This window comes from Mesoplodon densirostris, chromosome 7 (assembly GCF_025265405.1).
Source record: "Mesoplodon densirostris isolate mMesDen1 chromosome 7, mMesDen1 primary haplotype, whole genome shotgun sequence".
Classification (NCBI taxonomy): Eukaryota; Metazoa; Chordata; class Mammalia; order Artiodactyla; family Ziphiidae; genus Mesoplodon; species Mesoplodon densirostris.
In genome coordinates, this window is record NC_082667.1 from 12,468,709 (window position 1) to 12,693,032 (window position 224,324).

Below are 224,324 nucleotides of genomic sequence, written 5' to 3' on the forward strand. Positions count from 1 at the left end.
AAGGACACATGCACCCCAATGTTTATTGCAGCACTATTTACAATAGCCAGGTCATGGAAGTGACCTAAATGCCCATCGACAGACAAATGGATAAAGAAGACGTGGTACATATATACAATGGAATATTACTCAGCCATAAAAAGGAATGAAATTGAGTCATTTGTTGAGACGTGGATGGATCTAGAGACTGTCATACAGAGTGAAGTAAGTCAGAAAGAGAAAAACAAATATCGTATATTAACGCATATGTGTGGGACCTAGAAAAGTGGTGCAGATGAACCGGTTTTCTGGGCAGAAGTTGAGACACAGATGTAGAGAACAAAGGTATGGACACCAAGGGGGTTAAGCGGTGGGGGGTTGGGGGTGGTGGTGTGATGAATTGGGCGATTGAGATTGACATGTATACAATGATGTGTATAAAATTGATGACTAACAAGAACGTGTTGTATAAAAAAATAAATAAAATTTAAAAATTAAAAACAAAAAAAATAAAATAAAATCTTATTCAGTAATATTTTTAAAAGAGCTCTCAAGCCATTAAAAGACATGAAGGAACCTTAAATGCATATTGTTAAGCGAAATAAGACAATCTGAAAAAGTTACATTAATGTGTGATTCCAACTATAAACATTCTGAAAGAGGCAAAACTATGGAGACAGTAAAAAAAAAACAAAAAATCCATCCTTGCCTGGGGTTAGGGAGGAGGAAGGGATTAATTAGAGGAAGACAGAAGATTTTTAAAGTAGTGAAACCATTCTGTATGATACTGTAATGGGGGAAACATTACACATTTGTCAAAACCCACAGAAAAAGAAACTCACACAAAGAGTGATCCCTAATGTAAACTATGGATGTCAATTAATAACAATGTATCAACCAATGTTGGCTCACGAATACACCATATCAATAACAGGGGAACTGGGTTGGAGGTGGGTAGGGAAACACTAAATAAGGGGATATATGGAAACTCTCTGTACTTTCCATTCAATTTTTTTGTAACTGCACCAAAAAAAACATATTATAACTTTTTTCAAAGAGTTTGCAAGCTCTTCTCCCTAAAACCTAACATTTACTTGTTTTCCTCCCCCTTTTAAATATAACTTTTAAAATCTAAATAAACGTAGGATGTGGTATGGGAGGGAAAAAATCTTAGATTTTTTTCTTCCTACTTATTAACTCCATCATCCCAACACCATCTACTGACTTTTCTTCCCTCTTTCATTTGTGATGCTTTATCATAATCTTATGTAGAAGGACCTATTTCTGTGCTAACCCATATAACATTTTGAATTACAAATGATCTACTCATCACCCAATAAGTTTATCTTTATTCGTAGCTTTCTGTGTCTCTTATTTCTGCAGTGAACTTTAAAAACAACTCGATTTCCTTTCAGATCATAGACTATCAGAGTTGACAGGAACCTAAATATGACAATAACCAAATGACTCATTTTATAGATGAGGAAATTGGGGCCCAGAGAGTACATAGACTACCCTGCGGTCATGCAACTGGTTAAAGGAAGAAATAGGACTAGTACCCAAGTGTTTTGCACCTATGTCAGAAGATAATCTACATCTAATCTTCCAATTTTTCAAATGGTTTAACGTTAGAAAATTTCAGAGATGTGTTCATTTATTAATTGGGGAAGGGGGACCCAGTGTGCAAGTGAACCTCAGGAAATCTAGGATAAGACAGAACACTGGAGCTCTATTTGCATGAGACGCTTACCCAGCCCAGTCTCTGGGGAACATGTTTCAAGTTCTTGAATGAAGGGAACTACAAGAAATTGAAAGAGTGGGTAAAGCCACTCTTGAGCAGGGGTGGGAGGGTGGCGGGTGGTCACTAGAGCTGAGGATCCAGAGCTGGCCAACAAGGACTTCTACTTATCAAAGGAAGAAAATTTTATTCCAATTTCAAGGCAGGAACAGCACAGGAAAAAGACAGCAGTAGTCTTAGCAGAGGCGCCAAAGGGGAAATAACAGTAGCCACAGCAGAAAGAACAAGAACAAAGGAGGCAAGTCTCCTGAGAGATTAGAAGACCAATGGCAAACTGGGTTGGGGTTCATGGTCCAAAACTCTGTCATAATATTTACTCAAGCCGGAAGTCTCTGAGAGGATGTGGTACAGGATTTTGCTCTAGTATTAACAAAACAGACCTCCTCCTCCTCAGGGGAGAAAAGGAGCTGCTTCCATTGACCCTCTCCTCTCAATCCTATTCACCCACACTTCATTGTAATATCTTGCTTGTGTGCAAACCCTCTGAAGTACTTTTGTTATGTAGTGCAACTTCTACGTGTGGTAAGACATTCCCATTGAGCTAACCTTTCTTGAAAATAGTTCGGTACAGTATATCAAGAGCCTCAAAAATGTTCTTTAAAAAAAAATGTTCTTAACTTTTGACCCAGAAATTCCTCTTCTAAGGAAATAATCCAGATGACAAAGATTTATGCACAAAGATGTTTATTACAGCATATTTATAATACCATACATAAGTAGTATACCTAAGTATCCAACAACTGAGCAAAAGTTAAATAAATAATGGTATATCCATTTGATTAAATATCGTACAGCCATGAAAAAAAGTATGGTCTTGAAGAATTAACTGGGAAATGTTATAAACCAATGTTAGACAAGAGAAGCAGGTAACCGTGTCGTTTGTACTATATAAGCTCTATTATGTTTATTTTTTTAATAGGAAAATACTAGATGGAAGGATGCCAAAATGTTACTAGTAGTTGCCTCTGGATGACAGGATGCAGGATTATAATTGACTTATCTTCTGCTTTAAAACAAACAAACAAAAAACTGTACTTGCTAAATTGTTTTCAGTTATTACATCTAAAAAAAATGCTTATAGCCAGTAAAAAGAATCAATTAAAAGGAAGTTACTCAGTGACCTTCTCTACTCTGTCATCAGTTTGGAACCTCAAGGATGTACCTGGACCTGCTAGCATTTACATTTAACCCCACAAATCTGTTTACTGTATCCTTCTACCGCAATTACAAGGCCCTCTAACTCTGAACCACTGGCTATCCACAGGACTAATACACATGAGATGAGGCAAACATGCAGAAGCACAAGACATCTTGCTTTGGGTGGGAATCTGTGTCTCCAGTAGAAGGGAGTTTCCACTCTGGACTGGGGAAAGTGAATACATAAAGAATGGACGCAAGATGGATCAAAGGGAGGGGGGAAATGTGGCTCTCTTAGACATGACTTGGCTCTCTAAATTTAGAACTATGCCTGGAAATGAAAGAGACCTAACCCCATTGTCAGACTCTAGAGTTTCTCCTACAGGGGGCTTCACTATAGCCCTAGAGAACCAGGACTCCGGAGTTTGAACCATAGTTAAGTGGCCGGGAGGGGAAGATGAGACAGACTGCGAAGATAAACTGAGTCTTTATAGCACACTTTCTTAAATTTTAGTGTACTTAAGAATCAACCAGGGAGATTGTTTACATTGCTGATTCCTAGGCTCTACCGCCAGAAATTCTGATCTAATAGGTCTGGGGTAGAGCCAAAGAACATTGCGCTTTTATTAAGCAATCCCACCGCCACCACCAAAAGGCTTCCTGATGCATTGAGCACAGCTTTAAAAATCTAGAGACTTTGAAATTATAGGCAAACTACTGTGTGTGTGCACTTTTCTGGAGAAGGTCCATTACTATCATAAGATTCTCAAGGAGTTCCATAATTCAAGACGGCTAAGAACTGTCTTGGTGAGCACAAAGAGAACTAGAGAAGCTTCACTCAAGCATCAAGTCAGGGGGGCAGGGGCAAGGTTTCCAAAAAAGAACAAAAACCTACAAACTCTGAGAAACCAAGCAGAACCAAGGCAGAGTGAAGTGAAAGCCAGTGAGGTGGAGAGCCCTGAGGATGTACCTAAATCATGTTCACCTATAAGTCTGGAATGTTAATAGCTTATTTTTATTAGTCACAGGAACTTGGTGGATGGATGCGTGGCTTAAAGGCACAGGGGTCAGGAAGACATCAGCTCCAGGGGACAGTAATAGGAGGCAAGGTCAGTGGATTCTCCTAGGCAGATAGACTCCAAGGTTGTGGAGATAAGGGAAGAAAATGGTGGTTAACTCTTGGGTTTTACAATCTGGAGTTCAGCTCCTACAAGAATCTAGAGTACTGTCAGGTAGATGTGGTGGGGCATACCTGAGGCAGCTGTAGATGATAGAAGTGGTCACCATTCCCTACCTCCCTATACGATCAGTCATGGTGCGCAGGAGGTCAAGAATAGACAGTGATCAAAGATGCTGAGACTGCAGCAAGGAGGACGCGTTCTCCTGGTATTCTGCTAAGAATGGGGTAGGAGAGGGAGCTGGCTTCCAGCCCGTACTCTAGGAGGTGCTCAGAGATTGACTTTGTTAGAAGAGTGAGCGTATTTCCACACCCTCTTTGTTGTCCTTGGTGGACTGGGAAACAACTATTACAAATATTATCATAGGGACTTCCCTCGTGGCACAGTGGTTAAGAATCCGCCTGCCAATGCAGGGGACACAGGTTGGAGCCCTGGTCCAGGAAGATCCCACATGCTGCGGAGCAACTAAGCCCGTGTGCCACAACTACTGAGCCTGTGCTCTACAGGCCGCAAGCCACAACTACTGAGCCCACGTGCCACAACTAGTGAAGCCCGTGCACCCTACAGCCCGTGCTCTGCAACAAGAGAAGCCACGGCATTGAGAAGACCGCGCACCACAACGAAGAGTAGCCCCCGCTCGCTGCAACTAGAGAAAGCCCGTGCGCAGCAACAAAGACACAACGCAGCCAAAAAAAAAAAAAAAAAAAAAAAACCAAACATTTTCATAAAAGGTTTACCTCCTAGACCAAACGTTCATTAGCTACATTCCCCTCAAAACACACTTCTCATTCCTTTGTGATATCACAACAGTCTCTTAGCTGATTTCCCTGCCTCCAATCTTCTGGACAACAGCTCAAGGGATAGTCTTTAAAATACTCAGTTGTTCCCCTAATAGTTAGTGAAATTTTTTAAAGCTTCAGAATCCTGTTTTTAAATGAAATATCACTAAGAAGTCCAATTTAATAAAAGTTAGAAGCAAAGCTGTTCTTATTAAGCTGTTCTTATTAAAATGTGTAGGTGAGCTACACAGTAGCTGTCCCCTCTGTTCAGCACCCCTCTCCCATCCTTGTGGCTGCTCTGGAGGCAACGCCACGGAGCTCTAGTGGTTTGAATCCCACTGGCCTGCTTATGGCAGTAAAAGTACTTATAACCCCAGCTTTATAGTTGCTGCCACCATCCCCCCTTCCTAGTCCCATACCTGGAACAATAAGCTCCCAAATTGTTTTTCACCATTTTTCAAAACTTTTGACTATGGGGAATTCCAAATATACATAAAAATCAAATCAAATATAATAAACCTCCATATACCCATAACCCAGCTTTAATGATTATTAGCTCACAGCCAATCTTCTTTCATTTATACCTCTCTAACCTCTCTTACCCCACACTACTTAGAAGCAAATTTCCTCATAACATTCCATCCACTAGGATTTCATCACATTGCTCAGTCTGACAAGGAATTAATTATAACCAACAATACCAGTGTCACATCTAAAAAATAATAATCCCTTAGTAAAATCAAGTATCCAGTGTTCCAATTTCCAATTTTCTCATAAAATGTTATGTTTATATCAGGAACCAAATAAGACTCATGCACTGTGATCGGTTGATGTCTTTTAATCTGTAGAGATTGACTGATATCTTTCCGTCTATAAGTATCCTCCCATCTTTTTTCTTCTTGCAATTAATTTATTTTAAAAATTAGGTCATTTGTTTTGTAATTCTTGCCCCATTTTTCTAATTGCATCCCCATAGTGTACTTTAACATTTCCCACATCCTCTGTTTTTCCTATAAAATAGTAATTGGATATAGAGGTTTGATCAGACTCAGGTTTGACTTTTTTTTTTTTTGAAAAACCACTTTGTAGGTGGTATCTGATTGTCTCTTTTCGTGATGTTAGCAGCTGTTGATGCTCAGCACCTAAGATCTATTTATTAAGGATGGCAAAATGGTGATATTTCAATCACTCCATTTATTAGATGAAATGTTTTTATAAAATAAACTTCCCCTCACCTAGGAGGATACCCACACCTCAATATTTTTCACATTATGCCATCTGTCCTGCATGACACATCTTCTCCAATTGATGAAATGCTAGCTATACTTTCAAACCAACCAAAATATTACCTCTCAGTGAAGTCTTGCCCTCACTCCAAGCAGACTTCACCCTTCTTCTAATGTTAGAAACGTATCATTATAATAACGCTTATCTCATTGACTCATAAATTTAATGCCTCTATCCCTGGGGCTCAAAAACAGAAATGGCCTTTGGTCCTAGCACCTGTATAAGGTATTTATTGAACAAATATGTGTAGGATTTCACTTTACAGAAGTCAGTACCACTTAAGTGGCATTATGTAAAATACAAAGCAACTCGCAATGAGATAACCATCACTAGAAGAAGAGTTACCAGAATTCAAGACACTTTACAAGACGGAGTACAGCTGAGTTACCAAGCGTCCACCATCAGACTTTGACCAGACTGAGAAGAGAGCCTGGGGCCTGACTTTTCAAAAATACAGAGAAGACATGGTGAGAAACAGGTTGAACCCAGGTCCTTCCTAGGAATTCCATCAGTAAGAAGTCAGAAGCAGGCTAGATGTGAACCCTGGTGGTACATCAGTATTTAAGAAGGGAAAGGAGGTCCTGAAAAAGAGGACTACAAGGAGGAGAGAATTTTTTTCCTAGAATGTTGGTGATGTCACTAGGGGGGCACGAAACTAGAGAACTCTCTGGCTTGGGAGCAGTTTTTGTTTGTTTTGTTTTTAAGAAGCTGCATGGTTTCCTAGTGCAAAGAGAAGTAACTAGCAGCAAAGAGAGTAGGGTTTGCTTTGATGTTTCATGTTTGGATTTTTTTCTCATCTTCCTATAGTGTTTGTTTGGATCTTGGTCTGGGGTCTGGGGTCTGGAAACATAGAGGGCATGGATTCAATTTTCCTTTAACTCTTCTTCCTCTGATGTAAAACTAAGGCTCCATATCCTGAAGGACTGCAGGAGTCAGCAATTCAGTGGGCAAGATGTGAAAATATTCTGTCCTAACCTCCTATCTTTAAGTCAGGCTGACCAGTTCACACACAACCCAGCAAATAATTTGTATTTAAATTTTAACTTTGCTTTAATGGAAACTATCTTGGACCTGTTATCTCTGCCCCCTCCTACACTTCACTCACTGTTCTTTTTCTGCACACACTATGTCCCAGTTCTGTGATATACAGGTAGGCTCCTCACCACTTCCTATAACTGGTACCCTGGGAGCTTAGATTGTTCTGTCAGAGGTAGTACCAGATCTGATCCCCCCATCCTCCTCTTGCCTTCTTCCCTCTCTACTTGTTTGAAGGTGATATGCTCTGTTCTCTAGTGGTTATTCTAGCTAATATGTACAGTTTCACAAAAGTCTTAAGTTAATCAGTACATTCACTTTCCTCCTGAATATAAGAACATGAAAATTAGTGTTCTAGTCACCCCAAGTTACATGTTATTGTTGTCCAGTATTTTAAGTCTAGCTCATATTTCCCTCCCACAAATTACAGTTTTTATACTTAATGCTTACCTACTCTTACCAACATTATTTACCAGTATCTTTGTTCAGTGTTCCTTCTTGAATCAGATTTTCCATTTAAGACCATTTTCCTTCTGCCTCAGGAATCCTGACTTACCTGCGGCAAACTCTGCTTGTCTGAAAATGTTTCTAATTAGCCCTCTTTCTTAAAAAAGTTTTACCAAGTGTCAATTTCCATGATAACTTCTTTTGTTAACGGGATGCAGCGAAAGAATTCCACTGTTTTCTGGCTTTCATTGTTGGTGCTGACAAGTCACCCATCTAGGCTGTTTTCTAATGTTTGTCTGCATTTTATCTCTAGCTGCTCAAGATAGAGAGCATTTTACCTCAATGTCTCTAGATATGAGTTGCTTTTTATCTTGCCTGGCGAACTCATTGGGATTCCTAAATCTGAGGTTTAGTGCCTTTCATCAAATCTGAAAATCTATCGGTGGTTACCTCCTTGGATATTGTCTCTTCCTATTGTCTCCTCCTGGAGCTCCAGATAACTTAGTACATTAGATCTTCTCATTCTCTTGTCCTCTACTGTCTGCTTCTCAACTTCTTTGCCATTTTCCATTCTTCCTTTCATTCTCTTTGGACTGCATTCTGTATAATTTCTTGAGATCTTCCAATTCACTAGAACCCCTTCAATTTCTCCAATCAATTTAATCTGAGTTTTTATTTCAAATTTGTATTTTTCATTTCTAATTCAGAAAGGCTTTTTTTTCCCAAAAAAATCTGCTGGGTTGTTTTTTGTCACCTCTTAGCTTCAAACTTGTATTAGCTCATTAATCAAAAAGTTATTTCATGAGTCTGTGTGACAATGCTATCATCTGAAGTATTTAAGGATCAGCTTCTGTGACTTTTTGGCCCCTTCTCCATTTGTGGCATCTTATTTCTTTGTGCATCTTAAAATTTTTAAGCAGGATTTGCTTTGGGAGTTTATATATAGGAATTGAGGCCTTCAAGGAATTGCATTTGCTTCTGGAAATCACCTGAAGGCATGACCAACTGTAAGCAGATAGAGTAGGGGGCCCAGAAAAGAACCAGATATAGCTTTCTGACATAAGAGAAACCATTTTAGGCCTAAGCTATTTTATCATCTAAGCCTGGCCACAATGCCTGCCCTTGAACAGGTCTCAGTAATAATGATCTTAAGGGAACAAAAGAACAAACTGTTACTGGGCAAGAGAAGTAACAACAGCAAGGCTAATAAATGAGTTGTAGAGACTCCCAGTTCTGTTTTCATGGTAAAGATTAGTCTGAAGCACTTTCTTGAGCTGTTTTTCAGAATTTAAACATCCCCTTGGGCACTCAACCACCAGATCAACTGGAATCTAAAGATGATGATGTTGACCTTTTCTCCCTTCAATCAACTAAAGCTTGTACTCGGTCAACCTTAGCCCCAATTCTATGGTGAATTCTGCTCAGCCCAAGCTCCTTCATGAATATGCATGTAGCCTTAGCTTAAAACTTCCCCCATTTTGCTGATCCAGAGAGACACTGCTTTGGGAAAGATCCCTGGTGTTCTCCTTACTTGTTGCAAGTAATAAATCTTTCTTTCTCCTGATCTTTGGCTCGGCTGTGTCTTTGGCTTGACACCCACCAAGAGGTGAGCCCAGTTTTTGGGTAATATCAAGGTTGAGACAAAAAATTCCTTGCTGCCCTCTTCCATAGAGTTTATTTCTTGTTCACCTTTACACTGAGGGTATCCTGGCTTTACTTGGAGTCACCTTTTGTTTCCCATACCCTGCATAGTCACTAAAATAGATGCTGAAAGCCTGCTGAGTTTGGCAAAAGCTGAGTAAAAGCTAGCTCTAGCAGTTGCTAACTTCCTACAATTCCAGTTTTCACTTCATTTTTGAAGATCTATGGATTCCTTACTTTTGTGCTTGTTCAGCAGTATGTTTTAAACTATTTTTTAAATAAATACATTTTACCCAGCATCTTGTTTCTGCTGAAAGTACTTTTCAGAGTATCCAATCCACCACAATGCCAAAAACCAGAAGTCTGAATTAGTTCCAACTATACACACTACACTCCCCCCACCCTTGATTCTAACAGACTGGGTTGTAAAGAGGCCCAGAGTGCAAAGTTTGCAAAAGCCCAATGCTAACTTTGCCTTAAGGATGGAGCAAAAAAGAATTGAAGACGAGAGCAATGTAAGTGCCTGGCACCTTACCGTGAATATCTCATATTTCTTTTTCTTTTCTTCAGGCACAAATGCTTTATGGCATTCAGACTATTTGTCCATTAGCACTACAAATACCTGGGCAAAGACAGCAAGATAGTAATCCCTTCTGTATCCTAAATAAAAGTGGAAGAACCTGTCCTTTTCAACAATAAAGATAGATATGTATACAGTGAGAAGCATAGCACTTTCTCCTCAGCTAAAAATAAAATAGCTAGTTGCCACATGCTTACAATAATATTTATGGCTCCTACAATTACACTAACAGGTATAATGCTCTTGATTCAATCCATTCATGGCTACATTTCATACTACATAAAAAGGGAAAAAATAGTCAGGATATAATACAGACCAAAATGACTATTTCCATTTATGCTTTCCCTATCTCATTTCCTCCAGCTTCCTCTCCATCCACGTCTGCCCCTAAATTCTGGGTGGATCAGCTGAAGAACTAACGTTTTAAGTGGTATAGACAACAGCAAAGTCAAGAGGTCATAGGTTGGAATTTCCCTGGCGGTCCAGTGGTTAAGACTCCGTGCTTCCACTGCAGGGTGGGAGGGTTCACTCCCTGGTCAGGGAATTAAGATCCCACATGCCGCGCACCACGGCCAAAAAAAAAAAAACTTCATAAATTTACATGAAAAAGAAATTTGCAGAGTTCCCTGGTGGCCTAGTGGTTAGGATTCCGGGCTTTCACTGCCATAGCCCAGCTTCAATCCCTGGGTGGGGAACTGAGATCCCACAGGGCACAGCAAAAAAAAGAAATTAGCTCCTACAATGTCGGGGGTGGGGGGCACATGCAGACGCGCGCTTTCTTGGCATAGGCTGTCCCTCAGGAGTGATTTAAATTTCCAGACACACCTCCTTGGCTTTGGCCAATGGGGCCACTTGCTTCCCAGCTGAGGTACCCTTTGTAGCCAGAAGTGACACTTTAGTTAGAACCATCGGCTCTAGGGAATTCTCTATTGCCCTAGAGGGCCCCATATCAAGGGCTAAGTTCACCTCTCATCAGCTTGGGCATTATGTAGATGACATGATTTACAAAAGAAGTTTCTCCTACCTACATGCTACATATCAGCCTGTCACTGCCATCTCAGATTCTACAGTAATCATTCATTCCTTTGAGATAAAGTGTTTCCTATATGAACACTCCTTTATTGTGGTTATCACCACACCCACCACGAAACTAGTATCACTGCCAGCGGAGCTGAAGCCAGTCATCCTGGATTCTAGTTTGAAGCTGAATTCTTAAGCAAGTCTTTAGTGTCTCAAGTTGCAATTAACTCACCACAGGCATTTGAATAACCTAGGTTACTTTAGATTTCAGATTCCTGAGTCCCACTTATTTAAGCAATTTTTGGAAACGCAGCATGGAAATCTGCATTTTTAACAAGCTTCCCAGGTAAGTCCTGTGTACTTGCTCAGATCTATAAGGCTGGGTGTAGTTCCTCTGTAACTCTATCTATGAAAATACCAAGATAAACCTTTACTATCCTGTACTTCAGATATAAACATAGACAAAATGAAAAATAACGATCTAGAATAACTGGTCCTTAGTTCTTCCTGGGTGAGATACTTCTAGTCTGTAACAAAGTGCATTAGTTCAGCAAGAAAGAACAAGTGGCCAAGTGAGGTCATAGCTCTGAGCTGTCAGAAAGTATGTCACAGCAAGACTCATTGCAGCTATTTCACAAACATGTTCACAAAAAAGGCTCTCACTGAGGCAGAAGAGTGGTTGAGCATAATCTATAACCGCCTCCAGGGAAAAAAAAAAAAAAAAAACTCAGGCTCTAAAGGATCAGGGAACAAATGGGCAAATCTTGACAAAATACACAGGATTCCTAAAGTTGGTATTAAGAGGTACCAAGAGCCTTCAAAAGCATGACTAAATCAGTGTCAAGAAACGAGATACAGGGACTTTACAGATCATTCTTTTTAACACCTTGTTTTAGTTACGGGCAGAAAAATGTTTTCAAAAGACCACAGATCTCAGCTGCATAGAATTCTCATGGATTGCATATGAGTAAGGGTCCATCTGTTTCATTCTCTAATCTAAACCTAACATACACAACAATGCCTGGCATATGGAAGATGCTGGGGAAATATTTATTGAATGAGATAAAACAAATGGACCAATCCAGAGAGAAGAGTAAGGTTTCTATGTAGCTCAATGCCAGTGCATAATAAAGAATATGACAGAAATAAAGGCTATTCACCAGTAGCCAGGTTTTTCTACATTAAAAAAAAAAAAAAATCTCAAGCAGGTCTACCAAACCTCTTTGTAAAGCAAACTCTAATAGCTTTTTGGCTCTGTGCTTTATCCTTCTAAAACTACAACTGTCAGACACAAATCAAGCTTTAAAAGGTTATCAGCTACAATGCTTAGATTTCCTGCTCTTACTAGCCCAAGAAAGTTTTCATACCCAAGACCTAGTTCAACAAAATTGAGACATGAGCATCAGCAGAAGCAGCTATATATTTTTAATCTAAAGACTGGGCACACAGAAAGCATTTTACATAAATTCTCGAGTCTTAATAATGTAACAGGAAATATGGGCCCCAGAGAAATAAGCCCCTTTCTGTAGGTCTTAATCCTTGGCCTCTACAGTAAAGACAACCCCTGGTAATCCAATGAGTATTTGCGACCCACCCACATATTACTTGGGAGGACACAGAGGAAGCTAGCTATAGGCCTGCCCCTTATCATCTTATTGAAAGACTGCAGATAGCCTGAGAAGCAACATCATGGCCTAGTGAGCCTTTTAATTCTACATATTCAGACTTATTAGGATGATAGCTGGAGCTGGTAGTTTCTAATCTTCTACCCATAAATGTTCAAGAGGGTCATGTATTGCAATGAGCTTGCAATGAGCTTTATTCAACGTTAGTTTTGTCAAATGTCACAAAAGATTCCCAGTGACTTATTAATTCTTTATACTTCGGTTTCCTATCTCTAAGTTAGCAATAAGCTTCCCGTGCTCTACTTAGCCACATTCAATTTTTAAGAATCTTCAGAGGAAAAATGTTTCATATATAATTAAAAAGAATGTTCCTTGTTAAAAGTAGGGATTGAGCTCAAAATAAATCAGTCCTGGTACAAAATCCCCTTCTAGTTGCTCTGCAGAGAAAAAGGACACTGATACATAAGGAAGTAACCAAGATGAAAAGGAGAGAAGAGATACAGCTTAAAGTGAAGAAATGACACAGACCCCCCACATACACACTTTAAAAACTTTATTTATATAAAAAAACTCATTTGTCTTTAAAAGCATTAACAAGAGAGAAAGAAAAACAGAAAAGGTATGGAGCAGAAGACATGCCCCTTAGTAGTGTTCGGTGGGAAGGTGGGATTTTTGGTTCTCTGAAATTGAACGTTTAGTGTTTTTATAAATGAAAAGGAAAAAACAAACAGTTAAAGGTCCCCAAAAGCCCATGGCTGTTCTATTACCCACACCCCACCGACAAAAAGAGCACCAGGAAAAGAGCAGAAGAAGACAAGAGAAACGAAGAGTGGAGCCACATCTGGATGGGGGCGATTTCCCCTGTGCAGTATGCTCTTAGGGTCACAGAGAGGAAAAGGCTCCTTTTTGCCAGAAAAGGAGTGGGACGAAATGTGAAGGGGAAAAGGGGTAAATAAGGAATTTTAATGCAGAGGGGAAGGGGGTGGTGGGTTGTGCACTTTTCTCCTACCCCAAAGCCTCAATATATAAAGGAAGGGGGAGGGAGGAGGATAAAGATTTCCAGTTGCATTAAACAGAGCTTTTAGATTAAGGGGAGGAGTAAAAGGCAAATAAGGGAAAGGGTTAAAAAAAAAAAAATCAACCGCATAGCAGCTGATTCCTCTAGCCCAACCTGCTAATATACACTAAACTAAAAGGAGGAGGTACAGGGGTGGTGGGGGGTCGGGGAGGGGGATATGGACACGACTTCCCTATAACCCCTTCAGAGACGACAGTCATTCTGGGCAGCTAAGGAGTAAGAGCCACACCACTCACTCCTCCCACCAATCTCATCTGGAGGTTCATCAGAACAGGATTTTTGCAAAATCCCAACATATACAGTTGAGAAAAACCTTCTGTGGCTAAAATTAGAGGCTATTCCAATTCCCAGTGGAGAGACTGAGGTTCTCTAGGTCACCTCTCCTCTTCTTTCTGCTATTTAGGGCCAAGAAGTAGGTAAGAAAGCAACAAAATATAATTTGCAAAATCATGAGAAATGAGACTGCAGAGGCAAAGAAAGGCACATGGAAGGGAAGGAGGAGATGCACCCCAGGCCAAAGGCACAAAGAAGAGGCAAAGCCAGGGGCAAACCCCACCTTTTTAAGGGTAAAGGGGGCGGGAGTATGTACATCAAGTCCTTTAGTCAGCCAACCAATCCAGGGAGGAAGCAGGGGAGGATGGGGCTATAAGGGTGAGAGAAAGGAGAAATAAGGGCAGGGGGAAGCCAGCTTTGTAGCTTCCTGCCAGTTTCAGACTAAATGATTCATGTACATTCCTACTAGCTCCTCCTAGAGGCTCTTCTCCTCCCCAGAAGACATCTTTCTGCTCCTTCTCACCCAAAAAGTCTTCCTTGACATATTCTCCTCTTTCTACAGCCTCTTGCAAATGGCCAGGCCAAGTCAGCAGACATTATCACAGGATGGGAGAGGAGGGTTAAGGACAGCCTCAGTAAGGGGCAGCAGCTGCAGCCCAGGGCTGGCATGAGGCTTGGAGAAGAGATGGAGTCTGTAGGTCCTTGATGGTCCCTGCCCTGGAGATGAGGAGGGCAAGGTTTCTTAATCTCCGCTCTAGGAAACCTTCACTTTCTCAAGGGCCCTTGCCAAGTTGTATGTGCCAATGTTGCCGGCCTTCTTTGCTTCAAAAATAGTCATTAGGAATAAAGGAAGAGCTCACGCCCTCCACTCTCCAAAAAAGTAAAGGTCCCTTCCTCACCAAGAGAAAAAAAATCTTGCTTAAGAATCATCGGTTTATCAGATTGCTGGACACTGCATATATAGCATATAACTTCCAATTCTTCCCACGGCTTCCAGTGAGGATTCCCACTCTCTCCCTCCCTCCACACAAGGCCAAGAGTTCCAGGGAGAGCTGGCAAAAAGAGCTAATCTGCAGCAGTTTCTCAAGATATGCATATAACTGAGTCAGGCTTCTTGGGAGTAATTGCAGGGGATCTGGAGGGGGGAGGAGGGACAATTAAGCTTCACTGAAAGAAGTTAGGGAGTTGATGGAAAGAAGGCAGCCACTTAGGGCTACAAGGGCAGGAGGCAGTGTGGCAGTGGGCACAACAGTCCAGCGAAGAAAGGGAAAAATCATCAGTCCATTTCACCACCAAAAAATAAAAGTACATATATTATAAGCCCGGATGTAGCGGAGAGAGTGGTGCTAAATCTTCTGCTGTAGGGAAAAAAGAGAAAGAGAGGTTAATAGGGTCGGGAATAAGGAGAACCAGAAGAGAGTTGAGCAAACCTGAAGGGAAGAAAAGTAGCACGTAAGGGAGAATCAGATCACCAGTGGCATGTCCCAGCCTCTTAAGAGGTGACAATCACAGAAGCAGCACACCCCCAAGCCCCGTGTGGCTGAGACTGATCAGATCAGCATGATTGGCAAACTGCTGGCACACAGAGACCTCCTTCTTCAAGGATGATCTTGGGGGTGGCTGAAGGACGTACCATGGGGGGAGTAAGACATTTGGTCCCCCTCATCATCCAAAACCAACACATCCACCTCTTCCTCCAGAGATTCCTGCCCCTCGTCCTGCTGTGAACACATGCAATGTGTTAGTATGAGAGTAAGGAAATAGGAACCTCATGAATGCGTGCCAGATCTAGGGAAAATCCCCAAATTTGTAAACTCAAACGAAACAAGGTAATAGTAAGTGAAGGGCAAGATATTCAAAAAAAGGCAGGAACAGAAAGAGAGTAATGTGAGAATAGATCAGTTGGCGTTAGTCACATAAGCAACACGTTTATAGCCTTCTTTCTCCCATCTCGACCATCACCAGAATAATGGCACAAGAAATCCCAACGTGAATCAAAACTCCTACTTCTTCCCTGAAAACCCCTACAAGAAAAGGTGCTGTCTTTCACTAAGTACATTTTTCCTATTTCACAGAACATGCAGGCTTCAAAACAGAACTAGCCTTAGAAGGACAATAGTATATAAAGAGAATTTACCATCAGGGGTGTTCCCTTCAATGGCTCCATTTCGCCTAGATCTCCGGATCGATCCAGTGTTCTATTGTGGTCTCCTCTCTCATTCAGTGTGGAATAGTTATTATCTAGTTTAAAAAAAAAAAAAAAAAAGAAGTACAAAGACATGATGTTCCCCTCTAGTGTAAAATACGTATTAAGCAGATAAATGTGATTTAGGCACCTATTTGGTAAAGCATTTGAGCTTTACCAAAGGCATTAAGGTCAGGTGGTCCTTGACATAAAAAAACTTACACCTAACTGGGAAGGTAAAATATATCATATATGATAATAAAGCTAAACTGAAGAGATCTATGAAGGGTACTGGAATTAGGAGAAGATAGTGAGGTGAGCTGCAATAGTTAGGAAGGACCTAACAAAGTAGACAGGAATTCAGCCAAGCCTTTGGGGATGAAGACCATTTACAAAGCAATTGGGAAGGACATTCCAATAGGAGGCATTACAAGAGCAAAATAAAAAAGTATAGAGTGAAGAGACAGGATAGCAAGTAGACTAGGTGGGCTCAAACAGAGTATATGGAGAGTAAGACAGAGTGAAGCGGGCGTCAGACTGTGAAAGGCTGTGAGTAACAGCTTAGGGACACACACTTGATTCTGTATTAATGGGGGAGGCATATGAAGATTTTTTTTTTTTTAACCTTTGAGCATTTGGAAATGTGGAAAAAGGTAGACAGATCAGGTTTTACTACATTTCCTTGAATCCTTCCAAATGGAATGTCCAGCCAGTGTTCTTCCAGGAAGGTAAATGGCGCGGGTGCTGGAAAGAGCTGCAGAGCCAGATAGTTCTCCTCATCCCATAGAACAATACGGATTACTCCACATCCCTAGGCAGGAATTAATCACCTACCTAATGATTTTGTGTTTGATCCCATACTGCTCATCTGAATTTCTTCCCGATCAGGTTTCTTATCTACAGGGAGTCAGAAAGTTATCCAGGTCAAAAACCAACTCTTCAAAGTCTAAACTCATAAAAATTGCTCTCTAGTCTGTCCTCCCTTCCCCCTCCCTCCCATCAAATTTTTACTAAGCACCCACCACAAGTGCCAGGCTCTAGACAAAGCCCTCATGGGACTTAAAGAGATCCCTTTCCTACAGACTCTTAACATAAGAAACGATTCACTCTAAGCCAGCAGGTTTCAAATTATTTGGTCTCAGGGCCCCTTTATATTCTTAGAAGTTATGAGGATCCAAAGAATGTTCACTGGTATAGATTACATGTATTAATAGCTACAGTGCTTTTAAATATATATTTCATTTAAAATATATTTTAAATATGTTTTCATTAAAAAAACAATAAACTTATTCCATTAACATAAATAATACTTTTAATTTTTGTAAAAAAAGCATTGTTTTACATTTTTGCACATATTTAAAGTTTGGTTTAAGAGAAGATAGCTAGGGCTTCCCTGGTGGCGCAGTGGTTGAGAGTCCGCCTGCCAACGCAGGGGACGGGGGTTCGTGCCCCGGTCCAGGAAGATCCCACGTGCTGCGGAGCGGCTAGGCCCATGAGCCACGGCTGCTGAGCCTGCACGTCCGGAGCCTGTGCTCCGCAACGAGAGAGGCCACAACAGTGAAGAGGTCCGCGTACCGCAAAAAAAAAAAAAAAAAAAAAAAAAGAGAGAGAAGATAGCTAGACTCCCATATCTGCCTCTGTATTCAATCCGTTGCGATGTTATTTTGGATGAACATAAATGACTCACTCTGCTGTACAGCAGAAACTGACACAGCATTGTAAATCAACTATACTCCAAAAAAAAAAAAGAATAAAAATGATTTAAAATGTTTTTTTCTTACAAGTAAAAAAAAAAAAAATCAAACTGATTCTTATTTAGTAGCATCACAGTGGATGGTGTACCAAATTGTTCAAGATGGCTTTATAAAATGTACACACTTATTAAAAAAAATAAAAAGCATTGTTTTACATTTTTGCACATCTTTAAAGAGAAGATCTAGATTCCCATATCTGCCTCTGTATTCAATCCACTGTGATGTTATTTTGGATGAATTATATAAAGAAAATCCAGCATCACACAGATAAGAAGTTGGAAAAGGGAGGAGAACTTTATTAGCCTTTTCAGATAATTGTGGATATTCTTTGATAGTATACTAATACTCAACAAGTAGAGTTTCTTTAAGGTTAGTGCAATAAGGAATCTGATTCCAAACTAATGCTCTCTTCATAGCCTGTTAAATTAATATCTATTGGTCTGTCTTACACTTTGAATGGATCAGTGATTTTGAATGGATACATGATTTTGAAAATCATGCACTGGTCACTGGAAAATACTAGTTCACAGAGTTATGCAGATTTTCTAAACGTTAACACATTTCATGATATAATATCAAAAAAATCACATTCATTAACATCGCCACTGACTTCATTTAAAAGTATATTAACTATTGGGATGTTACCAGGCTCACAGTGACAGATACAAGTCTTCCAAAATTAAAATTTTCGGGCTTCCCTGGTGGTGCAGTGGTTGAGAATCTGCCTGCCAATGCAGGCAACACGGGTTCAAGCCCTGGTCTGGGAAGATCCCACATGCTGCAGAGCAACTAGGCCCGTGAGCCACAACTACTGAGCCTGCGCGTCTGGAGCCTGTGCTCCGCAACAAGGGTGGCCACGATAGTGAGAGGCCCGCACACCGTGATGAAGAGTGGCCTCTGCTTGCCGCAACTAGAGAAAGCCCTCACACAGAAACGAAGACGCAACACAGACAAAAATAAATAAATAAATAGATAAATTTTAAAAATAAATAATAAAAATAAAATTTTCACTTGAAAATTCAGGCAAGTACTGTCAGGTATTTTCCCTCAAACTGACAAGCTCACTGCATTCATTTTCAAGAAAATGTCTGCTATTTTTTTAAGTAAAAATAGTATTCCAAAAAAAAAAAGTGGTTAGTGTACCTAGTAACTCCAACAATAGCACAAGTGCTTTTCCTCAAGATAACCATCATGCTTTGGTATGCTGCAGGGTGCTTTATGAGTACCCCCTATATCATCAACACAGGATATTAAAAAGCTGTGTACTCAAGAGCAGAAACAATAAAATTAATATTGTTACAGTTCCATCAAGTACATTCTTAAGTGAAATTGGCTCCTTTTTTCCCCCCTACCCTCCCGAAACTGGCCCTTCTTGTAACTGCAAGTACGTGGCAACGAAGACTACAACAACTAGTTTGGTTTGGGGTCATTGCCCTGGTTTACACTCAGCCTCCAGCAATAAAGCACCACCGCTGCTTCTGCACCATCAGCACCAATGTCAACAGATTTGGTGATCCTCAGACTACACTGTAAGAACCCTGACTGAGGCAAAACCCAAGTGTCATTAACATAATAAGGGTTATAATAAGCACTTAATATATGATTTGTCTTTTGAAGAAAAATGTATTTGCTCACATGGCAGTGTTTAAAAGATATAGAATAGGAGTTGTTATCTCTGGATAACAGAAATAAGTGACTTTTTTTGTTGTCATTTTTCTGGTTTGTCTGTATTTTCTAATTTTTCAACAGTAAACACATACTACTTGGTATTATATGAAAATTTAAAAGGGAAAAATAATCATTTTGCAATATACAGATCTTCCTCGGACTTACAATGGGGTTACATCCTGATAAACCTATCATAAGTTGAAAATGCATTTTAATACACCTAACCCACCAATCATAGCTTAGCCCAGCCTACCTTAAACATGCTCACAATACTTACATCAGCCTACAGTTGGACAAAATCATCTAACACAAAGCCTACTTTATAATAAAGTGTTGAATATCTCATAATATAATGTATTGAATACTGTACTAAAAGTGAAAAACAGAATAGTTGTAAGTGTATCGGCTGTCCACCCTCATGACTGCATGGCTAACTGGGAGCTGCAGCCGGTGCCGCTGCTGCCCAGTGTGAGACACTGTCCCACCACGTTATCGCTAGCCAGGGAAAAGAGCAAAACTCAGAATTAGAAATACAGTTTCTACTGATTGCACATCACTTTTGCACCACCACAAAGTCGAAAAATTATAAGCCAAACCATCAGGAACTATCTATATACATATGTCAAATCATTATGTTGTACATCTTAAATTTATACAATGTTATATGCCAAGTATATCTTAAATAGAGAAAACAGAGTAGGGTTCACTCCCTGGTCATTTTAAGTCCACAAGCAAAGATGGGGGAATCACACGCAGGATAACTGCCTGTCTTATTTTCTTTTTTTTTTTTTCTTTTTTTTTTTTTTTTGCTGTACGCGGGCCTCTCACTGTTGTGGCCTCTCCCGTTGCGGAGCACAGGCTCCGGACGCGCAGGCTCCGCGGCCATGGCTCACGGGCCCAGCCGCTCCGCGGCATGTGGGATCTTCCTGGACCGGGGCACGAACCCATGTCCCCTGCATCGGCAGGAGGACTCTCAACCACTGCGCCACCAGGGAAGCCGGCCTGTCTTATTTTCTAATGCTCAGGTCTACCAGCTTCTGGGTTATAATCCTGAGGTGAAGTATTACTCTTCTACCACCAAAAGACAATCTCATTCAGAAATAAATATATATCCTATTTCATTAGATGGTAACCCATCTAATGAAAGAATAGCAGAAGAATAGCAGAAGTGGAATAAAAGCAGAGGGGTATGTCCCCTGGTTACTGTACCTGATTTCTGGTTCCGGTCAATGAGAGGGAGAGTGCTATCATCATATGAATGACTGCTCTGGCTTCGAGAAGCATTGTTTAGATTCACCTGGAGGCAAACAAAACACAATAATGTCACAGAGTACTGAATTCACCCTTATCTTATTCCTTAATGGGCTCAGATTTTTAGTTCCTTGTTCCCGAATACAATTCTTACCAAAAGGTAACTCGGTAAGGGTTAAATAAATACCTATATAGTGAAACAAAACTAGGATATTAGGCTTCTATTTGTGTTCTGAACAGATTAGAAAGGTATCAAACACTCACGCTATCAAGGAGATACAGTCTCAGAAAATGACAGTTCAGAAAATGGCAAACGCCTTCAAAGGGCTAAGGCAGATTCGGAGAAAAGTCAAAAAGGCCAACATCCTTCATTACCACTGGCATTTACACTATGCTGTGACACAGAGGAAGACCAGAGCTATTGCAGCAGCCAATGAACTACAGGCACCATTTTGGGGGAAAAGTTAATAAATGATTTCTTTATACACAGAGACTTGAGGCAAAAGTAGACTCAGGGGAAGTTCCCTGGTGGCCTAGTGGTTAGGATTCAGCGTTTTCACTGCGGAGGCCCAGGTTCAATCCCTGGTTGGGGAACCATCCCACATGCCGCCAAAATACAAAAGAAAAAAACCAAAAAAGTAGGCTCAGTGTGACAGTGAAATAGAAGAACCAAAGAAAAAAGCATTACCTGAGACCAAGGGGAAAAAAAGGTGAAAGTCTCAGTCCCAAGAGTTATTCTACCTGAAAGTCTGACTTCTTCCATCCTTCTTTTTCCAGTGGCTTCCGCAGTTCCTTATATCCCCAGATTGTCTGTAATACAAGCGCTGCTGCTCGAACTTCTTTTTCTGAGCGGTTCCTTTTGAGGAAATTAACACCAGATGGAAAATGGATGTAAGACGAGGGAAGAAGCTGAAAACTTGTACTCTCTAATATAATGTAACGTAAGAATATAAATCCCAAAACGGGCAAGATCAAGTATTCACCAAGTCCCATATTTTAACTCAAACAGTGACACAAAGAAATGTTTGATGTGACAGTCTTATCAATTTATGGATCAACATTAAGACAGAAAAAAGAGCAATACCTCTTCATACTTGCCATGTAAATAAGGGGAAATAACCTTAAAAAGCAAAAGGGGAAAGCCCCTTCCCAGCAACCCCTCTCTCATATTCAAATTTTTCCAGTTGTAATTTTTAAGTGTTAATCTCACCCTGATTTGTTGATCAAAACCAGCTTCTCAATACCCTGTGTTTCTCGAAGCTTTTTGGCAGCCTCCAAGTTCTCAGCAATAACTTCATTGATGGTATTCAAAACAGAGACCACAGTGTCCTCAGAGAAATTCTGGGAAGAGCTCTGTTGCCCTCCTGGCAGATTCTTGACCAAGTTAGGAATAGCATGTTTACCTATAGCGGTAAGACAGGAGGAATGTGTGCAGGGAGAACAAGCTGAGTCAGATTATTGGGAGCCTAACACTACACTTAATCGCACTGCTCATATCAAGCATAGATACCATCCATATGAATCAACTTCATTCTGCCGTAGCATTATCATTTCAAAAGAGCAAAGGACCTGGAATAGCCATGGATATATTGTCCTTCCTATTCTTTTATTTATTCTCTCTTTCAGTCACATTAAAACAATCTGAATACTTTATATCAAATATGCTACACAGTCCATTCAGATAGTCTAATGAAAATAGTACACTGAATACTATACTACTGAATATTATACTACTATTATAGTTTAATAGAACAGTCATTGTGAATTAAAAAAAAAAAAAACTGGGCTCTGTCACTTATGAGCTATATTAACTCTGGACAAATTACTTAACTTCCCTGACCCTCAGTTTCCTTATTCTAATAAAATTTTTTTTTTAATTTTAAAAAAAGGACCCTTGTAAAGTGGTGACGTTTAAATGAGAATATACAGACATGCTTAACAATCCTTAGTAACAAAGTACATGCTCAATAGATAGATATTATTATTCTATTTTTGAAGAGTCAGCACCTCTTGTCTTTCCAAGAACCATTAAACTATAACCTTCTCCAACCCCCAGATTCACAAACTACGGAGGACTAGGATTCTCCCTCAGCCCTTTCAACAAATAAATTATTTAGCACCTGCTGGATTAAAGGTGCTGTACTAGATGCGAAGGTAACGGTTAACATCCAGCTTCTCACCAATTAATTCTTTGTTGCGAGCATCCACAGCCAGATTTCTCAGTGCTCCAGAGGCAGCTTTCACGACCCGCTCATGTTCATTGGTCAGGAGGTCAGCAATGGCAGAAAGAGCCTTCTCTTGACGCAGAGCTGAGCGGATATATCGACCATACTACAGGTAGCACATGGAAAGAAGGAGAACAGATTACAAATGGTAGCAAACTAGTTAGCTAAGTCCTCCCATCTCCAAATCCATTTTGTAAAAGGTACTCACCGTCCAGCGCCCAGCACACAAGTTCTGGATGGCCCCGGCTGAGGCTTCTAGGATGGCAGGATTCTTGCTCTCCTTGAGGAGTGAGATGTATATCCGAACCACCTCTGGCTGAAATAGAAGTTCATAGCCTGCACAAGAAAGGACAAGAAAGCAGAGGATGCTTATCAGTACCTACAAACCAGGCTCTGGCTGGCTGAACTCCAGTGTTCGTACTCTGGATTAATGGGTTTATGCTCCTATACCAGTAGACTCTCTAAACCCTCCCACCCACTCAACAGCAAACTCAAGAGATCTGACTACTACCTCTGATGTAGTCAGATGTAGCCTTAAGAAGGTAGCCTTAAGAATACATCAACCATGGCAAGAGCAAAACAGGTATCAACTCATATGCAACTCCTGTCTCTCCCTCCTCCCAGCCTCTTCTCTCCCACAGTTTACTTTGACGTTGCTTGGCACGCAAGGGATTCATTTACTCACCGATAGCACTCAGAGTTAAAGATTCCTCATCTCAAATGAATTCATTTCTCACTTAACTGAGTCATTCTGCCCACCTGAACTATGATTAAGTGAAAGGGGCTCAAATTTAATAACATCTGAATTTTTATACCCACGGAGAGCTGTGAATTTTGGACTCACCATATTGATGACTATAAAGATCCAAACTGTGATAAAGAGACTTCTTATAACAAGTAAAGTTTGAGTCCCAAGAACTAGTGGCTACTTAGGGTACTTAAGTTTCTGGTCTAGACTACCATCAGGTCCTTATCCTCAAGTAATCTGAAGAGTTGCCATAACAACAAGTCCTTTGAAAGTTACTGTTATTAGTTTCCAAATACTTTTGTCATCACTTCAAATCCTTAAGTCAGAGAAGACAGAACGGTGAACGTACTGTGTAGCCTACTGTTAGGCTGCCAAACACCTACCTGTGGACGATGTTTATGAGATCTATGGAGCCTGAGAAGAAAAAGATAACTCACCTCGAGCAGGACTAGTTCTTTTAGGGAAATCCACTGTATCATTTGTTGGATCCTCTGTGGGTTTTTTCCCTTTGGAAATTAAAAAAAGGGGGAAGGGGTAAAAAGTTTAAGAAAGGGAAGAGTCCACCCAGTATATTTTTTTATTCTTCAGTCAAAATCTTTGGATCAGAGATGCATCAAGAGGGGGCATAAAACAAGAAAACAGACAAACAAACAAAAAACCAGGATCCCCAGCTTGTCCCAGATACAAGAACAGAAAACAGGCAGCATATGGGTAAGATAAGGATAACCACTACTGCTGCTGCTGTCCTGAGTTCTGATAACTGGGGCTGCTGTCCAGAAATAGCATGCCATGAGCCATTAGCTCAGAAGAGCTAAACTTGTTTCAGTGGCCATCCTCAACTGAATTTTCCTACATGCATCCACAGGGAAGGGTTAGGCAAAGAAATACCAGGGACGCTAAAACGAAAACATGCAAATTAGAAGTAGGTAAGCGCCTTAAAAGATTCCACTCACCTCTGGAGAACCACTCTTCTTCCAGTGCATCACCCAAGGTGGAAAGTAGAGAAGAGAAATGAAGGAAGAAAAATGCGGCAGAGAGATGTCAACAGGATCATGGGAAAATAAGCAGGAGAGCAGAGAGGAAAAGAAAAACACAGGAAACACAAAGGAGGAATGGGGGAGAAGGCCCCAGATTAGTTGAGTTCTCGGCCGTCACTGCCCAATTACTGACACCAATACCACCACCAACACCAACACCACCGCCACCGTCACCACCATGAAGCACACGACACAGGGGAAGCAGCAGCAGAGCAAAAAGACATCCTTGACTAGGCTGATTCCTGTACTGCTCGGCAAGTATTTTGTACCTAAAGCTAAAAGTGTTCCTTCCTCTCCCCATCCTTACATTAAAGAGCAAGGAACAAGGAACCAAGACTCACCTTTGCCCTTCTTGGCCCCAAAGCAACTGGCAGCATGTGGCCCAGTACTGTTGGCAACATTGGGAGGTGCCTCTTGGTAACGTTCTGCTTGTGGGATTTCTCGGTGAACTTGATACGACAAGTTCCGAAGGAGGCAAACACAGTTCTCCACAAGCTTGGGATCACAAAATACAAGGTTCAATGAGAGAAGAAGAACGACTATAGTGATTTCCTAGCAAGTACAGGTTTCCGTGATTCACGTATTAAAATACTGATCCTCAAAAGCACAGTCCAATTCATCATCTCTCACAATACCTCAAGTGCCCACGCTTCTCAAAATTCTTGTAGCCCCAGGCTAACAGAAGGTTTCTGCTACCATTTGGTGTGTTAACACAAAACTCAGGCTCACTCTGACTTTTTTCCTAATTAGAAAAAAATGCAAGTATGGCTAAACAGCTTTAAAATATATAGGTGAAGGAAATTCTAAAGAAAACAGTTTTCGTCTATGGTGAACGCCCACTTTAAGGAGCAGGGGCTGGTATAGGTATCGAATGTTATTTGAAAGCCTGAGATGACAGGTCTGCACTATGGGTACCTCATGGTTGTTGTGAATGGAATTTTCACCCATTAACCTACCTTGCTGTCCGAATCTTTCTGTCCAATCTCAGCCTGAACGATGAAAATGAGAGCATCCACCAAACCATCACATTCCCGAAGTTTCCGGCGAGCTTCACTCCTCTCCGAGCTGACATTCCTGAGGGAAAAAGGAGAGGCTTCAAGATGACTAAAATCTAGAAACCCTCTCTTAATATCCTTAAAATCTACAAGCCTCCTTAATATCTTTTCTTTTCACTGTAACAAATAACGAGTACCTATTATAAGGAAGGCACTGGAGTTGACAGAAAGTTGAATAAAACAGTTCCTGCTTTCAGGACATTTATAACCAGGCCAGGGAAGGGGGGGTGTATAAATAAAGTATACCAACAACAATAATTTGAGACAGAACAGATACTTCTTGTTTGGAAGTACACGTGAAGAATACGGGCAGAGCACTTAGGGGTATATCCCAAAGAGAGAAAGAATACACTGCACAGTTACAGGGTATTAGAAGAAGAAATCAGGAAAATTTACACGAAATAAAAGCACTTGAGTTTAGCTTCAAAAGGTAAATAAGCAGAGAAAAGGCACTGCAGACAGAGGAAGAGCTCTTCCTCACTCTATCCTTCTAGCAGTTTGTACTCCATTTGTTGCATTTATCGCAGCCTGACTTGAAATACAAATAACTGAGGGCAAGAACACAGGTACACACAAGCCTAGGACTAGGCGACTGCCTTACGTGCAGTAGGTATTGAACAAATGTTTACCAAATTATAGGAACAAAGTCAAAGAGGCACAGAAGTGAGGAAGATATGCGGTTTACTTGCCGTTCCCCACATAAGGCGTATATGGTATGCAAGGGGGTAGTGACAAAGGTAGGAAAACAGGTTGAAGTCATAGTACGCAATACAAATAGGAATGGAGGCTGAATGACAGGCTAAGGAGTTTAAACTTTTTTTTAAAAGCAATTTAAGTTAGTCTTCAAAAATTCAATCTTCGTACTCTCGGAACCCTTCTGTTACCTAAGGCAGCCAGCTGTGTTGGTGAGCACAGACTCCCACTCAATATGGCGCGGCTTACAATCTTCATTAGGTTCCCGCTCCCAGCCAGAATGCGGGATGATCACTTCATCTGTCAAGGCATGCAGTGCATGGTCCACAATCTCCATTTTGATTGAGTCATGGGATGAGAGATTCCACAGGGTTCCTGGCAGAGACAACTCATCAGATAGCTCTCCAGCACCCAAGACGGTATGTCTGAAGAATGCCAAAGAGAATCCCCTATTCCAACATTTCTCAGTCTTCCCCAATGACCAAATACCTTGTAATGATATTCAAGCTTTAGTCTGTGACCCACAATAATATGTTGTACATTATGGCTCAATACAAACATACATACCATGAGGTAAGGTTTCATAAAACAATACTTATTATAAGCCATACCCTCTAGGCTATCTACACCCACTTCTCAATCCCAGCACCACCGACATTTTGGGCCAGATAATTCTTTGTTGTGGGGAGCTGTCCTGCCCGACATTAAATGTTTAGTGTATGTCCAGCGTTTACTCTTTTTTTTTTTTGAGGTATGCGGGCCTCTCACTGCTGTGGCGTCTCCCGTTGCGGAGCACAGGCTCCGGACGCGCAGGCTCAGCGGCCATGGTTCACAGGCCCAGCCGCTCCGCGGCATGTGGGATCTTCCCAGACCGGGGTACGAACCCGTGTCCCCTGCATCGGCAGGCGGACTCTCAACCACTGCGCCACCAGGGAAGCCCGACTCATTTGATGTTAAGAGCACTCCCTCCCAACCTCCCCAAGTTATGACAACCAGAAATACCGCCAGACATTGCAAATGTCCTCTGGGGGGCAAGATCACCCCCAGTTGAGAACTAATGATCTATGCTATTTCTTTGTCTTTCTTTCTTTCTCTTGGAACGCTGATTGTGATCCACAAAGTTGTGTTCAATACACACTAATGGAGTATGACCCACAATCTGAAAAACCACTCTTCTAAAGCAAGGACCACAAGCACAAATGCCTAGACATGCCAGGCAGGTGAGTCAGGACAAGCAGATATTTAAAAGAAATTACAAGAATATGGGTTAAGTGCCAACTGACACTCAGCTTCAATTCTGGGGAGACAACTTCCTAGGTGGTGGCAGTTGGTCAGAGACAACATGTTGGAAATTATTGCGAACTGCAGAGCACATGCCCCAATCAGCTCAGACCAACTACTGCCAGGCAGCAAAATAGATCCATTGCTACCAGTTCCTGCACGTTTAAAATAGAAGGCAAGAATCTGGAATTTTAAGTGAAATCTTCTGCATTTAAAACATTAGCAAACAATGCTTTAAAATTTGGAAAACCTTGCATGATCCAAATCTGTGAGATGGATTTGACCCAAAGGCCACAACCTTTAATCAAAAGTCAAAGGACTAGAAATCCTTCTAGCTCTCAATGTCTCTAAGGGATAATAGTGACCCTAACCTAGCAGTTTCCCTTGGGCCTAGAACTCACCAGTAATAACTTCAGTGAGGTCCATATCACGAGCCTTTCGGAGTAATCGCACAAGGGCAGGAACACCATCACAGTTTTTTATAGCAATCTTGTTATCCTGGTCACGCCCAAAAGAGATATTCTTGAGAGCTCCACAGGCTCCAAGGTGCACTTCTTTTTTGGGGTGGTCTAACAACCCCACCAGTACTGGGATACCCTTGAGCTTCCGAACGTCAGTCTTCACCTTGTCATTGCGGTAGCACAAGTGTTGCAGGTATGCAGCTGCATTGGACTTAACAGCATCTAAACGGAATCCTAGCATGGCTATCACCTCTGGCAGCTCTGGCTGTCTCCAGTTTGGGGGTGGAGGCCCTCCCTTGCGCAGGCTATCCAAGCTTGCTAAACTTCCCCGTTCGTGCTGGGCCAAAGGAGCCCAATAGTACTGGTCTGATGGCACCTCCTCACCGATCATGTCTTCATAGCTCCTGCAGTGTTGGAAGAAGCAAAAAGAAAAAAGGAATACATTAAGTTGTTAAGCCTGGTTTCTTGGAGGGCTCCCATTACCCCTCATCTTCAAGGAATGAGTAACCCCAGCTCTAGTACACTAGATCTTATCTCTCCTTTGCATAAAAAATATACCGATCAATTTTTCTTAATGAGATAAGACAATAATCTTAAATGTATCTGCAATTAGATTAAAACTGCCATTTTTTTCTGTGAATTTTACTAGCTTGGAGGAGCAACAAGCATTCGGATAGTTAATCACAAAAAAGAACCAAATCCTGACTGCTTAGCGTTTGAATGATACCAGACACCTATTAAACTTCTCCAGATAGAGATTGAAATAAACCTTCAGACAGCAGAGTTAATGAAACCACCTGACTTGGTACCACAGAAATTAGCGAACAATGTCTGAGAACAGCTCTCATAAGGCCTTAGGCTAAAGGGAAAATAAGGCATTTACACACAGGAAAGAGTTGGTGGAATAAGACCCTTAAACACATTTCACATTTAAGTCTCTCCTTACCCTATTTTGGAAATTATTTAAAAAGAGATGAGAGAGTAACAGCAGTAAAGGATGTCTTAATACCTCATGTGAGGACTTGGCTTTGGTATTGATGAGGTATAAGCTTGAACATTAGTTTTTTTGTTTTGTTTTGTTTTGGGGTTTTTTTTGCAGTATGCGGGCCTCTAGTTGCTGTGGCCTCTCCCGTTGCGGAGCACAGGCTCCGGACGCGCAGGCTCAGCGGCCATGGCTCACGGGCCCAGCCGCTCCACGGCATGTGGGATCCTCCCGGACCGGGGCACGAACCCGTGGCGGACTCTCAACCACTGCGCCACCAGGGAAGCCCTTGAACATTAGTTTGCACTAGTTCATCCCAAGGTCATCTCTGCTACTCAACAAATGTGTTTGAGACATAATTTCTAGTCTCCAATTTCTAAAGACAATACTTCCAATTCTGTCAAAATAGACTACTGACCACCGTCACATTTGGGATACCCGGTCACTATGAACAGGAATAGACAGAGCAATTGACGGTAAAGAAGAACATCTAACCAGAGATGTCACGTCCTATGTCAGTACTGCCAACAACCACTAGAGGGGGAGTCTGTCACACTATTATTTATTCATAACCACCAGGAAGGAAGAGACCCATTATCAGTGAGCTCATCTCACTCTGTGGCTCCCACAGGAGAGAGGAGAATCCATTGTGTGGAACTCTCCAAATAAGCCCGTCGTTTGTCCCGCAAAACCACGCCCACTGTCACCAAACCCTCAAGGTTATTAGCCTGAGCAGAGGGCCTGCCTCATAGCTGTCAACATCAACCACTCAAAAGTGATTTAAATGGACAAAGCAGTTAGTAAAAAAATCACTACTTTTTAATATCAGTGAAACAAAATAAGCAGGTTATATAGCTGAGTTTTAAAAGTAGGCAACTAAACAGCATATTAAGTAAGATTCCATTTCAGTAGGGAAAAAATAAAGTCAGAGTGTGTTTACATGTATAAGAAAAAGAACTCAAAGGAAAAGCATCAAAACGTTAACAGTAGTTCTTTATCAATGGATGGTGTGCTTATCTAGTTTTGTAGTGATGATGTTTTTACCTTTATTATTTTAATATAAGCAATTACAAAACAATTACCATAAGGAAGATTTAGGTCACTCAAGTTATTTTTAGGGGTGGATCATGACATTCTTTCCTTTGTCTTACAAATAACAAAGCTGTGCCCAGAAAGATTAAATGACTTGCTTAAGGCTACATAGCTAGTGGCAAAGGCACAACTAGAACGAAGGTCTTCTGGTTCAGTGCTTTTTCTACAAATCATTCTGCCTTACTGTTTTCATTTGACCTTGTATTACTCTCCTAGCCCCAGAACAGGAAGCAGCAGATGTTCTTGCTAGTCAAGCAGGTTTCCAAGTCCAGTGTCACCCTGGAATAAACCCAAGAACCAAGCCCTACCCTCTTTCTTTATGTCAATTGCCATAGCAAGGGACAACAGAGAATGACCTGGCCACCAGCAACCACCTAGATCCAATCCCTCTACTAATGAGGAAGTCAGAAAAAGCAGACTTGTCAACAAAGAGAAGAAGCCAACACCCTAGGCAGACTCCTTTGGTGATAGCTGTTATCTACCACTGCTCCAAGTTGCACCAACTAAGGCCTGATGTGCCCCCTCACCCCCACCCCAGGAATAAAAGATGAGTCACATGGGAGTTGGATTTGCTGTCCAAGACACCTGAGAGGTGAGTGACTCAGGCTTAGATAATGAGGCCTCTACCCCTGGGCCCAGCCCAGTCTACTGTTCACCAAAGCTACCTAATATGAGTAAAATGAGCACCAAGGCATTTGTTTTAGAAAGTCATGACCTCATACAGAAATTCAGCAACAGCTGTTAGGATATCCTTACCATTAAGACATCCATAAATCTTCTCCCTTAATTCTTATCATTTCTCTTTGCCTGGAAAACACAGTCTCTGATTTATTCTAAAGCAGAATTGGCAGCCCATGGGCCAAACCTGTTTTTTGTACAGTCCCAAAACTTAACTAAGAATGGTTTTTATATTTTTAAAAGGTTGTAAAAAGAAGAACAACGGCCTACAACAAAAACGATATACTGTTTGCAAAGTCTAAATTAGTTTTGTTTGGTCCTTTACAGAAAAGGTTTGCCAACTCGCGTTCTAAAGCATTTTTTCAAGGCAAACCATCTACCAGTCCAAACATCAATTACTACCTTTTCCACATCACCAAAGAATCCCCAGGGATAAACAGTAAAGTCAGAATCAGTGACCTTTCAGAGTGTCAATAATGTACCACCCTCTAAGGAAGCCACCCCCATATTTCAGTTTACAATCAAAAGTAAGAACCTAAGCACAAAGTGTCAGGGTTTTTGTGAGATCAAGGTTTGTTTTTACTTGAGATTTAAACCATCACAGCGAAGGTTCTTATATATACCCTTAACTATCTATTCTGGCCTAAAACCCTCAACCTTGTTCTATTTTTTTTGTTTTTTTGCGGTACGCAGGCCTCTCACTGTTGTGGCCTCTCCCGTTGCGGAGCACAGGCTCCGGACGCGCGGGCTCAGCGGCCATGGCTCACGGGCCCAGCCGCTCCGCGGCATGTGGGATCTTCCCGGACCGGGGCACGAACCCTTGTCCCCTGCATCAGCAGGCGGACTCTCAACCACTGCGCCACCAGGGAAGCCCTCAACCTTGTTCTTAACACCAAACCAGAAGCTGAAGAAATTCACAAGAACAAATATTCCATAGCCTCAGACAACAGGCTCCAAAAGGGGGTCAAATCTTAGGCAGAAAATATAGAAACCCTTGCCACAGAAACCAAGGCTGCTCTTCAGAACAGAGACCAATAACCATCATCACAAGTTGTTTTCTATAATTAGAATATATGATTTCTACGACGAAAAAGAGACAAAAAAGCACGTCAATACTTAGTAAAATCAGAAAAGGGAAGAAAAGGATGGTCTTCCCCAAAAACAGGCAGAGGAGGGGGCCACGACTACCTCTGATCCCAAAAAGCACTTAGACGGAGAAGGAAGAGCTACCCCTTTTTGCTGTCTTTGCAAGACCCCTTTCTTCCCTTTTTCTTGCCTACCTGAGGCGTCGCCGAGGGTCAGAGGGTGTCCCAGTCCGACGGCCAGTGCCATAATCAGACATCATGCCGTAATCCACGTCATCGTAGCCCATGCTACGCTGGTCATCCTCGAGCCCATAAGGCTCTGGATGAAAACGATGCAGGTCCACGCTGCTCCCACCGACCCGCACCTGTGGCTGGGGCCCATAGACATCCTGTCTACTGGGTGCCCGGTAACCCTCCATGCTGGGCCTATACCGCTCCTCAACGCGGGCCACCCGGGACAGACTGCCGTAGTTGTCGCTGCTGCTTGGATAACCATCTTCATAGTGGCGGCTGTACCCATCAGGAGGGTAGTGGAAGTTCCTGGGAAGGGTAGCAGTGCCTGCTTGCCCCACATAGGGGCCAGGTCCCCCACTGCCATTCTTGCGGAAGTCACGACCCAGAGTCTGGATGTAGTTGTTCGAAACTGATGAGGCATCTACAGGCAGCCCATCTGGTCCCATAGGGACTGGCTGGACTGTCCGTGTGGTCACAGTCTTCACTACTTTCTTGACCTTCAAGTAAAGAAAGAGAAAAGAGAAATTAATGAAGTGAACAGATTAAGCTTAAATTCTAGACCACTCTAAGACAAGAAACGAACCTCTACCCCCAGCTCGCTTTACCTAGAAATGCCATGCAATCTACCATCTACCCTTCTCTCCATCTTATAGGAATTCTCCAGGCAGGAAAATTGCGCTGGCAGCTAACTATGCCTCCAAGGGAAGCTACTGCAGACTCTTCCTCATTCCACTAGATTTTCCCATATCTCTTCTATCTTCTCTGTCTACCCAGAGATCACTTTCTTTATGCCTTTACCACAGACCAGTGGCTCCTCATCCACCCTAATTAAGTGCTTAGCCCCTCCCCTTAATAAAGACCATAGGAAGAACTCCTCCATCATCCCAGACCTTATACAAGTCTGAGCTTACTGTGGTCTCTGTGCGCCGAGTGGTTCCATCATCCGAGGTCTCCACAGAGACAACAGACATGGCTCCCTCAGGGTCCTCCTCCGTGTAGGTCTCCACAATCTGCCCTGGCTCCTGCATCCTGGGGATGGTGCTATACAAAAGGTGACTGTGATCCTACATGGAAAAGAGAAAAAAGAAAGAGCTATTATGAAGCCATATATACTAACAATCCATCCCAATGAGAGGCACTGCCTGCCTCCCTAAAGACACTGCATCTTCTATGGGCCCCAGGATTTTTAGAGGGGTGCCTGTCCCCACTTTTGAATTTGTACAAAAGGGCAGAAGACATAATTTCCCAGTTCTAGTCATTTAACAAACAGGAACCGAGTTAACTATAGCTACATCAACACCCAAGTGACAGAGACAGCAAATATAACTTCCTAGTTCTAGTCATCTAAGTGAATATGAACTGTGTTGAACTGCAGCTACATCTACATCTGAGGGATCCTTCAAAAAAAAAAGTTCACCCAATAAGAACTTTTAAGATGGACCAGAAAACCCCAGTAAGAGCTATCTTCTGAATAGCTCTATGCTATTCTTCAGATATGCCTAAGGCTCAAGATCAGCCAGATTTTAGGCATGGTTTTCTGCAAAGTAGAACCATGCCCATTCTAGAAAAGGGATGCAGTAATTGAGAGATCAAATACTGGATCAGGGCTTCCCTGGTGGCGCAGTGGTTGAGAGTCCGCCTGCCAATGCAGGGGACACGGGTTCGTGCCCCGATCCTGGAAGATCCCACATGCCGCGGAGCGGCTGGGCCCGCGAGCCATGGCCGCGGAGCCTGTGTGTCCGGAGCCTGTGCTCCGCAACGGGAGAGGCCACAGCAGTGAGAGGCCCGCGTACAGCAAAAAAAAAAAAAAAAAAAAATACTGGATCAATGGTCATTACAATTAATTCCAAAATAAAACTACATTTATACTTTGAAACTCCATTTTTTAATTTTCCTAAATGAAAGAAACTAATTAATGGGAGCTTACAATGTGCCAGGCACTTTAGAAGACACCAATATGCTCTTAAGCTGAGGAAGTAAGAAAGATATGAATAAGCAACCCAGACCTTGAGCCAAAAGAATTACCTGGGGTCCGTTGAGTTTTAGATCTGAAAATTTCTGTCGCTCAAGGTCAACATCGCCCACAAACCGGCCGTTCTGAAACATAGCCCACAAGAAGACAATTCATTTTGTAGCCTTCCTTTGCTCTATCAAACACAAATGATCTTTTTTCCAAACAGGAAAAGGCCTTTCAAGAAGACATTTGTGGCCTGGAGTCCTTCTGTCAGTACAGATAAAAGAAGCACATCACTCCTTAGACTTAACACCTCAAAATTGGAACCGGGCCTAGAACTCTGGCAGACTGGGTCTCTGGAACATAGGAACGTAAGCTCGATGAGGGCAGAGGTTTATTGTGTGTTTTGTTTTTGGTCAGTTTTGTTCACTGTCTCCCTAGTGCCTTGATCAGTGCCTGGCACATAATAGGTACTCAAAAACTATTTTCTGAATAAATAGCAGAGACTCAGATAAGTTCCCCACGAAATCTTTTTGGAAAGCCATAAGAACATAAGGAAACTTGGAAAGCCTAGGTTGGGGGGTTTCCAAAGCCTTCTTTATTGTTTCATGCATCTTCATGCTCTACAACCACTGGAAACTCCCAGACCAGGCAGCTTTTTAAAGAAAGAGGCAAGAAATATGAGTTTCTCTTTCCAAGTAGAAAGAAAACAAGTATCTCAACTCCCCTCAAGCAGATGTCTCAGCATCTTCATCACCAATTATTAGAGCCACAGAACACGTTCAAAAATGTCATTCTTACGCTGCTCTGTCTTAAACAGCAGGAAATAATCTAATAACATTATACTACGTAAAAATACATTTGACTACTCCCCTTCAAAAAGAATACAGTGAGATTCAGCCACCTTGGGAGACTCTTCCCCCACCCTACTCCCATTACATAGGGAGCGTAATGCTGTAGGGAAAGGAAGTTAAACATTACTTTCAGGAAGAAGGAAGGGTGTGGTTTCATTGCTGAGCAGAAGTTAAAAATAAAAGAGAAAGAGAGAGAGAGAGAATCCATGTACTAAATCCTGGAATTCCCCACCACCTCCAAGGCTGAGCAATCCTGCTCTCCTTCTCAATACATACCCCTCCCTCAACCCTAACCCTTTATTCTTGTTCCTATAAAAATCCTAGGAACACTGCAAACACACTGCTTCCAAATTCCTGATCATCCCCAGTTGGAATTATATCCTCTCACTCAACACGCTCCTTAGCATGAGGGACCTTCTCCATCTTAAAAAATAAATAAGTAATCAATGAAAGGACTTATTGGAGCATGAGCACTGTTCTTAGTTCCCATCAGAGATCTCTTAAAATGAAGTCTATCAGGCAATGCCTACTACACACACACACACACACACACACACACACACACACACACACACAAAACCTCAGACAGATTACATCACAGCGAAGTCAGACTACAGAAACCATAGGAAACACAAGATACTTCTCATTTCTAACACCAACTCTCCCAAGTCACATCAGAGTCAGCCAACCCAGAGACCACTGGCTCCTGTGGTTATTTGGGTTAAACAGCAGCATGATGCTCCCTCTCCAACTCTAACCAAAAGAATTAACAATGACCCCTTCCTCCAAGAAATGATTTGCACAGCCAACAAAAAGAGTATGGAGCAGGAATACACAATTTATGAACACTGCCACACCTTCTGAGCAAACTGTTCTCTGAGGGAGAATACAAGATGCCCACCTTCCCCAACCACTAAGCAGGCATTTAATTTCCTGAATTTCTGATATGGGGGTGGGGGGGGAACACACAAGAAAAAAAACAAGTAACCTGAGTACAGCTTCAAATTATATGATCTGCCATTACTAGAAATGCATCCCAACCCAGAAACCCCACTCCAGCAAACAAGAAGTCAGATGGATGCTTCTAGAGATAAGTCCACCCAACTCAGCACAGCAGCAATATTCCCTATCTCTTCATCAGTATTTATCACCTCTGTAAAGGTTATCATGAGGCATGGGCACTGGACAGCCCATAACCACGAGGAGAGTAGTTTCCCAACAAGGATCATAGTCTCTCTATGACCATGCCAAAGTCCTACCTGCAGGTCTGATGGAGAGAGGGGTTACCTGATGCCGGCGGGTGAGGGTGCCGTTGGCCATGAGCGGGTTGGCATCTTGTGGTGAGACCCGGACGCGTTCCAGTTGCGCCGAGACGTGGCGCCGTTCCTCCTCCAGCGCCCGGGTCAGCTTCTCAAACTGGGCCTCTTGTTCCTTCACAGAGGCCAAGATGCTGGCGGTCGACTCCACCTCTGAGTCGTCCATGAAGGTAAGGGGCAGAGCCGCCGCAGGGCAGGGTAAAAAGGGAAGGTGGATCACAGGGGGAGGAGGAAGGAGGGAGAAGGCCCCCCTCACTTCACACTACCGGGAAAAGGTAAGAGAGAGGAGAGAAAGAAAAGGTCACAGGTCAGAGAAGACAGATGAATTTTAATCCCAGAGCCAAAGATGCCCTCTCGTGGTTTTACTGCAGCACAGAAAGAGAGCCACCACCAAGCCTGGACCCACCACCAGTGTCTGTTCAAGCAGGATCCTTTGCCCATTGCCCTCTTTAACACCCCACAAGAAATAACTGTTGAAAGGAAAAGTGCAGCTAGATCCAAGGGAGAATGTGCCTAAGGGCTGTAGTCATGACATGAGTTTAAAATTAGGTTATTCTCCCCTGGAAAACTTTGCTGGCATCAACTCAATGAAAGATGTAACTCCACAGTATAGACAAGCACACACTCTCCTGCAGGGGCAAGCCACCTCTGAGATACGGGGGCAGTACAGATCTTACTTAACCTCTTCCAAATCTGAACACTGAAATTGCTGGAGTGCTGGCAAAATATACTAAATGAATATGCTAAATTAAAACGCCGACAAGAAATGGATGCAGTAAAAAAAAGTCCCACCATCAAAGGCAGGAAATAAAACTAAGGCCCTCAAATTGAATACATTTATAAAGGGACTTTTCTACTTTTAAAAACTATACTACAATATTGACGGCAGAATGTGTGCCTTGGCTAACAGAGGCAAGAAAGCAACGGAATAAAAAAGTCTATGTGTAAAAAGGCAACATTTTCAGTGACCTTCACATCTCTTTGTGGAGTAGGAAAAGGAGCATTATATTAAATTATAAAGTTATCCCTTGAAGTAGTTCGTATTCTAACCTTCAATTAATAGCTGGAACTTCCCACATCTCTGTTATCCTGCAGAAAGCTCTAAACAGGCTACATTTTTACCTCTTTACATATTCCAACTGAGGGTAAATATCCAAGTATCTAGAGGGTTTATGTGTACCACACTTCCACAGTAAATGATATTCAGAAGCGAAGAGTTCCCCATACCCTATTACATAAACTGCAAGCTGGCTAGTAAGTGGAGGGGCATTGTAGTCATACTGTTGGACTTGGTAGGGTTTCTCTCTTATAAGTTGGCTATAAGAGACTTTCTGGTCAGTCCAAGATATACCATGTTGAAAGGCAGGTTTTAGAATAAACCCTCTCCCCTATTCCCCACCCTCTCCTCAACCCCTCCAGAAAAAAGGCACTTAAATTTTTTTTATTCTTAATAAACATATTTACATACACACCTGTTAAGAGAAGGTCGTAACTGATTGGTTTAACAGAGAACAGCCCAGTCTAGATTCAAAATATCATGGGAGAAGCATCCCAGCCACCACAGCAAGGAGGAAGCAGGAAGAAGAGAGCTGTAGAAATATTTGGAGGAAAAATAGGAATGAGAGGAAAATAAAATATACCTAATACATTAAAAAAAAAAAAAAGGAGCAGCAAGGGCAGGTGTTGGGGAAAAAACAATCTGGGAATGGAAGGGAGTAATTTAAAATACGACTTGGAATTGCTTAATGTGACAAATGCCCTTTGGACTTTGCTCTGTTTTCAAATACTTGGACCTTGGTTGTAGTTTTCATTAAAACCTGGATTCTACTGTCATGTCAGAGTTCCTCTACGTGTATTTCTGTAGAGAACCAGGAGCAGGTCATAATATGGATATATATTCACTTACCCCCTGTTCCCAGCAACCAAATTGGGAAGGAAAAAAAAATTGCTGTTGGAATGCCCTTCCCCCTCCTTCCCACCCCTAAGGCAGAAACCTCAAAGCCCAGTCCCAGCATGCCCACAAAGATACTGAGAAACCAATGCAATAGTCGTAGTGGGGAAGACATGTGGGGACTAGCCTAGGCTAAGCCTTTTGCTTCAGTTCCCTTTCCCACGCTCCCCAGAGCCCTACCAAGCACAGTCGCTTGGGCCTGTTTGCTTTAGAGTATACGCAGTATTCAGCAAGCAAGAGTGCCCAGAGGAACTGATAAATAGGTGCCCAATAAACTCCTTAATTAATTCTCCATCACCGAGACTCCTTCCAGTGGATCTAGATCTCCTTCCAGTGGATCTAAATCCAAGAATGTGGCAGTCTTTTTTCCAAAGTCCTCCTACCCAGGCTCTGGGCTCCCGCAGTCACTTATCAACTCCTGTTCTTCCTTTAGGTCCAAAGCCCACTGTCACTTTCTCAATTCCCACCCTACATTCCAACAGGTCACTCAAAGGTCTTTAATAAGTAGCCTTATTTTTTTTTGAATGTTGCTCCCTTTTCACCTCTATTACTTCATTTGCACTTGCCCTCATCTGCTATGTACAATGACCTATGAACCTTCCACACCAAGAGGACCCGGAGCTGGGGAGATTCTTCCAGTTCTGGGTTTCAACAGGGTCTGTCTGAACTGTAGTTAGCACTCTGGCAGTCTCTGCCCTGTAATCTTTGCTAATAAAAGACCAAACTACCACTACTATCAGGCATACAGTGCCAACGCTCCCTGTTGCACAGAGAAACTGTCACCCTTCCATAAAATTGCCACTTTCTGCCCCCACAACTTTAGCTAATACAATACAGGGAGTTAGGAAGGGTAGTAGGGCCTCTACCCAGGGCTCTAGGTCGGGAAGCAATATCTGGAAAAACATCAGCTTCTCCCATCTTCGTGGCTTTAAAAGCTGACCACCTGGCTCTAATTTGGAGAAGAAGGCAGAAAAGTCAAGAAAAAGAAGATCAGATTCCTAGGCCTAACAGCATGGGGGAAGTTTTCTGCCTGAAAGACGGCAGAAGCAGAGCTCTGTAGGACAGAACTGGACTCAGAAGACAGGTCCCAGTCCTGGCTCTGCCACGAGCCAACAACGCAGTAAGTCACTGCCACGTTCTCATCTCTAAGAAGCCAATACCACCAGCCCCGTCTGACTCAGAGTTGCTGTAAGGATCGGCTGAGAATTTAATGCTATACAAATGTGACGTATTAAGTTGTTTCAAGAGTTAGTTTCTATCTTCCAATTACATTACTTAATAGTAATGCCTCAGCCCAAAACTATTCGGTGAACTAGTAGACGAAATTAACTGGATCAGGTGCATAACTAGGTTCTAAGGAGAGGAGGAGGCTGGTTTCCCTACTCCAACACTATTTACCAGGAGGTCCCACCTAGACCAGTGTTTCTGGGACATAGGGTGCTTCTCTAAGTGCCTGGCAGTTATCACAGAACTACACATCTGCTATAATGAGCTCTCGAGTCCCTGTATGAGAGACCTTAGCAGTTTATTACTAAGGAGAAAGGGAAGGTGAAAAGAACTAGCAATTACTGAATGTTTTACATTTATTATCCTGGCAATCCTTACAGCAACTCTAAGGAAGTTTTACTGCAAATGAGAAAACAGGCTATAGGTGTAGAAATTACCCAAGGTCTCAGTTAATAGCAAATTTTGAACTTAAGTCCAATATAAAATGGACAGTCCAGCACCTCTCTCCGACAACTCTTAAGAGCTTTCTACCCAAACATCACAGGAAAAAGGGAAAAGAAAAAGTTTCCATTTATCTATAGGTTGAAGGGTTATCCATAATGTCTACAAATAAGAAATTAAGTGGGAGAAAAGAAATAAATGGGAGGAAAAAGAAAGCATATGTGGGGGAAGAGAACGAAGCAGTTGGGCAAGATATACAGTACACCACCTCACAACTCAGAGACTTGAGAGTCTTCTCCATGCCAAACATACACATCATAAGAAAATTATACTATAGACCAGAATCTGCAAACCATTAACTGATTTTGGCAGTTAGAATCAGGAGACCCTTAAGACTACAGGCCAACATCTTTACAGGTTGGCCACTTATTATTTTCAATGGATTACACTTGTTCTCACTTAAAAAAAGTTCATCGGGAATTCCCTGGTGGTCCAGTGGTTAGGACTTGGGGCTTTCACTGTCGTGGTCCCAGGTTCAATCCCTGGTCAGGGAACCAAGATCCTGGAAGCCGAGCTGCACAGCCAAAAAATTAAAAAAAATTAAAAAAAGATCATCAAGGAATTGCCAAGGTGAGGGAGAGGAGCAAAGTGAACAAGTGAACCTTGCAATTTCCCTAACACTAGATTTTCTCAGAGTAACTGGTTTTACTCTTTTTTCAAAAAAATAAATTTATTTTATTTATTTTTTATTTTTGGCTGCATTTGGGTCTTCGTTGCTATGTGCAGGCTTTCTCTAGTTGCAGTGAGCAGGGGCTACTCTTTGCTGCGGTGCGCAGGCTTCTCGTTGCGGTGGCTTCTCCTGTTGCAGAGCACAGGCTCTAGGCGCATGGGCTTCAGTAGTTGTGGCACGAGGGCTAGGTAGCTGTGGCTCACAGGCTCTAGAGCGCAGGCTCAGTAGTTGTGGCACATGGGCTTAGGTGCTCCACGGCATGTGGGATCTTCCCGGACCAGGGATCAAACCTGTGTCCCCTGCATTGGCAGGCGGATTCTTAACCACTGTGCCACCAGAGGAGCCCTGGTTTTACTCTTAACAAGCCATAGGTCCTATAGACCTATGAGTCTACAACAAGGCTCCCACGTTCAAGCAATGACAACAGTAAATATTCAATCTCTTCTGTAAGAATTCTGAACCAGAAGAAGCTGAATTAAATCAAATACCCAGAAAGACCAAACAGTTTGACAATGCCAACCAGGTAAAAGGGGAAAAGAAGAAAGTCACTTGCCAATAGCACAATCCCCACAATGACTTGTTCTACTGTAAATTGGCCATAGAAATATAATTTGAAATTATAATTTTTAGAGGTTAAGAACATAAACTTTGGACTGCGTTCAAATCCCAGCTCCATTGCTTCTTAGCTATATGACTTTGGGAAAATCTCTCTAATCCTCAGGTTTCTTTTCTGTAAAATGGGGAAAATAAAATACATAGGGTGGTTGTGAGGATTGAACGAGACAATCCATGGAAAGTACTTAGAAAATGTCTTGATGCACAGAAAGCTACTGCTACCAATACAATACTATTACAAACAGTTAACATAAGAGACTAGAGTTTTGGTCGTGTTGTTAGGGCTTTCGAATAAACCACACACCTCCAAATGTTCCCCTCTCCCACTTACTGTAGCTCTGTAAACTACAGGAATCCTTCACACTCTTAAAGGGAAAAAAAAAAAAAAAAATTAAACTCCAGGCCAGGGGTCAAAAGACCGGGAGTTCAAGTCCTGGCTCTGCCAAAAACAAATTGTGAGACCTTGGAGAAGTTATAAATAACCCCTGTAAGTTTTACTTTTTATTACTTTTCAGAGTTTAGCTTTAATGGGCTAATATATGTAAAACTATAGGCTGGGTAACTCTGAACTTCTCTCCCAACTCCATGCACTTCAGATAAGTATATCCAAAGAGATGACCAGAATCAGGCATATAAGCCTCTGCGGAAAGCAGAAAAATTATTTGTCTTCAGATGGAGAACTCTAAACCCCGTGAAATAGTCTTTGGGTTCTTAGGAAAGAAGTGTTATCTTCTGTAGAGCCAGGTCCAAATGCAGCCCTCTTCCCTTCTTTCTATTTCTTCATTATGAAATCAAAACCAATGTCATAAAGTTATCCCTTCCCTCTAAATGCAATGATAAGCAAAATTCTTCTTCTACATCACCCTAGGGATTTCAAACTGTTTTTTTAAAAAAGCACACTGAGCCTTCTCTTAAAGAATACCAATCAATAAAATATAGCACCTGTAACACTACAGAACTGTATTACATAACATTCAAACCAAAAAAGGTAGGTCTTCCAAACACCGAAAAGGCATTTGTTTGCCTTAACTGGCATTTGCCCCAAGTTCAAAGCAATTAATGCTGTTCAACCACACACGGAGAAAACTGGCATGTTATTTTTAAATCAAAAGGAATGTATTTTGTCAATAGTTTTTCTATGGCTTCTTATCAGAGTGCTTTACCAAAGTCCAAAGTCTTAGTACTCCACCCACCACTTGATGTTCCACCATCCAAAGCTTAGAACAATTCAAAGCTCAGTCAGAACAATTCTCATATTTCTCCCTGCTGGAAAAACTCACTCCCACACTAACCCCAAGTCTCTGAACGTGACTTGCAATAAGATGGAGAAAGGACTCTGCTCACTTCACAGTCTCATGTCAACTGGGCACTTCTCAGAATTACAAAACTGACATTCCAGAAATGGCATTGTCTTAGGTGCTTAGCAGTTGCTGTGCTTCCCTGGGGATCTGCTTTATGATAGGCTCAGCTTCTCCACTTAAAAAGAGCACTCAAAGGGCTGACTGAAGGAGTCTGTTTTACAAGGAAGGCCTAGGTCTCACTGTGTCCAACACAAACCTGACGAATTAAGGGAGTCTCTGGCAAATTACCCTCCTCTTAGGAAAGAGTGATCATTCTATCTCATTGGAGTTTCAGAGAAAAAAGGGAAAATAAATATATGAAAGGTTTTTTTTTGGTTGTTTTTTTTTTTAAAGAAATACTCCTTGTTAAAAGGCGGCTGAGCTAGCAATCTCTATAGGTCACTAGGACACCTTAAACATTCTAGTTACCTGTCAGGATTTAAAGTTTTTACTGTGACTTTAAAAGGAAAAAAAAAAAAAATCACCTCCACCATCTTGACCCTAAATTCAGAAACCAGATGGAACATTCTTCTTGCTCTCTTTTCCCCTCCCGAGTATTCTGGGAACCCCCCAAACCATAAGATACTGAAATGTCTAAATGCTAGACTGGCTTTGAAGCAAAGGAAGGGTGTGGCTCTCAGCTCCTGAGGGGGCCCAGGACTGAAAGGGTATGGAAAGAAACAAAACCTGCTTCTCTCTGGAGCGTGTATGACACACACACAGGACTGGTCTAACAAGTCCTTCTGATCTCTCAGGCCAGGCCACCTCCTTCTCCTCCCCCACCACCCACGTGCCTCTCCAAGGCCTTCCACTGGGACAGATAACACTGAATTTTCTCTCAATCCTGAGCGTCTGAGAAACATCAAGTTACTTACCTGTATCCCTGTTGCAACCCTGCCAAAGGCACCTCACACAGCCTTATAAGGAGAAAGCAGAGCTTTAGGGAGAGGCCAATAAGGAAACAAAGATAAGAAGGAGGGGCAAAAAACAGAGGGAGGTGTCAGACTGGAGGAAGGGGAGAGGCCAAATGCCTTTCTCCATTCTACAAAAGGAGGGGAAAAGAGAGGAGGTCAGGTATACAATGGGAAATTAGAAAAAGTCTAGTCAAAGTGGAACAGTATTGTTTAACTCTCGTGTCATAAAAGAGAAATCCTAAAACTAACTAGGACACCTTACACTCTTCCCTACCCTAGGCTAGAGGAAAAAAATTCATGGAAAAAAAGCTTAACCTTAAGGTTTACTAGAGGCCACCCAACTGTTTGAGCTCACAGTCCTCTTAAAGTGGCAGCTTCTCACCAAACCTCCTAACTTTCTATCTCTGGCATTCCCACCATCTCTCTGCCCATCATTTGAAGATGACTTGGAAAAGCTGAAAGCATGTAACTGAATCATATTTACAGTCCAGCTTCCTAAGAAAGCCCTGAGCCCTGAAAAGAGCAACAAGACACCCCTTCCATTAGGTTTAGAGTATGCCTCCCTTTTGAGACAAGCAAGAGAGAGAAGGTGTGAGTCTATGAAGAAATCATAGGAAATATGAAGGTCCTATTTCAGCTCAGGGCAGACAGCTGACGGAAATGTTTCTTCCTATCTAAAAGAAGAAAATCTGACCTTACAGGGGGAGAAAAGTTGTGAGTCATTAATTACTGACCTCCCTCTATGAATTATCACAGATACTCTTCCCAACAACCTCTGAGGTAATGTTGGCCCCTTTTACAGATGAGTAAACTGTGCATCAGACGTACTGGCTTCCCTGGTGGTGCAGTGGTTAAGAATCCGCCTGCCAATGCAGGGGACACAGGTTCCAGCCCTGGTCCGGGAAGATCCCACATGCCGCGGAGCAACTAAGCCCATGAGCCACAACTACTGAGCCCACGTGCCACAACTCATGAAGCCCCTGTGCCTAGAGCCAGTGCTCTGCAACAAGAGAAGCCACTGCAATGAGAAGCCCGCGTGCCACAACTAGAGAAAGCCTGTGTGCAGCAACAAAGACCCAATGCAGCCAAAAATAAATAAATTAAATTTAATTAATTAAAAAAAGTATTCACTATCCTGCTCAAGGTCATCATATAACTAGTAAGTGGTAGAAACGCATCTCTTCTACTCCAAGTCCATGTTCCTTCTCCTTGATAGAGTGAAATGAGTATGAACTTTCTGTGCTTCCTGTGGTTAAAAGTCATTCTAACTCAAATAGAGAAGGTGACCAAAAGTAAACTTTGGGGGGAGGAGGGGAGGGGAGTGAGAAAGGATGAGGTGGAAGCACCTAGACCTTTGGGTATTGCCTTCATTTTAAAGAGCAGGATCTCACTCAATTCTGGAGAAGAATAGCCAGAATTGAGAAATACCTTAGATTTCCCATTTTAAAAGGAAAAAGAACTCAGGAAAAAAGGTGAGAGGAGCAAAAGTAATAGTATTACTTGGTACACAATCACCTGCTTTTCCACTGAAAGGCCCACTATAGAAATCTGACTACTTGCCACATTCTCTAATCACAGCTCAAGAAAGAAATCTAATCACAAATATCCCTACTCTCATTTTTAACGTGACATCTCACTAAACCAAAAGCAAAGATCAGATCAGAGGTGGGGTGGGAAACAGAAGGAACTAGAAGCAGGAGAGACTGTGCTAGCCAGCATCAGAACAGAGGGGAGGGATTGTTCTAGCGGTATGTTAGCAATCTGCCTCTAGGGCAGCTGTCCTCCTGGGTAATCAAAGGCCAGCTTGTGTGTGTGCTCAGGGACTAGCCAGCCTGGCAAGAAGCTGAGGACTCAGCCACCCAATCCACAAAGTGAGAAGAGATGCCTGTTTCACAGCTGGAATGGAGGGCAGGGAAAACACAAAACAAGAGGCAAAGGCGGGCGGGAGGGGGTGGGAGGCGGGGACAGAGAGTGCTACAGGTGCTATTTCAGTCTAGACAGAGGGGAAAAAAAAATCCTAGGAAACGACCAACCATTCCCTAGTTAAGCGCAAACAGAGAATTGCCAGTACCTCTCAATACTAAAATAAAAAATGGGTAGGTTTCTCCAGCTCTGTACGTAGTAAGATGTCAACTGGAAGGACGAGACCTAAAATGTAGGGCCCCGGCATTGCCTGTTTCTCTCTATCCCTTTCAGACTCAACAAGGTATCTGCAATAGCCACAGTGAATAAACATAATATAAATAAACACCTATCTCCTTCTAAAAATTCCTTTCTTAATTAAATCCTAGAGATCTATAAATAATAGTAGCACACATAAAAGTCAGTGAGATCCCCAATACTAAGAGATCGAAGCCTATATAACTCAAGTGCTAAAACGCAAAAGGCCACAGTCAGAATTCACACTCCCTAATCCCTCGGAGTAGCTAGATGCTCTGAGACCCATTAGACACACAAAGGCTGCTCTCTTCTCAGTAGAGCCCTGTAGCAGGGCTGCTCTCCAGGGACAAAGAGATTTCACAGGAGAACCACAAAGACATCGCCCCTCTCCATTCCCCCACTCCCAGCTTTCTCACTTCCTGTCACAGTAGCACCAGACCACAGTCTCCCAGAAACAAACAAATACAAAGTGCTGGATTCTGGGCTTCAAGCCAACTGCATTCCAGGGCATCCTGTCTACCAATCACCAGCCAGAGCTCCCACTTTGCCCTGCTCAATTCCTTATCATGTTCAGGGAAAACAACCCTCCTCCCTGCCCCAAGCCAACACTACATAGGACAAAGCTCAGGCCTTTAAGAATCAGCAGAAAGATACTGTGTGAAGACTTAAGGGTTCAGAGGGGCTGAGGGGATTTTCAAGATTCCTACTTAGCTAGTTTCTTCACTTTGGAGGCTGCGGATCTTAAAACTGGTATTATACTCAGCTCAGCTACGTATGATACATCTCATAGAAAGCTTCATCATGGCAATCTGATAACCAACCTGAATTCAGTCAATGGAATATTCCCACCTGGAAAAACTACTTTAGGACACATCCTCTGTCAACTTCTCTATCACCCATTTCTGCTGTTTTCAAAGTCTTTCAAACTCTTTTCCCCACAAGCATAAAGCTGATTTTTTAAGAGGCCCCAAATAGAACAAACAAAGGCAGCAGACTCCACCCTACAAAGAGGCAGAATAGGTATCAGTAGATGCTAGGAGCAAAGTTCTCTACTTCCCTAGGGAATGAAAGGAGGCCCACTAGGAATTGCACAGTAGTTCTTGCAGCAAAAAAAGTCAACACAACAAACAGCTTTTCCTGCTCACTACTCCCCCTGGAGTGGATCAGGGGCTGTAGATTTGGAACCTCTTCAGAAAAGAAAGCCTCCCTTCCTAGTAAGGGTCCACAGCTGACACCAAGAATGGGATAAATGATACATTTTTCTGTTATCTTAAACAAGCCCACTGGACTGTTAGCTCTAAACTTTAGAAGCAAAGATGCAGATAGAAGTCAAGCTCTATTTAGCCAAAGATTCTTGAAATCCAAAACAACACCCTTTGCCCCCAGGGCTCAATTCTTGCATAAAGCATAGTATAAGGCTCAGCACAGAGTTCTCAAACCAGAGGGACATTCCAGGCGACTAACTAGTAATACCCTATCATTTCTCATCTTTTCTCCTCCCTTTCTCCTACACTCCTTTCCCCTTCTTGGATCTGCTAGAAGTACTCTGTGCTGAAGCCTGATTCGGATAGTACATGCTGATGCAAAAGGAGATAAGTCTAAAACAGCACAATTAGAAGGAATTAGTCCGTATCTGGCTATGATATAACCAGATGGAAGGAAATGGGGCAGGTACATACACAATAGTCAGCCATTCTAGAACTGGATAGAAAAAAGAATATTTAGCAACACTACATTTTAGAACAGAACTTAGCAGGTCCTAGCCACTGCAAACTCTATCACTGAAGTACACACACAAAAAAGTTAGAGATCTCTTACCTAGCACTAAATCGGACTAACTCCCTTTTTCGCTCAAGAATAATTTTAAAAATTAGTTACAATTGTTGGTATTCTTATCCAATTCTCCCTTATTCATAGCCCAGGCCAAATAAATCAGTCAATTAAGTACTACTGTGTGAGATGGTTAAGTAAAAAGCAGATAAAAATAATAGAGTAGAAGAGTTTTCTGAGATACTTTAAAAAAAAAAAAAAAAAAAGAAAGAAAGAGGGCTTCCCTGGTGGCGCAGTGGTTGAGAGTCAGCCTGCTGATGCAGGGGACATGGGTTCGTGCCCTGGTCCGGGAAGATCCCACATGCCGCAGAGCGGCTGGGCCCGTGAGCCATGGCCGCTGAGCCTGCGCGTCCGGAGTCTGTGCTCTGCAACGGGAGAGGCCACAACAGGGAGAGGCCACAACAGTGAGAGGCCCGCGTATCGAAAAGAAAAAAAAAAAAAGAGGGTTATAAAAGACACACTCCAGACAGAACTGGACACACCTGTAGCAATGCTGCTTCTGCTACTCCAAAAGGATGCTCTGCAGGTTCTCTGCCTCAAATTGAGTAGGTGAGACAGACTGCATGCTGACTCAGAAATATAGAAACCCATGATGGGAAGGAGGGAAGGAGACCAGTATAGCCAACTGATCGCAATTCAGCACAACTTCATCAAAAGCCCTGGTCTACTTGTATCTCTGGCTGTTTGCAGACATTTAGAAAACCCAACCAAAGGAATAACAAATGAGTAAGGAGAAAGTCAATGGAAGGGCCCAAAACTTAAGCTGAATACTCAATGGTTAGAAAAGTATGAATCTGTTTTGCTATATAACTTCCCACATACCCCTTTCTCTCCAAGTCAGGCCCAAAGCTGAAAGAACTGGAGGGAGGGGAGGCAGAGAAAAGAATGTGATTGGGAAAAGGTTTTGCTACATTCCAACTAGCCAACATCCCACAGAGCATTAAGAATGCCCAAGAATCCAACCCCACTACTGAGAGTTGCTAGGACTCTGCTAACACACATCCAATTCCTCTACCACCCTCCCCCTAAACACCCTGAAAAGCAGCATAATTGAGATAGCTTGATGAAGGCACCAGCTGTTTCCACCACTCTCCCTCCCCCCAACCCCAGAGACCACAGTTCAAACTCACATCAAACACGTAATACAATTGGCCAGTAGGAAGGAGAAGCCAGAACTAAAATAGCAGGAAGAGTGCCAACTGGCCCCACTTGGAAGGAATGCTTTCTTGGCTCAATTTAAAATAAGAAACTTTTGTCATCCACTCCCCTCTGCCCAATTATGTTCTCCTTCCCACAACCTACCCCTCAGTGTCAAATGGATTTCAGTTTCTTCCCTACAACTCCTTGATCTATTTTCAAATGTCAGGGAATACAGGGGAGGTATAAGGTTGAATGTAAAATAATGTCTGGGAGATTGGAAGCCTTCCTGGACTGCAACAGCCAAACCTAGCACAGGGCTATCACATAAGGGCAAGGAGACAGGAGCCCACACAGCACCCATCACCATGTTTCAAGCAAGGAAAGAAGGGAGCAAATGCTTGTGCTACTGAACATGGATGATAACCCTATTTCCCATGGAATGGACAGCCAGCTGAAGTATTAATGTGATCAGCCCCTCCCCCACCCATATTCTAAGTTGACCAGCATTAGCCAAGGAGGAAGGGAAGGAAGCCAGCACTTCCTTTTCAGACAGGAAGTAACATTGGCCCTTCCTGTCGAGTTTTAAACAAATTGTCCAGCTGAGTTTCAATGTTAACATCCTCTCCTGAATTTGTTCCACAATTTCAAAATGGAGAGGGGAAATGGAGATATGGTCTAAAAGTTTCCCTTCCCCCTAAGAGGCAAGTCCTCAATTCCATACTAAGCGCTGGCAGAATCCCCAAATCAGGCGGTGACATCTGTAATTCCAAAACAATACGGCATACAGAGGTAGAAAACTTCAAATTAGCCACCTTCTTACCGTGTCTACTACCATGAACTATTCTTCTCTACTTCTTATACTAAGTAAATAACCACCCATCTGAGAAATCATATAGATATGTAGCTTAACTCAAATGTTCAGATTTTGTGGTCCTCAAGCCTAAGTGATCAGAATCACCTGGGAAGCTTTTTAAAAAATACAGTCTCCCAAATCTACCTCCCCATCCCTCATACCTCAAATTCTGGAGGGAATGCCTCAGAATACATGTTTGCAAAAAGCCCTCAAAGTGATTCTGAGAGTCAGCTATTGGGAACCACCACACTGGCCTATCCCTGACAACCTTCTGACCACCACATTCCTCTCCCAAAAAGGGCATTAGTTATAAAATACATTATTTGGACCTGCTTTACTATTCAGCAGACAGCTCATTATTCAGTCTGGATTTGAAAGCATGGATTTAAATATATAAATGGCCACAATGACACAATCCTAAATGCTATATTCTAGACTCAGACTCTAAAAGGAAGAACTGTCTCACTTTGGAATCCTGAGTTGCTACAGTGGTGGACATCCCTATTTACACTGAAGACTGGACAACCCAACTATTTTGTTTTTTTAATTTAACATACAGAACTGGAATTTTTATTTAATAATATGAAAATCCAACCAAATCTTATTAAATATTTTTATAAAAATGAAACTATACACAATTCTAGGATTCAATGTTCATCTAGTAGCCAATATAAGAAATAATTTCATACTACATGCATGTTGTGTCACATATGTACATATTCAAGAGTAATACGAGTTATTAATAATCTAAAATGTGCCACCATGTAACCTGCAACTGTTGTGAAGACAATGTGAGTACCAATTTGTAAACCCAGTTGTTTGTTTGTTTTTTTTGCGGTATGCGGGCCTCTCACTGTTGTGGCCTCTCCCGTTGCGGAGCACAGGCTCCAGACGCGCAGGCCCAGCGGCCATGGCTCACGGGCCCAGCCGCTCCGCGGCATATGGGATCCTCCCAGACCGGGGCACGAACCCGTATCCCCTGCATCAGCAGGCGGACTCTCAACCACTGCGCCACCAGGGAGGCCCAACCCAGTTGTTTTTTAATGACTCAGTTTAACTTTCCTCCAAGGAACAAAGAGCTGTGCCACATTTTCAAAGACTGTTCCACATTCCATCCCCAAAGAAGTCCGAAGTCCTAAATCTAGCATTCAAGACCCTAGATAATTTTAGCCCAGTTGACAATAGAAGTAACCAGAAACTCTGGATTCATGTGTTACCTCTGACACTTATCCAAGTCACTAACTTCTGGTTTGAGCAAGGGCAAGTGAGTAGCAAGATGTTTTTAAAAGAGGCATAAAGAGAAATATTTCCACAAAGAAGCATGTCACTGAAGACTTAGGAAAGAAGAATGGCATTGAAAAGACATACTTTCAAGACAACTACAAACATCTATAAATGCTGAAGTAATACACATCAAGCAGTTATTTAAAACAACTTCAAAATTGGGGGGAACCTGATTGCCTAGAGTATTTCCTGCAAGATGATATACAGTTACCTGACCAAAGGAGAAGCGGATGGAAGGGGGGAAAATGTTTCCTGATTGAGGTCATGGCCCAAGGATGATATTAAGTAACAGAATGACAACTAGATAGTTATAATTAAAGAGAAGAATAGAGGGTAACCAGGTCAAGTTCTAGGGCTAAACTCCAAACAGAGAGAGACAGAGAAATTCTTTCACTGAAGGACAGGCTAGCTAAACCAGAAATCTTGAGAGGGAAAGGAAGAATGGGTGATTCAAGACACAGCTACTCTGGTAATCAAATATCCTTTTACTTTCCATTATGGGGTTGACACAGAACATCAATCACTAAACAGGTGGTGCTTCTTCTTCAATCCCACCAAAGCCAACCAGGCCAAATGGTTCAGCAATATGCTTTAACAACCATTACTGCTTAAACACACATATAGGAAGGGAAAAGAGACATACAGTTAGTTATCAGGATTGATCATGTCCCCTGATGTGCAAGACAGAAATATGGATACGGTGACCTATAAAATGGTACCTGAAGCCATTTAATCCCAATGATTAGGGTTGCGGGGAAGCAGGGGCTTTTGGGTCTAATGAGCAAAACGAAAAGCAGCAGATAAGCGGGGTAGGCATAATATTTGGTCATAAACCAAATCAACAAATGTACTCAAAAGGAAACTCAATGTACTCAAAAAGAAGGCTGTCACTTCTACTATTCATAGAAATTTGAATCTGTAGATAAGAAGGTGGAGAAATAGATTTCTCTAGGGAAGAAAATTTTGATCTCACGTCCTAAACACATACAAGCTTATTCTAAGTAGTTGCCTTACTTTTATCATTCTCCAAGACAAGGGTCATCAACCTATGCAAATTCTGCTACTTTGCAAATTATGTGCTGACTATACTCACATGCAACTTCTGCAATGGGACAAAGATGGAGGCTGGGCCAGGTGTTCCCTCAACTCCTTACAAAGCCTACACAAAAAAATCGTTAACAGGGCTTCCCTGGTGGCGCAGTGGTTGAGAGTCTGCCTCCCGATGCAGGGGACACAGGTTCGTGCCCCGGTCCGGGAAGATCCCACATGCCGCAGAGCGGCTGGGCCCGTGAGCCATGGCTGCTGAGCCTGTGCGTCCGGAGCCTGTGCTCTACAACGGGAGAGGCCACAACAGTGAGGCCCAGGTACCACAAAAAAAAAAAAAAAAAAAAAATCGTTAACAGCTGTTGTCTCTGGGGTCTGAAGTGAGGAGACTTTTCTTGGTACCATATAGCGCAGGAGGTGGTCCTACACTGTGCCCCCCCTTATCTCCAACACACACCCATTTGACCTCTCGGAACACGTACACTGCCCCCATCTCTCTTGCTTGTTGGTAACAACCAGCCTCAGGGCCTTTGCACTTTGTACCCATATCTATGTGACTTCACTCTAATTTCTTAAGTCTCTTTCAAACATACCTTGTAAGTGAGGCCCTCCCTGACCACTCTGTATTAAACAACCTCACTCCCACCCTTGCGCTTCTTATTCACCACCCTACATATTCTGCTTTATTTTTTTCTCAATAGTGTTATCACACTCTGACTTACTATATATTTACTTGCTTACTTAATATCTATCTCTTCCAACTAGAGTGTAAGCTCTGTGAGGTCTATTTGGTGTACAGCAGGCTCTCAAATTTCTTTTGAATGAACGAATGAAGATGTTTTACTTTTTTAATGAAAACAAAAAGTTAAATTTTAGAAAAATAAATCAGTATTATTTCATTTTTCTTTCTACACAGTTTTTCTAATTGTGACCTTAGGCCCACCAATTGGGGTCTCCAGTAGCCTTACCTGCAGATTTGGCTGATGTTCAGCGGGGTAGACATTCAAATGGCCAATTGTGCCCTGGTTTACAAAGTAGTCAACAGAGAAGAGAACAACAGAGAGGTTACAGAACTTCCCCCATTCCAACAAAGAAACAATGGAAAGAAATCAGATTGGCACCCATTTCTCCTTTAAAATAGACCACTCTGTTTTTAAAAGTGTACTGAATATACACCAGCTACTGTATTTCTATGAGATTTACTTCACTTGCAATGAAATGGCAACTGTAGGTGCCTTGATAGAAGTACTGAGAAGTTGACTTAGTTTCTACAACAATGTCTCATAACCTCAACCACCAGCATACATTTTGGTTTTTCAAATATAAGCTCCCTAAAACAAAAATCTTTTCACTCCACAAAGAGATCTCTCAATATGAGACCACATTTCAATATAAAACATGGGAAGCACACACAAAATTGACAATTTACTTTGGGAAAAGTAAGTATCTTTTGCTCTACTGTCAACTGAACCAAAATGAGTAATTAATTAGTAAATGTGGATGAGATTTGAAAATCGAAAAAATAAAACCTAATCTTAATTACTAGAAGAAATCAATCTTCTTGAATCATAACAATTAATCCTAATCTAGACCTAATTGAAATAAACCAAAAGCAGTATCCTAATACTTGTACCTTCACCACATGAGTACAATTTATTCTATTTTAAGAACTAGAAATTTCTTCCAGGACTTCCCTGGTGGCACAGTGGTTAAGAATCTGCCTGCCAATGCAGGAGACACGGGTTCGAGCCCTGGTCCGGGAAGATCCCAAATGCTGCGGAGCAACTAAGCCCATGCACCACAACTACTGAGCCTGCGCTCTAGAGCCCATGAGCCACAACTACTGAGCCCATATGCCACAACTACTGAAGCCCGCACACCTAGAGCCCGTGCTCTGCAACAAGAGAAGCCACAGCAATAAGAAGCCCGTGCACCGCAACGAAGAGTAGCCCCCACTCGCCACAACTAGAGAAAGCCTGCGCTCAGCAACAAAGACCCAATGCAGCCAAAAATAAATGAATGAATAAATAAATCTAAAAAAAAAGAAATTTCTTCCATATTACGTGTCAGTGAGGCAAAGTGATGCCCATGAAGACCACCAATCTAAGGGGAAAAAAGACAGGGGAGGCAAAAAGACAAAGGGAGACACCAAATAAAAAGGGGAAAGCAAATGAAAAGAAGAAAATGTAGGAGAATCAGTAGAGGGAAATGGGGGTTTAAAAAAAATATGGAGAGCTGGGTGAAGGAGTTATGATAGGAAGCTACGGAGTGCCAATAGAAATTAAGTTTAAATACTATTCAGAACACTAGTTTCACGGGTTATTATTTAGTATGAGGGAAGGAAAAAAAGAAGGAAAATCTTAGGCTGGAAGAAACCAAAAGTTTCCAGGCAAGGCTGCATCTAACACATATGTATTTCCCACAGGCCACAGTTTAGCTTTTCCACATAGAAGAGCAGACCTTTTTCTTAGAGGCACACTTCTCATAGGAAGCACTGATGAACTCAAAATTTCTACAAGCCTCAGTTTAAATAAAGGTTGAAAATAGAAAATGATGTTTCCTGAACATAAAAAAGGGAGGTTTATTTCAAGAAAGACATAGTAAAAAAAAAAAAAAAAAAAAACTGCCGTCATTGCTATGTAACTGTTTCCTGTACATTCAACACTAACGTTATCCTACAAAATCCTGGTTGGACAAGTGAGACGGCAAGGAAAAGAATCTGGCTCAAAGTCAAGAATAATAAACACAAACAGAGCTTTTTCAACCCATTCTCTGCCAAAATTAAAGGAAGTTTATCCTTGGGTGCTAGAGTTCTGTCTCTTGTAGATACAAAAAGGTGGGAGAAACTTACATTGCTGTTTTTTCCCCTAAAGTATCCAAGTCTCCTAAGAAATTACTGCAAGAGATTCAAGCTTTGCCACCAGCTTCTCTTCCCTCATTCACACCTTATTTTACTTTATTAAGGGCTATCCATTCCCCTAGCACCCATATTTTGGACAACCCTGCCCATGTAATTCCCCAAACCTGCCTATTGCTAAAGGCACTTTTTTCCCCATTAAAGAAAAAAAGTTAGCCTATCCATCCAGGATGCCCATTTATTCTGTAATATAAGCATCTATATCCGCCATAGAGTCTCGGGTTTTAAGACACCTTATAGGGGAACTTAGTCCAACAGACAAATGATGTTTGAGTTCACTTAAAGTATCCATTCTAATAGCAAACACAAGGTGCTCCCACGAGCTGGGCAACATCTTATGAATTTTGCACGTATTAAGTCACTTCATCATCACAACAATCCTATGAGATGGTTAATATTATTGTCCTTATTTTACAAACAAGGAGAACAAGGCACAGAGCAATTAAACAATTTTCCCAAGGTTACTTGGCTAGTTAAGTGGTAGAAGATTTGAACCCAGGCAGTCTGGCTCCGGCATCCATGCTCTTAACCATGCAAAGCTGCCTTGCCTCTCTACATTTATGGAACACTGAGATTGGAAATTCCCTGTTTAGTCAGCATATTGATCAAAAAATACAGAATAATTAAGCATTTGTGGCAAAATTTTAACAATTGGTGTCAAGGTGAATGAAAGGTATATAGGAGTTATTGTGCTACTCTTCCAACTTTTCTGTAAGCTTGAAATGTTTTCAAAATAAAAAGTTAAAGTTTCTTTTATCATCACACAATGGCACAAGTTTTGTGAAAGTGATGCCCAAATTATCTGTTAGCCATCAAAGAAGGCTTTAAGAAAACTCTGGATCCTTATAATGTTCCCACTACATGGCTGATTTAAATTGCCCACACCGGGACTTCGCTGGTGGTGCAGTGGTTAAGAGTCGGCCTGCCAATGAAGAGGACACGGGTTCGAGCCCTCTTCCGGGAAGATTCCACATGCCACGGAGCAACTAAGCCCATGCACCACAACTATCGAGCCTGTGCTCTAGAGCCCACGAACAACAACTACTGAGCCCACGTGCCACAACTACTGAAGCCCGCGCGCCTAGAGCCCATGCTCCGTAACAAGAGAAGCCACCGCAATGAGAAGCCCACGCACTGCAATAAAGAGTAGACCCCGCTCGCCTCAACTAGAGAAAGCCTGCATACAGCAACGAAGACCCAACGCAGCCAAAAATAAATAAATAAAATTTTAAAAAATAAAATAAATTGCCCACACCACTCCAGAAAGGCTTAAGGACTCACTGGAGAGGAAATGGCCTTAAAAATGGGGAACACTGTCCCTGAACCAGAATAGTAAATGTGGGCCCCGTTCTCAATATTTAATATTTAATAATCAATAACATGCAATTCCAAGTAGACTTAGTGGGAAAAAATTACTTCTAAAAATACATTATACAATAGAACTAAATACAAATCAATCCATACCCTTATATCCCACTTGTTAGCTCTAACCAGAACGGTTTTTCTTCCCCGCCTTCACAATCTCCCTGCCAGGCTATATCAAAGCCCTCTATTGCAAACCTTGGAGGCAGCTGCATTTAGGCAGAGCAATCCCTATTTCAGCTTCTCAAAGCATTTAACCCCTTTTGCAAGGGAAGAGAACATGAAATCACATACTGATAACCTATGGCTTGTTCCTTTAGGCAAATTTCTTGTTACTATTATTCCAAATTTCCCATGAAAATTAATTTGGGTTCCTAAACTCATGAACTTCCCACTTTGTGAACAAAATCTCCTGAAGTTTCACAGTGAAAGCAGTGAAAAAAGTACAATGATATCCAAACATACTTTCTTTGAAGCACTAATGTTCAAAACTATGTTCACAAGCTTTTTGCTTTTATTACCAAGTATAAAAACCATTCACTTCCAACATGGCTGAAAGCAATATTTCCCTGCTGCTGCCCTAATATGTTCTGGGTAACGAGTTCCTCTCCCCAAGAAAATGGCTGCATTTAAGGTTTCAGTGGTTAAAGTTAACAACTGCCTATAGTATGAAATGAACTGACTAGGACCCTTACTTTTTTCTTTTTTAAAAAATTTATTTATTGATTTATTTTTGGCTGCGTTAGGTCTTCGTTGCTGCACGCAGGCTTTCTCTAGTTGCGGCGAGCAGGGGCTACTCTGTTGGGGTGCTTGGGCTTCTAACTGCGGTGGCTTCTCTTGTTGTGGAGCACAGGCTCTAGGCGCATGGGTTTCAGTAGTTGTGACACACAGGCTCAGTAGTTGTGATTTGCGGGCTCTAGAGCACAGGCTCAGTAGTTGAGGCGCACGGGCTTAGGTGCTCTGCGGCATGTGGGATCTTCCTGGACGAGGGCTCGAACCCGTGTCACCTGCACTGGCAGGCGGATTCTTAACCACTGTGCCACCAGGGAAGTCCCGGACCCTTACTTTTTACACTGTTATTTGTACTGTCTTCCCAGAAAGAAAACAGGATTAAAGAGAAATTAAAATTTTAATCTTCCAATTATTTCCAGAAACTTTATTTAAAAATGGAAGGTGGGGCTTCCCTGGTGGCGCAGTGGTTGAGAGTCCGCTTGCCGTTGCAGGGGACACGGGTTCGTGCCCCAGGTCCGGGAAGATCCCACATGCCGCGGAGCGGCTGGGCCCGTGAGCCATGGCCGCTGAGCCTGCGCGTCCGGAGCCTGTGCTCCGCAATGCGAGAGGCCACAACAGTGAGAGGCCCGCGTACCGCAAAAAAAAAGGGAAGGTGGGAGATGTGTAAAAGGTTGAAACTACAGACTAAAGTTTCAAAATTACATTGCAATTTTATTAATCTTTGTTGAATTGCTTCCTATTTCAACTTCCTTTCAGCCTTCCCCACAAAAGTCCCTCACTGATTCCCATAGTGCCTATTTAACCAAAGCTTACTGAGCACCTCAATATATCCACTAAGATAGGTGCTAAGAGGATACAGAGGTAAAACAGTACCTACACTCAAGGAGGTCAGTGCAGAAGGAAAGACAAAAATAAATAGATAATTTAATAGAGACAGATGTAGAGAACAAATGTATGGACACCAAAGGAGGAAAGTGGGGGGAGGGGGGTGGGATGAACTGGGAGATTGAGATTGACAATATATACACTAATATGTATAAAAAAGATAACTAATAAGAACCTGCTGTATAAAAAATAAATTCAAGGGCCTCCCTGGTGGCGCAAGTAGTTGAGAGTCCGCCTGCCGATGCAGGGGATACGGGTTCGTGCCCCGGTCTGGGAGGATCCCATATGCCGCGGAGCGGCTTGGCCCGTGAGCCATGGCCGCTGAGCCTGCGCGTCCGGAGCCTGGGCGTCCGGAGCCTGTGCTCCGCAACGGGGGAGGCCACAACAGTGAGAGGCCCGCATACCGAAAAAAAAAAAAAAAAAAAAAAAAAAAAAAAAAAAAAAAAAAAAAAAAAAAATAAATTCAAAAAACAAATAGGCAATTTTAATACAGTGTGATAAACATTATTTGAACTACCTGCTACAAACCTCTCCCTGCAAGTTGGCAATATCATTCCAAACCACATGACAGAAAATTCTCTGGAAGAAGAAATTTCACTGACAATCAAATGAAGTTTGAGACATTTCCAGTAAGTTTAAGAAATTAGAGGAGGGCAATGGTGTGCATATGGAAAGACTCCTGTTCCAAAGATTGAAATAATATCCATTCTAACATATCTAGCGCCCCACCTCCCCACAGGCTTTATGGAAAATGGATTTTTTTACGTATATTACTCTAACACGGAGGGGGCTGGAAATCTAAATGAGCACTGACCTTCAGCAAGATGAAACACTCCTGCCTCTAGCAAGGGCTCATTTTAGTTCTGGCTCTTGTTTCTATTCTCTGTGGAGAATGGCAGTATTTTAGTGGTTAAGTCCACTAACTTTGTAGTTAGTCAGACCAGGGTTTAATCCTGGCCTTGGCCACTTACAAGCACTGAAATTTTCAGCAAACCTCAGCTTCTCTGAGGCTCAAATTCCTTAAAAAACAAAAAATAAACCAAAAAACAAACAAACAAAAAGTTGTTGTAGGAAATTAAGTAAATACAATAGTTTATGCAAAATGCTTAGCACTCAGTAAAAAAACAAGGAGCGGGGTCGGGGAGGGAGGGTGGGCAGTTATTAACAGGGGACCACCAGGTACCAAAATAGAAAGCAATAAATTATTACAGAGCTAATCATTTTGCTATTCCAATTGAATAGTGATCTATGCTTAATTTATTTGCATCCATCCTCTCTCACTCATCCCTAGAGAGCAACTACCTCATAAACCCAAGGCTGAATTGCAATTACTTGGAGCTTTTTGTTTTATTTTTAAGATTTCCAATAGTCCCCATTTTTATCCTAGCTGAAAGAACATGTTCTAACCCCTCTAACTCTCCATAACTGGAACCCTAAGAAAGGCACTAGGACTCTAGGCACCCAAAGGAGGCCCCCACCTGGAACATACCATACCTTAGTCATACAACAAAGAAACCAACAGCACATAGGACTCAGACAAGGAAAGAAAAATCTGCACAACTCTTACTTACTTGTCTTTTTTTTTACCCCAAAACCAAAATGGGGAGCAAAACAAAAAATAAAAGATTTACTTATTCACACCCCTTATTATATTTCCGGGAAGAACTAGTAGAGGTGAGGTAAAAGACAAATCTTCCATCTTATCATCCAAAAGGCTCTAATAGTCCACACCAGTCAAAACAATGCCTCAGTTCGTGAAATGGTCCTGGACGCTAGTTAACTAGGATGTTCACTGCAGCTACACAAAGCCCAGCATTTAAAGCTGGACCCAAACCACCACCACTCAGTCATCCAGAACCTATTTTCAAACTGCCTTTGTACTCCTTCTTCAGATTCCCTCATCCCTCCCCCTAAAGGCTGAGTGGGAAACTGCTGGTAGCAACATGACCAATCCTCCAAAGATCCACCAAGAAACCCCTAGGCTGGGGTCAAGGCAGAAAGAGCATTTGAAAATTTGGAAATGAAATAAGAACTACAGCCCAACGAACTGTACACATTGTCCTTTTTCTTTCTTTTTAACTGCACTTGCTATAATTAGGAGATCCAGACATTAAAATCTTACTGTAGCCCTTGCATAAATTACATTAAAAGAAGGAACAAAGTTCCATTTCCTCTGAAGCCACAACCTCACAAGAATGAAATCAGCTTTCAAGAAATACTCATGTCTGGAAAAGAAATTCAAGGAAGTGTTCTAGTCTAAAAAGAATTAAGGGGTGGGGGGTACAAAATCAGAGGATTATTATAGATACATACAGTTTAAAGTTAATGAGCAGCTTACATATTAAGGCCCATCTTGTTACAATTAGGGCAGTATCTATTGCAGTTTTAAAATTCAAATGATTCGCATTTTCAAAGGGAGAAGGAAGAGAACATCCAGTTTTCAGCCACTGATGAGTTGGTTATATGGTTATCTAGCATCAGTATTTTTACAAGAATGTGTTTGCAAAGCAAAAACAAATCTTAAAATTAAATACATGAAAGCAGTCATGGGCCTTCAGATCTTAAAGACTTCTGATTTCACGGCAAATTAACCAAATAAAAAACTCACCTCCAAAAAACAACTTTCAGTTTGGTTTAAAAATAAGAATTTCCCTTGTGCTTTCTCAAATGCATCCTAAACACTAAAGTTTGTGTAAGTGTTTTACTCTTAGCCTAACCTTATTTTAATCCAAGGCCCTTTCAGAGAGCACAAAGCTGAAAACATTTTCACATGTGCCACTTTACTCAGGTGAACTAAAAAGCATGATTAGAACTGCCTTATTCCTTTAAGCACATAAACCAAACGTTATCCTATATGCAGACTGAACATACAATACCTCCACAAATCTTTGCTAGCAAAGGTAGTTTTAGAAGTAAGGGGATGGCAATTCAGTTACCAAGGATCCATTTATTTTCTTTTATAAGGCAAAGCGGGGAAGCTAAGTCTACAAGGAGAATGAGCCTCCTACCCACCACACCTGGAAAAGTAAAAGAAGGATCCACCCAGGAACAGCAGGGCTGAAACCGATCTGGGCCGTTCAAACTCTCTATGGGAAAAAATATCACCATTTAAGCTGAAAAGCTCCCTGCAACTTTCCACTTCCACAAATCTAATGATAAAAGGGAGGAAAAAAAAGTTTTGAAACATATGAAGAACCATCTGTGTAACTAGCTTCCGACCCGGACAAATTCCTTTCCCAACCCACACGCAACATGCCAAAAAAACCAACTTTTGGTTTGGGCTCTGAAAACAGAAGTTTGTTAGCCTAACCTAGAAAAAAACACATAAAATCAAAGAACACACCAAAATGTAAATTTATGGAATTGCTCTCACCCCCCTGAATCTATCCATCTCCCTATATTAAAGAGACCAGAAGTTTGTTTCTGGGTGTTGAATATTTTACTTTGCTTTAAATATGATAAAATACCAAAATTCCCCGAAATAAGTAGAAAGAAAATTAACTGCTTAAAAGTTACCCGTCAGCATAACAGACCCTCTCGTTTTTAAATTCCCTCGGTTACCGTAAGACAAAAATTCAACTTGGCTTATCCTCCTTTACCCGTCTATACACATATTTTTTTAAAAAGGCACACACCTCAAATGTGGACTTCTAAAAACCAGTCCTTTAAGAAAGAAAACCAAGGCTTCGTCAATGTTCTGAGAAAGACAAATCCAGCAAGGTTGTTGATTTTTCGCCACCTCTTCCTCCTTTCAGGATCTTTCCTGCTCTTCTTTCTCTCTCCCTCTTTTTTTTCCTCTCAGATCCAACACCTAAAATGGAAGTTGCACCCAGCCAAAGGCTAGGGAGCCTGGGTGGTGACAAACTGATCTGGCAGCCCTACCCCCTCGCTTTCCTAAGTGATGTCAGCCCCTGAGAACTTCCAATAGGAGCCGGGCATAAATCAGGGAGCTGATTTTATCCAATAGGAAACTTTATTATAGGAAATTAAAAAAGGGGGGGGAGAGCAAGAGGAGGAGAAAAAGAGACAGGGGGAAGTTTTATATATATATATTTATATTTAAAGTAGAGACCTATATAATCTCTGAGGAATTACTGCAGAGCTGGGAGGGGTCGGGGAAGGGGGCTGAAGGAATAAGGGGTTTTTAGAATGGCATGCCTAAGAATCTCGGTTCTCTTTGATGGTAGGGTTCTTGCTCCCTCCTTCCTTTCCGGGTGGGGAAGCAAAAAAGAGCTGATTTTATTTGCCTGCTGCTATTTGGTTTGTTGCTTTCTACCCCAAAGCATTTCCCCAAAGGAAGACAGGAAGGGAAGGAGCGTGAAATGCTAGAAACAGGACTACAATGTGTTGATTGGGACGGTAGGGGATATCTGAGGTAAACTCAATTTTATTGTTTTGGTTTAAATGCATTAGAGTTCATTAGAAAACCTAATGCTTGGACTTGTTAACAATTTTCAGTGTCTATACTTTCAACTAGAAGGAAGCTGAATCCACTAGGCTGTTGAGGAAAATCACTGTCTTCCCATTTGTCCCCAAATCAAAATAATGTGGGTTTGAGGGGGAGAGTAAATGATATCCAATAAACAATATATTTGGAGGAGACGAGAGCATGTGTAAGGGAAAGAAAATCTCATACCTAGAAAATTCAATTTATTTGTTAACTTCGAGCTTAAGACTGTCTAGTTCATACATTCTGTTTATGCTTGACCTAAATAAAGGATTATAGCAAGTATTCTTTTTCTGAATTAAGAGTTATCTTTAATATGTTCTTAGACTATTAGGCCATGAAGGACAGAGATTGAAATTTTTTTGTTACATGCTTGACAAAGACTAGTATTTTATGGTCCTTCAGGGATTAGCTATGTGAAAATCATACTGATAAATTGAAAATTTTCTTTCTTCCTGAAAAATCTATCCTGTAAACTGCTACCAAATGAATCTTCATAACAGTTTCATAATCTAAAATAGTTAAGAGCATAGGTTCTGCAGTCAGACTGATGGCTTCAAACGTTTCTCTTCTGTAAGTATACTTAATCAAGTAAATGTACTACATACTTTGTGACCTTGTAAAAGTTATATAATCTCTCTGTGACTCAGTTTCTTAACTATAAAATGGAGATAATAGCTATATCTCTTTCACAGGACGGCTGTGAGAATTAAAATACACATAAGGTTCTTAAAATAATGCATGGCATATAGTACAAACTCAATAAGAATGAGTTATTATTACCAATATCTACCCTACCAAAAAACTTTCAGTGATTCACCACTGCCCAATAATAGCAACCAATAAATGAAGCATCTATCATGTGAGGGCACTTTGCACTCACTGTCCCTAACTTCTAAAACACCACCATGGAGAAAGCATTACCACTGATTAGAGACGAGAAAATCAAGGCTCCGCAAGGTTAAGAAACGAACCTGAGCTCATCTGGCTAAGGAGTAAGGGCCTCATCAGTCTGACTCCAAGGCCCATGCTCTTTCCATTACCTTACACTGTGGTCGGGATAAAGGCCAAGTTCCTCGTCTGTTTTCAAGATGCCATATCTATTCATCCAATACATTAAAGTAACACTTATTAACCATAAGCTGACCTTTCCTTATCTTTCTAAACTGGGATTCCGCTCCTCCTCAGGATGAAAGTGCCCTTCTAATCAGGTTTATCTGATCGTTATCCACCCCCTCATATTTGGTCTATTGTCTCATATACCCTCATATTTGGTCTAATGTGGCCAAAAAGGACTTCTCTCAGAAGTGCTGGAAGACGTAACAGACATCACAGCACTTGTCTGATGGGGTTTAAACAAACTATAATAGAATAGAAAATGAATACATTTGACAGAGAAACAAACAGCCTTTAACTCTCATTGTCTAAGAATCTTTTCCAATTACCTTATCACACCTTCTACCTCTACTTTCCATCTATTCCTAGTCCTACATAGCAAGTTTAAAAGCCAAAGATGAAAAAAAAAAAGCCAAAGATGATTGTCAAAGGAAAACAATCAACACATATGTTTGTTGATTCACTGGTTCCTAGATCACAGCCATTATCTAGAACATGCTATGATTTTCTAGAGATGGATTAGTCTTGTTTCCTTCACACCACCACTAACTTGCAAGTATTTTGCCTTCCTTTTTTCGTGTGTATGTATGTATGTGTGTGTGTGTGTTCCTGTCTCCCCCACCAGAAGATAAGCTCCATGAAGGCATAAAAAATGTCTTTCTAGTTTATGATGTATCCCCAAAGCTCAGCCTTGTATCTCATATTTAGCAACAGATGAATAAATGAATGAAATCTGTTAGCTTACTAGTTATATAATCCTGGACAAGCCATTTAACATTAATGAATTTGTAGATAACATTCAAAATAAAATTATATATAAGTCAAAAAAGTTAACTCAGTGGTGAAAAAGTTGTTAAATTTTAAATTTATCTCGAACAGCTATCTCCAAATAAAGAATCACAAGGATTAATACTCACTGAGGGAAAAACTGTTTATACTCAGTGAACAGAAAAAAGACTAGTTCCTTCTGGGTTATTTTGAGCACCATCCCACTCTTCCAGACGTCAAGGATAATGAAATAGACAAGTTTCCTGCTCTCAAGTTTACATTCTAGTTGGGGTGGGGTGGGGGTGCAGTTGCAGAAGATTAACAGATAAGATGTCAGATGGAACATTATGCAGAGATCAAAACAGACTGATGAGAATGACTTGGGGCTTGTTCTAGACTGGATGTCAGGGACAGTCTCTCTGGACAGGTGACATTTAAGTTGAAATCTGAATGGTAAGAAGCAGCCAACCATGAGAAAATATAAGCAATGGCAACTACTAATGCCAAAGCCCTAAAGTGTGGGGCTGAAACATACTGGATCCAGCAGAGCATGTTGGAAATGAGGAGGGAGGGGTAGGTGGGAATCAGAATATGAAGGGTTCTATAGGTTAGAGAAAGGAGTTTTGATTTTATTCTTAGGCAGAAGAAAGCCTGTGGGGATTTTAAACAGCGGAATGACATAATCCAGTCCACATTTTGAAAAGATCTGGCTGCTTATGTGACAAATGGATTAAAGTAGGGGCAAGAGGACTTTGCTGGTGGTACAGTGGTTAAGAGTCCGCCTGCCAATGCAGGGGACACGGGTTCAAGCCCTGGTCTGGGAAGATCCCACATGCTGCAGAGCAACTAAGCCCGTGCGCCACAACTACTGAGCCTGCGCTCTAGAGCCCGTGAGCCACAACTACTGAGCCCATGAGCCACAATTACTGAAGCCCGCGCACCAAGAGCCAGTGCTCCGCAACAAGAGGAGCCACCGCAATGAGAAGCCCGTGCACAGCCACGAAGATCCGACACAGCCAAAAATAAATAAAATTTAAAAAAAATAATAATAATTTTAAAAAGTAGGAGCAGGAGTGAAAGCAAGGAAATTAGTTTGAAGGTCAAGTTGCAGTGATATGGAGTTGACGACGGTAGCAGTAAAAATGGAGAGAAGTCCATGGACTGAGGATGTGTTCAGAGATACAGGGTTGTTTTTGTTTGGGGCTTTTTTTCTTTCCTTTTTTGCTTTTGTTTCATTTTGTTTTTTATGCATGGAAGACTACAGTCAGCGCTCACTCTTACAACTCTCAAAGTTTAACTGCTCCACCAACAACCATCACCACATACACACAAAGAAAAGATACCATAAAATGGTGAAAGATTAGGGAAGAGCCGTGAAATAAAATTATACTTGGGCTTCCCTGGTGGCGCAGTGGTTGAGAGTCCGCCTGCCGATGCAGGGGACACGGGTTCGTGCCCCGATCCCGGAGGATCCCACATGCCGCGGAGCGGCTGGGCCCGCGAGCCATGGCCGCGGAGCCTATGTGCCTGTGCTCCGCAACGGGAGAGGCCACAGCAGTGAGAGGCCCGCGTACAGCAAAAAAAAAAAAAAAAAAAAGAAAAAAATTATACTTAAAAAAGAAGTGTTAAAATTATTATGTAGGGTAGAGCCCTGTGCTGTGATGGCTCTACTTCTAAAACAGACTAAAACTATAAATGCCAAGGAGAAGAAATTTTTAAAAATCCAACTCCAAAAAAACACTGGCTATCCATACAAAGGCAAACAAAACATTTTTACTCCTTTCTACCCTCTGGTGACAACACATTACCATACAAAGTTTGTCGTTTTTGAAGCCCTGCGTAGGATGGCCATTTATCATTCCCTTTAGAAAATCTACTAACACAAGATTTAACTAAAATTGGATTAAAAAAAAAACAAACATAAAACCAAGAAGTGAGTCCTCGCTACCTCTTGAAAATTAATCTAATCCTGATAACAATATATTCATGAGGAGATGTACTACTTATATTTTCTTTACAACCCCAAAGCATCACCTATAGTGGTATTGCACCTGCGTAATCCAGTCTTGGTTCCACAGTAACAGATGCGTGAACAAGTATCGTTCTGCCTTTTCTTCCTTGCTTGCTCGCTTTGTGTGTGGGTGCTGACAACATCTAAAACCTGTCCCTCTGCTAAGTTTTATGTTCTTTCACGAATTGCTCCCTCTTCAAAATATGACGGCAACCAAAAATGTCTTCTGTTCCTTGTTTCTTTCTTCGTCTTAAGAGCAGGAGCCTCGAACTAGGGAAAATATTACCTGACTTGGAAATCCACCCCCACCCCCCATATTTCAATCAACCACCTCAAATCCTTTTTGAAAAGGTGTAAAATATCAATAAAGATACACTTGAGCGCCCTCTACTACTCACCCCTCTATGTTTTGTCCGTGGGTAGGTTCCCCTTCTCTTACGCATCGTCCTTCCTTGGCCTCCGCGGGGGCTGCTCCGGGCGAATTCACCACACTTTGTCCCCAGTGGCGTTGGATTCAGCCGGCTCCCTCCAGCGCTGGACATACCAGTCAGCTACTCGAAGCCGGGACCCGGGGGTCCTAACGCGAACGGGGGAGAAAGCAGCTGTCCAGATTTCTAAAGTGGCTTGGCATTCTCTCTAAATGTTTAATCTCGAGATCTTTTAATTTTTGATATCATCCCTGAGAACAGCTGTTTCCAGTCGGGAAGTGTGCGAAGGAAATCAGCACCGGTGACCCCCTCCAGACGGAAAGTTCTGCCACCCCCTGGGTCACGAGGTCTCCGAGATGTGGGGCTGGAGTGAAATCTGTGAAAAACTTGAATTCAGAAACTAGCCCGAGGACCTTGTTCCAGAACATTCCTGGCCTTAGGAGACATCTAGTGAGAAACATGGGGGACAAGGTGCGGCTGGAGCCATCCAGAGGCCTTCTCCTCCATTACGCCTGGGATACTCTTAGTGCGGCCGAGGCCATTCGCAGCCTCCTCAAAGGGAAGCCGCAGATGCCCTTCTACCACCTTGGAGGCTGCCCTGTTGGGAGTCCTGAGCCTCTTTTCCGTGTGTTTTCATCGGGTACAGAGGACGAGGCCGGCTTCCAGAAGAATTCCTTCCGAGTGGGCCCTTCCCCCTTCCTCTTGCAGCCCTACCGCCTTCCCGCAGCCTCCAAGTCCCTCGAGACTCAGCCTCCTGCCCAAAGCGCTCCTCGTCCTGTGATTGGCTCTTTGAGGAGCCTCGGCCAATGGGGATAACGTATTCGGGCAGACGTAAGCCCGCGAGCTGGGGGAGGAGGAAGGACGTCGGGGCCGCGACGTGCGGTGAGCGGAAAGGTGGCGCGAGGTGTGTGGCACCGGCCGCGTGGCCTTGGGGCCTTGCTGTCACCACTTCCCAGTGCATAAGGATCCCCGGGCCTGCGGCAGGACGAGGCCACCAGGGAGTGGCTGCAGAGCCCGTGCGGCCGGAGGTGACGGTGTTGGGTGAGCCTTGAATTAGGCCTCCGGGATCCCCATGGTCCATTCCCAGAAACCTTTGTGCCGAGAGCTCTCTCTTCAAAGGAGTTGGGCCGAGGCGCCCAGCTTTGCAGGGCCTTCCCTGAAGCCTTGCTTTCCCCCGCCAACCCCGATTCCCTTGGTTCTGGACGGGGAGAACTCTCAGGACGTTGTGCAGCTTTGCTAAATCCCACCCCCACCCCCAGCCCCGTCCCGCACGAGCCTGGACCTTGGGAGGAAGCAAGGCAGGCTGAACCGAGGACCCAAGCACGGAGAGGACAGCAGGAGCACCTCCTGCCGCAGAGCTCTTCCAGGTTGGGTCTGGGGACAAGGCCCAGTGCTGGTGGATTGGGAAGCTCCCCCAGGGCCTACCTCTGGGCCCTTGCAACAGCTGCCATCCTCCATCCCCATCTCTCTGGCTGGGATGGCACTGAGCCTACAGTTTCTTAATTTACCTTTCCACTGTTTTCTTTCCTGATAGTTTGACGTGAACTGTTTGGAGCTTCAGTGCCACCTGACAAAACTGCGTGCCAGAGAAGGAGCACCAGCTGTGCAGTGAGCGTGGGGATCTCAGTGCAAAAAGCTGGAAACGTAGTGAGCCTGAAGTCAGAATACCCAGCTTGTGTTGGGAGGGGTAGAACGCTTAATTATCCTTGCTTTATTGTTGGCCAGAGAACTGACCAGATTGACAAACCTAAAGGCCAGATTCTTTGCCAATTTCCAGGCGGAATCAGGCTCACTTCGGTCAAGAACATCTGAACCCACGGTGGTAATATTTCTTACTGCTGTGAGAGACCTTCCCACCAAGTCCAGCAGCTTCTTTTCTTTACTGTGCACCCTCTGCTGGTTAGTGTGATAGAGTGAGCTCAGAGAAAAGAAGGTGTGTATGACTTCCTAGAGGTCATTGAATACTCCATAGTGTTTTGTTAAAATGTGTTAAATTGGGGAAGTATACCCATGAAACTCAGAAATGTGGTGCTCAGGAAGAACATGAGTAGTGAGCACCATAGGAGTTGGGTTTCTGGCAACATGAATGAGGAAGGTTTAAGGATAATAACAACTCCATTTCTGGAGTGCTAGTTTTGTGCCAGACACGCACAGTACTAAGCAATTTGGTAAAATTGACTCATTAAATCTCTAAAACAGTCTTACGAGGTAAGTACAGTACTGTTATAATTCCCATTTCCTCGATGATAAAAGTAAGACTCAGAGAAGTTAGGTCATTTGCCTGAAATTATACAGCTAAGCTAATAAATAACAGAGCTGAGATTCAAATCTAGGCTGTTTCTGAGCTCCCACCTGTAACCACTAGGATATTCTTTCTTAAGATACCCTTGGCACAATTCCTGGGCTTATGGTTCCTCAACTCATGCTTTTGTCTCCCACTTTCAAAATTTCCCTGTCATTTCAAAGACAAAAAAAAAAATTAGGTATAATCGTGCTTCTGAAAGGTATTATTTCACCCACAGGAATCTGATCGATGAAAACCTAGGTTTGTTAAGAGACCAACATGTGCTCTCCTGCCAGTCCCAAAATCCTATACAGGAATCCCCAGTTCCTCCGGCTAGCTTTTCTGCAGCTTCATCACCAGCAACAGAATGGTGTGTTCTGTGATGTCCTTCTGCAGGCAGAAGGTAAGAGACTAGTAGGGACTCAATTGAAAACTCACCACAGACTAAGATAAATGACTTCAGGGCCAAGCAGTGAAGGAGAAAACCAGGAAAGTGTGTAATTATTGCCTTTGAGTACTGTAAGCTATTTGGTAAAGAGCTGTTTCTAGGACAGGTACATTTTTCAATGAGTGAAAGTGAGATGATGTTCCTTCTCTTAAAAAATGAAACTAATTATAAAGTTTTGTAAGCATAGAAATTCGGTAAAACATGGATACACCGTAGTGGGATGGTTGTGAACATTGAGTTAACATACGTAAAGCACTTAGAACAGTACTTTTTTTTTTTTTTTTTTTTGCGGTATGCGGGCCTCTCACTGCTGTGGCCTCCCCCGTTGCGGAGCACAGGCTCCGGACGCGCAGGCTCAGCGGCCATGGCTCACGGGCCCAGCCGCTCCGCGGCATATGGGATCCTCCCAGACCGGGGCACGAACCCGTATCCCCTGCATCGGCAGGCGGACTCTCAACCACTTGCGCCACCAGGGAGGCCCTAGAACAGTACTTTTAATGTACCAAGCACAATGTAAGTATTAGATACTTACTTAAATGATACTATTACATATTTTCCTTTTTTCTTGTCTTCAAATTGATGGCTTTTATTGTTTTGTTGTTAAACCTAAAAACATATAGCTTATTTCCACCCCTTCCCTTTACACTTGAAATGTTAAATCAGCTTGGGGTAGAGCCTGGTATAGTGTAAAAGGCCTAAGACTAGGAGTCTGAGTTTAAGTCCTAGTTTTGTTACTAACAGTAACAAATGAGCAAGTAACTTCACCTCTTTCCAGTTCACTTTCTTCGTTTATCAAAAAGGATTATGACAGCCAACATTGTGTAACACTCTCCAGTTTGCAGAGTACATATAGCACAGTTTAGTGTCTCATTTGATTCTTATAACAGCCTTGTGAGATGTGGAACGTGACATGGTTCCAGCAGTACAGATGAGTGAATTGAGGCCTAGAGAGTTAAGTGACTTGTCTATTGGTTCTCTTAGGAAGTGCAGAGTTGGGATGCATTCCTTAATTCAAAATAACCATAAAAAGTATCTGGGCTTCCCTGGTGGCGCAGTGGTTGAGAGTCCGCCTGCCGATGCAGGGGACGTGGGTTCGTGCCCCGGTCTGGGAAGATCCCACATGCCGTGGAGTGGCTAGGCCTGTGAGCCATGGCCGCTGAGCCTGCGCGTCCGGAGCCTGTGCTCCGCAACGGGAGAGGCCACAGCAGTGAGAGGCCCGCATACCACAAAAAAAAAAAAAAAAAAAAAAAAACTATCAACTGCCTGGTGTATGCTAATGTACTTTACTAGCATGGCATATAGTGTATATGAAGATAAGTCCATCCTCGTAAGGAAACCATGTAAAGGGGAGACGTTCAAATAACCAGTGCATCCAGATAACTGGGCAGTATAATAAATAACATCGGGGTAAGTATAAGCTGATACAGGAGCACAAAAGAGGAGCATCCTTCACAGACTTGAGTAGGTTGCGGGATGGGTGTTAGGGACAATTTCTTGGAGGAAATAACCCCATAGGGGGCTTCCCCGGTGGCGCAGTGGTTAAGAATCTGCCTGCCAATGTAGGGGACACGGGTTCGAGCCCTGGTCTGGGAAGATCCCACATGCTGTGGAACAACTAGGCCCGTGCGCCACAACTACTGAGCCTGTGCTCTAGAGCCCGCAAGCCACAACTACTGAGCCCACGTGCCACAACTACTGAAGCCCATACGCCTAGAGCCCATGCTTCACGAGAAGTCACCGCAATGAGAAGCCCGTGCACCACAACGAAGAGTAGCCCCCACTCACCACAACTAGAGAAAAGCCCACGCGCAGCAACGAAGACCCAATGCAGCCAAAAAATAAATTAAAAAAAAAATCAACTGTTAAAAATAAATAAATAAATAAATAACCCCATAGGTGAGTTGTGAAGGACACATAGAAGCAGGAGGAAATGGGGTAAGATTTTCCCAGGCAGAGAAAACAGCATGTACAGAAATGTACACATGTGACCAGGGATTTGTGAGTGGTTCATTGTGGCTAGAACACAGGCTATAAGTGTATTGATCAGAGGTGTGGCTAGAGAGATCAGCAGGTCTGAAGTGTTATACCAAGGAAGTTGGTCTTATCCTCAGAACACTGGGAAATGTATTTAAAGGTTTCAAGAAGGTCCTAACTGCTTTAGAAACAGCACTCGGGCTGCAATGAGAAGAATTATTAGATTGTTATTGAGCCCATATAGGAGGCTATTTTGGAATTCAGGAGAGAGGGAATGGTGGCCTGAAGTAAGGCACTGAGAATAGAAAGAAATATATAGTTTATGAGCTATTCAAGAGAATTTACAAAACTTGCTGCAGTTAAGAGCATAGACTGTAGCCCTGGGTTCACATCTTGTCCCTGCTCCTTAGCTGTAATTGTGGGCATGTTACTTCACTATGCCACAGTTTACTCATCTGTAATGACAGCTACCCCACATGGTTGCAGTGAAGATTAAATGAATTAATGCTGCTAAAATCCTTAGTTGCCTGGCACATAATAAGGACTCAAGAAGTATTAGCTTTTTAAAAAAACTTAATGTTTGACTAGATGCAGTGGGTAAGAGAAAAGAATCAAATATGACTTCTGGTTTTCAGGCCTGGGCAATTGGATGAATGTGCTATCTTATTTTGAAGTAAAAATTGGGAAGTTTTGGAGTGTGGGGAATGATGAGTTCACTTTCTAGAAAGGTTGCATTGGAGGTACTTGTGGGACCTCCATGTAGTCATGCAGGCTACGGCATGCTTAATATCTCAGAAAAGATACCTGGGCAGATGTAGAATCTGGGAGTCATCAGCAAGCCTTTGGTAACTGAAGCCATTGGAGATGGAAATTGCCCATGAAGTGCCCATAAAATGAGAAGGTTGTTCAGGACAGTGGATACCAGGCAGTGGAGAGAGCTCAGGAGAGAACTGAGCCCTGATCATCCACATCCAGAGCTCATGATCTTTCTGTTGGACCACAAGCAGCTTCTATACAAAGTTTTAAACTCTTGTGTGAGTCGAAAACATTTACTCAGCAAGTATTTGATCCCCTACTTTGTGTCAGGCACTGGCTATATACTTCAGTGAGCAAGACAGACACGGTCTCTGTCCTCACAGAGCTTACAGTTTAGTGAAGGAGATGGACAATTACAGTGCAGATAGCTGAATGCTATGATAGCTACAGAGCCCCTAACCCAGATGGGGTAGGGTGGGGGAAGGCTTTCTGAAAGCCTAAAGTAGGTAAAAACTGAGTTAGCTAGGTAATGGCAGAATGTTCCAGGCAGGCAGAAGAAATAAATGTATCCTTCAACTTCTGTGGAGGGAAACTGAGAGAAGCGGCAGCACCTTTAGGTAGTAATGTCTGTGCTTAACCCATGAACATGCCAGTCGGCGTGAGACAGAGAACTCAGTGTTTGGGTTTCCCTCCAGGTGAGGCAGTCCCCGCCCATCGCTGCCTCCTTTCGGCCTGCAGCCCCTTCTTCACAGAGTGCCTGGAGCGGGAGAGGCCAGCTCAGGGTCGGAAGGTGGTGCTCGAGCTGGGGGGCCTGAAGATCAGGACACTTAGGAAGCTGGTGGACTTCCTGTACACCTCAGAGATGGAAGTATCTCGAGAAGAAGCCCAGGATGTGCTTTCTGCTGCCCGTCAGCTCCGTGTATCTGAGCTAGAATCCCTTCATCTAGAGGGTGGGAAGTTGGTGAAGGCCCCTCAGGGTCGAAGACTGAACAGGGAGTGCCTACAACCTCCAAGTGCGGCTCCCATCTCTGCCAGGGTGGTGGCATCCATCCGCCGCCCTCGAACTCCACTGCCTGTTACCCAGACTCCCTGTCCTCTTGGGGCAGTGAGATTGAAGTCCTCGGGGAAGGAGGAGGGGCCCCAGGAGAACAACCGACAGGACACGGAGAACTTGTCGGGCACTCTTCTGCTCAAGAGGAAGGCCAGAGCCTGCCCAACTCCACAAGAAAAAAGCTCTTCACCATCAAGCCACAGTCAGGGACCTAAAGAGAACAAAAGTTACCCTGCCCTTGGTCCTACAGCACTTTCCCCACCCAGCTTGCACCCCTCTGTGGACGAGCGACTATTGCCCAGGAAGATCAGGCTGAGCCGCTCAAAGCTGTCTCCTGATGTCTGTACGTCCAAGCCTGCCAGCCATTTAAGTGGGCCCAGCTCAGTACCCCCATCCCCTGGCCGGCGTCTTTGGCGGCAGAAGAGTATAAAGAAAGAAGTACCAGAGGACAAGCAGAAAACAGGGCGAACTAGTCCTCTACAGAGCACCCCAAGCCAATCTGGTCCTGGAAAGTCGGGTGGGAACAAGAAGCAGAGCCCTGAAGTCAGGGCACCTAACTCACACTCTGCAGAGGGGCAGGTTGGCAGAGTGAAACTTCGTAAGATTGTCAACGGGACCTGCTGGGAGGTAGTTAAAGAGCCTCCCCTCAAAAACTCTCAAGATAGCCCTCAGATCCCAGAACCTGAAGACTCGGAAGAGCCTCCAGGGAGCCCTCAGATCCCAGAACCTGAAGACTCGGAAGAGCCTCCAGGGAGCCCTCAGATCCCAGAACCTGAAGACTCAGAAGAGCCTCCAGGGACTCAACCGTCCTCAGTTAAGGAGCAGGAAATGACATCTGCTAGAACAGAGCTGTGTGAGGACTCCCCCATGCACTCTAGGCTACAAGACATTCTGCTCCCTGCTAGCTACTCCCCAGACAACCCAGGGGTGAAGTCCGAGTTTGGGTCCAGTCCAGGGCTGATAGGGAAGGAACCGGGACTGGATACTGACTGCAGAGAGCCCTATGCATTTGACACAGCCCTGCTCAGGCAGCCGTGCGAGGCTGAGGAGTACCGGATCACGAGCGCTGATGCCACCAGTGAGCTGGAGGAAATCCTGGACTTCATGCTCTGTGGCTCAGACATCGAGCCACCCCTAGGGTCTCTGGAGAGTCCCTGGGCTCAGGGCTGTAGGACCCCTAGTTATCACCTGACAGAAACAGGAAAGAACTGGATTGAAGGGGAAGAATGGTGTTTGCCAGACGTGGAGCTCTGGCCCAGGGAAATCACAGGATTGGAAAAGGAACCCGCTGGTGAGAACAAAGGGCCAGCTGAGCCTTCTGTCCCCCTTGTCATGCCCTCTGAGGTGAGTGAAGGGGACGTGCTTTCAGTGGGAGGCTCTTGGACTCCAGACCTGGAAATTCCCAGCTCCCAGCCACCGGATGGTCAGAGATTCAAACTTCTCCACATCAACTCCCTTGACCCTCCCCAAAGGTCCTATGGGGACCTCTCACCTCCCTGTTCAAACTGGGTGGAGACTGGGCTGGAAGTGTCCCTAACTAGGGATGAAGTATTATACCCTGCTCCAGAGGCAAGCAAGGAGGGATTTGGCAGCTCTGAGTTGTTGGATCCACTTCCTGCTAGCCCTGAAGAAGAGATTGATGTGGTGGACTCGATGTCAGAGGGGATTGTGCCCGTGAGTATTCCCTCCATATGGCCCGACCCTTCCTCAGAGTCAGAAACAGAGGTGGACATACTAACGTAGTGGAGTGGGGAGGGCAGGTTAGAGGGACTGGGAGGGTGGGAAATGTTGGCTAACAGAAGGTACACGGGCGGGCTAGCACATGCCCTGTCCTCTTAGCACAAGAGGCAGATAAACCCCCAGCTCTCCTTCCCTCCCCAGGCTTTTGGAGGCAGGCAAAAATCGTTCCATGAGTAGAAAATTATGAACTTGAACCATCTTACCTCTTTATAATCTATTTTGCAGTTAGTGACAAACAAGTGAAACAATAAACTGTGTGTCACAACTCTAGTGGGTCAGAGGTAACAGCCAAAGCCAGGTCTCCCAGGTCAAGAGGCATCTAATAACTGATTCAGGAAGAGCTGAGAAAGACCAGCCCTCTGTGGTGGGGGTTCTGTGGGAGAGAAAATGTTCCAGGAGGTGTGAAACAATGCTGGGATGGAACACTAAGTGGGTGGGAGTGACAGGATATTGTCTAGTACCTAATGTGCGTGGCTTAGTCACTGCCAGTATGGTTAGTCTAGCCAGAACCTCCACAGGGGCCAGGAAGATGTACTTCTATCATCACTTCGGAGAAGTGAGTTGAAAAAGATACAGTTGCTTTTTCAAAAAGAAATTATTTAGTTTTTCCCCATAGTTTTTACAAGTATTTCACATGCTCTAACAGGGACCATGGGAGTTCCAAGTTAATTGGTGACCTTAGGCTATGAAAAACACAAGGGGGACCAATCCCATAAGGCTGGCTTAGGGCATCCCTTACCATAAGATTAAGTTTTACTTCATTACTCATAGATTATATCAAACTCAAATACTTTGATTTTTATTAAACCAATCCAAGAACTTTTCAGTGCCTTTACTAGAGGATTGCCTCACAACTGAACCACCGTTTCTGCAGGAGAAGAAACCACAGCTTCAGGCACATGACTGAAGTTTGGCCATGTCCCGTCATAAATGCTCCAACATCACCAGGGACAGAGGCTGTGAAAATGAGAGTGGGAAAAAAGTTAGAGAAGGGCTCCAGGCAATCATAGAGCCAGCCCTCCTCCCTTGAACACACAAACCCAGGAAAGCTCAAGGACGGCAATCTCCCCCCCACATCTCACTCAACGTATCAAGTGCCTGACAACATGCCAAAGCACTCTATGAAGCACTAGGGATAAAGACAAGGTCAAATCCTGTGACCGGGAGTGAGAGTACTACAATGCAGGGTTATTACATGGGGTGGTAACAGAAACAGCGTACCAGTAACAAGCAAGACAAGAGGGCAGGAGTAGGCATACCTGAAGTTACACAAAGGTTTGATCAGGAAAGGGGAGAATCATAACTCTTCCAATAAATAAGGGAATCCCCAATACATAAGTGGGATTTACAGGAAAATGAGTTTTTTTAAAAAACAAATATATAAAACTGGTCCACACCCCAAGGGCAACAATTAACTGCATCCTCAAAGGATACGATTTGCATTTTTATAATCATTTACATTACCATCGGTATTCCACGACTTAGCTCAAAGACAATGAAATGAAACATGGAGTTAGCAAAGGGCACACTGGATAGAAATAATTTTTTGCGGATTTCAGTTTTTCCCACCAGTAAGGGGAAGAGGTATTCCCACTAGAGGAAATCCTGAGAGCAGAAAAGTTATGAAAATGTAGGTCCTGTGTGAAATAAGGGGTTTAACAGCAAGTGCTGCTCCGCCAATAGCCACACCAAGATCAGTCCACTCTCCCCCGTTTCCCATTTCCAACCTCAGCGTGAGGACGTCTGCCCAAACCTCCCTACGAAAGGTACTTCTTCAGCTCCTTCACCACCTCTTGAGGCTCAGGGAACTTGAGTTTGCGTGGGGGCCCCTTCTTAATCCCAGTCCAGAGCTCCGTACCTGGGAAAAGTCCACGTGAAGCGAAATTACTTTGGAATCCACCAGCAAGTCCCCGAAATCATCAGGTGGCGGCGGTTTGAGACCCGCGCTTCCTCGCCTCGGATCCATGCCTCCCCAACGCCCCGCCCCGGGCCCTCACTCACTGCTGCCGTCGGGTCGCAGCAGTGTCACCTCGAAGCTGCCCCTCCGGGGCTTGGTAGGGTTCACCTTCACTGGAAGCTCCGGGGCCTCCAGGCGCAGCGCCTGGCTCAGGGCCGCGGCGTTGCGCCCGTAGACGCGTCAGCTCATGCTAAGGAGAGATGGGGGAGGTCAGAGACTGGGACCCTTGGTCTGCGGCGCCCTTGCTCGCCCCCCATTACTCCCCAGACCCCCTCACCAATGCTCGATAACGACGCTCGCCTCCTCCACTCCCTTCTGGCTGCTAGCCGGCTTCTCCCGCTTCTCGGCCGCTGCGGCCAGCGCCGCCTCGGCCTTCCGCTTCCTCCCGCGGGAAGCCATGGCGCCTGGAGCCCGGCTGGGAACCGAGCCGACCTGGGGCGGGAATAGGGTGGAGACGCGGCCACCAAGGAGAGGCCAGCCAAGCTCCAAGATCCAAACCGCAACCCACTCGGCTCTCCAAACAAAACCTCTCTTAAACTGCAGAAAGCGTGGCGCTGGGCGCCCACGTGGCCTGGGGGCGGGGCCTTCGGGCAGAGCCACTCTGCACGCAGAGACGGGGGAGGTAGGCTCCAGACCGAACCACCAGTGCTTGGGGGGGGCGGCGGGCAGCTCTGACAACGAGCCGGGCTTCACACAGGTTTTTCTGTAACCGCGCGACCAGCTAAATGGTGTGCATCACGAGCCCTACCCAAAACCTCCTTCCGGGGACCCGCGGACCAATCCCAAACCAAGACAACTTAACTCTAGGGTTAGGGAATCTAAACCTTCTCCAGCTCTCAGCAATCGTGGGGACCGATGTACAGCATTTGGTGAAACTGATCAGGATGCCCTTTGAAATTAAGATGGACAACGCCTCTGCAGTTGTCTGGCTTTACTAATACATGAATAACACACAAAGGCGCAATCAAAAGTAAGTCCCAGTCTCTTTATTATGGAAAACCATCAACTGGGTGTGGGGAGGACTAGGAGGGTGAGTGAGACCCTGCCCAGGGGCTTTCTCCTCCAGGGCCCACCACACAAAGGAAGTCTCAAACTTCTATTCCCCTTCCTCCCAATCTCCATAAAATAGGGAGGTTATTCAATACTATCTTCAATGAGAAAACTCTGTGGTTAAAGGTTTCTCCTTGGGACCAGTGACAAGCTTACAGTTTTTAAATATAGGCCACAGACCAAGTCAAAACGGCTTAAAGAAGCAAGAGTCTTGAGGGAAAAATCTTAGCACTAACTCTGCATCTTGGCCTGTTATGTTAGGGTTTAATCTAATCTAAGCAGGCTGTGTATATCCACTATGAGGAATAATGAAACCAGAGTGTGATGGAGATGTGTGGGCAGCACACAGCAGTTGACACACTGGCCCAAGCTTGGAAGGAAAGCATTTCCCCCTCCACCATGTAAGATCTTTCCCTCCTTCCAGTGAAATAGCAGACCACAGCAGTAGAGGCCTTCCTGGAGGATACCTGTCATTTCCCTGGATGACTCTTAAAAGTCAGAAGCAATATCCTGCCCCTCCTAGGCAGAGCCAAACAGGGAAAAAAAAAAAAAAAAAAAAAAAAAAAAAAACGGCCAAAGCCTCAGGCAACGCTTGTGGCTACAGAAAGGGCAGGGCCTCAGAGGTGCCTGGGATTGACAGGAGAGGAAGTGCTGAAGGCAGGGATCCTACTTGTCCTTCTTGCTCTCCTCATCTGGCACTGCAGTGGGCACTGGGGCCACAGGGTGCTCCTCGGGGATATTATCTCCAGCCTTTGATAGCTTCTTGGCCCGTTGATATAGCTCATTCAAGTTGAATTCTCGGATCACATTCTCCTGCGCAAAAGAGGTGCACACATCAGGGTTCAGGTTGGAAGGGGGTGTTATGTCTGGGAAGTAAGTACAGTTGACCCTTAAACAAAGGTGTGGGGTTGGGGCGCCAACCCTTCTTGCAGTCAAAAATCTACCTAAAACTTATAGTCAGCCTTCCGTATCCACAGTTCCTCTGAATCCGTGGTTGCACACGTGCGGCGGCTTCAACCAACCTCATGGATCGTGTAGTGCTGTAGTTACTTTTTTTTTTTTTTAAATAAATAAATTTATTTATTTATTTATGTTGGCTGCGTTGGGTCTTTGTTGCTGCGCGCGGGCTTTCTCTGGTTGTGGCGAACGGGGGTTACTCTTCGTTGCGGTGCATGGGCTTCTCGTTGCGGTGGCTTCTCTTGTTGCAGAGCACGGGCTCTAGGCGCACGGGCTTCAGTAGTTGCAGCACCTGGGCTCAGTAGTTGTGGCTCACGGGCTCTAGAGCGCAGGCTCAGTAGTTGTGGCGCACGGGCTTAGTTGCTCCGCGGCATATGGGATCTTCCCGGACCAGGGCTCGAACCCGTGTCCCCTGCATTGGCAGGCGGATTCTTAACCACTGCGCCACCAGGGAAGCCCTGTAGTTACTATTGAAAAATGTCCACATAAGCAGACCCACACAGTTCTAACCCATTTGTTCAAGGGTCAATTGTATTTAGACACAGTCTAGGAAAGGAGGAAGCAAAGGACAGGAATCTACTCTAACCCAGCTGTCCTTTTGTGGGTACCTGGAAAAGTCAACTAATATTTACATATTATGTGCCAGTCACTGTGCCAAGAATTATGGTTATATTATTTAATGTAACCTGCAAAACAAAACCTGTGAGCCAAGCGCTACCATCTCCAATGTACTGCCAAGGAAAAAGACTATAGGTACAAGAACCACTGAGACTAAATCTCAACAAATAATTGTTGCTCAGTACTAGCATGTCTTGCACATGATAGAAACAGTATAAATCTGCTAAGTGAACTCACGAATGAGGTCTAATAACTAGTCCACACTCTCAAAGCTTATGGGCAAGTAGCAGAACTAGGAATTAAACCCAGGTTAGGCTCTAAAACTTACCTACTGTTCCACACCCTCCTCCCAAAACTTGCCCACTCTTTCATATACCTCAGAGAAAGTCCAAGAGACAGCTCGTCCTTTTTTGTCAATCTGTGGCCGCCGCATGACCTCCTTTCCCCCTTGGAATAGGATCAGGGTGGGGAGCTGCTTGGTGAGGGGTGACATGCTCACTTTGTACCTACAGGGCCCAGAAGGTACTCTGTAAATGCATCTGTGTATATCACTCTGAATGATCCCCTGCCCAGGCCCTCACGTACCGTGTACTAACATCAGTGTAGCGTCCAACGTCCACCTTCCCAAAATTTAACCCTGTACAGTTGTACCTGAGAAGAATATATTATTTAACATGGTGAAAGAAGACAGAATGAATCAATGAAGTAGAAGTACAGATATTTGGGGGTGGGGGTGGGAGTGCCTTTGGTTGCAGTATGCAAAAATCAAGGCCAAAAACAATGAGAGGGAAGGTATAATTTCTGCCATCCCTCCCTTTGTCCTACTCACTTGAGGGAGAGGTCAGCGTAGATAGGAGCAAATGACTGGCAGTCATTAGACCAATTGGCAAAGAACTCCACGATCCAAGTGACCCTCTTGTCCTGCTCCAGCTCTTCCTGTCACACACAGAGAACAAACAGTGAACCGGATTACACGGGCTCCTGGAAAGATTCAGACTTTAGCACCTAATTCCTCATCCTGGCTTCCCTATACCTCTCCTCTAGATCCCACAGTGAATGAGTGCCCTTGACTTCCATTCTGAAGCACTGTTGTTCCTCCTAGTGAGTAGAGAGCACAACTACAAAATCACCCACAAGGGACCCAAGAAACAGAGGGAGAAAGAGTACTCACATCAATGGTTTTATCATTGAAGTACTTGATGTACTCAGGGCCCATATACAATGGGGGTTTGCATGTCATCAGGAACACTAAACACAGAAAAAAGTTGTCACAGGAAACATATAAGGCCTTGGGCAGGGGATTTACTTTCAAAGCAACTCAAAGATTTCAAGCACCAAAGAGTGCATTTTGTGGACATACACAGACACATTCCCTTCCTCTTAAAATCTCTGTAGATTCTTATCATCTGAGGCTCACACATAATTAATTAGGTATAAGATATGGCAGAAGGTTATGGAGAACCTAGTTCGGGGATGGAATTTGGTTCCCACAACCAAGTCTTGCGGTCTCCTTACCTATGCAGAGTGTGAGATAAAGCAGGCCCACCCGAATATCCAGGCGGAAGAAAAGAATTGCATTGGCCACTTTACTAAACATGAAGATGTTGCCGATATGTTGCTCCACGGTGACTGAAACACAGAGATGTCACAGGTCAGGCTGGGCTGCATGCTCCTATGACCTATTATTTGCCCCTCTTCCTGGAGTACTTTGAAATGGGAGATGGGGAAGAGGATAAAAGTCCAAGATTGGGCTTCCCTGGTGGCGCAGTGGTTGAGAGTCCGCCTGCCGACGCAGGGGACACGGGTTCATGCCCCGGTCCAGGAAGATCCCACATGCCGCGGAGCGGCTGGGCCCATGAGCCATGACCGCTGAGCCTGCGTGTCCGGAGCCTGTGCTCCGCAACGGGAGAGGCCACAACAGTGAGAGGCCCACGTACCGCAAAAAAAAAAAAAAAAAGTCCAAGATCAGATTCAGCCTTGGCACGGAATGAGGGACAAGTTCACCAAATAACGCCCCTCTCATAACATGGATGAAAGCACCTCAGAAGTCACTAGTCCTAATCTTGAGAGACAGAGAAGCAGGCTACACTTACTGGATCTGCGGTTCTTCATCATTACAATGGCACTGAGGAACATCAGGATCTCTACTTCTCTCTGGAACAGAATCAGAGTGACAGGAATGCCATGAACAGAAATGATTTGGGTGAGCAAGGGAGCCAAATATGTAATAAAAACCAACAGAGATCCATACTGGGAATGGTAACCATAGAGAAATAACTGGAGTCAGCTAAGGTGTAGTGGGGAAAACACCAGTCAGAAGATCTAGATTCCAGTTCTATCCCTGCCACAAACTGGCTGGTGCCCTTCAGCAAAGCACTTAACCTCTGAGCTTCGGTTTCTTTGACTGAATATTTCAAAATGGGGCTGTGAGGATTAAATAAGATGAGTATGAAAGAGTTTATTATAAAGTATATGGTATAAAACTGTAGATATTACAATCAACTCAGTGTGACCCTGGTAAAATAAAACTTTTCCAGGTAAACTTTCTCAGTAATATTCCATTAATACAACATATGGTTATTCCATTTGTTTTCATTTAAGTTAAACCATTCCTCTCCACCTAATATTCATAGTGATAATCCATGCACCTTTAATACAATTTGAGAGCTGAAGGAGGCCTTTCAAAGCTCTCGAAGATCGTTTTCAGGGCTTCCCTGGTGGTGCAGTGGTTGGGAGTCTGCCTGCAGATGCGGGGGACACGGGTTCGTGCCCCGGTCCGGGAAGATCCCACATGCCGCAGAGCGGCTGGGCCCGTGAGCCATTGCCGTTGGGCCTGCGCATCCGGAGCCTGTGCTCCGCAACGGGAGAAGCCACAACAGGGAGAGGCCCGCGTACCGCAAAAAAAAAAGAAAAAAAATATATCGTTTTCAGTACCCTTGGCTGGCTTACTGTTCTTTCTCACCTTCTAGAATGTAAGCTCCGTGTGAATGAGTGAGACAGACGATAAACATGACATAATTTCAAAGAGTAAAGACTACAATGAAGAGTAACAAGGACTTTGTGAGAGAAAGTACAGGGGGAGGGTCTGAGGCTTTCCATACCTTTCTGTTTATAATACAGGGATCCAAATCTTTACTTCAGACAGAACCAATTAACTGCGATTTACAGCTAGCAATCAGGGACTTAGGTTTTTAGCCTCAACCTCCAACAGAAAGCAACTGACTGGATTTAGAAATGAACATGTAAAGTGTGGGGTAGGGAATGTGACAGACCTTACTAAATATTACATCCGAGTAGAAATTAGTAAGAGTTTTCAAGAATGAAGTTGGTTTAGAATTGGCACTTATAATTATGGAAAGATGAATTTAAAAAGGGAAGTATGCGGGCTTCCCTGGTGGCGCAGTGGTTGAGAGTCCGCCTGCAGATGCAGGGGACACGGGTTCGAGCCCCGGTCCGGGGAGATCCCACATGCCGCGGAGCGGCTGGGCCCGTGAGCCATGGCCACTGAGCCTGCACATCCGGAGCCTATGCTCTGCAACGGGAGAGGCCACAACAGTAGGAGGCCCCGCGTACCACAAAAAAAATAAAAATAAAAATAAAAAGGGAAGTATGGCCAATCAGGAGAGCAGAGATAGGACTAAAAGGAATATACTCTAAAGATAGAGAATGGGTCTGTGGTAAAGACTGGCCATGTATACTCCAAACCTTATTTCCTTTTTCTCCTGGGCATACTGCAGGTAGACTCCCTCCTTGCATCTAGGGAGAACTGTGTGACTAGTACTTCTAAATGGAATGTGAATGGAAGTGATGTGCCACTTCTGTGCCCAGGTGGTTAAGAAAGGGTATGTATACCCTTGCAGTCCAGCTTTCTTTCTTCATCTGCTGGCTTGATGATGCTGGAAGGGTCTTAAGGCCATCAGTTGAAGACAGCATGAGACAGGGTTCCAGAATAACTATATAAACCTGAGCCCCCTTGGTTGTTCACTTGTTTATTCATTGTTTTCAAGCTTTTTATTAAGGACATTTTCAAACATACACAAAAGCAGAGAGGATACTGAAGGTAGCAAAATATGCTACCCCAAAATATGCCACTTTGACATAAGGATTATTTTGAGTCTAAAGGCAATTCAGAAGAAGTAGAATAAAGAAAAGCTCCGTGCCCTCTACCTATTTGTCGAAAGGTAGGACACAAATTCTCAAAGGTATCCCTCCAACCTCTACCAAGAACAAAACTAATCAGGGGAGATAACTTTAGATCCTATCAGCCTGGAGACAGCACCAGAGGAATCTACATGACAAACTAGCCTTTATCTACCTTTCGTTTACCTTTCCACAGTTTTCTGCTCTCGCAAGCCTAAAACTCTTTCCTTCATCCTGTCATTTCTCCACAAACTTAGTGTTCTTTGTTGAAGATGCCATATAAGCTGGAAGCCACCTCTTTGAGTTACTGATTTTTCCCTGGGTATCGCCCTTGTATACAAGTTATACATGTTAATAAACTTGTTTGTATTTTAATTGTCTTAAAAAAAATTGGTTTTTCCTCTCACTGTCGCGGCCTCCCCGGTTGTGGAGCACAGGCTCCGGACGCTCAGGCTCAGAGGCCATGGCTCACGGGCCCAGCTGCTCCACGGCATGTGGGATCCTCCCGGACCGGGGCACGAACCCGCGCCCCCTGCATCGGCAGGCGGACTCCCAACCACTGTGCCACCAGGGAAGCCCTAATTGTCTTTAATCTGTCTTTTATTAGGGGGTCTCAGGCAAGACCTCAGAAGGGTAAAAGGAAAATTCTTTTCTGACCCCTACGATACCTTAATAAACCCCTATTACTCAGCTTCAATAGTAATATTTTGCCAATATGGTTCAATTTCATCTATGCTACCCATTTCTTTTGCTGGAGAAACTTAAAGCAAATTCCAACTACATCATTTCACCTGTAAATACTTCAGTATGTATTGCTTACGGATAAGAACTTTTTAAAAAATTTTTATTCATTTATTTATTTATTTTTGGCTGCACTGGGTCTTCATTGCTGCACATGCGCTTTCTCTAGTTGTAGCAAGTGGGGGCCACTCTTCATTGCGGTGTGTGGGCTTTTCATTGCGGTGGCTTCTCTTGTGGAGCACAGGCTCTAGGTGCGCGGGCTTCAGTAGTTGTGGCATGCGGGCTTCAGCAGTTGTGGCATGTGGGCTCAGTAGTTGTGGTACAGAGGCTTAGCTGCTCCACGGCATGTGGGATCTTCCCGGACCAGGGATTGAACCCGTGTCCCCTGCACTGGCTTGTGGATTCTTAACCACTGCGCCACCAAGTTAAGTCCCAAGAACTTTTTTAAAACAAACCAAAATACCATCATCATACCTAACAAAATTAACAATAATTACTTATTGCTATCTAATACCTGGCCCTTATTCAAATTCAAAGAACAAAGTATTAGATTTTGTACAACTTTGTACAGTTGTTTGTTCAAATCAGGAACAAGCAAGCAAGAACCACAAATTGCATTTGGCCAATGTGTTTCTTTGGTCTTCTTTAATCTCTAAAGGATACCTGCTCTTCCTTTTTATCCCAGGCTATTTATCTGTTGAAGACCTTGAGTCATTTGCACTGTCAACTTTCTGACTTTCTTGGATTTGGCTGCTTGCATACTCATGGTATGTGTTCTGACGATGATGATCCTCTATTTCCCATATTTCTTGTAAAATGGTAATGAAATCTAGAGATGTGAATACAATGAAATCCAAATCTTTTGCCAAAAATACATCATAGGAGGTGCTAGGTACTCCCTACTGAATCACTTCAGAGGACATAGCAACCTTTCATTTGATGGCTTTAGATGATCATTGTCTAGATTTATTATTTCATTAGAGAATGCTACATGACTTTTAAATGCTATCACTCCTTCTGTATTAGCTCAAATTTTTCTATATCAATTATTTGGTTACTCTGACAGTATGTAAAGGAAAAGCAAAATACTTGATTCTTTCTTTTTATTTAATAAAACAGAAATAAACTTTTATTCTGTTAAGCCACTGAAATTTTTAAGTTTACCCGTTATTGCTAACATTATTTACCTTATATTCTAACTTCCAAATCACCAAGGTAAATCAGCAAAACACAGATTTTCCAGGAAAACAAACACTGGCCATAAACCCTACATAGTTTAAAAACAAAAAACATAACAGAGTAATATAAAAATATAAAACCTTACAGTATTTTGCACATAATTAAGACAAGAGTATACAGAGAAATTTATTGTATAAAAGGTCCCTCCTTTTATTAAAATCTTTATTACTATCCACTTATATGTTTGAGTCTCATTTTGGTTAAAGTGGTATAGATAAAAATAGAATCTTTTGAAGTAGCATGGCTACATTTGAGCTAATTAATAACACTGGGAAAGGACAGAGGAAATATGAAAAAGTAAACAAGGGATAGAGAATAAAAGTAAGGAAGGGGGTTCTGTTAAAGGTCAAGACTCATTTTGGGGCCTTGAAAAAAGGACAAAAACTCAGGTGATCCTCCTTTCTCAGAACACAGATGCGTCTACACAGCAGAGGTCAGAGAGCTTCAACTTATTTTTCTGAGTGGTCCCTCCACTCCAGCTCAGGGAATACTGCAAGAGGCTTGGGATAGATTTCTCTGCAATGTATTTTTTTACAATTCCATTTCAATAGTCCTAACAATTTTATTCATTTTTACATCCCCAGGATGCAGCACAGTGCCTAGCATTAACAGTCCTCACTCTGTAACTGTTAACTGAATTAAGCAATGGCTGACAGAGCGTGCTGGTACCATGGCCGAAGAGTGGTTTCAAGTCCTAGTCACTCACTAGTTGTGTGACCTTGGACAAGTCGCCTAACCACGCCTAGATCAATTTCTTCATCAATAAAACGAGAATACTACTTGCCTTGTTTAACTCACTGGTTCCTCAAAAGGCTTTACATAATGAGCAGCACTGGAAAACAGTGTACTTGCCTAGTTTGGGTAGGTCTGTTGTCGACTATGAACTGTGAGATGGAAAGGAGCTTGGACTCAAAAGGCAGAAGACTTAGGCTGTTGTGCAGGCTAACCGGATGTTTTCCCATCCTAAACAAGAGGTTTAGGCTCGATGACGATCCACGCCCTACACTCCTAATAGTCTGTTAAGTCCGCTAGAGGCTCGGAACCTCAGATGTTCTCAAAAAGGTAAACCTCGGGGCTCCCGGATGCAATCACAGGGGCAGGGGCAGGGACAGTCAAGGTCGCGGGGTCCTAAGGCGGGGGTCGCTCACCCAGTCAAAGTCACACGGGTTACCGTCTTCGCGTTGCGTAGGGAGACTGTGGCAGACAGGGGGCAGCTTCCTCACGAGTAGAAAGGCAGCAGAGAGCAGGGCTGACAGAAGGTAGTAAGGTCGGGCCAGCCATCGTGAAAGTCGCGGCACCGAAAACACTAGAGCAATTAAAGGTGCCAGGACCGCCATCTTTCCGGCCCTTGGGGCGCCGACCGCTCTTCGGCGTCCGTAGGTCTGGTCCCGCCTCTCCCACCATTGAGGCTTCCATTGGGCCCAATGTCGGATGCACCGCCTCTGGACCCGGAATTAGATCTCTGATTGGCCTCTACGGCAGGTAAAAACTGAGAAAGGGATTTGATACTTTATTGGCTAACCTAGCTGTCGCTTTTTCTACGTGTCATATTATTGAATATACGACAGTGGAGAACGGAGGTAGGAGGAGAATTTAATAAAGGTAGGTAATACTTCCGGAAAGTTCTCAGAAGGCGCCGGAAGTAGTTAACGGAAGAGGGTAGGCAGGGCCCGAGGGAATCCAATGGTAAGAGGCTCCTGGAGAAAGGGGGCGGTACCCCGGGAAAAGATTGACCAATGAAAATCATTAACGCCAGACGCCGGGACATCGCCGGGGCAGAGGGGACGATGGAGAATTTCACGGCGCTGTTCGGGGCTCAGGCTGACCCACCGCCGCCCCCAACCTCACTCGGCTTCGGAGCTGGAAAACCTCCACCCCCACCGCCTCCTCCTCCGGGTGGAGGGCCCGGCCCCGCCCCGCCCCCAACCGCGGCCTCGGCCCCTTCCGGCGCTGACAAGTCAGCGGCAGGTTGTGGCCCCTTCTACCTAATGCGGGAGCTGCCAGGTGAGTACGAGGCCTGGCCAAAGCCAGCCAGTCAGATCATAGTGAGGAGGGAATGGGCGTGGCTCTCAGCCGGCTGGCGGAGGTGAGGGGTAAAGTAGGCGACGCGTGTGGGGATTCCAGAGCTGTATATCAGAGAGGACTCTGAGGATTCAGAAGCAAAGGGATGACATGAATTCTTGGGATGGATTGGGAATGAGAAGAGTGGATATCCGTGACCACCTTTCACGCTCTGTCGTGCCCCTGTCCCTGACAGTGGTTTATGGCTCCCTAAAAATTATCCAGAGTTTGAGTTTGCAACTTGAGAGTTTTGATTTAATATCCTTGCGAACTTAGTTTCAAATCTGCCTCAAACTTCCTGTTGGTTTGGGGCGTGTTGCCTTTCTTCCTTCTCTGGGCCTCGGCGTTTCCTCATCTGTTGGAAGTGATTAGAATTTTTTTTAATTAATTTATTTAATTTATTTATTTTACTTATTTATTTTTGGCTGCGTTGGGTCTTCGTTGCTGCGCGCGGGCTTTCTCTAGTTGCGGCGAGCGAGGGCTACTCTTCGTTGCGGTGCGCGGGCTTCTCATTGCGGTGGTTTCTCTTGTTGCGGAGCACGAGCTCTAGGCGCGCGGGCTCAATAGTTGTGGCTCGTGGGCTTTAGAGCTCAGGCTTAGTAGTTGTGGCGCACGGGCTTAGTTGCTCCGCGGCATGTGGGATCTTCCCGGATCAGGGCTCGAGCCCGTGTCCCCTGCATTGGCAGGCGGATTCTTAACCACTGGACCACCAGGGAGGTCCTCAAGAGTCATTCTGGATGTGTTAAGTCTCCAGGATGCCTTTTAGTTCATCCCAAGTCCTACTGCTACATCAAGAGCTGAGAGAAATAATAATGAATATTGTTACAGACTTTGAGGTTCACAGTGCAGTTATTTATATTATAGTATTTAATACTTAAATAGTCCCTTGAGATAGGCATTGTTATCTGCATTTTATAGTTGAAAAAACTGAAGCAAGGACTTCCCTGCTGGTCCAGTGGTTAAGAATCCGCCTTCCAATGAAGGGGATGCAGGTTCAGTCCCTGGTCGGGAAACTAAGATCCCACATGCTGCTGGGCAACTAAGCCCACGCGCCGCAATTATTGAGGCCCCGCGCACGGCAACGAAGATCCCGCCTGCCGCAACTAAGACCCGACGCAGCCAAACAAATAAATAAATATTTTTTAAATCTTAAAAAGAAAACCCTGAAGCATAGCGAGGTTGACTTGACTTTAGTTAATTAGTGGTTGATGTCTACCAGCAGTTTCTTTAACCTTAACCTGTTCTGATAGTACCTATTTACATCAATCACTTGATAGATATTGACTATCCGTTCTGGGCAAACACTGGGTGTGTAAAAAGGGAGCATGTGATGAGAAGGGGATAGAGATCAGTAAGTTTGGTCCTTGCTTTTAAGCAGCTAATTTTACTTAAGAATGAAAAGTATGTCGTTTAAAGATAAAGTAGTGACTGTTATTTCTTGTCAGGATCAATGTCATTATTTTCTGGTCATGCCTCACATACAACTAAGAACTGCGTAATGCTTTTCAAAATGTGTTTCTTGTTGTTCAACGTGACAGCAAGAATAAGTTGTCACTTTAGCTGGACTTCGAAGAATTCATACTGGTGAGGAAAATTAGGAAGAATTTTCCTATAATTAGGTCAATTTTTCTAAAAGAAATTTTCTAAAAGGAAACAATATGAGGGGTATTTTTTTCAGGAGGTGATGGATACCCGTTTGGATGGATCAGAAATTTTACATAGGGGAGTAGCAGTTGGTCAGGCCCCAAAGCTAAGTTACAGTAAGATGTGTTTAACCGTGAGTGACAGTCAAAAGAATTTGAGCTTTTTCCTGAGGGAATAGGAAAGCATTGAGATATTTGAACTGAGTACTGCTTCTAAAGATATCTGGAGAATGTGGGTGCCATGTACTAGAATAAAGGAACCATGAGTGAGGTGGGGAAGATTTGGAGTTAAAAAAAAAAATTAAATCTGCAGTGAATTAACTAAGACAATGTTGGAAATGGAAGATTAGTTTTCAGGAGAGGAAACTGAAGAAGAGAGATTTATAAGTCATCTTCATAGAACTGATGGGCAAAACAGAAAGTTGGATGGACTCTTAAGTTGAAGAATTTACAAAAAAGCACAGAGTGCCTTTTCACCTGAGCCTTGAGAATAATCATCTGGAAGGAGAGCTGACAGAGAGGGAAAAAATCAGGATGCTCTTAATGGCAGGAAGCAGTGCTGAGTTATGAGAAGTACCGGGGCACTGAGTCTCCTTCCCTTACCGTGGACCACTCTTCTGAGATATTTGGCTTGGGAAGACAAAGGAAAAGAATAACGTAAGGCCTGAAGGTGGGGAGGAAAAATACATTGTTCATTGAATGTGTGCTGAGCACCAGTGGTCCGTGAATGAACAAGGCATTTTCTCTGTCCTCAGCGGGCTCATAGCTCAGAACCTGAGTTTTATCAAGTGAATGATTATAAACAAGTCACTTCTGTCATTTGTACCCTGAGTGTTCATCATAACTATACATGAAATTGTAGGCTAGATATTTCTACCCTCGCCACTGGACCCTAGTTAAATTACTCATAAGTTTGTATTCTTTCAAAAAAGCCAGCCGTGAAATGTTTATACTAATAATGCCTTCCATTTATATAATACTTTATACTTTTCAATATGTTTTCATTTGAACCTTAAAAAAAATTGTGTAATTAAGGTAGCTTTTACCCCATTCCATAGATAAGCGGAAACTGAGACATAGAGGACGGCTAGGATTAGAAGTCTAGTTGCCCAGCTTCTAATCAAACATTTCTTTCTTCTAGGCAAAGCTATCATATTTGGTATTATTAGGAAGACTAAAGATGGTGGTAACAAAAGTTATGCAGCAGTAGCTAGAAAAATCTGTTTTTCTCTGTAAAGGTGATTAGTGTTTCTTGCTAGTTTAAAAAAAAAAAAAAAAAAAAAAAAGGAAGCAAGACACTCAAGCCACTGGGTCATATTTGACCCTAAGTTTGGTTGTAGCTCAGCTGTGAGGTTATATTATTCTGGTCATGGCCAAAAGTATAAATTCTCATTAGTACATTTATGAAACACAGAACAGTGCACAGTGCTTAGCACAGAGTATAAGCGTCATGTAAGTTATTACTCTGGTTAGTCCGAGTGTATCCTTCATTGGGTTAAAGCAGTTTCCACTGCTGCCCTATTTGGATTTTTGCCTATTTTTTCTCCTTCGCATTCCAACCTACCATTCTATAGTATTATGTTTTTAGTGTTTATTGTATGTTATTTACTTTTGCTATTTCTTACTTTTTAAATAAAGTTATTTATTTATTTTTGGCTGCGTTGGGTCGTTGTTGCTGCGTGCGGGCTTTTCTCTAGTTGTGCCGAGCGGGGCTACTTTTCGTTGCGGTGCGCGGGCTTCTCATTGCAGTGGCTTGTCGCGGAGCACGGGCTCTAGGTGCGTGGGCTTCAGTAGTTGTGGCGCGCAGGCTTAGTAGTTGTGGCGCATGGGCTTAGTTGCTCCGCAGCATGTGGGATCTTCCTGGACCAGGGATCGAACCTGTGTCCCCTGCTCATTAGCAGGCAGATTCTTAACCACTGCGCCACCAGGGAAGCCCTACTTTTGCTATTTCTTACTTTAAAAATAACTTGTATTTATTTATTTGGGTAATTCTCACTTAAAAGATTTACTTTCCCTTCTGGGTCAATGACTTAAAAAAAAATTCTCTCCTCTTGGTACTAATTTTTCTTATGATTATTCTCCCTGTATCTTCCAGGCAGCACAGAGCTGACAGGCAGCACTAACCTGATCACACACTACAACCTGGAACATGCCTATAATAAATTCTGTGGGAAGAAAGTGAAGGAGAAGCTAAGTAACTTCCTGCCTGACCTGCCAGGGATGATTGATCTGCCTGGTTCCCATGACAACAGCAGCCTCCGCTCCCTCATTGAGAAGCCCCCTATTCTTGGTGGCTCTTTTAATCCTATCACAGGGACCATGCTGGCTGGCTTCCGCCTCCACACAGGCCCGGTGAGTCCCCTCATGGGGAGGCCTGAAAGGCACGGAGGTGGTTTTTCTGTCTACCTCTGTTCCTTCGTAACTTACTGAGCAGAACAGATGATGGGAGCAGGGGATTTCCTCCCTCTGCTCACCTGGACCTTCCTTTGGTTCCTTCAGTTGCCAGAGCAGTGTCGTCTGATGCACATTCAGCCTCCCAAGAAGAAGAATAAGCAGAAGCACAAACAGAGCCGTACCCAGGATCCGGTCCCCCCAGGTAAGAAGTGGTTCTCTTCAAAGCCAGAAAACCGGACGTTCTGAATCTGTTTTGACCTTCCTCAGTTAAAAACCCAGTCAAATTCCTTATGAGCCCTGGACTCCCAGATTCTCCTTAAAGAAGAAATTGACATAACGTGGGTCTCCTGGGCAAGTAGGAACTTGGGACAGGAGCTTAAGCAGTGCCTCCAAATCCTTTCTGGTCATTTGAAGAAAAGCAGTTGCCCTCGACTAGGGGTCTTCCTCTAGTCTTCAGACTTACGGCGGTGGAGAATTTTGAGCTCGACAGGTGATAGGCTCCTCATCTCTCCTACAGAAACACCATCTGATTCAGATCACAAGAAGAAGAAAAAGAAAAAAGAAGAGGATCCTGAACGGAAACGGAAGAAGAAAGAGAAGAAGAAAAAGAAGGTATGGGAGCGGCTGGTGTCTGCAGCCCGGTGAGTTTTCCCATCTCACTCATCCTAGGTGGAGTCTGGCTCTCTTACTCTTGCTCACTTTTCTTCCCCAGAACCGACACAGCCCTGACCACCCAGGCGTGGGCAGCTCTCAGGCCAGCAGCAGCAGCAGCCTCCGCTAGCAGGACCAGGGGACTCTGCCAGGAGGACCTTCCTGCTGTACTGAACCCACTGACAAAAGCTGCCTTCCAGGCTCTTGGTCACCGCCTTGGGAGCATCCCCTGCAGCTGGGACAGAAGCCAGCTTCTGCTGTGCTCAGTTAAGATGAACACGTTGTAAGAGAGAAGGGCTATGCTTTTGTAAGCCTCAGCCCAGTTTGCTTTCTCATGGACATCTCTTCCTCTCCCAGGAAGCTTTCTTTTCATCTCTTTTGTGCCGTTTGTCTGATTTAGGACTTTATCTGATTTTTTAGGATTTTTATTTTCTTAAAATTGCATTTATCAAACTGGCTGAAGTGTGGCTGCCCGTTAAGAGGTAAGTGCCTTTCTATGAGAGTCAGGGTTTAAGCCAAGGCATGCTAAGGTCTGAGGGGATTGGGGTCTTGTATTACATCATCTCATCAGTAGGCAGGGAAACAACCAAAATGAGATGGGGGAACATGGTCCAAAGGCGAGGCAGAGCTTGCTGATACCTTTCCACAGCAGACACGTAACACTCTGCCTGTGATGTTGAGAACCAGTAACCTGGATGATCTTCAGGCTCTCTCTCAAGGAGCGGATTCACGTAGGGCTCAGCTGTGTTCTGGGTCCATTTTGTGTTGAAACAGAGTAGCCAATGGAAGAAGCACCCACAGTTACCAACGTATTTCAGCAAGGTTGCTTCTTGGTCAAGCCTATCATTTTTTTTTTTTTTTTTTTTTTTTTTTTTTGCGGTATGCGGGCCTCTCACTGTTGTGGCCTCCCCCGTTGCGGAGCACAGGCTCCGGACGCGCAGGCTCCGGACGCGCAGGCTCAGCGGCCATGGCTCACGGGCCCAGCCGCTCCGCGGCACATGGGATCCTCCCAGACCGGGGCACGAACCCGTATCCCCTGCATCGGCAGGCGGACTCCCAACCACTTGCGCCACCAGGGAGGCCCAAGCCTATCATTTTTTGAAATAAACCTCTGGCAAGCAAAGGTAAATGCTTCTCTTTATAATAAGAACTTTTGACCTGCCCCATTCCTTAAGACAATGAAATTACTTGGCCAATGTGAAAACATTTCTAAGACAGCAAAAATAAAGGTAGCCTAAACTAGCAAAATGTAAAATAAATCCCTTCAGTCTTTGCAGCAGGCCAGATAACCCGAAACATCCATGAGAAAACAAGCTAATGTAATCTGACTTTAAGCTCAGTTTGACACAGAACAGGTTGCCGTGAGCCAAGATTGTTCACCTAGATCAGCAGGTGGAAAACCACTCATTCAGCTCGTTTTAACTAGGATTTCAGAGCAAGAGTTTATATACTTAAGTTATGGACAGTGAAAATAAAGGGTTCAGGCCAGTTTTCTGAGATTTAGTATCTGAGGGTGCCTTTTTAAAATTAGGGCACAGCCTTTTGCTTTCGACAAACGGAAGAGACAATATGAGATGTCAGACTGCCACCCATATATCCCTCTAGTCTATCTGCCTTTAACAGGCTTTCATCCTGTGATCATCCACCGGCTCACCTTTGACTACATCCAAAATGAGCTTTATTTTCCAGAGACAAAATTCTGTATTAAAGAACAACTGTGGCAAAAGTCAAGAGCTCTCTAAGCTTTGAAATGACAAGTTTTGGTGGTTACAAAAGACCTTTTTCTGAAACATTTAAATCACTGAAATAAAAACAGGACCTCTTGTTTTAAGTGGTTATTTTCACTATAGTCCTGCTTAAAGATGGACCAGGACCAGAGACACTTATGAGGTTCTCCTTGTAACTAACTTCCCATCAGAGATCATTCACCCTGCCTTAACCACACAAAATAACACAAGTCAGGGGGAACTGGTTAGATCAGGATTTCTTTTTATTCCTTGTTGGTTTAAAATGGCTAATCAGAATAAAAAATAAAAGGGCTTCTGTTTAGAGGCTGGGGTCTCCCCTACTTAAAGGTTAGAACCCAGGTATCCCCTCTACCCAGCACCATACTGAGGTGGGCTGAGGGGTAACCCCCAAGGGACAACTGGAGGGGCCTAGACCTGCCACTCCTTCTCTCTATCCCGTTTTTGGCATGTGATGAGAAATATTGCTTTTTGGATTCTTCTCTCCCGGCCTTGAATTTTAAAAATAATGTCAACCGTGTGAGTTGGGGGAAGGCTTTGAGGGGCCAGTTGAAGCAGCCCACCATAATCCCTCTCCCCCAAGAAGGGGGGATTATCCAATATTGTTTCTGGAGCTCAGCCAAGCTCTTGTCCTGATCTCCCCACCACCACCACCAAAGTCATGGGGCTGTGACCCCTTCCCTGGGGAAACTAAGTGCCAGTGAGCCTAGAAAACAAACTCTCCTCTCCAGGTCCTTCCCTCCTCCGACCAAAACCCCACCCAGACGCGCCTGTCCCTGGGTTTCTTTCCTGGTCACTTAGCACCAACAACATGGGGTGCTATTTCCTTAGATGGTAACTGGGGCAAAGAGGGAACCACGGGGAAAAGGAAGAGTTCGATCGATGTCTCCCCTTTTTCTGCTGGTCTGAGGAATAGGAAGAGTAAAATCCCCCTCCTTATACATATCCCTCCCTCATTTTCCCATCCCAGGATAGATATATAATTTCTTTGATATTTATTATTTATATATATATATATATATATTTATATATATATATATATATACACGTACACACACACCTGGTAACGCAGAAGAGGAAAAAAATAGAATCCGTAACAATAATAAAAAAAATTATTTCTGGTTTAAAAATGATCTGGTTCCCTCCAGGGTGAGCAATTGCACAAATGTCCACTGAGTCTGGTCCAGGTGTTAAGGAAGGGAAAGGTCTTAAAAGGTGAAGGGGGTTGCTACCCCAGTCTCAGGGCCCCAACTCTCCAACTCCCCAACCCCACTGCATTTTATAAAATGTCCTCATCCTCTTGGAATCGGTTGTTTAAAAAATGTCCATGCAGGGGAGGGGAGCCCCTTGAGGCAAGGAAGGTGGCCACCTGGGGCCCTTTGGTGTAGGCGCAGAGGTGTGGGGGAGGGGAGCTGCCCAAAGCTCACACCGAAATCTCATAGGTGGTGCCACCCACCCCTGACACCTTCTTGACTCCTCCCCTTGTGGGGCTACTGAGAGGTGGCTGGCCTGGGCCAGGGGAGGCTGAGCCTATATTCTTGGGCTGCCCGTTGGTTTTGCTGTAGGTGGTCTTGAGCTGTACTTCATCTCTGGGAAGAAAAGAAGAGAGAGGTGTCAGAAGTGGGACACGCAGCACCGAAAAAGGAGGTAGTTTAAAAAGTTAAAAAGAGAAAAAAATGTGCTTTCTACATATATACTTTCTTACACAAAGATTCCCTTTTATTTTACTGCCCTGCTTACAAGCAGCCTGATTCCCTCTCCTCTACTTATTCCTTTCACTCTCAGGCAAATAAGTTACTTTTTAGGAAGACAGGACTAAGAAAAAAGTATTAATCCTCAGTCTCTTAACAGGAATAGCCCATGAAGGCAGCTGGAATAAGAGTGAAAATGAAGGGCTATCTTACAAGCAGGATAACCCTGGGTCCACTTGCACTAAAATGTACAAGTGAAGCCCTGATACCTTCTGCAGGGCACTACACTACTTTTAAGTCCATTGGGGGCCAGGATGGACCAATACTTACTTGGGTGTCAGTAATGGCTGCAAGGCCACTTCCTCTGTCTCAGAGACACCAGATGGGGCTTTTTGGCTGCTGTAAGACATAGATCGGCCCACGTAGGGGGCAGTTGGGCCTGGTTCAGGGGACCCTAGTCCCCGGCCCCTTAGCCCATCTGGCTTGCCAAAACGGGGGACAGCTGGGCGTCCCAGTGGAGTCTTGCCCAAGGGTGATCTCTTCGAATCATCTGAGGAGGAACTAGTACGAGGGGCATGGCCTGAGCCTGGTGTTGACTGGATGCCTGAGTCCCCCAAGCCTGGTTCTTCCTCACGGCTTGGGAGTGGGGGTGACTGGCGTAGCAGCTTCTCTCGTTCCTGGAGGGAGGCCACAATATGGCGCGACAGATTGTCGTACCGGACTGGTGAGGGCTCTCGGTGCGTTGGGCCGGTTGGCACCAAACGTGGGTGCCTCTCGGCTTCCCGTTGCTGGGCCAGCCGGGCTGACAGGAAGGGAGAGGTGTAGCCTAAAGGTGGGTCTGGCTCAGGCCCTGCCTGCACGGACTCAAAATCAGGGCTGTCTGAAGGAGTGAGCAGACTGTCGTAAGATAGGCTTCCATTACGTGTCTGGTTGGCCAAGCTCTTATAGGAGGTGGAGGTTGTGCCCTCGGAACGAATGGACTGCAACTGGCCCAGCTCAAAGCCTGTGCCCTGGGCTGACTTGAGGCTGGAGGAGCGTGAGCCACTGGACAGTGGATCAAAGTGAAAGCTTTTGCCAAAGGTGGGAGAACGGAAGCTCTCTGGCTCCAAGCTCGGCTCTGAACGGTAGCTGGGATGACGGCTGCTCTCCGCAATTGAGGTTGGCTCCTTCAAGCTGTCCCCACGACTCAACTGAGGGAGAAAAGCAAAGCAGGTTCTTAGTGCTCCCCCTCTTGTCCCCTCTTGGGACACTAGGCCCCAGAGCCCAAGGAGGCAGTCAAAAACAGTATTTGCTATGTGCCAGCAATATGCTTAGAATTTTCACATGCATTATCCTGTCTAACCCCTAAAGTAAATCTGTAAGTAGGAACACATAATATCTCGTTTTAAGATGCAGGAAATGGGGCTTAGAGAGGTTAAGGAACTTCTCTGTGATGGCACAACTGGGTTTTGAACTCAGATCTGACGCTGTAATCAATGCTTTTATCTATTATGCTACCGTGACCTCTCCTGGATGAAGGACAAACTGTCAATGCTACTACTAAGCCAATAATTAGTAAAATGCCTTTCGTTTTCTTCTCTTCCCTCTGCTGCTTCCTTCCCTTCCCAGAACAGCTGGCATACCTGACAACCCCACGTCTTAGAGAGCACTCAGTACCTTGGCGCTGGAAGAATGAGGCATGGCGGCTGATGTACTGCTGCTACTGTAGCCCGGCCGGTACTTGTACATGGTAGGGGTGGGGGGGCTGTCCTTGCCCAAGAGGCTGCTCTCTGCAGGAAAAAAGGCCCAGGGAGCACCACTTTACAAGCTGTTCTCTTAACCTGGCTAGAGTTCCTTGAAGTACAGGGGGAGAACAAGGTAGGTAAAGATACACCAAGCAAAGGAACATAATGATTTTGCTGAGATCAAGACTACAGACTCATACCAGCCCAGAACACAGAGTGAGTGAATGTACCAAACAGATCCCAGAATGTTCTTTGGTCCGGATGCTGAGAGTACACACAGACACACAGAGATGTCCAACTCACTGCCAATAGTGAACTGTCATCCCCTTTCTCCTGGCTGTCCAAAGAAGTGGTTCAAGTACCACGTGCTGGGTTTTCTCAGTCACAGCACAAGCATTACCTCCCAGCCCTTGCCTGTGTCATCTCCCCAGCTAACAAATAACACTCTCACTCCTGCTTCTGCCCTTACCCTCATTAGTAGCCAGGCTGAGGTGTGTCCGTAGCCCCGCGTAACGGCTCAGGTCTGGCTTAGGAGGGGGTGGAGGTTCAGCATCTGCAGACTGGCTTTCTGTTATCTCCAGGCTTCCTTTAGACTGGATACGTGAGGGAAAATCAGATTTAGAGAACTGAGCGTTAGGGCAACTCAAAGTATGAAACTGGTATAAGAGGGGCACTGAGTAGTCATCACATACTTCTGAACTGGAATTGGAAGACAGGACACAAGATCAGTTTGGGGACGGTTGTGGAGAAAGAAAAGCTTTCAACAAGGGTTTCATTCTGTCACTTACTTGTTTATTTTCACCAACAACTACTTGTTGAGCTCCTACCATCTATAAGCTGCTATGTTAAGTCCTATGAAGACATGCAAATGAATGGACTAAATTTCTACTGTCAGTGAACTTACAATCTAATGGGAAAAAGAAGATATGTGTTTAAGTAACTTTAACACAAATCAGAAAATGATAAATACTATAAGAGAGATGTAAACAAAGCAAGTTTCCATCTCTTTGCCATGGGTGAGATCCCCCAAGTTACCTAGCTTTACTTCCCTAAATTCCTCACCTTAGTTCTCCTCAGCTCTCCCTGGATGCCATTGTCCATGATCTTCACAGTTATCTGCCCATCTGACACTTCTGGCCGAAGGAAGGGTGGTCTGATTACAATTGTCTTCTCTTTCTTTGGTCTCCCCAAATACCTGAGTGTCAAGAGTGAGAGGGCTTTCATTCATTCATTCATTCATTCATTCCAAAATATCTAATGGTTGCCTACCTTGGGTAGAGCAGTTTCACAAATACAAGAAACAGTCCTGCCAGGCTAGGGAAAAGATCAGCATTGAACGGTTTTATTTGATTCTATGAAGAACAAGAACAACAGCAAGACCAGGCCTATGGGCAGATACACCTAGCTCAAGGCACTCGAGTAAATCTCATCCTCAGTTCTCCAAAGAGTGTAACATAATATCTATAAAGAATACAACTGAACTCACAGGGTCCATTAAAGGATGGCATGCCTCTCCCTTGCAGGCACTTCCCATTCTAAGAGAACCCTCCCTAAAAGGCAGCCAGAACAAACCCGAAGAAGACAAAAGTTTTGACCAAGGGTGAACACTAGAGCAAAGGGGTAGGTGTACCTGGGTGCTGGGGAACTGCAGAGTACACGGCTGACATTGTTACAGCAGCCATTAGTGAAGGGGTTCACACCTCCCCGGAATTTACCCGTAACCTAGAGGGAGGGAAAAAGGACCAGATCAGTCAAAAAATGGGACCTTGACCTCCAAAAGCCAAAACACAAATCAATGACAAATTATTGTGCACCCACTATCTGGGAGATATAAAAATGAGTAAAATACAGTCCTACCATAAAGAAGCTTATACTTGTGACGACTAAGAATGGGAACTCCAGAGTCAGGGTCATCGGTTCAAATTCTGGGTCCACTCATGGTAGCTATCTGACCCTAAACATCAGTTTCCTTATGTAAAACTGGGATAAATAGCTCTCTAAATATTGAAAACTAAGATAACATACGTAAGAATAAGCAAGTAAGGTTAGCTATTGTTATGGGCACAAAAATAATTGTTTTCCTTTAAGCAGGACTGTAAGCTTCTTGAGGGCTGGCCCAGGTCTTTCACTGTTTCTATTACCTCAGAGCCTAAATTGACCAGTATACAGCAGACATTCTATAAATGTTTGTTAACTAAGAAATGGCCCGTTCTCATGCTTACATGAGGAACTTGGACACCTCATCATAAAAAGTATACACTAACGAGAGGGCCAAGAGACACATGCCCTGCTCTTCAGGGATCTCCCATCACTTCTCCCCATACCTGTTCATTGGTTGTGCGTCCCCTAGCCACCAGCACCACGTGAAATCCCGTGAGGCCAGCTACTGGGATGAAGAATAAGCCAGCCACACACATCACTGCCATTCTGAAGCCAGACAATCAAGGAGAGCAGAGCAACGTGATCTCACCTTTCCCAGCCCACGCTGTAGCCATCTTCCCTTTGACCCTCACTGCCACAGGACTCAACTTTCTACATGCTTCCCCCTCCCACTCCTGCAACCCACAGGCCTTGAAGGATACGTGACAGCCGTGCGGACCCCTGAGAGTTCCTCCATGTGGTAGAGGACATAAAGGAGGCCAAAGCCAAACACACCCATAATGTGGGCTGTCAGGGAAAGGAGGAAGAGGAAGAAATAACGGTAGTTCCGGCGACCAATACAGTTGTTCACCCAGGGGCAGTGATGATCAAATTCCTAGGAGCAAAATGAGAGAGACTGAGCGGCATCCTTGGACCATGGCACTAGACCATTTCTGTCAAGCAGAACAAACAGCAGAACTTAAGTGTTTCTTTTAATAACCTGTCATCATGTTCACCATTTAGCTACAAAATTTAAAAACAGTTCATGCAGTTTATCTTGCTCTATCAATCTATAAGGAAGACGTTCCAGAGGTTGATCGAAGGCCAAGGCCACCTCTCAAAGTTTATCCTATGTGACCAAGGAACTCTGAGAGGTACAAATGTCAGAAGCTTTGCAGAAACATAAAGATTCATGAAAAAAAAGGCTTGGAAGAAAAATCTGGCAGGCAACTGCTTACAGCTAAGTAAAAATGCACTGAAAAAAGGGTTAAAAATAAAAGACAAGGAATGCAGAAGAAAGAAACAGAATTGTAAAATTTGAATGCAACAGCATGATGAAGTGGAAGGAGTGGAGAACACTAAGCAGGTCAAATAACTGAAAAGATGAGCCAAGGGATGGAAGGCTGGGGCTATGACTTATGGTGCTGGGAAAGCCTATGCCTACCCACTGGGGCTCCCTCCTGTAACAGAGTATTTATGCTCTACCTCTCATGCGTACATCGTTGCTAACACTTTCTGCCAGAGCTAGAACACAGCCCAGGCAGTCAGACAGGGCTATATTTTCATCCATGGCCAAGAATCCACTGGACTCAATTCTTATTCTGTGGGTAGGAAGAAGATAACTTAGGTTCAGCTTACCCCACCCAGAGTTCTTACCTCCACACAGTTGTCACAGACGCTGCAGTGGGAACATCGAGGAGGACGGTAGAAGCGGCAGGTGGCACACCATTTCATGCGCACCTGGATGCCCTTGATCTCCACTGTTTTGTAAAGGGGAGCTCTGAAGTCATCTTCCTTGTCTTCATCCTCTTCAGCTGTAGAGAGTAAAAGTTAATGAAAAAATGACTATGCTAGAACTGTACTAGGCACTAGGGATGCAGTGATATTTAAAATATGGCCTCTGCCTTCGAGGAATTCACAGTCTACTGGTGAGAGAGACTAGGAACTAGTAACTCTAATACGGTGAGATCAGCTCTATATACAACACTATGGAAACGCAGATGAGGAAGCAATTTATTCTACACTGGGAAATGAGGTTTAAGAATATGACTCAGAGGTGGCTCGTTTACGGATATGCTGATATTCTTGGTTTACATATTATATTTCAAAAGAAATAGACACTTTATATATCCAAGCACATCTATAATGAGTTTGCGTAATAGTTCAGTATCTACAAGTACACGCCTGAACTACAACAATCCGAAAGAGGAAGTAACGAACTAACATCAACCTTTTTTCTACACACAGACACCCTTGCCCAAAAGATCTTCCCCTAGTTCCCTATATACATTTCAGTACTGTTTCTTGGTTGCAGACATTCTCTTTACCTGAACGCCCTTTCAATTTTCAGCTATCAGAAACTCACCACCCCACTTCAAAACTTAAAGGACATCATTTGCCTTCTCATCTATAGTGTGCAATTTTCATTTTTTATTATTAATCTAAAAAAAATACCCGTGAGAAGGAAAAATTAAGTAAGTGATGGTATAGGAATTAAAAGTTTTCAAATGTACTGACTTAGGGAAATGCTAACAATGTAACTAAGTGAAAAAGTACAAGGTAAAGAACTGTACAAACAAAAAGATCCCATTTTGAAAACAGAAATAAAAACAGACACACATATATATGCTACAGATTTATGGTATATATAAATAAATATTGTATGTATAAATCTTCACAATATTGATTGGAAGGAAATATACCACAATGTAACAGTAGTTATCTCTGGGCTGGGAAATTATAGGTGATATTTACCTTTTTTACACTTTCTATATAATGAATATTCACTACTTATTAAAATCTTTTTTAAAAAAAGTTTTTTAAAGGAAAAAAATTCAAATGCTACTTATATTGAAATATCTGATTCTTCCACACTATCATATCAGAAGTGAGCTTTCTCAAAGTACTACAGTTCTTTGATTACCCTTTAAAGTTACCACAGTGTATTTATTTATGTAAATGTCTTCTCTATCTTCCCTTCAAGACCGAGCTATTTGACCATCATAATAATCATCCCAAATGACCGTATCATAATAATCAACAAATATTTGATAAATGAACATTAAACGCTCATTAAAATAGCCTTCCTTGGCTTTAGGGACTCAAAGCACCTTTTGTTAATCTAAGCTTTGAAACAAAAGTCACCATGCACAGTGACACAGGCTTTGTGAGCACAATGAATTTCAGAAAAACCTCATCTCACTGAAGTTGCTATCCCAATCCCACCTGCCTCACTCTTACAAGGTAACTTCACATTTGAGAGAAAAATGAGATGTCATCAGTAACAACCATCATCAATTCTCTTTCTATCTCTTATTCCACTAATGCTGGTTGGTCCTCACTCTCACCTCCTATTCCAGAAACAGCCTACTTCTGTAAGCATAACCCTACCAACATGCAGAGCAAAGCATCTCCTTCTTCCAGATGGCCACTCTTCAATCACCCTCTTTCATCACCTCCTGCTTCTCTCTTTTCTGGTTCTACCTCCTCATGCTATCAACATGCTAAAGTCTTCTGTATCATTAAACAAGCAAACAAAACTCCTCCCTCTGCCCTAAGATATTCCATCTTCTGCCTTCTCTGCTTAACTTCCTGAAAGAATAATCTTAATACTCATTGACTCTGCTTCCTCATTTCCTATTCACTGCCTTCCAAACCATTATAGTTTTGGTAATTTAACTGTCTCTCTCCCGCATACATACATAGACACACTATTAAAACTGTTCTTGTTGGGAATTCCCTGGCAGTCCACTGGTTAGGACTCAGTGCTTTCACTGCTGGGCCTGGGTTCAATCCCTGGTCGGGGACTAAGATCCTGCAAGCCATGTGGCCAAAAAAAAACAACAATGAAAGCAAAAACAAAAAACAACTAGTCTTGTGTGTGTGTGGTTTTTTGTTTTGTTTTTTGTTTTTTTGGCCACACCACGCAGCACGCGGGATCTTATTCGTTCTCCAACCAGGGACGAACCCAGGCCCCCTGCAGTGGAAGCGCAGAGTCTTAACCACTGGAACACCAGGGAGGTCTCAAACTATTCTTGTTAAGATCACTAATTTCTTAGCCACTAAAACAATGGGCAACTTTGAGTTTCCATACTACTGGACCTAATTTCTGATATTGCCAACCATCAGCTACTTCATGAACTCTCCTCAGTTCCCACTGTGTCCGGTTTGTCCTCCTCCTAACTTTCCTTGCTCAGTCCCTCTTCAGCGGCCCCTCCTCCTCCTCATTATTAAAATGTCAGTGCTGGTCAGGCTGACTTTCGTTCCTTCCTAATCTCATTCTACTTTCTCTAGACAATCTTACTCCTGTTGCTTCAAATACTACATGGCTGAGGACTCTGCCATGAGTCTGACTACTCAACTGCCCATTGGGTAACTACCTGAATGATACATTAAGTATCTCAAATTCAACATGTCTAAGATGCTCTGTCTTCCCTCCAAACCCGCTCAACAGTCCTATAACTTGGGTCTTGGTTTATAAAGAACCAGCATACAACTTATCTTTTAGGTTAGGAACCTCGGAACTACCCTAGACAATTCCTTCACCCTCTCACTCTCCCCTAGTAAGCAATTAGTAATGAAAAATTCTGCTGGGTCTACTAATGAAAAATCTGTAAATCCAGCTTTGAATTCAAGTTCTCATCTGGTCTGCATTATTGCAATAGCCTCCCAAAAGGTATCTGTACATTCTTATAAGAATTATTATTGTAGGGCTTCCCTGGTGGCGCAGTGGTTGAGAGTCCGCCTGCCGATGCAGGGGACACGGGTTCGTGCCCCGGTCTGGGAGGATCCCATATGCCGCGGAGCGGCTGAGCCCGTGAGCCATGGCCGCTGAGGATGCGCGTCCGGAGCCTGTGCTCCGCGACGGGAGAGGCCACAACAGTGAGAGGCCCGCGTACCACACAAAAAAAAAAAAAAAAAAAAAAAAAGAATTATTAAGGTAAAAGGAAATGTGATCCTGTGATTCCCCCAATTAAAGACATCTTGCTATCCAAAGGAAGAATTATAATCTATTTAACTGTGCACGTAAAGTCTTTTACACTTGGCTCTGGTTTATCTCTTGCCCCTTCTGGCCCCACCATGCATTCTAACTTCCACCCACTGGATTCTGCATTTCACAGCTACAATTCTGTATATGCTGCTTCCTCTTCCTAGAATGCCTTTCCCTTTCATCCTCTACTCAGTAAAGTCCTTCCTACCTACCTTCAGCAGCATTTCCCCAATTTATCTGGGCAGATATATGTGCCCCTTTCTAAGGTCTCAGAGAACCTTTCTCATGCTTCCATTACAGTTTGTTATCACACTGTCACTCTCTAATTCATCTTAGATAGTATCAAACCTAGCAACAATGCCCAACCCATGTGCTCGAAATAAATTTCTGCTGAATGAGTAACTGAAAATCAAAGAGTTGACCCAAAGTGGATCAGATGCCTAGAAGTTATGACATATATTCCTAAGATCCTGACTTGCTTTTCATCATTAGACTATAAAAGTATCCCAAAACCCAAGACTCCTAAGGCCCCAGACCAAATGTATAAATGTCCAAAAATCATTCTTTTTCAAAGGCAGTAAGATATTTCCAAGAGAGAGGAGGGAGATCTTACCTCGAGGGAAAATCCCTGGGTCCATGAAGGTGGCCATGCTGAAGTTGGCCAGCACAAAGAGAAAAACAATCGCATTGTAGATGGGCACTGCAGGTGACACGTAGAGGCTTAGTCCTGGACAGCTGCACAGATAATAAAGAAAATGAGGGGCTGCCTCTAACACTTTGGACACCAGCCACATAAAAAAATCTATAAAGATTCAGGGACTGCCCTGGTGGCGCAGTGGTTAAGACTCCACACTCCCAATGCTGGGGACCCGGGTTCAATCCCTGGTCAGGGAACTAGATCCCACATGCATGCTGCAACTGAGAGTTCGCATGCCACAACTAAGGAGCCGGCGAGCTGCAACTAAAGACCCAGTGCAACCAAATAAATAAATATTAAAAAAAAAAAAAAAAGATTCAGTCCCCATACCTATATATAAACCTTGTGTGGTTCACCTTTGAAGTCTCAAATTATCTTTATCCTTCCCAACAAGTGGGTCTAGTTTCCCACAGAAATACTCATTTTAGGACTTCCGTAGTGGCCCAGTGGTTAAAAATCTGCCTGCCAATGCAGGGGGCACACGGGTTCGATCCCTGGTCCAGGAAGACCCCACATGCCGCAGAGCAACTAAGCCCGTGTGCCACAACTACTGAGCCTGCGCTCCAGAGCCCACGCACCACAACTACTGAAGCCCGCCTGCTCTAAGAGCCCGTGCACCGCAACTACTGAAGCCCACACGCTCTGGGGCCCGCAAGCTGCATGTACTGAGCCCGCACACCACAACTACTGAAGCCCACGTGCCTAGAGCCTGTGCTCCGCAACTAGAGAAGCCACCGCAATGAGAAGCCCGTGCACCACAATGAAGAGTAGACCCCGCTCGCTGCAACTAGAGGAAGCCCGCGCGCAGCTACAAAGACCCAGCGCAGCCCAAAATAAATAAATAAATACTCATTTTTGATCAAGGTACAAGACTCATAACCCACTAAAGTCTGTGTTCTTCAAATTCATTCTTACCTCGTGGATCTTTCCACATGTTTTGGACTCTGTTCTTACCTCCTTTTAACCAGGCACAAGAGCTAGGGACTAAGTATGTAACTGACACCAGCTGCATTCCCTTCTCTGGAACAGCCTGAGGCTTCTGGACCCCAGCCATGCCCCACTGACCTGCACATTCACCCAAAGCATGGGACACCACCTGCCTCTCTGGCTTCTCTTCCCTCCTCCCAGCTGGCTCTGAACTACTCTCAACTGCCTCAAGTCTCTCCAGATACATTATACATCAGATATCCCTGAGAATTTTATTCAACTAGAGGTTAGCTCTCAAGGTAAAGAAAAGGAAACCACTCACAGGTAAGGAAGGACACCAAGACACAGGACTAGACCCCGAGATGAATAAATGAAGCAGAAGAGTGGAGGAGCAAAAAAAGGGCAAACTTCATCAGACCAAAGCAGCCCCAAATCCTGCAGGAAAAAGAAACTGGCCGCACATATCCAATATTCCATAGGGTTCAAATCAAGAGATATGCTTTAGGTAACTTTTCCTTGACAAAATAGTGACCTAGTCCAGGATTAAGCTCAGTTTCGGTCAGGATATATGTCTCAGGAATGCTGCAAGAGCTCTCCCTTTCTCTGAAGATGGTTCCTGGGAGCTGGAAGTGTCAAAAGAACGTGTGATGTGCTGCTTGCCTGGTCAGTGGTATCAAACACCCTCTCTCCTGTCTCAGCTCAGGAAGAACTTCCCATAACAAGACAGTGGCTAAATACCCTAATCTGCTTTGTGGCTGAGAACTTAATCTCCAGAATTAGGCCAGCATCTGTCCCTGTTCCCTTTATCTAGACCAGTGGAAGGAAAGGAAGAATTCACTGAAGGAAAGGAAGAAGGGGCCAGGAGAACAAGACAGCAAAAGACTCCGGAGAATTAATCCACAGTAGTCCTGGATTCTGTTGAGAGGTGATCTGTCTCCATCCAAATAAAAAGCACAGGGCTTCCCTGGTGGCAGAGTGGTTAAGAATCCACCTGCCAATTCAGGAGACACGGGTTTGGGCCCTGGTCCGGGAAGATCCCGCATGCCATGGAGCAACTAAGCCCGTGCGCCACAACTACTGAGCCTGTGCCCTAGAGCCCACGCGCCTAGAGCCCAGGCTCCGCAGCGGGAGAGGCCACCACAATGAGAAGCCCGCGCACTGCAGCGAAGAGTAGCCCCTGCTCGCCGCAACTAGAAAAAGCCCACACGCAGCCACGAAGACACAGTGCAGCCAAAAATAAATAAATTAAAAAAAATAAAAAGCACAGCCCTGAATAGTGATTCAGGACAATTCGGAAGAACTGAGCTCCTCAATGAAAAATAAACTAATGATAAGAAGTAAAACTGATTGTCACAAAGCATCTCACAAGTCTTTACCAGCACCATCTATCTATTCAAATTCCATTTAGCCATTCATTAAAAAAAAAATTTAAGTAAATATTTATGATGTGCCACGCTTTGTAGATAGTAATTATCAATTAACTCTGCTCCTCTTTATGGGTCAGTACATAGTTGGGAGACAAAATAATGAAGCTAGGGTGCAGGCAGTGATTTCAAGGAAAAAACAGACCTTCAGTCACAGCTCCAGTTTTATTCTACCAAAGTCTCCGATGGAAGCCTCTTCCTCTGGGGGTTCTTTCATTCAAAAAAGATGTCCCCATACCTTGGCAGGGTTTGGGGTAGAATACAAGCAAGAAGAGTCTTTACACAGCCCCACCCAAAGCCTGACCTCCTAAGCTCCTTAAGAGGGAGGGAGAGAAACTGAAAACCAGTCATCCAGGTCAGAGCACCTCCCTAGTACTTAGCTGTCACTTTAACTTCCACCCAGGGAGAGGAGAAAGGGTGACTCACTTGACTCCTACAGCCTGGGAAGATAATTAGAAGGGAAAAAGAAATGAAATCCTTAGAACACTGAAGTGTCCGTGACTTAAATGTCTCATTCCTAGAATTCGCTACGTGGCCTCCTGAGCTTCTGAAAAAATAAGGGTACCTCCATCTCTGAGGGAAACTAAGGTGAATGAGAATGAGACATCAGCCCCCTTGCAGGCCCAGATGTCAGTCTTTCTGACCCCATTCTTTCTCCAGTTTCTGCATTTCCAAACAAAGCAAATCACTCCATTTCTCGGACAGCCTGCCAATGACCTGCCCCTGGATAGTGAACTTTACCCCTACAACCTTCTTGATATCAATCCATCCCATCTGAAGTGTGTAACTCTAGAATCAAGTTCCAGTATCTGTTGCCAAAATAAAGCCTACCCTCACAGTGGCAGTATCTGGAAATAATGCAAATAACTCAACTTCACAGGCAACAGCCGCTCCTAGAGTCAAGTCAAAGACCATTGCTTCCAACCTGAGCACTCTGAGGGGACATCCCACCAAGGAGAGGCCTGTGAGACCAAAGCCTGCTCCCTCTGTATCCCACGTTCTGCTTGGCTCCAGGAGAGGCTTGCCGTTGCTACAGAACTTCGCCAGATTCCTAAGTGACCACCCCAAGTGGCCCATCTGAATCTGTTGCCTTTGATGGACGGAGGAGGGCTGGGCTGAGGAGCTGCTGGGCTCGTCCTTAGCCGATGGCGATAATCACAGAGCTCCAAAGCAGAGGGAGTGGCCGTAGCCCAGAAGGCTGGCTGACTCACCAATGAGACTCCCAAACCTACACCATCCCAGGGAGAACAGGCTCTCCTGCCCATCCCTTTAGCACTCCTGTTTTCAAGGCCAAATAAAATTGGGAGAGTGGGTTTCAATACCCACACTCCTGCAAATCTGTTTCCTAGCCCTCTCTAACTCTGCCCATTATCAAAAATGGATAAGTTCCTGGTAAGAAAAATAAAGTAGGAGTCAAGAAGCTTTGGATTTTAACCCTGTCTCGATCAATGCTTTGCTATTGTAGCCTTAGGTAATTCACAGGAAACTCTCCAAGCTTGTTAGGTCAGCTACCTAATACAGATACGAGAATGAAGGACACAGTGTCTGAAATGAGCCTAGAATTCTTTTTAAGCCAGCTGGTTTAACACTGAGCATTCATGGGAGAGAAGAAACAACAACAAAAAAAACACATTATTAACTATCTCCATCATCATCAATTATCATTCCAGCTCCACCTTCATCGCTAACTCCACTTCCTCTCCTCTGAACTACTAGATTCAAGAACATTTAACAACAGAGGCACTTAGCTCCTAAAGAACAGGTCTATGCATTCCTCCCATGCCTAGCACATACTTTGACTATGTGTATGAACACTGTGACTAGTGTTCTTTGGTGATGAGGCAAGGCTAGAATGAATATCCCACTTCTTGCCCCTGGGGATCCTCAAGATTCCATAGGAAAACAGTCTCTCCCCTTCTAGTGGATAAATTTCTCGTAAAAGACTTGATTTGTCCTGTCTTACCAGACTTTCAAGCAGCTGAATACAAGATATAGGACTTGGGCGCTTATTCCTAGGTGAGAAAACAACGTGGGGAAGAAAAGAACAACCACTGCTCAATTAATGCCCTAAATCACAAGGCTGCTCCCACTCAAATCAGGTGCTAGCACCTCTGCAGTCATGAAAAAAAAAGGCCAGAAGGGAGAGTCACTGAGGTTGCCCAACTCTGTGGATGAAATGCTTGAGAGGGGATAGAGGCAGAAACTGTAATGGAGAAAGCTCTTTCATGGATGGGACACTGAAAAGACCATCATGGATTTCTGGACAACCCTGACTTATCCTTCCCACAGAGGATCACTTGCAGCGGAGACTTTACCCCCATGTCCTCCCCATCAATTTTATTTTATTTTAAGATTTTTTTTTTGATGTGGACCATTTTTAAAGTCTTTATTGAATTTGTCACAATATTGCTTCTGTTTTATGTTTTAGTTTTTTGGTCACGAGGCATGTGGTATCTTAGCTCCCCAACCAGGGATCGAACCCGCACCCCCTGCATTGGAAGGCAAAGTCTTAACCACTGGACTGCCAGGGAAGTCCCCACCTCATACCTCATCAGTTTTAGAAACAGATATATGGGAAACTAGCTGACTTAACTCACAGCTCAAGGAGACTTTAGGGGATACAATTCTGCGATTTATTTCAAATGGTATTGCCAGGAGCCCTAAGAAGGTCTCAGGGGTCCCCAGAAAGGCAAAGAGGAGATACGCAGTGTCTGGGCCTCTATGCACCAGCCTCACTTGAACCAGAGCAGCCCTACTCTGACATTTTAAATACTGGGGTTCCCCAAAAGATCTCATTTGAAAAAAAAAAAGGTCATATTTCTTCAATAAATTGCTCTAGGTCAACTTCCTCATTTATACACAGAAGAAAGAGGTCCACAAAGGTTAACAGACTTTACCAAAATCAGCTTGTCCCAAACAGTGCTTACTCCTCTCACCTGGCACTGCCCCCCTGCCAATCACAAAAGGAGACTAAACTAAGCCAGATGAGGGTCCAGGCCCATTATCTTAAATGCAGTGTCTGTTACCTAATGGGGACAATCTCCTTCCCAAATAGTGAAAAGAGAAAAGAATTAACACAGGTTCCCCAATAACTCCTGCCTAGTTTTAGTACTGGACAAATCCTGTAAATGAAAGGGACGGGGTCAAAAGGGGAGACCTCAACTGTTCTATTCGAGTTTCTCTGGGGCAGAAGAGGATCACCATTTTTTTGATGACGAAACCCAACTGATAATTTCTGCTCATAGCCTTCCCTACTTGACAAAGAAACACGGAGGGTAAATTGTTCCTAATTAGTGGAAGCCCACATGCCTCCACTAATTATGTCTGCCAGCTGAAAGGGCTCTTCCTCCTACTCCAGTCCTATAGGTCCCAAAGTAATTCTCACCTGGGGTTTATACTAACGTAAGAACAGACAGTTGTAGCCTAGTGAAGAGAACAGGAGGATGACAAAGTAGCTACAGGTTTAAGGCCCCAAATAGGAGCTGGTTCAAAAAGCGCTTTCCTCTTGTCTCTATCTGAAACCAGTAATTCTTTTTTAGGTGGTATATGGTTTTAAACACAGAACTGAACATCAAAAGGCACAGAGCAGTTCTGGAGAACAGTGGTACCTGAGCCCAGGTGTATACTTGCAGAGGAACTGCTATGGTCAGATGGCGAGGAAGAGATGAGAATTTCAGAGGTACCAAGAGCTAGGTAAGATAAACAGGGTATTTATGTCTCCCCAAAGTGGACAGGGGAAAGCCTAGGGAGGAAAAGACAGCCCAGAAACGTGTCCTGAGGAAACTGCCAGGGAGAACTCTAGCTAAGACTTAAGGCTCTTCTAACTTTGGGTTGGAGGCAGTATTTCCAAATAAGAGTCAATACTGTCCTCCAAAATTCTTTGTCCTGGGGCTGAGAGACCATGGGATAAGGAGCGCTCCCTGCTCTTCTAGCATCAGGCAATGGGGAAGCAGGTTAAATAGCTTCAACTATCACTGAGAAAATGTCTATGTCAGGACAACTCTTTGTGGCAAAACTGGTATAACCAGCCAAACACTTCAATGGTTCCAGATTAGCAAACTAAGAACAAGGTTTCTGCTTGTCCAAACTCAAGAACAGATGGGTTGAAATAGAAACCACTGAGCCAGTTCCCCAAATTTCCTAACTTCCCGAAGGCTTTGCCTCTTAAAGGAAAACAGACCCTCCCCAATTAAGCAGGTCTAAGGGTGTCAAATTGGTGTTGTACTTATCCCTCCTAACACAGCACCACAACAGCTATAAAGATACTAAGATCCCATATAAATGTCCCTTGGTTAAAATGCTGATTCCACTTAGTGGTCATAACACCAGGCACCAAAACAAGTCTGACACTGAAGACTCACTCCTTATGAGTAGGAGTGGAATCCTTGAGGGTTTCAACAGGTATGCTCAGGCTGAAGAGCTGGGGGCCAAAGAATCTATGACTTCTACTCTTTAGAGGAAGAGGTGGGAAGCAGGATGATGCCCATACCTTAGATAATAGATTCATTCTTTCCTTGTTTAAAAACTCAATAGGAAAACATCATATTTACTTTACTTTTGCATTATTACTCTTTTGGCCAAACGACCCGTAGTTTTTAGAATTCCTTCTGGCATCATAGGGCTTCCCTGGTGGCGCAGTGGTTGAGAGTCCGCCTGCTGATGCAGGGGACACGGGTTCGTGCCCCGGTCTGGGAAGATCCCACGTGTCGCGGAGCGGCTGGGCCCGTGAGCCATGGTCACTGAGCCTGCGTGTCCGGAGCCTGTGCTCCGCAACGAGAGAGGCCACAACACTGAGAGGCCAGCGTACCGCAAAAAAAAAAAAAAAGAGCTCATCATGCCTTCTGGCATCATAAGCTCTGTTTGGGTGAAGGTGGCGAGTGCCCCTTCCCTCCTGTCTCAGATTTAATTTCTGCCTGTACCCCAGCAACTCCTGCTCGTTCATCCTTCAATGACTCCAAACTGCTTTTATTCCCAGCCACGTCAATTCATTCTCTTCCTCTTGCCAGCAACCTCACACTGGCTCTAAACAGCACCCCACCATTAGGTCTGAGCCTGAATCACAGCAAAGTGAACTCCCCAGAAAATCTAGCATGCTCTGATTGTTCCAAGAGCTACAACCGGAACACTAACTCAATGACTCAACAGTTTAAGGCTCAGAAGCCTGGTACTTGTTAATTTATAAACAGGTAACGGCAAAGACGCTTGCCAGGTAGTCGACAGCTGAAATACCAGGGAAAAGGAAAAAGATGTAAATCACTCACGTCTCCTCCAGTAACAAGCAGATGATGAACAAAGGCTGAATATCCTAAGTGGGAAATCTTTCGACACCAACTGTTTTTCCTAATAGGACCAGGGAATGGGAGAAATGACTGTCATTCCCTTCAGCAGGAACTAACGTAAAGGAAGTGTTCTAGAACTCTCTTCCTAAATAAAACTTGCCCTTTCCCAGTGGCCTTCCCTTCTCCAGCCTTTGGCTCTTAAGAATACAGAGAAAACCATCTGAGTAACTCTAAGAGCCCAAACCATCTTATTGGTAGACCTTCGAAACCAGTTCTGAAATTCTCTAGTACTCCCCAGTTCCCACAGTCTCAAATCTAAGCTTCAGATATCCTGGGGAAAAGCCACTACTTTTTGAAAAACCTTTCATCTAGTCCAGTTCTCTCACAGAACTGACTGCTTAGGCTGCTTCAGGACTCTCTGGTGATTCCCTCCCATTTCCTTCCTAGCGCAGAATCATCTAACGATGAAACTGGGTAGGAAAATATGAAGACATCTGTGATTTCAAAGGAAGGGAGGCAGGGGAAAGTAGAGGAGTCAGCAGAGTAAAATTCCTAACAAGGTCGAGAGGGTAGGCCTGTTCTTACTCTCCTTGCCGCATCTCTGGGATCTGGATTTACCTGAATCAGACCTCAAACTCTCCCAGTCACTTGCCTTTGCAAGTAAGTAGCCAAACTCAAGAGGAAAAATACCCCCTCGCCTCCCATGGAACCCCCCCACCCCCGCCCATACCACTACTGGGAGAAAACTCACGTAAAGGCAAAGAAGAGGGTCGTAGCTCCCACTAAGAAGATGGCAGCTGCCGAGACTGGAACATACTTGCTGGGTTTGAATCTCTTTCCAGACTCCGCGGGCATGTTGGAGCTCTGATGGAAGATCTGCCCTGCCGCATAGCCCAGGCCCACACAGCGGCGGAACAGACAAGAAAATGGGATGAGGGAGACAACGGCCAGAAGAGTACCGAAGGAAACCAGGGAAGCAGAAAATTTAGAATTATCACCCTTCCCCCTCCCAAATAAAACCAAAGGTCAAAAGATCTCAAATGAAGGAAAGCACATGGGAGGGGGAAAGGTGATTCCAGATGACGAACAACCACCTCCCCAGAACAAGGCAGAAGGAGAGATTAAGAAACACAACTTGTACGGCTTAAAAGTTGGAGACACACAGTAGGCTGTACACATGAATATGGCTGCAGGAAGAGAACATGGGCAGTCAGACAGATCAAGGAACAGCTCATGGAGGGAGGCGAGTCTTCCAAAGGAGAGAAGGGGAGGATATCAGGGTAGGACGGAACACTTCAAGCAGGGAAAAATCCTTTGGAGGAGATACTACAGAACCTCCACGACTACCACACTTCCACAAAACGTGAGCAGCACCTAAAAGAGGTGTTTCTATTTCAATCCAAGAAGGAACCTGGCGCCCCTTCCAGCTTTAAAGAGAAGCCGTTTTTACTGCAGTCTTTGTCCGTTTCAGGCAGTTTTCTCAACGCCACCACTCCCACACCTTGACTTCAGGGCTTGTAGTCTGGCAATGGTGGTTTAATTTTATTTACTTTCTCTTGATGGTTAAAGCTGGGCAGCAGCTGTTACAAGGTTGAGTTGTAAATCCTTTTCTTTGAAGCAGGAGGGAAAACAGAGAGAGAGAGCGCGCACGCACGCAAGCTTGCCTGTCTTCAGTCTCTCGTTATTCCCAAACCCTTTAAGGGCTCCTTTTCCTATGGAGTTCATGCACAACTAAAGGGAAACATATAATCCCTGAAGCCATGTTCTTCCCAATAAGCAAAATAAGATGGAGAAATCAATTCCACTCGATGATACTTTTAAAAGCTACTGTGGATGAAAGCAATGTTCCAAAGAGGTCCCTATTTCCAGGTTAGTCAATGTCTGATCTTTCTTCTTCAATCTTGGGCTTTCTGGATGCAGAGTTCAACGGTGTTACAGTGCCTCATCTGGAGAAAAACAAATATCTTTATCAGAGAAATTTTTTCATGGCATTTCTTAAGACCAGCAAGGCTAAAACCCCACAAGCTACTCTGTTAAAAAGTGCCTTTTGAAAGAAAGATGATTTTCTACTTCACTATGTGTTTGTGGGAAAGGACTGTGAGTTGGGAGGACAATGGGTTCAGAATTCTTCACTCTTCTAAGTCCTCTTCATATTGAAAAAAGAAAAACATGGCTTCAGCTGGCCTAAGGTCATCAAAGAACTAGCTCTTGACACAGATGGGGCCCATCTCACCTGACACACATGGGCAGTAACAAATACCAAGAATATCAAAATCTAAAAACAAACAAAGGCACAGCAGTGAAGGGCAGTCCTAGAAAAGAGACTTGTCTTTGAACAAAGAGAATATTTATTGCTACAACGAAAAAAGAAAAAAGTAGGACAAAATTAGGACAGTCTCATTTCCTTTCTGTGTATGTCTCTCTCACTCTTACCCTTCTATATTTTTTAGTTATAACCTTAAAGACGCAAAAGCTGAATTTCTGGTCTTCTGAAATAACTCATGAAAGGACCTGGATGAGAAATGTCCCTGCACTGAAAGGTGAGATGCCCTCTATGAGAAACTGAGTGAACAAGGTCGGGGTGGGGGGGGTGGCGGTGCTGGTCTTTTTCTTCCCAATTCAATAGTTTTTTATTCCTACACTGGCCTATTAGGAAGTCAAGTGAGCCCCACCTTCCCTTATATGATTAAAAATAACAATTATTTCTGTTGATGGTAGTAGCAAAATAACATTAGCACTTTGGATTTTATAGGATGCTTTTCATCTAGTGATCGCAAAGCGTTTAACTCATTATCTGGTGACACAGTTCCTTATCCCACTCAGTAAAATTGAAGGCTAGAGAACGCCTGAGGCCATTCCACTGAATGACGTGAGCAGTCAGGTTCAGAACCCAAGAGTTCACAGGCCCCTCTGCCGACACAAACCCTTTCTACCTCTTTCTCATCCACTACACTACCTGCTCAGTGATGACAACTTGGAATCTGCAGACCAAAAATTTTACTTAAGGTTTTTTTCCACCTAAGAGGAGTAATAGCTTCCTTAATTCCAAAGGCTGAAATTAAAATACCAGAAGTTTTGAATAGTGAAATATGAATGTACTCTGGAATTTAGCACTTCCTCTCTTTTCTGTGGCATGAAAGGCTAAGGCGCCTTCCTTCAAGATTCATTCATTCTCTCTCTCTCTCAAGAAAAAAAAAAAAAAAAAGAGTTTTAGAGGGTCAAACAGCATTATTAGAATAGATTGATTCCTACAGGAATCAAAGTCCAACTTTCTGAATTTAGGCTTAAGTAACTTTGTTAATAGTGAGAAGCAAAATCTTGCTTTACAGACAGTACTGTTAAAGTAAACTTGCCCCTCAAAACCCCAAAGATTAGAGAAGATGGACAATTGCACTGCTTATATTTTATCTAGGGTAGGATATCATTTAAACACCGTATATTATTTCAGATTATATTTTCTGACAGGAGAAAAGTCACATGGGCTAATACTGCCAAAGTAATTCAGAGACATAAAAGGCCACGGCATCTAGGGAGTACAATACTGGGAAACAAAAGATATCAGTATCTCAGATGTTTAGGGGATATGCGTTAGAAGTGACAAGACAAAACCTAAGAATGTATTGGGTATAATAAAGATGCACCAAGGCTTAGCAGAAGGATGTACTGTGGGTAATAGGGATGAGACTGCAGGGTGAGTGTGGTTCATCAGAACCAGCAGTCTGGATCCATACCAGTATGAGAAAGGTGTACAAGAATGTGTATGACACATTTCAGGCTTAATCTATGGAATAGGAATATGTATATATAAAACAAACTATAGAATATGTGGTTTCAAGGCTTTAACAAAGGTTTAATACAAGTACCTCCTTAAAGGGGTAAATGGACACGGCAGCATGACTGAGAGCAAAAGTACTGTTTGTTGAAATAAAGTGATATAATAGTATAATACAGTAAATGTGAACACAGTTATCAACGTTTCATGGAATAATCCACATGTCAAGATACTGGCTGAAGAGTCAAATAGAAGTTTAATATGGGTATTATCATCTTATACCGAGGTACCAAAGTACATGGCAATATAAATCTTGTCAGCATTTAAAGAACGGGTGATAATGAATATTCTGAAGAGATTTAATATAGTACAAAGGGATACTGGGATAAAAAGATAGAGATGCGAATATAAGGTCAACCTAGACAAGATGGCATTAACCAGTAAGTGAAAAATCCAAGGCAGAAAAATGGTCTAGAGTATAACATATAAGTGATCCTACACCTCCTTTCATAACGCTGTCACTTTCTTACTTCTCATTTCAATGTTTTCACGCGGCCAAGTGGGTAAAACACTTTCTGCCCTGTCCCATAACAGATTCCTATAGGTTAAAAAATGGCAAATATATTCGAGTTCCCACTTGTAAAAAGTACAAAGTACTAAAAGCGTGGAGCTCCCGGCTGGTGGGGGTAGGGGAGGAAGCGGACGGATGCGAAAGAACAGGTAACAGGATGAGGCTTGAGCCAAAATAAGTATCAGAAGAATGGGACGAGGGGACGTGAAACGCAGGGAGGGAACAGCACCCAGTCCCCAGCCCGGAGCCGGGGCACTGAGAAACACCGTATGGGGCAGGGCTGGCCGAGACAGACAAGACGGAATCCGCGGCAGCAGGGCCCACTGGGGCTGCGGGAGGCGACAGAGCCTCGGGGCGCAGGGCCGGGGGCGGAAGGGGCGGCGGCTGGGCGCCGGGAGCGGAGGGACCGGGGTCCCGACCTAGGACCCGGCGGCCCGACACTAACCCGTTCTGAGCCCCGGCAGCCGTGGATCCCCGGCCTCTACTCGTCGTCCGTTTCCGGGGCCCAAGGGTCCCGCGGCATTTCGATGACCCGGCCCGGGGGAGGAATGGGGCCTCAAGCTACCTCCCCCTCCTTGGTCCCCCTTCCCTAGAGGTCACTCTCCCCTCCCACCTTCCTGGCCTGGCACTTCCGGTTCCGCAAGGACCCGTGTCCCGAGTACTCACCCCCAGCGCGGTTCCCGTTACCGCTGCCGTTGTAGTCGCCGCCGCCTCTCAGCAGCGCCGTCCGGCCTCTGAGAGGCAGCGCGCGGCCCCCGCACGCTCCACGCCCGCCCCGCTCCGCGCGCTCCCGCCCGGCGACGCTCGTCTTCGAGCCGGCGCGCGGCCGTTGCCCTCAGTGCCGGGTCTCGAGCCCTCCCAGCGTTCTCATTGGCTCCCTGTCCCGGGCGCGCGCGACATGTCGCGCGGGGCACGTTTCTCTCATTCATGCGGCTCGCGCCGCCGCGCCCGCCCCCGCTCACTCTCCCATTCACCCATAGCCCCCACCCCAACTCTGCTCCAGGGCGTGCGCGCGCACCCCGGCGACCGCGGCGACCTCGCGGCCTGATTGGCTGCAGGAGCACAGCGCCGTACCACGCGAGAAAACGAGAACGCGCGCGCAGGGCCGTCCGGCTCCGCAGGCAACTGGGAGAGGAGGCTGGGCATACTGCGCAGGAGTTGGAACTGGGGAAATGGCCGAGCGAATATTCCTTTTTCCTGCATCCTGCTTTCTACCCCTCCTGAATCGAGGCATAAATTCTCAGAAGTAAAAAATAATTATATGTGTTTACTGAAAGTACTCAAGAACAAGCAGCTACCCTCCCGTATTCTCCAACCTCCCCTCCAATAAGTATGGTACAGTCTAGACAGGCTTCTGGCGTAACCAATCATCCACTGGCCCCTGCGTCTTCCTGCTTCAGCCCCTTCATGCATTGGCCAACGGTTCGGCCACTAAATAGCCCTCCCCCAATCCCTCCCCCCCTTTTTGGATGCCGAAAACTTTATTTAAAACCATCTTTATGGAGCAGTCCTCAGTCTGAAGAATTCCCTGGTACCAGCAGAATCCCAGGATACTGGAAAGGTCTGGGCTGCGGCTTCCGCAGGGAAGGGCCGCAGGGACTGGGAGAGTCAGTGGGGGCCGAAGCTCCTGCCTAAGGCACGGGAGGAAGAGGAAGGAGAGCGGTCGCGAGCCTTGGAGCCGTAGTGCCAACCTTGGAAGGAGGCGCAGGGAATGCGCGCTGAGGCGGTGGCAGCCCCCTGGAGTGAGAGCCGGCCCTTGGCTCCGCTTAATTCCCTTAGTGTTTCACCGCAACACAAAGGCTGGACGCCCCCAAGCCTAACCTCTCCCAATCCGGGAATACAGACAGGAAGGAAAAGGTTCTCTAGAAGCTCCAGTCCCTGGCGAGCTGCTGGCCAGCTCTACTTAGTTCACAGCGCCACATTTTGCCCTAATTAGCCCAACACAGATGTGAACCCAAGAGCAAGGCCCGGTGTTCTCTCATTTCGCTCAAGACCATTTCTCTTTTGAAAGCTGCTCTGGCTATTACATAATAGTCTTTCAAAAAAGTGTTCCACCAGCCACTTCTCTGAAGCCAAGGTGTCTCACCTGTAAAGTGTGATTCTAAATCCTGTGGTCTGTCCTCGGCTTTGGTGTCAAATGTTGATGGCTTGACTGTGCTCTGATAAGTTAGCACTAAGCAGGAAGGGAAAGGAGAAAGTCTACCTTCTGTTTTCTGAGATCTAGTCTAGTTCCTTCTCTGACATGGCATATATAACAGGTTCTAGTTCATTCTTGCTAAGGGCTTCAATCTGCCATTTACTGCATCACCCTGGAGAGTTCTCTTTTAATGAGTGTTCATTTAAAAAATGAAAAATTTAAAAACTTTAGACCTTATAGAAGGTAAAGGTAAGGTATTGAAGATACAATATTTGTTTTATTTATAGAGGATTTTCTATTTGTAAATCAGGTTGTTTCCTTAGGAAGAAATCAAATGTCATTTTCCTATTGTATATTTTTCTTGGATTTTAAGACTTCATTCCCCCAACTTCACAGATTAGGGATCTTTCTCTTCCCACTTTCAACAGTCTAAGAACCTGTAAATTGTTTTGTCTCTTGGCTAGACAGTGCTAAATAGGAATGAGTATCCTACATTCCACCAACCAACCACATATACTAAACTCCCCTGGGACACTGGATTACTGTATGCCAAGCTCTTAGATAGGTGAGCACTAATGGTGGCATAATCACTATCCCAAGGTTTAGAGAGAGATTCCATTTTCTTATCCAGTTTTCCTTAGGATCGTGGAAGATATTTCCTGGAAAGGATGTTTAATAGAACATAAGGTTTAAACTGACAGCCTCTTCTGAAAAGTACTGCACAGTAAAAACTAGACCAGGGGTCCCCAACCCCCTGTTAGGAACCGGGCCGCACAGCAGGAGTTGAGAGCGGGGCAGGCAAGCGAGCAGAGCTTCATCTGCCGCTCCCCATCACTAGCATCACCGCCTAAATAGCCCGCCCCACCCCACCCCCTCCCTCCGTTCTGTGGAAGAATTGTCTTTCACGAAACCGGTCCCTGGTGACAAAAAGGTTGGGGACCGCTCATCTAGACTAAAACAATGAGATATCCAGACCACCAAACTTCAAATAAATTACTTTGCTATATATGTCAAGTAATACCTTATAGTTTTTTTTTTTTTCTAGTGTAGTTTATCTGTACTTCTTCAAATCCTCTCCACTTGCATTTCCTCATGTCTACAGATGGCAACTACAGGGTCATTTTTTTTTTTTTTTTTTTTTTTTTGTCAACTCTCTGGTATTTACAGGAAGACAAGAACAAAATGCTAGGCTTGGATTTAGGTGCAAAGAAGAATGCCCTTTCAGAACCAAAACCACCAAAGACCTTTTTATGTTTAAATACTGCTGCCTTCCCTCATGTCCTTCTGAAATGTCTTTGCTTGTGTTAAGGCAGTTTCCCCTCTTGTGCTCTGGATCCCACACCCTTCATTTTCTTCTGAATTTTTTGACATTTTATTTGAAAAATGAAAAACACACCCATATAAAGGACACACCCATACCCATCATTCAATTCTCCCCCTCTAGAATCTGTTGATATGCTGAGAGGCATCCTATCTAAAAACCTAACAACAAACCCTCCCTTGACTCCATAACCCCACCCCCACTTCCTTCCTTTTTTTTTTTTTTTTTAATATTTATTTATTTATTTATTCATTTATTTATGGCTGTGTTGGCTCTTCGTTTCTGTGTGAGGGCTTTCTCTAGTTGCGGCAAGTGGGGGCCACTCCTCATCGCGGTGCGCGGGCCTCTCACTATCGCGGCCTCTCGTTGCGGAGCACAGGCTCCAGACGCGCAGGCTCAGTATTTGTGGGTCACGGGGCTAGTCGCTCCGCGGCATGTGGGATCTTCCCAGACCAGGGCTCGAACCCGTGTCCCCTGCATTGGCAGGCAGATTCTCAACCACTATGCCACCAGGGAAGCCCCCCCACTTCCTTTCTAAGCAAAGCTTCTTGAGAGTTCTCTATTGTTGTCATCTCCACTTCTGTTTATCTATCTCAATATGTTTCAACAGGATTTCATCCCCACCATTCCAAGACAACACCCTTCAAGGTCCCCACCGACATCCATACTTCCAGATCAGTAGTCAAGTCTCCTTTGCTAGCTCCCATTATAATTCACCTCTTAGGTTTGGAATGCCCTGAAAGTCCATTATTCTGCCTCCTTCTGATTTCCACTTACACAGTCCCTATGTGACTTCATCCAATGCCATTGCTTTAAATGCCCTCTGTAGGCCAAAAGCTCCCACGAACCTTCAACCCTAACTCTCCCCAACCCTCCAGACTCATGTTTCCAACTGTCTATGTGGCATCCCCTATAGATGACTAATAGCTCAAACTTAACGCTGCCGAAGTAGAACTCCTGCTGTTTCCTTTTCCCCTCCCAGAGTTTCCCCAATCTCAGATCGGATCTAGTTGCTCAAGTAAAAAATGTAGTAGTTGCTCAAGTAAAAAAATCATCTTTGATTACACTTGCTTTTCCTCACCTCTCCCATCAGCAAGTCCTATCAATTTTACCTCCAAAATATTCCAAGGCAATCTACTCACCAACTCTACCTCTACTGCCCTCTTCTAATCCATTCTCACATTGAAGCTACCACAAGTCTCCTAACTTGTGTCCTTGCTTCTTCTCTTGCCTCTATAACCCATTTTCCACACAGCAGCGATCTCTTCAATGTAAATTATTGATAAATCGTCATTCGTCTAACCACCTGCTATGGTCTGCATTTTTGTGCCCCCCCACCCCAATTCTTATGCTGAAATCTCCGAAGATGCTGGTATTAGGGGATGGAATCTTAGAAAGATGCTTACGTCATGAATGGAGAGCCTTCATGAATGGGATTAGTGCCTTTATAAAAGAGGCTCCAGAGAGCTTCCTGCCCCTTTCACTATGTGAGGCTACAGTTGAGACAGGCAATCTGCAACTTGGAAGACAGCCCTTAGCAGAACGTGACCATGCTTGGTGCCTTGATTTGGGCCATTCCAGCCTCCAAAAATGTGAAAATTTTCTGACGTTTATAAACTACCCCAGTTTGTGGCATTTTTTTACAGCAGCCTGCAGGGACTAGGACATTACCCCTCTCCCATCATTTCCCACTGCTCTTGGATTACAAAAGCCCTACATTATCTGGTCTTTGCTGTCCCCCTCCCCCCAACCCCAGCCTCAACTTTTACCACTCTCCCCCAGATTCACTACATTCCAACCACACTGGCCTTTCCCTTCATCCAACACATTAAGTTTTTTTTTCCTTTCTTAGGGTTTTGCACTGTTTCCTCCACCAGGAAGATTTTGCCCCAATTTCACACAGCCATTCAGGTCCTAACTCAAAATGTGTGCTCAGAAGAGGCCTTTCCTGACCATCCAATCTAAAAATCCTCCCAGCCACTCTCTCCTATCACCCAATCTTAAATCTCTGCACAGCACTTACCTTTTTATGTTTAGTGTAAGCTCTGTAAGACTTTGTCTATCTTGTTCCCCCCATCTAGAATGGTCCCTGTCACATAGTAGGTGCATGATAAAAATGTGTGGAAAGAATGAATGGGGACTTCCATGGTGGCGCAGTGGTTAAGAATCCGCCTGCCAATGCAGGGGACACAGGTTCCAGCCCTGGTCCAGGAAGATCCCACATGCCGCGGAGCAACTAAGCCTGTGTGCCACAACTACTCAGCCTGCGTTCTACAGCCCATGAGCCACAACTACTGAGCCAGCATGCTGCAACTACTGAAGCCTGAGCACCGAGAGCCCGCGCTCTGCAACAAGAGAAGTCACCTCAATGAGAAGCCTGCGCACCGCAACGAAGAGTAGCCCCTGCTCATCGCAACTAGAGAAAGCCCGTGTGGAGCAACGAAGACCCAACATGGCCAAAAATAAATAAAATATAATCAATAAATTTATTTAAAAAAAAAAAGAAGGGGCCTCCCTGGTGGCGCAGTGGTTGAGAGTCCGCCTGCCGATGCAGGGGATACGGGTTCGTGCCCCGGTCTGGGAGGATCCCATATGCCGCGGAGCGGCTGGGCCCGTGAGCCATGGCCGCTGGGCCTGCGCATCCGGAGTCTGTGCTCCGCAACGGGGGAGGCCACAACAGTGAGAGGCCCGCATACCGCAAAAAGAAAAAAAAAAAAAAAAAAAAAGAAGGAATGGATGAAAGGCATCATAATACTTATTCAATAATGCAAGTCCAAACCAGGAATGACAATCATTTGCAAGAGATCAAAGAGAATGGGCTCTCCCAGCTTACTACCTGAAAGCTCAATTTACATTTTGACTTATGGTCTGGTTCCAATTAAACAACAGATTTAGCATCTATTTACCTAAGTGCAAAGGAAAGGGGACTCATCATAAAAAATTCACCTGCTTAGCTCACAGGTGGGCTCTTGGCTTTCTTCTCCTCTAGGCATTCAGCAATAAGTCATTACAATAATGTTTCTATAATGCTTAGGGGAAAAACAAAAATTTTAAAAATTACACCAACTTCTGTGATATGGCAAAAATGTTTATTAAAATAGTTTTTTTTTCCCCAAGTATGAACTTTATTGGAAGGAGTCCTTTGAATTCACTCTCTCATCCTGGACAAACAAGGTAACAAAGTACTATATACAGAATGTAAAGCAGTAATAAATTAGCCCACATAGTAGCACAGTGAAAAAAATGGGACTTCTCTGGAACTCAGATCATTCAAAGTGGCAACTCAGGTGATCTAAGAAACCAATTATGTTCTCATGGTTTTCCTTCTGGTTCAAGATCAGAAGAGTTAGGTTACCACCACCTGTTTTAAGAGGTAGAATATACGCTTTCGAGTAGTCCGCCATTTACTGGTCAGCCTGGCCTCAAGAGATTCTCATACCTCAGCCCATCTGCCTTAGGTGATGGCCAGAAGATCTCTATGCCCCAGGCAGCAAGGCTTCCTGCTCATCTCTACTTAAGATCCATGAACCGGATATCCATGATGAGAAGGAAGTTCTTAGGCAGTGGGCGGGGGGCTGGAGAGAGAACAGTAAACACCTGATGCTCTAGGTCCACACTGGTCACCACGATGAAGCCGGCCACACTGGTCTCAGAAAGGTTCTCCTCTGTGCCCTCAGCAGAGCTGACACTCAGGAGGTGGTGCACCATATCTCGGCCAGGGGTGACGGGTACTAGCTTGAGCTGATTGTCCTCCTGAGACATGCCCAAAGGCAGACAGGAGTCTGGGATGGTGGGTGCCCCAACTTTGTAGATTTTCACATCTGAAAATTTGACATTGAAGGCGTGGGGATAGAAACAGCCCCGGAATCCATAGAAATACTCACGGATACGCTCATCCCTACATTCCCGCCGGAAGTCCTTGGAGCGCTCAACCACACCCCCGGATTTAGGGAGCAGCACAGTGCGTACAAAGTGAGGTAGGTCCCGTTTCAGTTCATTGTACAGTCGTTCTTGATCCAGAACCACAACTACATCCACCTCAAAGGCGGAGGCTGCATGCACCAGTGCCTGGTAACCAGAGCCCTTGACCCAGCCACAGGTGTTAATGACACAGCCACTCACAGAGGCCCTTCGGTTCACTTCACACCTTTGGTTGAACACATCTGCTAAACGAGATGTAATCTGCAGAAGAAAGGACAGAGGTGAGGGGAAAAAAACCCCACAAAAACAAACCAACCCACAGCTCTCTTACCCTTCTTTAGAATAAGTGGAATTAGATATAAAAAAAAAAATGGACACTCTTAATGGCTGTGGTTGTGACCCCATAACGTGGATTTAATTTTTATTTTATGTTGCTTCTTCTGTCTCTTGTGTTTCATGTCCTAAGTAGAAATTTAGTAAATCACTTAAGAATAGGTCCATAGAAACGTTTACCAATCTGAGGTTGACTTATTTTTGAAACTGTCTTTTTCAAAATCATGTGACAATAATACCAGCTGAGAGGGAGCAAAGAATTTTTGTTGTTGTTGTTGTTGCGCGGGCCTCTCACTGTTGTGGCCTCTCCCCTTGCGGAGCACAGGCTCCGGACGCACAGGCTCAGCGGCCATGGCTCACGGGCCCAGCCGCTCCGCGGCATGTGGGATCTTCCTGGACCGGGGCACGAACCCGTGTCCCCTGCATCGGCAGGCGGACTCTCAACCACTGCGCCACCAGGGAAGCCCGGGAGCAAAGAATTTTAACTGGCAAACTTCTCCACAGCTTCCAACCCTGACAGCAGCCCTCCCCTCCACCCCACCTTGGCCCTGGCTCTGACCTTATTATAAAGCTTGATATTGGTGCCAGGGGTGGTGGAGCCAAAATGATACACCAGAGGGGCCTGGATAGAGAATCCCTCTTCAACATCTGCTGGCCGCTCAATGTAGAGGGCCCCCATGGTACCAGGGATGGACACAGAGCCCTGGCCCACATCCAACTCCACGTAAGTGGGCCGGCGGCCCAAACGCACTGCATAGTTGAGCAGCAGACGGCACACTGTGGACTTGCCCACATCAGTGGGGCCCACTACCATCACCCGGGGCCCTCGCTCTTCTTCCTTCTCCGCCTGCCTCCGCATCTGCTCCAAAGCTGTATGAGTGTTGAGATAAAGCAACATAGGGGTGTCCTTGGAGACATAAGCCACCTCGGTGCGGCCACTGAGCTGTAGAGAACAGCCATGCCAAGTGAAGACAGCCACCTTGGCACCAGCATCAAAGGTGAATTTCTTGTTTCGGGTCAGCTCTGTGCCAAAGATTTCTGCCATGCCAGCGAGCAGCTCCAACTGAACTGACTGAGATGCCTCCACCTCAAAGCGAAGTTCTGTTTCTCGCTCTAGTTCAAATTTAGTAGTTGGCTTCTTGTCATCATTGGCCTCCTCTCCCATCTTTTCTGTGTGGCTGCTGTGCCTAAAACACAAATATCAGATCTAAACATAAGTCAGGACTCACTTCAAAATCCTCCAGTGGACGTTTCTCCTTACCTTGCTTCATACTTCTTCTTACCTCTGATCACCATCTGTCTCACTATATATTTGTCTACCCTCACTAGAACGTACGGAGCGGGGTATTTTTGTTTGCTGCTGTAACTCTAGTACCTAGAATACGGCTTGACAACCCAAAGGCACCTCTATAAAAACACCCAGTGAATACATGACTCGGAGTAAGAAGAAAACGGTATCTACAGATTGAAAGACTTGATTACATCACCTTCATCGCCCTACTGGGATACTCCAGACTTAAAAAGGCAACCTAACCCTCTTAGTCAACAAGAAAGGGAGCCAGCAATCCGGATGCAAAGCAGAGAATACCGGGTTCGGACTCAAAACAGCAATAAGAAAACAGCTCAGCAACCACTGGTAGTGTCTTTAGACAAATAAATCACTTAACTTCTCTGTACCTTTTCCTCAGTTGTCAACTGGAGGAACTTACACTTCCTCACACAAAGTGTTGTTCTGGGGATTAACAGCGATTGCTGGAATGGGGAAAAAAATCACTACATAAACTAGAAAACGCCGAGGAACAGCGAAGAACCATCTCCGATCCCGGATCGCAGCTCTAGGTCCAGCATCTGTCCCAGCCTCCCCAGGCACCGAAATCTGCCCAGGCTCCAAGGAAGCGACGGTTGCGTTCCTGAGCTTATTACCTTACCTGTACAGCCACGAGCCCAAACTTGGAAACCAAAAAGCCCTCACTAACTAGGACCTAAACCAAACAGCTAGCCACGCTCGCCTAGACCCACACCGGAAACTCAGGCGTTTCCGCACTTGCGCAGTGGAGAAGCCGCGGCCATGCGCTACCCCCTGGGATATGTAGTTGTGCCAGAAGGGCCGCGAGCGATCGAGCTCGCGCAGCCGCTCGGCTTTCTGGGACTTGTAGTTAATGGATTGTTTTTGATCGTGACGTCAAAGGTGGGAGGACGGCGGCCGTCATTGTTCGCGAAGCCCGGGGGCGGGCGGAGTAGGAGGAGTGGCGGTTACGCCCCCGCGCGGGGCGGGGACCAGCAGAGGGGGCCAATGGTCGCTGAGACGCGGAGGTTGGGGCCTCTCGCCACAGTAGTCCCGCTCACCTGCCGTCCGGGAAGGGGTAGGGCGGCGGGATGCGAAGGGGACTCACTAGTCTAGGTCCCACGATCGCCTGGAAACCGGGAAATTAGCAGAACCCCATTTGGATACGAGGAAACCAAGGGGTAGGGAACGTGGAGGAAAACAGCTTATCAGAGACTAACCTGGACTGTCATCCCCAACCCGACACAATGTTTGCCCCCTAGAGAGCATTAAAAAAATTTTTTTTAAATAAACGAATAGAAGTCCAAGAATTTCTTCCAGTTACTCTGCAAGTCAATCATTACCCAACAACCTCTCTCCTATTGAGCGGGGAGTTTTGTTGGGGACTCTGTTTCCCGCCCTAAATCCCTGACAGTTATACAAGGCCAGTCATTTAACCCCACAAGCAACAGGCTGGGCCACGTCTTTACGCTTCTGATGCGTTTGGACTTTGGAATCTTGTATTCTTTGCTATGTATGCTACTTGCTTGCTGTGTGACTTTGGGCAAATCACAGACTTAAACTCTCTGAGACCCAGTTTTTTGACTGTGAACTAGCGATAACAGTACCCAACCTCTTCAAGTCGTTTTGAAGACTGCATAGGATGATGTATGTAAAGTACTAAGCCCAATGCCTGTAACACAGAAAGCATCTGATGTTAGCTCTTAAGTTATTGTAAGTTGAGGAGGGGAAGCTATAACGATGCCATCTATTTGTAGTTTACATTTTTCAAAGCCCTTTCAGGTATCCTCTTTCACAGCCACCTGTAAAGTCAGCTTTATTATCTTCAATTTCAGGTGAGGTAGGAGACTAAGGTAGGTGAAGCGTCTTGCCCAAGCTAGTACTCAAACCCAAGATTTTGGAGTTTGAGTGCCGTTATAATAATAGCAAATGCATAGTGCCAGATGCCACACAGTGTTCTATGGCATTACAGGTATAAATCCATCTAATCCTCACAAGAATCCTGTGAAGTACACACTGTAATTGTCATCCCTGCTTTAGAGATGAGTACTTTTTTCAGTCCAGCTCACAGGGTTAATCTGAGTAGAAAAGCCTGGTAAGATTTTCTGGGTTGCCTTTTTCCGGCTGGCCCCATTTTACCATTCCCTTCCTAAGAGTGCCTTCCTCACTTCTCACTTCTTTTAATTATTTAATTATTTTGGCTGCACCGGGTCTCAGTTGCAGCACGCGGGATCTTCGTTGCGACATGCGGGCTCTTAGCTGGGGCACGCGTGCAGTATCTAGTTCCCCGACCATGGACCAAACCAAGGCCCCCTGCACTGGGAGCACAGAGCCCTACCCACTGGACCACCAGGGAAGTCCCTCACTTCTCACTTCTCACAGTATTTTTTCTTTGGCGATTTGCTTTAATTATTTAATTCATTCACCACGCCTCTATTAGTTCTCCAGGGAACTACCAGGTATCCCCTAATCTTTCACCATTCTTCAAAAATTCAATTCTAGTCTTCCAAATTTGCAAAATTCTCTCCCTTAGTGAGCTCATCCTCTCCTGTTTCCATGCAGTCTATCTCCCAGATTTGTTTCTTTGCCTCTCCCTTGAGGCAATTTCTCCCAGTTATCTGAAGGTCATCTTAATTTGGGTATTGTATAGCCATCTCAAGCTGACTTTAGGGAGAAGAAACCCCTCCCCCTCCTTTGGACTGCTCTCCATTTTGCTGCTTAAACACAGAAAGAGTCAGGGCAGAACACTGAAAGCATCTGTGCTTCCCTACACTCTCCTTTCTCACTTTCAATCTTTCACCAAGCACTCCTGTCATCTCCACCCCACCCCCAAATAATACTGTCCTCACGTGTCTTGTTCATTCTCCTTTCCAGCTAAATCCTTGATAATTTTCTTCCTGAGTTCATTTAAATTAAGTGGCATCCTTTTTTGCTTCCACACATGCAAACCTTGCCCTAAAAAACTACTCACCTTCCTTTTCCCACTTCCCACTGTTTTCCTCAACAAATGCCTCCTCCACTTACATTTCCCTTCTCATCTGTTGCCCAGGCAAGAATATTTCCCTCTTTCTTTACTCAGTTCTACCTCTCAATTCCAAACCTCTGGTAACATCACTCAAGATACCCACACTGTGTTTTCAGAATTTACCTTAAACCCCAGAATCTTCCCTTATTAAATATTCAGAATTCTTTTCACTTTTTCAGACCCAGCTAGCACTGCCTCCCATTAACCTTATTTCCCTTCCTTAACTTTTCCCCCTCCTTGCTTGTAAAAAATACTTCGTTTTCTGAATGTTAGCCTTGGTTAGAAATCGGAGTTTTTCTCTTCGAGGGTTATGTTCTGTGTCCACCTACTTTAGCAGCTTGCAACACTCCATGATAAATATTCTGGGTCAACTGAAGTATAACTGGAAACCGATACAAAAATAGCAAGAAAGATGTTAAATTCTTCATCAGACATAAATTTGGCATGTGTCTCTTGAGCTATCAGAATTTAATAGTAAATCTGCTCTGGGTTTAGGGGTACTAAGTTGAGAACACTGTTTTGAAATGACAGTAACTAGGGTTTACTAAGTGCCTATCACGTGCCAGGCATTTTTTAGGTGTTTACATGTTGTCTCACTTTACTTCACGTCTCCATGGGGTAAACATTATTAGCTTCACTTAGCAGAAGAGCAAATCAGGGGCACGAAGTTTATCAGTAACTCACCCAGTGGTGTCTGGGAAGTGTATTGGCAGAGCCAGGATTCCAACTCAGGTCTCTCTGAGACCAAAGCCAGACACTTGGACAACATCTGAAGATGCAACTCAACGGCTGTTTTGTGAGCATCTTCTGTATGCAAAGTTCTGCGCTAGGCATCGCAGTCCTGGGATGCAGAGAGGAGTTTACCAGAGGACCTGCCTCGGAAAGTTTATAGCCCAGTAGAGAATCTTATGTAACGTGGATGTCTCCGTTTACGAAGCCCAAGTAATTTGGAGGTAGGTGATAAGAGGTTCCTGCATGTGAGATGTCATATTTGGTCTATGACTCCTTCGGGGGTATTCAGCTGGAGGCTTTGAGGCATGGAAGTGGCTGGTACAAGCTTGGGGGTACTCTATGCCATATGTGACAATTACTGTGTCTTTCTTTTCCCTGCGTCAAGGCTGGTACCAGAGCTGAAATGGGAAATGTATCATCTTGAAGGTGTGTGCACGCTCCTGACTCTGCACCCGTCTCTCGCTGTCACCCGCCTAGCCACCACCTTTCCTCCAGTCCTGCCACCCGTACTGTACGCCATCCTTGCCCAGCCCTGTCCTTCCCCCAGGTTCTTGCTGTCTCCTTGGCCACACTGCCTTCCTCCTCAGCAGCCAGCCTCTCCTCTTGCACCCGCCCCTCACGTCCCGCCCCTCTGCTCCCATCCCTCTGCATCACTCCCCCAGCCCCGTCCCTCAATGCCTGCGCGCTCCCTTCCTCCCAACCCTCCTCCTGTGTCTCCCAGCCCTGCTCTGACGTGGGAGGTGAGGGGGGTGGGGGGATGGATGACTCACAGTGTTATGATGCAGCTCCACAACATACAGCTACATTCACCCACAGCCCGAGGTACAGACGAGAGACAACCTCTGGCCCCCTAGCAGCTGGCCAGCTTTGCAGCCCCAGTCTTGAGCCCCTAACTACCCTCCCCCCGCCCCCATCCCCTTCCCCATTGAAGGAGCGGAAGGAGAAGAGAGAAGAGTGAGCAGAGAGATTGAGAGAGAGAGAGAGAGAGAGAGAGAGAGATAGACGGAGATCTCTGGAGCAGACCTCAAGGTGAGGGGGCAGCCCTTCTCCAAATGAATCTTTTTCCCTTTGCAAATTTCCTCCTTCTGCTGCGTGCCGCTTTCTCCCCTTTGCAAAAGCATTATTCATCCACCCTTTGTCCTCCCTTCCCCCTCCCCGCTGCCTCCGCTCCTCTCTCAGCTCCTTCATCCCTCTCCAAGCTCTGACGGTTCCCGCACTTATTTCCCAGCAACTCTGGCTGCAGCATCAGGCATCACTGTTTATTGTTCTGCTGCTGGTGCAGACCCCCAAAGCCCGCCCTGGGAGCCGGCTGCGCTGCTAATTATTCGGACCCTACCCTACTAAGGAATGCCAGCCCGGAGGGGGCCGCAGCCTCGGAGCAGATGAGAAAATCCTTTGTGAGCAGGTGTCCCCCTCCCTTTTTGTTCCCCTAAGAGGCACGGGATTCGCACCTGTTTCCTGGAGCCTCCGCCTCGGCGCCTCTGCCGTCAGCGCCGGTTGCTCGGCACCCCCCTCCCCCAGCCCTCCCTCTCCCCCGCCTCCCACGGTCCAGCCCCATCTCACTTGGGGGAGCATCCTCTCCCCAGCACTCAGCTTGCCTTTGTTTTTTTCCCAGTCATTTGCTCAACTTGCTTCTCTCGGTAATCTGAGATGGGGAAAGAAGTGACCCCTCCTCCCCTCCCGTGAGTGACTCTCTGGCCTTCTGTGCAGCCTCTCCTGAGCTAGATGGGGAAGCAGGGGAGAGAGAGGGAGGGAGGCGTGCTGGAGGCTGGGGAAGGAGTCTGAGAGCTAGGACCCGGCCCCCTCCCCAGGCCCCTCGAAGGTGTGCTAGTTGGAGCGCGTCAGAGGGGAACCTGCAGGCAAAGTTGAAGGCAGACCTGCGAAGTGGAGACTGAAGAGTTGGGCTGGTGAGGAGGGCCCGTCTCCTGCAGCCAGAGCCCAATGTCACCCTCAACACAGCCCAAGGTGTCTTCCCGGGCCCCAGCAGGGGGAGAAGACCTGAATCTGAAGATGGTCTCTGCCAGGGGGTTTTTGTAGACAGAGTGCCTGGCGGCCCCAGGAAGCACTGAAGCAGCAGGGGTGCTGGTGGCCACCGCAGAGGACAGGATGAGAGCCCGTCGCCCTGGCTTGCTCAGTCACACTGCCTCGGCTCTGCCTAGTGGCCTAGCATTGCCAGAGCACCCAGCTGGCATCTCGGAACCAGACTTGGGCTAAACCGTCCACCATGGGCCTGAAGGCCCCATGAAGGAGGGAAAAGACAGCAGCTCACTTGCTTATCAGAACCAACACGGGACACCTCCCTCGTTATCCAGCACCCTCAGCCATTCTGGGGCTGGAGTCTGGGCATCTTCCTCAAAATTCTTAATCAGGACCCAGCAATTATTTTATCTCATGTCACCCACAGAGTCACTGCTGTTTGTCCTGCCGTTGGGAGAAGGTGAAGAGAAACATCCTCTGCCTTGGGCCCCAAAGCACGGGTTTTGAAAATAAGAGCCTCCACTTTTGCTGTCCATCTTAGACGCTGCTCCACCCTACAGACACAGCCCAGGAGCGCTGGCCTCCCCAACACAGTCCCCATTGCCCATCGGTTCCAGCTGTCAGATGCGCCCGAAGGAAAGAGAGTTTCTCTCCTAGGCTGGGTGCCCAAGTCCTTAACTGAGGGCTAAGGCAGCAATTACAGAGAGCAGGAAAGAGAGACCGAGGACCTCAGAGGCTGAGAAGACAAGCCCAGTGTTGCTTCTGGGCCAGAATGAGTGGACCAAGGTGCAAGACTGGGCAGCAGCCACGTCTGAGGTCTTTGGTACCGGATGAGACATCCATCAAGTTCTAGTTCCCAGAATGCAGGACTCCAGCCCCAGAAGAGGGCTGGAGCAGAGTGTGTGTACCTGCCTGCCTGCTCTCCTTCCCTTTCTCATCACGCCCCTCCCTCCCACACAAAATGTGTGATGGACCAATTATATTGCAAACGGAGGCCATGAGAAAGAAGAACTGCCAGGCACCCCCAACTTTTTAAAGGCTTTGAGCTCCACAGAGACACAGAGCCTACCAGTGCATGTGGGACGCAGATCCTCACAAAAGAACTGAAAACCAAGGAAAGAGCACTTGCAAATGACGTTGCTCCCATGGCAGCGCCAGTGCCGGCGGGCTGCTCTCGGCGGAAAATGGTGGAGGCTGCTCCCGCCCCAGGAGGGAGAGACACCACCTCCTGGGCTAGAGGCCTGGATCTGCTGCCAGGCTCGCCAGAGCAGACTGTCATCCAGGGGACAGGGAGACACAGTGCGACTGGACGCTGAGGAGGGTTGCTGGTGATGCGGGGGGAAGTAGGGGTGGAGGTGAGCGGAGCCCCATCTTCTCCATCCCCGCAGGAGGGGCTCCTCACGCGGTCTCGGCTCTCCTGATGCACCTTCCCCTCTTCCCAGGTGACTTCCATTTCTATCTGGTTCACGTCTGGGGGGGCCCTGGCCGGGCAGCCCCCCCACATCTCTCCTGCCCTGAAACACGGCTCTAGCCAACCTGCTCCGCTGCTTCACCTGCGACCGTCTGTGTGGGAGCTGCACGGCACCAGCCCCTCCTGCCCGCCAGGGCATCGTCCTCCAGCCCGTCATGCCCAGCTGCGACCCTGGCCCGGCCCCTGCCTGCCTCCCCACCAAGACTTTCCGCAGCTACCTGCCCCGCTGCCACCGCACCTACAGCTGCGTCCACTGCCGTGCACACCTGGCCAAACACGATGAGCTCATTTCCAAGGTACGCCAAGTGGGGGGCCTGCCACTCCCCTCCGCTCTGCCCCCAAGGTAGCCCAAACATCACCTAGGGGTGAGGCAACGAAGCCCAGCCTCCCTCCTCCGCGTCCCGGGGGGACTCGGTGCAAGGGTAACCCTGGGGTCAAGGGATACCCAGTAGTCACTGTCTGTCTGTCCTATGTCTCCACAGTCCTTCCAAGGGAGCCACGGCCGAGCCTACCTGTTTAACTCCGTGTGAGTCTACCTCTCTCCTTGTGCATGTGTGCTTGTGTTGTGAATAATTTTCCTCTGGGAGAAACAGGGTGAGCCATCTGAAGGTGGCTTTGCACCTGCTGCCTTTGCCTCTCCTTTTGCGAAGCGGTTCAGGAACTCGGTCTACAGTTCTTCTGCGGGGGGATTCTGGGCAGCTCTGCAATCCCAGCACCGGAAGGAAAAGGCCTAGGCACTAGCCAGAAAAGGGTGGATTGCTGAAGGCAGGGGCTTCCATTTGGAGGGTTAAGCTCTCTCCAGATGGAAGGTCCTTTGGGCTGTTCGGGGTCTAGACTGACAGAGCGACCCCACCGGGTCCTGGGTCCTTCCTGTTTCCTGAGACAGGGTCAACGTGGGCTGCGGGCCAGCTGAGCAGCGCCTCCTGCTCACGGGGCTCCACTCGGTAGCTGATATCTTCTGTGAGAGCTGCAAAACCACCCTCGGCTGGAAATACGTAAGTACCGTGGGGGGAGAGGGCCACCCTCTGAAGGGGGGTCTCCATGGCCCTCCAAGCCCCAGTGCCCACATGTTAGGTCTTTGCATGATCCAGAGGGGAGAGGCAGCTAGTAGTGGGTTGGACTGGGTGGGGGTTAGCGGGGTTGGGGTCAGGGGTAACACAGGTGGCCGCAGGAGTGCCTGGGAGGGAACCGCTCTGTCCTGCGTTCACGGCGTCCCCTCCATCAGGAACAAGCTTTTGAGACAAGCCAGAAGTACAAGGAAGGGAAATACATCATTGAAATGTCACACATGGTGAAGGACAACGGCTGGGACTGAGGGGCTCCGGCAGGCTGTGCCCTTCCTCCGCATGCCCCACTCTCCCCACCCCTGTCCCCTGGCCCTGCCAAGCGTCCATACCAGCATGAGTACTGCCCCACCCCTGGGGGAAACCCGGCTCCCGCCAACCCCTCCCCCGCCTCCACCTCATCACTCCCAGGCCCCTTTGGCACGGGGCTCTGGGGTACCCCAGGGGTGTTGAAGGCTCAGGAGTGGGCAGCAGCCAGGGAGACAGACTGGGGGAAAGGGCTGGCTGTGGGGCCTTCTAGCCCCATGGTCCTGAACATTGAGGGGATGGCGGGGCGTAGACTCAGGCAGAGAGGACCACGGGAAGAATCGGTGTTTGCTCCACCTCTGTGAATGAACAGAGAACCAACCTTGAGTCATGGGACTGGTAGATCCTAGGCCACAGAATAGCAGGTGGGAAAAGGCTCGAGATGGAGTGAAATTTTGGCCTCAGACACCGGGAGATACCAGAGTCTCTAAGGGTGAAGTTTCCCACCCCCGTTTGTAGAAGCAAGGATTCGTTGGGGGTGGAAATCCCAAATCCCAGGCCCTGGGTAATAATAAAAGAATCACAGGGGTTTCCATTTCACTCCACTTGTTTATCTTGGCACTAAAGAGGCACTTTCAAGTATCTGACCCTTGCGTGGGGTAGGGAGAGTTGCCCTGGAACAGCCTCACCCCCAGCTGGCAGATTCCAGAGCAAGCAGGCTTTGTGGGCGTTCTCCGAGGCCCAGCCACTGCTCCCTGGCACCCAGGCCCTTGGGGGGAAGGCGGGAAATCAGTGCTACGGGGCCAGGCTTCCTCGTGGCTGCCACCAGCGAACGAAACTTTTGTATGATACATAAAGTGTTTGGGTCTATTTTTAATAAAAAGGGGAAAGCAACTGTGAGGCATTCGGTCCTCTTGACTTTTCTTCCTCATGCAAGTACCATACTGGTCACGTACACCCCCATCCCACGCCTGTCCCTTCACACCACTAGGGGGCAGCAGTTGCTTCGTCAATGGCAAGATACCAGGGGATGGAGATTCAGGTGAGGTTTTGCTTATTAAGAGATGGCTTTTGTGAGTGGTATTCCAGCTGGAGCATCCAAAACAGCTCCTGTCTTTTGGAGCCCTTGACAGTGAATCTGCTTTTGCCTGGTTTGGGCACCTGGAAGAGGTTTATTCCAGGACAAGGGTTTTCTTGGGTCCCATTGCCTTTCAGCCTGGTTCTGGAATATTTTGGTCAGCTCATGGCCACACTTAAAGCTAAAAGGAAAATCGATCAGCCAAGGTGCTGCCTTGGCAGCTGATACAAAGTGGAACAAAATAGCTCAAAACTGCAGCATCAATGCAACCGTGTGACGCAAGTGCAGTTTTTGGCAGTGATGTGAAACGTTATTTTTGTGAGGTCACCGTCATCTGCAGGGAGGATTGGACGCATCATGAAAATCATTGTTTTTGTAAGCTAGCTTGTTATTTACAGATTCATTTATTGATACTGCAACTATTTGTAAGAGCACCTCTTACTTGCCAGGCCTTGTTCAGCACTGGGGATGCAGTGGAGAACAAGGAAGCCACGGCCTGACTTCATGGAGCTTTCGGTCTAGCGCGAGGACAAACAAGAACCAGGCAATTCCAGTAGGTGACAAGGGCTCTGAGCAGGGATGGGGGAGTAAGCTCGGGAGCTTGTAGGAGAGGCTTAGCCTAGACTTAAGGAGTCAAGGAAGGCTTTGCAGAAATGATGACTATGATGGCACTTGAAGGATGAGAAGATGGGTGGGCAGGGCTTCCCTGGTGGCGCAGTGGTTAAAAATCCGCCTGCCAATGCAAGCAGACACGGGTTCAAGCCCTGGTGCAGGAAGATCCCACATGCCACGGAGCAACTAAGCCCGTGCGCCACAACTACTGAGCCCATGTGCCACAACCACTGAAGCCCGTGCACCTAGAGCCCATGCTCCACAAGAGAAGCCCACGCACCGCAGCTAAGAGTAGTCCCTGCTCGCCGCGACTAGAGACAGCCTGCGCGCAGGCAGGAAGACCCAACGCAGCCAAAAATAAATAAATAAATTTATAGTAAAAAAAAAAAAGTTACGTGGGCAGAGAGGAAGATTGGGGGGGGAGGGGGATATTTCTGGCCGAGAGAACTGTGTGTTAAGTGGCTCAAGTTTAGATGAAATAAAAGTTTCCAAAGCTGGAGCACAGATGCAAGTGGGTGAGATGAGATAGCAGAGGAAAGATAGGCAGAGGCCATAATACACTTAGGAATTTCATCTCAAGGGCAATGAGGAAACGCTGAAATTTTCTTGTTTAATAAGTGGAGTCCCATCACCAAATGGCTATTTTGTGCCCAGAGAAGAGGCTCAAATAGAAATGTTAAGAATGAAAAAAAAGGAACATGAAGCTAACTGTACCGTCTCAAATACTGCTGTCAGCGTCAGGAGGGAGGGCTGTCTGGGCAGAAGGGAGGAAGAGACCTGGAAGACACAGGTGCTAGAAGAAGGCAAATCAAGCCGTGAAGGAATGATGTCCAGCACCCCATCTGAGAAGCCTGATGGGGGTCTGTCCCGTCATTCATTTCCCACATGCCTGGTGATGCCTAAAGCCTTCTCTCAGGTTCCAGCAAGCGACCCAGAAACCCTGTCCGTCTCAGTCCCACTTCCTGCACTGAAGTTCAGGAAGGCTTGTCCTTGAGAATCTCTGACTTTGACTATCAGACACAAACTAGCCATCTTCTTAAAGCTCCCCAAATCTGCCTCTCTCTCAATTTACTTATTAAGCCAACTAGACACTGTGGGAAACAGGGAAGTAACTGGCAGTCATTGCCCTCAAGTTCTTTGTAGTCTCTCCTGGAAGAATCATTCTGCGAGTTGCGTTCAAGGGATCCTATTTAATCTTCAAGATCAGGCCATGGGCAGTGCTGTCCGAATCTTGGATGCCCAGACAGTTGTGCCCTGGAGAAGCACCACTGTCAAATACCCTGTGACTAAGAAGGGTCATGCTGGGAACTGCAGGTGGAGATGAGGTCGCCTTTTTCTGCCCAAGAGCCAGGGAAGGAGCTGCAGGTGTGGAATGCCAGGGGCACACGAGTTCCTGTCCCCAGGGAGCAGTCCTTTCAGGTTAGCCCTTTTTCCTTTCCTGGGCATCCCCTTTTTCTCATGGAGGTCTGTTCTGGTCCTAACAGTGATTCTCCCAATCTTATCCACCCACCCTCCAATCCCAAACTGAGTCTGGGAACTCCTTCTAAGCCAACAAGCCACTACTTGTATCTTTAAAGGCTTGAACCTTTGGAAGATACACTCACACAACCAGCAGGTGGCATCAAAACCCTCTACCCCTCAGCTCCGGCAATCTCAGTTGAGAATCTACTCAACCCTCTCCAAAGAGACTGGTGAGCTGTCAGACTTAGGACAAGATTAGATCTAGGCTCTGCAATTTAAGAGCTGTACAACTTCGGCAGCTTTGCTTAAACCTTTCCGACTCTCAGTTTTTTCATCTGTAAAATGGGGGTGCGACTTGCCAAAGTCATTAGAGGTCCACCATAAGGTATTTAGTGTCTAGCACGTGGACTGCACGTGGAAGCGCTTCCATACACGTGAGCTATTCGTAGGACGACTCACAGAGAGGATTCTGGGTGAGGAAGTCTCCAGGCTGAGGAAGCACAGCTGGCGCTGGGTAGCACTACGCGGCCAATGCCCTTTTAACATTGCACTGCTAGTGACAGGCGCAGACAGTAGCACAATGTGAAAAGAGCTCCGGCCCGCAGCAGAGGCATGCCGGCCCTGCCTCCTCGCCCCTTCCCCAGTCCCCGGGCCACTCAGCTCTCTTGGCCTCCCTCTCTGCCCTTCTCATCTTCAGTACAGCTTTCCTCCTTCTCTTCCGTTCTCAGCGTAGATCCTCTATTTTCCCTCCACCCCTCCTCTGGCCTTCCTCCTCACGCCCTTCCTAGCATCGAGACCACCTTTTCCCTGAGGTTTTGGGGCTGGGGGAACAGGGTCCAAGGAGGCAGCTTGGCACTCAATCTTCACAGGTAATGAGTGGTAGAACCCTCCCCAGATTTGGAGGTGACATGAAGCTGTGTTCATCTGGATTTGCATCTCCGGCAGCTTCCCTCCAGAGAGGAGCTGGCTGACCAGGACCAGAGAACCCTCTCTTCCTCCCTAGGCCAAAGCTCGCTCTCCTTTTTAGTTTAGATAAAGGGAAGTTCTAGGCCTTAAGGGGACAGCCTCAGATGAACCTTCAGGACCAGAGGGATGGTGGAGAAAAGGCACAGGGTCCCCAGGCTGCACAGGAGGGGAGGTGCTTCTGGAGGTAGAAGCTGCGGGTAAAGCCCCGCCTCTGCATCTCCTCTTGGAGGTCATTAGATCCACTTTATGGGTTCAGCATTAAACGAAACGGTGCGGTTGATCCCCTCACCATTAGAGATAGGCTTTCTTTCATTGGCAGTGGGATCAGAATCCGAGTTGTTTCTTGTTTATCCAGGGACTCCAGTTAGGGAGCTTTCAGCTCACCCAGAACTTCCCCATCCTGCCTGGTCTAACGGGCTTAAACCCTGGATAAACAATCCTGACACCAGCCAAAGGTTCAGAGCCAGGCAGAGCTCTAGGGTGGCACATTCCTGGCTAGAGCTGTGGCCCAGGAAGCTCAGCTCCAGTTCTGACCTGGTGAACTGTGTGCAGCCCAGAGGGTCAGGGGCCGTGGGGGTAACTCCCCGGTGCACCGATCAGGGAAGGCCTCCAGGAGATAACCTCCACCTTCCACAGCCGGCCGGAGGAATGGCGGACAGACTCCCCAGTTGGGAGCTCTTCCTCTGGGCTTCCCCTCCGGCCCCCTCCCACCCCCTCAGGAAGCAGGAGAGCCTCTCTCTCGCCTTCCTAGGCAAGAGTTTGTTCCTGTAATCTGCAAAACGTTCTAACGGACGGGGACCCAGGCCCCACTAAGGCCAGTCGCCAGGCCTCTGCTCTTGGATTGAGGAAAGCAGTCCCAGCAGGGAACTGGATCATGCCAACAGGGGGCAGAGGGGCAAAGGCAGGACTGCCCAGCAAGTTCCTGGAGGTGAGGGGAAGATTCCTCACCAAGGAGTTCCCAGATCTCTCCCGGGGGCGAGAAGGGAGACGGGGCTGGGACCAAGGTCCCTTCGGCTCTCACACCCAACTCACTGCAGAGCGGGCCCTGCGATTCAGCAGCCAGCAGGGCCCGTCCCCCAGCGTGGGCCCAGGAGCCATCCCCCAGCTCCTTCCAGAGGCGGGTGTGGAGACCGAGGAGGAAATGGGGGAGGGGAAGCCCCGGCTCAAGTTCTCTCCACTCCCCCTCCTCATTGGCCACCATCTTCCGGGCCCTGCTCCCCGGAGCAGCGGGGGATGGGGCCCAGCCTGCGGAAGGGAGAGAAAGGGCAGGTGGAGGGTTAGCTGGAGCGCCAGGGGCAGGGGCTGGCCCCGACTGTCTCCTCCTCCCCCCTCCCCGCAGCCATGGCGACTGGAGGGGGTGGGGCCCGGGAGGGTCCTGAAAGCCCCGTTCCGTGAATGGGCTGAAAGGGGCAGGGGGAGGGGGGGGAGGGGGGTGCACTCGCCCTCAACGCCCAACGGTGCCCCCCCCTCCCCCAGGACACACACACACACCTAGAGGCTGGACCACACACGCGCGCACACACAAACTCCCAGCCACACTCGCTGCACAACTCAGCCCTCACTACACACTTACCCAAACAGCAAGCCCCGGAGTGTGAAGCCACGGCTGCTCCACGGAACACACCCCTCAAAACCCCACAACTCTCAGCCCAAGAACGGGCCTCACACGCACACACAGCCCCTTGGCTCATCCACAACTTCTCAAGATGCACAACTCCCCGCCCGGCTGCAGCCCTTCGGCCACGGCGCTTCCCTCTGCACACACCCGCCAAGTCCCCGGCACGCCCGGCCCCAGACGGCCCGGCCTCAGCCCGGCAGCAGCCGCCCTCCCCTGCGCACCACCGCCCCGCGGGAAAAGAACCGCGAAGCCGCCCCAGCACGACGTGCCTGCTGCTCGCCAGTTACGAGCGCTGCGAAAGGAACAAATGGAAGAGATGCCCACGAGGGGAGGAGGACGAAGAGGGGGAAGGAAGACGAGGGGAAGAGCCCAGACCAGCCCCCTCCCCTCACCGAGAGAAGAAAACCGAAAATCGGTGGCGTTACCCCTCAGGGCGCTCAGATACCTACACAGTGCGCTTCCTTACGTTCCTCTGCCTGCCACCTCCTTCTTCCCGGGCTCTTTCTCTGCCCTTCCCTCCCTCTTGGCTTCCCTCCCTGGCCTCGCACCCCCTCTCTCACGCCCTCTCGCGCCCCGCCGGCTCCTCTCCCGGGCCGGGCTCGGATCCCCGGCGGCCGCCCCTCCGGCCGCCGGCCGGGACCAAGGTAGGTCCGGGCACCAAGCGGCCGCCGCGCCCTGGCCTCTGCCGATCTCGCTCTTCCCCCCTCGCCCCCTTTCTCCTTCCACACTCCCTGCCGTCCATCTTGAATACTTGGGATTCTTGAATGGAGTGAGCAGGATCCGCTCCCCCAGGCTCCCATTGGCTGTGGGTTAACCCTTTTGAAACGAGATCCTCCCTCTCATTGGCTGCCAGGCTCCCCTCTTCTCCCCCAACCCCCATCCCCTCCGCCTCCCAGCAGCCGGCGAGGTCAGGGCGCTCCCGGGCGCCCCCTCCCCTGGCCTCTCAGCCCCCCGTACCTCCACCCCCGGACGCCGGTCTCCCTGCCCTTAACATCACACCCGCCACAGGGCTGCAGGTGAGGGCAGATCCGGTTCCCGCCAAATGCGGCCCCAAGGGTGGACTGGCAGAAACCCTGTTCCCAGATGCCCCTCGTGCTGGACCTGGAGACCTTAGAAGATGCAAGAGGTGCAGTTTCCTGCCTGTCTCCCAACCCTCCTTGAGCAGAAGTACCTCTCCAACAGGGAATCCACGCAGCCTTTCAGCTTCACCCAAGGCGATCCGAGAGCGCTCCCAAACCAACCAGCCCCCTGGGCCGGGCAGGAAGAGGGCAGCTCCGGAAAGAATATTTGAGGCTCTTCTGAGAGGCTAGTTCCCTGACTGCCGCAGGGCAGGTCTGACCCTACCAGGAATGCGCAGCATCTGGAGCTCTGCTCAGTCACAAACATCCCCTGGGACCAACAAACGCAGCCGCCTGGCCCTGTGCTGGACCCACTATGGGCTCTGAGCTGGGAGCCCAGAGGGGCATAGAGGAAGGAGGCAGCAGGGGGTAGGGCAATGAATCAGGCCTGGGAATGGGGTACCTCTGTTCTAGGCCCAGATCTGCCATAACATGCTTCGCCAGGTCATGTCTCCTCTCTGGGCCTCAGTTTCCTGATTTACAAAAGTTTGATCCAGAACTTCCTATAGAAGTTTCTGGGGCTTCCCTGGTGGCGCAGTGGTTGAGAATCTGCCTGCTAATGCAGGGGACATGGGTTCGAGCCCTGGGATGGGAGGATCCCACATGCCGCGGAGCAACTAGGCCCGTGAGCCACAACTACTGAGCCTGCGCGTCTGGAGCCTGTGCTCCGCAACAAGAGAGGCCGCGATAGTGAAAGGCCCGCGCACCGCGATGAAGAGTGGCCCCCGCTTGCCACAGCTAGAGAAAGCCCTCGCACAGAAAACGAAGACCCAACACAGCAAAAATAAATAAATTAATTAATTTTTAAAAATATAATTAATTAATTAACTCCTACCCCCAACTTCTTCTTAAAAAAAGAAAAAAAATCCTTTGTCTTCAGGTGCAAAATCCCCCAGATGCAAATTGCAAATCACCAAGGGCAACAACGCCTAGGAAATGAGGTTCGAATCTCTGTCACCTCTGTCAGGAACCCTTTTCTTATGACTGTCGATCTGCTTTGCAGGAGCTGAGATACACACACCCACGGAAGATTAAGGCTAGCAGGATTTGCAGGTTTGCCCAACCTTCTTGTTTTTTCAAAGATAGAAGCCAAGATATTGACAGGAGTTAGGGTGGGGGGTGTCACTTGCCCAAGGGCACATAGCAATTTAGCACAATAAACTTAGTGCATCTCTTTGGAGCTCTTATACGACCACCACACATACACCATTAAGTTAATTCACTAAATGCACTTCTCTGGCCCAGGCCAAAAGTGAACTGGGGTTGAAATCAGCCAATATGGCTGATACCAAGGGATAGCCAGCTCCATGGGAGAGGCAGACAGGCTGTCCAACCAGCACATGAATACCCAGAGCTCCTGGGTTGTAAGAACGTATGTAGCTCAGAGCCTGTTTCCTAAATCAATGTGCTTAAGAGACCCCATTGTGGCATTCCCCACCATGAGGAGAGAAAGCCAGCCGAGAGACAGAAGAGTGAGCCTGGGTTTATCCTTGGGTTAAAAGCAGGAAGCAGAATTAGCAAGCAGCTGGGGCTTCTGTAGGAGGAGGGGTGCAGGGTATCCAGGATTCTGGTAGCTACAGGCTTGGTGCATACAGGGCCCTAATCCAGCAGACAGAACAGCCCCAGGAGCTGGTAAAAGGGACTGTAGCACCTGCCTGAGCTTGTACAGATCCTTGTCCAGTCCCCACTTGTGGAGGGCGTCTGCCTGGGTAATGTGCTGTGGGTAAGGGGAAGACACAGAGCTGCCTGGAGAATGGCTTCTGTCCTCAGCACTTCTTTATTACAGGTGAAAATTGCTAAATGACTTGTCTGGTGACTGACAGATAAAGAGTTCGGAGGAGGGAAGGATTGCTCCCAGTTGGGAATGGAATCTAAGAAGGCTTCCTGGAGAAAGTAGCATCTAAGACTTGAAGACCAGAAAGGATATAAAGACAAGAAGATGGGAGGAAGGAAAACCAGGAAATGGCAAGGAGAGGAAACAACACAAAGGCTGGAAGGTGGGGAAATGGTGGTGTGTGCTTAGAATGGGTTGTAAATTCAGTAGGAACCTAGGATATAGGAAGGAGAATAGCAAGGATGGAAAGTCAGGCTGAGAAAAGTTGTGGAGGTCTTGAACACTTCCCTCTAGCCTCGGCTCAGCTCCAATGACATCATTTTTCTTGAAGATGCCCTGACCCTTTTCCCCTGCCAAGAGATGCCTCCTACCTATTCATCAAGCTACCCCAGTGCCTCCACCCTCAGCTTTCTGCAACTTCTACCTTAGTCTGAAGGCTGCCATTTGTGTTCCACAAACACCCTTCCCAAGGCAGAGTGGACTCCGGTTCCCCACGAGGGGACGGACTCTCCTTGGTCCCTCTCAGCTCAGTCTCCAGTCTCTGGATTCCCTGTGCCCAGGTGTGAGCTGCATAAAGAAGGCTTCCTTTTTCACTTACCACCTTTTAAACCTCTGTACAGCCCCATCCCATCTCAGGAGTTTAAAATGGAGGCCAAGGGACTTCCCTGGTGGTCCAGCGGTTAAGACTCTGTGCTTCCACAGCAGGGTGCGCAGGTTTGATCCCTGGTCAGGGAACTAAGATGATGTGCAGTGCGGCCACACACAAAAAAAGTACCCAGGAGCTATTTGGCTCCAGCCCCTCTACATTCTTCTCTCCCCCTTCCCCCCTCAGGACTTCCAGAGTGCTCCTGGGCTTTGCAGTACCCTTTCTTCCTCGCCATCCCACAGTATGTCCAGGATCATTCTGGAGGTGGCCCTTTGCCTTCCTCCCTAATCTCCAGAGTCCTCCCCAGATTCCAGTATACCACCTGTGAGACAGCAAGACTTTCTACCCCAGTCCTCTGCCTTTTGGAAGGACTCAGTCTGAAACATTAGAGACATGTTGCCTCTCTGCTTAAACCTCAGTGGAGGGAACTTGGCTTCATGGCTCCTAACTCACTGAGGTGACACAGGCCTTTCCATATTTGTCTCTCTCCTTTCCCCTTCTTCCACAATAAGGCGCCTTTGTGTCTCCTCTCAACTGCTTATGTGCCTGAGGGCTTCCTGTGTGGAAGCCTCTGGAATCATTGCCGGGAAACATTCCTAGCCCCAAGGTGCTCATAGTTGAGGGTTACAAGGCAGACACATAAAGAGGAAGTCAGAGAGCAACAGGTATCCAAATAGACGCAAGAACCTTCTGTCTGAGGCAAACCCATTTCCCTGAGGTCTTGATGCTGTCCTTGCTTCATCAGTTGCCCCATTTATTGCATCTCCAATCCCCTTCCATGAGCCTAGAGCAAGGGTCAGCAAACTATAGTCCACAGATGGACGAAATCCTGCCCTTTGCCTTTTGGGGTTTTTTTGTTTGTTTTGGGTGTGTGTGGCTTTTTTTTTTTTTTTTTTTTTGGTAAATAAGGTCCATTGGAACACAGCCCTGCTCACTTGGTTACACATTGCCTATGGCTGCTTTCACACTACAATGGCAGAGTTCAGTGGTCACCACAGAGACCCTACGGCTGGCAAAGCTTAGTATGTTTACTAGCTGGCTCTTTACAACAAAGGTTTGTGGACAGTTTTGGACCCTGTCATCTCAGAAAGCTGTAACAGAACTCAAGGAAGTCAACTGAAATTACCCTGAGATGGGAGTGGAAAGGCACAGCCCAGACTTTCCCCCTCAGCCTACACATATGCTCAAATCTTCCCATAACCCACCGTGAAACTTCTCACAATGCTGGTCAGTTTGCCACATCTCCCCTTCATGTCCCACCCACTCTTAAACCTATGCAGTCTGGCTTTTGCCCCTACTTTCCCCTGGAATGTTTCCCACTAGGACCACCATGGACCTCCTCATCCCTGGCCCATCATTCTTTTCTCGGTTCTCATCACACACAACCTCTCTTTAGCTTCTGCCTCTCTTGACTGTATCAGTCTTGAAATGCTCATGGTTTCTGGGAGACTAGACCAGTCTTGAACTGCCTCTTATGTCTCCAACTATTCCTTCTCAGGTCCCTTCCCATAGGTCTTCTTCCCTCTCCTGCTGCTTAAATACACATTCTGCAAGGATTTGTCCATGACCTCTTCTCCCCTCAAGCTTTCTCACTGGACAAACTCATCCACATACCTGATTTTAACACTCTCATTTATGTTGATGACTTCCCAATGTACAGCTTCCAAACTGAAAGCCCAGATTTCTAACAGTATGCTGCAGCTCCTCAGATGCTTGTCTTACTGACCAGACAAGCTGAATTTGTTCAATAGCGAGCACCTCATCCTACACCTCTGCCCCTCACCTACTCACCTTTACCTCTTCTTCCATCTACCCCTTAATTGTTGCTCTTCCTAAGAGATCTGCCCTTGACCCTTCTCTCTTTGAGGGCAACTTCATCCATTTTTACAGTTTCAACAATCACCTGGGCATGAATCACTGCCAAGTCTAGTGGGGTTGGCAAAAAAGTTCGTTCGGGTTTTCCTATAACATGAAAAAACCCAAACAAACTTTTTGGCCAACCTAATATGTCTCCAGGTATGTTTGTAGCTGCTTCCTTACATTCCCAAGTAGATATATAGGGTAGGTATCAGGTGATTTTGCCTGTCTGAATTCCATCCTGCTTCTAGTAACTACACCTTAGCTTTCCTCTGGGGAGACAGCTGTTCTCTACTTTCATGCCACATGGTTCACACGAGGCTGACCTCACCTGCCCGTTCAGGGGCCGTCCCACAACCCACGTGTATTAGGTCTATGGCTGTATAACAAATTAGTCCAAAATTTAGTGGCTTAAGACAACACACATTTATTTTCTCAGAGTTTCTGTGGGTCAGGAATCTGGGCAGGGTTTGGTTGGGTCCTCTGATCATGGCTTCTCATGAGGCTGTAGTCAAAGTATCACCCAGGGCTAGGGTCTCATCTGAAGGCTCAAAGGGGAAGGAGTTTCTTCCACGTTAACTTTCAGAGTTGTTGGCAGGATCCAGTTCCTCAAGTGCTGTTGGACTGAGGGTCTCGGTTCCTTGGTGGCTGTTGGCCACCCGCAGTTCCTTGCAATGTGGGTGTCTCCAACATGGCAGCTTGCATCAGCAAAGCCAGCAAGAGAGAGTCTGCTAGCAAGATGGAAGTCAAAGTCTTTTGTAACCTAATCACAGAAGTGACAACCCCTCCACATTGCCTTATTCTGTTGGTTAGAAGTAAGTTACTCAAGAGGAGAAGATAAAACAAGTGTATGAATCTAGGAAGCAGGATTACTGGGGGACGTAACTGAGGCTTCAACCACAGAAGATTGAGCCAATTAAACAACAATAATTGATTCAAGGATGGGTATCTAATCAAAGTCAATCAGAATTAGACCTGAGGGGCTTCTCTGGTGGCGCAGTGGTTAAGAATCCGCCTGCCAATATAGGGGACACAGGTTCGAGCCCTGGTCCGGGAAGATCCCACATGCCGCAGAGCAACTAAGCTCGTGCGCCACAACTACTGAGCCTGCTCTCTAGAGCCCACAAGCCACAACTACTGAAGCCCACGCGCCTAGAGCCTTGCTCTGCAACAAGAGAAGGCACCGCAGTGAGAAGCCCACGCACCACGACGAAGAGTAGCCCCCACTCGCTGCAACTAGAGAAAGCCCGTGTGCAGCAACACAAAGACCCAACACAGCCTAATTAATTAATATTAATTAAAAAAAATATGCATGCGTTAAAAAAAAAAAAAGAATTAGACCTGAGATGTTTGCCAGAACTTTGGAGAGAGTGGAATTGCTGGCATTGTTTTGCTGGCAGAAGAGGGTAAGCTTGAAACTGCTGTTGGTCATAACCACTGCCTCGTGGAGGAGAATCTGCCTAAACTGGAAACATAATAAGAAACAAGAAGGCAAGAGATGGGGAGAGACAGATGCCTGATAACATCATGTGAGAACCTGATACAGCCATGCCTACAGCAGAACCTCTCGAGTTTTCAGTTATGTAAGCCCAGACATTCCTTCTACTTACATCGGTTTCAGATGGATTCTGCCATCCACAACCAAAAGGTTCCTAATGGATAAAATGTCTCAGAAATACCTCGGATTCAGTTTGCTCAAACCCAATTTAATTATCTTACCTTCATCTTCCCCACAAACCTGCTTCTCTTCCTTGATTCTATTTTGCAGTTAAAAGCATAACACAATTGCTTAGGGTGAAAACCCTGAAGTCATTTTTGCCCTTCTTTACTTGCTGTGGAGGTTGGACTAGCCCATGCAACATGGGCTCTATAGAACTGTAAGAGATACCTTTTTCCTTCGCAAAGACGGGGGAGCCTCTAAGGTGACCCAATGAAATACAATCTTAACTATACAGCTAAACAAGTAACTAGGTTTTCCTCCAAGTCATTAGAATCTTACAGAATTTCTGGATGTGAATCACATGATTTAGAGGATGAGAATACTGTATCTGACTCTCATATCAAAACATACCATAGGGCCTCCCTGGTGGCGCAAGTGGTTGAGAGTCCGCCTGCCGATGCAGGGGATATGGGTTCGTGCCCCGGTCTGGGAGGATCCCATATGCCGCGGAGCGGCTGGGCCCGTGGGCCATGGCCGCTGAGCCTGCGCGTCCGGAGCCTGCGCGTCCGGAGCCTGTGCTCCGCAACGGGGGAGGCCACAGCAGTGAGAGGCCCGCATACCGCAAAAAAAAAAAAAAAAAAAAAAAAAAAAAAAAAACAAACAACAAAAAAAAACATACCATAGACAAAGTGAAATTCTGGCAAACTGCCTGGTGACCTTGTCCTTTGGAAGGCACCTCGGACTGGTTTTGTGAAAATATTCCTTCTGCCTCTAAGGCAGACTAAAAGAAATTGTGTCATTTGGAAGTCAGTCATAATTTCTTTGACGTCTTTCTCCTTAGAATTCCAATCAAAATTCTAATCTTTACCTTCCTTTCCCTATGCCACCTTCATCCAGAATTGCCCTAAATCCTGTGCATTCTACCTCTCAGACATGTCCTGTTTTCTCCATTACCCTGTCAGCTCAATATCCACCTTGGGGTTTTGGATCATCTTCTGAAAAACTTTCTTTCCAATCTCCACTCCATCAGGGTGTGAGTCTACAACACAGACTTCAGATCATCTGCCCCAAACTGTGATGGCTCCCTAGTGCTTAGACAATGCTTTCTAACCTTTATTGGGTTATAGACCCTTTTTAAATTTTTTTTATTGAAAAATTTTTTTTGGCCTCATTGCGTGGAGTTGCAGGATCCTAGTTCCCCGACCAGGGATCAACCTGTGCCCCTTGCAGGGGAAGCACGGAGTCTTAACTACTGAACCGCCAGGGAAGTCTCTGGACCCTTTTTAAAAAAGCGGATGAAATCTATGGGTAAGGTAACTCTTTCTGGAAAAATCCATATTTTGTGTTTTGGTATACATTTCAAGAGGATCATGTGAACCCTCTGGCGTCTGCAACATGGGCTCTATAGAACCGTAGGAGATATTCCTATGGTTAGGAATATTTAGATATTCCTAAATATCGTGATGACATAGCCTCTCATCAACTCAGGTGAGACCCTCATACAGAGACTACATTCCAAACTTCTTCTCACGGCATTCGATGCCTTCCAAACTTAACCCTGCCTGCCTTTCTAGCTGCATCTTCTGCCTCGTGCAGTTACGGTTAGTTTATGTCTGATTCCCCACCAGGCCAAGAGCCTCCCTAAGAGCAGAGATGGTGTTTTTTTTATTTTTCCTTGTTGTATCTCCCCAGATGCAACGAAAGTTTCTCAGGAGCAAAAATCAGAATGCTTAGACTAGTGCAGGATCAATTGTTAGTTCACTGCTAGTTTTTTTTTTTTAATTTATCTTATTTTGGTGAGAATACTTAACAAACACTTAACATGAGATCTACCCTCTTAACAGATTTTTTTGTTTGTTTGTTTGTTTGTTTTTTTGCTATACGCAGGCCTCTCACTGCTGTGGCCTCTCCCGTTGCGGAGCACAGGCTCCGGACACGCAGGCTCAGTGGCCATGGCTCACGGGCCCAGCCACTCTGCGGTATGTGGGATCCTCCCGGACCAGGGCTCGAACCCGAGTCCCCTGCATTGGCAGGTGGATTCTTAACCACTGTACCACCAGGGTGTCCCAACCCTGGAGAAACTTAAAGAACTGGTTTGGGTGGTGGATTCTTAGGTGAGTTTATTGATCTCATATTGTAGCTCTGACTCAATCCCCACCCCCAGCCCAAGCCGGAACAAGACATAAGAATGTCTCCTCTGTGGCTCCAAAATGGACTTTCTCAGGAAATCTGGGGTGAGAGAAAAATTGCTCCCCTTTGGCCACATTTCAAAATTCCTCCCACGTTCCAGTCACCCCCGCCCCCACCTCCCACATACATGGGACGTTTCATACCACACGGTGGGAAGTAGAAGGAAGATATTATCAGTCCATAAAAGTGCATGATCTCGGGGGACAAGGACTCACTCTGTCTGTCTTGTTTGACACTATATTTCCAGGGCTACAACAGTGCCTAGCACATAGTGAGCACTCAGATTATACTTGTTGAATGAATGAATGAATGAATGGGAAAACAGGAGAAGTCAATGATCTCGGCTTCTAACTTACAAATGTTTGTCTTCAGAACCTCTATAATTTCTTTGTGGGCACAGGGATCTTGTGATTTCATCCAGCCATAAGCACTGAAGGATCTAGGTCCTACTAGACCTGTCAGGATCAATGGGATTTCAGATTTCTCTCATATGTAACATATGCAGCATTGATCAATCAGATGCCCTCATTGTGTACAAGGGCTTCACACGATGGTATCAATGTGCTATGGTTGGGGTTATCAGTTAATATTAGTTTCTACCTCATGACCTATTATGGCCACTCAAGCTCCAGCCATCATGTTTTATTCCAGCCAACAGAGGGCAGGAAGAAGGACTGAAGAAGGGTGTGCCCCTCTTTTATTTTTTTTTATGTTAAGTTATTAAGAATATTTATTTTTGGACCATTATCATTTTTTGTCCACATTTTATAAATTTCCTACAATGAATGTGTGGGTGTGCCCCTCTTTTAAAGAGACTTTCCAGGGACTTCTCTGGTGGCCCATCCAGTGGTTAAAACTCCGAGCTTCCACTGCAGGGGGCACGGGTTCGATCCCTGGTCAGGGAACTAAGATGTTATATGCCGCACGGCATGGCCAAAAATAAATTAAAAAAATAATAATAATAAATAAAGAGACTTTCCAGAAGTTACCTATGATTCTTCTCCTTACATCCCATTAGCCAGAACTTAGTCACACAGCCACAGCTAATTTCAGGGGAGGAAGTCTTTATTTCACGTGACCGGGTAACCAGCTAAAACTCAGGGGTTCTATTACAAAGGAAGAAGTGGGGAACATATTGGGGGAGACTGTTAACACTCTGGGGGAGGTGGTTTAACCTGGAAAGTCTTACAAAACCAGAGAAACTTCTCTCTACTCACAACCCCACTCACTGCTCTCATCTGTGGCGCGGTGGTCACCAGCCCAGTCCCACGTGAGAGTGGAGGGGTCTGCACAGTGGTGAGAAAGCATAGCTGCTGGAGTCAGATGGCCACAGGTTCAAGTATGTCTCTGGACCTCTCCTTTCTTCCCTTTCTGAAGCGAAGAAAACAATGCCCATTGTGTAAAGTTATGGTGGGATTTCCTGGGAAATCCCTGGGACAGACTTGTTGCCCATGAATGGTGCTTTTTTTTTTTTTTCTTTTGCAGTTCGAGGGCCTCTCACTGTTGTGGCCTCTCCCGTTGTGGAGCACAGGCTCCGGATGCGCAGGCTCAGCGGCCATGGCTCACGGGCCCAGCCGCTCCGTGGCATGTGGGATCTCCCCGGACCGGGGCACGAACCCGTGTCCCCTGCATTGGCAGGTGGACTCTCAACCACTGTGCCACCAGGGAAGCCCCCATGAATGGTGCTTTTTTAAAAAATTGTGGTAAAAAAAACCTATACAATTTACCCTTTTAACCATTTGTAGTGTACAGCACAGAAGTGTTAACTATACGCAAATTGTCGTGCAACAGATTTCTAAGACTTTTTCATCCTGCAAAACTAAAACACTGCACCTGTTGAAGAGCAAGCCCCCTGTTCCCTCCCCCTCCAGCACCTGGCAACCATCATTCTACTCTCTAAGAGTTCCACTGCTTTAGATGCCTCACATCAGTAGACTTGGACATCATTTGTCTTTTGGGACTGGCTTATTTCACTTAGCATAATGTCCTCAAGCTTCATCCATGTTGTAGCCTATGGCAGGATTTCGTTCCTTTTTTTAAACTGAATCATATTCTGTTGTATGGATATGCCATATTTTCTTTATCCACATATTCTTTTTTTTTTTTTTGGCTGCGTTTGGGTCTTCGTTGCTGCGCACAGGCTTTTCTCTAGATGTGGTGAGCGGGGGCGCTACTCTTCGTTGCGGTGCGTGGGCTTCTCATTGCAGTGGCTTCTCTTGTTGCAGAGCACGGGCTCTAGGCACGTGGGCTCAGGAGTTGTGGCTCGCGAGCTCTAGAGCACAGGCTCAGTAGTTGTGGTGCATGGGCTTAGTTGCTCCGCGGCATGTGGGATCTTCCCGGACCGGGGCTCAAACCCATGTCCCCTGCATTGGCAGGCGGATTCTTATCCACGGTGCCACCAGGGAAGTCCAATCCACCTATTCTTCATCCAGTGGATGTTTAGGTTGCTTCCGTCTCTGAGCTATTGTGGCTAATGCTGCAAGAATGGTGCTTCTTATTAGAGACTAGTTAGTATCAGAGACTAGTTCTCTTCTTTCTTTCATTACCCTTTGGTGGGGTGCTTCATGGTTTGTTTTTTTCTTTTCCTGTGTGTAAATAATTGTTAGGTTAAACATCTTAGATGGAAACAAGGTGGATGAATCTGGGAGTTTTATAGATACTGCATATCAATTAGAGGGAAAGGGAAAAGGTGCCTCAGGACATTTACAGAGTACAGATTCTCTTTAGGCGGCCCATTTGAATAGATAAGAGGAGCTTCAGGGCTGTCACATTGTTGAATCCTAGAGCCACTAAAATTCTAGACTCCAGATGTTTACTTACAAGAAAGGTGCAGAACCATTGTCCAGTTCTGACTGAAGCCATCCACCCATGAATCCTAAATCTTGACCCCAAGGATCAAAGGCCTCGAGCAGCAGTAAGGAAGAAAGACCACCTAACACAAACGTGTGGTTCTCTCATTGAGAAGTAACTTATCAGGCAAAACCCTAGCTGACAATAACTATGAGAAGCTGTGCCTTGGTATTCCTTCCTCCAGTGGTTTCGTTAGGAGACACAGAAAATAAGAATAACATCAGTGTCATCATTATAAAAGAAAATCTTTACCCAAATATGGATGTCGCACACTTTGAATCAAAAGCATTTGTTATGCATTTATAGGCATAGATGGTATCAGAGAAGCATGGACTGAATCAGCTTCCCCAAGAGCTTCCGAGTAGCTGGAGTGAGAAGGCAAACCCTCATGAACGTGGTGACATTGGCTGGGAAAAGCAGAGAACACTACTGGGGGGAGGGGAGGATGTGGTTTGCACTGAACTTAGAAGAATGACAGCATTTAAATAAGTGGACAGGGTTCAGAAAGGTATTGTTTTCTTTTGTTTTGATTTAGCCAATATGTACTGAGGGCCAACTTGGTAGGAGCCAGGCTCCATGCTTGAAGCTGAGGATAATGAAGAAAAGACATAGTCACTGCCTTCCAGGAGGTTTTCAAAACTATTTCATCAGGGGAGCAGATTTTTCTCATGAGGCCCACACTGCCCTGGCCTCACCCTCTGAAGGGGCCCAGAGGCACCTCCAGGACACCCAGTCCCTACAAAGCACAGCTAGATGAGCAGGGGTTGGGGATACAGGGCTGACAGTCTGGCTGTGGCAGCAGAAGGGGAGTTGGCTCTGACGCTGTACCCTGGAGCTGGCCACCAGTCAGGCACCTTGTGTCCACAGTGAGGCCATCCTCCAGAACCTTGCTCGCCCATCTCACCCACCTGGCTGTTGCCATGCATTTTCTGCTCAGCCCCTGACCCTTGGCCCGTGGGACTGGTATTTGGTCTCCCATTGTGGGACTCCTTCAGACTCTGGCTCTTTAGTTGATTTAGGACAGAAGACGAGGAAGGAGTGCTTGTGGGGTTTCCAAGAGGAAACGCTCAGCAATAAGCAGGCTCTTCAAACCTGAGACGGTGAGCTGGGGAGTCACCCACATGGAGGTGGGGTAGGGTAGGAGATGCACCGGGATCCTGTGCAAATGGCAGAATCTGGTTTGAATAGCATTGCTAGCCTGCCCAGCTGGGTGACCCTGAGCAAATCATTTCTGAGAGGCTGCTTTTCTTCATTTGCAAATCTGGCAAAACAATACCAAGTCACAGGATTATTGCTAAGTTTCATTGAAATACTGAAAATGAAGCCCGGGGTGGGGCACATGATAAAAGCCCGAGTGAAAGGGGCTTAAGCGAGGGAGAGGAGTGGGGAGCTTCACAAGAGCCCTTGGAGTGTGGAGAGGGAAGAACAGAAGGCCAACAGCTGAACCAGAGTGTGCCCTTAACTCTGTACAGCCAATCTCCCCGGTCACTCAAGGAGAAATGGAATGGAATGGGGGAGGGGGCTGGGCGGCCAGACTGTCGCTCGGGGATGACGGATGAGCGAGCGTATTCCATGGCTTGTTATTAGTGCCGACTGGCTCTGAGATTCTTCCCCTGGGGGAGTGTTCCCTGCTCCTCCTGCTTGGGAGGCCATCCTCAGGGCTTGGGGCTGGGGCTGGGTGTAAAGTTTGCCCTGAAACTCTGGCACAGACTTCCAGTGGCTGGTGTGCGTGTGCTTTTGTACGTGGGTGTGAATGCAAGTATATGTGTATATTTGTGACTCTGGTATGCATGCATGCATGTGCACATATGTACATTTGTGTGTACTTACACATACCCATATGAGTGTGCATGTGTGCTGAGTTGCTAGTCAGGACATGGTTAAATATGTGATGAGAAGAATACATAAAATGCTAGATTTTTGTTGGGTTCACTTGAAGGGGACTTTCAGTTTGAAGAAGTCACTTGACTGGTAGGCAGCCCATGTCCTGAGGGAGGAAATAACAGATATGACCATGCCCCTTCCTGAGGTCCCTGGTAGCCAAAGCAGGTCAGGATGCAAGAGGTGTCCTAATTTGCTTAAGGGTTTTTCTGGGGTAAGCGGAATTCACATTTCCCCAACATTTCTTCTTAAGAGTCAAGATTGTGGAGAGATTTGGGGAACGAGTGAGTATAATTTCAACCAAGGCTTAGGACAGAGAATAACAGTAAGGTCTCTAAAGTAAAATTTCCTTGAGAAAAGTGGAATCTAGGTTACTAAGCACTAGGGTCTACTCCCAACTCCACTATTCATCAGCTGTGCGACCATGAAGGAGTAGATTAATTGCTCTCTAAGGCTTCATTGTCCATTGACAAAAAGGGGATAATACTGGCATGGTGCTATCATATATTATGTAAATTTGAATTATGCAAATTTGAAAAATTGCAAATCCCTCTAAATTAAAAAAAAAGCATCACGTTTGCATGATTTCAAAATTGGTGTGTCAAGTTGTTTGTAGGCTGTTTACAACTATTACCCCATGACAGCAGCACTTGGGCTGGCGAAAGTAAATAACCACCATCAATGTTTCTGTCCTGAATCAAACTGTTTACGTGCATCATAACTTCTGATAGTGACCTTAATGACTGATGTGCTATTATTCTAATATTCAACATTATCATTTAAAATATTTTCTGTATCCTAGAATGATGTTGTCTTAGAGTTCATTAAGTGGTGGCATTAGCGCCAAAGAACACTCTCCAAAATCAATAACTTTGTAATGGAAGTTAGATATGATAAAACATTATGAAAAAGCCCAAGTAACTGTCATAACATGCCAAGAAGTTAGTTTAGGAGTGCCTACTCTGTGAAACGTGAGACTTTTACCCTCTCAGTCTTTTTTTTTTTTTTTTTTTTTTCTTTTTGCGGTATGTGGGCCTCTCACTGCTGTGGCCTCTCCCGTTGCGGAGCACAGGCTCCGGATGCGCAGGCCCAGCGGCCATGGCTCACGGGCCCAGCCGCTCCGCGGCATATGGGATCCTCCCAGACCGGGGCACGAACCCGTATCCCCTGCATCGGCAGGCGGACTCTTAACCACTTGCGCCACCAGGGAGGCCCCGTGAGACTTTTAGTGTTCAGTAAATAAAAAATAGCACAAAGGCAAAAATATTCTATAGTAGTTGAAGATTCCTTTCCCTACCTTTTACAATTATTCTTCTGGGAAATATAGTGTCGAATTATGTGAGTCTTGAATTATCCAGCGTCTTCGGTAACATATCTTTTTCATAAGGTGTGATCTCCTCTTAAATGAAATTATATACCCCAAGAAAATTTCTCAGCTTGGTAAATGCGTAATGCATATTAGGTAGTTTTTACAGTTATTCTTAATCCCAGCCCTAAGGGTTTTTAGGGACCAGGTGGATTCTGACACAGCATGTGGCTCAGGTCGGGAAGTCTTCTGGAATCCAGGTAGAACCTAAAGGTATTGAACTTTTGAAAACAGTGGCTGAATGAGTGTAAATTGTTAACTCTGGAATCAAAGTTTAAATCCCCGCAGTAGCTGTTTAAGAATCTGGAACAGATTATGTGTCCAAGAGGCTACACAGGACAAAGTTTCAACAGTGACACCATGTGGCAGCAAGGTCTAACTGCAATGCAACCCTAATCACACCTGAAGATTCTTTCTCTGAACACCCTCAACTAAATCCACCAGTGGAGCATTGAGTCATTGGGGATGGGAAGCAGATCACTGGAACTCTGCCTATCCCAGAGTGGGACTGCAGGGCAGGACGAGGAGGTGGGCATCTTAGATGTGTGTGTTTATGAGTGTATGGCCCTCTGTCTTCCTCACAAGTGACCCCAGTGAGTGGAGGAGCTGGGGGTTGTTAAGCATGCCAGTCACAGAGATAGCAGAAAAGGAAGGGTAAAATTACATGCAAGCAACATCACATTTCATGTAATAAGTTGTTTCTAATATTATAATGATACAGACAAAAAGTTCTTGATTCTTTAAGGAAAATCTCAGTCTAGCAAGCTGTTCGGGAAAGTTGCTGACTTCCTCTACCTATACATAAGACCCCTATGGTAGATTAGAAAAATAGCCACAGTTCTTCATGCCTCCTTATATGCAAAATGACTCTGCAGGTCTTTTCTTTAAGAGTGGACACGTTTCTGGAATTCCCTGGCAGTCCAGTGGTTAGGACTCTGTGCTTTCACTGCTGAGGGACTGGATTCAATCCCTGGTCAGGGAACTAAAATCCTGCAAGCTGCGCGGTACAGCCAAAAAAAAAAAAAAAAAGGTGGACACATTTCCCTGACGCTTTGAATCTAAGCTGGCCTGATGATTTGTTTTGGTCAATAGAATGAGGCAGAAGTGATGTTATATTACTTCCTAGCTTCACACTCAAGAGGCCTTGTGTGTTTCTGCCCACTTTCTTAGACCCCGGCAACCTCCAGCTGAATAAGACCAGACTAGCCTCCTGGAAAATGAGAGACCAAATGGAGCAGAGCGGGTGAGCGGATTCATTTCAGCCAAGCCCCAGCCATATGGAAGAGGCTGTACAAACCCAAAGCCAAACCTCATCAGACCTTCCAGCTGACACCTCCAGCTGACTGCAGCAGACACATAATCAAGGCCACCCTAAACCTGCCAGGCCCTCACAGACTCAGTGACTCATGAGCTAAATAAATGTTTATCGTTTTAAACAAACTAACCCCCTAAAAGGGACACGTGCCCTCTTACAAGAGAAGCCTCAGAACAGAAAATATTTAAATTCCCTTCACTCTCAGACTTTCTACTCTTTCCAGATGTAAAGGAATCTCCTCTTTCCCCCCACCTGGATGTGGTGATTCATTCATTCATTCATTCATTCACTTAATAGATTTTTTTTTTTAATGTAAGGCGCTTTGATAGGCGTGATGGGGCACATGGTACAGGGCATAAAAAACAGATCTGATTTTTTATTATCATTTTTAATTTTATTTATTTTTGGCTGCATTGGGTCTTCATTGCTGCATGCGGGCTTTCTCTAGTTGTGGCAAGCGGGGGCTACTCTTGGTTGCGGTGCGCGGGCTTCTCATTGCTGTGGCTTCTCTTGTTGTGGAGCACGGGCTCTAGGCACGGGCTCAGTAGTTGCGGCATGCAGGTTCTAGGGCACGTGGCCTTCAGTAGTTGTGGCTCACGGGCTTAGTTGCTCCATGGCATGTGGGATCTTCCCGGACTAGGGAGCAAACCCGTGTCTTGTGCATTGGCAGGCGATTCTTTTTTTTTTCTTTTTTAAAAATATTTATTTATTTTACTTATTTATTTTTGGCTGCATTAGGTCTTCGTTGCTGCACATGGGCTTTCTCTAGTTGTGGCGAGCAGGGGCTACTCTTTGTTGCGATGCGTGGGCTTCTCATTGCTTGGGGTGGCTTCTCTTGTTGGGGAGCACAGGCTCTAGGCACGTGGGCTTCAGTAGTTGTGGCATGCGGACTTAGTAGTTGTGGCTCACGGGCTCTAGAGTGCAGGCTCAGTAGCTGTGGCGCACAGGCTTAGTTGCTCCACGGCATGTGGGATCTTCCAGGACCAGGGCTCAAACCCGTGTCTTCTGTGTTGGCAGGCGGATTCTTAACCACTGCACCACCAGGGAAGTCCCAAATCTGATTTACAGTGTAGTTTGAGTAGAAAGGAAATAAACCTGGCCCAATAAGCCACCTCATACATTCGAATTCAGACAATGTGGGATCAATTTATAGATGCATGATATCTGGATAGTTACTTAATCTTTCTGAGTTTCCGCTTCCTTATCTCACAAACAGGAATAATACCTGGCTCTCAGCATGGTCAGGAGGGTTAAAAAATTTGTAAAGCTCTATGCCCAGGGGTCAGGATCACATTCTCCTTCAAATTTGGGGTTGGCACTGAGCACCATCTTTATCACATCAGGATCTCCCCCAAGGAGGGGGGAATCTTCCTGAATTTGAGAGGTGACTGCTTTCAACAGTTCCTCACATAAGACTCAGCCGAAGTCCAGCCCCCCAGACAGGAATTTGGCATCCCTCCAGCAGCCTGAGAAATTGACTGAGAAGGGAAGGACACACAGAGATCACTCTGCAAATCAAGCCTGATGTGAGCAGTCTCTCCACGTCCACCAAACTACAAATCAAGTTTGGGTGATTCTTATTTGGCTCTCAGCCTTGGCTGGGAGACTGAGCTGCAGGGAAGGCCTCTGGCTGGGGACCTGCCATTCTAAGGTTTTGCCCCAGAAACAGTCCACACGGGGAGCCAGGTCCTGAAGCACAGTCTGAAGACGGGGAAGCAAGCAGTAGTAGATGAACGACAGGGCAGGGGATAAGCCATGAACACCCTCCATGTCTTCTTTCTTCCCCTCTCAGAAACCCCTGACCTCAACTGGAACATGCATAATCTAGAAAAAGCACACAGGAAGCTTGGGTCTTGACTTCCCTGGCTGTCCAGTGGTTAAGACTCTGCACTTCCAACGCAGGGGCACTGGTTCGATCTCTGGTCGGGGAACTAAGATCCCACATGCTGTGCGGCGCGGCCAAAAAAAAAAAAAAAAAAAAAAAAAGGAAGCTTGGGTCACCACCGATCCTGCACTTCAGCCCTGATCTTGGCACCCCTCCCAGGCCATAGAGAAGGAAACCAGCCCAAAGGGCAGAGAGCTGCAAGTGTGGCTGCAGTATCCAGCTAGGTCAGTTACTGCATTGCCCTCCCATGCCTGCTTCTCCTTTTCACCAGGGTATGTGAGAGGGGTACAGAGAAGCCAGATTCTATAGAAGTCCCTATGGTGAGAGCTGCAGTGATGTAAGCATATATCCTAATGGCTCTGATGGCCTTAAGGAAAACACTCCCCCCACAGAAACATTTCAGGCAGGACTACTTTGACCTAAATTGAGACACTATTAGAAAATTAAATCAGATACCTGATAAATGTCTGTGGACTGATGGCTGAATCCCTATGTGTCGTCCTGGGAGAGTAGTCATACCTCTGGGCTGTTTGTGTCTTGGGAACCTGAATGTCTGAGGGCGTGAGAGAGCTGGGAGGTGAGGGGCAAGCGGGGGGTAAGTGGCAGGGGGCGAGGACCACCAGACCTGCAGCTGAAGGGCTAAAGCCAGAAATCAGTCAGCATGTTTGGGTTGACAACATTGTAACAAGGAGAGGGGAAGGATGGGAGAGGAGAGAGGTATAGTGGCCGGGGCGGTGGGGGAGAAATGGAGGCAAAGAAAGGAATAGAGACAGGAGATTGAGACAAAAAGACAGGATGAGAAGGAAGAAGACGGCAAAGAGGGAAATAGAAGGGCTAAGAGCTGGAGCATCACTGAGTCTCGGAGTAGAAGCTGGAAATGAGGAAAAAACTTTTCTTTGTTTTTGGCCACGCTGTCTGGCATGTGGGATCTTAGTTCCCTGACCAGGGATCAAACCCGCATCCCCTGCAGTGGAAGCGTGGAGTCTTAACCACTGGACCACCGGGGAAGGCCCCCAGGAAAACTTATTAAGAAATATCTCCAGAGACTAAAAAAAATGCTCTGTGTTAAAAATCTATCTTCCTGGGGCTTCCCTGGTGGCGCAGTGGTTGAGAATCCGCCTGCTAATGCAGGGGACACGGGTTCGAGCCCCGGTCTGGGAGGATCCCACATGCCGCGGAGCAACTAGGCCCGTGAGCCACGGCCGCTGAGCCTGCGCGTTTGAAGCCTCTGCTCCGCAACGAGAGGCCGTGTTAGTGAGAGGCCCGCATACTGCGATGAAGAGTGGCCCCCGCTTGCCACAACTAGAGAAAGCCCTCGCACAGAAACAAAGACCCAACACAGCACAAATAAATAAATAAATTAATAAACTCCTACCCCCAACATCTAAAAAAAAAAAAAAAAAATCTATCTTCCTATCTGTCTCCCCCATCAAGCTATAGGTTTTGTTTTTTTTAAAATTTATTTATTTTTGCCTGTGTCAGGTCTTTGTTGCAGCACACGGGATCTTCGTTGCAGCATGTGGGCTCTTTAGTTGCAGCAGGTGGGCTCTTAGTTGCAGCATGTGGGCTCTTGGTTGCGGCATGCATGTGGGATGTAGTTCCCCGACCAGGCATTGAACCTGGGCCCCCCGCATTGGGAGCATGGAGTCTTACCCACTGGATCACCAAGGAAGTCCCAAGCGATAGGCTTTAAAGGCAGGCATTAGGTTTAAGTCATCTTTATATCCTCTGTGCTTAGCATAGTGCCAGACACATGCTAGGTGCTCAATCAGTTGGTTGAATAAATAAAATATGAAGAAAAGGCAGGACTTGAAGATAGAAGGGCAGGGCTTCCCTGGTGGTGCAGTGGTTGAGAGTCCACCTGCCGATGCAGGGGACGCGGGTTCGTGCCCCGGTCCGGGAAGATCCCACATGCCGCGGAGCAGCTGGGCCCGTGAGCCGCGGCCGCTGAGCCTGCGCGTCCGGAGCCTGTGCTCTGCAACGGGAGAGGCCACAACAGTGAGAGGCCTGCGTACAGCAAAAAAAAAAAAAAAAAAAAAAAAAAAAAAAAAAGAGAGAAGGGCAGAGACATAGAAGACAGTGGGTTTGAGCTTAGACTTCAGAGTCATAAGGATGTGCTTTCAAATCCCAGTTCTGCCAGCTAACTGCAGGACTTTGAGCAAGGCAGCCTTTCCGAGTTTAGAGTTTACCATCTAAAGTTGTTGTGAGGATTAAATGTTTGCAAAGCTCTTAGCAGATGGCCTGTGTAAGTTCCCAACAATGTTAGCTACTGTTATTACTGTTGTCACAGTTGTTGCAAACAAATAAGCGAGATAGGGGCTGTGATAAACGGATTGCATGAAAAGCCCCCAGTTAATGACTCTGCCCTGCCACTTTGTAGTGCCTTTCCACTCTAACTCTGGGTCTGGCCATGTGACTTGCTTTGGCTGATGGGACAATGGTAAACGTGATGCAAGCAGAGGTGCAGGGTGTGAAAAAGACTGCCTATCTTTGACTCCGTACTTGGAACTCTGCCACTGCAGGCTAGCACTGCTGGAAGGATGCCGGAGACATGCAGAGGACAGCCAAGGTGTTCCAGCTGAGGCCATCGTAGATCAGTCATCCCCAACCAACCCACCAACTATTACAGATGTATGAGCGAGCCCAGGGAAGGTCAGCCAGGTCCATCCCAGAGCAGCAAGACCACTCAGCCCTAACCCCCAGACTTATGTGAAATAATAAATAGTTGCTATTTTAAGCCACTAAGTTTGGAGTGACTTGTAACAGCAATAGCTAGCCGATACAGGGGCCTCGGAAGCCCTAGTCCTCTAAAATTGAAAGGCAAATGAGAGAGGAAGTCATGGTCTGCCAGGTTTTATTTGTAGAGTCTGCGGTATTTGTACCAGAGAAAGCTGCAAAAAGTGCTTTGGAGAGTCACAGGGAAGGGATGATAGAAGCAGGTCCCCTCACCAGACCCCACGGGAGCCCTTCAGGTGAAAGGCGGACCAGAGATGCGAGGCAGCTGGGGACAAGTCCAGGCAGGCAGCAGCAGGGCTGCAACTAGAAGAGCTGAGGCCAGAGGGGTCGGGCTTGCCCTGGTCGGCCTCCTGCAGATCTCAGGTGCTAGGGTCATATATCCGCCCCATGAAGACCGGGAACTTGTGCTGCTGGTCCCAGAGCACAAAGAGGAAGGGCTGCTGCACTTCAAAGACCAGCAAACTGCGGGCCACAGAGATAGCAGAGGCTGCAGCCGCCTCCACCCCGCTCTCCGTCAGCTCCAGTATGGACTGGTGCTGCATCGCAGAAAGCTGCAGATCCGGGTCCTCTGTCAGCCCGCACAGGTTGATGTCGTAGGTAAAGTCAAAGAATTCTAGGGCATAACCAGAGAAAAACAATAAGTCAAAGACCAGCACGATTGTACAACACGGGGAATATAGCCAATGTTTCATAGTAACTGTAAATGGAAAGTAACCTTTAAAAATTGTACAAAAGGGACTTCCTTGGTGGTGCAGTGGTTAAGAATCCACCTGCCAATGCAGGGGACATGGGTTCGAGCCCTGGTCCGGGAAGATCCCACATGCTGCAGAGCAACTAAGCCTGTGCGCCACAACTACTGAGACCATACACCACAACTACTGAAGCCCGCACACTCTAGGGCCCATGTGCTGCAACTACTGAGTCCGCGCATCTAGAGCCCATGTTCCGCAACAAGAGGAGTCACTGCGATGAGAAACCCGCACGCCGCAATGAAGAGTAGCCCCCCACTCGCTGCAACCAAAGAAAGCCCGTGTGCAGCAATGAAAACGCAACGCAGCCAAAAAAATAAAAATAAAATTGTATAAAAATTTTAAAAGTTAAATTAAAAAATAATTAATTTAAAATATTTTTTAAAATACTGCAACTAAAAAAAAACCCAGCACAAAACCCTCAGCTGTTGGAGACGTTTGTCCTGAATTTTCTGGGTTTGTCCCAAGTTCCAATACCCTCTTTCTCCTCCTCCTCGTTGTTTATCAAATTATAATCGCATTATAATGTGCCTTCCGGGCCAGTTCATGGGATCCTCTAACAGTGGGCCCATCTTCACTCTAACCACCACTTTCTCTCAAGTGGTGAGAAGCCCTGCCCCCAACCCCCCAAAACCCTGAAACGTGATGCCATTGCTTCCTTATCCACAAGGACCTTGGAAGTGAGGTAATGTATCGGAAAGAGGACATACGTTCTCAAATGAGGTCACATACAAGGGTGTGATGTCATATACTAGGAAACAAGATCATCTATTAGGAAGTCAAGTTTTATAACAGAAAATGAAGTGATATATTTGGACATGACATCAAAGATCAGGAAGTGAGGTCTAAGGTTAGGAAACGGAGTATCTGTTGACTCCCCTAAACTCAGAAGCCTCCAGACCCTTTTAGTAGAGAGCTTCTTGCCTGTACCATGGGGTGGCTGAGTTTTATGACATGTCTCTGAGGGAGGAGCATCCACTCCCACCTCGGTGACCTGTTCCCAGTGTCTATGTCACAAGGGACTGCAATGGAAACAGTTGGGAGGGCTGTAGACCTGTATTGGGGTTCCGGCTCACTTCTAACCAGCTTAAGGGACCTTGAGTAAGTCATGCAAACTTTCTGAGTCTCAGCTTCCTCCACGATCCAGTGGGATAATCAGAGGATTGAGGGGCAACCTGAGATTAAGGATGAGAGGGTTAATGGAATTTCAAGGCCCGCCCTCCACCCACAGCCCACCGTCACAACCTCTTCTCCTCTGATGGCCTAGGATCAGTCTTGCCAGGGCTCACCCAGCAAGTCCTGGTTGCTCTTTACTTTGATGCGAGGCATCACCAGGTGAGTAGGATGGAACCTGGCCGACTCCAGCTTCCTCATGACGGCCTTGAAGACAGGGGGGCTGAGAGCCTGCTCCACGTCTTCGAGACGGTGTTTCAAGGTCTGGGGCACTAGGATCACAAAGCTCAGGTTGTGGGACAGCTGCAGACGGCCCACCTGGAGAGTAAGACACGCACATTGTCAGTCTTCCTACCTCAGCTCTCTCCTGGCTCCTACCCTCTCCTACTCGAGGCTGGTCTTCAGTCCGCTGCTACAGTCTGTACTATTTCAACAAGCAGCAGCCAGAACTAGGCTCCCAGGCTTTGCCATGAGATGAGGATGCCAGCTGGGTGAACAGATCTGGTCTAACCCTGTGCTGGCGAGAGGCAGAGGAATGAGCACGAGGTTTTTGTTTTGTTTGTTTTGTTTTGTTTTGTTTTGCAGTACTCAGGCCTCTCACTGCTGTGGCCTCTCCTGTTGCGGAGCACAGGCTCCAGACGCGCAGGCCCAGCGGCCATGGCTCACGGGCCCAGTCGCTCCGCGGCATGTGGGATCTTCCCGGACTGGGGCACGAACCCGTGTCCCCTGCATCGGCAGGCGGACTCTCAACCACTGCGCCACCAGGGAAGCCCGAGCACGAGTTTCGATCACACAGGCTGAGGATCACATCCTGACTCTACTGCTGATTAACTACGCACTACAGGCAAGCAATCTGATCTCTCTGAGCCCAGTTCCTTTCAAGTATGTTGTGCATAAAGCATATAATGTACATAATGTACCACCACAGTCATCAGGTTCGTCCTTTTAAAGACTGTTGATGGCTTTTCACTGCCTACGAGATTAAGTATAAACTCTTGGTCTGGCATTCAAGATTGGGTACAAGCTGATCCTAGCCTACCTTTTCAGCTAGTTTGCCACTAGAAGGACTTACAACTGATGGCCAGATAAAAGTATGAGAGAAATGCAGGACCCACAAGTCCAATACAGGGGTATTCGCAACTCAGGGCAAATTTGCCCCCCAGTGGACATCTGGCAACGTTTGGAGCTGGCAGAACAGGAGCTCACAGTGCTACTGGCATCTAGTGGGTAGAAGCCAGGATGCTGCTAAAGCCTACAGTGCCAGGGACAGCATCTTACAATGAAGAATCATCGAACCCAAAATGTCAATAGTGCCAGGACTGAGAAACTAATAGGATATAAGAGACTATTACTGAAATGGCATTATGGTTGAGGTTGAGAGATTGAAAAGAATAATCTAGAATGCAGAATTCAATTGGGCAATGTAAAAATTAACTGAAAACAATCAATTGTTGGAATTGAAAAAATGGTCCAGAAGAAGCAGGTTGTACACTGATTTATCACCTGAAGAGCATGGACATGGGGATCCCTGTTGACAGAGGCTCTAGATAGGGTACACTCATCTGGCAGTACACACCCTTCATGTCCTGTGTACAGACCTTGCCTCTGTGACCAAAAAATTACCACTCTGTGGTCTTGAATTTTCAAGCCAACAACCTCAGCGTACCTGAGTTGGTAAACCTAAGCCCCTTCATTGGGTAAATACTCTTTAAATCCCAGGAAAATTTAGAATGAAGTAAGGGAATAACAAAATAAGCCAACTCTGTAGTATTAACACCAGGTGATAAGTTCAGAGCAATCTGTGTTTGTTATTTAAAATAGCGTTTATAATTTTTAAGAGCATCAGACATGCTAGTTTTATGCTTTTGAACAAAAAGGTGTGGGGTGATTTCATTTGGTTTAAGAATGATGTTGAGATGTTGACTGAAAGTTGATTTACTCTTCAGGTTGAATTTTCAATTCACAAGTGGGCTTTAGGTGCTAGCAAGATATGGCCAAGCAGGGCTGTAATTCTGTTCTGTCAGGTATCTGACATGCTAAAAGAGAAAATCAAGTATATCAAATGTATGAAGTATTTATAAAGTATATACATAAGCTCAAAATGCTTAGGGGAATATTAATTAACCATATTTGTAAATGAAACAAATGGTTTAAAGGAGTTTAATCTGTTCAAAATGACTTAATTGAAGAACAAATGAAACTTAGTGTTTTATATAAATATTATGATTAATAATGTAGCAAATTCAGCTAAAAATTTAAAGGCTTAAGTAAAAGTTTGATTTTGAATTTATAACATGAATATATTAAATTAAGTATTTGTTTAAAACCCACAAAACTGTAAAGAGTGAGTGGGGTTTTTTTGCATAAAACTCCTTCTTTGCCATTAGAAAACCCTCACATTGGGGCTTCCCTGGTGGCACAGTGGTTGAGAATCTTCCTGCCAATGCAGGGGACATGGGTTCGAGCCCTGGTCCAGGAAGATCCCACATGCCGCGGAGCAACTAGGCCCGTGAGCCACAACTACTGAGCCTGCGCTCTAGAGCCCGTGCTCTGCAACAAGAGAGGCCACGATAGAGGCCCGCGCACCGCGATGAAGAGTGGCCCCCGCTTGCCGCAACTAGAGAAAACCCTCGTACAGAAATGAAGACCCAACACAGCCAAAAATAAATAAATAAATTAATTAATTAAAAAAAAAAAAACCCAAAACAAAAAAACTCTCACATTGATATTCTCCCCCATATACTCTGAGTTAGAGTGATGCCCTGAACCGGCCATATATATTCACTCTTCTCTGCCTTATGCACGTATTCTGGTTCTGTTAAATCGTTGGGAACGTTCAAAGCCATTGGATAGGGACGGATGGATGGAAGGGTAGAAAAGTGCATGAATGGTTAAGAGTGGTCAAAAGAACCCACCTCTGTGACGTCTTCCTAGCCATTCATACTAAAGGAGTTGCTCCCTTTAGCATCTTCCATTGAATTCATTCATTTATTCAGCAAACATAATGAGCACTTATTATATGTGGTATTGTTCTAGGCCCTCAGATATAGTAGGAAAAAAAGAGGTAAGGTCTCTGATCCCAAGGAAAGAGACAGTATCTCAGGGAGATAGATAATACTGCAATCAAATAAGCAAGTAAACAACATAATTCAGATAGTGATAAGTACCATGGATATAATAAAACAGGATGATGTTACAGGGTGAGGAGGAAGCTACTTTAAGGAGGGGGAAGGCCTCTCCACCAAGGTGGCCTTTTAGCTGATACCAGACGAACAGAAGGAACAAGTTACATGAAAATCTGAGTGAAGAGGGTCCAGGCAGAGGGAAAAGCTAGGGAAAGGTCCCAAGGTGGAAACAAGCCTGGCATGTTCCAGAACAGAGCCTATATTTCTCAGCCTGGTACCAAGTCACCATTGTTTTCTGTCTCATAGTTCTGTGTCTTGCTGTCCTAACAAGGCAGAAATATCTGGTCATTGGGCATGAGAGAGTTTACTAACTAGAATCTTCTGGGCTCCATGTTCTCTCTTCCCTCCTCATCCACTGAAATCATACTGTTCAATTTCTGCTAAGGAACTTAAGCCATTTAACACATGCACACACATGCACTTACCACATACAGGAACGCATGGATATACCTAGACATGTGTACACATACAGATGCATGCTGTACACAGGTACACACACAGAGGACTTACTAAGCCAGCAGGGCCTACTGGTGGGTTGATTGGAAAGAGAAACAGAGGCACAGAATAGGAACACGACTCACTTTTTGCCACTCAATGCAGTAGAGATGCATGAAGAAATTTTAGAATCCTGCTTTCCAACCTCAAATATATAATGCCTGCCTCAGGCAAGGCTGGAGAGGGGGAGAAGGAGAAAAGATAGGGTGGAAATAGAGTCAGAAGCAGTAGAAATGATGAATTAAGGGTAAGGCTATGCCCCACATGGATGGAGCCACAGCAGGAAAGAAGTCAGGATACGCAAGAGGCTCTGAAACAGGAGTGCGAAGGGCCAAGAACTTACCTTGGCCTTCAAAGTCGGGTCTGTGAAATGGGCCACAGGGTACTTCTTGCTATTCATCATGGGTACTTTTATCACAGAGGATCTGCTGTAAAAGGCCTTCATATTTGTTCTGCTGTGGTTAAATGTTGTCTTCCACTTGGCTAGAGGGAAGAGTGGGGGAAGGGTTACTCTAATGCAGGTGGGGAGAGGATGAAGCAGAGTTAAAGGTTCTGTTAGCAAGGGGTGGGGCAGGTACCATGGGATCCAGTCATGGAACTTGGGGTTGAGCGGGTTTTAAGCCAGGAGGAGAAGGAGGCACTCAGGACTGGAAGACACCCTGGTCCAGGGCCCCCTTACCACTCAGGTAGATAGCGTTGAGGAGAACAAGGCGGAAGTCGTCGGGCAGGCTGTCTAGCAGTTGCCTGATCTTGTGGTTGGTCTTCTTGGCCACCCAGGCGTTGATGAACTCCAAGTTGACTTTACTGTCATTTGCCAGGGCTTTGGGGCTGTTGCCATACAGGCTCCAAGAGGCATTCACAAAGGTGTCCCTTATAGCCAGGTCTGGCAGCGGAAGCAGGTTGAGAGAGGGAGGCATGAGATCCCAGAACATTCTCTCCCCTTCCAAGAGCAGGCTTGGAGAGGGAGCTTGTTTCCCATCATTCTTTCTGCTCCAATGAACATGGTATGTCGGAGCAGGGGTCCAGCCCACTCCTCTTACAGATGTGCTCAGCGAGACCCAGAGAAGGCAAATCCTGAGCTAAGAGCAGGAGAACTCATCCTAGGCTTTAACTGTCTCTATTTGCCATGGGACCACGGCTTGGCAAGGTAACTCTTTGAGATCTTAACTTCCATTTGCCTGTATTTTTCCCTCTTTTCTTCCCTTAATTCAACAGGAAACAGACTCTGCTTTTCAGCCTCACTGGAGGGTGTGTGACAAGACTTCCTGGGTTTTGCTCTCCAAAGCCCAGGTCCACTAAACAGAAAAAGTGTTTGAAAGAGAAATTTTTCCTGGACTAAATAGATAATAGTGAAGGCAGCTGTATTTTCCACCAACCTAGCAAGACAGAGGATAAATCTGATTTATAGCAAATAAGTAAATGCAACATTTCTTGAATCCCTCTAAGTCATATTTTTACCAATCTCTAAAAAGAGGGTTTTTGGTTTTTTTTTTTAGATAATGGTGTGATAGGTGAGTTTTCTTTCTTTCTTTTTTCTTTCCTATATGTTCTCAGGTTTTTTTTTCCTGTTTGTTGTTTTTTTTTTTTTGGCCACGCTGAGCGGCATGCGGGATCTTAGTTCCCCGACCAGGGATCAAAACCATGCCCCCTGCAGTGGAAGCACAGAGTCCTAACCACTGGACCACCAGGGAATTCCAATATTTTCTCAGTTTTCTACAATGAATGAGTATTGCTTTTATAGTAAAAAAATAAAAGGGAAATTTTTTTCCTTATTCAAAGAGGAAAATCACACTAAATCTGTAATTTTTAAGCTCAGCAGAACTGAGGTTTCAAATATAGTCATGTCTGAAGCCCACAATACAAAAGGGCTCTGGTTGAGGCTGGTGGGAGTTCAAAGCCCACCTGGCTTCATCTCCCTCTCACAGGAAGTGACACCTCACTTCCCACTCAGCCTCCCTGACTCCCCACTCCCACCAGGACTCCTGCAGCAGCTCTGCAGAACCCTAGGGCTCTGGGGAGCAAAATTTGAAAGAACTGCATTAGGTCATTTTGGAAGCTTATTGCTCTGATTACCTACCTAATAATGTAATATACATAAATGACAACAAAGTCACATAATGCAAAAGTACAAAGAACAGGAGTCCCAAGACCCCCCTGACCCAGATTAACAAACTTTTCTTTTCGGCCTTGCAGCTTGCATGATCTTAGTTCCCCAACCAGGGATTGAACCTGTGCCCACAGCAGTGGAAGACCAGAGTCTTAACTACTGGACCACCAGGGAACCCGGGAACCCCCAGATTGACAGGCATTTTTTGTCTATTTTATGTCTAAAGCTTTCCAGCCCTCTCTATTACTGAATGCAGAAGGCTATTCTTTTTTTTTTTTTAAAGAAGATGTTGGGGGTAGGAGTTTATTAATTAATTTATTTATTTTTGCTGTGTTGGGTCTTCATTTCTGTGCGAGGGCTTTCTCTAGTTGTGGCAAGCGGGGGCCACTCTTCATCGTGGCAGAAGGCTATTCTTACTTTAGATGGAGTTGATGAATGCAGATGACTTGTCCAAGGTCTCACCAGGGGACCTATCCAGCTCCCAGGAGCCACCTGATATTTCTGAGGCCCCAACCTGCTATGCATTCCGTCCCCCTGTTCTAGTTCTAACATTCCCTCTGTCCTCTCTTTTCCCAGTGCTGGGTCTCCATCAAAATCCTGAGGACCCAGCTCAACACCTGCCATCCTTCCCTGGGGAACTCACCTGGGCTGTGGAAGATTTGAGAGACTGTGGTAAAGCCTTTGGACGTGAAGGCCTTCAGGGCCTGGTGGACACAGGTAAAGTCTTTGGGGTAAGAGAGGAGTCGCTCCAGGCTTTCCTTGGTTTCTCCTCTAGCCCCTACAACAAACAGCAGAGACGAGGGGCAACTGCAGGAGGAGTGGAAAACCACCGTTGGGGACCAGGGTTGAGGGACCAGGCTGCACTGGGGGGAATCCCATATCATCAGAGCCAGAAGTGTTTTGGAAGATAATACATGTCAGAAAGAGAAGGGTGGGGGAATTATGAATAATCACAGGATTTTCTAGGGCTTTGAATACTTTCTTCCTCCGTTTTCCTACCTAATTTTAATACCACTCATCATCCAAAGCCTGGTCCAATCGCTGCCTGTTCCGCATGACCTATTATTTAGTTGGTTCAGGTTTACAAAGGTTCACCTTATAGGCAGGGACACTAGATCATGGTTAAGAAGAGACATCAGGAAATCGTAAAAGAGGATGCATGTTCAATACCCTTTCCGTTTTTCATTATTGAATACTTATTGTACACAACTTCTGTGCAGTAATAGATAAAATGTATCGAGCACTTACTTCATTCCAGGCTTCATAAGTGCTTCTCCCATATTATCTCATTGAATCTTCACCATAACCCTTTTATGTAAGGACAGTTCCTATCCCCGTTACACAGATGAGAAAACTGAGGTTTAAGAGAGTAAGTAATCTACTCATTTTAAGATCACAGAGTTAACAACTGGAGGATGGAGAAAAGATTCAAGCCATATCTTTTGGGCAATAAAAAAATTAACTGAAACCAATCAGTTGAAATGTGCCTCCCAGGGGACATTTGGCCACATGTGGAGACATTTTGGTTGTCATAACTGGGGGGTGGGCTGCTACTGGCATCCAGTGGGTACAGGCTAGGGATGTTAGGATTCTGGGACTACAGAAGAAAGGTTCTTACGTGCTCACTGCACTGTCTCTAGTAGCCTTCCTGGAATTCCCCCTTGGAGTGACAGCTGTTTCCACTGCTGTAGCACTTTGTTGGTGCCATTCCTAGGGTAATTACCCCAGGGGACTTGATTGTGGTCTCTCAGGAAAGCAGAGGAATTAACATTTTTTGACCTCCTACCACATCAGGCACTGGGCTATCTGCTTAATTTTTTTTAGGTCACTACAACCATTTCCATTTTACACAGAAGGACTCAGGCTCAGAGAAGTTAAGTGATCTGCCCAAGGTTACACAGCTAAGAAGCAGCATTATCATGATTCTACTCTACATCTCTCTCTTATTGTTTATCTTCCTTATGGCCTTACCTTGAACCATGATTGGTGGCTCGGACCTTATTTAATATGTTCTTGTATAGTCCATAGGATTTTTTTTTTTTTTTTTTGCGGTATGCGGGCCTCTCACTGCTGTGGCCTCCCCCGTTGCGGAGCACAGGCTCCGGACGCGCAGGCTCCGGACGCGCAGGCCCAGCGGCCATGGCTCACGGGCCCAGCCGCTCCGCGGCATATGGGATCCTCCCAGACCGGGGCACGAACCCGTATCCCCTGCATCGGCAGGCGGACTCTCAACCACTTGCGCCACCAGGGAGGCCCTAGTCCATAGGATTTTATAAGCAATAGTGCCTATTACATCATTGTTAAATGAAAGTTCCAGAATAAAAAGATTCCCCTCCCTCACCCCCAGTGTAGCCCATTTTTACAGCTTCCTTCCAGAGGCATAGATAGCTGTGTATGTGTCTGGATATGTACCCCCCTCATGGGAACATCTAATACATAACCTGGAGAGAACTCAGTCAGGTTCTTACCGAGCAGGACTTGAGTGAGGAGGCTGGCGATGCTGAACGGGGAAAAGACAATGTTGGTCTCCTCCTTCTTTATTACTGAGAAAGTGTGGTAGAGATCCAGGGAGAAATCTGTCAAAGCCTCCCCCAGCACGGCCTCTGCTGAATGACTCTCCAAGTCAGAGCAGGAGGTGACAAGCGCTGGGCAGAAGGGCTTAGTAGTGGCCTGGGTAGTTGGTTGGATGGGTTGAGTGGTGGACTGGTTGAAGGGCTGGGTGGTATTGACTGTTTCGATGGTCAAGTTGGTTTTCAGCAGCGTGGAAGAGCCCTCGGTGTCTTGAATGGATACATTGTTGGGAATATCTCCTTTTGGGATATCTCCTTCACTTTCCCCTCCTTGTAAGCTCTCTGGATCCACAGGGCTGATACCAATCAGATTTGAGGAGGCTCTATCCTGTGGTTCAAGAGACTTTCTTTCTTTCTTTTATTATGAGGCACAGTCCCCTTCAAACACTCAAAGCAGGAAGAGAAGGTGGGCTACCAGAGAATTATTCCTGGGGAAGCCTGGTAGCAGAGGGGCCTGCCCTGGAGCCACCACCAGTAATTCCTTCAGAGAAAGCGTATATTTTCCCATTTCATTGGTAAAAGAAACTGATGCTGAGACAAATTAAGTAATTAGCCCAGGGTCTCAAGGGAAGCGGAAGGAAAAACTAGGAGTCAAACTTGGGTCTCTGATTCCAGATCCTTGATCACTACCACATCATCTGATACATCTCAAAGGGCACTGCTGTCAACTTCACACACACACACTGAATGCACGCGCCAAAGTTAAGCACCCACCTGTGTCCTGGGCTCATCCCTTATCCCTGACCTCCCAGACCACGGGGGAGAGCCTAGGTCTCGGCAGCCCAACCTCCATTCCGCAGCTCAGTTTTCCTCAACAACCCCTTGCTTTTAATATCGCAAAATGCTGTCCATCTCCTTCCCCTCTTTGATCCTTCTGCTTTATTCTCCACTTCGTAAATCAGGACAGGTAGCCTCGCAGAAGTGACTGGCTCAAGGCCACCGCAGCTGGTACCGTAGCAAGTCAGGATTAGACCCTGCGTGGGTCTGAATCCCCGCTCTTCCCATGCTCTGCACGAACTCCGGCGCTAGGATCACACTTGCTGAGCCCAAGAGGCGCTCTCCTCATTCTCCGGAGCCTGAAGGGTTAATCCTCGGCCCCCCTCCCCTCCCCCACCTCTCGAAGAGGTCACTCACCCCAGCCAGCAGCAGCAGCAGGAGGGTCAGCGAGGTCAGCCTGGAGGCCATCTGGGCGGCGACGTCAGCCCAGACCTGCAGAGCCAGCCACCGTCGGTGCCAGCTCCGAGCCTCGGGCCTAGGGGGCCTCCACCCCGCCCCGCCCCGCCCCGCCCCACCCCGGGGCCCGCCCCCATTCCATTCGCGGCCCTAACCCCTCTCAGCGAATTCCGTCCCCTCCCTCCTCCGTGCGGAGGCCACCTTCTCCCTGGCTCCTCCCCCTGTTTTGTTTTCCCCAAACCGCTTCCCTTTCCCGGCACCGGCTGGCCCTTCCTTTCCCCCCAGGCCCGGGTCTCCGTCCATCTGTTCCATCCAGAGGGTCCTGCTTTAGCTAAACAATGAGGCCAGGGGCCCTGCCAGGAGGGGAGGTCCAGAGGGGGCTGGGCACGACAGCCCTGGGGGAGGAGATGGAGGGGAAGGAGGGGGAGGCAGAGGTCTTAAGAGGAAGCAAGCAAACAGACACTGCAGAGATAAAGGGGAGGGGGCGGGGCACTGGGGAGGAAAAGGAGATGAGGGTGAGGAGACCTCCTTCTCCCAACACCCTCCTCCCCAGCACCAAACCTGCTCCAAACTCCCGGTCACTGGGCAGCTTCAGGGCAGACTAAGTGGAGAGTCCCACAGCGTCGGGGCGGGGTGTGGGGGGGTGGTGGGGGTGGTGGTGTGGGGGGGCGGGTGTTCGGTCTTAGCTATTGGCTGGCCCAGGACATTGCCCAATTACAAATTAAGGCTGATTGATCGCTGGTGTGATTTCCCGTAAATCAGGATGGGACGGATACTGATTCGTAAGCCAGGCCGGGAATTTAGCCCAAAACCCCTTGGGAGCCGGGGGTGGGGACACTTGGGTGCAGCGCTCAGCCGTACACAGCCAAGCCTCCTCCTGCATCTTTATGGGTCATGATAGAAACAGCACAGACACAAAATGTGCTCCACAGTTCACAAGCAGCCAGCTTTCCCGGAATTGCTCATCTCAGTGGATCCTCAAAGTAACCCTTTGGAAATAGGCCCGATTGTGCCCATTTAATAGTTAAGAGCCTTACAGCACTTAAATGGCTGGCTCACTTGGAGAGCCCTCACTTGAAAATAAGGCTGGACTGGACCTCCTGAGGTCCTAACCTCACCTCGCCTCTCCTCCATAGGTGTTCTGCTTCTCCTCTTGGAAACCCGGAGTTAGTGGTTCTTCCATTCTGTAACAGACAAGGAATCTGAAGCACCCAGTCTAGCGAGCATTCACCTTAAGTGAAAAACACAAAGCTGGGCTATATGTGTTGAGGGTGGGAGAGAGTGGCCTGGGAGCCAACAGACCTGGCTGTGAGACCTGGCTTGCTGTGTGACCCTGGCAAGTTGCTTTCCCTCTCAGCACCTAGCTCCCCTCTCATGGTTGCCAGATAAAATACAGGAAGCCCAGTTAAATTTGAATTTCAGGTAAACGAGAAAAAGTTTATTTGGAAATATGCCCCCCGCAATATGGGGCCTACTTATACTCAAAAAAATAGTTTTTGGTCTTTTATCTGAAATCCAGATTTAACTAGACATTCTGTATCTTATTTGCTAAATCTGGCAACCCTACCTCTGCAAAACAAGGTGGTCTCTGATGACCTGATACAGCTCTGATGTTCTGTGATCACCTCACTGCTGGGCCTGTCCTATTTGGCACATTCTGGAAAGTTGGCTGCTAGCGCCAGAATTGCTACCTCTAAGGGGTTGACCAAGGACAGAAACGAGAGAGAATATTTGTGTGGCTCCTTGGAGGGGGGAGGGGTGTCTTCGGAAAAGACAAAGACACCAGCTTTGCAGGTACTTCATTCCCTGCAACCACTGGGGAACCTCCAAAGTCATGGGGAAGTTCTTTCACATCAGTGCCATGGTTGAAACAGCTGTGCACACAATGCCACTTCTCCATTCCCAGGGCCCAAGGTGGGGCCTTCGAACTTGTGGTTCAGCCAAACAAAAAGAAGATGATGGAAGTCAACCTCATTCATCCTTTCATTAATTCTCATGACACCAATGAAGTGGGTGCTAATATTAATCCCACCTGAAATCAAATTTTTAAAATATGAGACTCAGCAGAAATTATTTGATTCATCTAACATGACACAGCTAGTAAGTGACAGAGCCAGGATGTGGACCACGTCTCTCTGAGCCTGAAATCCTGTATTAACCCCTATGAATTACTGGCAGGTGCCAGGAGCTAGCCTAAAGCCAGCAGCAGAGTGAACATCCTGTGTCCAGCTGCAAGACTGTGGTGCTCTGTGGACCAGAGTCTCAGGGTGGACAAGGACCAGTGGAGAGGTCTTCCCAACCTCCTTTAGACATCTCAGCTCTCTGGCCAAAGCCATCTCTTCTGGACATTTAGAGGGTGTCTCTGCTTTGTGGATACTGTCCTGCCTGATGAAACTGGAGCGAAGCTGAAGCCCTTCCCCAGAGTGAATGGCCTGAGGTTGACTTAATCAGGTGTTTGCACAATTTTTCCTTAGTGTGGGTGATCCGATAGTCAATCAGCTTAGGGTTGTGAATTCAGTCCTTTCCCCACCATTGGGGGCAGGTCCTGGGTTTATCTGCCATTAGAACAATGGGTGAGGCGGGATAAGCCCACACGAAGCTCTTTCGTGTCATATGTGTACATGACTTTTCCCTGCTGCGGAATTCCTGGTGGTGGATGAGTTCAAGTTCCTGGTGGTGGAAATTCTCATTAAAGCTCTTTGTACTTTTTTTTTTTTTTTTTTTTTTAGATGTTGGGGGTAGGAGTTAATTAATTAATTAATTTTTGCTGTGTTTGGTGTGCGAGGGCTTTCTCTAGTGGCAAGCAGGGGGCCACTCTTTTTTTTTTTTTTTTTGTGGTGCGCGGGCCTCTCACTGTTGTGGCCTCTCCCGTTGCGGAGCACAGGCTCCGTACACGTAGGCTCAGCGGCCACGGCTCACGGGCCCAGCTGCTCCACGGCATGTGGGATCTTCCCGGACCGGGGCACGAACCCGTGTCCCCTGCATCGGCAGGCAGACTCTCAACCACTGCACCACCAGGGAAGCCCGGGGGCCACTCTTTATCGCGGCGCGCGGACCTCTCACTATCGCGGCCTCTCTTGTTGCGGAGCACAGGCTCCAGACGCACAGGCTCAGTAGCTGTGGCTCACGGGCCTAGTTGCTCCGTGGCATGTGGGATCCTCCCAGGCCAGGGCTCGAACCCATGTCCCCTGCATTAGCAGGCAGATTCTCAACCACTGCGCCACCAGGGGAGCCCTGTACTCAGAGCATTTTATCAGGTTTTTCCTCTTGGGTGAGTCCTCAGATACAGAAGGTACAAATTGCTGTGGGTGAACGCTTTCTCAAAATCTGTACACCTGTAGTTTCTCCTCTGCAAAAAATTGCCCCAACCTTGGAACTCGGGCAGAAGAATTAGGGTTACCAGATTCTCAGAAGACAGAGAACCATTTGGGTGATTATTTCCTCATTTCTCTCACAGATAGCACACAACTAGTACCACTATAGATGCAGAGAGAGGTGGAATGATTACGTACAAAGAATGTCTTGGGCAATAGGGCTCAATCCTCTCTTCAGAACCCTGGCTGAGGAATACCATTCGAGGAGAATAAAATTTTCTTTGATTTCTTATTTACTATAGATCAGGGCCCAGAATCTGTAATGTCAGATGTTGACCTGCCAAAAAGGAAAAGATGCAAATATTTTTTGCCTGGGAGAGATGAGAGTGAAGAGGAAACACCTCTTCTGATTAGCCCTGCCAGGTAGACCAGGTGCACAAATTTACCTAGGACGTGTGTGACATGAGCCAACCATTTCTCTTATGTATGCACAGCAACACACCACCTACTTGACTCCACACACACACATACACACATAACATCAAAGATCGGAATGGTAGTTACTGGGGGGGGTCGGGGATGGGGATGGGAAATTATTGATCAATATACATAAAGCTTTGGTTAGGGACTTCCCTGGTGGCACAGTGATTAAGACTCCATGCTCCCAATGTAGGGGGCCTAGGGTTCGATCCCTGGCCAGGGAACTAGATCCCACATGCATGCTGCGACTAAGACCCGGTGCAACCAAATAAATAAACAAATAAATATTTAAAAAAAAAAAAGCTTTGGTTAATTAAGATGAACAAGCTCTAGAGACCTGTTATACAACATCGTACCTATAGCCCACACCAATGTACACTTAAAATGTAAGAGGATAGACCTCATGTTAAGTGTTATCACAATAAAATAAAATAAAATAACCCTCGATTTTCACCTTCCTGTCAGTCTACCAGTAGGAGGTAGCGGGGAGTGAGAGACAAAGACCTGGATTAGATCCAAATAATTATTGAGAAACAAACACCCAAACCCCAGACTCACAACCTACTTGAAGGCCCTGTAAGGCCAAAGAATACAAAGCTTTTCTGGGTAGAACAGAAACAGATGATGACTCCTAATGGGTGTTCTAAATGGGCTCCTGCTCTGTATATTATATTAAAGCTTTCTTTTGGGGGGGATGATCAGAAGGAAACCTTTATTCTGAGTTAATTCTTTGTAATCAGATTTTACTTCAAGTATTTGAGCAATGGTTTACTTTTCATAACCACGTTTCTTACTTTTTTTTCAACCTATGGGGCATTTCAGAATTATAGAGTCAAAATAAGAACTTTGGAAATAAGTTATTCAACTAATATATATTGTACATTTATTATACCTTAGGTATTACGCTAATCCCAGCCCTCCCCCCTTTTTATAAATGAGGAAAGTGAGACCTGGAACAGAAACTCTGACAGTGAAATACTAGTACTTTGGTCTTGTATTTGCATATGACGTTTGCATTTCAAAATTTTTACCTTTAGTTATTACCTATAATTATCCCATTATATTGTCTCAACGGTCCCATAAAATAAAAAGGACAAAAAAATAAATAAATAAAAAATAAATGGGCTCCTTTCTTTCTTCCTTCCTTTCTTTTTAAAATATTTATTTATTTATTTTAGCTGCACCAGGTCTTAGCTGAGGCATGCAGGATCTTTAGTTGCGGCATGCGTGCGTGATTCTAGTTCTCCTACCAGGTATCGAACCCGGACCCCCTGCATTGGGAGCAAGGAGTCTTATTCACTGGATCACCAGGGAAGTTCCTCGTTTGTTTCTTTCTAAGGAAAATTTATATCATGCTTTCAAAGTTATCACTACAATGTCACATGTGTACTTTTTTTGTAAAAAAATTCTTTGTAAAAAAAATTTTTTGTAAAAATTTTCAAACAATCCAGACATTTATAAAATGAAGAGTTATTCCAGACACAGCTGCTGGTAACATTTGCAAGTGTATTCTTCAAGACCCTCCTCTCTATTTATGAAGTTATATCCACCTCTCCTGCACACATAATTATTACTCTTCCATAATTTCTTTTCTCACTTGAGTGTCACGGACATGGTTCCATGTCGTTGCAGGCAGCTGTACCTCATTCTTCCTTACAGCTGCCTAGTATTCCACTGTGTGGATGTGTCATAAACTATGTCTTTGATCTCACACTGAGAGGCATTTGGGTTGATTCCCAGGACCCTAATTGCATTCTGGTTCCAGAAAGCTCCCTCTTCCCTGCCCACTTTTACTCTCTTACTCAGCAGCTTACCTGTCTTCTCTGCCACAGTCCTGCCTGTAACCTTTGGCTCCAGCTCTCTATTGCCACCTTTTTGGATAGAAAACCCAGGTTTGGACAATTTACTCAGCTGTGAATTTGGTTCCTTTCATATTATGATTTCTTTCTTTCTTCCTTCCTTCCTTCCTTTCTTCCTCTTTTCTTCCTTTCTCTTTTGCAGCATGTGGGATCTTAGTCCCCCGACCAGGGATCGAACCTGCATCCTCTGCATTGGAGGTGCAGAGTCTTAACCACTGGACCGCCTCAGATTATAATGTCTTGTTTTAACCTGCTGCTTCTGCTTCCCTGCACTGCTCCTGAGGATAAAAGTGCCTGCCCCCATCCCAGGAAAGCCAGCTCCCCTGCTCCATCCCTCATTCATCCATGCCTGACAAGGGGACAGGAAGCCAACATCCTAACACTGCCCTATTTGGACATGCAGCCCACATGGTCACCTACCCAACTGAGGACTTTTCTATGCTCCACCCTCTAATATGTAATTACCCTTGCCCTACAAACCATGTAAGTATCTTTCATCATCCAACTATTTATCTGCCACAAATGATAGTTTTTTTCATCTGGAAGAGGGGCTGCACATTCTCCCCCCACCCCCACCCAGGGCCGTGTGTGATTAGATGCAGTGCAGAAAGGGGAAAGGACATATGCCTCTGAGTCACACTGACTTGGGGCCAAATCCTGTTTTTCTACTTATTAACTGTCCGGGGGGAACTTAATGTCTCTGAGGGGTTATAGTTTCAGAATCTAATATGGGGTTGTGCTGTCTCCCCTACAGGGCCATTCTGAGGATTAAGTAAGGCAGGTGAAAAGTACGTAAAATGTGCTTGAAAAGGTAGCAGTTTTTGAGTGGTGATGACTAATTTCTCATAAATTCCAGAAAAAGGAAGCGTTTTTGTTTTCCATTAGAGTGGTCGTAAATTGCGCATCCATGAATGGAGTTTTACATCAAGGCGGGTGTTCGTTCTTGAGCAAATCATCCCTGTAGGCCCACCTAGGCTTTTAATTTCATTTTCTGATGAGACACATAATGCACAAAGAATCTGCAATGGCTTCCCAGTGTCTTTGTAACATTAAAAAAAAAAAACAACTATAAAGAGTAATTCATAAAGAAACTTACATAAAATAAATGTACAATTTAACAAAATATTATAATTTCACATCCATGTAACCACCACCCTGTTCAAAAAATAGATTATTATTGTCAAGCCATAAGCATCCCCTGTTCACCTCTCAATCACAATTCCGTTTCCCTATAGGAAACCATGGTCTGAATGTTATAGTAATGACTTCCTTACCTTGCTTTATACATTTGCCACCTATGTCACCGTTCCTAAACAATATTGTTAGTTTTGTCCATTTTGGAAGTTTATATAAATGAAATCATGCAGTGTGTATTCTTAAGCATCTGGCTTCTCTCACTCAACATTACGCTTTTAAGATTTGTCCATATCAGTGCATGCAGCTGTGGTTTGTTCATTTTCAGTATTCTATAGAATTCCTTTATGTTCATATACCACAATTTTATCTTTTCTAGTATTGATGGACACTTGTTTCCAGTTTCAGGCTCTTCTGTATAATGCATTTATGAATATACCTGTGCGTGTGGCCTGTTTCTCTAGGGCCGATGTTGCTGAGTTAAAAGATGTGAGCACCTTCAATTTTTCTACCACATCCAAAGTGATTTTACCAATTTAAACTTTCATAGCAGTTCATAAAACTGTTGTATTAGACCTTGTGTTGGTTAATTTTATGTATCAAATTGGCTGGGCCATTGTGCCCAGGTATTTGGTCAAACATTATTCTGGATGTTTGGATGTTTCTGTTGAGGTTGTTTTTTTCAGAAAAGATTAGTATTTACGTCAGTGGACTTTGAGTAAAGCAGATCACCCCCATAATGTGGATGGGCCTCATCCAATCAGTTGAAGGTCTTAACTGAACATAGACTGACCACCCCTAAACAAGAAGAAATTCTTCCAGCAGACAGCCTGTGGACTCTAACTGTGATTCTTCCCTGAGTCCAGCCTGCCAACCTGCGAAGGCTTTCTCTAGTTGCGGCGAGTGGGGGCCACTCTTCACCGCGGTGCACAGGCCTCTCACTGTCGTGGCCTCTCTTGTCGCAGAACACAGGCTCCAGACGCACAGGCTCAGTAGCTGTGGCTCACGGGCCCAGTTGCTCCACGGCATGTGGTATCTTCCCAGACCAGGGCTCGATCCCATGTCCCCTGCATTGGCCGGTGGATTTATAGAGAATATTATATATATATGTTTATATATATGGAGAGAGAGAGAGAGAGGAAGCCAGTCTTTGTTCTGCTAAGGCCTACAACTGATTAGATGAGGTCCACCCACATTATAGAGGGAAATCTGCTTTACTCAAAGTCCACTGATTTATATTTGTATATGTATGTAGTATACACATACACACACATCCTGTTGGTTCTGTTTCTCTGGATAACCCTGACTTACACAGACCTAAAATTAAGGCTTATTATGTACTGCCTTGACAGCTGGCAAAACAGAGAGGGCCTTTAGTGGCCTAAGAGCAAGTCTATCTCCTCACTCTGCTCCATTGGAAAAGGTCCCCTAACCAAACAACCCTCCTTATCCAGGGGACCAGGCACAGTTCCTGATTACCTCTGAGAACTGGGTTTCAGTTTCCTGTCAGCCTGTAGAATTATTCAAACAAATCAATCATATCTTACCATGGGAGCCAGAGGGCACTCCATCTTCCTGATACCACAAAGCCTGCTTCCCACAGCCCCTGGTTGTTTGCTCTGCTCTGTGTGGCCCTGTATGTCATGGGATGTCCTCATCCCTCAGGATGTGAGTATATGTGACCAATAAGCTGCTGTTGATCTTACCTGTCCAAGTGTCAAGTGTTGTGTGTTTAGTGATCCCCCTAACTATAGGGCAAGAATCCCTCCCTCACCAGTGGAATGGGAGGCGTTTAAAACAAAAAGGTAGTATTCCATCAAATTCTCACCAACATCTGGTATTGCCATAATTTAAACTTTTAGTCAATCTGTTAATATCTCATTATAGTCTTAATTTTTTTAATTGAAGTAAAGTTGACTTACAATGCTGTACAGCAAAGTGATTCAGTTATACATATATATACATTCTTTTTTTAATATTCTTTTCCATTATGGTTTATCATGGGATACTGAATATAGTTCTCTGTGTTATACAGTAGGACCTTGTTGTTTATCCATCCTATATATAATAGCTTACATCTCCTGACCCCAACCTCCCACTCCATTCCATCCCCAAACCCCCTCCCCCTTGGCAACCACCAGTCTGTTCTCTATGTCTGTGATTCTGTTTGTTTCATAGATAGCTTCATTTGTGTCATATTTTAGATTTCACATATAAGTGACAGCATATGGTATTTGTCTTTCTCTTTTTGACTTACTTCACTTAGTATTATAATCTCTAGTTGCATCCATGTTGCTGCAAATGGCATTATTTCATTCTTTTTTATGGTTGAGTAGTATTCCATTGTATATACATACCACATCTTCTTTGTCCATTTCTTTGTCAATGGACATTTAGGTTGTTTCCATGTCTTGGCTATTGTGAATAGTGCTGCAATGAACATAGGGGTGCATGTATTTTTTTGAATTATAGTTTTATCTGGATATATGCCCAGGAATGGGATTGCTGGATCATATGGTAATTCTATTTTTAGTTTTCTGAGGAACCTCCATACTGTTTTCAACAGCGGCTGCACATTATGGCATTAATTTTTATTTCCTTGATCACTAATGAGACCGTGCACTTTTTCATGATCATTGTCCATTTGTGTTTTTTTCTTTGGTGAAATGTCTTGTGGCAGAAACCGAATGGCTGTTCATCAAAGTTGTTTCCTTTTTCTCCTGGCTGTACTGCTTGATTGCGTTTCCTTGCTTCCCTTGCAGCTATGTGAGCCAAGTGGCTAAGATCTAGCTAAGGAAATGCTAGGGGAAGTGACATGAGCTATTTCTAGGCCTGGCCTTGAAAAATCCCCCACCCATGAAACTCTCCTTTCTCCCCCATCTACTGGCTAGATGTTGATGTCCAGGTTGCCTTTGGAGGCCTCATGATGAAGACAGCTGAGTGTCTGTCAGCCTGGGTACCCAAGTGACTTTGTGGCGCAGAGCCTCCTGTGGTCAAGAACATCAATTTTGGATCTCACCTAAGCAAAAAATAAACTACAACTTCTATTGTATAAAGCACTGAGATTTGGGGGTTGGTCGTCATAGCTGTTAGTCTACCTTTACTGATACTTGCTGATTTATCTATTGAGACTTTTAATTTAGGAGTTCCTTTTGGATATAAGTCTTTTGTCAGTTATCTGTGTTGCAAATATATTCTCTTCTGTGGTTGGTCTTCTCCTTCTATTAATACTGTCTTTTGAAGAATAAAAATTATTCATTGTAATATGGTCAAATTTATCACTCTTTCCCCTTATGATTAGCATGATTTTGCATTTGTTCATAAAATGTTTCCATATGGGGTTAATAATGTATTCCCTTGTTTTGTCATCCAAACTTTTTTTTTTTTTTGGTGGGGGAGCTTTCATATTTAAGTTTAGAATGACCTGGGACTGATTTTTTTGGTATGATGTGAAGTAGGGGTACAACTTGCTTGTTTTCCTGTGTGGATCTCAAATTGTGACAACATCACTTATAAATTTTGGTATCTGGTAGACCAAGTCCCCCCACTTTTTTCTCCTTCAAGAGTGTCATTGCAGGGCTTCCCTGGTGGTGCAGTGGTTAAGAATCCGCCTGCCAATGCAGGGGACATGGATTCAAGCCCTGGTCCAGGAAGTTCCCACATGCCGTGGAGCAATGAAGCCCGTGCGCCACAACTACTGAGCCTGCGCTCTAGAGCCCACGAGCCACAACTAGGGAAGCCCGCGTGCCTAGAGCCCATGCTCTGCAACAAGAAAAGCCACCGCAATGAGAAGCCCACGCACTGCGACGAAGAGTAGCCCCCGCTCACCACAACTAGAGAAAGCCCGCACGCAGCAATGAAGACCCAATGCAGCCAAAAATAAATTTTAAAAATAATTTTAAAAAAAAGAGTGTCATTGCTCTTTTTTTTTTTTTTGCGGTATGCGGGCCTCTCCCGTTGCGGAGCACAGGCTCTGGACGCTCAGGCTCAGCAGCCATGGCTCACAGGCCCAGCCACTCCGTGGCATGTGGGATCTTCCCGGACTGGGGCACAAACCCGTGTCCCCTGCATTGGCAGGCGGACTCGCAACCACTGCGCCACCAGGGAAGCCCCTCATTGCTCTTCTTGATCCTTGCATTTCTATATGTATTTAGAATCCGTTCACCATGTTCCACGAAAAAAACAAAAAATTCTGTTGGGATTTTTGACTGGTATTAATTTACATCTATAGATTATTTGGGAGGATAATTGACAACTCTTCCAATTAATGAATATATTATAGTTTTCCAGTTATTTGGGTCTTCTTTAATATCTCTCAGTATAGGTGTTTAGTTTTTTCTGTAGATGTATCCCACCTGTTTTTGTTCATGTTTTTCCTAGGTGCTTGATATATTTTATGCTATTAGATGTAGTTAATATTTTAGTTTGATCAATGTCACTAAAAATCTTTTTTTGTGTCTAGTTTCCCCTTTCTTCTGTTTATGTAGCAAGGCCTAGTTTTATCACTGAATAGCAGTCTTAGATTTTGTATCTACTTTACAGTTCCAGTTACACTGAATTTGGTTGGGTTTGGGTCTTCAATCTTAGATCCTAACCACCAAGGACTTACTGTATAGCACAGGGAACTCTGCTCAATATTATGTAACAATCTAAATGGGAAAAGAATTTGAAAAAGAATAGATACATGTATATGTATAATGGAATCACTTTGCTGTATACCCGAAACTATCACAACATTGTTAATCAACTATACTCCAATATAAAATAAAAAGGTAGAAAACATCTTAGGGACTTCCCTGGTGGTCCAGTGGTTCACACTCCGTGCTCCCAATGCAGGGGGCCCAGGTTCGATCCCTGGTCAGGGAACTAGAGATCCCACACGCTGCAGCTAAGACCTAGCACAGCCAAATAAACAAATAAATATTAAAAAAAAAATCTTAGATCCTAATTTGAACCCTCTACCTCCACGTCAGGTTCTGCGTGTGAGGCTAGAAGGTGGTAGAAGACTGATATACCTCTCACCAGAGGGTCTAGGGAAGACTGATCTTTCCTTATATCCAGCCCATGAAGCAAGCCTTTCAGTAACATCTCCAGAATGTATCCTGAATCCACTCCTCTCCTTCTCTGAGGCATGACCCCCAGTCTAGCCACAGTCATACCTCACCTGGACCACTGAACAGCTTCCTAACTGGCTTCCATGCTCCCACTCTGCCTCTTGCGCACATTCACCATGCCACAGCCAGAACTGTAAAGAATATGAGTTGATTTTCCATGGGAGACCATTCTGATGGGAAGCCATTTAAAAGGCTTTCTCTCCACACTTCTAATAAAATCTAAATTATCCAGCCTCTCTGGCCTATGAGACTGGTCCCAGCTTACCTCTGTCTCCCTGTCTAATCTCCTCTTGTGTTACTCAACACCCCTCTTATTCCATCTGGCCCCCAGCCTTCTGACAGTTTCTAGAACATGCATACTCTTTCCTGCCTCTCTCCTTGTCCTTCCTGTGCCAGGACTTTTCTTTCACCAACTTTCTGTGTGGCTGGTTCATCCTTCAGGTGGGTTTGAGCCTTTAAATATTCCTCCTCAGAGCAGGCTTTCTGACCACCTTCACTGTTATTCTCTGCCATAGTGCCCTTTGGCTTTCCTCATTACATTTATCCCAAGAGGGCTATCATTTTGTTTGCTCATTGTTCCCTTGATGGTTATTTGTCTTCCCCTCTAGACTGTGAACCACCTGAAGGCAGGGACCCCACCTGCCTTGTTCACCATTCTATTCCTGATACATCAAACGGTGCTCACCATCTAGAAGATATTCAGTAACTGTTTGTTGAATAAGTGGATACATCTTGCCTAAATCAAAAGACAGAAGTTCTGAGGGTGGGGACTCCTCATGGGAGCCGGATGAACTGCTGAGAATCTCAAATGACCGTGTATAATGATCAGTGACAACCGTGTGTGTGACTGGGATAGGAGATGGGTGAATGAGTCCAGTATAAGTGTTCTTCACCCAGTGAGAGGGTGCTAACTAAATATTGGCATTTGCCATCTGCCTGTACAAAGATGAAGTCACTAGCCTCTGCAGCTGTTGACCTTCAACACACCCTGGAGGGAGTTCAGGGTGGAGATTAGGAGCGAGGCACACTGCTCTGGGAAAAACTGGCAGAGCAGGCTTTCAGCAAGTTAGATATTTTCAGGAGAAGATTTTATGAGCCCAATTCTTGCATTTCCTCGTGTCTAGAAAAGCACTGAAATCATTAAATGTGACATCTGCTCCTCGTGACAAGCAGCCAGCCTCTGCCAACATGTGTCTTGACTGTACGTGCCCCCTTCACTAAAATCATAGAAAGCACTGACCTTTCCTCTTTGAATAAAAAATATTGCCTGCCATATCAGTAGACAAAGGATGTTGCAGCCATCAAGCTATCACATTACAGCCGCCCTGTATGGTGAGCCCTGAGGGAACTCAGGATGGAAACAATGCCTGCTAATGCAGCCACCCCCTAACAGTACACCCTGAAGAGACTCAGGATGAGAAAACACAGGATACTGGTCCCAGACAGCCTAGGTGCACACCAAAGGAATGATTTCAATGAGCCCAGACTCTTGCATCCTCCCTTACAAAGAAAAGCACTAAATTCCTTAACTTGAGATATCTGATTTTCTTTAATTAACAGTAACCTTTTGATGTTCTGACTACCTGGTCTTTGTTGCAAAAACTCCTATGTATCCTTCCCTCGCCCCCTTGCCTCTTCAGAGCAGTCCCTCAGAGTGATCTGAGAGTCCTGTCTCCTGGGCTTGAAGTCCTCAGAATGTCCACCCAATAAAACATAACTCTCAGCTTTTAGGTTGTGCATTTTTTTCAGTCAACACCTTCTACCTCTTTGGAGCAGTTTCTCAGAGCTATCTGAAATGCTATCTTCCAGGCTATAGTCTTCATTTTTTTTTTGGCTGCACTGCCTGGTTTGTGGATCTTAGTTCCCCAACTAGGGATTGAACCAGATGGGGTTGGAAGCTCAGAGTCCTAACCACTGGACTGCCAGGGAATTCCCTATAGTCCTCATTTTACCCCAAATAAAAGTTAACTCACATTGAGCATTTTTTTTTTCAATCAACAAGGAGATTCCACCTGTTGGTCCCTAACAATTCCATCTTTCTGATCCCTTTCCATCCTTCACCTCAGTGAGTTAAAGGACGAAAACTACCCACAAACAGGAAGAACGGGTATTAAAAGAAGCACACCAATGGCACACTGGTATCAACTGCTAACTTCTGCTGTGGCTGGGGGCTAATGTGACACGTCCTCATGGTTTGCAATCACAGTTCTTGCCTGCCTTGTGACAGGCTCAGATTCCATTTCTGCTCCATGCAACTTCCTTTCAGCCCACCGCCCGGCACACAGCAGAAACCCAACAGATATCTGTTGACTGATTGGATGACTCTTTTGACATGGGCCATCAAGGACACAGATGAGGGACTTCCTTGGTGGCGCAGTGGATAAGACTGCGCTCCCAATGCAGGGGGCCCGGGCTCAATCCCTGGTCAGGGAACTAGATCCCACAAGCATGCCGCAACTAAGGAGCCCACGTGACACAACTAAGACCCGGTGCAACCAAATAAATAAATAAATATTAAAAAAAAAAAAAAAAGGACACAGATGAAATTGTCCTACCGTGCCTTCTAGCAGTTATTTCATCCTGCACACCCACCCAAGTAGGCACCTTTGGCAGCTGCAACCAGGAGGCTGGTGATGCCCATTACCTCCTCTAAAGAAGTGATGAGGCTAAGAGAGGAGAGGCACAAAGATATGACATGGAGGTGGGAGTGGAGCAGAGGAGAGCAAGCCCTCCCCCAAATTCCAGAGAAACAGCTGCACCAGGAGCACATTAACCATTCAAGGCTGCGGAGGCCATGCTCTTGACCCCACGCTCACCCCAGTATATATCAGTCATGCTTTCCTTGTGACTGCTAGCCCCAAGTTACTCTCATTTTCATACCTTACTAAATACATAGAAATTTAAACATTAACATTAATTGCCTTCATTTCCCTGTGTGCTACAATAAAATGATCTTTTGGTAAAATTTTCTTTAATATTACCAATAGGGCTAGATTGATGCTTTCCATACATCCTAACCGTATTCTATCATTGCTTCACCTCACCCCAGGGTATTCGTTGGGGATCCAAACCCTGCTGTCTTTTCATTTAGTCAGAAGCTCCCTAGGGCTTTTCTGGGCCATGCTTCCGGCCACAGTGCAGCTCAGACAAGTGGTAAAAGCTCCCACCTCAAAGAACTCTTGTCCTGTTTGCATTTTCAAAGACTACCCTTTCATCCGCAACACCATTCTAATTTGCCATCCAGAGAGCTGACCCGGAAAGCTGGATCCATGGGTGGATTCTGGCTCTCCTGCTAGGTCTCTGGACTTTCCCCTCAGCCTCTTCTCCTTTAGGCTAAAATGGAAAAGGAAGAGGGAACAAAGCCCTGGGGGGATGGGGTAGCCAGAACCTGTCTTTCCACCTCAGGATGTGTGCTCTGATCAGGATGTGGCTACCTGGGTGACCAGAGTCGGGCTGCAGGCCTTTGAAGAGCCCCCTGGTCAGAATGCTGGTTTACTCTTCTTCAAAGCTCCTTCATTTCTTTTTTACTGTTTTTTTAACAAGGTGCCGCCGCCTGGATTTAAAGGGACTTTGTCCTTTGTTGGCCTCTCTGAATGGTTTTTAAAGCAGTGTTCTGATGGAAACAAAACCTATTTCTTTTTTTAAAAAATATTTATTTATTTATTTGGTTGCTCCGGGTCTTAGTTGTGGCATGCAAACTGTTAGTTGCAGCATGCATGTGCGACCTAGTTCCCTGACCAGGGATTGAATCCAGGCCCCCTTCATTGGGAGCGTGGAGTCTTATCCACTGCGCCACGAGGGAAGTGCCAACAAAACCCATTTCTGATGTAATTTCCTGGTAGGGTCCTCTGGGCAGTGAACTCCCCAGGCCTGAGGGCTTGGGAAGAGCAGGCTGTGGGGTAAGTCCTGCATCCCTGTGCAGACCATCTAAGCCAGTGGAGAAGGGACCATCCTATTCCTGGGAAACGTCTTGTCACAAGTTGTCCTGAAGGGTGGACAAGGCTTAGGAATTCCAGTCCTGGCTCCACAAGGCTTTATATTCCCAGACCTCAGTCTCCTCATCTGTAAAACAGTGGACTTTTTTTTTTTAAATAAGTTTACTTGTTTTATTATTTATTTTTATTTTTGGCTGCATTGGGTCTTCATTGCTGTGCACGGGCTTTCTCTGGTTACTATGAGCGGAGGCTACTCTTCGTTGCGGTGTGCGGGCTTCTCATTGTGGTGGCTTCTCTTGTTGGGAGCACGGGCTCTAGGCGCGCGGGCTTCAGTAGTTGTGGCATGCGGGCTCAGTAGTTGTGGCGCTCGGGCTGAGTTATACAGCAGCATGTGGGATCATCCCAGGCCAGGGGTTGAACCCGTGTCTGTTGCATTGGAAGGCGGATTCTTAACCACTGTGCCACCAGGGAAGCCCCCAAAACAGTGGACTTTTATTTTTGCCATATTCTCGCACTGCTCTACTAGTATGTACTTTCATATTTGCTGTGGACTGAATTGTGTCTCCCCGACCCCCTCCAAATTCCTATGTGGAAGCCCTAACCCCAGTGTGATTTTATCTGGAGATAGTCTTTAGGAGGTAATTAAAGTTCAGTGAGGGGCTTCCCTGGTGGCGCAGTGGTTGAGAGTTTGCCTGCCGATGCAGGGGACACGGGTTCGTGCCCCGGTCTGGGAGGATCCCACATGCTGCAGAGCGGCTGGGCCCGTGAGCCATGGCCACTGAGCCTGCGCGTCCAGAGCCTGTGCTCCACAACGGGGGAGGCCACAACAGTGAGAGGCCCATGTACTGCAAAAAAAAAAAAAAAAAAAAAGTTCAGTGAGGTCATAAGGATGGGGTCCTAATCCAATAGGAGGGTGGCCTTCTAAGAAGAGGAAGAGAAACACACATATGTTAGGGCAAACACTGACTGAAACTGCCTGCCCTGGCCAGGCAAGGTAGTAGCCATTTGCGTGAGTTATCTTAAACAGGAGGTCCTGGTAAGGAATGCTGAACTAACAAGCTACTACCAACCAGAAGAATTCGGGAAAGGTCAAAAGGAGAGAGGAGACTCCAGTCTATATGTCCTACCAACCCCCAGAAGGCTTCTTGCTGGAATCCATCTTGGCTGAGCGATGCGTGCGCCACCAGGATGGACCCTGAGCCAGAGTCATTGACCAGAGACAACCTGGAAACTGAGCCCATTCCCATAAACCCAGAGCTGGTGGAGCCACATGGCAGAGCAGTCCTCCTGGGTTCCCTTACCCTCCGGGACCCCACCCAGGTGCCCCTTCCCAATAAAGTCTCCTGCTTTGTCAGCACGTGTGTCTCCTCGGACAATTCATTTTCGAGTGTTAGACAAGAGCCTGCTCTTGGGTCCTGGAAGGGGTCCCCCTCCCTGCAACACCTACACCTCCTCCACGTGAAGACACAGAGAAGAGGGACCTCCCTGAACATTCTTCTGTGCTGGCACCCTGATCTCAGACTTCCAGCCTCCAGGACTGTGAGAAAATGAAACGCTATTGTTTAAGCCACCTGGTCTAGGGTATTTTTATGGCAGCCTGAGCTGACGAATGGACTCATTTTGTTTACTTGAATACACCTATATAAAAAGGAAACTTGAATTCTCCTCTGTAAATGGAAAATCGGTAGCCCTCACCAGAAATAGAATGAATCAGGGCCAACCAGACACAGGGCCTTGAGCCCAGAGTACTTTTAGGGGCCTATAAAAATGCATTAATTTTAATTTATTTTAAAATCAGAAGAAAAAATAAATGCAATAACGAAACCAGTCTAGATTATATTCTTATTTATACCAATAAAGTCTTGAAATGTAATTTTTAATTTTTTTTTTAATGCAGGAAGGGGCTCACCAAGGCAAAAATGCCTAGGGTCCATGAAAGTCAGAATGCAGCCATGGAATGAATGTACCTATAAGAGAAATGCAATGAAAACAAATGATGTTCCTAAATTCTAGCGGATTCTGCCTGCTGAAGTCTCTGTACTTCCTTCCTTCTGTGCCTCCTCATTCCTTGTTAAAAATGGAAATTAACATGTGTTAGGTATTAAACACTGATTAGCAACAAACTGATACTTTGTCCTGGAGAAATCAAGAAGGATCAAAAGAAGTTGAAAAGGGAAATGTTTTCTCAGCTTATGATTTATTGTTATTTAGTACCACCTAAAATTGCTTGACATCCCTTCAGGGGGTTCATCCTGTACATGCGAGACACTGGCTTTGATGATGATGTTGACCATCATATTATTGTGGTCCAGGTTTGTTAGGAATGCTTACCATGTGTCAGGTCCTTGGCTAAAAATTTTCATATTCAAATCTCACTTAATGTTCACAGAGACATTGGGAACAAGGTATTATTACCTTTATTTTACAGATAAACTAAAGCTTAGAGAGGTTAAGTAACTTGCCCAAAGTCATTGAGAAAATGTCAGAGCTTTAAATCCAGGTCCAATTGACCCTAAATTCCATATTCTTAATTCCTAGGTTATACTTCCTGTTTTTGCTTCCCTCTTTTCAATTGTCTTTAAAAAACACATTGTATTTGTTTATAGTTTTGAATGGATAGTTATTCACATAGTAGGAAATTTTAAAAATACAAAATAATTGAAATTAAGTCTCCCCACCCCACCCCAAGACACTCAGTTTCTGTCCACAGACTGATAAACCACACATCAGTTGCACCCTTCCAGGTTAGTCTATAACTGTTTAAAGATAATTTCCAGAAAAAAATAAAAGCATGACTTTCAAACAGACATAAAATGGACACATGTTAAAGATTTCATTCTACTCATTAATCAACAAGGGAAACAGGCAGATGTTAAACTCAAAGAGAATCTGAAAACAGACACATTTATAGATCAAGAGTATTGAAATGAACATGCAAATAAAGGCAAAACTGGTTTTTCCATGGGGTGGGAGAAAGAAAGTCAATTAAACCTCTACTGGACAGAAAAAATTTGCATGTCCCTAAGAATTATTTTGCATCAGTTACTACAAATTACAGAATTTCAAACACAGTGAAAGGCAGGCAGTCTGAAAAGGGTATGCTGTTTGTAGATAAAATTTTTTTCCCTCCCAGGCTGATAACTAGTCTATCAAGTTCTTAAGTATCCTTTCAGGTGAGTCTCTAACCTGCAAACATAAATGTATACACTGTAGTCTTTAAGCAAACAGCTAGGATGTCATTTTGTCTATGGTGTCTGAAAAGGTTTTTTTTTTTTTTTTTTTTTTTGGCTGTGTTGGGTCTTCGTTGCTGTGCTCGGGCTTTCTCTAGTTGTGGTGAGCGGGGGCTACTCTTCATTGCGGTGTGCGGGCTCCTCATTGTCGTGGCTTCTCTTGTTGCAGAGCATGGGCTCTAGGCACGAGGGCTTCAGTAGTTGTGGCTTGCAGGCTCTAGAGCACAGGCTCAGGAGTTGTGGCGCACAGGCTTAATTGCTCCACGGCCTGTAGGATCTTCCCGGACCAAGACTCGAACCCATGTCCCCTGCATTGGCAGGTGGATTCTTAACCACTGCACTACTAGGGAAGCACCTGCTTCCTCATTCTTGCTTACAGCTGCCTAATATTTCTTTGCATGCATGTACCATAATTAACTTAATTGGACCCCTCTTGATAAATAAAATAAATAAATAAAATAAATAAAACTTTGTTTCCAAAGTTTTGCTCTCATAAGTAAACCTCTATTTATATTATTTCACACATTGATAAATATATCATCTATAGGCAAAAATCCTAGAAGTAGAACTGACGGATTAAAGAAATGTACATTTATGATTTTTTTTTTTTTTTTTTTTTTTGCGGTATGCGGGCCTCTCACTGTTGTGGCCTCTCCCGTCGCGGAGCACAGGCCCCGGATACACAGGCTCAGCGGCCATGGCTCACGGGCCCAGCCGCTCTGCGGCATGTGGGACCTTCCCAGACCGGGGCACGAACCCGTGTCCCCTGCATCGGCAGGCGGACTCCCAACCACTGCGCCACCAGGGAAGCCCTACATTTATGATTTTGATAGTTACTGACAATTTTCTCATCAGAGAGATTGTACAAATTTACATTTCAACTAGTAATATATGAGAGTGCCTGTTTTTCCAGACTCTCCCAAAGATGTGTATTATCCATCTTTTTATTTTTCATCAATCTGATAGGTGAAAAATGGTAACAATATTGTACATACGTATTTCTCCTATTGTGAGCATAATTGCTGGTCTTTCCACATGTTTAAGAATAATTTCTACATGATTTTCATTGAATTATCTTTTCATATCTTTCATCTGTTTTCTACTACAGTTGTTTTTATTTTTCTTTATTTGTGGGTGCTCTTTATATATTAGGGGAATTAATACTTTGTTTGGGATACATTGCAAATAAGTTTCCTAGTTTCGTGCTTATAGCTCTCATTTTTAAAATGTTGCATTATAGTTAAAAACTGGCACAAGCCACACAAACAATACCTGCAAAATCAACCTTGTTTCTGAGCCACTAGTTACCACTTCCATTTGCTAATCCTAAGAAAATGAATGGGAAAACCAAGGTATGGAGGCTGTAAATTGCATTGACCAGAGTCATGTGGCCATGAACGTGGAACTCACCATATTCTGGTCTGGACCAGGGAATGCTTCCTAAATATCAGTTGTCCCTGATGGCAAACCAACAGTGAAGTGTGACCCCTTTGCTCCCATCAAAAGGTTCAATTCAGAAAAAGTCAGGGACTGAGGCTGAGGCTGAGACAATTAGAGGAAATCTGCAAAGAACTCACTAGACCACGCATAGGGATATCTGGGTTCTGATCCATGACTTGGGTAAGCCATTTCCCCTGTCTGGGCCCCTGTTTTCTCATCCACACTGTGCAGTGTTGCAGAGAGTGGAGTGGTTAGACAACCCTAGACAATCTCAAAACTCCCTTCCAGTTCTGGGTTTAAGGGGACCTGAGGCTAATTTGAAGGTCCTGGGGCAGCCACATTCTAGAGGTTGTTCCCTGTTAAGAAAGACAACTTACAAGTACACATCCCTTTGCAGGAATCAAATTCCTGAGTATAACCTAATGAAGTAGACAGGACAGAAATTTTCACCACCATCTTTAACATGAGAAACTGAGGCCCAGGTAGACATAGTGGTTAAGCAGTGAGAAGTCAGCAGTCTGTGTTTAAGTTCCAGCTTAGAGACTGGACAGATATGTGACATTGGGCCAATGACCTAGCCTCAGTTTTCTTACCTGTAAAATGGAGACAATTGGGAATTCCCTGGTGGTCCAGTGGTTAGGACTCCATACTTCCACTGTCCGGGGCCCGGGTTCGATCTCTTGTTGGGGAACTAAGATCCCACAAGCTGTGCAGTGCAGCCAAAAAAAAAAAAAAAAAGAAATGGAGACAATAAAAGAACTTATTTTATACAGTTAGAGTGAAAATTAAGTGAGAATGATGGGACAGATCAATTATAATAACACATACCAAGCACTTAGCACAATGCCTGTGCTATGGATTGAATGTTTATGTTCCCCTAAAATTCACTTGTTGGAGCCCTCACCCCACATGTGGCTGTATTTGGAGATGGAGCCTCTAAGGAAGTAATTAAGATTAAATGAGATCATAGGGTGGGGCCCTGATTCAACAGGGTTAGTGTCTTTATAAGAAGAGACACAAAAGAGCTAATGTTCTGGGACTTCCGCTGGTGGTGCAGTGGTTAAGAATCTGCTGCCAATGCAGGGCACACGGGTTCGAGCCCTGGTCCGGGAAGATCCCACGAGCCAAGGACCAACCAAACCCATGAGCTACAACTACTGAGCCTGCACTCTAGAGTCTGTGAGTCACAACTATTGAGCCCACCTATCACAACTACTGAAGCCTGCGAGCCTAGAGCCTGTGTTCCGCAACAAAGAGAAGCCACCACAATGAGAAGCCTGCACACAACGATGAAAACCCAATGCAGCCAAAAAATAAATAAATTTACAAAGAGCTAATGTTCTCTTGCTCTCCTTGAGCACAAGAACCAAAGAAAGACCATATGAGGACATAGCAAGAAGGTGGCCATCTGCAAGCCAGGAAGAGAGCTCTCACCAGACACCAAGTAGTCTGGGACCTTGATCTTGGGCTTCTAGTCTCCAAAACTGTGAGAAATAAATTTCTGTTGTTTAAATCATCCAGCCTGTGGTATTTTGTTATGGCAGCCCAAACAGACCAATACAGCCTGGCACATTCAATACACAGTAGTTATATTGCCACCATTGTTATTATTGTTACCTCTCTTGTCCAAAGTCTCCCAACTAGCAAAACCAAGCAAGACCCTGTGGGGCTTCTGGGCATGGAAGCCTTTCTGTCCCCCATTTCTTGTTTGTAGGCAAGACTCCAGCCTTCATGACCTTCCCTGAGTTCCAAAGGGCAGATTCGAACAGTTGCTAATCAAGGGAGGAGCAGCCAAGAAACCACCGGAGGCGAGATTAAAGGGGCCAAAGAAGCCCATCAAGATGAAGAGACTGACCACCTGAGCTGAGATTAAAGGTGTACAGGACCTGCACACACCCTAGTCTTCTGAGCAATCCCACCCTTGGACTATTGCTATAAAGCTCCTCATTAAATCCTCCCAAGTGGACACACACAATTTTGAGAGGCACAAGCCTGCTGGGTCCCCTTTTGCCTGGCAAAGCAATAAAGCTGTTCTTTTCTACTTCACCCAAAACTCTGTCTCTGAGATTTGATTCAACACCGGTGCACAGAGGCTGAGCTTTCGGCCTTACTAGCAAGTGCGTGAGTGGCTGAGCCAGGCTGAGGAAGCGGGTTCCTAGACTCAGCAGGCCACCTTCCTGCTCCTGGGGCAAGAACCCCACCCCCCAGCTCCCCTCCTGGGCCTCCTCGTCTCCATGGCTACCTCTGCTGACACCCTCCACCTCACCCACAAGGGCAGGGCTCGCCTTCACGGGGGTGCAGCCTATCAAGAGAGGTTTGTATGTGTGCGTGTCTGTGCGTGTGTGTGAGATTTACCCAGGAGAAGGAGATGTGTGAGGGGGACAGGAAGAGGGAGTCCTTCCTCAGTCAAAAGAAGCAGGAAATTCCTTTCTGCCTTTGGTTCCTTGAGAACTTCTCTGGGCTGTATGGAGACAAGGGAGGGCTAGGGTGATTCTCAGATTAACCCTCCCTGTCCCAGACAGAAACAAGCCCAGGGAGAAGGCCTGCAGGACAACAACTGTTCCTTTCTGACCCAATCTTCCCCTCAAAGACGCTCTGAAGGGTCCTGGCCCCTTCTGAACAACTTGAACCTTTGGTCCAGAACTCTGCATTATAAACAGGTAAAGTGCTTTGGTATCTTCAAGGTGCCCCTCATGTATACAATCTCATTTTGTTCTTTTTTTTTTTTTTTGGCCACATCTCTCGCTTACAGGATCTTAGTTCCCCGGCCAGGGATCGAACCCAGGCCCTCAGCAGTGAAAGTGTCAAGTCCTAACCACTGGCCCGCCAGGGAATTCCCTAATCTCATTTTATTCTTACAATAAACAGACAATAAGTCAAACCTTGAGTTTGTTGGGGGTATATCTTTATTAAAAAAAATTTTATTGAGATATAATTGACATACTAGCTTTAGCTGTACAACATAATGACTCACTGTTTGTATGTACTGGGAAATGATCGCCACAATCAGTAAGGCAAGTTACAAATTATTTTTCTTGTGATAAGAACTTTTTTTTTTTTCTTTTGCCGTACGCGGGCCTCTCACTGTTGTGGCCTCTCCCCTTGCGGAGCACAGGCTCCGGACGCGCAGGCTAAGCGGCCATGGCTCACGGGCCCAGCCGCTCCGCAACATGTGGGATCCTCCCGGACCGGAGCACGAACCTGTGTCCCCTGCATCGGCAGGCGGACTCTCAACCACTGCGCCACCAGGGAAGCCCTAAAGCTCTTCTTTTTTTTTTTATATAAATTTATTTATTTTTGGCTGTGTTGGGTCTTCATTTCTGTGCAAGGGCTTTCTCTAGTTTTGGCAAGCGGGGGCCACTCTTCATCGCGGTGAGCGGGCTTCTCACTGTCGCGGTCTCTCCCCTTGTGGAGCACAGGCTCCAGACGCGCAGGCTCAGTAGTTGTGGCTCACGGGCCCAGTTGCTCCGCGGCATGTGGGATCTTCCCAGACCAGGGCTCGAACCCGTGTCCCCTGCATTGGCAGGCAGATTCTCAACCACTGCGCCACCAGGGAAGCCCTAAAGCTCTTCTTTTTAACTTCACCCAAAACTTTGTCTCTGAGATTCGATTAGGCACCGGTGTACAAAGGCTGAGATTTCAGCATCAGACTTACAGTTTTCAAAGTTCCTCCGGGGCTGTGAGCTTAGCCTCACAGTGGTCCTGGGAAGCAGGTGGAAGTTTCCACAGCTCACCAAAGGCCATGCTGCACTGGGGGGCAGATGTGGAACTAGAATCCAGGTCTAATAGGGCTCATTCTGACACACAAAGGTCTGCCTTGTGTGAGAATGTGAAGGCCACACCTGTGGGCCTCCCAGCTGGGTAAGGGTTTGGGATCCACCCCAGGATGGGGAGGCTGGGCTAAGTCCATGATTCTGAATTCACTTTGGGGCCTCAGGGCTTCTGTGAGAGAAAGGAAGGCAAACCACAGATTGGAGGACAGACTTTGCTCCACATTACGGAATCACTTTGAGTTTCCATATTCACAGCCAGGCACCTTTGCTCATGCTGTCTTCTTGGAACACCCTCATCCCACGTTCTATTCTAGCTAACTCATCGTGCTTGCAATTCACTTGGATCTTTATCTCTTCTAGGAAGCCTCTGCCCCTCTCTGAGGCTGGATCCAGTGACCCTCCTCCCAGCTCCCACAGCATCAGTTGATTGCCTATAGCTTAATGCTGACCACTTTGCATTAAAAATGCAGGGGCTGGGCCTCCCTGGTGGCGCAGTGGTTAAGAGTCCGCCTGCCGATGCAGGGGATACGGGTTCGTGCCCCGGTCTGGGAGGATCCCATATGCCGCGGAGCGGCTGGGCCCGTGAGCCATGGCCGCTGGGCCTGAGCATCCGGAGCCTGTGCTCCGCAACGGGAGAGGCCACAACAGTGAGAGGCCCGCATACCGCAAAAAGAAAAAAAAGAAAAAAAAAAAAAAGTGCAGGGGCTGCATTCTTTCTCTCTGTCCCAATAGTCAGAGAGCTTCTCAAGCGCAGGGACCCCACTTTCTCATTGTGGTCAGTGCCTGGCACTCTGTAGTAAACGCTATTAACTAGATGAATGACCAGAGGTGGGTTCAAACGCCTCAGTTCCTTCATTGCTACCTACGTTAAGGGATTGTGGACAGTGTCCTATTCATTTCTGGCATATAGAAGATGCCCAGTTTGGGACTTCCCTGGTGGTCCAATGGTTAGGACTTGGTGCTTTCACTGCTGTGGGCCCGGGGTTTGATCCCTGGTCGGGGATCTAAGAGCCCACAAGCCGCTGTGGGGCCTAAAGAAGCAGAAGAAGCAGTAGCAGCAGCCGAAGCCCAGTTAAAGTTTCCAGAATTGAATTAAACAGAATTAATCGTTCTGCAAATACAGTACATCCCACATCTGAGCAGAGAAGCTGCTTGGTTCCAACACACTTAGATAAAAAGTAAGTGAGGGGACTTCCCCGGTGGCACAGTGGTTAAGAAGCCACCTGCCAATGTTGGGGACACGAGTTTGAGTCCTGGTCCGGGAAGATCCCACATGCTGCAGAGCAACTAAGCCCGTGCGCCACAACTACTGAGCCTGCGCTCTAGAGCCCGCGAGCCACAACTACTGAAGCCCGTGAGCCTAGAGCCCGTGCTCTGCAACAAGAGAAGCCACCGCAATGAGAAGCCTGCGCACCGCAACGAAGAGTAGCCCCCCTCGCAGCAACTAGAGAAAGCCCGCGCATAGCAACGAAGACCCAACGCAGCCCAAATAAATAAATTGATTAAAAAAAAAAAAGTAAGCGAGGTAGTGAGCTCAGAACTCAAAATATGTGCTCAAAATATTTTCTGATTTCCTTCCTCCTCTGGACTGGGGATGGGGGTGAGGAAGATGGGTTCAGTCCTCCCAAAGAGTCTCATCATTACTAGGAGATTCTTCCCCAGATGCTGCTCCATGCTCTGGGGCTGCTAGTGCACAGTGGCCTCAGCTTTGTGCTGGGGGAAAGGCCCTCTGCTCTTGGACAGAGGTGGAGACTCCGGGTTGTGTTTTGGGGCACACAGTAGGCCTGCAGTTTGTAATGGATTGATGGTAAAATAAAGCAGGCCCCTTAAGTCCATCTTGGGGCTCCCAACACCCCAACTGTCTCCCAAATCTAACATATAGTAGGCACTTACTAAGTATTAAACCTAGTAAAGGATTGAAGGGTCTACCAAACCCCAAAGCAAGAGAACGGATCCAATAGCGCCCCCTTGCGGTGCTCTACATCAAGAAGTCACCTGGGAGAAACGTCTGCAGTTCCACGAGCGAATGCTGGACAGCACAAAGGATCCCAAGCTGCCAGGGGAGGGGTCCTTGTCGGGGATATAGTCTACGCTGTCTTCCGCCCATTTTTAGAGATGGGGCACATGGGCCCAGAGAGGGGAAATGATTTGCCCAGGGGGCTCTGGGAATTCGCTAGAGGGGCTTAGGGCGGCGGTCTGACGGCGGAGGCCCCCGAGCGACCTGTCGTGGAGCTGAGCGTGCATAGCGAGCATCTTGTATGTGCTTAGAGCGAGTGTGTGTTCGGGGCGGCGGCTGAGAGGGGCCTGATGGAGATGCTGCAGCCCCCGGCTGGGCCTCTAGCGGCGGAGCTGGAACTAGAACCCGGATGGGCGGACCCCGGCCCCGCGCCCCCTCGCGCTCGCTGCCTGGTGCAGGGCGCCCCCTAGCGGGACGTCGGGATCCGGCAACGCCGCGCTCTACGAGGCCCGCCTGGTCTCACGACAAAAGAGCTCAAGTTCCGGGGATCCGAGCCCACCGCCCCAGGGACCGGGCGGGTCCTCCCCTCGGTGGCCTCGCAGTCTCAGCCGAGGCGGTGGGGAGCAGGTTAACCCGGTCCCCGCGGGTGGAACGGAAAGTGGGCGGGGCTCCCGGAGGTGGTGTCCCCGGGGCGGGGCGCGCGGAGTTCGCAGTCCGGTGCGCACTCTAGCTGGAGTCCGTTGGAGCTTCACACTCGGTCCCGAGATGACGGCGAGCAAGCGGGTGGCGAAGGTAACCGCGAGTAGGATGACCCCTTTGTCACGGTTCCGGTGACTTTCTATTTCGTCCTCCCTCCATCCCTCCTCCAGCTCTCTGAGCGCATTTGTTTGTCTGGGTACCAGGGCTGGCTGAATCCCTGCATCCCTGCCCCCTCCCCAGTGGAAGAGTGGGTCTACGAGAGGGGCCAGAGCTGGAGTTTGGGGAGGTGAGGACGTGTCGAGCTGGGGTGTCGCTGGCTCCCTGAGCTGTGCTGGGGATGGGGATGAGCCACCTCCCCCCAAATTGGTTTCAGTTTCATTTCTCTGCCAGAAACTTTTGATAACAATTACGTGCGTCTCAGGTGCGGGAAGGGTTGGTTCCTTGGCGTCTTTTTTGGAGCCAGGCGTTCTGTTGGGGGTGGTGGCAGGTGCCTTTTGAACAGAGATAACCGGGACAAGGTCCTTGTCTTGGAATAGCCCATGGCCCGCCCCATATTTTGGTACCCACATTAGAGTCCCGAGAAGTATGCGATGCTGAGTGGGAGTTGAAAGCAACGTTCTCAGGGTATTCCCGGGAGGAAAAGATGCCAGGGAGAACCTAGAAGGTGTCCTGGAGTAGGTGGCATGTATTCATTAGTTCTACAAATGTTGTTGAATGCCTCCTATATGCTGGCTCCTGTTCTAGGAGATAAGGAGGCAGAGATAAACAAACCTACCCCTTCTGAGCTTTCATTCCGATCAGAGACACAATTTGAAATGAGGTCGGGAAGGATGGGGAGGGGGCGATTTTCCCCAGGAGGTGGGAAAACCCAAGGTGTTTGGAGGACTGAGATGTGGCTGGGACTGGAGATAGATGGGGAAGGTAGAGCAATCCTGAGTTGGACACCTCTCAGGCTTTGAGGCTCTCAGAAGTGCCCCTCCTGTGTGCAGGCTTGAGGGGGGTGAAGAGGGGGTGCTACCCTCAGCCTCTGAGAAGAAAATGATCTGAGATTGCGGCACCCAGAGCAGGCTCAGCCCAGAAGGACTGAAATCTGGACGTAGGCAGCAAAATAGGGCAGAGAGTCTTTCCAGCCAAGTGGGAAAGAGCTAGGAGCCAGTATTTATAGCACTGGCACCACTAAATGCCAGGTAGTTTACATTAGTTACTTCATCTCATTCTCACAGCAACCCTGTGAGGTAAGTCCTATACCCCCAATTTACAGATGGGGAAGTTGAGGCTCAGAGAGAATAACTTGATTGTCCTAGGTCACCCAGTAGGGAGTGATGGGGCTGGGATTAGAGCCCAGATTGGTGGGGCTCCAACCCACAGGCTCTTTCAGTGGCTTCCCTACTTTCATTTTCTGTTCCTCTGAGTCAGATGATTTCCTAACAGGCCTCAGGAACGAACTGTGTGTCCTAGCTTGGCTTTCAGCATCCCCAGGCTTTGGGAAAGTCTTGAGAGAACTCATATACAACCGGTAAAATCCAAGTTCTTCCAGTTATAGTAAACTTGGGGAAAATGTCTATTCCAGAACTTCTCTGTTCAACCTGGGGCTTCATTCTTGCTGAAGAGTCACAGATGATACTGGAACTAGGACTTGTAGTAGCAGATGCTTCTAGTTTGGGGTAAAAGATAAATGAGGGGTCATAGATTCTGGGCAGAAGGTGCAAGAAGCAGTTTGTTGGCATGAACAGTGTTGGAGTATGGAAAGATAAGAAACAGGAGATAAGGGTGTGTTTGTATGTTGGGGGCAGAGAAAGTTTAGATGGTGCTCAGTGTGAAGAGACCTCTCCCCAGCTGTGGACTGGCTTTGGGGACCTTTCTCTCTGCCTTTGTTTATACCAGGGTTTCCCAACCTTGTCACTATTGACATCTTGGGCCAGATAATTTTCTGTAGAGTGTTTGTCAGCATCCCCGGCCTCTACCCACTAGATGGTAGTAGCACTCCTCCGTTTGTGACAGCCAAAAATGGTCATAGACATTGCCAAATGTCCCAGGGGCAAGTAGGTAAAGTAACGCCCCAGTTGAGAACCACTGGTTTATACCATTTGGTGTTCCAGAAAAATATGACCTGCCCTTGAAAGTCTTTTTTAAAAAAAGACTTTTATTTATTTATTTTTAATTTTTATTTTGGCTGCACCGTGTGGCTTACAGGATCTCTGTTCCCAACCAGGGATCGAACCCACGCCCTTGGCACTGTAAGTGTGGAGTCCTAACTACCGGACTGCCCGGGAATTCCCTGAATGTCTTTTTATCTGTTGCTGTTTTTTTTTTTTTTTTTAAATAAATTTATTTATTTATTTATTTTTGGCTGCTTTGGGTCTTTGTTGCTGCGCGCGGGCTTTCTCTAGTTGTGAAGAGCGGGGACTGCTCTTTGTCGCGGTGCGCGGGCTTCTCATTGCAGTGGCTTCTCTTGTTGCAGAGCGCAGGCTCTAGATGCCCGGGCTTCAATAGTTGTGGCACGTGGGCTCAGTAGTTGTGGCGCACGGGCTTAGTTGCTCCGCGGCATGTGGGATCTTTACGGACCAGGGCTCGAACCCGTGTCCCCTGCCTTGGCAGGCGGATTCTTAACCACTGCACCACCAGGGAAGTCCCGCTGTTTTTATTTAAAGGTCTGTTACAGTGGGGAGAGGCAGCATAGGGGTAGAGGGGTAAGAGGTACAAATCATTAGGTATAAAATAAGCCCCAAGGATATATTGTACAACATGAGGAATGTAGCCAATATTTTATAATAGCTATAAATGGAGTATAACCTTTAAAAATTGTGAATCACTATATTGTACACCTGTAACATATAATATTGTACACCAACTATACTTCAATTTTTAAAAATTTTTTTAAAAAGAAAAAGAAATATATTTTTTTAAAAAGTCTATTGTTCCACAAGATGAACCCCAAAATGGAGAGAGGGGTTCTTTGGTCTAATACATTTGAGAAGTACTGCACGCTTCGGCTCATACCTTGGAGACTCACAACACACAGTAACGTATTAAAGGCTTTGGGAAGTACTGTAGGAAAGAAGTCTGTTTAGCCTAGTGTTTCCCAGTGTACTTGACCGTGGAGCCCTTTTCCCATAATAACTATGAATCTTGCATGGGACGCACCGTATACATTTGCTCTTACTGGGCCCTCTGCCTTGGTACCTCTCCAGTTCTCTGCATGGTAGACTCTTATTCATTCCGCATGACCCAGCTCACAGTGTCACCCTGCGTGAAGCTTTCCTGCTACCCTCTCCTCTCCTTCCCTATTATGTGTCCACATGTTATTCACATAGTCACATCCGTGTTTCTTCCATTACTCCAATGAAGTTCTCGAGGGCTGGGCCATGTCTTAGTCAAGTGGCAATAGAGGATGCTATTGAGGAGAGGGCTGTTGGGGGAACCCAGTGATGTCCAGGTGACTGGGTCACCTTTCTGGGAAAGAGAGTCACTGCTTGTCCTCTTGTTTCTCTGCTTGGTGTGTAGAGTTCTGCTGTGCTATGGTCTGCCTGAGTCATTTCCCCTCCCCAGGCCTGGTCTGGAGCAGTTTGACAGGCACAGGGTGATGTCTTTGCTGCCTGTTCTGCCCTGAGCACTGTAAAGGCACGTCGTCATACTGGGCATTATGGAAGGGAAGGAGGACCTTGTGACTCTCTAGGAAGAGGACAAGAGGACAGACATTAAGTACCTTGGTTTCAGGAGAAAAGGCTCCTAAGAGAGTTTACTCCCAAGTTGTAGCATCTGGAAGCAGTGATGTGCATGTTCCCTCCACCTGGTACCTACAGAGCTGGGGTGAGGCTAAACTTGGGTGATTCACTCCAAGCCCTGAGCACTGTGCCTGACACCTACCAAGTGCTCAGTAAATTACTCTCTATGACTCTATGACTCTGCCAGCTTCTGTCCCCTGGGCGGTCCTGTTTGGGAGTTGGACAGTGTGCTGGGGGGCAGGGGGAGGGGGCTGAAGTGGGGGAGACTAGGCCAACCGCCCGTCCTCTGTCCCCCTGCAGGAGCTGGAGGACCTTCAGAAGGAGCTCCCCAGGTACCTGCGGAACCTGTTCAGCGATGATGCCAACGTGCTGGTGTGGCACGCTCTCCTCCTGCCTGTGAGTTTCCACAGGACCGTGGCCTGGGACTGGGGCCACTTAGGCCAGGAGCCTGGGCAGGGAGGGTTAGGACTGGGCATGAATCTGCCCTGCCTTCGAACCCTGTTTTTCACTGGAGGTTATCATTGGCAGAGGGGGTCTCTGTCTGGATTGATTGCTTCTGAGGTTCAGGCCGACTGATGAAGAGGCTAAAAGCCTTCTGGATTTAGTAAGAGACCCTTCTGCAAGCCAGTAGCTACCAAGCCCACCATGGAAGCTTCAGTAGACAAAGGGCATAAAAAAAAAATGAAAAAGAAAAAGAGGAAAAGATCTGTTGGGTCTTTGTCAAAGGATAGGGATAAAGTTCCTGTTTCCCACAGTTGGCAGAATTTGCTGCCTCAGACCTAAAATGTGTTTTGTTCTCTTTTAAAAAATCGTATTTCAGGGGCTTCCCCGGTGGCGCAGTGGTTGAGAGTCTGCCTGCCGATGCAGGGGACACGGGTTTGTGCCCCGGTCCAGGAAGATCCCACATGCCGCGGAGCGGCTGGGCCCGTGAGCCATGGCCGCTGAGCCTGCGCGTCCAGAGCCTGTGCTCCGCAACGGGAGAGGCCACAGCAGTGAGAGGCCCGCGTACCGCAAAAAAAAAAAAAAAAAAATCGTATTTCAGAAAATTATTGTTACATATGACAACACAGATAACTCATCTCTACTATTCTGCTTTTTCTCTGTTTATTATTAAAGATCTCGATAGAATCTCCCTTTGAAAGTAATATTCCAAAGGACCCATCAAAGTGCAAGATGTCTATTGTATCATCTAATTATTAGGGACCACAGATATTTTCTTTGAGAAGTTCATCTGTATACCTTTGGATACTTGGAAATAAAAATGAAAACAATTGAGCTTTTTATTAGCTCTTTGGAATTTAATGGGAACAATTCATTTGATTATTTAGGATTTGGACTTCTTACTGGCAAGGCAATGGCTTGGGTTGTGCCATATTCTTTTCCTTTATTTTTAAAAATTTATTTATTTATTTATTTTGGCTGTGCTGGGTCTTAGTTGTGGCATGCGGGATCTTTGTTGCGGTATGCGGGTGGGATCTAGTTCCCCAACCAGGGATCGAACCCAGACCCCCTGCATTGGGCGCACAGAGTCTTACCCACTGGACCACCAGGGAAGTCCCTGTGCCATCTTCTCTTTCAACTGACCTGTAGCCCAGAACAATGGAGAAAGGCTTGAGTCAGGGCAACCCTTGACCCTCTGTCATGTCCTGTGGGCTGCTGGGTTGAAACAGTCCACCACACCTGCTCTGGGCTGGAAGAATAACAAAATGCTTTATTTAACTCAGGACTTCGGAAGAAGTGGGCTTTCTCAGCTGACCCTAAGGTGCAGTGTGAAGCCCTCTGTCTGGTCCAACTTCCTCATCTTTACAGATGAGGAAACTGAGTCCCAGAGCTTCTCAAAGCCACAGCAAGCTCGAGGCGGAGCCAGGATGGGTTCCCAGGACCCAGGGCTCTCAGCTTCACGGCTCCGCCACCTCCTCCCTCTGATGAGACCCGGGCAGCCCAGCCTGCAACCCCTGCAGAAGGACACACAGACGCTCTCTCCTTTTCTGAGGCCTCACCCGTGGCTTGTGTCTCCTTCCCAGGTCCCAGCCTCTTCTTATTATCGAAAACATGAAAGCTAAGGCATTTTTTTATCTGCCCAGCATTTGCCCCAGCTCTTATCTCAGACACACCCAAGACCCCTACGGCTTCCTTTCTGCCTTCTGCTAAGGAAGAGGAGCTCTCTTAAAACCTTGACTCTACGCTTGCATACCTGTGTCATTCTGACTGTCTTTGTCCTGTCTTCTCTATCACGAAGGTTCTGGAAGGATTTGGAGCTTTGGAACCAGCCTGAAGGCCCCTGTGCTCTATGCTGGGGTCACCCAAGTCCTGAGGTTCCTCCCCACTAGGGTTGTAGAGTACTGCCCACGTGTGGAGAAGTCAAGTTGACAGTGCTGAGTTCCCATCCTAGCACTGTCACTGCGGCCCTGGGCAAGTTACTTATATACACTACACTTGAGTTTCCTCATCTGGAAGTGGAGATGCTAATACTCATGAGTTTTCATAATACTTATCCTAAGAGCTGACATGTACATAGTGCTTGCCATGTGCCAGGCCCTACTCTAAGCTCTTAACATAAATTAGCTCATTTAATTCTTACATAAACCCTATGAAGAAGTCTGTTCTTTGTTCCATATGGAAAAGCACAGAGAGGTTAAGTTACTTGCCTGAGGTTACACAGCTAGGACGCGGCAGAGCCAGGAGTCACACTCAGGCAGAGTGGCTCCAAAGTCCACATAACCCCTCCACTGTGCTGTATGGGCTAATGTGTGTGGAGCCCTTAGCACAGGGTGGCACAGAGTAGATGCCCAGGAAAGCCTTCTGGTTGCTGGAAATCTAGAGGGTCTTCTACTGGCTCCTGGCAACTGGTCACTCCAGCTCCGAGTTCCTTTTTTTCTTCTTTTAACATGGTAAAATACACATAACAGTATGTACCATCCTCATCATTTTTATGTTCTGAGTTCAATGACACTAAGTACACTCACATTACTGTGCAACGATCACCACCATCCATCTCTAGAATTTTTTCATCTTCCAGAACTGAAACTCTGTGTCTATTAAACACTTAACTCCCCACCCCTCCTTCCCTCCAGCATCTGGTAACTAATTTTCTATTTTATGTCTATGAATTTGACTATTCTAGGTACATCACATAAGTGGAATCACACAATATTTGTTCTTTTTTTTTTTTTTTTTTTGGATCTAGCTTATTTCACTTAGCACAATGCCTTCAGAGTTTATTTGTGTTGCGGCATGTCGCCATTCATGATTCTTCCTAGGAGTGAAGCAGAGGATGCCTGGGACCCTGGGGTGGGGGCGGGGAGAGGGGGAAACCGGATCCAGGCCCTAGACGGAAAATGAGCACAGAGCTTGATCCCTCTCTTGCACAGGAGAAACCTCCTTACAACCTCAAGGCCTTCAACCTGCGCATCAGCTTCCCTGAGGACTATCCATTCAAGCCTCCGACAGTGACATTCACAACCAGGATCTACCACCCTAATGTGGACAGCAGCGGGCGGGTGTGCCTGCCCATCATCAGCAAGGAGAACTGGAAGCCTTTCACCAAGACCTGCCAAGGTGGGCCTGGGCCCTGCCTAGAGGGAGGGACCTGGACTGGATGGGGGAGGGGGTCATGGGACCGATTTTCAGTTAGAAAAGCCCAGAAGAAAGGAGATAAAAACTGTGAGTTGGGCTTCCCTGGTGGCGCAGTGGTTGAGAGTCCGCCTGCCGACGCAGGGGACACGGGTTCGTGCCCCAGTCTGGGAAGATCCCACGTGCCACGGAGCGGCTGGGCCCGTGAGCCATGGCCGCTGAGCCTGCGCGTCCAGAGCCTGTGCTCCGCAGCGGGAGAGGCCACAGCAGTGAGAGGCCCACGTACTGCAAAAAAACAAAACAAAACAAAAAAAACAAAAAACAAAATTGTGAGTCTCAGCTGAGCCTGTCGTCAGATAGAAGGGATGTGTCCTGAGATCCTGGGCTGGCTGACCTGCTCCCGCCTCTGTTCTCATACCTGGGCAGGTGGGAAAGAGCAGCGTTGCTCTGGGTCAGGGGAGAGAGAAAGAGAAGCAGCTGGGCTATAGAGGGAAGGGTTTGGGATAAGTAGGCCACATGCCCTATCTGGGGACCTTGGTGAAGTCTGTTCCTTTCCAGGGCTCAGTGCCCTAAATGACAGCTGAGGGGACTGGCCTAACAATGATAATATACATCACTTAATTAGGCACTTAGGCACTGTGCTAAGAGCTTCACATGCCTTTTTTTTTTTTTTTTTGGCTGTGTTTTGCAGCTTGTGGGATCTTAGTTCCCTGACCAGGGATTGAACATGGGCCCCCAGCCCAGTGGAAGCTCGGAAGCTCAGAGTCCTAACCACTGGTCTGCCAGGGAATTCCCACATGCCATTTTTTAAAAGTTCACGTTTTTCTTTTTTTAAAACAAATTTATTTATATATTTATTAATTTTTGGCTGCGTTTGGTCTTCGTTGCTGCGCGTAGGCTTTCTCTAGTTGTGGCAAGCGGGGGCTACTCTTCGTTGTGGTGCACGGACTTCTCATTGCCGTGGCTTCTCTTGTGGCAGAGCATGGGCTCTAGGCACGCACGGTTCAGTAGTCGTGGCGCGTGGGCTCCAGTAGTTGTGGCTTGCGGGCTCTAGAATGCAGGCTCAGTAGTTGTGGTGCACGGGCTTAGTTGCTCCGCGGCATGTGGGATCTTCCCGGACCAGGGATGGAACCCATGTCCCCTGCATTGGCAGGCGGATTCTTAATCACTGCACCACCAGGGAAGCCCCACTTTTTTTCTTTTTAAGATTTATTTATTATTCATTTAATTTATTTTTGGCTGCATCGGCTCTTAGTTGCGGCCCGTGGGATCTTTGTTGCGGCATGCGGGATCTTTCCTTGCGGTGCGCGGGCTCTTCATTGTGGTGTGCGGGCTCCTCTCTAGTTATGGCGTGTGGGTTTTCTCTTCTCTAGTTGTGGCACGTGGGTTCCAGAGTGCGTGGGCTGTGTAGTTCGCGGACACAGGCTCTCTAGTTGAGGTGTGCAAGCTCAGTAGTTGTAGCGCGCAAGCTCAGTAGTTGTGGCGTGCAGGCTTAGTTGCCCCATGGCATGTGGGATCTTAGTTCCCTGACCAGGGATCGAACTTGCATCCCCTGCATTGTAAGGCGGATTCTTTGCCACTGGACCACCAGGGAAGTCCCAAAAGTTCACTTTTTCATTTGAAGTATAGTTGATTTGCAATGTTGTGTTAGTTATACTTATGCACATGTGTTCAGTTATACTTATGTACATAGATTCTTTTTCCTATTCTTTTCCATTATAGTTTATGACAAGATATTGAATATAGTTCCCTGTGCTATACAGTAGGACCTAGCTGTTTATCTGTTTTATATATAGTCGTGTGTATATGTTAATCCCAAACTCCTAATTTATCCCTCCTCCCCGCCTGTTCCCCATGGTAACCATAAGTTTGTTTTCTATGTCCCTAAGTCTGTCTGTGTTTTGTAAATAAGTTCATTTGTATCGTATTTTAGATTCCACATACAAGTGATATCATATATTTGTCTTTCTCTGTTTGACTTACATTACTTAGTACGATAATCTCCAGATCCATCCATGTTGCTGCAAAGGGCATTGTTTCATTCTTTCTTATGGCTGAGTAATATTTCATTGTACATATGTACCACATCTTCTTTATCCATTCATATGTCGATGGACATTCAGACTGCTTCCATGACTATTGTAAATAGTGCTGTTTTGAGCATTGGGGTGCATGTATCTTTTTGAATTAGAGTTTTCTCTGGATATATGCCCAGGAGTAGGATTGCAGGACCATATGGTAACTCTACTTTTAGTTTTTTAAAGAACCTCCATACTGTTCTCCATAGTGACTGCACCAATTTACATTCCCCGCCAACAGTGTAGGAGGGTTCCCTTTTCTCCACACCCTCTCCGGTATAAAAATTCACTTTTTTATTCCATATTATGTTTTTGGTATCTATCCATTGATGACAAATTGAAATTATAATGGAGTAATCATAGTTCACGCATACAAAGATGGAGCTGGGTAGCCATTGAGGACCTGGCCTGAGACATGCCCCTGCACCACTGAGAGCTTGAACTTTCTAACCCAGGGACACCAGCCATTTTTAACCTACCAACTTCATTTAATCCCCTCAGAAGCCCCCTGAAACAGTGCTCTCATTAGCTCCATTTAATAGTTGAGGACGGGCTTCCCTGGTGGCGCAGTGGTTGGGAGTCCGCCTGCCGATGCAGGGGACAAGGGTTCGTGCCCCGGTCCGGGAAGATCCCACATGCCTTGGAGTGGCTAGGCCCGTGAGCCACGGCCACTGAGCCTGCGCGTCCGGAGCCTGTGCTCTGCAACGGGAGAGGCCACAGCAGTGAGAGGCCCACGTACCGCAAAAAAAAAAAAAAAAAAAAAAATAGTTGAGGACACCGAGGCATATGAGAGGAGAAGCACTTGCCTGAGCTGGCCGGTGGCAGAGCTGGGATTCGGAGCCTGCTTGGGTGACTCTGGAACAGCACCGCCCAGCAGGACTTTCTGCGGTGATGGAATCCTTCTGTAGCTGCCCTGTCCAATGCCATGGTCACTAGCCACGTGTAGCTTTTGAGCACTTGAAATGTGGCTGATGTGACTGTGAACTGCATTCCTAATTGTAGTGAATTTCCATTCATTTAAATTGAGATAACTACACATGGCTGGTGGCTACCACAGTGCACACTATGGCTCTAGAGCCTATGGACATAATCAGTGTGCGATCAATCCTGCCTCTGGACCAGCTCGGGAGCTCTTAACCCTGGAAACAAGAATCCTGGGGGCGGGGATGGGGAGGACTGGTCCTTGGATGAGCTTCAGGAGGTCGGCGAAGCGCTCTGAACCCAGAACCACACGTCTGTGTGTATGCATATGTGCATGTGCCTGGGGAGATGGGCCACTGCCTTCATCAGGTTTCCAAAGTCACCCATGAAAGATTTCCAGCCACTGGGCAGTAGTGGTTTCCAGTCTTGAGCCTCAGAATCCTTTTTCCCAAATAAAAGTTGTTTTGGAATCCTAATAACACAACAGAGAAAAGCAAAGTGTTTCTTCTTGAAAAGGGAATAGAACCCAGAAACCCTGTTTATCTCATCAACCCCCATGATAGGTAGCTTCTGTCACACCGTGAAACATAGTTTGAAAAGCACTGATGTAACTGGTTATGGCTTTGGGCATCATCAGTGAATGTGGTGAGAGGCATTTCATTTGGTTGTAGCGTCATCCTAAGACATGGAACCTCCTGGGGGGGTCTCCCAAGGAGTGAGTGTGATGTTTCAGGGAGTGGGCAGCCGTCGCTCCCTTCCCAGGATTTTTTTCCTTCCATCCTGATGTCCTGATCTGACCTCTCTCCCCAGTTTTGGAGGCCCTCAACGTGCTGGTGAATAAACCAGAGCTGGGGCAGCCCCTTCGCTTGGAGCTTGCTGACCAGCTGACCCAGGACCCGGAGCTGTTCAACAGGAGGGCCAAAGAGTTCACCCTCCAGTTTGGAGTGGACCGACCCTTCTAACTCAGCCTCTGACCCACCTCTGCACTGGATGCTTTCTGTGTGATGGACGGACACATGTCATGGGCTAGGGGCCAGAGCCCCTTTGTGGTCCATTTCTTGCTCATTTCTTCCAAGTTTTCCTTCTTAGATTATTAGTCATTTGTGTGTGCGTGCGCGCGTGTGCGTGTGTGTGTGTGTATGTGTGTGTGGTGGTGGTGGGGCCTCAGTTATGTGTGTGGTACGTGGACCCACTGGCCTCAGGTGTGCTTTCCCCACTTCCTTTCTCTGCCCCAGAGCCAGGGGCATTTAGGTTTGCAGAGTCGCAGGCCAGCTCTCCAGCGCTCTGTGATGTGGGAAGCCTGATCCTTAGAGACTCAGGCTGCCTTGCAGGCCGGCTCGCGGGAAATGAGCCCAGCAGCCAACCAGAATCCCCCGAGGGCCCAGGCATGGGGGGTGCGGGGAGGGCAGAGGGGCAGTGGGGAGTATGGGAGGGAGGCAGGGCACAGGGATGAGGGACTCCTACTTACGTTGAGTGTTTTGCTGATGGAGTGATTGAAAACAGCCAGACCACTGATAGACATGTAGAGATGCAAAACCTTTTCTGTTTCACTGATGAATCATAAAGTGAAGAAACTAATCTCCATCCCAGAAATCTGACTACATGGGGTTTTTTGGTTGTTTTTTTTCTTTTAATTTTTCTTTTGGCCACACAACCAGGGATCGAACCCACGACCCCTGCAGGGGAAGCGCAGGGTCTTAACCACTGGACCGCTGGGGAGGTCCCCTGACTACACGGTTTTTAAACCACTTGCTATCCCATTAGGTTGCTGGTTCCTAGGGACCAGGCTTTAGGCGGGGAGGTGTTTCCCCTCCAGCTTCCAGTCCACGGAGCCAGGGAGACCATGTGTTTGCCCAGCTATTAAAGTCACAGATGGACTGTGGAGTCCAGCTGAGTGTTCACTGAGGGGACGGGTGGTTCATCGGGAGAAGAGGAGGCTGGGGATTTAGCTACAGTCTAGCCAAAGGTGTGACCCTGCTTTCCATCAGCTGAGGCCTCGCTGGGCGTGGAGCCTTGTGTGACCCCAAGCATTGTGGGGAAAGCTGGCCGTGAGGGACTAGACCACCCTTGGCCTGAGCGGTCGTCGACACATCCACAAGGGTAACACCCCCATTTTTATAGAGGAGGCAACCAAGGCACAGAGCGCTTCAGTGGGTTGCCAGGTCCACTCTGCTGATCAGGGCAGAGGGCACCCCTCCAGCTGCACTGCCAAGCTGGCTGGGTTTTGTTTTTGCGTTTTTCATGAACTGTTCTCAACAGCGCACATGCTCCAAATGGCTGATAAAGCCAGACAAGATTGTTAGCAGGAAATTATACTCAGCTCCAGGGTTCATCTCTAGTGAGCAGCAGAAAAACAAAAACAAGCCAAAACTCTAGCCAGGGTTGGAGGGATTACAAAGGAGGAGCTTGCTGGGTGCAGTGGTTCTAGGCTCCTAGAAGCCCACTGGCTTTTAAGAGACAGAATATGGGGTATCTTTGAGTCAGGGGAATCACTGTAGGCCCCACTAGCCTAGCTGGGGTGAGATTTGTAGAGAATCTCCTACTCTAGTCCTTGCCCTGGAATTCCCTAATCTGGGAGAAGTGTGGAAAAAGGGAAGAGAATTGGGAAAGTGCCACCCATGGCTAGAAATGTAAGATGTGTTGTTACTTTGGGCCACCACTTAAAGAACACTTACGTGACAGGCCCCGGGCAAGGCTGTTTGTCCTTTTCATGATGTCATTTAACGCTCACAGCACCTGCATGATTTTGAGCTCCTATCATCCCCATGCAGACGGTAAACTGAAGCTCAGAGAGGTTCACTCACTGGCCCAGGGACACACAGCTGGTTAGTGGTAGGACCCAGCCCATTCTCCTTTCCCAAATGCCTTTCATGGTTGTTGAGAAAATCATGTCCGATGAGGAACCCTGGCGGCCGGGGTTTATTATCCAAGTGAGAGATGTTCCTGGTGGGGTAGGGAGGGAGCACTAAGGGGCTAGACCAGATTTTACAAAAGAACTTTTCATGTAGTTAAGACTGGTGCCATGTGCCCTTGTCTGAGCCCCAGCAGTGCTGCCACCATGAGCAGGAGTGAGCCTCTGGGCCACGGCTGGTCAGCTGGGCTCCCTGCCCACCTCTGCCCACAGGGTTGGTCAGCCCCTCATTTCTTCCCTCATTTCTTCTTGGTCTTCACCAGTCCCTTCTGCACGAGGCTGCGGTACAGCTCCTGGATGTAGGTGTAGACGCACTTGGAGTCGGGCACTGCCAGCCGCACCATGTCATCCACTTCCAGCAGCTGGGCACAGTCGGCCAGTTTCCTGAGGGGCAGGTTGGGGAGGGGTGAGGAGGGGTGGAGCAGAGAGCCAACGGTGAAGGATGCGGGGCCTAAGGGGACAGCCCGGCAAGGATGAAACCCACAGAACTGTGTGTGGCAGAGCTGGGAGGTCATCTAGGGCAACCGTCCCATCGTACAGATGAGATAACGGAGGCCCAACAGAGTTCAGACTCAAACTCAGTGTGGTCTGATTCCTAAGCCCGTGTTTTCATTGCACTGTGTGCCTTCACGTAGGAGCGGGACCTTCTGGTCTGTAGTTCTGCACTAGCCCACCCCTTCCACGTGCTCATATACCTGTCCTCAGGGAGAGTTTAAAGGACAGAACCCCAACACTAGCCAGAGTGTTGGCTTGTAGCTGCAACATCTCCAGCTTCAGTTTCCGTGTATTTATTGAGGGGTGCTATGTGCTAGGTACTCTTCCAGGGAATTCAGCGCTGAACAAAATAAAAATTCCCCACTCTCATGTCACTGACATTCTCACTGCAGTAGACAGACAGTACTCAAACAGAAATCGATGGTGCATCAGACGATGAGAGATGCTGTGGAGAAAAATAAGGCAGGGAGGCGGGACAGGGTATGTGTCTGTGTTCAGGGGGATGTTTTCTTTTTTTTTTTTTTTCCTTTTTTGCGGTATGCGGGCCTCTCACTGTTGTGGCCTCCCCCGTCGCGGAGCACAGGCTCCGGACGCGCAGGCTCCGGACGCGCAGGCTCAGCGGCCATGGCTCACGGGCCCAGCCGCTCCGCGGCATATGGGATCCTCCCAGACTGGGGCACGAACCCGTATCCCCTGCATCGGCAGGCGGACTCTCAACCACTTGCGCCACCAGGGAGGCCCCAGGGGGATGTTTTCTTAATAGTATGTTAGTGATGGCTTTTTTTTTTTATTTTTCATCTATTTATTTATTTTGTGCCAGCGCCTCGCAGCTTGTGGGGTTTAATTCCCCGACCAGGGATTGAACCTGGGCCCTTGGCAGTGAAAATGCGGAGTCCTAACCACTGGACCACCAGGGAATTCTCCAAGGAGAATTTTAATAGGGAGCCCAGGAAAGTTCTCTTAGAGTAAGTTGGGGACGTCCCTGGTGGTCCAGTGGTTAAGACTCTGCGCTTCCAGTGCAGGGGGCACAGGTTCAATCCATGGTCGTGGAACTAAGATCCCATGTACCGCGGAGCAACTAAGCCCGTGCACCACAACTACTGAATCCCATGCGCCTAGAGCCCGTGCTCTGCAACAAGAGAAGCCACCGCAGTGAGAGGCCCGTGCACTGCAACAAAGAGTAGCCCCCGCTCGCCACAACTAGACAAAGCCTGCGCACAGCAACGAAAACCCAACACAGCCAAAAATAAATAAATAAAACAAATTTATTAAACAAAATTTAAAAAGAGTAAATCGGGTACATATCTGCGGGAAGAGGATTCCAGGCAGAGGAAACAGCATGTGCAAAGGTCCTGAGGCCGGAGTGCTTAATGTGTTTGAGCAACCGCATAGAACTTAGCAGCAAGTCCTCTTTTTCTAACTTCCCAGCTAATCTCTGGGGCCACGTGCTACTCCTGGCTTTGCTAAAGCTGATCATCTGATCTAACTGCTGTTGGGACCTTGCCACCATGTGCCAGGAGTTTTATCAAGTGCTTCCCTCCCCCACCTTTTTTTAGTTGCGCCACACAGCTTACAGGATCTCAGTTCCCCAACCAGGGATTGAACCCAGGCCACGGCAGTGAAAGCCTGGGATCCTAACCGCTAGGCCACCAGGGAACTCCCCAGTGCTTTCCCTTGAATGGTCTCATTTACTCCACTCCTCTATGTTCAACCAGTAGAAGAGGGACTGGAGACTCAGAGCATTTTGGTGATTTGCCCAACGTCAAAGTGAGTGACACAGCTGGGACTCCACCGAGGCCTGCCTGATGCCTCTGGCATCCCTGCCCTGTAGTCGGGTCTCAGCAGTCCCAGCCTGCCAAACCGCCATGGGTGCTGGCAGTAGGAGAAACCAGGGTCCCAGCGGAAATCCTCTCTTAGAGCTGAGGCAGCTGGGCCGAAACCCAAGCCGGGCTGGCCTGGGAGCGGGAGGCAGGAGCACAGACGGGAGGATTTCGAAGAATGGGACAAGCTCCCTGCAACCAATGCAGTGCTCTTGGCTCCTGGGTGTGGGTCGGGGTGCTGTTCCCATGCAGGAGAGGCAAAAGCTTCATTCCCACTGGGCTTGGGGAACGGGGTCAGGCTCCTCGAGCAGCACAGCCCATCAAGCCGCCTGGGGGCCCCAGCGTTGACCGTTCCATGGGAATCAGAGGCAAGTTCTAGAAGGGAGCCAGCTGCGGCAGGGGCCCCCTTACTTTGCACGCTTAATCTGCACACCAGGCCCTAAAAGAGGTTAAGTCAGCTGCCGAGGGTCAAAGAGCTAGGAAGGGGGACTTCCTTGGAGGTCCAGTGGTTGGGACTCTGAGCTTCCACTGCAGGGGGCACGGGTTCGATCTCTGGTCATCACTGGTCAGGAAACTAAGATCCCGCATGCCTCATGGCGTAGCCAAAAAAAAAAAAAAAAGAAAGAAAAGAAGAGCTAGGAAGAAGGAGGCACCCCCACCTCTTCTCCCTCCAGCTTCCATCCCCACGCATCCCCTGCCCATCCTTCCCTTTTCACTGCTGCCTGATGCCTCCTCTCAGCCTGTTACCATCACCTGATTATTCCTTCTGCCTTTCTGTGGCTCTGCAGGCTTGGAGCCAAGGCAAGGCAGTTGCAGGAGGACAATGACCCGGCCCCACAGTCCGGGGACCCCTGGTCAGGGCCAAGCCACGTGCCCTTCTGTATTCACCAAGAGCTCTCAGCCCTGACTAGGAGTTTCACTTTCCAATCCTGGTTCATCACCATTAAAGGTGCTTCTGAGCCCAGAGCAGGACATGGTGCTCCCGATGCCCTCAACCCCCCACTCCAGGGCACTCCCCCCTCCCTTGGCAGGATCAACTGGAAGGGATCTTCTGGAGCACCAAGTCTGGTGGGTTTCAAATGGCATCTTGGTGCCCTAGGGCCCTATAGACGTGCTTCAGGGAACATCTTGGGAAGCAGGGTTGGGCGCTGAGCTGGAGTGCTCCAGGAATCCCTCCCAACCTCAGAAGGCCTCCCTAAAATCTGTTTAATATGTTGGGCATTCATTTAATATTTTGCTTGAGGAATCCGTCCGGGGGGAAAGAAACATCTGAAAAGCACAGATCAATATCAGCCATCTCGTCTTGCCGATGGGGACACGCAGGCCCAGAAAGGGGAAGATTGCTGCCCAGGCTTCCCTGCAGGCTGATGGCCAGGCCTGGACTAGACCAAAGGGCTCAGCCTCCTGGAACAAGGTGCTGCTAATATCCCCAGTGACTTATCCCCTGCCCCGGGGCTTTAGAAACACACTCAGCGGGAAATGCATTCCTGGGCCTCAGAGCTGTGCTCATGGACCACTCCCTGTGCATAGTCCTGTCTCTACCAGGAAGCTCAGAAGCCCCTCCCAGGTGGGAAAGGACAGGCCGCTCCAGGCGTGAGCTCCTTGGGAGCCCCAAGGCCATCAGGTCATGCCTCTCCGGTGGGTGGAGATGGAGGCCTTTGGCTGAGTCTGGTTTTGGTGCTTCCGTGGGGGGAGTGCCCCCTCCTCCCCCTCTACCTGGCAACCATGTCTTGGTCTCTTAGGTTCTTCCTTGGGCCACACTGATCCTCACACCACCTCCTGCCTATCTAGTCCACCCCTGTCTCCATCCCTCCACCACCCCGGCACCCAGCTGTGTGAACCCCAGCAATAAATCCCCTCCAGGTCCCACACTGAATAATAATTATCATAACAACTGTGATATCATTCGTTATAACATAGGACCTAAGATTTTTTTTGAAATGTTTGCCGTGGGTTAGGCACTGTTTATTGGGACTTTACTTACTTACTTAATTCTCACCATAGCCCTGCCAAAGAGGAAATGTCACACCCATTTTAAAGATCAGAATATAGAGGCTCAGAGAGGTGAAGGAGCCTGTCCAAGATCACACAGCTAACAAATGGCAGAGTCAGAATCTGGCCCTAAATCTCAGCAACCACCCTGTCTGCCCCTCCTCTACCCCTGACCCTGCCTGCATTTTCTTCACGGCACCTGTCCCCTCACGTTATATTTCACACGTATGTGTGTTTATGATCTGTCTCTCCCTTTAGAATGTGAGCCACAGACACACAGGGATTTTGCAACTTTCTCTCACTGCTATGTCCTAAAACAGTTCCCAGCAATCAAAAAATATCTGTTGGGGACTTCCCTGGTGGTCCAGCGGTAAAGAGTCCACCTTCCAATGCAGGGGACGCGGGTTTGATCCCTGGTCAGGGAACTAAGATCCCGTAGGCCGTGGGGCAACTAAGCCCACGCACCACAACTACTGAGCTCGCGCGCCTCAACTAGAGAGCCCACGTGCCACAAACTACCGAGCCCACGTGCTCTGGAACCCACACGTCACAACTACAGAGCCCACATGCCACAACTAGAGAAGAGAAAACCTGCATGCACAACTAGAGAGAAGCCCGCGCGCTGCAACAAAAGATCCCGCATACCTCAGTGAAGGTCCCGCATGCCGCAACTAAGACCCGATGCAGCCAAAAATAAATAAAATAAATAAATAACTCATAAAAAAATATCTGTTGAATTCATGGATATGTGGTGACAGCCTCTACCTGACCACCGCACTACCCAACCCCTGTGAATCCGGCACTCGATTCTGTGTAGGTGACCCAAGCTCCCACCCATGTCTGCATCCCCTGGCATGGCTTACTCGGCTGTGGAGAAGGCCAGGGAGAAGTTGTGCCGGCGCTTGGTGGGGTCCAGCGCAGCATAGTCAAAGGCATCGGGGAAGAACTTGTGGATGAGGGCACAGAAGGCCATGCCACTGCTCCAGCTTGAGGAGAAGTTCTGGATGTCCACATGCTGTGGGCAAGAGGGGCCCAGAGGCCTTGGTGAGCCTCAGCCAGAGGACCTGGACTTTGCCCCCTCTAGACCTCCCACCCTCTGGGCTTTGCACCGCACAGACCCTCCCAGCACTGCTGCCCTGGGGAAGGGTCCCTTGCCCCACCATGCACCTCGTAGCTCCTCGTCATGGCCCGGCACCACTCCAAGAGCATGTTCTTAACGCCGCCGATGGCTGCCCCCGCGGCCTTGGTGTTCCGGAACAGGGCCGTGGGGCCCGAGGCCGCCCTGTGCGTGAGGGACAGAGAAGGTCAGCCCAGAGAGGTGGGAGGGTCCCATCAGGGAGGAGCCCCATTCCCAGATGTCAGTCCTCCTGCCCAGGCTCGGGCTGTTCCTATTGCCCCTCAGGACTCCCCCACCCCAACCGTCCAACCAACCCAGCCCCACAGCTCCTTGCATGCATCTTACCCCCCAAACTTGTCTATGATGGCTTTGCGGTTCTGGGCACGGGGCCCCCGGGGCCGGGCAGGGGCTGACACCCTGCGCTCTGGTGCCTTCTCTTTCTTCTTCTCCTGTGAGGGAGGGGGCTCCGTGGGACTCTGGGACACGTCGCTGGGTGAAGATTCACTGCATGGAAAAGTTCGGAGAAGGGTGAGAGGGGCTGGGACCAGCCACCTAGGAGGGAGGAGGCTCGCTGAGCGCGGCCCCCGCAGTCTCAAGAGGCATACGAAGCTGTGGTCCCCACTCTCGCACACGTTTCCTCTGGGCCCAGCACCGGGAGGGCCTGGGAAGGAATAGTGAGGCTCAGTCTCACTTTGGTGAGCGTGTGGTCTGGTGGCAGGTGTGGACGGAGCCAGAGCACATCTGAGGTCTGACCTGGGTCTGAATCCTGCCTTTGCCTCTTATTTGCTGTGTGATCTTGGGACTGTCATGTCACTCCCTGAGCCTCAGCTTCCTCATCTGTAAAATGGGGCAAGAATAGCTACCTGACAAGGTGGTTCTAAGGCCTGTGTGGGAGGGGGAAGGTAGACCACGCTCCACGAACGTTCAACCGGGTACCTTTTCCTAAGAAGGTGACACGGAGGTGAACTTCAGCTCGAAATAAAGGAAGACTCTTCTAATGACGAAAGCTGTGCCCTGGCAAGAGTAAGGCTCTCATGTTATCCAGCACCAGCCAGGCACCAGGCGCTGGGCTGAGTGCTTTATACACAGATGTCGTTCGAGTCTCACAAAAATCCTACGGGGTAGGTACCGTGACTGTGCCCATTTCACAGGGGAGGAAAGGGACAGTGATGCGGCCAAGGTCACACAGCTGGTAAGTGGTAGAGTCATTGTCCAAACTCAGGCTTTCTGCTCACTCGCTTCTGGGTGAGGCTGACACCACGGAGGCAACCAAGACCAGGAGGCTTCAGCGATGAGTGAGAGACGGACCAGGTAGGCTCCATTGTCCCTTCGCTCCCACACTCCGGTTCCTTTTGTCTCCTGGGCTCTGCCCTGGGCTAGGGGGCTGAAAACCATAATTCCTGGCATATCTTGAGACCAGCACTGGGGAGGCCCAGGCCCAGGGGATGGCAGCCTTTAAAGGAAGCAAGCGGTGGGGGCTTCCCTGGTGGCACAGTGGTTGAGAGTCCGCCTGCCGATGCAGGGGACACGGGTTCGTGCCCCGGTCCGGGAAGATCCCACATGCCGCGGAGCGGCTGGGCCCGTGAGCCATGGCCGCTGAGCCTGCGCGTCCAGAGCCTGTGCTCCGCAACGGGAGAGGCCTCAACAGTGAGAGGCCCGTGTACCGCAAAAAAAAAAAAAAAAAAAAAAAAAGGAAGCAAGCGGTAGGAGGGGTTGGAGCTGGGGCTCCAGAGTCTGACATTACCTGGCTGAAGGACTGGTCTCTCCGGAAGCTGCGGTGTCTGGACTCAGCCCATCTAGGGGAAAGGAACGGGAGGGAGGCAAGCTGGGGTGACCCATGGTGCGCTGCCCGCGAGATCCCTCAGGGAGGGCCCTGCGGCGTCCGTGGGCTCCTGGGCCCTCACTTACCTGGGCTGAGGCCGCTGCCCTCCTCCGTGGGGCTCTCTGGCCAGTCCTCGGCGGAGCTGGGAAGCGCTCCTGCCCCTTCCTCTGACTCTTCCTCCGCAGCCTGGTCCTGTTCTTCATCAGGACAGCCTGGCTCCTGGAACGAACATGGGCTGTGTGGGCTCGCCCCTGCCTGAGGCTCTGTGAGGGCTTCAGAAAGATCTGGAAGGCAGCCTGGGGCCACAGTGCTGCATCCCCCACCCCAGGCTCTTGATATCAGTGGGTGGAAGACTGGATTGTCCCAAAGGAATAAAGCAGGGGAGGGGCTTGCTTGGGGGAGGGCTGGGCAGGGGGCTCCAGAGCATCGTGGGGCCTCCTCCCTCCTCTCCTCTTCCTCACTCACCACCTCCTCCTTCACCTCCTCCTCCTGTGGTTCAGGCTTGGCCTCATCTTCCATGGCCTTCTTCTGAGAGTCCGACTTGGCCTCTGGAGCATTGGCTTTCTCCTGGGCTTCAGCCTTGGGCTCCTCGGTCTTGTCGCTCTCCTCCTGAGAGGCCAGTGTGGCCTCCTGCTTCCCAGCAGCCTCCCTGCCTCCAGCCATGGCCTCCTCCTTCCCTTTGGCCTCCCTGTCTCCAGCCTTGGCCTCCTCCTTCCCAGCAGCCTCCCTGCCTCCAGCCTTGGCCTCCTCCTTCCCTTTGGCCTCCCTGTCTCCAGCCTTGGCCTCCTCCTTCCCAGCAGCCTCCCTGCCTCCAGCCATGGTCTCCTCCTTCCCTTTGGCCTCCCTGTCTCCAGCCTTGGCCTCCTCCTTCCCAGCAGCCTCCCTGCCTCCAGCCATGGCCTCCTCCTTCCCTTTGGCCTCCCTGTCTCCAGCTATGGCCTCCTGCTTCCCAGCAGCCTCCCTGTCTCCAGCCATGGTCTCCTCCTTCCCAGCAGCCTCCCTGTCTCCAGCCTTGGCCTCCTCCTTCCCAGCAGCCTCCCTGCCTCCAGCTATGGCCTCCTCCTTCCCTTTGGCCTCCCTGTCTCCAGCCTTGGCCTCCTCCTTCCCAGCAGCCTCCCTGCCTCCAGCTATGACCTCCTCCTTCCCTTTGGCCTCCCTGTCTCCAGCCTTGGCCTCCTCCTTCCCAGCAGCCTCCCTGCCTCCAGCCATGGCCTCCTCCTTCCCGTTGGCCTCCCTGTCTCCAGCCTTGGTCTCCTCCTTCCCTTTGGCCTCCCTGTCTCTAACCTTGGCCTCCTCCTTCCCAGTAGCCTCCCTGCCTCCAGCCATGGCCTCCTCCTTCCCTTTGGCCTCTCTGCCTCCAGCCTTGGCCTCCTCCTTCCCAGCAGCCTCCCTGCCTCTAGCCTTGTCTTCCTGCTCCCCAGCAGCCTGTGCCTCATCATTCACGTTGGCTTTCTCCCAAGATCCAGGCTTGGCCTCTTTCTCATCAGCCTTCTGCTTCTCAGAGGCCAATGTGGTCTCCTCTTTTCCCTCAGCCTCCTTGGGCTCAGAGTTGGTCTCTTCTTTCCTATCCGCCATCTCCTGAGGAGCCACGGTGGTCTCTTTCTTCCCACTGTCCTCCTTTGGAAGTTCAGCCTCCCCTTTGGATTTCCCCTGGAATTCAGCTGACATGCTGTCCTCAGCTGGTGCCCTTTCCTGCTTTCCTGCCCCATCTGGAGGCCCCTCTGTGACAGTCCTCTCAGCTGGGCCTGTGGCCTCCTCCTCAGCAGAGGCTCCCCCTCCCACTGTCTCTGGGACCTCCGTGGTTGGGGACACAGGGGTCCCGTCCTCAGAGGGCTTCCCTTCCTTCCGCTCCATCTCTGAAAAGAGAAGACAAGCAGGCCTGGTCATGCCCCCTTTCTGCCGGTGAAGGCCCTGGAGTCTGGAGACCTGCGATTCAGTCCTGGGTCCCCCACTGCTCGGACATGTGACACAAGTAGCCACTTTCCCTTTGGCTAAATGAAGTGATAGAACACCACATCCCCCAACATGGGGTGCTGGGCCAGCCACGTCTACTTGACGTTGGATGATGTCCACCTAAAGGTCCTCTGCAGGTTGTGACTTGGGCTTTAAGGAACACTGGGTTCTGTAATGCCTTTTCAATGACTTGGCCTCTTTTCGAATAAGCCAGTGAGGTGGTTATAGTCTGACTAGCCTCCTAGACCCCCATGGAGCACTTGCTATTCTCCCCTTTTGATGGAGATAGCTGCCCTCACGCTCAGAGCCCAAAGCAGACAGAAGTCTCTAGATAGAACTTAATAATACTGTTTTTTGTTTTGTTTTGAGTATTTATTTTATCTATTTATTTTGGCTGCGCCGGGTCTTCGTTGAGGCATGTGGGCTCTTTTAGTTGCGGCATGCATGCAGGATCTAGTTCCCTGACCAGAGATCGAACCCAGCCCTCCTGCCTTGGAAGCTCCGAGTCTTACCCAATGGACCACCAGGGACGTCCCTGATAATACTGTTTTGATTCCATTGTATTTATTTTTACAGTTACTTTCTGTTTCTGGCCAGTGATATCGAGTTTCCATTTCCAAGAGTGATATAAAGTTTCTTTTATAAATACATTTATTGAAGTAAAGTAAGTTAATTCCAAGGAAGACGTTCAGGAGAGCAGAATACAGGATACAAAATACCTAAATCATGGAGGTGGTGTTCAAGTGCCTGAAATCTGGGAAACCCTGGGCCAGCTTGGTCGCTGGGTCTCTGCCAGCACTGCCAGCCTGTGTGTGTGGTTCTCTGAAGAGCTGGGCCTGGGCATGGAAGCGTTTCTTTTGGTGAAGAACAGAAAATACTCTCCCTAAGTAACCTCTGCAGGGAGATCTGATCCTCCAACTTTATCATGAGGTTTCTTATTCAAGTACTGTATATACAGTCAGCCTTCCTTTTCCGTGGGTTCTGTGGATTCCACCAACCTTGGATGGAAAAAACTTGAAGAAAAAATTCCAGAAAATTCCAAAAGGCAAACTTGAATTTGCTGCCACTTCAACTATTTACATAGCATTTACATTGTTATGAACAACTGTTTACATAACATTTTCATTGTACTGGGTATTATAAGTAATCTAGAGATGATTTAAAGTATTAGAGAGGATTGTAAGGTTCTATGCAAATACAACATTTCCTATGAGGGACTGGTGCATCCACAGATTTTCATATCCGCAAGGGAAGCTGGGACTAATCCCCCACAGACATTAAGGGATGATTGTACTGTCCGATCTACAAAAACAGCTCAGGGGTGGGGGGCGGCGGACAGGGTCAGCTCCTTCAGCCTTCTGCCCTTCTTGCGGGGGGGGGTCTGTTTACAGAGAAAATAATCCCCAAATAACGTTCAGGGCATGACTCAGGCAGTAAAAAAGTACACACTCCTTGTCACTGGCTAAAAATACCTCCTGCCCTCTGCAGGGCCATCGTTCTGGATACAGTACCCAGGGTACCTGAGTAACTGGGACAGAGGCAAGAAGACAGGTGTATGAGGGACAGGGCTCTGTTTCTGCCACCCATTCAGTTCTTACTGCCCCCAGATCAAAGTCCTGGTGTCCCTGGATTTGGTCTCCCACCGTTTCCTAGGAAGTAGGCTGGGATTTTCAAAGATGCTCACGCTGCCCTCCAATTCCACCCCTCCCACCAGAGCCCCTTCATGGTTCAGCAGCTCCGGGAATCTATTAAAGTTAGAGGGAAACAAATGAGCCTGGGAGATGGAATGCACATCTGCAGGGAGCTAGGAGCATACCTTGACCCCCATCCCCTGGTCTGAGACCTGAGCAAGTCTCTTTACCTCTCTGGAGAGAGCCTCGGTTTCCAATACAATGACAGGATTGGTCTAGATCAGGTTTGCAAACTGTGTTCTGTGGAAAACTAGGGTCTCCTAAG

General features: G+C 46.3%; 11 protein-coding genes across 25 annotated transcripts; 4 read left to right on the forward strand and 7 right to left on the reverse strand.

The window, feature by feature from the left end:
• Nucleotides 1-13,042: 13,042 nt before the first annotated feature.
• On the reverse strand, nt 13,043-61,688 carry CTNND1 (catenin delta 1). 7 transcript variants are annotated; one of them, XM_060104581.1, is made up of 21 exons: nt 61,471-61,688; nt 52,908-52,961; nt 37,883-37,999; nt 36,382-36,672; nt 34,312-34,383; nt 33,198-33,350; nt 32,248-32,783; nt 28,156-28,619; nt 26,665-26,848; nt 25,682-25,799; nt 25,067-25,220; nt 24,642-24,659; nt 24,126-24,194; nt 23,149-23,276; nt 22,896-23,046; nt 21,926-22,118; nt 21,457-21,571; nt 20,674-20,761; nt 16,877-16,939; nt 15,995-16,098; nt 13,043-15,215 (listed from the first exon to the last, which is right to left on the reverse strand). In XM_060104581.1, exons 4-21 carry the CDS (start codon nt 36,574-36,576, stop codon nt 15,204-15,206), a joined length of 2,817 nt encoding a protein of 938 aa, XP_059960564.1. In that variant the 5' UTR covers nt 36,577-36,672; nt 37,883-37,999; nt 52,908-52,961; nt 61,471-61,688; the 3' UTR covers nt 13,043-15,203. The 7 variants fall into 7 exon arrangements, with proteins under 7 accessions (XP_059960564.1, XP_059960565.1, XP_059960567.1 ...); XM_060104582.1 differs by lacking the exon at nt 52,908-52,961 and adding an exon at nt 58,650-58,718; XM_060104584.1 differs by lacking the exon at nt 52,908-52,961 and having other exon boundaries at nt 13,043-15,212.
• A 7,480-nt stretch (nt 61,689-69,168) lies between these two features.
• Nucleotides 69,169-74,861, forward strand: BTBD18 (BTB domain containing 18). The gene is made up of 3 exons (XM_060105679.1): nt 69,169-69,292; nt 72,763-73,803; nt 73,891-74,861. Exons 1-3 carry the CDS (start codon nt 69,169-69,171, stop codon nt 74,859-74,861), a joined length of 2,136 nt encoding a protein of 711 aa, XP_059961662.1.
• Nucleotides 74,862-75,630: 769 nt separating this feature from the next.
• Nucleotides 75,631-77,399, reverse strand: SELENOH (selenoprotein H). The gene is made up of 4 exons (XM_060104868.1): nt 77,093-77,399; nt 76,860-77,005; nt 76,586-76,716; nt 75,631-75,815 (listed from the first exon to the last, which is right to left on the reverse strand). The coding sequence occupies exons 1-3, from the start codon at nt 77,212-77,214 to the stop codon at nt 76,616-76,618; spliced, it is 369 nt and encodes a 122-aa protein (XP_059960851.1). The 5' UTR covers nt 77,215-77,399; the 3' UTR covers nt 75,631-75,815; nt 76,586-76,615.
• Nucleotides 77,400-77,779: 380 nt separating this feature from the next.
• Nucleotides 77,780-86,943, reverse strand: TMX2 (thioredoxin related transmembrane protein 2). 3 transcript variants are annotated; one of them, XM_060104865.1, is made up of 9 exons: nt 86,709-86,796; nt 85,509-85,588; nt 81,534-81,594; nt 80,956-81,069; nt 80,612-80,688; nt 80,270-80,376; nt 80,026-80,091; nt 79,817-79,946; nt 77,780-78,678 (listed from the first exon to the last, which is right to left on the reverse strand). In XM_060104865.1, the coding sequence occupies exons 3-9, from the start codon at nt 81,574-81,576 to the stop codon at nt 78,532-78,534; spliced, it is 684 nt and encodes a 227-aa protein (XP_059960848.1). In that variant the 5' UTR covers nt 81,577-81,594; nt 85,509-85,588; nt 86,709-86,796; the 3' UTR covers nt 77,780-78,531. The 3 variants fall into 3 exon arrangements, with proteins under 3 accessions (XP_059960848.1, XP_059960847.1, XP_059960849.1); XM_060104864.1 differs by lacking the exon at nt 85,509-85,588 and having other exon boundaries at nt 86,709-86,943; XM_060104866.1 differs by lacking the exons at nt 77,780-78,678; nt 85,509-85,588 and having other exon boundaries at nt 79,854-79,946; nt 80,037-80,091; nt 86,709-86,943.
• Nucleotides 86,545-94,342, forward strand: MED19 (mediator complex subunit 19). Its single transcript, XM_060104867.1, has 6 exons — nt 86,545-86,622; nt 87,317-87,564; nt 91,360-91,616; nt 91,764-91,860; nt 92,176-92,270; nt 92,371-94,342. The coding sequence occupies exons 1-6, from the start codon at nt 86,609-86,611 to the stop codon at nt 92,437-92,439; spliced, it is 780 nt and encodes a 259-aa protein (XP_059960850.1). The 5' UTR covers nt 86,545-86,608; the 3' UTR covers nt 92,440-94,342.
• On the reverse strand, nt 94,279-117,962 carry ZDHHC5 (zinc finger DHHC-type palmitoyltransferase 5). 3 transcript variants are annotated; one of them, XM_060104861.1, is made up of 12 exons: nt 117,656-117,962; nt 113,398-114,592; nt 104,933-105,054; nt 100,986-101,143; nt 100,052-100,224; nt 99,794-99,896; nt 99,100-99,191; nt 98,532-98,664; nt 97,939-98,062; nt 97,402-97,514; nt 96,076-96,935; nt 94,279-95,643 (listed from the first exon to the last, which is right to left on the reverse strand). In XM_060104861.1, the coding sequence occupies exons 2-12, from the start codon at nt 113,499-113,501 to the stop codon at nt 95,478-95,480; spliced, it is 2,148 nt and encodes a 715-aa protein (XP_059960844.1). In that variant the 5' UTR covers nt 113,502-114,592; nt 117,656-117,962; the 3' UTR covers nt 94,279-95,477. The 3 variants fall into 3 exon arrangements, with proteins under 3 accessions (XP_059960844.1, XP_059960845.1, XP_059960846.1); XM_060104862.1 differs by lacking the exon at nt 117,656-117,962 and adding an exon at nt 117,435-117,580; XM_060104863.1 differs by lacking the exon at nt 117,656-117,962 and adding an exon at nt 112,629-112,707 and having other exon boundaries at nt 113,398-113,485.
• Nucleotides 117,963-123,530: 5,568 nt separating this feature from the next.
• Nucleotides 123,531-141,478, reverse strand: CLP1 (cleavage factor polyribonucleotide kinase subunit 1). 4 transcript variants are annotated; one of them, XM_060104120.1, is made up of 3 exons: nt 141,408-141,478; nt 125,261-125,888; nt 123,531-124,629 (listed from the first exon to the last, which is right to left on the reverse strand). In XM_060104120.1, the coding sequence occupies exons 2-3, from the start codon at nt 125,864-125,866 to the stop codon at nt 123,958-123,960; spliced, it is 1,278 nt and encodes a 425-aa protein (XP_059960103.1). In that variant the 5' UTR covers nt 125,867-125,888; nt 141,408-141,478; the 3' UTR covers nt 123,531-123,957. The 4 variants fall into 4 exon arrangements, with proteins under 4 accessions (XP_059960103.1, XP_059960100.1, XP_059960101.1 ...); XM_060104117.1 differs by lacking the exon at nt 141,408-141,478 and adding an exon at nt 126,630-126,716; XM_060104118.1 differs by lacking the exon at nt 141,408-141,478 and adding an exon at nt 126,379-126,716.
• YPEL4 (yippee like 4) lies at nt 130,600-135,356 on the forward strand. Its single transcript, XM_060104493.1, has 5 exons — nt 130,600-130,772; nt 133,163-133,487; nt 133,674-133,717; nt 134,078-134,186; nt 134,417-135,356. The coding sequence occupies exons 2-5, from the start codon at nt 133,347-133,349 to the stop codon at nt 134,504-134,506; spliced, it is 384 nt and encodes a 127-aa protein (XP_059960476.1). The 5' UTR covers nt 130,600-130,772; nt 133,163-133,346; the 3' UTR covers nt 134,507-135,356.
• A 20,206-nt stretch (nt 141,479-161,684) lies between the features above and the next one.
• Nucleotides 161,685-173,660, reverse strand: SERPING1 (serpin family G member 1). Of its 2 annotated transcripts, XM_060103972.1 has the most exons (8): nt 173,588-173,660; nt 172,988-173,062; nt 171,752-172,181; nt 169,927-170,061; nt 167,856-168,059; nt 167,520-167,659; nt 163,613-163,814; nt 161,685-162,187 (listed from the first exon to the last, which is right to left on the reverse strand). In XM_060103972.1, the coding sequence occupies exons 2-8, from the start codon at nt 173,036-173,038 to the stop codon at nt 161,934-161,936; spliced, it is 1,416 nt and encodes a 471-aa protein (XP_059959955.1). In that variant the 5' UTR covers nt 173,039-173,062; nt 173,588-173,660; the 3' UTR covers nt 161,685-161,933. The 2 variants fall into 2 exon arrangements, with proteins under 2 accessions (XP_059959955.1, XP_059959954.1); XM_060103971.1 differs by lacking the exon at nt 173,588-173,660 and having other exon boundaries at nt 172,988-173,116.
• Nucleotides 173,661-199,984: 26,324 nt separating this feature from the next.
• UBE2L6 (ubiquitin conjugating enzyme E2 L6) lies at nt 199,985-211,839 on the forward strand. The gene is made up of 4 exons (XM_060104904.1): nt 199,985-200,054; nt 203,987-204,082; nt 207,058-207,244; nt 211,069-211,839. The coding sequence occupies exons 1-4, from the start codon at nt 200,028-200,030 to the stop codon at nt 211,218-211,220; spliced, it is 462 nt and encodes a 153-aa protein (XP_059960887.1). The 5' UTR covers nt 199,985-200,027; the 3' UTR covers nt 211,221-211,839.
• Nucleotides 211,840-213,408: 1,569 nt separating this feature from the next.
• Nucleotides 213,409-222,269, reverse strand: SMTNL1 (smoothelin like 1). The gene is made up of 8 exons (XM_060105530.1): nt 221,802-222,269; nt 220,821-221,048; nt 220,502-220,634; nt 220,338-220,389; nt 218,939-219,097; nt 218,644-218,758; nt 218,340-218,491; nt 213,409-213,553 (listed from the first exon to the last, which is right to left on the reverse strand). The coding sequence occupies exons 1-8, from the start codon at nt 222,267-222,269 to the stop codon at nt 213,409-213,411; spliced, it is 1,452 nt and encodes a 483-aa protein (XP_059961513.1).
• Between the last annotated feature and the right edge of the window lie 2,055 nt (nt 222,270-224,324).

Coding starts and splice junctions, on each gene's coding strand:
- UBE2L6 (XM_060104904.1), top strand. CDS start 200,028: ATGACGGCGAGCAAGCGGGTGGCGAAG. Junction 204,083..207,057: donor GGCACGCTCTCCTCCTGCCT/GTGAGTTTCCAC, acceptor TCTCTTGCACAG/GAGAAACCTCCTTACAACCT. Junction 207,245..211,068: donor TTTCACCAAGACCTGCCAAG/GTGGGCCTGGGC, acceptor CTCTCTCCCCAG/TTTTGGAGGCCCTCAACGTG.
- CTNND1 (XM_060104583.1), bottom strand. CDS start 36,576: ATGGACGACTCAGAGGTGGAGTCGACCGCCAGCATCTTGGCCTCTGTG. Junction 33,351..34,311: donor TAAAACTCAACGGACCCCAG/GTAATTCTTTTG, acceptor TTTTCCATGTAG/GATCACAGTCACCTTTTGTA. Junction 26,849..28,155: donor CCTCACTGAAGTTATTACTG/GTGAGTTCTAGG, acceptor TGTCTCTGCCAG/GAACCCTGTGGAATCTCTCA.
- YPEL4 (XM_060104493.1), top strand. CDS start 133,347: ATGCCCAGCTGCGACCCTGGCCCGGCCCCTGCCTGCCTCCCCACCAAG. Junction 133,488..133,673: donor ACGATGAGCTCATTTCCAAG/GTACGCCAAGTG, acceptor ATGTCTCCACAG/TCCTTCCAAGGGAGCCACGG. Junction 133,718..134,077: donor GCCTACCTGTTTAACTCCGT/GTGAGTCTACCT, acceptor TTCCTGAGACAG/GGTCAACGTGGGCTGCGGGC.
- CLP1 (XM_060104116.1), bottom strand. CDS start 125,997: ATGGTGATCAGAGGTAAGAAGAAGTATGAAGCAAG. Junction 125,889..125,962: donor AAGAAGAAGTATGAAGCAAG/GTAAGGAGAAAC, acceptor TTTGTGTTTTAG/GCACAGCAGCCACACAGAAA. Junction 124,630..125,260: donor ATATCAAGCTTTATAATAAG/GTCAGAGCCAGG, acceptor TTTCTTCTGCAG/ATTACATCTCGTTTAGCAGA.
- SERPING1 (XM_060103972.1), bottom strand. CDS start 173,038: ATGGCCTCCAGGCTGACCTCGCTGACCCTCCTGCTGCTGCTGCTGGCT. Junction 170,062..171,751: donor CCTCACTCAAGTCCTGCTCG/GTAAGAACCTGA, acceptor TGTTTGTTGTAG/GGGCTAGAGGAGAAACCAAG. Junction 168,060..169,926: donor TCAAATCTTCCACAGCCCAG/GTGAGTTCCCCA, acceptor TTCCGCTGCCAG/ACCTGGCTATAAGGGACACC.
- BTBD18 (XM_060105679.1), top strand. CDS start 69,169: ATGTGCTCTCCTGCCAGTCCCAAAATCCTATACAGGAATCCCCAGTTC. Junction 69,293..72,762: donor TGTCCTTCTGCAGGCAGAAG/GTAAGAGACTAG, acceptor GTTTCCCTCCAG/GTGAGGCAGTCCCCGCCCAT. Junction 73,804..73,890: donor CCCTCAGATCCCAGAACCTG/AAGACTCGGAAG, acceptor AGATCCCAGAAC/CTGAAGACTCAGAAGAGCCT.
- SMTNL1 (XM_060105530.1), bottom strand. CDS start 222,269: ATGGAGCGGAAGGAAGGGAAGCCCTCTGAGGACGGGACCCCTGTGTCC. Junction 221,049..221,801: donor ACAAGGCTAGAGGCAGGGAG/GCTGCTGGGAAG, acceptor GCTGCTGGGAAG/CAGGAGGCCACACTGGCCTC. Junction 213,554..218,339: donor CTGGCCTTCTCCACAGCCGA/GTAAGCCATGCC, acceptor CCTGCCCCTCAG/GAAACTGGCCGACTGTGCCC.
- MED19 (XM_060104867.1), top strand. Junction 91,617..91,763: donor TCCGCCTCCACACAGGCCCG/GTGAGTCCCCTC, acceptor TGGTTCCTTCAG/TTGCCAGAGCAGTGTCGTCT. Junction 92,271..92,370: donor AAGAGAAGAAGAAAAAGAAG/GTATGGGAGCGG, acceptor TTTCTTCCCCAG/AACCGACACAGCCCTGACCA.
- ZDHHC5 (XM_060104861.1), bottom strand. CDS start 113,501: ATGCCCGCGGAGTCTGGAAAGAGATTCAAACCCAGCAAGTATGTTCCA. Junction 97,515..97,938: donor CAGCCTGGCTACTAATGAGG/GTAAGGGCAGAA, acceptor TTTTTCCTGCAG/AGAGCAGCCTCTTGGGCAAG. Junction 96,936..97,401: donor CTCATTCTTCCAGCGCCAAG/GTACTGAGTGCT, acceptor TTTCTCCCTCAG/TTGAGTCGTGGGGACAGCTT.
- TMX2 (XM_060104864.1), bottom strand. CDS start 86,897: ATGGCGGTCCTGGCACCTTTAATTGCTCTAGTGTTTTCGGTGCCGCGA. Junction 80,377..80,611: donor TCAATGATAAAACCATTGAT/GTGAGTACTCTT, acceptor TGTGTGTGACAG/GAAGAGCTGGAGCAGGACAA. Junction 78,679..79,816: donor TCTCTTGGACTTTCTCTGAG/GTATATGAAAGA, acceptor TCTTTTGCGCAG/GAGAATGTGATCCGAGAATT.